The 288358-nt window shown below is 46.2% G+C and overlaps 4 protein-coding genes across 7 annotated transcripts; 2 read left to right on the top strand and 2 right to left on the bottom strand.

Moving 5' to 3' along the window:
* The first annotated feature begins 39161 nt into the window (after positions 1-39161).
* Positions 39162-63059, top strand: WNT8B (Wnt family member 8B). Its single transcript, XM_025397356.1, has 6 exons — positions 39162-39357; positions 58349-58382; positions 59180-59318; positions 60323-60448; positions 61233-61375; positions 61592-63059. Exons 1-6 carry the CDS (start codon positions 39290-39292, stop codon positions 62135-62137), a joined length of 1056 nt encoding a protein of 351 aa, XP_025253141.1. The 5' UTR covers positions 39162-39289; the 3' UTR covers positions 62138-63059.
* Positions 63060-66041: 2982 nt separating this feature from the next.
* Positions 66042-111135, bottom strand: SEC31B (SEC31 homolog B, COPII coat complex component). The gene is made up of 29 exons (XM_025395482.1): positions 111023-111135; positions 110638-110764; positions 108225-108324; positions 107639-107794; positions 97188-97274; positions 96404-96527; positions 89409-89604; positions 89091-89186; positions 87998-88141; positions 87516-87658; positions 86103-86202; positions 85820-85981; positions 85144-85278; positions 82062-82286; positions 79692-79766; positions 79340-79438; positions 78883-78982; positions 78211-78389; positions 77855-77981; positions 77320-77465; positions 76445-76618; positions 75587-75745; positions 70023-70200; positions 69319-69633; positions 69016-69074; positions 68563-68709; positions 68158-68274; positions 67338-67409; positions 66042-67107 (listed from the first exon to the last, which is right to left on the bottom strand). The coding sequence occupies exons 5-29, from the start codon at positions 97264-97266 to the stop codon at positions 66928-66930; spliced, it is 3531 nt and encodes a 1176-aa protein (XP_025251267.1). The 5' UTR covers positions 97267-97274; positions 107639-107794; positions 108225-108324; positions 110638-110764; positions 111023-111135; the 3' UTR covers positions 66042-66927.
* On the bottom strand, positions 105088-111262 carry NDUFB8 (NADH:ubiquinone oxidoreductase subunit B8). Of its 3 annotated transcripts, none has more exons than XM_025395486.1 (5): positions 111114-111262; positions 110638-110764; positions 108225-108324; positions 107639-107794; positions 105088-105286 (listed from the first exon to the last, which is right to left on the bottom strand). In XM_025395486.1, exons 2-5 carry the CDS (start codon positions 110754-110756, stop codon positions 105194-105196), a joined length of 468 nt encoding a protein of 155 aa, XP_025251271.1. In that variant the 5' UTR covers positions 110757-110764; positions 111114-111262; the 3' UTR covers positions 105088-105193. The 3 variants fall into 3 exon arrangements, with proteins under 3 accessions (XP_025251271.1, XP_025251270.1, XP_025251269.1); XM_025395485.1 differs by having other exon boundaries at positions 105088-105493; positions 111023-111179; XM_025395484.1 differs by having other exon boundaries at positions 105099-105286; positions 111023-111179.
* Positions 111263-117770: 6508 nt separating this feature from the next.
* Positions 117771-149846, top strand: HIF1AN (hypoxia inducible factor 1 subunit alpha inhibitor). Of its 2 annotated transcripts, none has more exons than XR_003121050.1 (8): positions 117771-118044; positions 118321-118571; positions 122829-122977; positions 126780-126925; positions 127767-127873; positions 128341-128507; positions 136437-136438; positions 149836-149846. XR_003121050.1 is itself a non-coding variant. In XM_025395483.1 (8 exons), exons 1-8 carry the CDS (start codon positions 117868-117870, stop codon positions 129961-129963), a joined length of 1050 nt encoding a protein of 349 aa, XP_025251268.1. In that variant the 5' UTR covers positions 117771-117867; the 3' UTR covers positions 129964-135695. The 2 variants fall into 2 exon arrangements, 1 of the variants encoding a protein (XP_025251268.1); XM_025395483.1 differs by lacking the exons at positions 136437-136438; positions 149836-149846 and adding exons at positions 128963-129073; positions 129919-135695 and having other exon boundaries at positions 128341-128404.
* Positions 149847-288358: the final 138512 nt, after the last annotated feature.

Raw genomic sequence — 288358 nt, forward strand, 5'->3', positions numbered from 1 at the left:
GCACTCCAGCCTGGGACACAGCGAGACTCGGTCTCATAAAAAAAGGAAATAAAGAGATGATAGGAAAGTTGTCCTTTCAATAAACTTTGGGAAGTACAAACATGTTTGTGTGTGTGTGTTTCTTACAAAGCTCTGTTCCCAGTGGAAATTTGTGATAATGGGGATTAAGGGACTTAGAGGCAAACTCAGATATACCCAAGACTGGAGCTCCAAAAAGACGGGTCTTCATTTCCCTTCATCTTTGTTGTTGTTGTTTTGTTTTGAGATGGAGTCTGGCTCTGTTGCCCAGGCTGGAATGCAATGGCATAATCTCAGCTCACTGCAACCTCCGCCTCCTAATTCTCCCACCTCAGCCTCCTAAGTAGCTGGGATTACAGGCACTCGCCATCACACCTGGCTAATTTTTGTAGAGATGGGGTTTTACCGTGTTGGCCAGGCTGGTCTTGAACTCCTGACCTCAGGTGATCCACCCACCTCGGCCTCCCAAAGTGCTGGGATTACAGGTGTGATCCACTGTGCCCAGACTCATTTCCCTTAGTCTTTACCCATCTTTTCTGTAGTTACTTTTTCTGGACACCATGAACTCATTTCCATCTATCATTGTAATCTAGAAGAGGGCGCTTAAGTGTATCTCTAAAATTCATTCATTCAAGTACTTTCTAAATTCCTTTTCTTCTCTCACACTGTGACAACAACTTTAATACAAATATAAACTAGACATTATCCTTGACTTCAAAGGACTTATGATTTTGTGGCAATTCAAGAAAAAAGGAAAAAGAAATTTCCAGCCATAAAAAAGAATGAAATCAGATTGGGCATGGTGGCTCATGCCTGTAATCCCAGCACTTTGAGAGGCCTAGGTGTGTGGATTGTTTGAGTTCAGGAGTTCGAGACCAGCCTGGGCAACATGGCAAAACCCCGTCTCTACTAAAAATACAAAAAAAAAAAAAAATTAACCGGGCATGGTGGCTTATACCTGTGGTTCCAGCTACTCAGGAGACTGAGGTGGGAGAATCATGTGAGCCTGGGAGGTCAAGGCTGCAGTGAGCTGGGATCATATTATTGCACTCCAACCTGGGCAACTGAAGTGAGACCCTGTTTCAAAAAAAAAAAAAAAAAAAGAAAAGAAAAGAAAAAAAAAGAAAGAATTAAAGAAAAAGGAGGGCCGGGTGTGGCAGCTCACGCCTGTAATCCCAGAACTTTGGGAGGCTGAGGCAAGTGGATCACTTGAGGTCAGGAGTTTGAGCCCAGCCTGGCTAACATGGTGAAACTCCATTTCTACTAAAATTACAAAAATTAGCCAGGCACTAGTGGTACATGCCTGTAATCCCAGCTACTCGAGAGGCTGAGGCAGGAGAATCACTTGAGCCTGGGAGGCAGAGGTTGTGGTGAGCCGAGATGATGCCACTGCACTTCAGTCTGGGTGACAGAGTGACACCCTGTCTCAGAAAAAAAAAAAAAAGAAATAATGTTTTCTGCAGTAACATGGATGCAGTTGGAGGCCATTATTCTGTGGGGAAAAGAGATCAGACTGTTACTGTGTTTATATAGAAAGAAGCAGACATAAGAGATTCCATTTTGTTCTGTATTTGAGATGCTGTTAATCTGTGACCCTACCCCCAACCCTGTCCTTGCAAGAGACATGTGCTGCGGTGACTCAAGGTTTAACGGATTTTGGGCTGTGCAGGGTGTGCTTTGTTAAACAAGTGCCTGAAGGCAGCTTGCTGGTTAAAAGTCATCACCATTCTCTTAATCTCAAATACCCAGGGACACATACCCTGCAGAAGGTCGCAGGGACCTCTGCCTAGGAAAGCTAGGTATTGTCCAAGGTTTCTCCCCAGTGATAGTCTGAAATACGGCCTCGTGGGAAGGGAAAGACCTAATCGTCCCCCAGCCTGACACCTGTGAAGGGTCTGTGCTGAGGAGGACTAGTATAAGAGGAAAGAAGGCCTCTTGGCAGTTGAGATAGAGAAAAGCATCTGTCTCCTGCCCGTCCCTGGGCAATGGAACATCTGGGTGTAAAACCCGATTGTATGTTCTATTTACTGAGAAAGGAGAAAACCGCCTTAGGGCTGAAGGTGGGATATGCTAGCGGCAATGCTGCTCTTTATGCACTAAAAAGGTTTACGGAGATGTTTGCATATGCATATCAAGGCACAGCACTTTTCCTTTTTTTTTTTTTTTTTTTTTCTTCTTTTTTTTTTGAGAGGGAGTCTCGCTCTGTCGCCCAGGCTGGAGTACAGTGGCCGGATCTCAGCTCACTCAAGCTCCGCCTCCCGGGTTTACGCCATTCTCCTGCCTCAGCCTCCCGGGTAGCTGGGACTACAGGCGCCCGCCACCTCGCCCGGCTATATTTTTGTATCTTTTAGTAGAGACGGGGTTTCACCGCGTTCGCCAGGATGGTCTCGATCTCCTGACCTCGTGATCCGCCAGTCTCGGCCTCCCAAAGTGCTGAGATTACAGGCTTGAGCCACCGCGCCTGGCCCCTTTTCCTTAAACTTATTCATGTCACAGAGATCTTTATTTGTATATCTTACTACTGACCTTCTTCCTACATGATCCTATTGTCCTGCCACTTTCCCTTTTCTAAGATGGTAAAGATAATGACCAATAAATACTGAGGGTACTCAGAGACCGGTGCCGGCGCGGGTCCTCTGTATGCTAAGCGCTGGTGCCCTGGGCCCAATTTTTCTTTCTCTATACTTTGTCTCTGTGTCTCATTTCTTTTCTCAAGTCTCTCATTCCACCTAACAAGAAACTACAGGTGTGGAGGGGCAGGCCACCCCTTCATTATTCTAAGCAAATTAATGCAGGAACAGAAAACCAGATACCACATATTCTCATTTAGAAATGGGAGCCAAACATTAGGTAACATATGAACATAAAGACGAGAACAGTAGACACTGGGGACTACTAGAGGAGTGAGGGAAAGAGGTGGGAAATGACTGAAAATTACCTATTGGGTACTATGCTCGCTATCAGGGTGGCAAGATCATTCATGCCCCAAACCTCAGTGTCACACAATATACACAGGTAACAAGCCACCATATGTACCTCCTGATTCAAAAATAAAAGTTGAGACTTCAGAAAAGTTTGAGGATACAAAATCAATGGACAAAAATCAACAGCATTTCTATACACCAATAAGGTTCAAGCTGAGAGCCAAATCAAGAATGCAATCCCATTTACAATAGCCACACACACACATACAAAACCCCAAGAATACATCTAACCAAGGAGGTGAAAGATTTCCAAGATCTTTCAAGAAGATCTATAAAAGAAGAAGAACTACAAAACACTGCTAAAAGAAATCAAAGGTGATATAAACAAATGAAAAGACATTCTATGCTCATGAACTGGAAGAATCAATATTGTTAAAATGGCCATACTGTCCAAAGCAATCTATTGATTCAACACTATTCCTATCAAACTACCAATGTTATTTTTTCACAGAATTAGAAAAAGCTATTCTAAAATTCATATGGAACCAAAAAAGACCTCAAATAGCCAAAGCAATCCCATGGAAACAGAACAAAGCTAGAAAATCATATTACCTGACTTCAAACTATACTATAATACTACAGTAACCAAAACAGCATGATACTGGTACAAAAACAGACACATAGACCAATAGAACTGAATAGAGAACCCAGAAATAAAGCCACACATCTACAGTGATCTGATCTTCAACAAAGTTGACAAAAATAAGCAATAGGGAAATGACTCCCTATTCAATAAATTGTGCTAGGATAGCTGGCTAGCCATATGCAGAAGAATGAAACTGGACCCCTACCTGTCTCCATAAACAAAAATTAACTCAAGATGGATTAATTAGGATTTAATTAGGCCAAGTGGGACCTAATTAAACGAAAGAGCTTCTTTTCTGCACAGCAAAAGAACCTATCAACAGAGTAACAGATGATCTACAGAATGGGAGAAAATATTCACAAACTACATATCCAACAAAGGTATAATATCCAGAATCTATAAGGAACTTACTTAAATGATTAAATAAGTGAAACCCAAATAACTCAATTAAAAAATGGGAAAAGGCATGAACAGACACTTCTCAAGACATACAAGTGGCTAACAAACATGAAAAAGTGCTCTATATCACTATATCAAATGTCAGAGAAATGCAAATGAACCACAATGAGATACCATCTCATGCCAACTATAATGGCTATTATTAAAGAGTCAAAAAATAACAGACGCTGGCAAGGTTTCAGGGAAAAGGGAACATTTATACACTGTTGGTGGGAATGTAAAAGTTCAGCCACTGTGGAAAGCAATTTGGAGATGTCTCAAAGAACTGAAAACAGAACTACCAATCAACCCAGCAATTCATTACTGAACATATATCCAAAAGAAAACAAATAATTCCACCAAAAAGACACAGCACAATAGCAAAGACATGGAATCAATCTAGGTGCCAATCAATGGTTGATTGGATAAAGAAAATGTGGTACATATACACCATGGAATACTACACAGCCATAAAAAAGAAGTAAATTATGTCCTTTGCAGCAACATGGATGCAGTTGTGGTGGATGGGCATTATCTTAAGTGAATTAACACAGGAACAGAACACCAAATACCCATATTCTCACTTATAAGTGGGTACATATGGACATAAAAATGTCAATCACAGAAACTGGGGACTACTAAGCAGGGAGGGAGAGAAGCAAAGGTTGACAAAGTAACCGCTGGGTATGATGTTCAGTACCTGGGTGATGGGATCATTTGTGCCCCAGACCTCAGCACCACAAAATATACTCAGGTAACAAATCTGTACATGTACTCCCCGAATCTAAAATATAATTTGAAAAATAAAAATTGGAATTACATTAAAAAAATTAATATGCCAGGTGTGGTGTCTCATACCTATAATCCCAGCACTTTGGGAGGCTGAGGCAGGAGGATTGCTTGAGCCCAGCAGTTCAAGACTAGCCTCAGCAAATTGCAAAACCCTCTCTCTACAAAAAATACAGAAAATTAGCTGGATGTGGTGGCACATGCCGATAGTCCCAGCTACTTGGGAGGCTGAGATGGGAGGATCATTTGAGCCCAGGAGGTGGAGGTTGCAGCAAGCCAAGAGTGGGCCACTGCACTCCTGCCTGGGCAACAAGAGTGAGACCCTATCTCAAAAGATACATAAATAAATAAATAAATAAATAAATAAATAAATAAATAAATAACAAATAAAACAATACACTTAAAAAAAAAAAAGAAAAAGAAAAAAGAAATTCAAGGAATTCTGGAGACCTAAAGCATTTTCTGGAATATAAAGGGAATAACAGATGGGTCCATTTTAATAGATAAATACCACTTTTTTAAATTTAAAACTTTTTTTAATTAAAAAAAATTTAAATAAAGACAGAGTCTTGCTATGTTGCCCAGGCTGGTCACAGACTCCTGGGCTCAAGTGATCCTCCTGCCTTGGCCTCCCAAGACACAATTTTTTAAAATTTATTTATTTATTTATTTTCATGCATTGTAAGATAAATACCATCTTCTGATTTGCTATTATTGGAACCATGACTCTGAGTCCAAATACTCCCGTGTGGGCATATAACCTTACATTCGTACACTGTTAAATTTTAAACTAGTTCTTTTTTCTTTTCTTTTCTTTTTTTTTTTTTTTTGAGACAGTCTTGCTCTATTGCCTAGACTACAGTGCAGTGGCGTGATCTCAGCTCACTGCAACCTCTACCTCCCAGGTTCAAGCGATTCTCCTGTCTCAGCCTCCCCAGTAGCTGAGATTTTAGGCACCCACCACCATGTCCGGCTAATTTTTCTTTTTCTTTGTTTTTAGTAGAGATGCGGTTTCGCCATGTTGGCCAGGTTGGTCTTGAACTCTTGACCTCAAGTGATCCACCTGCCTCAGCCTCCCAAAGTGCTGGAATTACAGGCGTGAGGCACCGTGCCTGACCCTAAAGTGGTTCTTAAGTAAAGGGCTTTTGCATTTCACTCATCCTTGGGTTTATTTTTGAGGTATTTCTTCATACGGAAGGACTTAGCAGATGATTTGGCAGACTCGTCAATTTTGAGTCAAAGCACATATGTGATAAGAAGCACACGGTGTAGGGTCCAAGACTATTTTGTTCTCCCTAGTTTTGATGGCCTTGTTTGCCTTATTTAAAGAGACATGCTTGATTATTATTTAGATTTTTTTTTTTTTAGACAGACTCTCGCTCTGTTGCCAGGCTGGAGTGCAGTGGCGTGATCTCGGCTCACTGCAACCTCTGCCTCCTGGGTTCAAGCAATTCTCCTGCCTCAGCCTCCTGAGTAGCTGGGATTACAGGTGCACACCACCACACTTGGCTAATTTTTGTATTTTTAGTAGAGATGGGGTTTCACCATGTTGGTCAGGCTGGTCTCAAACTCCTGATCTTGTGATCTGCCCGCCTCGTCCTCCCAAAGTGCTGAGATTACAGGTGTAAACCACCACACCCAGCCTAGAATTTATATGTTAAAACGGCTTTGCAAAGCTGAGTTTTGACATTTTCTATTTTGATGACTCATTTGACTATCCAAATAATATTTTGAAAGTTTAATTGTATCTGAGCTTCTAACTTTCAACAGTCGGTGTTTGAAACTGAGGAACAGAAACTGAGGAACACAGAGAACAGCCCAAGACAACCAAAAACAAAAGCTCATAATGTTTTACCACAACAATTATTTAATATTTCTTCTTCATTTTCTCATTGTATACTCAAAGTTTTGACTATAACGATTCTAGCCTGTAATCTGTGTACTGTGAATCCTAATGACTGTTACGCAGATTAATATAGAGCTGTGTTCAACATATGAACTCAAAGTCAAGTTATCCTGTGTGTAATAGATATTCAATCTTAATTTCATTCTTTCATTCAACATACATTTATTGAGGGCTTTCTAAGGGGCAGGCACTATTCTAGATGTTGAGACTACATCAGTGAACAAAACAGAGAGAAATCCTTGCTTCAGTGGAGCTGATATTTTAGTGGAGCTTATGTTCATTTAACCAAAAATCTCAAATGATCAGTTTTGAAAATGAACTCCACTTGTCCAGGGAGAGAAATGACAAGAACTCCAAATCATTTGAAAGTTGCAAGGCCGGGCGCGGTGGCTCAAGCCTGTAATCCCGGCACTTTGGGAGGCCGAGACGGGTGGATCACGAGGTCAGGAGATCGAGACCATCCTGGCTAACATGGTGAAACCCCGTCTCTACTAAAAAATACAAAAAAACTAGTCGGGCGCGGTGGCGGGCGCCTGTAGTCCCAGCGACTCGGGAGGCTGAGGCAGGAGAATGGCGTAAACCCGGGAGGCGGAGCTTGCAGTGAGCTGAGATCTGGCCACTGCACTCCAGCCTGGGCCACAGAGCAAGACTCCGTCTCAAAAAAAAAAAGAAAAGAAAAGAAAAGAAAGTTGCGCCGGGCGCGGTGGCTCAAGCCTGTAATCCCAGCACTTTGGGAGGCCGAGACAGGCAGATCACGAGGTCAGGAGATCGAGACCATCCTGGCTAAAGCGGTGAAACCCCGTCTCTACTAAAAAAATACAAAAAAAAAAAAACTAGCCAGGCGAGGTGGCCGGCACCTGTAGTCCCAGCTACTCGGGAGGCTGAAGCAGGAGAATGGCGTAAACCCGGGAGGCGGAGCTTGCAGTGAGCTGAGATCCGGCCACTGCACTCCAGCCTGGGCGACAGAGCGAGAGTCCGTCTCAAAAAAAAAAAAAAAAGAATTTTAGGCCGGGCGCGGTGGCTCAAGCCTGTAATCCCAGCACTTTGGGAGGCCGAGACGGGTGGATCACAAGGTCAGGGGATCGAGACCATCCTGGCTAACATGGTGAAACCCCATCTCTACTAAAAAATACAAAAAACTAGCCGGGCGAGGTGGCGGGCGCCTGTAGTCCCAGCTACTCGGGAGGCTGAGGCAGGAGAATGGCGTGAACCCGGGAGGCGGAGCTTGCAGTGAGCTGAGATCCGGCCACTGCACTCCAGCCTGGGCGACAAAGCAAGACCCCGTCCCAAAAAAAAAAAAAAAAAAAAAAAGAAAGTTGCAGCACGGCCACAGGATTTGCAATCAGGAGACATTGATTGTTGCCCCAGTTGTATTAATCCTTCTTGTTATTTTCTTATTTTTAGTTTTCTCATCTGTTAAATAACGACATTGAATTTCATAATCTCAAAAGTCCCTATGGATTAAATGATTGAGTAGTTTATTATTCTATGATATGTAACAGGCATTTACTAAACTAACATAAATTTACATACATCGAAATGCACAGATTACAGGAATTTATTTTTTTAAAGTAAAGACCTGTCTAATGAGTCATCCTAAACTCCTATACCTTCTGTGGCTATAGTACTTTATAGAATTATATATTATGTTCAGAGTAATGGTCCTGAGGCATTACAGGGTGCTGAATCAGTTAAGAGAAGATTTAATTATGTTCATTAGACTACTTATTAAAGCATGAAAATGGACTGAGGCAATTTAGAGAGATTTCAAACAAAAAGTGTCTTCTCATTAACCCATAGTTAATCAGAAGCTCAATTAACCAGTGTGCTCTGTTCCAAGATTTTACAGTTTTTAGACTTCTTTTTCTTTACAACCATGACAATATTGCTGATCTAAATCCCAGCCATTTCACATGCATGCTGCTGTCATCAATGGATTATTTCTCCCTCAAACAATATGAAATGCTTCTACCAAAATAATCGCTTCAGAGATAGAAAAACAATTGTTTAAATACGACACAGACTTGAGTGAGCTAATATTGTGATTTTTGCTTTAAAACACTCCAGATGTATTCTATTGAATATATGTGCAATTAAAAAGCAAATTAAAAATAAGAAATAGCCAGACATGGTGGCTCACATCTGTAATCCCAGTACTTTGGGAGGCCGAGGTAGGGGAATAGCTTGAGTCCAGGAGTTTGAGATCAGCCTGGGCAACATAGTGAGACATCATCTCTACAAAAAATAAACAAAATTAGTCTAGCGTAGTGGTAAGTGTCTGTAGTCCCAGCTACTCGGGAGGCTGACATGGAAGGATCACTTGAACCCAGGACATGGAGGCTGCAGTGAGCAGAGATTGCACCACTGCACTCCTGCCTGGGTGACAGAGTGAGACTGTCTCAAAAAATAAAATAAAGTAAAATAAAATAAATAAAACATAGCAGGAAGTACTCTTTTATTCACTGTACCCAATAATCTAAAGCTAAAGAAAATTCCTTGAGATTTTAGTGGATACATAAACCGCTTCAACTCTACAAAGCAATACAGGAAGATTTAAAAGGGTTTGGTTATGCAATATTTGATTGTCTCATTCAGGGAGAGTTTTAAGCTTACTCTTTCATTCATTTGAACTTATTCCAACATTACAGTTTTCTTTCACAGAATACCTCACATTCCATTCATTTTCCTTAAATTGGTAAGGAAATATTATTTTATTTTATTTATTTATATTTTATTTTATTTTTTTGAGACAGAGTCTCGCCCTGTCACCCAGGCTGGAGTGCAGTGGCGCGAGCTTGGCTCACTGACCTCTGCCTCCCGGGTTCAAGCAATTCTCCTGCCTCAGCCTCCCGAGTAGCTGGGACTACAGGTGCCCGCCACCATGCCCGGCTGATTTTGTATTTTTAGTAGAGATGGGGTTTCACCATATTGGCCAGGCTGGTCTCGAACTTCCAACTTTGTGATCTGCCCGCCTCGGCCTCCCAAAGTGCTGGGATTACAGGAGTGAGCCACCACACCCGGCCTATTTATCTATTTTTGAGACAGAGTCTGGCTTTGTCACCCAGGCTGGAGTGCAATGGCACAATCTCAGCTCACCTCCTGGGCTCAAATGAATCTCCTGCCTCAGCCTCCTGAGTAGCTGGGACTATAGATGTGAGCCACCACACCCGGATAATTCTTTTTTTTTTTTTTTTTTTTTTTTGGTATTATTAGTAGAGATGGGTTTCACCATGTTGATCAGGTTGGTCTTGAACTCCTGACCTCAGGTGATCCACCTGTCTCAGTCTCCCAAGGTGGAAATCTTATTTCTTTGACCACGACCATCTCCTCAGAAGTTATCATTGTCCACAGTAGCATTTCCATTTTGTGAAAAACCTAGAACCCCAATATCCTCCTTTCATGGCACCTTAGATTAGAGTTTCTCTTTTATTTGTCTTTTACTGGTTACTTCCTTTCATTGGTCATTTAAGTCAATCTTTTAGAAACATTATGTTTTATTCCTTTCTCTCTGCTGGTTCTCCTTTACTCTCTCTCTCTCTCTCTCTCTCTCTCTCGTTTATTTATTAATTATTATTTTAAAGAGACAGGGGTCTCCCCATGTTGCCCAGGCTGGTTTGGAACTCCTAGACTCAAGCAGTCCTCCTACCTTGGCTTCTCAAAGTACTGGGATTATAGATGTGAGCCACCGCACCAGGCCGCTTCTCATTCTTTTAAAACACCTTTCCTTATTATTCAAACTAACAACCTAAACATTTGTATTGAGGGCATAGCATACACCCAACAATGTGTGTGGTGAGTGTTCAAGGGACAGGAGTGATCTGGGCTTAGAGCTTGCAGTCAAAGAGCTCACAGTCTAGTTAGGGAGACAGCAAACATATCAGAAAAAACAAGACAAGGAGAACATTAACAGTAAACCACGGGATCCTGGCTGCCAGTGTAACTCTAGAGTTCAGAAAACCAGGCAGCTAGACGAGTCAAAGTAGAGAAACAGTCAGGGCGCAGTGGCTCACGCCTGTAATCCCAACAATTTGGGAGGCCGAAGGGGGCGGATTATTTAAGGTCAGGAGGTCGAGACCGGCCTGGCCAACATGGTGAAACCCCCGTCTCTACTAAAAGATACAAAAATTAGCCAGGTGTGGTGGCAGGCACCTGTAATCTCAGCTACTTGGGAGGCTGAGACAGGTGAATCACTTGAACCCGGGAGTCGGAGGCTGCCGTGAGCCAAGATTGTGTCATTCCACTCCAGCCTGGGTGGCAAGAGTGAAATTCTGTTTCAAAAAAATAAGATAAATAAATAAGAAAGAAAAGAAAAGAAAGCCACACAATCATCTGCCAAGAAATCTTATGTAAATCTACCAAGGTGTACATTCTTATTTCATCTGGGGCCTGAGGGCAGCTATTAATATGAAGGGAAAGCAACCAGACGACCAGACAGATTGGTGAAATTATGTAAATGTATCTTTTTTTTTCTAGCCATATTAATTTGGCTGGATCACCAAACATGCCATTGAAAAAGATGTGTCCAGGTACAAATATCAGAAAAGCCTGTGTGTGAATGCTTGTGTGTGTGTGTGTGTGTGTGTGTGTGTGAGACAGAGACAGAGAGAGACTTCACCAGGCGGGAACAAATCCAAAGGTGCGTACTCAGAACACCACTACAGCGATCCAACATAAACCGATGTGCCATTGGGTATAAATATCCTTATTAAAGAGATCAGATCTATTGATTAATGCCAGACTCATGGGTACCATGTAAAACAGAACACTTTCCAAGAGATATCTGACAGTGCCTTGTATCCCAGATAGATCTGTGCTTATCAAAAGTCACACAGTGATTTGGAGACCACCATAGTTTTACTCTGACCAAGACTGTCATAGAGCTTGGCTTCTAAGCTCAGCAGGAGGCTTGCTCATGTCCAGGCACTTGGTCGCTTTATTCTAGTTTCACGAAGTGGAGGTTTTTGATTTCTGATGTGGCACAGATGCTCCACCCCATGCTTCTCCTGTGATGTTTTCTGAGATCATCCAGGTTTTACCAGGTTTTATGGGGCGAGGACCCGTCCTCACTTAAAAAGTAAGGAAGTGGTGTCCCCTGTAGGACAAATCGGTAACTGCAGGCTCGGTGATCTGCGAGAACAGTGTTCCGTGCCTTTTGGAGCACTATATTGTTTATGTCCACAATGTGGCGCTGCTGTTCTAAGTGTCATTTAGGGCCAGTTTAGGGTAGGAAAGGCGGCGACAGGAAGAATTAGAAGGTGTAGGGGAGGGCGCCATGGAAGTAGGGAAAGGAGATGTTAGGAAGAAAGCTAGTGGGCTACTTCTGCCAGATAGGGGTTCCCAAGCACCCCAGATCTGTCCCATTGCAATTAGGAAAGTTATCTCCTAGTCCAAGGAATTAATCCAGTAGTTCCCAAATCTGGCTGACCGGCAGAATCGCCAGGAGAACATTTTTAAAGATACAGATTCCCAGATTTTATCCCAAGAAACTCTGATTCATAAATTTTGAGAGGAGCCCAGTCATCCGTCTTTTTAAAGAGCTTTTTCAGAAGATTATTGGTGTGTTGTTTATCTAAGATTTAGAAGGGAAAAAATATTTTAAGGGGAACCAGTCCTAGAACTCTCAGGACTCTGTGAATCCAACTTCTCCTTCTTTTTTTTTTTTTTTGAGACGGAGTCTCGCTCTGTGGCCCAGGCTGGAGTGCAGTGGCCGGATCTCAGCTCACTGCAAGCTCCGCCTCCCGGGTTCACGCCATTCTCCTGCCTCAGCCTCCCGAGTAGCTGGGACTACAGGCGCCCGCCACCTCGCCTGGCTAATTTTTTGTATTTTTTGGTAGAGACGGGGTTTCACCGTGTTAGCCAGGATAGTCTCGATCTCCTGAACTCGTGATCCGCCCGTCTCGGCCTCCCAAAGTGCTGGGATTACAGGCTTGAGCCACCGCGCCCGGCTTTTTTTTTTTTTTTTGAGACAGAGTCTCGTTCTGTCACCCAAGCTGGAGTGCAGTGGTGCGATCTCGGCTCACTGCAACCTCCGCCTCCTGGGTTCAAGCGATTCTCCTGCTTCAGCTTCCCGAGTAGCTGGGATTACAGGTGCCCGCCACCACGCCCAGCTAATTTTTTTGTATTTTTAGTAGAGACGGGTTTCATCATGTTGGCCAGGCCGGTCTCAAACTCCTGACCTCAAGGGATCCACCCACCTTGGCCTCCTAAAGTGCTGGGATTACAAGTGTGAGCCACCACTTACAACTTCTATTTTTTGATTTAATAAAAACAAATTTACTGAGAATCTATCGATTCAATGAGTTCTCTAGGAAATAAGAGCACTATTTAGGGAGGAGGCCCATCTATATCCATCAGGAAGGCACCTCCTAAATGAACCTCTGTTCAATGTTTTCTCCAGCCTACTTTGGGCAAAGACTTTGTGACCCAACAGATTCATAAGTCCTAGTACTGGACCCCACTGTCTCCCTTCTATGTACCGAGGGTCTCAGTGGGGAAAAAGGGGGGCTGGCTATCTTTGGCATCATTCAGAACTCGGTTTGAATCCTAACTCAACAGCTCATTCACGACAGGACATTGTAAGTTACCTAACCTTTCTGAACCTTTATTTATAATAGAGGACAATCATAGCTCCCTCTGAAAACCGATGTAAGACTCAAATGAGATAATATAAAGTCCTTAGCACCCTGCCTGGCGTGTGGTGTTCAATAAATGTTAGGTATTAATAGTAGTGATATTAGCCTTATCACTTTTTCTGCTGCATTGATCTCTAGGACTTCTCTCCCATGCCTTTTGAATCTGTTGGCTCTCTACGGACATGTTCTTTTCATGTCCTAATGCCCTGCTTTGAGGAGAGTTGCTTGGCCTTGTCTGTAATAACCTATAAAGAAAGGAAAGTAAAGAAAATGTCCTTCCCTCCCCAGAATCGTAGCAGGAAGATAAAATGAATATATTGATCAATCTTTCATTCCCTTTCCTCACTCCTCTCTCTATAATATTAGAAAGATATTGTTGGGGCCGGACATGGTGGCTCACGCCTGTAAGCCCAGCACTTTTGGAGGCCGAGGAGGGTGGATCACCTGAGGCCAGGAGTTCAAGACCAGCCTGGCCAACGTGGTAAAACCCTGTCTCTATGAAAAATAGAAAAATTAGCCAGGCATGGTGGCAGGCTCCTGTAATCCCAGCTACTTGGGAGCCTGAGGCAGGAGAATCACTTAAACCCGGGAGGCAGAAGTTGTAGTGAGCCAAGATCATTATACTGCACTCCAGTCTGGGTGACAGAGTGAGACTCTGTCTCAAAAAAAAAAAAAGAAAAAGAAAAAAGACAGGGACATGGATGCAGCCGGAAACCATCATTCTCAACAAACTATCGCAAGAACAGAAAACCAAACACCGCATGTTCTCACTCATAGGTGGGAACTGAACAATGAGATTACTTGGACTCGGGAAGGGGAACATCACACACCGGGGCCTATTATGGGGAGGGGGGAGGGGGGAGGGATGGCATTGGGAGTTATACTTGATGTAAATGAAGAGTTGATGGGTGCTGACGAGTTGATGGGTGCAGCACACCAACATGGCACAAGTATACATATGTAACAAACCTGCACATTGTGCACATGTACCCTAGAACTTAAAGTATAATAAAAAAAAAAAAAGAAAAAGAAAAGGAAAAAAGAAAAAAGATACCATCGGAACTTAACCTTAGCAGTTTTCAAAATTCCATCATCAGGAGCACATATGAAAGTGTAGTTTCCTGAGTGACTACAAAATTCTGATTGGGTAAACCTGTGTGGAGCCCAGGAATCTATACTTTAACCCGCTCCCCCCACACCCTCACCCCGCTAGATTACACATTGAGAAACATGGCCTTAAAAATTTCCTAGTTCCAGCTGGGCGCAGAGCTCATGCCTGTAATCCCAGCACCTTAGGAGGCTGAGTCAGGCGGATCAGTTGAACCCAGGAATTAGAGACCAGCCTGGACAACATGGTGAAACCAAATCTCTACAAAAGTACAAAAATAAAAATAAAAAATTAGCTGGGCGTGGTGGTACATGCCTGTAACCCCAGCTACTTAGGTGGCTCAGGCAGGAGGATTGCTTGAGCCCAAGAGGTCGAGGCTGCAGTAAGCCGTGATTGCTCCACTGCACTCCAACCTGGGCAACAGTGTGAGACTCTGTCTCACAAAAATTAAAAAATAAAAAATTGCCTAGTCCCAAGGTATCAAACTTAAAAGCTTTCAGAGGCCAAGCAGATAATGCACATATATGAAGGGGCAGGGTATAAGGAAAAGAGGAGAAGAGCTTACCAAATGGAATGGGAAAGTGCATCCCAAGAAATGCTGATTCATAAATTTTGAGAGGAGCCCAGACATCTGTTCTTTTTAAAAAGTTCTCTGGGTTGAGCACGGTGGCTCACCTATAATCCTAGCACTTTGAGAGGCTGAGGCGGGTGGATCACCTGAGGTCAGGAGTTCGAGGCCAGCCTGGCCAACATGGTGATACCCCGTCTCTAGTAAAAATACAAAACTTAGTTGGGCGTGGTGGCGGGCGCCTGTAGTTCCAGCTACTTGCTCAATGTTACTTGAGTAGCAATAGAGCTGTGCTCAGAGCCTCACTCCAAGGAAGCCCTGGCTCCCAGGCCATGTTACAGCCTCAGGAGTAGAAGCTTTACCCCTTTGGGCTCAAGGATAAATTGTATTTGTTGAGAAAATTGTTTCAAAATGAATTTTAATTTAATTCCAAAAAGTAAAGAAGATAAACAGTAAAGAGAATTGTGCTCTTACTTCCTAGAGAACTCACTGAAATAGATTATCAGAAAGTTTGTTGTTACTGAATTAAGAAATAGAAACTGTGTTCATGGAGTCCTTGCAGGGCTGAATCTCCTTAAAATAGTTTTCTCTTCTTAATCTTGAATAAACAAGGTACCAATAATCTTCTGGAGAGCTTTTTATTAATTTATTTTTATTTTACTTTTTGAGATGGAGTTTTGCTCTTGTTGCCCAGGCTGGAGTACAATGGCACAATCTTGGCTCACCACAACCTCCACCTCCTGGGTTCAAGCGATTCTCCTGCCTCAGCCTCCTGAGTGGCTGGGATTACAGGCATGTGCCACTATGCCCAGCTAATTTTGTATTTTTAGTAGAGACAGGGTTTTGCCATGTTGGCCAGGCTGGTCTCAAACTCCTGACTTCAGGTGATCCGCCCACCTCGGCGTCCCAAAGTGCTGCACCCGGCAGGCCAGAATTTTCTTAAAGCAAAGCAGCCTAGAGTTTATTGAGGAGGTCTTCGCTTAGTGGTCCTGAGTGCCATGACCTTTCCAACTATAGACAAATACCATCAATCATTTTGTGATGGCTCTTTACACTATTCAAATGTTTATTTTTCAGCCAGGCATGGTGGCTCATGCCTGTAATCCCAGCATTTTGGGAGGCCAAAGTGGGAAGATCACTTGAGGCCAGGAGTTTAAGACCAATCTGACTAACATAGTGAGATCCCCATCTCTAAAATTGTTTTTAAAAAATTAGTAAATAAGCATTTAATTAATTAATTAATTAATTTATTTATTTATTTAGAGACTGGGATTACAGGCGTGCACCACCACGCCCTGCTAATTTTGTATTTTTCAGTAGAGACAGGGTTTCTCCGTGTTGGTCAGGCTGATCTCAAACTCCTAACCTCAGGTGATCTGCCTGCCTCTGCCCTACAAAGTGCTGGGATTATAGGCGTTGAGCCACTGCTCCCAGTCATAAATGTTTGTTTTCAAAGCAACTAGAAGCAGTTTGTTTCCTTCCTGAGATAATTATCTACTTGGTAATTGTAATAAATAATAGCAACTTTCAGACTATATTAGTCCTTAAAGATAGTGCCCAATATATTGTTGTATGTTGGAAAATATATACGTGGAAAAAGAAAATTGCAAGAAAATGCAGATAGCAAAGTGATAGAAAAGTACATAAACAGGCCGGGCGCGGTGGCTCACGCCTGTAATCCCAGCACTTTGGGAGGCCGAGATGGGCGGATCACGAGGTCAGGAGATCAAGACCATCCTGGCTAACAAGGTGAAACCCTGTCTCTACTAAAAATACAAAAAAAAAAAATAGCCGGGCGTGGTGGCGGGCGCCTGTAGTCCCAGCTACTTGGGAGGCTGAGGTAGGAGAATGGCGTGAACCCCAGAGGCGGAGCTTGCAGTGAGCCAAGATCGTGCCACTGCACTCCAGCCTGGGAGAGTGAGCAAGACTCTGTCTCAAAAAAAAAAGAAGAAAAAAAAAAAAAAAGAAAAGAAAAGTACATAAACAGTAAAAGAATAGAAAAGTATTTGGAAGGAAATATACCGTCAAGCCTCTGAGCATAAGCTAAGCCATCATATCCCCAGCGACCTGCACTACACATCCAGATGGCCTGAAGCAACTGAAGATCCACAGAAGTGAAAATAGCCTTAACTGATGACATTCCACCATTGTGATTTGTTCCTGTCCCACCATAACCGATTGATGTACTTTGTAATCTTCCCCACCCTTAAGAAGGTTCTTTATAATCTCTCCCACCCTTAAGAAGTTTCTTTGTAATTCTCCCCACCCTTGAGAATGTACTTGGTGAGCTCCACCCCCTGCCCCCAAAACATTGCTCTTAACTTCACCGCCTATCCCAAAACCTATAAGAAGCAATGATAATTCCACCGCCCTTTGCTGACTCCTTTTTCGGACTCAGCCCACCTGCACCCAGGTGAAATAAACAGCCATGTTGCTCACACAAAGCCTGTTTGGTGATCTCTTCATACAGACACGTGAAATATATACTCAACTCTTTTTTTTTTTTTGAGACGGAGTCCCACTCTGTCACCAGGCTGGAGTACAGTGGCACCATCTTGGCTCACTGCAACCTTCACCTCCCAGGTTCAAGCAATTGTCTTGCCTCAGCCTCCCGAGTAGCTGGGACTACATGTGCGTGCCACCGCGCTCAGCTAATTGTATTTTTAGTAGAGACGGGGTTTTGCCGTGTTGGCTAGGTTGGTCTTGAACTCCTGACCTCAGGTGATCTGCCTGCCTCAGCCTTCTAAAGTGCTGGGATTACAGGCGTGAGCCACTGTGTTGGGCCAAAATATACTTAACTCTTAACAGTAAATACCTCTGGAGAATGGAACTGGGAGGAGCACAGCATTCCATTTTTATTTTACCTGCCTCTGATTTTTTTTTTTTTTTAAACAACTAGAATATATTATTTTTTCTCTTCTCCCCACCAAATCAAAATACAGATAATTAGGCAGATGGCAATGATGAAGGCACAGTTATTTAATCTCTCCAAATTCCCACATCAAAAGTGGGAGAGCAACTAGATAACAAACCCAAAATGCCTGGACCACATTTTGCCAAACTAGGTGACAAGGTATCCCTAGGAATCCCATATACAAGCAGGTGAGGGAAACTCAATACCCACAAGCTCTGTACCATTTCAGCATCTGCATGGGAAAAGCAAAGGAAGCAACAGGACAGCTGGCAGACCCCCAACTGGAGAACTCCAAAAGAGCCAACAGGAAAGCGAGGTGGGTCAATCTGAAAACAAGAGGTAGAACTGGAGGAGTTTGACCTAATCCTATTAGTGGGTGAGTGCCCGTGCGGCCCATGAATCTGGCTAGAGCAATCCAGCCCCTAGAAACCCATGAAACTGACCAACCAGGGCCCCATTTCAGGACATGGCCACACACTGAAGAAAAACGTCTAGATGTAGAGTCAAAATTAAGCAGTACTGGGATAAAGAAAAGGCCAATAAAAGAGGTGTTCAGATAAGGTGGAGGAGGAAAGGAACAATGTCAGAAAGTCACAGAAAGCAAGCCATTATATTTTTAAACACTACAATCCTATCTCCTAAAATTTCAGGAAAGCCAACCTCACATAGAAATAAGCAACAGAAAAGTATCAAGATTAAATCTAATAAAAGTTATTATGGGGAAAAGGAGAATAAGAGGCAGAATAGCTTCTACAGACAATGAAAGCATATTAGAAACAGTAAAACTCTTACAACTTCTTGCTTTGAAACCAACTGGAAAACCCCTTTTGAATGATACAAGATATAAAAGAATAGTAAAAATTGGAAACAGACAAACTCAGAAATAAACTGACAGAACTCAGGAAATAATAAGAAAGAACATAATTTCAGAAATAAAAGCAAACTACTAGAAACACCACAGTGAATAGGCACAACAAATAATGCCTTAAGAAAAATAGAAGGTGAAGGCCGGGCATGGTGGCTTACACCTGTAATCCCAGCACTTTGGGAGGCCTAGGCAGGTGGATCACCTGAGGTCAAGAGTTCAAGACGGCCTGGCCAACATGGTGAAATCCTGTCCTTACTAAGAATACAAAAGTTAGCTGGGCGTGGTGGCATGTGCCTGTAATCCTAGCTACTAGCTACATAGGGAGACCACATAGGGAGGGAGATGTGGTCTCCCTATGTTGCCCAGGCTGGTCTCGAACTCCTGTGCTCAAGTGATTCTCCTGCCTCAGCCTCCCAAAATGCTGGGATTACAGGTGTGAGCCACCACATCCAGCTCTTTTTTGTTTTTTAAATGTTCCCTCTTTTTCACTTTCTATTTCTCATTTGTTTGTTTGTTTTTTGAGACGGAGTTTCATTCTTGTCACCCAGGCTGGAGTGCGATCTCAGCTCACTGCAACCTCCGCCTTCTGGGTTCAAGTGATTCTCCCACCTCAGCCTCCTGAGTAGCTGGGACTACAGGTGCACACCACCACACCCAGCTAATGTTTTATTTTTAGTAGAGACAGAGCTTCACCATGTTGGCCAGGCTAGTCTGGAATTCCTGACCTCAGGTGATCTGCCCAACTCAGCATCCCAAAGTGCTGGGATTACAGGTGTGAGCCAGCATGCCTGGCCAACTTTTTATTTTATTTTATTTATTTATTTTTTTTTGCGACAGAGTCTCGCTCTGTCACCCAGGCTGGAGTGCAGTGGCTGGATCTCAGCTCACTGCAAGCTCCGCCTCCGGGGTTCACGCCATTCTCCTGCCTCAGCCTCCTCCGGAGTAGCTGGGACTACAGGCGCCCGCCATCTCGCCTGGCTAGTTTTTTTGTATTTTTTGGTAGAGACGGGGTTTCACCGGGTTAGCCAGGATGGTCTCGATCTCCTGACCTCGTGATCCGCCCGTCTCGGCCTCCCAAAGTGCTGGGATTACAGGCTTGAGCCACCGCGCCCGGCCCTATTTTATTTTTTTAAGACAGTATCACTCTGTCGCCTAGGCTGGAGTACAGTGGCACAGCCTTGGTTCACTGCAACCTCCACCTCCTGGGTTCAAGTGATTCTCCTGCCTCAGCCTCCCGAGTAGCTGGGATTACAGGCACCCGTCACCATGCCCGGCTAACTTTTGTATTTTTAGTAGAGATGGGGTTTCATCATGTTAATCAGGCCGGTCTTGAACTCCTGACCTCAAGTGATCCACCCACCTTGGTCTCCCAAAGTGCTGGGATTATAGGTGTGAGCCACCACATCCGGCCTAATTTTAGCTTTTTATTTTCACCTACACTAAAAAAAAGTTTAAAAATTCATTCAATGGTCTGAAGTTGTTTCACTGATTAAAACTCGAACCCCCATTTTCTAGAAAGGCATCCCGTAGCTAGTTGCAAAAATAAACATGAAAGATGCAGAGAATAATATGCATCAGGATCATCCTCTATATCTTCGGGCTGATTGAGATTTTATGGGTCCTGAAGCTTATACAATTTGAGGAACCCTCTTTAAGAAAAAATACAAAAATATCTTTAATTCCTAGCTGGGTTTTATTGGGCTCCCCTATATCAGATATATAACTGTCCATTGGAAAGTCATGATTACAGCTATCAGAACACTCAGGGATATAATGTGTCAAAGTTTATGTAAAGCAGGAAGAGTCCGCAGTTATAAATACTCTCTCACAGTAGCAATCAGGAGCAACTAATAAAGAGAACTAAGAAGAAAATAGTGATTGGCACCCCACCATGCCAGTCTTCCCAGCTTCATCCCCAGATCTCTTTACTGGCCTCACTGCTGCAATCTCCATCGTCACCCCTTAACTGCACCCCTCCCTTGCTCTGCGCTCTCACTGTACAGCCAATTGCCTGTTTACTCAACTGAATCACCTTGAGGATAAGAATTGTGTCCTATTTTGACTCTTGTCTCCAGAGCCTAACAGTTCCTGAGCATGCAACAGGTGCTCAATAACTATTCACAGAATGGAGTGAGATCTTCTGGTGCCTCAGCTTACACTTGCTGTGCTTCCAGCATAGCTTTTCTGGAGTGTGCTATACTTCAGGAAAAGAAAATGTCCTTTCTTTTAAAAATTTTTTTTTTAGTTTTTATTTTTTTGTAGAGATGAGGTCTTACTGTGTTTCCCAGGCTGGTCTGAGACTCCTGGGCTCAAGCGATCCTCCCACCTCAGCAGTGCTGGGATTCCAGGCCTAAGCCAACATGCCCAGCCAAAAACGTCCTTTTTCGTCTCTTGTTTTTGTTTTTGTTTTTTTTTTGAGACAGTCTCGCTCTGTCACCCAGGCTGGAGTGCAGTGGTTTGATCTCGGCTCGCTGCAACCTCTGCCTCCTGGGTTCAAGCAATTCTCCTGTCTCAGCCTCCTGAGAAGCTGAGATTACAGGCACGCACCACCATGCCCAGCTAATTTTTGTATTTTTAGTAGAGATGGGGTTTCACCATATTGGTCAGGCTGGTCTCGAACTCCTGACCTCAGGTGATCCACCCGCCTCGGCCTCCCAAAGTGCTGGGATTACAGGCGTGAGCCACTGCGCCTGGCCAGGAGAATATTTTATATTCATAATAGTATCTAATAAGTTTTTGCTCAACCCAAGATTTCATATAAGAAAAAAACCCAATAACTTAAAATTCCTCAAAATTATGAGGTTTTGCTCTTTGAAGGATGTTAAGAAAAGAAAAAAGACAAGCAACAGACTGGGAGAATACAGAAATAACTCAATACCCACAAGTAGTGTACCATTTCAGCATCTGCATGGGAAAAATCAAAGGAAGCAACAGGACAGCTGACAGACCCCTAAAGGGGTCTTGTATCTGATAAAGGACCTGTATCCAGAATATAGAGAGAGCTCTCAAAATTCAGTAATAATGAAACAAACAACCCAATTTTTAAAATGGGGAAACTATTTGAATGGAAAACTCACCCAAGAAGATATATGGATAGCAGGCCAGGCGTGGTGGCTCAAACCTGTAATCCCAGCACTTTGGGAGGCCGAGGCGGGCGGATCACGAGGTCAGGAGATTGAGACCATCCTGGCTAACATGGTGAAACCCCATCTCTACTAAAAACACACAAAAAAACTAGCTGGGCAACATAGTAAGACTCTGTCTCTAAAAAACAGAAAAGAAGAAAGTGGTGATGGGTGCCTGTAGTCCCAACTACTCAGGAGGCTGAGGCAGGAGAATGGTGTGAACCCGGGAGGCGGAGCTTGCAGTGAGCCGAGATCGCGCCGCTGCACTCCAGCCTGGGCAACAGAGAGAGACTCTGTCTCAAAATAAATAAATAAATAAATAAATAAATAAAAGGAAGATATATGAATAGCAAATAAGCACAGAAAAAGATGTTCAACCTCATTAGCCAGTAGAGAAACGCAAATTAAAACCTCAGTGATACTACTACACACTTACTGCAAGAACCATAATCCAGATGAGTGTGTTGGCAAGAATGGGAAGCAACCAGAACCTTCTTCTTTTCTGTTTTTTAGAGACAGAGTCTTACTATGTTGCCCAGGCTGTTTCAAACTCCTGGGCTCAGGTGGACACGGTGGCTCACACCTGTAACCCCAGCGCTTTGGGAGGTTGAGGCAGGTGAATAATCTGAGGTCAGGAGGTAGAGACCAGCCTGGCCAACAAGGTGAAACCCCATCTCTATTAAAATTACAAAAAATTACCTGGGTGTGGTGGTACACGCCATAGTCCCAGCTACTTGGGAGGCTGAGGCAAGAGAATCACTTGAGCCAGGAGGTGGAGGTTGCAGTGAGCTGAGATCACACCACTGCCTTCCAGCCTAGGCGGCAGAGCGAGACTCCTTCTAAAACACAAAACAAAACAAAACGAAAACTCCTGGGCTTAAGCAATCCTCCTGCCTTGGCCTCCCAAAGTGCTGGGATTACAGGTGTGAGCCACTGCACCTGGCTGCAACTAGAACTTTCATACAGTGCTGGTAGAAATGTAAAATGGTACAACCAGTTTGGAAAAGTTTGGCAGCTTCTTAAAACGTTAAGCATACACCTACTATGCTCCCAGCCATTCCATTTCTAAGTATTTATCCCAAATAAATGAAGACATAGATCCATTAAACACTTGTACTAAATGTTCACAGCAGTTTTATTTTATTTCTTTTCTTTTCTTTTTTTTTTTTTTTTTTTGAGATGGAGTCTTGCTCATTGCCCAGGCTGGAGTGCAGTGGCATGATCACGGCTCACTGCAAGCTCCGCCTCCCGGGTTCCCGCCATTCTCCTGTCTCAGCCTCCCGAGTAGCTGGGACTACAGGCGCCCGCCACCACGCCTGGCTAATTTTTTGTATTTTTTTAGTAGAGATGGGGTTTCACCATGTTAGCCAAGGTGGTCTCGATCTCCTGACCTTGTGATCCGCCCGCCTCGGCCTCCCAAAGTGCTGGGATTACAGGTGTGAGCCACTGTGCCTGGCCTCTCTGTTTCTTTTCTATCACTCCTCTAATCCACTCTTCATGCAGCATCCAGGATTTTTTTTTTTCTAAAATATAAAGCATATCATGATGTGATGTTCTTCTGCTTAAAACCCTCCTATGGTTTCCAATTGCTCTTAGAATACAATCCAAATATCTGGTAGAGGCCAGGCATGGTGGCTCACGTCTGTAATCCCAGCACTTCGGGAGGCTGAGGCAGGCAGATCATCTGAAGTCAGGAGTTCGAGACCAGCCTGGCCAACATGGCTAAACCCCGTCTCTATGAAAAAAAAAAAAACAGGCCAGACGTAGTGGGTCACACCTGTAATTCCGGCACTTTAGGAGGCCGAGGTGGGCGGATCAGGAGGTCAGGAGATCAAGACCATCCTGGCCAACATGGTGAAACTCCATCTCTACTAAAATACAAAAAAAAAAAATTAGCTGGGTATGGTGGCACATGCCTGTAATCCTAGCTACTCAGGAGGCCGAGGCAGGAGAATCGCTTGAACCTGGGAGGTGGAGGTTGCAGTGAGCCAAGATTGTGCCACTGCACTGCAGCCTGGGCTACACAGCGAGACTCCGTCTCAAAAAAAAAAAAAAAAAAAAAAATTAGCTGGGCGTGGTGGCGGGCACCTGTAATCCCAGCTACTTGGGAGGCCAATGCAGGAGAATCACTTGAACTCGGGAGGCAGAGGTTGCAGTGAACCGAGATCACGCCACTGCACTACAGCCTCAGTGTCAGAGCGAGACTCTATCTCAACAAGTAAATAAATCAACCAACCAACCAACAAACATCTGGTAGGCACTTCCTGATCTAGCTTATTCTACCTCTCTGACCTTATCTCCAGCTACCCTCCACTCTTTGCTTACCATCTTCAGCCATATAAATTTTTTGGCTCCAAAAACCTGCCTAACTTTTTCCTGCCTCTAGACCTTTGTGTTTACTGTTCTTTCACTCGGAATGTTCTTCCTTGGATCTATGCCTAATGCACCTTCCTATCTTTCAGGCCTCCCCTCATATATCACCTCCTCAGAAATGACTTCTGTGACCGCATCTGAAGTAGGCCTGTAGTCAGTCCCTAGTCATTATAATTTCATAGCATATATTATCTGAAGTTATTTTGTCGTTTGTTCATTATCTATCTCCATCTCCCAACCACCACCTTCAAGACAACAAGAATTAGTTTCTTTCTTCTTCACAGCTGTATCCTTAGTGCATAGAGCAGTGTCTAGCACATCACAGGCACTCACATGTTCGTTGAATGAATGAATGGGTGACCTTCAAGCAGTCTGGAAAGAGAGCAGTCAGTTCTTTTTTTTTTTTTGAGACAGAGTCTCGCTCTGTCACCCAGGCTGGAGTGCAGTGGCCGGATCTCAGCTCACTGCAAGCTCCGTCTCCCGGGTTCACGCCATTCTCCTGCCTCAGCCTCCCGAGTAGCTGGGACCACAGGCGCCCGCCACCTCGCCCGGCTAGTTTTTTGTATTTTTTAGTAGAGACGGGGTTTCACCGTGTTAACCAGGATGGTCTCGATCTCCTGACCTCGTGATCCGCCCGCCTCGGCCTCCCAAAGTGCTGGGATTACAGGCTTGAGCCACCACGCCCGGCCTGAGAGCAGTCAGTTCTCTCCTTAAATGTTTTCAGAGAAGATTCCACCATTTTTCTGACAATAAAAATGAAGCCCAGCGTCTAATAACATTTAGTTGTCAGAATGGTCCTCCTAATATCCAACCTAATCCTTCCCAAAGCAATTTCTGTCCTGTCTCTTCTCATTTGTCTGGTGCTCAGTGGAATAACTAAATTGCCTTACTATGGTCAATAATAAATGTACTAGGCCTTCTCAACAATAATTGTACTTCTCATGATATCTCACATTGCTGTTGTCTCTGGTCCTTGTCAAAGGTCTCAGTCTCAAGTTTCATTTGTGAAGCCCAGTATTCAACCCAAATATTACTGCTTGAAATAGCCTACATAAGAAAAACTCAACGTGTAAATACCTACTTAAAAAGAGCAGTCCTATGTCACCTACCTCTTATTAAATTTCTTTATCTGGCCAGGCACAGTGGCTTACGCCTTTAATCCCAACACTTTGGGAGGCTGAGGCAGAATAGCTTGAACCCAGGAGGCAGAGGTTGCAGTGAGCCAAGATCTCACCACTGCACTCCAACCTGGGTGGCAGAGTAAGACTCCATCTCAAACATAAAAAACAAAAACAAACTATTTATCTGTAGATTCTACATGTGTTTTCATAATGGCCTTTTGTGAAAATGCTTGGACCTTCTCAACAACCTGTAGGTTCAAATGAGAAGAAGTTTTGAAACATCTTAAAGGTTGTAGCTCCTAGAAAAGCTACCCAACATTGCTGGCCCACCTGTGGTTTGGCCACTCCACGCAAAGCAGGGTACAGGTACAGGGTCTGAAATTCCAGTGACCCAGAAGAGGTTGAATGAATAACCATTAAAAGCATACTTTGTTTTTTTTTAGATGGAGTCTCACCCTTCACCCAGGCTGGAGTGCAGTGGCATGATCTTGGCTTACTGAAACCTCCATCTCCCAGGTTCAAGTGATTCTCGTGTCTCAGCCTCTCAAGTAGCTGGGATTACAGGTGCACACCACACACCGGGCTAATTTTTGTATTTTTAGTAGAGATTGGATTTTACTGGGTTGGCCAGGTTGGTCTTGAACTCCTGGCTTCAATTGATCCACCCACCTCAGCCTTCCAAAGTGCTGGGATTATAGACGTGAGCCACCGCACCTGGCCAAAAGCGTACTTTAGTGAGAAACTATTAAGACTAAAAAAGTGGGCTTTGGGTCAGCTGCGGTGGCTCATGCCCGTAATCCAACCACTTTAGGAGGCCAAAGGGGAGATCACTAGAGCCCAGGAGTTTGAGACCAGCCTCAGCAACACAGGGAGACCTGCCACCATGGTCTCTACCTAAAAACTACAAAAATTAGTGGGGTGTGGTGGTGCACGCCTGTAATCCCAGCTACTTGGGAGGCTGAGGTGGGAAGATTGCTTGAGACCTGGAGGTCGAGGCTGCAGTGAGCCAAGGTTGCACCACTGCACCCCAGCCTGCGCAACAGAGTGAACCCCTGTCTCAAAAAAAAAAAAAAAAAAAAAGAAAGAAAAGAAAAGAAGAGAAAAAAGAGAAAAGTGGGCTTTAGGGGTAAATCTTAAAGTTTAGGTGGGGAAAAAGTAAATAGAACTGAGGATCCCATAGACTGCACTAGCCAAAGTTATGACGAGACCTCAGTTTTGTTGAAGAGTATAGCACTGTGGTTAGAACAAGCTCTAGAGTCAGACACACCTAGGTTCAAATCCTGCCTCTGCCACTTACCTACTGTGTAAATCTGGGCACCTTACCTTGCTTCTCTAAACCTTGATTGCTTCACTCATAAATGAGGGCAATGATATTGCATCCCTCAAAGAGTCGTGAGATTAAACGACTTCATTCATGTAAACCCCTTTTTAGGGTTGTGGGAATTGCTCAATACATTTATTTGAGTTACTACTATGAATTCTTTTTTCTTTATTTTTGAGATGGAGTTTCACTCTTGTTCTCTTGTTGCCCAGGCTGGAGTGCAATGGTGCAATCTCGGCTCACTGCAACCTCTACCTCTCAGGTTCAAGCAATTCTCCTGCCTTAGCCTCCCAAGTAGCTGGGATTACAGTCATGTGCCACCACACCTGGCTAATTTTGTATTTTTTCAATAGAGATGGGCTGTATTATAAACAACTATAAGCCAGCGTGTATGACAACTTTTATCAAATGAACCACCTTCCAGGAAAAAATATAATTTACCAAGACTGACTCAAGAAGAAAGAAAAACCCTGAATAATCCTATAACAAGGCATTAAAGCAATAGCTAAAAATCAAGCCCAGGTGATTCCACCAGTGAGTTCTCACATACATTCAAGGGCCAAATGATTCACTGTATGCAAATCAATTCAGAGTACAGAAAAGGATAAATCACTCCCAATTAATTTTGTGAAACTAACAGAATTCTTATAAAACTTGACAAAAACTTTATGAATAAGGAAAATTATAGGTCATAGTCACTCAGCAATATAGATGCGAAATCCTAATAAAGTGTTAGAAAACTAAATTTAATAATGTTCAAAACTGACAATACTTTATGACCAAGTTGGGTTTATCTTAGGAATTCAAGCTTGGTTTAGCATTGGAAAATTCACCAACATAATTCAAAATATTTGCATATTAATGAAAGATAATATGTTTATTTACTACATGGATACAATGCATATGATAAAATTCAACATCAATTCATTGTTTAAAAAATAATTAATTAATTAATTTTAGTTTTTTCTCTTTTTTTTGAGATGAAGTCTCACTCTGTCGCCAGGCTGGAATGCAGTGGTGGCACATTCTCAGCTCACTGCAACATCCGCCTTTCAGGTTCAAGTGATTCTCCTGCATCAGACTCCTGAGTAGCTGGGACTACAGGCATGTACCTCCACGCCCAGCTAATTTTTGTATTTTTTAGTAGAGACGGGGGTTTCACCATGTTGCCCAGGGTGGTTTCGATCTCTTGAACTCATGATCTGCCTGCCTTGGCCTCCCAAAGTGCTGAGATTACAGGCGTTAGACACCACACCTGGCCAATTTTAGCTTTTTCTAAAGAGAGGGTCTTACTCTAAAGAGATGGCTGGTCTCAAATTCCTGGCTTCAAGTGATCCTCCCACCTTGACCTCCCAAAGTGAATTCATTATTTTAAAAATCTTTTATAAAACTAGACATAGATGTGAACTTCCTCAATCTGATAAAACCTCTACAAAGCTCTTTGTATTAGTTATCCACTGAAGCCTAACAAATGACCCCAAAATTTGATAGCTTAACACACTTAAACACATTTATGATCTCACACAGTTTCTATGGGTGAGAAATTCGGGCAGCTTAGCTGAGTGCTTCCAGTTTAGTATTTCCCATGATGTTGCAGTCCAGAACATTGGCCAGTACTGCAGTCATCTGAAGGTTTGACTGGGGCTGGAGGATCCTCTTTCAAGGTGGCTGACTCAGAGCTGGCAAATTGATGTTGGTTGCCAGTAGGAGGCCTCCTTGCTGCGGTGACCCTTCTGTAGAGCTGCTTGAGTGTCCTCCACACAGCAGCTGGCTTCCCAGAGCAGGCAAACCAAGAGAGAGCAAGATGGAAACAATATCTTTTATAACCTAGCCTGAGAAGTCACACACGACCATTTCTGCAATATCCTATTACACAGGTCAGCCCTCTTCAGATATGGGATGTGAATATCATTAGACAAAGATCATCTGGAGCCATATAGAGACTGGCTATCACAATTTCATGTCATATATCTTCTTTCATGGTGAAACGCTAAAATTATTCCATTTCATGAACAAGACAAAAGTTGCCACTATCATCATTTCTATTCTATTGAACTAGAGGTTTTAGTTGACACAGTAAAATTGAACAACAAATAAAAGGAAGAGACAGTCACTATTTTCAGATCCCGTATGTCAATATAAAAAATGCAAAAGAATATCCCACAAAATGTTAGAATTAAAGTGAGTAATGTTTCTGAATACAAAGTGAATATTAAAAAATAAATTGTGCTAGCAACAATTGGAAAGTACAATTTCAGGACCAGGCTCATCACCCTCCCACCTTTTGGAGTCTTCAGTGTCTATTATTCCACTCTGTGTGTCTATGGGCACTCACTGTTAGCTCTCACTAATAAGTGAAAACATGCTGTTTTCTGCTTTCTGCTTCAGAGTCATTTCAATAAGGATAATGGCCTCTAAAATATCATATTTAATGATGAAATATTAGAAGCGTTTCCACCAAAATAGTATAAGATCAGGAGGCCCATTACTATCACCAATATTATATTCAAGTTTAGTCAATGCAACAAAAGAAGAAAAAGAATACAGAAATATAAATACTGAAAAGGAAAGGCAATTTGGTAATATTTATTAACATTTTAAGTATATATATTCACAAGTTTTAGGTGGCCAAGTGAACACATACAGTTCTCCCTCTCACTACTGGAACCCCACCCTATTATAATGATGACAAATAACATAGAAATAAATAAAACTTACAGTGATCAAAAAAATGAAGGGGCCCATCAGCAAATGAAGATTTCAACCAACATTTTGAAGTTAGAGATAAAGAAAGGGTAATGAAGCCAGGAAGAAGCAGCTACTGCCTAGGGTTTGTGTGGAGGGGGTGGCAGCCAAGGGCACTGGGTAGTCCACAGGATCCAGGAGGAGCTTTTAGCTGGAGGCCCCAGATACAACAGAGGGAGCAAATGAGATGTGGGGGTTATTGATTAAAAGTCTGTACATAGAACAGCCGGCCCATCAATTTCACTCTCCCTTCATCAGTCAAGCACCTGCCCCTCCAGTAAATAATTGATGAGTTCCCCTCAAAATAACTCAAATGACTCAATAAGAAAGGGTTCAATACATAGAATGCAGGCTCTGGCATCACAGAACTTTCCATCATCTGTTGTGTGCGATTTGACCACCCAGATAAAAGGTTCCAAAGTGATAAAATCTGAGATTATACAACATCTGAATGTGAGTACAAGGTTTGCGGCAGGGTTTTGGGGGGTATTTTGGTGGTGGTGGTTGTTGTTGTTGTTGTTTTGAGATAGGGTCTCACCCTGTCTCCCAGGCTGGAGTACAGTGGTGTAATCTTGGCTCACTGCAGCCTTGACTTCCCAGGCTCCAGAGAACCTCCCACCTCAGCCTCCCAAGTAGCTGTGACTACAGGCGTGAGTCACCATGCCAGACTAACTTTTGTATTTTTGGTAGACACAGAGTTTTGCCATATTGATTAGGCTGGTCTCAAACTCCTGAACTCAAGTTTTCCACCCGCTTTGGCCTCCCAGTGCTGGGATTACAGGCGTGAGCCACTATGCCCGGCCTGTTGGAGTTTTTAGAGTGAAATGTTTAAAGGTATATGTCCTATATGTTATGGTTGAGTTATGTCCTCCCAAAAGATACACTGAAGCCCTAAGCTCTAGTACCTCAGCATGTGACTTTATTTGGAAATAAAGTTGTTGTGGCAGATGTAACTAGTCAATTTAACATGAGGTCATGCTGGAGTAGTGTGGGCTCTTAATCCAACACAAATGGTGTCCTTCTAAGAAGAAAAGAGGCCAGGGGCAGTGGCTCACACCTGTAATCCCAATACTTTGGGGGGCCAAGATGGGAGGATCGCTTGAGGCCAGGAGTTTGAGACCACCCTGGGCAACATAGTGAGAGCTTGTCTCTAAAAAAATATAAGAATTAGCCAGGTGTGGTGGCGTGCACCTGTAGTCCTAGCTACTCAGGAGGCTGTGGCAGGAGGATCACTTGTTCCTAGGAGTTTAGGGCTGCAGTGAGCTATGACTGCACCACTGCACTCCAGCCTAGGGGACAAGTGAGACCCTGTCTCTTTTTTTTTTTTTTTTTTTTTTTTGAGACAGAGTCTTGCTCTGTCGCCCAGGCTGGAGTGCAGTGGCCAGATCTCAGCTCACTGCAAGCTCCGCCTCCCGGGTTCACGCCATTCTCCTGCCTCAGCCTCCCGAGTAGCTGGGACTACAGGCGCCCGCCACCTCGCCCGGCTAGTTTTTTGTATTTTTTTAGTAGAGACGGGGTTTCACCGTGTTAGCCAGGATGGTCTCGATCTCCTGACCTCGTGATCCACCCGTCTCGGCCTCCCAAAGTGCTGGGATTACAGGCTTGAGCCACCGCGCCCGGCCGACCCTGTCTCTAAAAATAAATAAATAAAAAATTTAACAATGAGGAAGAAGAAGAAGATGGAAGAAGGAAGAAGAAAGGAAGAAGAAGGAGAGGAAAGAAGAAGACAACCACAAAGGAGGAGGAGGAGGAGAGAAAGAAGGAGAGAACACCGTGTGATGACAGAGGCTGAGAGTAGAGCGATGTGTCCACAAGCCAAGAAATGCCATGGATCGCCAGCAACACCAGACGCTAAGAGAAAGGCTTGGAACAGATTCTTTCTCCAAGCCCCCAAAGATGAACCAATCCTGCTGACATCTTAATTTTGAACTTCTGCTCTCTAAACTGTGAGAGAATACATTTTGGTTGTTTTAAGCTTCCCATTTTGCAATGCCTCATAATACAGCGGCAGCCCTAGGAAACGAGTACATCTTCCACATTAGTTTTCTATATCAAGTTGTTTTTTCTCAGGCATAGTGTATTTCTTCCAATCTTGGCATCCTTGAAAAGCCAGTGGAAATGGAATAGCAAAGTAAAAAGGAATGGGTTAACCAGGACCTCTCAGTCACTGATTACTTCCTGCCTAGACTTTATTTTTATTTATTTATTTTTTTGAGGCAGAGTCTCACTGTATCACCCAGGCTGGAGTGCAGTGGCACAATCGTGACTCACTGCAAACTCCGCCTTTTGGGCTCAAGCAATTCTCATGCCTCAGCTTCCCAAGTAGCTGGGATGACAGGAGTTACAGGAGTGAGCCACCACACCTGGTTAATTTTTGTATTTTTTTAGTAGAGATGGGGTTTCACCTTGTTGGCCAGGCTGGTCTCAAACTCCTGACCTCAGGTGATCCACCCACCTCGGCCTCCCAAAGTGCTGGGATTACAGATGTGAGCCACCACGCCCAGCCCCTGCCTAGACTTTCCTTACAACAAAAGATACTTCTGAGTAGAGGTCAGTTACCATGAAAGAGGATTGTTGCCACAAGTTATGTTATTCAACATTAAACTGTCTCAGCCAGGTGTCACTTACTGAAGTTGATGCAGTCCTTTTTGGTTGTGCAAAGACACACTTGGCTTCTATCTACTACTCTAGGGCTTCTAGATTCTCTAAATCTTTTTCTCCTTGTCATCTATTTTAGAGCGCATTTTGCTATCTCATGCTTCTCCTTTCTACTCTCACTATTCTTCTTCTGGAAAAAAAAAAACCAAAACGTGGAATATTCAGGAATCAGTGAGAAGCCCAACTTAACAGAGATACTATTTTCCTCTCTGTCATTCTCTCTCTCGTCCAAATTTCCAGGGAAGGAAACCTGATTTGCTCAGCTGGGGAGAGTACCCACTTAGTTACCCCCTTAGTTACATCATTTGTGGTCAGGGCTGAGGTCATGTGGTACAAAATTACTGCCAGAGGCCCCCCACTGGAGGTAAGATAGCCCATAAACATGATTATGAGCTGGGCAGACACTCCAAAAGCACTCTGCTATTAGTTGTAATGATTCAGTAAATAACCTTGTGTACAATCTTTATAAACATCATATGATTACTTTCTTAAAATAAATTCCTAAAGGTGGAATTATTGGGCCAAAGTGTATTAATATGATTAAAGTTTTAAATTCTTGTTATCAAATTCATCTCAAAAGCATTGGGTTAATTCACACTCCTACTAGCAGTATATAAAATGGCCATTTGACAAAACAATATTGGATCTTATTTTTAAAAAATCTTTGCCAATTTGATGAGTTAGGTGATGTCTCGTTATTTTACTCCTCCTTTTATAATCAGTAAAGGTAAATATTTTCCTTTTTTTTTTTTTTTAGAGACAATGCCTCACTCTGTCACCTAGGCTGGAGTGCGGTGGCACAATTTTGTCTCACTGCAACTTCCACCCTCCGGGGTTCAAGTGATTCTCCTGCCTCAGTCTCCCGAGTAGCTGGGATTACAGGCAGCCACCACCACGCCCAGCTAATTTTTTGTATTTTTAGTAGAAACAGGGTTTTTCCATCTTGGCCAGGCTGGCCTCAAACTCCCGATCTCATGTGATCCTCCCACCTCGGCCTCCCAACGGGCTGGGATTACAGGCGTGAGCCACCACTCCCTTCCAAGGTAAATATTTTCATCTGCTTCTTGGGTATTTTTTATTTCTGGCTTTTAAAGAGCCTATCCATATGAATTTGCCATTTTAAAATTGGACATTTTTCATTCTAATGGTTTGTTATAGCTCTTTATATATTACAAATATTTACCTTTTTTTGTTGTTGCTATTGTTTTGTTTTGTTTTTTTTTTTTTTTGAGACGAAGTCTTGCTCAGTCGCCCAGGCTGGAGTGCGGTGGCCCGATCTCGGCTCACTGCAAGCTCCGCCTCCTGGGTTCTCGCCATTCTCCTGCCTCAGCCTCCCAAGTAGCTGGGACTACAGGCGCCCGCCACCACACCCGGCTAGTTTTTTGTATTTTTAGTAGAGACGGGGTTTCACCATGTTAGCCAGGTTGGTCTCGATCTCCTGACCTCGAGATCTGCCCGTCTCGGCCTCCCAAAGTGCTGGGATTACAGGCGTGAGCCACCGCGCCCGGCCGTTTTGTTTTGTTTTTTGAGACGGAGTCTCACTCTATCACCCAGGCTGGACAGCAGTGGCGCGATCTCAGCTCACTGCAGCCTCTGCCGCCTGGGTTCACGCAATTCTCCTGCCTCTCAGCCTCCTGAGTAGCGGGATTACAGGCACCTGCCACCATGCCCAACTAATTTTTGTATTTTTACTAAAGACGAGGTTTCACTATGTTGGTAATCCACCCGCCTTGGCCTCCCAAAGTGCTGGGATTGCAGGCGTGAGCCACCGTGCCCGGCCCCAAAATATTTACTTTTAACACACATATTAAAGATATTCCTATTTCCATCAGTCTATTTTGTTTATAGAAAGGTTTTTTTAATGCCCAGTTAAATTTAAAATGACACATTTACCTAAATGTTAATTGTCCTCAAATCAACTTTAATAACCCATTTAAAAAATACTCTAGAGACTAATAGATTAAATATTAGCAAATGAATCTTGAATACTTAGTATGAAGCGTCAAGCAAATCTTCTTCTCCTTCTCCTCCTCCTCCTCCTCCTCCTTCTTTTTTTTTTTTTTTATGAGGAGTCTTGCTCTGTCCCCCAGGCTGGAGTGCAATAGCACGATCTCGGCTCACTGCAACCTCCGCCTCCCAGGTTCAAGCGATTCTCCTGCCTCAGTCTCCTGAGCAGCTGGGATTACAGGCACCTGCCACCATACCCGGCTAATTTTTGTATTTTTAGTAGAGACAGGGTTTCACCATGTTGGTCAGGCTGGTCTCGAACTCCCGACCTCAGGTGAGCTGACTGCCTCGGCCTCCTAAAGTGCTGGGATTACAGGCGTGAGCCACTGTGCCCGACCTGCCTTTCTTCTCCCTCCATGTTCCACATGCTCCAGCCACAACGGGCTAATAATAGTTTGCCAATGTATCCTGTTGCTTCACACATTTGTAATACCTTTTGTTATTCCCTCTATATGAAACCCCCTTCCTTTTTTTCACTACTGATGAACCTTATTTCATTTTTTAAAGACTTAACCAAGTCTCCGCATCTTCTAGGAAGTCTCTCTGCCTCTCCCCCTGTTCCTTTGGGTACACCGCCTCCACGCTCCCAAGGCACGCCATGCATCTCTCTCCCTTGGCAATTTTGAATGTTTACTAGTCTGTTCTTCCAGGAAACTATCGATATGGTGGCAGCCTCCTCTATCACTATGATTCAGAGTCTTACACAGGGCCTGACACATCATAGGCTGTTACATTTTTGCCAATAGACACATTCACGCATCCATGTTTTCTTAGGGAAAAGTACAACAAAGCAAATGTGCCACTATCAAAGTTTTAAATAGAGAATTAAGTGTCAGGGCATAAATAATAATAACTTAAAACAGTACTATCACTAAGGGTACTCAGTATATTGCTTTTCTGCCCTCTGCCTTAATTTTCACATTTTTATGTCTGAAAGAATAACACTAAGCAAACACCTTTGGAAGATGAACTAGGATAGAATATTAAGAAATTTGGTTGTAAGGCCAGGTGCAGTGGCTCACGCCTGTAATCCCAGAGCTTTGGGAGGGTGAGGCGGGTGGATTACCTGAGGTCAGGAGTTCGAGACCAGCCTGGCCAACATGGTGAAACCCCGTTTGTACTAAACATACAAAAATTAGCTGGGTGTGGTGGCAGGTGCCTGTAATTTCAGCTACTTGGGAGGCTGAGGCAGAAGAATCACTGGAACCCAAGAGGCAGAAGTTGCAGTGAGCTGAGATGCCACTGCACTCCAGCTCAGGTGACAACAGGGAGACTCCGTCTCAAAAAAAAAAAAAAAAAAAGAAAGAAATTTGGTTGTAAAATACTTCAATATACTAGTTTCTAGTATAAAATCCCAGGAGAGAGGCGGAGACTGCAGTGAGCCGAGATCGCACCACTGCACTCCAGTCTGGGCGACAAAGCTAGACTCCATCTCAAAAAAATAAAATAAAATAAAATCCCAGGAGAGGTTGGTCACGGTGGCTCTTGCCTGTAATCCCAGCACTTTAGGAGGCTGAGGCGGGCGGATCACCTGAGGTCAGGAGTTCAAGACCAACCTAGCCAATGTGGTGAAACCCCATCTCTACTAAAACTACAAAAATTAGCTGGGTGTGGTGGTGGGCGCCTGTAATCCCAGCTACTTGGGAGGCTGATGCAGGGAGAATTGCTTGAACCCAGGAGGTTGCAGCGAGCTGAGATGGCGCCACTGCACTCCAGCCTGGGTGACAAAGCAAGACTCTCTCAAAAAAGAAAAAAAGAAAAGTCCCAAGAGATCTAAGAATATCTGATCTTTAATTATTTATAATAGTAAATCAAATAATGTAATATAGTTACATTTTAGAGGAAAAATGCAAATGTAGTTCATTTTTACATGGGGCCCCTGATTTGAGGGCACCAAGAGAAAATTCCAGACTTAGGATCTGAAAATAATGAAAGGGTTATAAAGTTGAAAACAAAACCTGGTGGAACTCATAAATTTATTTATAATTCATTGTACCTCAACCATTGAGATAAAGACTCTATTCTCCTGTATCAAGGTGATGAAAATAGTAATATTTAAATCCAAATTGAAATAAATTAAAACATTGCCTTTTTTTGTTCCCTTCTTTTCACAGGTGTTGAAAAAGTTGCCTTTTAAACATTGGAAGAATAAAAAAAAAAGAAATAAAAAAAACCTGTCAGTTCCTTTATTAGACGGAAAGCTTCCCAAATATTGAGCAAAATAAGATTACTTGTACACCTGACAATTTATACTATCCCGATCTTTAAAAAATTGAGAGTAAGAGAGATTTTTTTTTTTTGAGACCAAGTCTCGCTCTGTTGCCCAGGCTAGAGTGCAGTGGTGCGATCTCGGCTCACTGCAACCTCTGCCTCCCAGGTTCAAGTGATTCTCCTGCCTCAGCCTCCTGAATAGCTGGGACTACAGGTGCACGCCACCATGTCCAGCTAATTTTTGTATTTTTAGTAGAGACAAGGTTTCACAATGTTGGTCAGGCTGGTCTCGAACTCCTGACCTTGTGATCGCCTGCCTTGGCCTCCCAAAGTGCTGGGATTACAGGCGTGAGCCACTGCACCCGGCCAAGAGATCTTTAGACCCTAACATAGAAAGTTGTGTATTACTAAATGAGAAAAGCAATTTGCAAAATATAATTTATATAATCTCATTTTTGTGGAAAATGTTTACATACACATTTACATATGTATATAAAACCTCTTGAAAGACCATCTAAAACTTAACTGCTGTTATCCTAGAGGGGAGAAGGCAGATCATGAAAGGGGATTTGCACTCTTTATCTCTGTCATGTTTAAGTTTTTATTATAAGAATGTATTGATTTTGTGGAAAACAATAAAAGTAGGCCAAGCATGGTGGCTCACGCCTGTAATCCCAACACATTGGAAGACCAAGGCAGGATGATCTCGCCAAGCTAAGAGTATGAGACCAGCCTGGACAGCATAGCGAGACCCTGTCTCTAAAAATAAATGAATGAATGAATGAATGAATAAATAAATAAATAAATAAATACACAAACAATAAAAGTCTTAACTTTTTCCTTTGTGGAAGAAATTCTGAGGGGATGGGACAGTGTCTCAATAAACTCGTTTTAAATTAGCTCTCCCTTTTCACACAAAAACTGCCCAAATCTGCTCTACCTCCCAATGAATTTTTGCATCCCCTAGGAGTTCTCTAGTCAAGTAAATGGCAAAAACTGTGGTCAGGGAAGAAGTCAAGGCTGAAATCCAGGAGTCATTGCTCCTTATCTTCCTAGGACCTGACTCTTGGCCTGAAATAGACTCTACTGCTCCCTTTCTGAAAGAAGAGAGAGAAGGACCTAAAGTTGTTTGTGTAGGAGCCACAACTGACCAAGCTCATCTCACAATAAGGTTTGGAGTTCCAAATAAAGACTTGGTCTAGAAGATTCCATGTGGACAACAAAATTACACAGTTAAGATACTGAGGTGAAGACCCCCTAAATCATCTGGCCTGGGTAATAGAGAAAGTGAATTTGTGTATTAATTCTCTATTTTCTCGTTCAGTCTAGCCAGAGAGGGTTTTGGAGCAAGAGAAACGAGAATAAAAGAAGAGAACAAAGACCATTGTCTCAGGGAGACCTTAAGAAAGGTGATGTGGATGCTAAAATAGAAGGTGTGAAAATAGTTAGAAAGAATGAAGAAGACCTAGTATTCAATAGCACAACAGGGTGACTATCGTCAATAATAATTTCATTGTACATGGTAACTAAGAGTATAATTAGCTTGTTTGTAACACAAAGGACTAATGCTTGAGGTGATGGATACCCATTTACCCTGATGTGATTATCATGCATTCATTGTATGCCTGTATCAAAATATCTCATGAACATGTACTCCAAAAAAATATATATACCTATTATGTACCCACAAAAGTCAATTGACATTTTTTTTAAAGATGGGGCTATATGGCCACATAGATACCAGTCTGGAGCCTTTTGAGGATCCCCAGCGCTGTGGCTGAGGCCACCCTCCTCTAGAGAACAGAAGGAGCAGAGTCCCAAAGAAGTGTGAGCAAGGGCTTGGGTGCCCTCCTGGCTCCACCACCTGAGTTTAAGAAAGTAGGGATTTTGAGGTCACCTTTGTGTGCCTATTGAAATCTCTTCCCTTCTTCAAAACTCAAATTCTACCTTCTTCAGAAAACCTCCCCTAAATAAGCCTACACCATAATAGGCAGTTTGTAGCTATTTAATACTTTATTAAACTGCATTATTTCATTGTCACCTTACTAGGCTGTAAATGTCGTTAGGACAGAAATTATGTTTTGATTTTTAAAAATTTCCGCAATGCCTAGGGTGGTGTCGAGAATAAAATAGGTATTCGGTAAGTAATTGTGTGATGAAAAAGTTGAAAGGAAGAAACAACCATCAGGCTTCCTGAAGTTTCTAGCCTTTCTAACTTAGAGACAAAACACACTAGATGGTAGGACTGCATCCCCACATTCTCAAATCAGAGGGCGGAGGTTCACCTGCACCTAGTGTATTTTTTTCTGGGGGGAAAAAAAAAAAGCTATCCTGAATGCAAATTCAGTCTCAAAGTGCTACAAAGGACAACCAGTAAAGCACAGTCCCTTCTGGATCCCTTCTGGGGACCGGGCTCTGTGTGTGTGTGTTGTGTGTGTATGTGTGCGTGTCTGTGTGTAAGTGTGCATAGGTGGGGAAAGGTTGTGGTGTGATGGGAGGGGATAGGCAAGAGGGAGGAAAGAGACTCCACGCACTGATTGTGTGGAGGGGATTTGCTATGTCTCTTCCCCCCGCTTCTTTCTTTGTCCTCTTTCTCCTGGTCCCCTTCTTCTGCATTTGTCTGGGAGGATCCTGGAGTGTTCTTTTGATCGACTCAATCTTTCTCTGGCACTTGAGTTCTGATTGGCTGAAGGACTTAGAGGGGAAAAAAAAACCTTTAATTAAGTAGATAATCTCGTCTTTGGACGTTTGGCAGCTCCATTTCACCTCCCCTTAACTCTGTTTGGGATCGCTTACACACCAAGGAAGTTGGGCTTTGAGAATTCCATCCCACTGCCACCGAGGAGAATATTTCTCCACCTTGCTTACCCATCTCCCAGTTTTTTGGAATTTTCTCTAGCTGTTACTCCAGAGGATTATGTTTCTTTCAAAGCCTTCTGTGTACATCTCTCTTTTCACCTGTGTCCTCCAACTCAGCCACAGCTGGTAAGTAACCTGGACTCTTACCTGGAGCTGGGAATAGGTAAGTGTATGTAATATGTTGGGTAAAGCTCATTTCATTTCCGGAAATGTAGGAAGCCTTGAGATCTCTCCTAGGAAAAACTGTTCTATGGGGTAGGGCTCTTCCTAAATTTATGGCTGATTTTAGTGAACCTTTAGGACCCCTACCAATAAAGGACTAAATGATGGGAAGGGGGGTTCCTATTTTTATAAATTGCTATTCCACAAATATTCCCCCAAAGTGATTTGAGGGAAAATGGACAGCAGCCCTTTTCACGAAATCCTGATGTCAGCATTGTAGAGAGGAGGAAGGTAGTTCAAAGCAAGTTCTACCGTGTGTTGAATCTGATCTTGAGGTAAAGTCTGGAGACAAAATTCAATGGGATCTTACTTTGCAGTTTCTGACTTTATTTTTTTTTCAGGATATTCTAAGTAATTGCTCAAATTGTCATTTCCTAGACATAAAAAATTTTATTTGAACCACTAAGCGGGCATTGGGTTAACAAACATGTTTGAAACCAGATATTTTAGAAATCTAAAGGTCTTGAGAAATTTATTTAATTTGTTCAATTTACAAAAATTTCTAAATGGTTCAGAAAATCAGATAATGTATATGAAAGTGCTTTGTAAATTATAAACACAAATGCTAAAGAATATCATCTCCATTCTCATTTAGCTCTTGGAAACCACATAAACTATCTATACATGCAACTGTTCATAAGCAAATACACCAGTACACAATAACATACAGAATGCAGGTTGCTAGGGTGTTTGGAGTTTCTCTCCAGTTCAGATATGAGCTCAGTCTGTCTCTTCATCAGTTCTCATTTTGACCATCTATTTAACAAAGATATAAATCCAATTGCTACATAAACTGTTGAGGAAGCAAGAAAAGAAATTTCTTTGCTGAGATAAGCTTCCTTTGAGAATTGAAAACATATTTTTATCGTAAATGAGTGTAGCTGTCTTTATTGAAGTGTTGATAAGAAGTATGCCAACTTCATAAAACTATTTGCAAGTTAATACAATAATCTGCAACATTTCTGATTATAAGCAGAACCACCAATTAGTCCATTTTTAATTGGCGTTTTAATTAAATATTTCAACGTTCAAAAAAAAAGTCTCTCTTCTCTCCCCTTCATGAGAACAAAAAGACAAAAGGGAGAGGAGACTATTTCAGAGCACTTCTACTGATGTTCATGGTATTCTTCAGCTGATTCAGTATCAGCAAAAGAGAAACACGAGATTCCTTTCCCTAGTCACCAGGGCGGTGTGAAGAATTGTTCTATAAAAAATACCTTTACTGTGTGTTCCCTTCCCTGCTGGAGGGGGTCATGTTCATTTCATTCCGATACTGACACAGCCACACTGAAAGGTGGCTGGGTTGCTTGTCTGTCCAAATTCAAGTGTCTGGATTCAAAAAGAAAAAAGGAAAAAGAGACGTGAAAGAAAGTTCTAATTTAAAAAAAAAAAAACAGGGTTTAAGAACCCCTTCTCGCCTTGCCTGACTTTGAGGAGAAAATGTACAAATCTCCTTTATAACACAATTAGATTTTAATTGCTTTTTCCTATAAGCCCCAATTTAAATTAAACATTTGTACTTCACCAAGAATCTGTTTGTGGTGGGATTTGAAAAGTGATTTTTAAATTTAACATTAAATCTTGATTATGCTTCTAATGAAACTATCAGGGTTTTGCATAAGGTCATCTTCCCCTTTATGCCATGCAGAGAAATTTGACCAACCATAGCCTTTGAAATGTTTCTCTTAATACTTCATTATCAACCTTTTATGTAAGGACCTCAAAAGCATTTAACAAATAGAGAACCACAATTTCTGCTTGGCTGTTCAATTGTAGGCCTGCCTGAAATTACTGCCTAAAAGAGTCCATCAACAGAAATTCCTGGGCTTGAAAAGGAGAGAATAATGATGGCATTCACCTATAATATGCAGTTTTACTAGGTAAATCAGTCCAAGATGATATCTTTGAAAAGTATTTGCCACAATTTTTTATAATTGGGACACTTTCAAGGAGAACTGTCTTTTAGTAACTTGAGAAAATTCTTTTCTTTGAATTTGTTTGTCTTAATCCTTATGGCTCCAAAGAAAGAGACTGAGAATGTATGATAAGCCAAGCAGATGATGATGATTATAATGGTGGCCAGAGATGAACCAATTCGATTTTCCTTCCAATGCACTTACTCATCTGGAATGAGCAGGCCTAGAAAGTGTTTTACCTTAACTGGTTGGCCCCATTTTACTCCAAATGATATGTCATCATGACAGTGAGTCTTACCCAGTTCTGTTCATTTCTCACTCTCTCCCCACCTAACTCAGTCACCAAATCAGAAGGATGCCCCGGGACACAGAAGTAAACTAGAGCTCTGATCTCATTCTTCAGCAGAAGTCACCACCTCTACTTCTTTCCAAAGGTCTGCAGCAGGAATTTAAACAGGGTCCATTTCTCTTCTGCAGTAGGGCAAGAATTTGTCTAAAATCTTTGGATTTTAAGGCAGCTTTTGAAAAACATCATCTTTTGGTCCTCTACATGCATGTTTTAGAGTAACCTTTCTATGGCTCTTGAAATCTCATCTGATGATGACATGTGGGACTCCTGATTGGCAAAGGAATCAGTTATTGGAGGAGGGTCTTTGAATCCATATTCTCACCAAGCATTGCATAAAGCTGAAACTCCTGATCTCCACACTATGTGCTACTACTCTTAGGTGTATATTATGAACAATAAAATACAAACTCATTTAAAAATTACTGAATTCATACTGAGGTTCTGTCATAAGATTTTGCCATATTGAGTTTTTCCCACTAACAGATTTAAAAAAACCATATATGATCAAGTGAGGATCCACTAAAACTGTCACGATAGGGGAGGATTCTCATCCTCAAAGAGGCTGGGAATATCCAAAGTTAGAGAAATAAAAAGTAAAGTGTGAGGAACTGCTTTGGAATCTGGAAAAAAAAAAAAAATGCCAGTATAAAAGAGTCACTTAATAGCATCCTTGGTTCATTTAAAAAAAAAAAAAAAAAGTGCCTGATCCATTAAAAAAAAAAAAGCTGGGATTTGTGGAGTAGCTCTGAGGTGGGCTAGATCAGCAGTTGCACTGTAGGAAGGTCTGAGGGCTCTGAGACATAACCAGAGAAGTTTAATTCCCAGGTTTATCATTGAAGGCCTCCACAACTTGAGCCCTATGTGTTTCCTTCCAGAATCTCTATTTCTCTTGTCATGAAAGACAATCACTATTATTATTATAATTATTAATAACAACAAAGGCTGTGAGGATCCTGGGAAAAGACACTTCATTACAGCTCTTGTTATGAGACCAGTTTGTGTGAGTGACAACAAGGATGCTCTAAGATGCATCTTCGTTTTAGTTTTAGTTTTTGGTGGATGACAATATGACACAAAGAAGGATCTCCTTTGTGTGCTACTACACAGTGACAAATGGGGCATTAAAAAAGGACCAGAAGAAAAGGAGTTTTAATCCAAACCCTCTCCTTCCATGGAAATATATTCCTTTTTTTTTTTTTTTCCTTTTTCCCAGCTGGGAAAATTGGTTTAATGCTGCTCTATGTCGGGTGATACTATTATCTCTTGGGACTATTAATAAAATTCCTTTTTTTCTGGGCTCCAATGATGCTTGTCTATTTTCATCAGAAAAGGGGGGGAGAATTCATATGGTTTAGAGAACAAAGTCAATATAATTTTTCTTAGGATAAATCTTTATTTTTCAGAAAGTGGATTTTTTTTTTTTTTTACTCAGTAAAAGATCAGGCTGGGTTAACAGCTGGGGGAAACCCTGAGCTTGGGTCACATAAATAACATTCCCCACTGCCTCCCACTTGAAATATACCTGCACTCCCAGGACCTCTCAACGCAAACTACCATCCACTGTGGACAGACGCTTCAGTCTCATTATAAGCCAAACTTTTATGGTTTGTTTTTCTTAATCTTTATTGTAAGCCCCTGTTATTGATCACTTCATTTCTCTGTATGCTTCTTAGGTTAGAGTTTTCTCCACGCCAAGAGAAAATCAGATCATAAGGGGATCATTTAAATTCACCATCATCTGACCAGTCCAAACTCGCTTTTTAAAAATAGGTTGTTTTCGCAACTTCAGCATCCTATGGTACCAGCACATTATGGGGCTATATTCTGGTAGTCCCAATAAGACCCTATAAGGGGGCCAATAGGTCAGTCTTTCTATGCAGCTCCATAGATGAAATTCTTACACTCTCCAGGCCAAACTGACACCATCCTACATTAGGAGGAATTTCCCCCTTCATTCAAAATGGCAATTACCTTTTGTTGCTCTAAATCTCAGTCCTTTTTCTGTAGTCAGGTTCTCTAGGTTTATCGTACCACACTTCGAAGGTTCCATTCCTTACCAATATCCAGGACACTAAGTAGTGACCCAATAGATTGTCCACATTATCCTGTCTGGTATTTCCTCACCTTAATCCAAGGCATCTGGTGGAGCCCAGATTCTGTAGATTATTGCTTTTCAGAATAATTGGGTTTGTTTTAAAATTTTCACATTAAGGGAAAAACATGTTTTTACAAAGGTTGAGAACAGCATATATAACAAATCCCAATAACTCAGCTTCAACCATTATCAATCTCTGACCAATCACGTTTTACCTATACTTTCTGTAGCATTTTTAACTGCATATTCTCTTAGTCTAAATCTTCCAAGTACCACCATGGTTCAAAATAGGAAAAAGAGGGATAGCAAAAGGATTATGTGTCCTCTGTCTGAGAGACCCAGGCCAGTAATTAGAATGAAGTTTGGGGAACATTGTACATTTCTCCCATTGCCCTTGGGAGAAGATCAAGAACACAAATTGGCAAAAGGGAATAAGTCATTCAAATACATGTTTGAGTTTATTTCTATTGGAGCTGTGGTTGATTAGCAAAGGCAGTAGAAATTGATGGTTGGATCAGATTGAGGAGAGAACATTTTACCATCTATTTGGATTTAATTCCATTAAGCAGTAAAAGTGGCACTAAAGTGCCAAAGCCTGTCAATTTTCCAACCTTAAACTGTTCACCTAGTTGTTTTACAGGATAATTCTTAGAGTTACCATGTACACCTACCTTCTTGATACTGATATAAACTGATATTGTTTCCATCGATGCAACTGAGAACACAAATGTTTTCTAGAGTCTATACTGCAGGGACCAAGGCAACAAGATCAGAAAACAAAATGGAATTCTCTGCCTCCATAATGACTGCGGAAAAAGTTCCCGTGATCCCAGGCTTTCTGGGAATGGTGGCTTGAGCTGTTCCTTAGCAGCTCTCACTTAGAGACCAAGGAAAGGAGCGTGAGTATAGCTTATCCCTGCCACAGTCCTCATTTAGATGCTAAGTGCTGAAGTGCTTTTCTGTAGCTTAGCGTTTCTCAGCAGCGCTTACTACAATACGTAAAGAAGGAAGGAAATGAGGACAGGGAAGATAACCTATCACTCTATAAAATATCCTGGAATGCAAATGACATATCAGTTGCAGGGAAAAAGATGATCCCCCGAACATTTGTGCTTCACTTGTGAAGGAATCTGCCTGAGCTTCTTTTGCAAAGATCCATGGTATAGAGTTGTCCTGTGGGCTATGACATGGCCTTTGCCAACAATCATTTGGCAAGGGCTGGATTTGCGATAATGTGGGATTTTAATATACATTTTTAATATAAGGACTACTGTTAAGACTGTCAGACCTGTTTAACTTTTAAAAAAAATTTTTTGTCAATTGGCTTACAAGACTGGTTTTCTCTTTTCATATTTTAGGGCACTGCATTATTATATAAAAAATTCACATTTATAAAAAACATTTTTAGAATGCTTTACAGGGCTGAACTGCCTCTGAAGAAAGAAATGGACTTTAATTTGGTGAAATAATTATGGGAATATGACCAAAAGCTACGCATTCCTGAAGTTTTCTTTCTATACTCATCTTGAAAAATACCTTCCTTTGGCCCCAATCTCCACTGCAATCATTTCTCCTTTCTTTTTTTTCTTTCAATGCCGTCCTCCTCCAACGAGTCAGCACTAGCTGCTTTCATGTCATAACTCTTCACTCTGTGCAATCTGGCTTGTGTTCTGTTGCCATACTTAAATAGATCCCTCCACTGATACCAGCTTTGTTCCCTCTTGACGTATTTTTAAGTAAGAGGAAATCTGATTTTGAAAGTCTGAATACTTCTCTTCCCTTTAAGACTTCAGATACCTTGTAACTTCTCCCTCCTAATCCCTTCCCCTAGTTAAATAGGAAAGCCTGATTTCAATACTTTGGAATGGGCAAGAATTAGTCATGCTTTTCACCCTTGAAAAATATTTGCATTTTAAACTTAACTCTCTCAAATTGTACAGTGAATAGTTCCGATTTCAAATACCCTCAGGTATTATCAGATAAGAGTAGTGAAGAAAATTTGGGGACCAATGGGATAGTATTTCACAGTTATTAGTAAGACCTACTTTCTATGTAACTGTGTGTGGGGGCACATGTGTGAACATACCTTTGTGTCTGCTCGTGCACGTGTGTTCTACAGGTCAGACATGTGGATGCTGTGGAACAGAGACAGTCACAAGGAAACTCACTCAGAAGAGCTATCTTTGGGCTCTCCGCAGCCCATGGCATCTTGAGAGTTCTATGGAGTGAAAAGCTGCTGTCAGAATTCAAAGAGAAAGCTGCATCACTGGAGCACCTGCCAGCTATAGCCCCAGGCAGCTTCCCTACTCCATATCCTCCCCTTAGCCTTTAATCCTTTGCCCTATATGCCTTCTGTGCTAAATCTTCAGATAGAGAAGATCTACAGTTCACATTCATTCACTACCATTTCTCCTTTCCCCTGGGCCAGCACTCCAATTTCAGTAATCAGACGTCTCTCTCCTAAAGTAGACCAAATTGAGCCTCATGACTCAGAGACACTTTTTTAAAGACAGGATCTCACTCTGTCAGCCAGGCTGGAGTGCACAATCCTGGCTCACTGCAGCCTCGACCTCCCTAGCTCAAGTGATCCTCCCACTTCAGCCTCCCAAGTAGCTGGGACTGTAGGTGTGTGCCACCATACCTGGCTAAATTTTGTATTTTTTGTAGAGACAGGGTCTCACTGCCTTTTAAAAATATCATCGTTACATCCTCTTTTCTGAGCTCCATCCCATTTCTCCATCTTTATTATGATTTTTATTTTTTTTTTTTGTAGAGACAGAGTCTCACTATGTTGCCCAGGCTGATTTCAAACTCCTGGGCTCAAGCAATTGACCCACTTTGTCCCCCTAAAATGCTGAGATTACAGGCGTGAGCCACCATGCCCAGCTGATGACTCAGAGATATTTTATGGACATTAAGAGATGGGATTAAAGGTTGGGGAGAAGTCAGAAATATTACGTAAAGATTTGTGGGGAAAGTGATGAGAGGCAGAACAAAACAAGATCACAGGGCACTAAGATGAAAGTCCTGGGTGGTAAGAGGAAAACATAAAATTCTGCTGATTCATATTCGGAATGTTTGTTTTTTATTTTTTATTTTATTTTATTTTTTGAGACAGAGTCTTACTCTGTCACCTAGGCTGGAGTGCAGTGGTGCAATCTCGGCTGACTGCAACCTCTGCCTCCCAGGTTCAAGCGACTCTCCTGCCTCAGCCTCCCAAGTAGCTGGGACTACAAGTGCAAACCACCATGCCCAGCTAATTTTTGTATTTTTAGTAGAGATGGGGTTTCACTGTGTTAGCCAGGATGGTCTTGAACTCCCAACCTCAGGTGATCTGTCCGCCTCAGTCTCCCAAAGTGCTGGGATTACAGGCGTGAGCCACCACGCCCGGACTATGTTTTGTTTAGATACACAAATAATTACCATCATGTTATAATTGCCCACAGTAGTCAGTACAATAACATGCTGTATAGGTTTGTAGCCTAAGAGCAATAGGCTCTACCATAAAGCATGGGTGTGTAGTAGGCTATCTATCTAGGTGTGTGTAAGTACATTCTATGATGTCTGCACAGTGACAAAATCACCTAATGACACATTTCTCAAAACATATCCCTGTCATGAAGCCATACGCTGTATCCCCTCCCCACCTCTGCCTACAGTGTCCTTTAGTATTTGTTTCTCCCTACTCTTTTATACACAGAACCCAGTGTGAGCAACAACAACAGTGCCTAGAAAATGTGCCCGGAAGATGTCATGCTACCCAGACAAAGCAGGGCCTGTGCCCTGGCAGATGTGGTTCTTTTGTGGACATAGAAGCAGTAGGCTGGTGCAATGAAAGGATAAAAAATTAGCAGAGACGATGTGATAGTTAACTGAGTGTATTCATGAGTGTGTGCAAAACATCACTTAGGCCGCTCAGAAATATTTACCAAGGATTTTTCAGGAATTAGGAGTCCTGGATTAGACAGTGGGAATAAGAGCAAGGGAAATACGGGCTGCAGAAAAGCACAGCAGGTAGAGTGCATGCTCTAGAGTAGGACTGCCTAGGCTCCAGTCCTGGCTTCACCACTTACCTAGCTGTATGAGGCTGGGTGGCCACTCTATGTTTCAGTCTCTGTTTCTGTAAAATGAAAGATATAATAATTTCTACCTTATATAATTGTGATCATTATATGAACTTAAAATATGTAAAACACTTAAAAGTACATGGTCAGTCCTGGCAACACAATGAGACCCTGTCTCTACGAAAAATACAAAATAAGAATATGCCCGGCGCGGTGGCTCACCTCTGTCGTCCCAGCAGTTCGGGAGGCCAACGTGGGTGGATCATTTGAGGTCAGGAGTTCAAGACCAGCTTGGCCAACATGATGAAACCCCATCTCTACTAAAAATAAAAAAATTAGCCAGCATGGAGGAATGTGCCTGTAGTCCCAGCTACTTGGGAGGCTGAGGTGGGAAGATTTCTTGAGTCTGGACAACAAAGCAAGACCCTCTCTCAAAATAAATAAATAAATAAATAAATAAATAAATAAATAAATAAAAGTACTTGGTATGCATGGAATAGACACTCAATGAAAAGTAGAGTATCCACCCCATGGAGTTGCTCTGAAAATTTAAAAAGATGATACAGGTAAAACACTTAGGAGAGTTCCTCACATAGTTGATAAATGCTAGTTATTATTACATGATATGATTAAACTTTATATTGTATCGTATACACACATGTATACTGGACTGCTAACGCAAGGAGAAGAAACAATTGTAAAATTTTGACTTGGCAGTGTAAAAGCACAACTAACCACAGTGATTTATGTAAATCGCTTACCACTTATGCCTAATTACTGTGAAGCACAGCAACAATTATACACAGCACTAAGTGTGTCAGATTAACTTTGCTAAAGGTTTGATTATAGCACTAACCTCTGTGTACATATGCTCAGTGTTCACTCTCTAATACTCTTGTAGTATGATCATCTGCTCATGTAGCACAGTCATCTGCTCACTACATTAAAAAATTAGTGGGAGCACTGGCTTGCCACAGACTTCTTATATTTCTCAAAATCTTTTTGCAGTTCTTTTTCTCCTTACATTATCTGCTGCATCTGATGATCTATCTTTTTTATTTCAAAATCCTTGTATTCAATTCACTTTTATAGGCACTTACTATGTTCAAAGTAGTAGATTAGGAACTGGGGGGTATACAGAGATAATTAAGGCAGCCCATACTTATAGTCGAGTATAAAGGAGGAAAGGGAAACCTTCATATGAAACAGAGAGAACTTGCTGTGAGGCTTCAAGGCGTGCTGGTTGTAGCTTTTGCACTAGTACTTATTCAAGAATAAGTGAGATTTTTAAATAATAGCTTTATTGAGATATAATCTACATACTATAAAAGGCACCCTTTAACAAATCAATGATTTTTTTAGCCAATTCATGGATTTGTGCAACCTTCACCACAATCCATTTTAGAACATTTTAATCACTCCAAAAAGAAACACTTTATTCATTAGCATTCACTCCCCATTCCTCCTCCCTTCAGTCCCTGGAAACTGTGAATCTAGTCAGTTTCCATGAGATTAATTACGCTGGATATTTGATATAAATAGAATCATATTATTTATGACCTTTTGTGTCTGGCTTCTTTCACTCAGAATGATATTTTCAAGGTTCATCCATGTTGTAGCATGTATCCAGTACTTCATTCCTTTCTATGATCAAAACATATTCTATTATGGGTTGGGCATGGTGGCTCATGCCTGTAATCTTGCACTTTGGGAGGCTGAGGGAGGAGGAGTGCTTGAAGCCAGGGGTTTGAGATCAGCCTGGACAATACAGTGAGATCCTGTCTACAAAAAATTAAACAATTAGCCTAGCACAGTGATGTGTACCTGTAGTCCCAGTTACTCAGGAGGCTGAAGCAGGAGGATCACTTGAGCCTAGGAGTTCAAGGCTGCAGTGAGCTATGATGGCACCACTGCACTTCAGCTTGGGTGACAGAGAAAGACCCTGTTTACATTTAAAAAAAAAAAAAAAAAGGCCGGGCGCGGTGGCTCAAGCCTGTAATCCCAGCACTTTGGGAGGCCGAGACGGGCGGATCACGAGGTCAGGAGATCGAGACCATCCTGGCAAACACGGTGAAACCCTGTCTCTATTAAATACAAAAAAACTAGCCGGGCGAGGTGGCGGGCGCCTGTAGTCCCAGCTACTTGGGAGGCTGAGGCCGGAGAATGGCGTGAACCCGGGAGGCGGAGCTTGCAATGAGCTGAGATCCGGCCACTGCACTCCAGCCTGGGTGACAGAGCGAGACTCTGTCTCAAAAAAAAAAAAAAAAAAAAAAAAAGACAAGAAAATAAAGGGCTGGGCGTGGTGGCTCACGCCTGTAGCCTGAGCACTTTGGGAAGCTGAGGCAAGTGGATCCCCTGAGGTCAGGCATTCGAGACCAGCCTGGCCAACATGGTGAAACCCCAGCTCTACTAAAAATACAAAAATTAGCCAGGCATGGTGGTGGACGCCTGTAATCCCAGCTACTTGGGAGGCTGAGGCAGAATTGCTTGAACCTGGGAGGCAGAGGTTGCAGTGAGCCAAGATCACGCCACTGCACTCTAGCCTTGGCAACGGAGTGAGACTCCGTCTCAAAAAAAAAAAAAAAAAGAAAAAGAAAAGAAAACAAAAACATTCTATTTATCCCCCCCTCAGTTGATAGACTTTTTTTTTTTTTTGGCTATTATGAATAATGCTGCTATGAAAATAAATGTACAAGTTTTGTTGGACATATGTTTTCAATTCTCATGAGTATATACCTAGGAGTGGAATTGCTGGCTTATATGGTAACTTCATATTTAACCTTTTGAAGAATTGGCAGACTATTTTCCAAAGTGTCTGCACAATTTTACAATATCAGCAGCAATGTATGATTTCTCCACATCCTCACCAACAGTTGTCTTTTTTATTTTAGCTATATTTGTGGGTGCAAATCCTTGTCATGTTTTTAATTCATATTTCCCTGATGACTAGTGATATTGTGCATCTTTTCATGTGCATATTGGCTATTTGTGTATTTTCTCTGAAGAAATGTCTATTCAAGTCCCTTGCTGATTTTTTAAAAATTTTATTTATTTATTTATTTATTTATTTATTTATTTTGGGATGGAGTCTTGCTCTGTTGCCCAGGCTAGAGTGCAGTGGCACATTCTTGGCTTATTGCAACCTCCACCTCTCGGGTTCAATCGATTCTCCTGCCAGCTTCCCGAATAGCGGGGGACTACAGGCGTGCACCACCATACCTGGCTAATTTTTGTACTTTTGGGTGGAGACAGGGTTTCACCATGTTACCCAGGCTGGTCTCAAACTCCTGACCTTAAGTGATCTGCCCGCCTCAGCCTCCCAGAGTGCTGGTATTACAGGCACTAGCCACTGCGTTGCCAATATTTTCTCCCATTCTGTGAGCTATCTTTTTGCTTTCTTGATGGTGTTTTTAGAAGTGCAAACGTTTTTAATGTTGAAGAAGTTCGATTTATCTGTGCTTTACTTTGTCACTTGTGCTTTTGGTATCATAGCTATAACACCACTGCCGAACCCCATGTCACAAAAATTTACACGCATCCTTTGTTCTAAGAGTTTTATAGTTTTTGCAGTTACACTTAAGTATATGATACATTTTGAGTTAATTAAAGGGGATGGGGAGTTGCAATTTTAAATAAATGTATGTTGTGCAATAACAATCCAACTTAATCCTTTTGTATGTGTATATCCAGTTGCCCCAGAGCCACTGGCTGCAAATACTAAGAATAGGTGAGATTTAGCAGAACAGCCGAACAAAGGTACAGAGGCATGAATGCATGGAGGCCCAGGAATAGCAACTGGTTCAGCCTGAATAGAGGATTGGACAAGTAGGGATATTTAATGGGAAACGAGACTGGAAAGGTTATGTAGTCAGATTATGGAGGGTCTTGAGTACCAAAAGTTGGAGAACTGTGGAAGATTCTTGAGCAGAAGAATGACATCAGAATCAGTCTTTCAGAAGATTGGTCTAGCTGAAGACTATACCTGTATTGGAATGGGGGTAAACAATGTAAGCAGAGAAGTCAGAACTTCTATGGTGGTCTAGGTGGGAGATCACAGCTAAGACTGTGACAGTAAGAGTAGAAAAGAGGGAGCTGATAAGCAAAAAGTATGAGAGGCACAATACACATAAGTCCTGGTAACCTATTGGATGATGACAGCAAATTGGTAGAGACTTGGCAAAATGGTGGTTCCATTAATAATAATAATAATAATAATAATAATAATAATAATAATAAAAGTCAGGAGAAGTAGCTAGTTTGGTAGGAAAGATGAGTTAGCTTTTAGATAAACCGTCTTCACAATTTGAAACATTCCCAGTAGAGAAATCTAACTTTCACATGGAAATGCAGCTCTGGATCTCAAGAAAGCAGTCAGGGCTGAAATTAAGGCTTTGGGAGATATCACTTAATCATGATTGTTAGAACCATGCACATAAATGAGGAAGTCCCCCTCTCTCTCTAGATAGCAGCTCCTTTAGAGTTTTCTCAGACGATATTTCTTCCTACTACCACCCCTAAATGTGGGTTCCTGCATTCGTTCATTCAACAAACATTAAAATACATTTAATAAACATCATTAAATGCTTATTATTGCCAGACATTGTTCAAGGCACTGGTAATATTTGATGAACAAAATAGAGCAATCAACAAACAAAAAAAACTTGCCTTAATAAAGCTTACAGCCTAGTGGGAGGAGGCAAACAGTAAATAAATATATATGTAAAGCATATAGTGTTCATAAGCAGAGAAAGGGGATGGGGGAGATGGAGTTGTGATTTTAAACAGGATGATGACGGAAAGCCTCAGGGAGAAGGACACATGTGATTAAAAGGCTGATGTAGGTGAAGGAACAAACTATGTAGATATCTGAGTACAAAGCATTCCAGGATTCCAGGAACAGAGAACATGCAATGACCCCGAGGCTGGAGAGTGCCTGGTGGGTGAGAGAAACAACAAGGAGACCAGCACAGCTGGCGAAGAGTAGTGAGGGGAAAGCAGCAGATCAGGTCAGAGGCATAAATGGAGGCCAGATTGTGTAGGGGCTTATAAACCACAGTAAGAATTTGACTTCTGTTTGGTGTGAGATAGGAAATTATTAGAGGATTTTGAGCAGAAGGTGGCAACATCTGATCTGTATTTTAAAGGTATCAATCTTTAAACAGACCACTCATTTTGAAAATAGAATTTGGGAGAATAAAGGCAGAAGCAGGGAGGTCAATCAGATGGCTTTTACTGTAATCCAGAGAAGAGATGACAGCTTGAGCCAGGGTGACAACAGCGAAGGTGTTGAGAACTGGTTAGATGCTGGATATATTTTGAGTTGGAGCTAGCACGATTTGAGAACAGACTGAAACAGGATGTGAGAGAAAGAAAGGAGTCAAAGATGACTCTTGGCTGGGCATGGTGGCTCATGCCTGTAATCCCAGCACTTTGGGAGCCTGAAGTGGGCAGATTGCTTGAGGTCAGGAGTTCGAGACCAGCCTGGCCAATGTGGCCAAACCCCATCTCTACTAAAAATACAAAAATTAGCTGGACACGGTTGCACATGCCTGTAATCCCAGCTTCTTGGGAGGCTGAGGCACAAGAATTGCTCGAACCTGAGAGGCAGAGGTTGTAATGAGCCAAGATGGTGCCACTGCACTCTAGCCTGTGCGACAGAGCAAGATTCTGTCTCAAATAAAAAGAAAAGAACAAAAAAGAAAAGTGACTCGTTATGATTTTTGTCTGAGTAACTAGGAGGAACAGTCCTTTACTTAGATGGAGAAGACTACAGAAGGGGTAGGCTTGGGTGGTGGCAGCAAGGATCAGGAGTTCAGTTTTGGACATGTTAAGTTTGAGATGCATATTAAACACTGAAGGAGAGATGCCAAGAATACAGTTGGATATGCAAACCTAGAGTTCAAGCAAACATCTGAGAAGAGGTGGGAGGGTTCAGGAAGGCATGAACTCTTTGAATGGTCCTGAATCTGGGTAATAGTGTCAGCAACTGTACAACCTCATGGGAAATGGGAAGCTTGTACCTTCATCTGGGAGTATAATGGTTTTACCATGTTCTGTCTACATAGCAGCCTCCATTTGTTAAAATTTATATCTTAAAACAAATTTACATCTTCAATGTTTGTTAGCATCTTTCCTTCAATCACATAACTGTCCCTAGGTGGCACCCATACAAACACTTAAATTCCTTCCTTTCTGGTTCTCTTTGCATCTTCTCACAACTCACTATATTTTCTGAAATCTATATTTTACTTCCAAAAGGAAACCATGCCATTGTTTCATTGACCAAGAACAAGATCCTCCTCCTTTGGTACTCACTACAGGACAGTCTTTTCTTTTTTTTTTTTGAGATGGAGTCTCGCTCTGTCGCCCAGGCTGGAGTGCAGTGGTGCAATCTCGGCTCACTGTAACCTCCACCTCCTGGGTTCGAGTGATTCTCCTTCATCAGCCTCCTAAGTAGCTGGGATTACAGGCATGCGTCACTATGCCCGGCTAATTTTTGTACTTTTAGTAGAGATGGGGTTTCACCATGTTGGTTAGGCTGATCTCAAACTCCTGACCTCGAGATCTGCCCACCTTGGCCTCCCAAAGTGCCGGGATTACAGGCGTGAACCACCACACCCAGATGAGTCTTTTCTTAATATAGGATATTTTGGATATGAATAAGCCAGCCATAAGGTTCAAATATGTCTGCAAATAACTCGGAGGTTAACAATACAAGTCGGCCCGGCGCAGTGGCTCACGCCTGTAATCCCAGCACTTTGGGATGCGAGGTGGGCAGATCACCTGAGGTTGGGAGTTCGAGACCAGCCTGGCCAACATGGTGAAACCCCGTCTCTACTAAAATTACAAAATTAGCCAGGCATAGTGGCACACGCCTGTAATCCCAGCTACTTGGGAGGCCAAGACAGGAGAATCACTTGAACTTGGGAGGCGGAGGCTGCAGTGAGCCGAGATCATGCCACTGCACTCTAGTCTGGGCAAGACAGAACAAGACTCCATCTCAAAAAACAAACAAACAAAAAAACACAAGTCCCAGGAGGCGGAGTCTGCAGTGAGCTGACATCGCACCACTGCACTCCAGCCTAGGCAAGATAGAGCGAGACTCTGCCTCAGAAAAACAAAACAAAGCAAAACAAAACAAAAACACGTATCACTTTAAAGGAATGTTGTCCAAATAAGGCCTATAGTGTTGTTCCCTGACAGGTGCTCAATTAAGTCTCATTCATTGATCAGTTGGGCTAGACCAGGACATCATACAAATCTTTGCATATAGTAGAATCTTCCAGGAAATAATTCTCTAGAATCTCTGTCTATCACTCCCTGTAGTTCTGATTTAGACTCCTTTCACAGGCAGACTCTTCACCCTGACTATGGCAAAGCTTTTTGTCACTCAATTTGCTTTGCTGTTTTGTTTTCTTTCCTGATAATTTCTGTCTTAAGGAAAATGGGAACTAGCTATGTCAGGCTTGGTAATGTCCAAATCTTTGAACATTATTCCTAACATAAAAAATGCCTTTCTGAGTCAGAACAAGCTCAGGCCCCTTTCCCCAAGGCAAAGCGGCTTCACTGACTCCTCTGACATGTCTTTAAGGATCAGAAATTCATCTCCAAACCTATAACAGCTTTGGAAATTGTGAATTCATTTAAGTCATCTGAATTTTATTTTGTGTTTTGCTGGTACTACTACACCTGACCGACCAGTGCTTCTTTTCAGTTGACTTAACGTTGCCTACCAAGCTTTAAAAAGTAGGCCTTAGTGGCCAGGCACGGTGGCTCACACCTGTAATCCTAGCACTTTGGGAGGCCGAGGATCACGAGGTCACGAGATCAAGACCATCCTGGCTAACACGGTGAAACCCCGTCTCTACCAAAATACAAAAAAAAAAAAAATTGGCCGGGCATGGTGGTGGGTGCCTATAGTCCCAGCTACTCGGGAGGCTGAGGCAGGAGAATGGCGTGAACCCGGGAGGCAGAGTTTGCAGTGAGCCGAGATCACACCACTGCACTGTAGCCTGGGCAACAGAGTGAGACTCTGTCTAAAAAAAAAAAAAAAATAGGCCTTAGTTTTGCTAGACTTCATAGTAATTTTGATTTTCTAAAATTCTATTACAACTCGTTTAGAATCTTTTTCATCTTCTCATATGGCAGCCTCTTAGTTTGTTAATACTGGTTTTCAAAAACTACTCACATTTTTGGTGTTGTATGTGTTTTGTATGAAGAGAGTCAGTCAAGCTCTTTTGGCCTGCCAAGAGACTAAACTTTCTTGGTCTATTTCATTTCCAGTCCCCTTTCTGGTGATGTTCAGCATCTTATTGACCTTCAGAATTGCAGGGGTACACCAGATTTCATGGAACAATACATAATAATTCCCACATTACTTCCTCACATTATAATGGAAAAAGAAAGATAATAGATTCTGATTTTCAAATGCCTATACTGGTCATTCTCCAAGTCTCTAGCCCTGCAGATCATGTGTGTATGTACATATATATTTAACTTTTTATTTTTAGATAATTATAGATTTGCAAGACATGTACAGGGAAGAAATGTACAGGGAAGTCGCATGTACGCTTGCCCCAACCTTCCCCAGTGTGAACACCTTACAGTGTTAGTACAGTATCCATGAAGCTTATTCAGACTTCACCATTTTTACATGCACTTGTTTGTACATGTACTCATGTGTGTGGCTTTATGCAATTTTGGCATGTGTAGCCTTGTATAACCATAGTCAAGACATTTGGCCATCCCCCCAAGACTTTCTCATGTTACTCTTTATAGCCACATCCATCCCCCATCCCAAATCCTTGGCAACCACTAATCTGTCCTCCAGCTCTATAATTATATAATGTATATTATTTCACTATTGTTATGTAAATAGAATCATGCAGTACGTATCCTTCCGAGATTGACTTTAATCATCCGTAACTTCCTTCAGGTTCATCCAAGTTGTTGCATGTATCAACAGACCAGTCCCTTTTATTGTTAATATTCCATGGTATGAATGTAGCACAGTTTTCTAAACCATTCACCCTTTGAAGGACATTGGGTAGTTTCCAATTTTTGACTATTATGAATAAAGTGGCTATGAGCATCTAGGTACAACTTTCTGAGTGAAAATAAGTCTTCATTTCTCTGGGATAAATGCCCAAGAGTGCAATTGCTGAGTCATATGGCAAGTTCATTTTTAGTTTAGTTTAGTTTTTTTTTTTTTTTTCTGAGACAGAATCTCACTCTGTCACCCAGACTGGAGTGCAGCGGTGCAATCTCAGCTCATTGCAGCCTCTGCCTCCAGTATTCAAGTGATTCTTGTGCCTCAGCCACCTGAGTAGCTGGGATGATAAGCACATACCACCATGCCTAGCTATTTTTTTTTTTTTTAAGTAGAGATTGGGTTTCGCCATGATGCCTAGGCTGGTCTTGAACTCTTGGATTCAGGTGATCCACCCACCTCAACCTCCCAAAGTGGTAGGATTACGGACGTGAGCCACTGCACCCAGCCCATTTTTAGCTTTAAAAGGGGCAGCCAAGCCATTTTCCCAAGTCAGATGACTTATTTTTAGAGTTTAATTATGACTCAATCCCTAGAGAGAGATTCCACTGTTTACTTCTTACTAATTAGAGAAGTATCCTTCTAACATCCCATAGAGTCAGATGAACTTGGATTCAAATCCTGCTTCACTCACTCACTAGCTGGGTGAGCCTGAACACATGTTCAACTTTTCTGGAGTCTCAGATTTCCTATTTGCAAAATAGAGATAATAATGCCTGAGACAGTAAGGATTTAACAAGATCAACATAAAATACTGAGAGTAGAGCATAAGGAACATAGTCAGGAGTTAATGCTAGCTCTCTCCCCACTTCATGGCAGAATAATCAGCAACCATTACTATCAAGTTTATGGTACTAGAAATTTTACCTGGCTTTAAAAATGCAAGGAAATTATACTACTTTTATTAATGTTCTTTTCTACTAAGTTGTGTGTGTGTGTGTGTGTGTGTGTGTGTGTGTGTGTGTGTGTGTGTTTAAATGGAATTTCGCTCTGTCGCCCAGGCTGGAGTGCAGTGGCATGATCTCGGCTCACTGCAACCTCCACCTCCCAGGTTCAAGTGATTCTCATGCCTCAGCTTCCTGAGTAGCTGGGACTACAGGTGTCCACCACCGTGCCCCGCTAATTTTTGTATTTTTAGCAGAGACAGGGTTTCGCCATGTTTGGCCAGGCTGGTCTCGAACTCCCGACCTCAAGTGATCCGCCTGCTTCAGCCTCCCAAAGTGCTGGGAATACAGGCATGAGCCACCCCACCAGGCTGTAAACTATCTTTAGTAGGTTTGTTATGCACAGTGTTTCCTGGGTAAAACTAGTTGCCCTTTCTTCCTATTAATTACATGTGCTGAAGTAATTCTTACCACTCTTGGAAGCAGAAACAAGTTGGTGTCTCTGCATTATATTCTGTTTTTGTTTTTTCTCTTATAGGTCAGTGAACAATTTCCTGATGACTGGTCCAAAAGTAAGAACAAATTCCTTTAATTGATACGGATTTCACTAATCTTAGCCTGTTGACTAAAGATGATAAATACAGATTTTTCATCATATCCACATCTTTTGTTACGCTGTATATATTACAGATAGAAAGACTAAGACCCAGAGGGTGTTAGGGACACATCTAAAACCACATAGCAAGCCATTGTCAGAGCCAAGATAAGAACTCAGGAGCACTAATTCTGAATTTATGGCTAGAATTTCCAGAGCCATAAAAGTCAACAGCCTTTTATAGGTGTCAGGCTGCAAAGTCACACATCCTTCTCAGTGCCCCGTGGTGGGATGCAGTTTCCCATGTTTAAAATGCTGGAATTGTACTACATGATCTTTACATTCATGGGCATTTTCAGTTCCAAAATGTTATTTTCTAAGATGGTCATGTGACGAGAACTGCTTAAATTTCATGAATTGTGTGATTTGGGCTCATTTTGGAGAGGCAGGATAGTTTAATGAATAAAGGTGAATAAAGGATGACAGGGACTAGAGTCTGATAAAACTGGTTTCATTTCTAGTTCTGCCATTTGCTAGCTCTGCGACTTTGGGGAAATCACTTTAGCTCATTCCCTGAGCCTCGGTTTCCTAATCTATAAAATAGTGCCTATTTCACAGGTTATCTGTGATGTCAAATGAGACAGCATATTTAAAGTGCTTACTCCATCATTATTTTGGAGGGATGGGAGAGTGAGTAGGAAGGGAGGTGTTTGGTCAGTTTAGGGTAAATTCCTCCTAAGTTCAGTCTGAGTTTTTACCCCTATGTCCCTACAGGCTTACCTGATTTACTCCAGCAGTGTGGCAGCTGGTGCCCAGAGTGGTATTGAAGAATGCAAGTATCAGTTTGCCTGGGACCGCTGGAACTGCCCTGAGAGAGCTCTGCAGCTGTCCAGCCATGGTGGGCTTCGCAGTGGTAAGAAAAGCTTCAGCCACAGCTCCCTGGACCCCCTGGTTACAGGTTAGAGTCCCAGGGATAGTCCCTTGTCTCCTCGACACACTTATTCCTCACCTGCTCTCTTCTCTTAGGTCATCTCCCTCTCCAGGATCTTCTCTTTTCCTTTTCTACTTCCTTTTTCCCACCTATAGAGTTTTTTCTTTCTTTCTCAACACTCTCATTGCTCAACAAATGGATATTGCCTTACTCCCAATCCCATACCATCCTTGGCCTCCCAGTTGGCTAAAGGTCTCCTCACAAGGTAAGTAATATCAGGAGGTAGGCAGGGGTCACAATTTCTCATACCCCTTAGCCCCTTCCTTAGCAGAGAGGTACTGGGCAAGTGGAGAGTGACTTGGAGGCCAGATTCCCATGGAGAAGATAAGATAAAGAGTGGCCATGCCAGTAAATGAAAGAGCTGCCAATCAGAGGTTCTTTTCAAGACTAACTGCACATGACTCTTAGACCCCAGTGTTCCAGGAGGAATTGGGGATGGGTTCTTTACAACCTAGCCTTCAGATTCATCTCCCTCCCCATTTCTTCCTCAGGCTCTTTCCAACCTAAATCATTTACAATCATGTGTGTCAACAGTACCCTAGTCACCTGGTCATAAAATGTGTGACCTGAAATGACAGGAGGTGAGAAGAGTAGGGCTAATTCCAGGGATGGAGCAGACCATGGAAGAGGGTAAGATACATTGTAAAGATGGGAAGGCCAGGCACAGTGGCTCAAGTTTGTAATCCCAAGCTCTTCAGGAGGACGCAGTAGGAAGACTGAGCCCAGAGTTCCAGACAAGCCTGGGCAACATAGTGAGATCCTCTCTCTGCAAAAAATAAAAGTTAAAAAATAATAATAAAGATGGGGAAATAGGATGGAGCTAGGGAAAGAGGATATAATGATGGTTATTAAAGAAAGGTAGCATGTCTGGTATTTCTTTAAGCTGCAACCCTTCCCTCTAACTCTGGATTTTTGGTTCCTGCTAGCTAATCGGGAGACAGCATTTGTGCATGCCATCAGTTCTGCTGGAGTCATGTACACCCTGACTAGAAACTGCAGCCTTGGAGATTTTGATAACTGTGGCTGTGATGACTCCCGCAATGGGCAACTGGGTGAGTAGTAATGTGGGGATGGGTACCATAGGCCAGCTCAATTCACATAAAGAATGAAAAGCCTAGTGGGGGTAAAGAAGAGCTGTATTTTTCTAAATATGAAGAAAATCATGCGGAAGATGGGTGAACGAGTTTGATCCCAAGCCCTACAATGACAAGCCAGGCTAAATGTAGCTTAGGACCTTCTTGTCCCATTGAGTAGTTTCCTTAATTTAAACATAATAATAAAGAAGCAACACTCTGGGGATTCCTCTGTTGCTTCTCTCAAACACAAGGGGAACTTCCTTCCGTGTTGCCTATCCCCGTCTACTTTCCACTCTTTACCTCCAGTGCTGTCTCCAATCCTGTGCCCTCCTGACCAATTTCCAACATCATTGTTCCATATTTCAATTGTACCCCTTTCCCACTCAATGCTTGAGCTTTCCTCATCTTTTTGGCACCATTTTGTCCCTTCTGGACCTCAATCACCAGCAGGGCACGTGCACCCTCTGCCCATGGGTAGAGGCACTGTTGGCAGAGGAGTGTCCTGGCGCCTTGCAAAGAATCCACTCGGCAACTACTTACGTCATTGAGCTCTGAGCAGGGGATTGGCTAAACCTGGAAGTGGGCGTGTAAAGGTGGCAAAAACAAATATAGACGGCAACTGATCTGGATACAGGGTACTCGCCCAACCTTAATCCTCTCCTATCCTGGACCCCCCACCCCGAACCCAGTTAGAAACAGCAGCCCAGGAGGCTCTGCGCCCGCTTGCTTAATGACCTGTCCTCCCCCTGCACTTTTCCAGGGGGCCAAGGCTGGCTGTGGGGAGGCTGCAGTGACAATGTGGGCTTCGGAGAGGCGATTTCCAAGCAGTTTGTCGATGCCCTGGAAACAGGACAGGATGCACGGGCAGCCATGAACCTGCACAACAACGAGGCTGGCCGCAAGGTGAGTCCCGCAGCCCTTGGGAATAGGCAGCTGCTGGCTCCATCCACTACGAGCTCCAGGTGTGGACAACTCTTCCGTTCATTTAAAAGACTGGCAAAATAAGGTACCAAGTGGGCTGGTCCAGTAAACTAACTAGACTCGGCGCAACTCCCGCAGGGGCAGTTAAACTCGCCACGCGCTTAAGCTCGGGTCTCTCACTCCTAGCTCTCTCCCCAGGCAGTGAAGGGCACCATGAAACGTACGTGCAAGTGCCATGGCGTGTCTGGCAGCTGCACCACGCAGACCTGTTGGCTGCAGCTGCCCGAGTTCCGCGAGGTGGGCGCGCACCTGAAGGAGAAGTACCACGCAGCACTCAAGGTGGACCTGCTGCAGGGTGCTGGCAACAGCGCTGCCGGCCGCGGCGCCATCGCCGACACCTTTCGCTCCATCTCCACCCGGGAGCTGGTGCACCTGGAGGACTCCCCGGACTACTGCCTGGAGAACAAAACGCTAGGACTGCTGGGCACCGAAGGCCGAGAGTGCCTGAGGCGCGGGCGGGCCCTGGGTCGCTGGGAACGCCGCAGCTGCCGCCGGCTCTGCGGGGACTGCGGGCTGGCGGTGGAGGAGCGCCGAGCCGAGACCGTGTCCAGCTGCAACTGCAAGTTCCACTGGTGCTGCGCAGTCCGCTGCGAGCAGTGCCGCCGGCGGGTCACCAAGTACTTCTGCAGCCGCGCAGAGCGGCCGCGGGGGGGCGCTGCGCACAAACCCGGGAGAAAACCCTAAGCGTTTCCTCTGCCCCCTCCTTTTCCCACCGGTTCTTGGCTTCTTTTAGAGACCCCAGTAATTGTGGAACCTAGGGAAAGGGGAACCCGCTCCAGACCTAGGGATCCTGAGAAGGAGAGACTGCAAATTCTCCGAAGCTTGCCACTTTCCAGCCTGTTTCCCCAATTCCTCTGTGCTCTCCTAGGGCGCTGTTTGAAGCCTCCTCGCAGCCACACCTAGGTCTGACTGAGAACTCAGGCTTTGAGCTACTGATCTTCCTTGGATTAGGACGAGAACAGGTGTTCCTCCTCCCCTTTCTTAGCAGCCCTAATGTCTGACCTAGCCTATCAAGCCTTAGGCGCTGGAAGAACCCTTCTCAGACACGCAGGGCCCAGGTAAAGCCAAAGCTTTGCCCTTTTGCCCACTGCTGCCCCTCTCTTCTGCACAGCTCCTCCCCTGCTACCTGCTGACCCAGACTCCCCAGGAATCTTGAATGCTTTCTCTCCTCTTCTCCCTTTCCTTTCTTTCCCAGAAAAACTGAGGAAACTGGCCCCGGCAAAGCATGTCTTTGGGGTTGGTTCCTAGAGGCAGAAGTTGAAGATGGAGGAAGAGGGAGCTCCTCTGGAGTGCTGATTTGAACACCAAGGGTGCTACTCATCCTTGTGGTATCATGTCATGATAGACTTTACTAGTGGGGCAATGACCTTCCTAGACAATCACCCAAGGGACTCTAGATACATACCCCAAAGGTCTAGGAAATACGTTAAGGGTAGATTACAGTCATTTCCTACCCTTTAGAGGTACCTTCTACCTTCTCCTGACCTACTTCCTCCTAGCAACCAACTTTACCTCTTCTTCTTCCCCAAAGGATCTTTGTTCCTCTGAGCCAAGACTGAGGTAAATAAAGCCACTTTCCTGTTCAGATCCTGGTCTGCACCTCTAGGGGCAGGTCATAAGAAGGAGAAACTGAGACCCTTCCTTATCACTAACCTGGTTCTCAAACAGGCAGGATTCACAGCACTGGATATCTTCCTTCGATGAGTAAACTTCCTGCAATGAAACTGTTGCTAATGGGAAGTTCAGCACCTTGAACCTTAATTTATTGCAGTCATTGTGATATGTGCTCTTTTTCTAGGTACTGCACTTATTCTTGAGGATATTGGGGTGGGGTGTGGTAACAGATACAACCTGTGGGCTCTCTCCTCCCTCCCCTCTTGGCAGGATACCATCCTCCCTAGAGCCTCACTTCCCTGGTCGCCCAAGCAGTTATCTGGATTGAGGCTAAGCTGCCAAGGATTAGTAAATCATCTATATAAATCTTCTAATACATTCACTCAATAGCTGTGAGCTTGCTGCTTGTGGTACTTGAGTCTTCTGGTTTTATTCTCAGAGAGGAGCACAGCAGGGACTTGTTTATGAAACAGAGCAAGACCTTGGGTAGGGAAGAACCAATCCCTGACAGACCGTCTGTAGCCCAAGGAGCTCCCCAGCCAGCTTCCTTGCCCTAGGACAGTCCCAGGTCTGGGGCTGGGCAGCTCTTCTAGAGCAGAACTGGTCAGATGTTAGATGACCCCAACCTTCCTCTCCCAGAGTAGGAGAAAGCAGTGTGACTGGCTCCAAGTAACAAAAGCCAAGACTCTAGGGGCTCACCTGTAAGAGTCAAGGGTTCCCGTAATCCAAACTAAGGCAATAGCCAGGTCAGATCCCAAACCCCTGGCCTCACCCACATACCTTCTGGTCTTGCCAACACTTACTGAGAGAGTTTCCCCTTCCTGACCCGGGATACACTTCCTTTCAGGGGTTCCTAGTGCTTCATTTCCAGCTCTATCAGCAAAAGGCCCTTCACGCCTTCCCTCCACTTTTATATGAGCCTCCCAACTCACCTTTTCTCCTTAACCAAGAAGTAGCATATACTAACCTACCTGTCCCACTTTGCAGAATTGCTTGATAATGTACACGAAGAAAGTTTGGCAAGGCAGCTAGAAAATTTAAAAGTACAATGTTGTAAAGTAAAGCTGCATTCTCCAGGAAGTCTCTTAGCATAAAAGCAGGAGAACTATTGTGCTTCATATTTGATAACTCCAGGTCAGCACTCTAAATATGTCATGCTGCCAGAACATTATTTCATAGGCTATTGTTTTATATCCCCAAATGGATACCAGATTCATTCCAGTTCTATCAAGAAAACATGACTGAGCTGCCTTGGATCTGTATGCTTTTCCCTTCCTTTTGCAATATCCACTTGTTCATTTGTTCATTCAACAAACACCAGAGTGGAGACAGTGGTGAACAACTACCGCCATTGCTGCATCATGGAGTTTAAGTTCTCATCTTATACTCAATCGCCAGGGCCGTGGTCCCTTTACAAAGTAGGCAACTCCAGAAATGGTGCTTGGGAAGACATCTTTGAGGTCAGCTAGTCAAACCTTTTGTTTTACAGATTTAAACTGATGCTGAGAAAGATGACTGGCTTCTTCCCCCAACTAGTAAGTTACTGCGGGGTGAGTGCAGAGCACAGGCCCCTTCCCACCTCTCGTGTGCTCTTCAGGAGCCCATCTGTCTCGGTCAGAAGACAGAAACAGAGGGAGGTCCTGAGAAGTGACAAGGAAATTGGTTGGGGTGGGCAAAACACTGTCTCCTTCCTGTCCCTGGCCTGTGAGCCTACACACAGGCAGAGCTTTTTCTTTTTGAAAGGAATGGCAGTCTCAACTGGCCTTAGCAGCAGGTTAGGGCAAAGACAGAGACCGGGTCGTCTTCGGCGCTGGTGGTGCTGGCGGTGGTGGGAGGGGAGGGCAGGCCAGGGCACTCGCCTATTGTAGGTCTGGATTGGATGCTTCCACTCATTCATTTCCTTTTAATTAACCCGCATTCCTGGAGGAGAAATATTTATGTTGGCTCCCATAGAGGCAATCCTCAGACTGGAAAGAAGGGGGAAGAAAGCCTGTCTTAGCAAAACAATATATCTAAAGAGCTCAAGAAGAGAAAATAGGAGAACAAAATGCCATTAAAATAGCCTTCTACCCCCACTGGAGTCAATGAAAACTTCATTTCACATGCTAATCCGCCACTCCGCCCCCTTGTCTTCTCACAACACCTTTTCCGAAAGTGTTTGGGAAAAGTCTTCGCAGTCAGTACACAGCTCCCTGCAGCTCAGACTTCTCCTTGTGTTAGTTCAGGGCCCCAAGTGGGGCTCTCGCTCCAGCAGCGGCTTTTTTCTCCCCCACTTTAATTTAAACAAAGACTTCGGAGTTCATCAACCTCCCACTGAAATTCACAGCTGCTGAACAAACTAATCCCCTCTCCCGGCCTTTCTTCCCTTCAATGGGCTCTTGGCTTCAAAGACACTTTGGGAAAGGACTTTGCTGGGGCTCACACTGCTTCATCAATAGAAGTTAGTGCAAGTATTATCTGAAGAGCAAGTGGCTTTACAAACAAATACTGCCTAACAATCCCTCCCTCCCAAACACACACACATCTAGCCCACAGACATGATGGGATCTACAACAGGATTAGGGCTAGTATCCCCTGGCTTCACACCCAGACCCTTTGTATAGCTGAGCTCAGCCCTGAAGTGGGGTGCGGAAAACCCTGGAACTGAACACCAGGCACGGATGAAGAGAGACAACCCCCCCGCCCCCAACACACCCAGCAGAGTGACCACAAATGCTGCAAGGAGAGAACCTAATTCAGTGGGGCTGGACACCTTCCTTTAACTTTCTTGATTTATCTCTCCCTAAGCCTCTCCCCTGCCTTACTAGGGTGCAGGAAGCAAGAATAAAGAGGACTAGGAAGGTAATGGCAAAATAGAACCCAGAGGAGACAATGACTGGGAGGTGACAGAGGAAACCAAATCAAAGCAGCTTTATTGCACCATTAAGTACATCACTGCATCAAACACAGTGCCACAAATGCAAATTCAAACACAGTGCCACAAATGCAAATCCAGCCAGAGAAGGTAGCCCTGGGACATGTGGTGGCTGCCAGGTAGAAGGGCCCCCAACCCTTGAGGAGCAGTGCTGGAAGAGAATACAGAAATGGGCTTTATCATCACAGAAGGAATGGCCTTGGGCTAAGGCTCCAACATAGTCAAGGGCAGTTCCCCATAGGCTGTGGTTCCCCTGCTCCTATCTCACAGCCTAAGACAGCTTCCAGCAAAAGGCAGTTCACCCCTTTCACCTTCCATCCAACCTAGCCCACCCTTAATAATGCTGGCACATGAGAAATTCCATTTTAACAGCGCCAAAGTTTCCTCTCTTGGTTCTCCTCAGCACCCATCCCTCACATCCATGACTTGTTCAAAGGGTGAACAGCAGTCAGCTCTACCCCATACCCTGGACTACAGAGAAATACAGACGTGGAAATATGAAGTCAGAGACAGGGAAAAGGTAAGGGCAGGCTCATAAACCACAGAAGGGAGAAACAAAAGACCCACATGATGGGTCACAGCAGAGGTAGACTTAAAAGTAACAATCCTGTTCACCCTCTCAGAAGCCACGTAAACAGAAGATCCCTGGGGGAGAAGATATTCTGCCCCAGGTCCTTACGGAGTGTAGTATTAGGGAGGGTGAAGAACTGACTCTATGCCCTGCCTCCAGGCCTGGAGTGTCTTGGACAGATCCTAGAAGGCCAGGCATAAAGGAGTAAAAAGCAGGCACTCAGCTGGTTTGGAGTCAAGCCTACAGCATCACATACCTGGCAGCAAGGAAAAGAGTCGGGAAAAACAAACAGAATCTGTTGCAAAAGTCTCCTCTTCTGCAGGGAGGAGTTAAGTAACAGCAGAAGAGGCCTCCTAGCAAGAGAGGCTGCCTAGTTTAGACCAGCAGCTTATGAGCAATGATGAGGACTGCCTTCAAGATAGGCATGAAGCTGGACACTTCGCTGAAGCTGCTGCAGCCCGCCACCTGGGCATGCACTGCGAGGCCCTGCTCAAAGCTTCCTGCATCCACGCATCGGGCAACCTCATGGAGCCCAGCCACGACATGAGGTGAGAGCTGTGGAGGGAATGACCCTTAGGTTAGCGAGCCCAACCCAGTCCCTACCCTGGCAGCATGGAAGGGATAAGGGAAGACTTAAGTTCTGGGCCCAGTCCAGGCAAGAAGCACATATTTTGTGGGGAACCCAGGTCAGTGAGACCTATGGGAAGAAAAGACACTGGGCTTCCTTTGGCCATGGTCATGGTGGAAGGGTAGGAGGCAGTGGGAGCACAGGTAGGTGTACTTACTGTCCCCTCACAGAGCTTCTCATATAGACACTCCAGACGCTGGGCTGCCTCTTCCAACTTCCTTTTTGTCTTCTGCAGGGAAAGAAATGGATTCCAACCCCCGCCCCTAAGGCTAACACCACACAGGGCCATAAAGAATCACAGCATATTAGGCCGGGTGCAGTGGCTCACGCCTATAATCCCAGCACCTCGGGAGGCCGAGGTGGGCGGATTGAGACCATCCTGGCTAACACGGTGAAACCCCATCTCCATTAAAAATACAAAAAATTAGCCAGGCGTGGTGGTGGGTGCCTGTAATCCCAGCTACTTGGGAGGCTGAGCCAGGAGAATGGCGTGAACCCGGGAGGCGGAGCTTGCAGTGAGCCGAGATCGCACGGCTGCACTCCAGCCTGGGCAACAGAGCGAGACTCCATCTCAAAAAAAAAAAAAAAAAAAAAAAAAGAATCACAGCATATTAGAGCTAGAATGGCTTCATTTCACAGAGGAGGGAATGAAGGCCCAAGAAGGGTAAGCAACTTGCTCAAGCCGACACAGCCAGCAAGGGAATGGCAGACTTCCTTACTCCTGGCTCCACCCTCCTTCCAGTACCCCTGCTGCCTTTAGGTCTCAATGCTGCTGGGTCCTACTGTCAAGGAGCTAGACTTCAGACCAGACTCGAAGTCTCTCCCCAGCTCCACATGGACATTAATTAAGTACAAGATAGAGACAGCATGTGCAGGGCAGTGAGAAGAGAGTCACACAAGGAACTGGTCCACAGCTGAGGGGTCCTGGAACCAGCGAGGGGTGCGAGGAGGGCACTGTGGAGAAGGTTCAGACTCACTAAGTCAGTTGCAGACAGGGAGCAACGTTGGAGAAGTGCCTCAAAGCTGCTCTTCAAGGACTGATGCTCTGGGGGCAGCTCCTTCCTTTCCATCTTCTCAGGTGGCAGGTGCTGAAGCTGCTGATAAAGAAGCAGGGAGAAAGGCCAGAGGGGCAATCTGTCCTTCTCATGGCTTCCCTAAGGACTAGTCCCCAGTGACTCACAGTCATACTGTTCCCATCAGAGCAGAGGTGGGGAGATGAGCAGCCTCCCTTTCTCTGCAGTAAGGACACCTGGTACCTGTCCCCAGTTTCCCTCAGCTCAGAGATGGTCTCTGCCTTGAAGAATGAGGCCCATCTACCATGACTGGCACCCAAGGAGGGCTGGAAGGTTTCTCAAGGGAGGGGAATACATTGTTCCTGTTACCTGCAAGCTGAGTTCTCCTGGAGCCCCTGGGGGAGCATGACTCACACTGGAGACAGGGAGCTGTGAGGGAAGAATCCCTTGAAGCTCAGGGGTGAGGCTCATAACTGGAGCAGTAATTGGTGCTGGGGGCATAAATGTCTCTGGCAGCTAAAGAGACAGAAGGAAAGACACATGAGTCTGAGCTGAGAGACTCCATGGCTCTGGTTTTGGGGAGTGGCAGGAATGATAGTGAACAAGGAGGCAGAGGAGTGAGTATGGGAAACTGGGAAGTGACGAGACTGGTGTATGTGTGTAAGAGGGAAAGAGAAAGAGGAGGGTCCTGAGGAAAGAAGAGTAAGTGGGAGGAGGGCGGGGACAGTATGAGAAGGGGAAGGACTGACTGAATCCTCTAAGGAATTAGAACATGGTCATTGGTGAATGTGCGAGGGAGTGGGTGGGGACAGATGCATTGACCTTGTTCCTCTGGAGGTTTCCCCTGGGGGCTGGAGCTTCTTTCCAGGAATCTTGAGGTCCTATAGGATAAAAAGATAGAGGTTTTTAGGGGCATAACGAAAAACACTGGAAATTTTTGATCTGAAGGCTGGAAGCATCTTTGAGTTGGAATCCACCATACCTCCCTCTGCAGACTATCTACACTCCTGGCCACCCTCCACCCCACAGGGCCCTAGCCTCTGACTTGAAGAAAGACTACCAAAGTAGTTGGAGGGGTAGGGGAGGCAATAACCCAGAAGAGGGATTCATGGAAGGAAGACTGACCTGGGTGAGGAGTCAAGATGCCAGTGGTTGGGAGGATACTAGAGCATAGGGCAACTGGGCCCCCTGGAGGGTATGGCACAGGGAAGCTCACAGGAGGGGCTGGGGCATGGGAGACCATGTGGCTGGGACCTGGTGGTCTCAGAGGAAGCAGAGGGAACAGTCTAGGAGTCTCAGACAGGGAGGTAGAGCCAGGTTGCGTGATGTCTGGGCATGCCATGAGTAGAGGGGAACCAGGAAGAGGCCATGTCCCAGGGAATCCCACCGGGTTAGGAGCTTGCACCCTTTGCCCTCCTAATAGCTGTGGCTGAGATGAAGCTGAGGTAGAACAGAAATAGGTCATTTGTCACTAAACTTCAATTCAGGAGCATCTCAGAGCATATCAAGGAGAAACAGGATAGCAATAAAAAATTAATAATAATAAATGATTAATACATGTATATGGAAATCTATAATTTACAAAATACTTTTAACTGTATTCCTTATTTGACCTTCAAAACAATCCCATAGGGTTGAGATAAGCAACATAACACTTTGGTATATTGCCAAAGGTACGAAGCCAGTGATAGCATTAGGAATTCAGACTTCAACTTCCAAGCTCCTCTCACTAGACAGACATACAGCTTCCCAAATCCATGCTGGCCATGCCAGTTGCTTTCCTGAGACCTCTGTGCTCTGCCCAAACAGATCTTCAGTGACTCACTCACCAGGCCTTACCCCAGGGCCCAAAGGCAAAGGCTGGATGGCCTGGGACCCAGATGCCCTGTAGTCACTTATATTCTGCATCCTGGGGCCCTGATAAGGGCTAGGATGGGAAGGTGCCAAGGGCATCGCTGGTGATGACTGAGGGGTGAAAACTCTTGGCCTTGGAGACGGAGTTGGAACCTATGAAGAGAAAAAAACATCAGCTCTTGGAAAGGAAAGAGAAAAGTAAATAATAGAAAACAGAAAAATAATAGGGAAAATTAACGAAACAAAAACTAGTTCTTTGAGGAAAAAATTCAATAAAATTGATAAACATCTAAAAACTGATAAAGATAAAAAGAGAGAAGATATAAATCATCATCAGAGATGAAACAGGGAATATTACAACAGACTCTGAAGCCATTAGAAAGATAAACGAATACTACAGATAACTTTACATTCATAAATATCTGACAACTTAATCAGAAATGGACCCATTCCTCAAGAACCACAAACTACCAAAACTCAGTCACAATGAAAGAAGATCTGGATAGTCCTATAATCATTAAAGAAATTGGATTTGTAATTTATTTATTTATTTATTTATTTATTTTTGAGACAGAGTCTTGCTCTGTGCCCCAGGCTGGAGTGCAGTGCTGCGATCTGGGCTCGCTGCAAGCTCCGCCCCCGGGGTTCACGCCATTCTCCTGCCTCAGCCTCCTGAGTAGCTGGGACCACAGGTGCCCGCCACCCCGGCTAGTTTTTTGTATTTTTCAGTAGAGACGGGGTTTCACGGTGTTAGCCAGGATGGTCTCGATTTCCTGACCTCGTGATCCACCCGCCTCAGCCTCCCAAAGTGCTGGGATTACAGGCTTGAGCCACCGCGCCCGGTCGGATTTGTAATTTCAAAGCTCCCAGAAAAGAAATCTCCAGGCCTAGATGGTTTCACTGGAAAATTTCACCAAACAGTCAAAGAATTAATACAAAGTTTACGTAATCTCTTCCAGAAGAAAGAAGGAACACTTCCTAACTAATTTCATGAGGCCAGTATTACCCTGATGCCAACACCAGAAAAAGATAGCAGAAAATAAAACTATACATCAATATTTCTCATGAACTTAGACACAAAAATCCTCAATAAAATTTTAGCAAAATCAAACAATGTATATAAAAAATAATATTCCACAAGAAAGTGGGATTGAGTCCAGGTCATGCAAAGCTGATCCAATATATTTTAAAACCAATCAATTTAATCCCCTATACCAACAAACTAAAGAATGAAAATAATATGATCACAGAAATGATGCAGAAGAAACATCTGACAAAATTCAACACCGATTCATGATCTAGTTCACAAGGTGTTATGATCTGAATGAATACGTGCCCCGAAGTCATGTGTTGAAAACTGAATCCTCAATGCAACAGTGTTGGGAGGTGGGACTTTTTGGAAGTGTTTAGGTCATGAGGGCTCTGCCCTCATTAACGGATTAATGCCACCATAAAAAGGACTTGCAGAAGTAGGTTTGCTTTCTCTTGCACATCTGCTGCCTGCCATGTGAGGACACAGCAGCAAGGCACCATCTTGGAACTGAGAGTGGAACCATACCTGCTGGTGCCTTGATCTTGGACTCCAGAACCATAAGAAATAAATTTCTGTTCTTTATAAATAATTTCCCAGTCTGTGGTATTCTGTTATAGTGGCACAAAATGGACTAAGACACAAGGAATAGAGGGAAATGTCCTTAGTCTCATAAAGAGCATCTATGAAAAACCTAAAGCTAACATCATACTTAATACTGAAATATTGAATGTTTTTCCTCTAAGACTGGAAACAAGGCAAGAACATTCACGTTAACTATTTATTTTTTTTGAGACGGAGTTTTGCTCTTGTTGCCCAGGCTGGAGTGCAACTACACAATCTCAGCTCACTGCTCCACCTCCCGGGTTCAAGCGACTCTCCAGCCTTGCCTCCTGAGTAGCTGGGATTACGGGCATTCACCACCATGCCCGGTTAATTTTATATTTTAGTAGAGATGGGGTCTCACCATGTTGGTCAGGCTGGTCTCAACTCCTGACCTCAGGTGATCCACCCGCCTCAGCTTCCCAAAGTGCTGGGATTACAGGTGTTAGCCACCACGCCTGGCTCATTTTCACTATTCTTATTTAACAGAGACTGGAAGTCCTAGTCACTACAATAAGGCATGAGAAAGAAATTAAATGCACATAGATTGAAAAGAAAGAAAACTATCTATTTGCAGATTTGCAGACAGCATGACTGTCTAATAGAAAACCCCATGGAATCCACAGAAAACTTCTACAACTATTCAGGAAGGTCACAGGGTATAACCAGATCAACACATAAAAATCAACTGCATTTCTATATACTCAATGAACAAGTGGAAACCAATAAATTAGATTTTAAACTGCTGAAGACAAAATTAAATACTTAGTAGGCACGAGCGGACAGGTGATAATAAAAAAATTAAATACTTAAGTATACATTGGACAAAATATGTACAGGATTGGTGTGATAAAATTTGTAAAACACTGATAGAGAGAGCACTGGAGAAACATGCCACGTTCATGGACTGAAAGACTGAACCTAGTAAAGACGTCAGTTAGGAACTTGTATTTGAATACTCGTGGCAGCTTTACTCATAATACCCCCAAATTGGAAACTACCCAAATGTCCTTCAAAGTTTGAATCGCTAAAAAAATTAAAACCGAGGCCAGGTGCAGTGGCTCACGCCTATAATCCCAGCACTTTGGGAGGCCAAGGTGGGCAGATCACGAGGTCAGGAGATCGAGACCATCCTGGCTAACACGGTGAAACCCCGTCACCACTAAAAATACAAAACATTCTCCGGGCGTGGTGGCGGGCACCTGCAGTCCCAGCTACTCAGGAGGCTGAGGCAGGAGAATGGCGTGAACCCAGAAGGCGGAGCTTGCAGTGAGCCAAGATAGCGCCACTGCACTCCAACCTGGGCAACAGAGCGAGATTCCATCTCAAAAAAAAAAAAAAATTAAAACCATGGTACATTCACGCCATGGACTACTACTCTGCAATAAGAATGAGTGAACTACTGGTACACAGAACAACTTGAATGAATCTCAAAGAAGTTATGCTAAGGGAAAAAAGCCAATCTCCAAAGGATACTTACTGCATGATTCTATTTATGTAACAATCATTAAATAACAATGATAGAGCTGGAGAACACATTGGTGAAGCCAAGGATGAGGGACGCGGGATAAGTGCAGCTATAAAAGAGGTAACACAAGAGATGGCTGGGTGTGGTGGCTCATGCCTGTAATCCCAGCACTCAGGAGATTGAGACTATCCTGGCTAACATGGTGAAACCCCAACTCTACTAAAAATACAAAAAATTAGCCGGGCGTGGTGGTGGGCGCCTGTAGTCCCAGCTACTCGGGAGGCTGAGGCAGGAGAATGGTGTGAACCCGGGAGGCGGAGCTTGCAGTGAGCTGAGACCGTGCCACTATACTCCAGCCTGGGCGACAGAGCAAGACTCTGTCTCAGAAAAAAAAAAAAAAAGGTAACACAAGAGAGTTTTATGGTGATGGTAAAATTGAGTATCTTGATTTTGGTGGTGGTTACACACCACACTGTGACAAAACTGCATAAACACACATATAACAATATGTAAAACTGGTGGAGACTGACTGAAATCTGAATCCATGGATTGTACTAATGGCAATTTCTTGGTTTTGATACTGTACTGTGGTCGTGTGAGATGCTGACATGGGGCGGGGTGTTGTTGGGACGCAGGAGACATCCCAGTACATTTCTTTGCCACCTCCTGTGAATCTATAGTTATTTTTAAATGAAAAGAGATGGGGAGAGGGAGAGAGAGAGGAGAAGAGAGGAGGGGAAGGGGAAAAGGGGAGACAAGTGAGGGAAGAAAGGGACGGAAGAAAGGGAGGGAAAAAAGAAAAGGAATTAGGGTGGGGATTGAAGGTGGGACAAGATGAGCCATCAGAGCTTCCACCAGATAACTCTGTATCCAAACCTCCCTGGATTCTGTTCCCCAGCTCGTCTAGTAAACTTCTGGCCTCACATCTTAACAGTACCCAATCCCCCCGGGCACTTTGGCCAGAACATCTTTCCTCTCCCTCAGTCCCCCAACCACACACACACCTCTCCAAACTATCAGCAATTCTGTCAGTTCTATCTACTAAGTACTAAGTATTTCAAATCCAACCTCACTGGCCAGCTTTAGTTATTTCTTTTTTTTTTTTTTTTTTGAGAAGGAGTCTCGCTCTGTCGCCCAGGCTGGAGTGCAGTGGCCGGATCTCAGCTCACTGCAAGCTCCGCCTCCCGGGTTCACGCCATTCTCCTGCCTCAGCCTCCCGAGTAGCTGGGACTACAGGCGCCCGCCACCTCGCCCGGCTAGTTTTTTGTATTTTTTTAGTAGAGACGGGGTTTCACCGTGTTAGCCAGGATGGTCTCGGCCTCCCAAAGTGCTGGGATTACAGGCTTGAGCCACTGCGCCCGGCCAGCTTTAGTTATTTCATGTCTTCTTCATCCCTTACTATAGCCTAACTCCCTCCAGACTGGCCCTTCCTAACATACAGCTAATTATGTCACTCCTCTTCCCAAAACTGTTCAATAGCTCCTCCCTGTCAAGTTTAAGTTCTTTAGCACAGAATGCTAGGTCCTTAGTGATCTGACTCCGGAACCTGTTGTTCCAGCTTCATCTAACTTCACAGCCATAAACACCTGTGTTGCAGCCCCAATTAAATATTAGTAATCCTCAAAAGGCCTCAGCTTACTCTTGCTTCAGTGCCTTTGTACATGCTATTCTCTGTGCCTGAAACAGTCTTCACTTGCTCATTCCTTTGCCTAAAAACTTTTAATCTTTGAGACTCTGATCAAACCTCAGACTCGTTCTGAAACACTCCCTGGACTGCCCCCGCAACCCCACCATACAGAGTAAACTGCTTTCATCTGTGTGATCTTATGGCCTCTTGCCATACCCCAATCATAGTATTTATGAATTTTACTGTAGCTAATTTTTTTTTTTTTTTTTTTTGAGACAGAGTCTTGCTCTGTCGCCCAGGCTGGAGTGCAGTGGTACGATCTGGGCTCACTTCAACCTCCGCCTCCCGGGTTCAAGCAATACTCCTGCCTCAGTCTCCCAAGTAGCTGGGACTACAGGCGCGTGCCACCACACCCAACTCATTTTTTTGTATTTTCAGTAGAGATGGGGTTTCACCATGTTGGCCAGGATGGTCTCGAACTCCAGACCTCGTGATCTGCCCACTCTGGCCTCCCAAAGTTGGGATTAGAGGCGTGAGCCACTGTGCCAGGCCTACTGTAGCTATTTTTTACATATCTATCTTTCCCCTAGACTATGAGCTACTTGAGGGCAAGTATCACGATTTTTGCACCTTTATGTCCTAACAGCCTAGTAGTTCAATAAACATTTATTATAAAAAGAACTGAATCTACATTCTACGGAAGTTGGGAATTTTCATCAGTTTTGTTCACAATATATTCCAAGTGCCCAGAACCACGCTTGGCACATAAATATTGTTGAATGAACAAATGAATTAACAAGTAAGGTCTTACCTGGTGAGAAGGCTGGGATCCCAATCCGTAAGATGTCTCTTTAGACTGGGGGATAGCTCCCACAACAATCCGGGGGTAGGGGAAAGTGGGAGACTGTTGGCCCAAGACAGCAGAACCTTGAGCATGAAAAAGCCGATCTCTTAGCTGCTGAACTGGTGGCTATAAGTTTTAATGAGGAACAGTTGTGTCAAGAAATTAAAACAATCAAGGCCCCCGGTAGCAGTCAAATTTCAGCTGACCCTCTACACCAAGCTTGTCCAACCTGTCTTATTTTGTTGTTGTTGTTCTGTTTTGTTGTTTTAGGTTTTTAGCAGCCTAAAGTCATGGTTTTTGCTTTCTGACTCTAGTGATAAGTGGAAAACAGGGATGAGGAAGGGGCTTTACTGGCCCAACCAGAAACAGAAACTAAGCACCCACGACTGTATTCTGACCCTTGGACAATCCCGCTCTATACTCTAGCCCCCTTAGAAATGACTCAAGGTTCCCGAATCCCTGCCAAACACTTGCATGCCTCCCTCCTTGCTATTCTTTCTGCTTAGAATGCTCTATATCTGCTAGTAAGCTACTTCTCTTTAAAGGTCCAGCTCAGCTGTTTTAACCATTGGGAAGCCTTCCTTGACTTCTCCAGGCAAAAATCAGTCCCTTCCCTGCACTCCCACAGTGCTCAGTATAAGCTTCTGTTACGGCGCTATAAGTCATCAACATCTGATCTTCCCCCAGTAGATTGTGAGGTGCTTAAGGGATTCCATCTTATCTATCCTAGAAGCTTCAGCATTAGCATAGTGCCTGGAACACAGAAGTGCTCAATGTTAGATGACTGAATGGAAAGGTTTGCTCTCTTCACATGGCCCCACTTACCTGAGCACAGTCACTGGGTAGAAAGCTCATGGCAGTGGCTAGGCTGCCCTGGGCTGCCAGGAGGTTGGCATACTGAGTGACCCTGTAGGTTGTGGCAGGGCCTGGGCTCACCCCATGAGGACCCCGCAGTAGCTCCAAGCTCCTGTTAAGAACCATCGCCTTCTCCATCAGGTCCTGTAAGGACAAGGATGAGGGTGGTAAGCCTTCATTGAAGCATATCCTGCTCTCTAAGTCCAGGTAGCTTATTCAGGGATCTCCTACTATGGGTAGAGATGAGGGCACCTGGCCATACCTAGGTGAAGGCAGCAGATGATGACATGTAAGAACCGTGACAAAGAAGGGTCACTTGGCCTCACCTCCCAAGCTGTTAGGATTGGATTTAACTGGACCCATGTGGTCTTAGATTTCAGTACATCTCTACCTCTTCCTTTTGCTTTTTTACCCTTTCTGCTTATACGTCACCAACCACAGACTCTGTTATACTAACTGTTTCAGGTACGACTTTTATCTCTCCATGAGTCTGTGACCCCACTTTCTGTGGTCACTTACAGAACACCTGGCAGTTTAAATCCACAGAATTTTCTACAGTAGCTAATAGAAGGCCCAAGTCACAATTACTCAAATACTGAATACATCTGTAAAACCAAACCTGAAATAGGAAAAAAATTATAAAGACTAACACTGAAGCAGCTGCTGCTTAGTCTCCTCTGAGGGAAGAGGAGAAGATCCCAGACATTCAGGACCCTTCGCTCCTCCCTAACGCTGTGGTTCCAGCCTGTCCCAGAGGATCCGCCTCTGCTAGCTCTGCACATCTCCACCACTAGCTTCCTAAGGGCCTGATATGGAGTGGCCAGTACCCTGCAGAGAAGGGGTACCTGCAGAGCCATGGGGGACAAAGCCTGATGGCATTTTGCCCAGCACTCCACCAGCCGCTCCACACTCCCTGAGCACACATAACAGAGTCTGGCTTCAGAGGTTAGTGCCCTGCCGCCCTCCTGTTCCATGCGAGTTCCCAGCATGTCTGCAGAGAGAGGGAAATTTCATTAATGGCACAGCTGGCCTGTGTGCCTCTCCTTCTCCTGTTTGGAAACAGTGAGAGGACCATGAGCCTGGGACAAGTAGCTGCAGTGGCTTTAAGACAACACTGAGACTCACCTTGCTGTACAGAGAAGGGGAAAGTTCTCACATCATGGTGTGACAAGACAAAGTAAACCAGGACAACAAAGGATCCCCTCTGAAAGTAGGGGCATGCGCTGTGGTCCCTGCCTCCTGGCTGAGCCAGATTCTAGCCCTGACAACACTGCCTGGCCTCCCAGAGCTCAGCTGCTCCTCCACCTCCCTCCTGCATGCATCCTTTGACTCCATGCTGAAGTCACACCATTTCATCCTGAAGCCTGGGACCACACCTACCACAGAGCTCAGGGAATTTCTCTGTGCTTGAGTATGTCAGTAGCAAAGCCAGTGCCTCTCTCCAGTTCTTCAGGCTACAGGTACACACCACATCCTTCCAATTCTTTTGCACAACACAGGCTAGAAGCTGTAATAGGCAGAGAGGGAAAGAGGCCATCAGCCATCCATCCAGCATAGGCAGCAGGAGTCCTGCACAGGCCTCCTGTTAGAGCACTGAGTAGGGGCGAGGGTGAGGTGGGGGTGGTAGAGTAGAGAGAGGCAGGCAGATACTCAAACACGGGTCCCAAGGTGTGGGTATCCACCTCACAAGGTCCAAATAATCCCCTCCCTTCCTCTCCTGCACGACGGGCAGTTACCGAGGAGATTTTGGTTTTCTTCTTGGCCAAGTAGCGCTCCTGTGTTTGCTTCAGCAGATCTGCACCCCCAGCCTGGGCCAGGATAATGGCATCAGCAAAGCGCTCCTCCTTTAGACACAGCTCCACAGCCGGACCCAGTTCCCCAAGCAGGAGAGCCTGGCTTAGGAGTCCATCAACATCTGCAGGCAGAAGCATCCCCTCTGCATTAGTTGCTCTCAAACCCTAGCTTCCTGCCCCCTGCAGGGCCCACAGCACACCCTCTATATCTCTATATCACTCAGCGTGCTTGGCTCCAAACTAAACCCTCAAGCTTCATTCCTTGGCAATAAAATGTATTTTGGTGCCCAAGTCTAAAGACAGGGCCCAAGACAAGGGAGGGAACTGATGCGGCAGTAGCACAGTGTGAGGTGTGCTTGATCACAGTGGGCAGGGCCACAGTCCTTTCAGCAAGAAGGATAGAAGAAAATCTGTTGGTAGAAGGCCTTCCATAGGAAGGACCTATCCATGAAAATCTACAGCCAGAGAGAGCTCTAACTGGTAGGCGACTCACTCAGCATTTGAGATGGTGGGAGGAAGACATGAGGCAGGGGACAAGAAGGGACTCTCTCAAGTCCAAAACCTCCGGGCCCACCTAGTCCTAAGCAGAGACTCTCTCCCTCAGGCTCAGGGTACCTTTTGTGATGGGGATCTCCCAAGGAGTCATGTTCTGAGGTACCAGCTCATCAAAGAAGGCTGAGGAAGCAGAGGCTTCCTCTGTGGTGTGTTTGGAGGCCTGTATGAGGAAGGACAGAGGTGACTACCTAGGGATGAACCCAGAAGACAGACAGAGAGCTGGCTTAGTAGCTCTGAGAGTTCTACTATTTGGTCGTTAATGGGTAAAACCAAAAATATAGCCAGGTAAGGTTTGGGAAGGGCCATAGTTCACGGTTAAGACACAGCTCTCCACTTCCAGCCCAAAAGCTTAGGGACTCTGTGTCTCACTCTGGTTCTAAGAGAGTGAGGAGTCTGAAGACTTGTACAAATGCTAAGCACTTACAGAGAGCAATGAAAAGGGCCAGGAAGGGAAAGACACCCAAAAGGCAGGTTTCCTGTATAACTCTAGGTCAGGCTGACTGGGCTCCTACCACACCTGACTGCAGAAGGCCTGCTGTCTGTCACTGTTGAGGTCATTTCCTTTGGGCTGAGGACCCTCGCCTAGCCCCACGTCACTCTTCAACCATGTGGCCACCTGCAGGGAGAGACCTATGAAAACAGCCCTTTCCAGCGAAAGATCAAATAAGCATTATCCTCTTTTCCTGCCACCATACCCCACCGACCGGACTCTCTAAGATCCCTGATCTATTTTTTCTGAGAAAAAAACAAACTCCAGGATGTTAAATGCTCACATATGCAGTAAGGCCAGGAAGAGGTATTCTGAGATGGTTTAGTCTGGCAACATTCTCTTCAACAAGTACATGTTTCTGATGTGAAAAGCAGCTTACCTTCTTCTGAAGCTCATCTTTACTGTATCCTAAAAGCTTTAGGAATTTCATTCTGGAGTCTTGCTCTAAGGTCACCTGAGAAACCATAGAACACAGAAAAGATTCCATTAAATGAATATAAATGATGCTCTTCCTACACGAAGCTGGGCATCTGTCCCAATATACCTCCAAATATAGTTCTTTGTACTACTAGAAGTGCCCTCAGCAGTCCAGTGCCATCTTTCCCTTTCCCCCCCCGGATCTAACTTACTGATGGGCTATGGGCAGTGTTAACATAGCCCCCTGCCCCTTGCGCATGAGAATTTGACCTTTCATTGTCTTCCTAGCACTATTACCCTGGTAGTCTGGTGAGAGTAAAGTATCAGCTGTTCCTAGGCAATATGCCTGTGATTGGTAACTTGCATCTGGACTAGAACTATGTAATCTAGAAATAATTAATGTGGACAACATGCTATGTGTTTCCCTGATTGCAGTGGCTCTTGTAACTGGACAGATTCCTTGCAGGGACTCTGGAAGCTATGCTTTTAGAATTAGTACAAGACATATTGGCTCTTGTGGGCAAGAAGCTTCTAAGTCAGGGCAACTTACGTACCTGCCTGATGTATATTTTCACTCCTTGCACCTGAGCTATCTCTGGGGGGCTGAAGAAGAGAACTCAGAATTACTGTATGACTGCTGAAAGGACTCCCACAGAAGACACCTGCCTGATGCTACCCTGCTGCAGTCCCCATCCCATATCCTTCCGAGGAGACTGCTGCCAAGTGTAGCCTACAGTAGTCTTGTGAGTCTAAATGTTTCTTTGAGAAGACCTCTGGTAGAAGTTGCACGGATACAGTAAACAAAGTCAGCTTCCCATTCAATCTCCCAAATACCAAGGAGCAAGCCTTTCTGAAGCCCCCGCAATCTTGGTTAGCTATCCCAGGCCCTTAATTTATTCCACACTGAACCATGATTTCTAACCATACCTTTCGCATAGTCTCTCTGGGCACCCTTCTCCTTCCATGCCCTTCCTTAGAAATGTTCATCACACCTAACCAGGAACCATCAGGATGGACAGCTCTTGGGTAGCTTTTAAACCAGAATGCCTGGCTGGGAGCAGTGGCTCACGCCTATAATCCCAGCACTTTGGGAGGCTGAGGTGGGCTGATCACCTGAGTTAAGGAGTTTGAGACTAGCCTGGCCAACATGGTGAAACCCCGTCTCTACTAAAAATACAAAAATTAGCGGGGCGTGGTGGCAGGTGCCTGTAATCCCAGCTATTTGGGAGGCTGAGGCAGGAGAATTGCTTGAACCCGGGAGGCAGAGGTTGCAGTAAGCCAAGATTGTACCATTGCACTCCAGCCTGAGTGATAAGAGTGAAACTCTGTCTCAAAAAAACAAAAACAAAAACACCCAGAATGCCCTGTCTTATAGGTCCCTCTGTCCTATAGGTACCACTCTCTCCTTTGTTTAGCAGAATAAAGGTTGAACTCCTGACCACTCCCTCTCTTTCCCACCTCACCATTCCTGGAACTTATACCCTGCTTACGACAAAAGCATCACTTCTTATTCTTTTCTTCCCACATCATTCTCTAGCTTCACTATATAGTCAAGATCTTTCTCAAATACTCTTTCTCTTTCCTAACTTCCTGATGTCCACCTTCATGTAGTTCTGCTATGCCTAAAGCTCAAATTTCAAGTCCCTCTCAGATGCCCTGGTACAGGCCCAATCCTTTTTGCTTTCTTCTACACAATTCCAAAAATTTGCACAATCATCCCACTGACTGACCAGTCAGCTATTTCCGTTTCTTCCTTCAGATCTCTCACTTGCTCATTTCCTTTGATAGGTATAGCGCTCCTCCTGGTGTCGTAGGAAACTTGAAATTAAATGAGAACTGGAACTGAACCCACGCCTCCAGCGTAGAGTGGCACCTGAACCCTAGGACCCACTTCAAGGACTTGCCTTGGGTTACTTGAAACCAACTCAAAGCGTTCTTATGACAATGTGTCCTTCTAACTAATCTTCCTTTCTCTTCTTTTTCTCTTTCCTCCTTTTTCTTCTTTCCCATTACCTTACCTGCCCTTTGGCATGATACCATGAAGGTCTTTGCCTTGGCTCTGATAAAGTACCTAGGACACCAGCAATAGTAGCAATAAAGGAAAACATCTCGTGTATTCCCCATCTTTCCTAGCCACTTCCCAAATGGCCTTTGAGCCTCTGGTAAAGAGTGAAGGTTTTGTGTCCCAGTGGTAGGTACAGTGTGAGGAAAAAACTAATGGGAGTTAAGGGCTCTGTAATCAGTGTGCTTGTGCCTCTCCTGCAGTTGACACAGGTTGAAGTTCCAGGCTTTGGGAAGACACTTCTGAGCAGCTAGTCTTCAGGCTTCCTACCTTCAGGAACTGCCACAGCATCTTCTCACTTTGCAGTAAAGCTTGCTGGCTCTTGTTCTGACAGTAATTCAGTAGATTTCCTGATTCCAGGGCCTCCTGCAGCTCCGTTGATCGCATCAGGAATTCAGATTCTGTGGTGACTTGACTGATGAAGACTAGGCGGGGGCAAGGCTGTGGCACCAGCCTTGTGCTGGGGAGGCCAAAAGTAACCAGCTTCCCTCCAAACTGGTGAGGAAAAGCAAGAAGGGTAAAGGTTATACCTTCAAGCCAAAAAGTAACACTAAGTCAGGTTCACAGAGAAGGCTATCTAATAGCTGACCCTAGGCTAGGAAATCAATAAAATAAGAGAGTTCCTGGTGGGGGTTGAATAGGATCAGTAATTTAGTATTGAATGCGTCTCCCTACCAAAACCACTTCTGTACTCTTAGGACCACCCGCTTCAAACTTAACCACACAGTACTCACCTTCTGCTAACCTGTCCTGGTACCACCATTCTCCCAGTCACCTGGGCTAAATACCTCAGCATTAGCAAAATCTTCCTACCCCTTATACTCAAGCAACGACAAGGTCCTACCTCTTCTTGTTCACTGTCTTTCATGCAGGTGCCCTCCATCCCATTCCCAGTGCTAGTACACCCAGATTACTAAAAGCCTTCTGTTCTTTTCCCTCCTCTAATTAAGCCTTAGACTATCCCCCTATTGCTTGTACCACCCTGCTGCTATTCAGGAGCTTGTGTGGTTACACAAGGCCACAGAAAAGAGCTTAAGCTCCCTTGCCTGCAGTGCCCAAACTTCTGCAAAATCAGGGCCAAACCTATCTTTCCTAGCATCTCTCTCCCTGCTTGTTTATTACATTGCTCCACATACCTAAAATGCCTGATGTGTTCCTGCTTCTGTGCCTTTACCCACAACATCCCCACCTAGAGTATCCTTCTCACCAAATTAGATGCCTTATATAAAGCATCTGGCACAAACAGGACCTTAGAAAAACCCTTTTTACTCTAGCAGTTCTCAACATTGGCTGCATATTAAAACCACGTGGAGAACAATCCAGACTTGCCAGGCCATACCCCAGACAATACAATCAGAAACTCTGGGGGTGGGACTAGGCATCAGTATTTTTTGAATTATTCAGGTTATTCCAATGTGTATCCAAGGTTGACAACTTTTTTTTTTTTTTTGAGACGGAGTTTCGCTCTTGATGCCTAGGCTGGAGTGCAATGGCGCAATCTCAGCTCACCACAACCTCTGCCTCCAGGATTCACTCGATTCTCCTGCCTCAGCCTCCCAAACAGCTGGGTTTATAGGCATGTGCCACCACGTCCAGCTACTTTTGTATTTTTAGTAGAGACAGGGTTTCTCCATGTTGGTCAGGCTGGTCTCAAACTCCCGACCTCAGGTGATCCACCCGCCTCAGCCTCCTAAAGTGCTGGGGTTACAAGAGTAAGCCACGGCGCCTAGTCGATAACTTTTTTTTTTTAAACTTTTACTTTGGGTTAAAAAAAAATTTCAATCCAATGCAGTAAATGTGCATGTTTCTTACATGGTAAACTTGTGTCATGGGGGTTTGTTGTACAGATTATTTGGGGTTGTTAACTATTGCTTTACTCCCTAACTATTCACCATTTCTTTGCCCAATATCCACCTCCTAATGAACTTGCCCAGTCAGAATTCTTATTTACCTTGACTTCTGCAGCACAAAATCTACGCCACAGATTAGTGCTAAGCAAAACCATTTTAACTTTTGATTTGTATAGTACTTGCTCGTTTTACAAAGTGTGTACATATATTCTTATTTGTGGTTCATGTTAATTTTCTGGGCAGGCATCACTATCCCTGTTTTACCGATAAGAACAGTTAAGTCCTGAGAGGTTAAATGAATTGTTCAAGGTTACCTAGCTAATAAATGACAGAGCTACGATAAGAATTCAGGCCTCTTGACCTCAGAATTCTTTACCTCCCCACTTCTTTTTCTTTTTAAGCTCACAGCCTATTGAATGTGTTAGTCTTGCCTCCCCAATAAAACTGTTGGCTTTGAAAACAAGAACTTCTACTTTTATACATCTGTTTTCAATTCAAACCTAATATTTAAACACTGTCCCAAGTGCTTCAGGGCCTTGCCATTCAAAGTGCTAGTCCTCAGACCAGCTGCAAGGGCATCAACTGGGAGCTTGCTGAAAAATCACAATCTTGGGCCTTACTCCCGACTCAATGAACCAGTTTCTGAATTTTAATAAGATCCCCAAGTGATGTGGATGCACATTAAGAGTTTGTGAAGCACTGCTTTGGGGATATAAAAATCAGCAAGACATAGTCCCTACCCTTAAGGAGTCTATTACTTAGTAGGGTAATATGCATATATGTATATAAATAACTTTAGTATAGTTAGAACGTATCATTACCAAAGTGTAAGTCTGTGAGATTATAGAGAGAGGTTAATTTTGACTTGGTTTACAGACATGCATCAAGGAGGAGACAGTATTTAAGAGAGGGGCCTTGAAAGGCTGTGGTAGCATTTAGTGGGCCCAGGAGAGAAGCTGAAGGTTAGGATACAAGCAGAGGCAGGAAGAGTTGAGGAGTTATTTACAAAACAGAAAGGAGTCATATGTAACTGGAGCATAGAGAACAAACGAGAATGAGATGGAAATGGAAAGGTAAGTGGAGCCCTGTGCACATTTAGCCTTGTCTATAAAGCAATGGGAGGCTCAAAGGTTTTGAACAGATAAATGACAGAATAAAATCTGTTTTTTTTTCCTTCTTTGTAGTTCCTTACTACCAGTTCAGATATGTAAGGGTTAGAGAAAACTGAGATGGAATCTCAGGCTATTTCTCCACAGCCGAGAGTTCTAAGGCAGTCAACTCCTTTTAGACAGGACTGGCAGAAAATACAGAATGGGTGAAGTGAAGAGAGGGAAACTATAGTAACTTTCTCCTTGAGAGATAAAGTGGGATCCATTCTGAGACAGAGGGAGTGGGAATACGTCTCCTACAAAACTTAGCTCCATGCTGGGCACATGGTAGGCCACACACACACACACACACACACACACACACACACACCCCTATACATCCATTACACTTACAGCAAATGAAACACCTGTTGGTCTTCTAATCCATTTGGGGGGTTTTTTCAGGGGAGGTATCAGTGATGCTTGTGCCACTTGCTCTGGCACCTGCAGTGGTGGGAGAGGCTGGCCTTTGCTGAAGGAAGACGAGATCTGGGGGGAAAAGACACCTGCATCACCATCCTAAAGTGGCAGTTTAGTCAGGCCCTCCACCTACAAACTCCATTTTGAGAGGAATCCTTGAGACACCCAATTTGACCTAGAAAGGTCAGACTCCCATATTCCAGAGGATGGGGAAGTAAGTGGTAGTGAGGGTGGGACTCCCATGCAAGTAGGCTCTTGGAAAGACTACTACATTCAAAGTCTACAATGGAGTGTGGCACAAAATGGATCTATAGGAGAAAGATAAGAGTCATACTCTTGAAATAACTGTCCCAGCAAAGGGGTCCCACTGTCCCTGAAATATTACAGGGCCCATCCAATAACAAGAGTCAGGGTGAAGGCCTTCTTCACATTGTGGCAGAAACTGACATCCTTTCAGGAAGATGGGCACCAGAGCAAAGGTGCAGTCCTCCCAAACCCTGGGCCCTGTTCTCCCAATCTCCAATAGTCCCTGCTTCTCAGGCCATATGTCTCTCTCCCACAAATAGAGACAGCCCCTTCCCTCCAGCATTCTCTCCCAAGCCCTTCAAACCTTGTCAGCCAGTCTCATGTGCTGGACTTCCCAGCTCCTACCCATCACAGAGTACAAACTGATCCAGCCATCAAAGGAGGCAGCAGAGAACACTGAAGGGTCCCGAGGGCACCACTGCACTTCAAAGCACCAGCTGCTCTGTGTTGGTAGCTTATATACCACCTAATATTAGGGAACACACACCATTAGGGACAGTCCATGACACCCAAAACACATGGCTGCAGCTGAGATTCTTCTACCCTCTCTCTCCCATCCCAGCATGCCCACAGAAGGGCCAGCCTACCTCACTGCTCTCCAGGTTCGAGCACAAGATCTGGCTGTCCTTAGCACTAGTGAGCAGCAGTTCAGCATCAGCCTGGCTCCATGATACTGACAAGATCCCCCTAAAAGGTAGGGAAAGAGGAACTAGCATTTGTTGAATGCCTACTATGAGTAGGCTGCCTTATATGTCTTTGATACATTTTATAGGGCATATCAGACCATCCATGCCCTATAACATGCATGGTCTGATATTATCTTACAAATTAAGAAAATGAGGTTTTGAAAAATTAAGTAACTTTCCAACAGTTACAGAGTCAGAACCCAAATCAAACCTCAGAGCCTGTGCACTATGCACTGCACCACTCTGCCTCTCTTAGATCACTGCAGGATGGCCTGCTTCTTTTCACTAATTAGAGAGTAGAGATTATGAACCACTATGAATCACACAAACACTCATCCCTATGAGTGTTTTCAGCCCAGGAGGTAGTAAAGACCTAACCATCAAAAGTCCCCAAGGAGGCCAGGCACAGTGGCTCATGCCTGTAATCCCAACACTTTGGGAGGCTGAGGGGGGAGGATCACTTGAGCCCAGGAAATTGGGGTCACAGCAAGCCTTGATCACGCCACTGCACACCAGCCTGGGTGATAGAGCAAGAACTGGTCTAAAAACATAGAAGTCCCCAAGGATATATAAAGGCAGCATGGTCCTTTGGTTAGAAAGAACAGATTGTGGGGCTGGGCGCGATGGCTCACGCTTGTAATCCCAGCACTTTGGGAGGCTGAGGCGGCCGGATCACGAGGTCAGGAGTTCGAGACCATCGTGGCTAACACAGTGAAACCCTGTCTCTAATAAAAATACAAAAAAAAATTAGCTGGGTTTAGTGGCGGGCGCCTGTAGTCTCAGCTACTTGGGAGGCTGAGGCAGGAGAAAGGCACGAACCCGTGAGCGGAGGTTGCGGTAAGCTGAGATCACGCCACTGCACTCCAGCCTTGGGGACAGAGCAAGACTCCGTCTCAAAAAAAAAAAAAAGAAAACAAAAGAAAAGAAAGAACAGATTGTGGAGGCCTGTTCACAGGATAGGAGTCAAGTTATTTTTATGAAGAAATCCTGGAGGAGGAAAGCTCATCACCTAAGGAAATGACGTTAGCCTCATACCAGAGCCTGGAGACTAAACACTGGTTCCAGTATTTCTCATGACCCCATTCCCATCTTTGGAATTTAGATGGAATCTCAGCCTCCTCTCTATAACCTCAGGGTCTAAGGGCCTCCTCTTAGTTAGGGCTCTAGTTAGTATTGGGTGACTATACGTTCACCAGAATGGCTTTAAAGCCAGGAAGGATATTTAGTAGCTAAAGTGAGGCATACATTGCCTCCTACCCAGGCCAGTTATGTCCACCATCCCCTCAAGGATATGGATGACGTCTGAGATGCTACCTGCTGTGGCTCTCCAGCACCTTCAGGGGCGAGGAGGCAAAGCGCAAGTCCCACAGCTGAATCACAGGAAGACGATCATCCTCTGAGCACAGCACTAACTGGGTGGCTATGTCAGGATGCCAGGCCAGGCCTGAGCAGTGCATCTGCGAACAAAGCATATCCCAATGGGTGCTGTAACCTGACTCTTTTGCCCAGTTGAAATGGGACCACTCTGAGAGCAAGTTCTGTGTCTCTTCTGTGACTGGGAACACCACAGGCATCAGAGAGTGATGGCCAGGAATAAGTAAGGAACGGTAGAAGCTTCCAGATCAGCTTTGTTTAGCTTCCCTAAGTTTTCACTCTCAATAGGAAATGTGCTAAGTGGCTGACTCCACATGTCCGACAGCTGAAAGCAGGACTCTGGCCTGGGCAGAGCAGCTGTAACTGCTAGGCAGGAGAGAGAAGCCAGAGCCCAAGCCTGTGTTCTGGCCTCCACTACTCACCCTATTGCTGTGATCACTGACTTTGATGATAGGTTCATTCTTCCTGAGATCCCACACAACTGCCTTGCCACTGGGGTGAGCAGAAGACAGAATGTGTTGGGCTTGCCGGTTCCAAGACAGTGCCTTGACATCCTCTGGGGGCTGCTAAGGCAGGATGGGGACAGAAAGATGACAACTTGTCACCCCCTGGACAAAGTGACATCTGCTGTTCCACTGCTCCCAGCCACCCACAGCAAGTCCAAGAATAGACATGGGGCTACCCAAACTAAGACAGTGTTGGGAAGCTGGGAGTTGAATTTTCCAGGGAGGATCCTTTAAGGTATCAGTGTAGAAGCAGAAGGGATGGAAGGCACATCTAAGTTTTACTCCTACCCAAGGTTTTACTAAGAGGATAGAGTCAAGATTTTAAAAAACTGCCCTCTTGTCTAGGACAAAAAGAGAGGGAGAGAAGGAGGAAGATGAGGGAGAGAGGAAAACATAGATATCCAAGACCCCCAGAGAGAGTGAGGCCGAGAGAAAAACCGTAAGATGTTATCAAATTGAAACAACTTACCTCACTATACTGTAAGCACAAGACAGAGAAAAGGCCAGGAAGCAAAAAGATGGGCCCAGTTACAGATTGACAGACAGGCTCTCCAAGACACAAGACCAGACCCCCCAACTGCATGGGAGAGCCACATACAGGGAGAATAAAGCTGACCCTCCCCATAAAAAGGACAATGGTATGTCTGGGGACCTACTCTGCTCTGTCTTTGCTGGGCCCAATGCCCTACCCAACTCTGCGAAAGCTGACAGCACTCCCATCCTTTCTTGTGGTATCTTTTGCTCTCCTCACCTTTCATCTGCCTCCCAGAAACTCCTAGAACAAGTAATGAGCACAAACCAACCACCCCATATACACCGTCCACCCACCGGCCATCCTAGCTCTTATCTGGCTGGTAGCATGTTAGTCTATGGAGCTTTATTGCCCTCCAGTGGTAAAGCTTGAAATCTCGTGCGCTCCAACTGGCTCCAGAACACAAGACTTTACCTAGGAAAATCAGCTGCACACTCTAAGCAGCAGCCAGGGTTGGGTGGTGGGGGCGCTGCTCACCTGTGACTTGGATCCCAGGGTCATTGGCACATTCAAGTTATTCAGATCCCAAATGAAGACTTCAGAATCGCTGGCCCCTGAAGCCAGGAGGTTCCCCTGTATGAATAAAAGGTGTTTGGAGACACACCACCCTAGGAAGAAGTAGAGCAAGAAAGGAGGAAAGAAGCCCAAATTTGGGGCTATCAAAAGCCTCCCCTGAAACAGCCTGGAAAGGGATCAGAGTTACAGACCGGAGGCCACATGTGAATGCTTCCACTCAGATCTGTTGCTCCCCGGCTTGGCCATGTTTGACTAACCGAAATGTAGTACCTGTAGTACCTGGAAAGGATTAAAGTCGAGGGCTCTGACAGCCCCCGTGTGCTTCTGTTTCTGGGCAATCACAGGCTCCTTCCCCGAAGACAGGATGTGGGTCACATTGTATAGAATAAGCATGCCATTGTCCCCGCCGCCTGCAATAACCCCGGAGCTTTCCAGAAGCCCACTGCCAAAGCTCCCCCAGATCAGCTTGTGAAACCTATAAAGAGGAGGAACTGGCATCAGTACAAACTTAGGTTCATGTCAGTAAGCACAGGATGGGCATCTCTGTCAGCTTCTGCCATTATGCAGGCAGCCCCACCCCTAGCTGGAACTTGCCTGTATCCTTCATTTCCCAGACAGAAGGGAGGTATCCTCCACCCAGTCCTGCCCTTTCTCTGAAAAAATGTTTCATTTATGTTACACTAGAAGCCAGGAAGCCACTGCCTCTGGGTTGTGTGGAGGTGTGTGTGTGTGTGTGTGTATATATATATATATACACACACACATACACACACACACACACATATATATATGTACATTTTTAAGTTAACATTGGGGTTATATAGGCCCTGTGATATATACTCCACTGCCTCTGAGTTGTGTGGAGGTGTGTGTGTGTATATATGTGTGTATATATATATATATATATATATATATACACGTACATTTTTAAGTTAACATTGGGGTTATATAGGCCCTGTGATATATACTTCAAATAGATTACTTCACATAATCCTCACAACTCAAATAGTCAGGTAATAATAGCAACCACTTACACTGATTGAATACTTCCTATGTATCAGACACTGTTTTAAGTGCTTTAGATGTATTAGCTGACTGAATATTTAACAACCTCATGAAGCATTACTATTATTTCCATTTTCAATTGAGAAAACTGAAGCACAAAAAAGTTATAAAATTTCTGTACACAGAGCTAGTAATTTTATCTCCATTTTAGGATAAATGCTAGGAAGTAGTAGGGTCAAGGTTCAAAGTTAGGCCCATTTTATTCCAGAGCCTGAGCTCTCAACATCATAAAACACTGTCTCCTATTGAGAGAAAGATCCAAACTCTTCTGTAACTATTAGAAGCAGGCTCCCTAGACCAACAATTCACTCTCAAACTGGAAATGAGAAAAGACCCAACGGCCTCCCCACCCCATGCCTCTCCCATGTGGCTGGCCCACTGGAGTGGCAATGTGGCTGCAAAGGGCCAGCCCTGAAGACAGAGGCATGAAAGGATACGCTCCCATTCAGGAAATACTTTTCTGGCTTTCTGAGGATGCTTCTAACAAAATAATGCCAATGTCTTGCCCCAGAGAAAAAGATCCCTTTGGATCCCTGGACCCCTTCTAGAAAGTTTGGGCCCCCTGCAAAGCCCCTACGGAAGGCATGTGAAATCCCTGAAGCCTCATAGGTGGTCTGTCTCTCACGTCACAGCTGCTAGCCAGGGACATTTCCACAGCCCTTTGGAGAAGCCAGATATCAAGCCAAATGAGGTTACAAGATCTCCAACTGCAAAGAAATATTCCCTAAGAACAGTCAGCAAAGCAACTGAGTGGGTGATAGGCAGGAACTTGTTAGGCCAGTCACTGGAGCAGAGCCAACTGGTCAGAAGCAGAGTGTGGAGCACCAGCTCGGACCAGGTCAGCATCTGAAGTAAAACAGCAGAGCCTACACAATGCTAGCTAAGAGGCTACAGCCAGAAAGGCTGTTTTCTAAGGTTGCAGTGATCTTAATATAGCAGAAGGATGTTTTTCCATATAGGTTCAAGAGACTGCCATGTCACCCAGGGACTGGAGCTCAGCAGGGGTAGAGGGCATGTCAACTGAGTAGCTAGAGAAGCCCACAGTAGGTCACACAGGAACCAGCAGAGGGTATGTCCAGTGAAAGACCCACATGGAGATGCAGAGGGTGCAGCGACCTCAGCACGGTCAGAACACATGACACACAGAGCAGAGTAAAAGGCACCTGAGACCTCAAGGGGGAGTCACCAAAGGGTTGGAGAAGAGGGCAGTTACTTCAGAGTGGCAGTTACTTCAGTTTGTCACACACAGGGTGTGACAAAATGATTTTCTGTATGCATGTGGAAAGCATATTTCTGTGGTTAACCACCTCACTAGTGAGGGTAAAGCTGGCGCCTGAATAGGGTGTGATACAGAGCAACCTGGGCGAATGGGCTGAACACCTAGGTGAAGTTACGCGAGGAAGGCGACTTGATGGTTCAGGGTGCTCAGGGAGTGTCCATCATCTCTACTCTGCAAATGAAAACGGAACAAGAGATGGGTGGGTGTGTACTATTCCGCAACTTTCTGGTAAGTTTGGATTTTTTAAAAACAAAAAGTTAAAAAACAAAAAGGTGGTCTAGCTGGGCACAGTGGCTCACATCTATAATCCCAGCTACTCAGGAGGCTGGGGCAGGAGGATCACTTGTGCCCAGGAGATGGAAGCCAGCCTGGTCAATATAGCAAGACCCTAGTCTATTTTTTTAAAAAAAAGAAAGAAATATCTGCTGTATAAATTGTTTCCATGATTTATTCATTCCTTTGGCTTTGATTCTTTCATTTTCTTATTAAGTTTCTTTAAAATAAAAAATCCCAGCTTCATGTTAGTGAACTAAAGTGAAAAGAGTTTGTCCACATTCAAGCCAAAATAACGTGGGAAACTCAAGCCTCCCTAGAAGTCAAACAGAGTGGTTAAGGCAGTACTCCAAGCTGGAGAATGAATGGAGCATTGGCTGTTTGAGAGGCAAGCTACTTCTCTGAATGCCTATTATACAACAAACTACTACACATCTACTATGAATTCTCAGTTTACAGTAGAAAAAAAAAGTTTAGAGAAGTTAGATAAAGTGTCCAAGAGGACAGCAAGTAGCAGAGCTGGGATAGAAACTCAGGTCTCTCCAACAACTAACCCATGCTCTACTATCTTAATGCCTCTAGAAAGAAAGCAAGTCTCGAGAAAAGGAAAACTGAGAGAAGTACACAAATGATTTTTTTTTTTCTGCTTGACATTGTCCCTTACAGAAGGCCCTCAAAGAGAGGACACAGTGCTCCCCAAGTAGCTAGAATTGAGATAAAGGTAGAATGACAGAAAATAGATCCTCTACTTTCTCCATGTTACTTGACAATGGTTCTTCCAGAGGTTATGGGGGCCACTCCAGAGAGCTAGAAACTCAGTGTATAGAGAGGTAAGGTACAGCAGACCACACGCTGGCCTCTGACCTCATTTACCCACAGCAGCTATGTCCTCAGTCAATGATATAAAACAGTGTGATATTCTCCCAGAAAACTTTCTTTTTGAGTGAAATTCATCTAACAAACCAAACACTGTTTGCTTCACTGCACATGCTAATCCATATTGATTCTGACTGCATCCAGAGGCATTTATCCATGCACTCTCTTCAGCCTATTTATAGCTGATGCTGTCCCTTATCTCCCATACCAGTGTTTCAGAACATTTTTCTTTCAGTCAAATATTTCTAGGTAGATAATATTTCTCTGATGCATCATAGATTGAGGATAGGGGGATCTTCAGGATCCAAATTTGGTTGAGGCATGGGTTTGGAGAAAAGGGCAGGCAGAGAATGAGGAAGATTTTGAAAGGTATATGTTTAGTTGATAACAAAGAGATACAGGAAGAGGTTTAAAAATGGAAAAAGGAGGAAGACTACTAGAAAATAAAAGGGAATAAGAGACTGAACATGAAACCTGAATTCAGATCTCAGCTAGTTTCTTAGAAGTCATCTTGTACAATCTCTTCTTTATACATAAGTGAAGGAACCTGAGATAACTGACTTGATTTGCCCAAGTCACACAGCTCTATTAGTATTATGGCCAATGCTACAGCCCCACACAACTGTGCCTTATGCCACACTATGTAGAAGAAGACACAGAAAAAAAGAGAGAGGAAGACAGAAAGCAAAGGATGAGCGGCCCTCTATCTTTCCTGATCATCCTGGTCAACAGTTTATGATACTGACTGTTGAGCATGTGACCTAACCTAGACTGGAACAGAATGAAGTGGGTGTCTTAGACCCTGGGGTGTCTAAGATGATTGCTTCAGAAAGGCCCCAACAGGGCTGTGTCAAAGGTAATCCCTTTGGGATTTAGGTCTTTGGGAATGTGATTCAATCTTCCAACACAGTTATAGAGGTGGTAAAAGAAAGCAGAGATAAAATATTATCAATAGGGTTAACTGTACTATTTATTCTGGTTACTGGCCCCAAATTCCTACAGAGTGGAGTAGGAGTATGAGGTAAAGTTCATGACTCCCAAATTCAAACTAACAGCTTGAAAAACTCTTAAGACACTAAGACTAACTGAAGACTAACTGTAACTGAAGTGCTGGATTTGAATGCTGTCTGGTAACCCAGAAGTTTCTTCTTCTTCTATTTTTTTGAGGCAGGGTCTTGCTCTGTCGCCCAGGCTGGAGTGCAGTGGTATTCAGCTCATTGTAACCTCTGCCTCCCACGTGCAAGCGATGCTGGTGCCTCAGACTCCAGAATAGCTGGGATTACAGGTGTGCGCCACCACGCCCAGCTGATTTTTGTATTTTTAGTACAGAGGGGGTTTCACCATGTTGGCCAGGCTGGTCTTGAACTCCTGGCCTCAAGCGATCCGCCCATCTCAGCCTCCCAAAGTGCTAGGATTACAGGCGTGAGCCACCGCACCTGGCTGGTAACCCAAAAGTTTATAATATCACTCATTCATATAACAAATATTTATTAAATACAAATATTTATTAAATATAATGCCAGGCACTACTCTAAGTGCTGGAGATAGAGCAACGAGTAAAACATTAAAATCTCGGCCAGGCATGCTGGTTCACGCCTGTAATCCCAGCACTTTGGGAGGCTGAGGTGGTTAGATCACCTGAGGTCAGGAGTTCAAGACCAGCCTGGCTAACATGGTGAAACCCCATCTCTACTAATAATACAAAAATTAGCTGGGCATGGTGGCGCGCACCTGTAATCCCAGGTACTCGGGAGGCTGAGGCAGGAGAATTGCTTGAACGCAGGAGGTGGAGGTTGCAATGAGCCAAGATTGAGCCACTGCACTCCAGCCTGGGTGACAGAGTGAAACTCTATCTCCAGAAAACAAAACAAAACAAAACAAAAAACCATTAAAATCTCTACCCACATAGATCTCAAAATTCAGTTCCTAAGATTATACTGCCTCTTTCTTAAGGACCCTTGACCCTAAGGAGCTACTACTATGCTGAAGCTGTTGCTTTGCTTGTTGAGGATTAGGACCCTTGCCTAGTGCCCCCTCACCCTTTTTCCTTTTCCTATTAGCTTTCTCAGGTTGAACCCCTTTTTTAAGCTCCAGCATATAAACATCTTGAATTAGCTCACCCCTTTGAGGGGCCGCTTCTGAAATGCTTGGTTAGGGGCTAAGAGTATCTAATCATCATCAGTAAATCCTCAAGTGCCTGCTCTTCAAAGGATACAGGTACTGGAAATACAAAGAGATGTTTAAAAAAAAAAAAAAAAAACTGCAAAATAAGAGATGCTGTCATAAAGTGATGCAGGAGCTCAAGAAAGGGCAAACAACAACTAACTTTTCCTTATGAGGTTTTAACTATGAAAAGAAAGAGGGTACTTCCGCCTAAATATTTTAACTCTCTTAGCGGGACCAAGAAACGCACAAGGAGTTCGTCAATCATCAGATGGAATGTTGCCTTCTAGACCAGTAACCTCAAATATAAAAAAAATTAATAGAAATTACACGTTATTGATAGTATAAAAAAAAATTAGCCAGGTGTGGTGGCGCGCACCTGCAGTCCCAGCTACTCAGGAGGCTGAGGTGGGAGAATCACTTGAACCTGGGAGACGGAGGTTGCAGTGATCTGAGATTGCACCACTGCACTCCAGACTGGGCGAGAAAGTGAGACTCCGTCTCAAAAAATAAATAAATAAAAAATAGTAGAGCCAGCTGGCTCAGTGGCTCACACCTGTAGTCCCAGCACTTTGGGAGGCCGAGCCAGCTGATCGCTTGGGCTCAGGAGTTCAAGACCAGCCTGGGCAACATGGCAAAACCCCATCTCTTCTAAAAATATAAAAAATTAGCTGGGTGTGGTGGCATGTGCCTGCAGTCCTAGCTACTCAGGGGACTGAGGTGGGAGGATTGCTTGAGCCCAGGAGGTGGTTGCAGTGAGCCCTGATTGTGCCACTGCAATCCAGCCTAGGTGACAGAGTGAGATCCTGTTCCAAACAAAAACAAAAACAAAAACAGTATAGTAATGCATGTATACATTTATATTGAATATATACCTTGAGTATAATGAATATTCACATTTTTTCTGATGATATAAAAATTTGGAGACCATCGCTTCAGACTGTAAGCCCCACCTTTATAAGATCTTTAGAAGAAGGGCAGAATAATGGAAAGAAGGTAGGCTTTGGACTCAAATAGGCCCTGACTTAAATCCTAGCTTCTCAGAGTTTCAGTTCCCTTCTATGTAAAATGGAAATATGGTACTTATCACTTATTATGAGGAATAAATAAAATGTACACAGCCCCTAGCATAGGGTCTGGCATGTATACATGTGCTCAATGAATGATAGTACCTAGCGCTGGAAGCCTGCAAGAGCCATGAAATCCATGAGAACCAATCAGTGTCTAAAAGCAATGAGGAGAGGATCATTCGTTCTCTTCCTTGTTGGCAGAGAGGGTGATATTGTGTAAGGTTGTTCTCTTCACAAGAGCCAAGGGAGGAAGGACCCAATATCTCTGGGTTCAAAGATAGGCCAGGTACACGTGGGTCCAGGCTTGTCTGAGGCATCTCTATCACATGCATTCAGCCTGACACTGCTATTGCTGCTGACCAGAAAGGTGGGGGTGGTTGTTTTTTAAATCCTTTTGCAAAATAAGCCCAGAGTTAACTTCTCTCCAACTTGGCAAAGCTCGTTCTTCCCTCACTTGGCTCCTCAGGAACCCTGAGAAACACACACTGCTCCCAGGATTCCTCATCAGTATCTTCGTCAGGATCTACCCTGTATAGGTCAGACAATACCTGCTCGAGGCAGAAAGGACTCCTTTGTGTTTCAAGTCCAGAGAAGGGTCCCTGAAATCAACCTCAAATATTTCCAATGTGCCATTTGTGCTGAAGGAGGAATCTAGCTGTTGGGCAGATGTTCCTAGGCACAAGAAAAGGCAGCGCATAAGCAACAATATATGCATGGATTTCAGGTATAAGAGGGTTAAGGAGTGAAGAGGAGAAGGAACAGAAGAGGGCTGGGTATACCCTTTCTCAAAGGTAACTCCACAAAAGCAAGAAAACATTGGCCAGGCACGGTGGCTCACACCTGTAATCCCAGCAGTTTGGGACGCCGAGGTGAGCAGATCACAAGGTCAGGAGACTGAGACCATCCTGGCTAACACGGTGAAACTCTGTTTCTACTAAAAATACAAAAAAAATTAGCCAGGCGTGGTGGTGGGCACCTGTAGTCCCAGCTACTTGAGAGGCTGAGGCAGGAGAATGGCGTGAACCCGGGAGGTGGAGCTTGCAGTGAGCCAAGATCGCACCACTGCACTCCAGCCTGGGTGACGGAGTGAGACTCTGCTTCAAAAAAAAAAAAAAAAAAAGAAAGAAAACATGATGTACCTAACCTTGAGCCATAGTCCTAGGCAGCCCTCAGGTACCCAAAACACCTAATATCCCCTTGCTTATGCTGTGAGTCACCCTATCTTTCTATGATCCGAGAGCTTTCTCTGATGCAAAATAAATAATTCTAGATACTAAGTTTCCCCTCAACCTATGTACTCCCAGTGGATCCTAATCCACAGTGTCACCATACCTGTGGCCAGATACAAAGGGTATTGGCTGGCTGGGCTCCATGCCTGGACAGCTGGCCGCTCAAGTTCCTTCAGCTTCATGGTCTATCCTGTAGGTGGCAGAAAACTGACATGGCCCTCAGCCCACTGAAAATAGAAACCAGCAAACTTAACAGCCAGATCCAGGGAGCATCTGTGGACAAGAGTTCTTGTTTGTCTTTCTACACCACAGGACAGGGCATTTCAGGGCAACACAGAGTGACAAATACATGACCATCTGCAGATCTAAAGATAGTTCATTCACCCAATTACTGAAATGTAATACTTTAAACCTCAAAAGATACTCAACCACAATGGCTACCACAGGTGATAACCACCAAACCGGACAATCTCTCAGTGATTTTTGTCCATTTCCTTGGCTTTAAATAGCATCCATATGCTGATGATCCCCAAATTTATATCACTATCACAAATCTCTCCTCCAAGCTCCAAGTTCTTTTTTTTTTTTTTTTTTTTTTGAGACGGAGTCTCACTGTGTCGCCCAGGTTGGAGTGCAGTGGCCGGATCTCAGCTCACTGCAAGCTCCGCCTCCCGGGTTCACGCCATTCTCCTGCCTCAGCCTCCCGAGTAGCTGGGACTACAGGCGCCCGCCGCCTCGCCCGGCTAGTTTTTTGTATTTTTTAGTAGAGACGGGGTTTCACCGTGTTAGCCAGGATGGTCTCGATCTCCTGACCTCGTGATCCGCCCGTCTCGGCCTCCCAAAGTGCTGGGATTACAGGCTTGAGCCACCGCGCCCGGCCTCCAAGTTCTTATATGCAATTTCTTCTTCTTTTTTTTTTTTTTTTTTAAGACAGAGTCTTGCTCTGTCGCCCAGGCTGGAGTGCAGTGCCACAATCTCAGGTCACTGCAACCTCTGCCTCCCGGGTTCAAGTGATTCTCCTGCCTCAGCCTCCCGAGTGGCTGGGATTACAGGCATGTGCCATTATGCCTGGATAATTTTTGTATTTTTAGTAGAGACGTGGTTTTATCATGGTAGCCAGGCTGGTCTCAAACTTCTGACCTCAAGTGATCAGCTGCTTATATGCAATTTCTAATCAAATATTTCACTTGGATATAGTAGATACCTAATGGGGGCGGGGAACTCCCATTTTAGTCTACCTAAAATGGAATTCTCTATTCTACCATCTCTTCTGGGTTTTTTGTTTTTTTCAGAAAGGAGCAAAGTCACACTCTCTTCTGTTCTTCCCCCAGTTTTCTTCATTTTGGTAAATGGTTCCACTATCTACCCAATTGCTCAACCCAGAAGCCTGAAAATCCCTCTTGATCCCTCCTTCTCCCTCATTCTCCTCTAATCCATCATTTAGTCTCCCTGATTTTACCTCCAAAATATATCTTAATCTGTCTACTTTTCTCTAATTTTTCACTGCCAACAGCCTTTTGATGATATCATCTCTCACCTGGAGTACTGCAACAGTCTCCCAACTAGCTATCCCCCTTTTTACTTAAGCCATTACCCAATTTGTTCTTTACACAGCGGCAGGAGTGAACCTCTAAAATAAAACGTAGGATTTTGGCATTCCATGCTTAAGATCTTTCAACGATTTCTATCACACACAGAATAAAATTCAAATTTCTTTGAGCCCTGCCCAAAGGCTCCAGCCTACCACTTCAACTTCATCTTTTGATAATTTTCTCCTTATTAATTGTGCTTGAGCCACACTAGCCTTTAATTTCCTGACATTTTCCTTCCTTAGAGCCTTTGCAAATGCTGTTCCCTATACTCTGAATGCTCTTCCCTTCACTTTCTACATGGCTGGCTCCTTATCATATTTTTCTGGGCTCAGCTTCTCACTTCCCCAAATAAGTGAACTATACAATCACAAAAAGTCTCAATTTTTTTCTTCCGAGCAATTTATAATGACATATTTTATTTACATTGACATTGTCGGTCTCTTCCACTAATACGCAAGCTCCACGAGAGCTGGCACTGTGTCTGCTTTTGTTCACCATGTTGTAACTAGTTTCCAAACGAACGTCTGGCACATGGTAAAAGCTCGAATCTGGACATCCATTTTAACTCTGTGATTTCTGATCTAATTCCAATGTATATTCAAGGTCCTATCCCAACAGGCTAGCAAAGAGGTAGAAAGGATTTTTTAAAATTACACTGAACTTAGGGAGAAAGCTTGGGACCTACTGTGACCTGCTTGAGTAAGCTACAGTCAGATCAGTCTCACCTACAAAAACAGGAGATAGTATTACTAAATCTCTAACGTACTTTCCAGCGTGAAGAAAGTGTAAGCCTGCCCATTACGCCAAGATTTCCAAGGGACTTTTAAACACTTGTGGCTACTATCAGGTATCCTGTTACCAGCTCAACACTCCAAGTCACCAGTGCCACCTGCTGGTCACAGCCATCTTAATGTTTCTGAGAAAAGATCCCCTAATAACAAAAATAGGAGCTGCGATAAGCAGCTGTGCATATCTCATTTAATTCTCTCAGTGGTCCTATTAGGTAAGTACTACGATTACCCTATTTTCCAGAGACGACAACTGGCTAGGCTGGGATGTGAACCCCCATCAGCATCAAGAGCCCGTATTTCTAACCATCCCGTATTTCTAACCATTGTGCTAGTCGCAGCTAAACTCTAGAAAGTGTTTTAATCGCGGACAGTCTAGGAACTGGGAAAAATGGGCTCTTAATTCATATTGTTCAGAGGCATCTATTCACAAAAAAGGGCCCCTCCTGGGGTCAGATTGGCCATGGGGGCGTGAGGCGGAGATGACCAATGAAATGCTGGACAGACCTGCCGTGCAGGAGGGCACCAGCTACCCTTGGCAGCCCAGTCCTTAGGGAGGACGATCAGCACAGCTTCTTTCCCGCTGTTACCGAAGAGAGGCGCGCCAGGGTCAGCAATGACAGGCCTTCCCGCCTAGCCCAAACGCAGCGACACCGGGCGGGCTTGGCCGGGCCAGGTCAGGACCAAGGCGGATGGGAAGGCGCGAGGCAGCGCTGAACAGGGAGACCCTCGTCAGGCTGGGGGCTCCCGTGCGGCAAGGGCAGTAGAGCCGGATCCAATTCAAGGGTAGGCGTAGTGGAGGCCCCCGGCGCACGGACCCGCGGGCAGGGCTGGCGCGGGCCGGGGGTCTCCGCAGCAAGGGGGCTCCTCTCGGCCCTCTGCCGAGAAAGGAGCAGTGTTCCGGGTCCCCAGCGCAATCTCTGCTCCCAGGGACCCCAGACCAGCAGGGCAAACCAACCTGTGCGTGGGACCCCGGGCAAGGGTCAAGCGCAGCAGCCGGAGCCGGTCCTCTGGCAGCGCTCTCGCGCGCAGCCGGGCGCTGTGGACGGCGGCTGCGGAGGGCCAAAAGCGGAGCGGACCTGGCAGGGCACCGCCGAAAACACGCTCCGGGGGCGCCGAGCCCGAGACCCAGACAGACCCACGGAGAACGTTTACAAACAGGATTATAGGTTTTAACCGGACCTCCCTCTCCTACCCTGTGATTGCGCAGTGGGTCAGATCTGGACCAGTAAGTTCTGGTCTATGCAGTTTGAGCCAGGCTCTAGGGCCAGTCTCGGAAAACGGAAAATACTAACTCATTATCTATGTATTGAAGGGGGACAAGACCCGACCCTAGCCCCAGGAGCCCTCAGTGGAATCCATTTAGTTGAAAACGTAAAAAGCAATCGAGGCTGTAAATGGCAGTGAGTGTTGCACTGCAACCCAGCAGAAACTGGCCCAAAAATTTGGTTGAATTAAGGGCTGTTAAGTGTGTGGAGGGTGAGACTACAGGGCCAGGGGCTTCCTGAAATATTTCAGGAACATAGGAGGGGTGTTATCCTCTGGAGCTGCAAGAACACAGGTGATACTCCAGCAAGGAGGAAGCAGCCAAACCGGCTAATAGGCACCCTGGAATTTTCCATACCGTGAATGCAGGCGGGGATTGGATGCGGATTGTGGTGTTCCAATTCAATTCTGCAGATCAGAGTTACTGAAAATTACAGGGAGGGATGCAATAACATAAAGATTATGTTTTGAGGCTAGCAATATGGAACCCCTTAGAGACAGCAGAGCTGGAGGCAGGGACTCAAATTAGGAGACGAATAGAACAATCCACGTACTAGGTGATGAAAGCCTGGATTAACATAGTAGTGATGATTGTAAAGGACAGCTGGACAGGCTCTCCTGACTGATAAAGTCTTTAGAGCCTGGGAGACTACAAAAACTATGGTGGTCTTTTAATAGAGCCAGAGAACTTCAGGTGAGGAGGGGGCCTGAAAAGATCTTTTTAAATTTTTTAAAAAATTTTATTTATTTATTTGAGACAGATTATCACTCTATCGCCCTGGCTGGTGTGCAGTGGCGCGATCGCGGCTCACGCCAACCTCCGCCTCCCAGGTTCAAGTGATTCTCCTACCTCAGACTCCCGAGTAGCTGGGACTACAGGCGCACACCACAACGCCCAGCTAATTTTTTGTATTTTTACTAGAGACGGGGTTTCACCGTGTTAGCCAGGATGGTCTCCATCTCCTGACCTTGCAATCCACCCACCTCGGCCTCCCAAAGTGCTGGGATTACAGGCATGAACCACCACACCCAGCCAATCATGTATTTTTTATGTTGAAGAAACTGTGCCACTTCCAAATAAAAATGTTCTGTGGATCACACCTGTAATCCCAGCACTTTGGGAGGCCAAGGTGGGCATATCACCTAAGGTCAGGAGTTTGAGACCAGTCTGGTCAACATGGTGAAACTCCGTCGCTACCAAAAATATAAAAATTAGCCAGGCATGGTAGTGCTCGCCTGTAGTCCCAGCTACTTGGGAGGCTGAGGCGTGAGAATAGCTTGAATCCTGGAGGCAGAGGTTGCAGTGAGCTGAGATCGTGCCACTGTACCTCAGCCTGGGTGACAGAGACTCCATCTCCAAAAAAAAAGTTCTGTAAGCAGCTTTAGATCTTAGAAACTTCTGCTTAATGCATGAATTCTCTGCATTCCTGCCCGATACACCTCCAAAGATTGGGGCCAGTTATCACGATGGGACCCAACTCGTGACACAACTCCAGTTCCCTTTCATGTGGATTTGGCAATTTTGAAGTCAGACACAAGGTAATTCTGTACATTATCTGTGCCTAGCCCATGCTTCCTACCAAGTACTCAAGTATTTCCTGAACTTCTTAGCTGACACAATAGGGAATGAAGCCCGAAGAAAAGTAAACAGGGTTGAAAACTAAATCTAAGAGGAGGAGGCAGAAGAGTTACTGATGGAATACTCCTAAAGAAATTTGAAACAGAAGCTTAAGGTCAGTTTTGGGTAGGACATGATTAAACAAAATTAAAAGTGCACTTTCTCAGCTCATACCTCTTAAGAATTCTTGCTGGGAGTGGTGGCTCATGCCTGTAATCCTAACACTTTGGGAAGCTGAGGTGGGCAGATCACCTGAGGTCAGGAGTTCAAGACCAGCCTGGCCAATATGGTCAAACTACATCGCTACCAAAAAATACAAAAAAAATTAGCTGGGCATGGTGGTGTGCACCTGTAATCCCAGCTATTTGGGAGGCTGAGGCACGAGAATCACTTGAACCTGGGAGGCAGAGGTTGCAGTGAGCTAAGATCATGCCACTGCACTCCAGCCTGGGTGACAGAGTGAGACCATGTCTCAAAAAAAAAAAAAAAAAAAAGAAAGAAAAAAAAGAAAAAAATTCTTTTTGGCCTGGCATAGTGGTCTACACCCATAATCCCAACACTTTGGGAGGCCAAAGCAGGTGGACTGCTTGAGCCCAAAAGTTTAAGACCAGCCTGGGCAACATGGTGAAACCCTGTCTCTACAAAAAAATACAAAAATTAGCCAGGTGTGGTGGTGCATGCCTGTGGTCCCAGCTGCTTGGGAGGCTACAATGAGAGGACCACTTGGGCCTGGGAGGTAGAGGTGCAGTGAGCTGTGATCACACCACTACACTGCAGCCTGGGCAACAGAGTGAGACCCTGTCTCAATAGTAGTAATGATAAAGAATTATTTTTGCTTTGTATTATAACTGCTGGTCTCCTATGTAATATTTGAAGGCGATTACTTTGTCTTGCTCAGTTTTATATCTCCAGGGCTTATCAGTGTTTGATACATATTAGACACACAGGTGTTTGTTAAGGAAATGATTATCAAATGCTATAGAGAATGGAGACACATAAAAAGCCAGTGGGGACCTTCAAAGAATAGCATTCCACAAGTATCCACTCCCTGACCTCACAAAAGGTCTCTCACTGCCTGCACAACTAGGACTCCACATCTAATTTGAATGAACTTGCTTCTTTTGGTCCCATTAAATGTATGCTTTTTTATGGGACAGGTTTTCTGGCATATACTGTAACTTAAGAAAATGTCCCCAAAGGAATACGGGTTGGTTCACTTAAAAATGGATGCATGAGGGCTGGGTACAGTGGCTCCTGCCTGTATTCCCAGTGCTTTAGGAAGGTGAGGCAGGAGGACTGCTTGAGGCCAGGAGTTTGAGCCAGCCTGGGCAACATAGCAAGATCCCATCTTAACAAAAAATAAGAAACTTAGGAGTCATACATACCAGTAATCCTACCTACTAGGGAGGCTGAGCAAGGAGGATCCCTTAAGCCCAGGGGTTTGAGGTTACAGGGAGCTATGATTGTGCTACTGCACTTCAACCTGGGGAACAGAGGAAGATCCTATCTCTAAATAAAACAAAAAACAGATGAACGAGATAGACTCTGAAAAACATAGTTTTTCTCTAAGGCTGTCATAGGAGTATGGATGAGTCATTAAAAGTAATCAAAGCTGTGAACATGTTCAGTAGTAACTCACTGCCTGTCCTCTAATTCATAAACACAGGTAATGTTGACTTATTAAGAAGCTACGATTCAGAAGCTGCTTTGGAATAAGGAATATTCTTCTTAAAACAGAAATAAGATCAGAGGCAGTCACAGCCTTAGGCAGACAGGACAAAAACACTTATCAGTCCTGTAATACACTTGAAACACGTTAGAGCACAATTTTTTCCAACTAACCACTATTATTAAGGAGATTTTTTTTGAGACAGTCTGGCTGGCTCTGCCGCCCAGGCTGGAGTGCAGTGGCGCCATCTCACCACAACCTCCACCTCCTGGGTTCAAGCGATTCTCCTGCCTCAGCCTCCGGAGTAGCTGGGATTACAAGCATGCACCACCAAGCTTAGCTAGTGTTTTGTATTCTTAGTAGAGATGGGGTTTTGCTATGTTAGTCAGGCTGGTCTTCAACTCCTGGCCTCAAGTGTTTCACCCGCCTCGGCCTCCCAAAGTGCTGGGATTACAGGCTGAGCACCCACGCCATGCCAAGTTTTTTTTCGAGACAGGGTCTTGCTCTGTTGCCCAGGCTGGAGCAGTGTTGCAAATATGGCTCACTGCACCCTCCTGGGCTCAAATGATCCTCCCTCCTCATCCTCCTGCACAGCTGGGACCACAGGCACACACTGCTGTGCCCAGCGAATTTTTTGAAAAATTTTTTTGCAGAGATGGGGTCTCGTCATGTTGCCCAGGCTAATCTCAAAGTCCTGAGCTTCAAGCAATCCTTCCGCCTCAGCCTCCCAAAGTGTTGGGATAATAGGCATGAGCTACCAGACCTAGACTAGAAAGGTTTTTTATGGGAAATAAATCTTGTTTCAACTTGGGAAGTTAGGAACATTTCTTCCTTGACCCTATAAATGGGAAAAGGAGCGAACCTTAATACCTCCACATGGCTAAAACCCTTAAGTACCTTCATAACCCAAGTGAAATTAACAAATTAATATTTTGTGCCTAAGCCCCCATCCACCCCACCCTCCTATCCTTTAAATTTCAGAATAAGAAAACAGGGAAGAGGGCAGACATCAAGCAGAAAAAAAGGGAAAAGGATGTGGTTCCTCAGGGCAGTGACTATTCCTGGGAAAATGAGGCACAAATACCACAGCACTGAGTTTTATTAGGGATTTCATTAAGATTAAATTTCTAGGAATAAGGGAGTCCTAGTTAAGACACAAAAGCCCACGAAGCCTCCTCAGATCTCATAGTGAACCACCGGCTCAGGTTCTTTGGAGGGATCGCCGCCTCGTTCCAGGTACAGATTATTGTAAGGATACTGCTTTGGTCCCTAAGGAAAAAACACAGGTCAGCAAGAACATACATTCAGTCAATACCTGGCTACACCCCACTGAGTTAACAATCATGCATGGTAAATGGGTACGCAGTAGCCTCTAGTCAGACCCAGCTGGGCTAGGACAGCAGGAACAGCAATCCTCTTCCTCACTCAGGCCAAGGCAGAGAGAAAGCCTAAATTGTAAGAGAAGTGGTGCCTACACTGTGAGGGGGAAGGCGAAAGGGGGAGGGAAGGGAATAGGGAAAGGAGGGAAAGGGAGGAAGAGAGGGAGGGAGGTAAAGAAATAGAAAAGAGAGAGTGTCAGAGTCAGAGGCAACACTTTCTAAATGAGACGATGCATCCATCCATCCCACTCTCTCTCGGGGTCGAGACAGACTCAATCTCCTTTAAGTCACTCAGCCTCTAATGGTTCCACCACTAAAGTGGCCCAGCAAATGAGGCGTGCAGGAGCAGTGGTGGGGGAAAGCACAGAGGAGACAAGGCTGGAACGTGCTTTAGGGGTTGCTGGCTTTACCAACAAACAGCTGTCAGAGAACACAGCTCAAGGGGAGGAGAAAAGGGTGATATGCTTACAGAACTGAAAAATGGAAGAGCCACACTGTGTTTCTTGCTCTCATGAAGTCAAGTTAATGCTCACTCTAGCCCTACGTGCATTCTCCAGCATGGAGCCCCTGGGGCTTGGTAGGTAGGCTCGTGTCAGTGCACACAGACATACCAGCTACCTTCAGGACACTGATTGTCTCTGCAGAGGTAGCACTGGGCAGCCAACTGCAAACACAGCAGCCTCCCTGCTTTCAGTTTCTCTCCTTCTAATACATCCTGGAGACTACTCCCAGATTAATCATCCTAAGAACTCAGCATTCATTATGTCACTCTTCTGTTCGAAAACCCAGAATGGTTCCCTGCCACCTAGAGGCAGACCAAGTCATCACTGTATCCCCAACCGCTAGCACAGTCTCCACCTGGTACATAGTAGAGGCTCCATAAATATTTGTCGAATTAATGCTTTATTACACCATCAAGTCCAAATCCCTTAGCAATGACATAAAAGCTGCCCAACCTAACTGATCAACTTATCTCACAATACTTTTTAACACAGTGATTTCCAAATCTGGGTGCACATCAGAATTACCTGGGAGCTTATTAAAAATATGGCTTTTAGAACCCTACTGCGATGCTACTGAATTAGGACCACCAAGAAGCAGGGCCTGGGAATCTGGATTTTTAGCAAGTCTCCAGGAAACCAATGCAGCTGGTTATTTAGGAACCATTTTATACATCTATTCTATTCTAGCTAACTCATTCACCCTCCTTTTCCTTCATTGTTTTCTTTTTCTTTTTTTCTTTTTTTTTAGACAGTCTTTCTCTCTTGCCCAGGCTGGAGGGCAGTAGTGTGATTTCAGCTTACTGCAACCTCCGCCTCCCAAGTTCAAAGGATTCCTGTGCCCCAGCCTCCCAAGTAGCTGGGATTACAGGCGTGCACCACCATGCCTGGCTAATTTTTTTGTATACTTTGTAGAGACGGGGTTTCACCATGTTGCCCAGGATGGTCTTGAACTCCTGAGCTCAAGCAATCTGCCCGCTTCAGCCTCCCAATGTGCCGAGATTACATGCACAGGTCACCATGCCTGGCCTCCTTCATTGTTTTCTCTTGCCCTAAATGTTTTCTCCAACTTTCCACCACCCAAAGCCTTTGTGTGTGTGTGTGTGTGTGTGTTAGCATCTAGGTAGCCCTTCTCCTTGACACTAACTCATATACTATCACATACATTCACTATACACATATATACACATAAATTGTACAGAATTCCCACATATCTGTTCAAATGTTGCTCATGTAACTTATCTAAATTTTCTTAACTAACCTTCCTTAAAGCTAGATAATTCATTTCTACGTCCTTTACATTCTCCAAAATGTAAGTCTATGCCTGTAGTGGACACTTAATTGCTTCCAATATACTACAGGAAGTGCCCTTCACATGTCCAGCAAAGGGTAAGATTTTAGCTCAAGATTCCTTAACTCTACTGTAAAGATCACTTAATGAAATATTGTTAATAAATATAATCCCCAAATGGCAACTCTGGAGACTAGCTGGTTTCCACACACTCATTGCTCATCTAGTCTTCAAGTGTATCTACTCACCGAGACTGGTCCAAGAAGTAGGGGTGGAGAAGTGCTCTGGTACTTGTGGCAGGCCAGTGGGTCAAGGCCCTTCTATCTTCCTATCTCCTAAGACTCCAGGAAGCCAAGCTTGGTATTGGTTGGATTCCTATGCCAGAGACTTCACTCCCTCAGGAAATGGGGCTAAGCAAACATGCCTAAGGGAGCACTTCTCGGATACTCACCAGAGGCTGGTAGGAAGGGTACACGTCCCCCACCCAGAACATGAATGTCATGAAAGCCAGGAAACCGAAGAGGTGCATACACATGACATTCCAAGAAACAGGTGTGGGGGATGTATCCACACGGTTCCTGGTGTACATGTCTATGTGCCAGTGCATCTGAGACAGAAAGACAAATAGCTGTCACATACTACTCTTCCTGCAAAATGCAGGCAAGTCCCCAGTGATCAGAGCCTGATACAAGGTTAGACAGAAGCATTCTACTGCCCTGGGGCAACATGCTGAGAACCAGGTCTGAGGCACACTGCCCTACAGGATTGGATGCTGGCCTCTGTCTAGGTTCTTCTAGATTCTGCTGAATAGGGACAGCTCAATCATGGAAGCGCACAACTTTCACAGTACAGAGTTTCATGATTCCCAGATGTCCCATTCAGTGTGCCACATGCAACCTCAGATCTCACATCACTGAACCTTGCTTCCTTGAGCAGAAAAGCTTAGTGTTACTTGGTCAAAGAAGTGCCATCTGAGCTAAAGAATCTCCAAGAAGACAAAGGGAGAAGGAAGGTCAAATGAGATATGGTTCTCTCACCGGTTCACCCCAGTTCAACCTCAGGTCCGGTTGGTCCCAGCTATACCATGGATCCCTCTCATGCTGTGAACGGTCAGGGAGCTTCGGGTAGTCGCCATACCTGAGAGACAGCAGGAACTTCTGGAAGGGGCTGTGGGCAGCCTCAGACAATTCAGAGTCTCCTCATCTTATAGATGAGAAACCAAGTGACAGAGATAACTGCCTCACCTAAGGACAAAGGAACTAAATCTCAAGACAAGAGCTCGAGTTCCAGTCACTAAGCACAGAACTAACCATAGAAGTCCAAATTGTATTTAAAAGTTCATGGCAAGCTCTGAAATATTTTAATGTATATAAGCTTTCCCAGGGCCAGGTGTGGTGGCTCATGCCTGTAATCCCAGCACTTTGGGAGGCCGAAGTGGGCAGATCACCTAAGGTCAGGAATTCAAGACCAGACTGGTCAACATGGCGAAACCTCATCTTTACTAAAAATACAAAAATTAGCTGGGTGTGGTGGCAGATGCCCATAATCTCAGCTACTCAGGAGGCTGAGGCAGGAGAATCACTTGAACCCGAGAGGTTGAGGTTGCAGTGAGCCGAGATCGCGCCATTGCACTCCAGCCTAGGCAACAAGAGTGAAACTGTCTCAAAAAAACAAAACAAAACAAAAAACCAGCTTCCCCAAACTTCTTTCAATAAAAAGAAAAAAAGTCACACAATCATGTAATATTATAGATGAAAGGGAATTTAGCAATCAATTACAGTCACCTGCCACATAACACTTCGGTCAACGACGGACCACATATACAAAGGGGGTCCCGTAAGTTTATAATAAAGCTGCCCTATAAATGTGTACCATTTTTTATCTTCTTTTCTTTTTTGAGATGGAGTCTTGCTCTTGTCGCCCAGGCTGGAGTGCAATGGCACAATCTCAGCTCGCTGCAACCTCCACCTACCGGGTTCAAGCAATTCTCCTGCCTCAGCCTCCCAAGTAGCTGGGATTACAGGTGCCCACCACCACACCCGGCTAATTTTTGTATTTTTAGTAAAGACAGGGTTTCGCCATGTTGGCCAGGCTGGTCTTGATCTCCTGATCTCGTGATCCGCCTGCCTTGGCCTCCCAAAGTGCTGGGATTACAGGTGTGAGCCACAGTGCCCGGCCCATTTTTTACCTTTTATAGCATATTTTTATGTCCCTTTTCTATGTTTAGATACACAAATACCATTGTGTTACAACTGCCCACAGTATTTAGTACAACAACATGCTGTACAGGTTTGTGGCCTAAGAGCAATAGGCCATACCATAAAGCTGTGGTGTGTAGCAGGCTATACTATCTAGGTTTCTGTAAGTACACTCTCTGATGTTCATACCATGAGGAGATCACCTAAAAACACATTTCTCAGAATGTATCCCTGTTGTTAAATGACACATGACTGTACTCTGATTTTCATTAGACAGAAAATGAAAAATTAAAGTTGAGTCTGAATCCAAAGTCACCCAGCTACTTGGAATAAAAACAAAAAGAGTACGAATTAGAAAACCATTCTTCTCATAATAACTGTGTTCTTGACCACCCAGCTGGCAGTCATCTCCATGTCTTAAATACCTCATGAGACCTCTTGCTAAGCTGGGTTTTCCCCCAACAAATCCAGGTTCATCTGACACTGACTTCGAACAAGAATGCTCTTGTCCACAACATAAAAAACAAAACAAAACAGGAAATGATGACAACTAGGCATATGCTACAGAAAATGAGTGTATAGTAAGAAGAACAGAAGTTGCTGAAACCAAGATTGAAAGAGTGATGTTAGGACAGGAAATAAAGGTGATGATAATCACTTCAGATAATTAACCACTGGGATGTTATGTGGGTACAGATATGGAAGAGTGTGGAAGGGATAGGATAACATCAACTGGAGTAAGTAAGGGAGCTGGTTGTTTAATCTGCTTAATAGTTGCTACGATTTCCACAGCACTAACAGAAAAATTTTTTTTTTTTTTTTAAAAGAGACATACACATAAACATAGAGTACTCGTTTACAAATAAGGTTCTCATGATAGGAGTCCAGCTCCAGCCTGGTCACATGCCTGGATGACAGCACCTGAGCCCAGCAGATGCTCAATCTAAATGAAACTCCACGCTCTGGATAGAGCCAAGGAAGGTTCCTGCTATTCGGGGGTCCTCGAGGGAGCCATTAAAACCTCGGCTTCCTCATTTAAGGACACAGCCTGAGCCAAGGAGAAAATTGAAGTCCTCTCAGCTGCAGCTGCTCATCCACCCCCTCCCACCTCCCTCCACAGAGAAAAGCACCCACTCCATTGACTCTGAGAGGTCACGAGAAGGTTCGGGAGAAAGGGTCACAGCCAAGCCACCCAACCCAGTCGGCCTTCTCCCATCACTACTTGGGTGCGAGCAGACCCTCTCTGTCTCACCCCATGCCCTCATCCGGGTAAGGCTCGTAGTCTTCCACACGCATATTATACTTCTTGGCGGCGGCGGCCCGTTCTTCTGGGGTCCTAGGATAGGGCCCTGGGAACATGTCCTTGGTCATGCGGGAGGCTAAAGCGCAGAACAGAACAGGTCAGAAGCGAGCCCGCTCTCCGGCCGCTCCGAAGGCTTCAAGTCACAGGGGCTGCAGAGATCCGAGATCGGGACTTCGCAGGATCAGCGCGACCCTCCACCCCATTTTCTGGATATCAACGCCACCTCCGCTCCCTACCCGGAGTCTGCCGCCGCGGCATCCACGATCCCCCCTCCCGATACACCAAACCTCAGGCACCCCCTTCCCACAATGAGGTCTCTCCCATTCTCGCGGACCTGTCCGTGCGCCCAGCGGCACCACGTTCCGGGATGCCCTTTGCAGCCACTGAACTCCCAGGACCCCGGCCCTGGCCACCGCCATCTTCACCTTCTTCACGTTTCTCTTCTGCACATGCGCAAAGACCTGTCACGGCGGCTGAGCCGGGCCAAATGTGACGGAGGAAGCCGGGAGTGAAGAAAAGTCGAAGGGTTCAACATGGGCGGGGTTTAAATACGGAGTTGGGAAGCCAAGGGTTGGATAGAGGCTGGGAGGGATAACCGGGAAGAAGAGTAAACCAGGCAGGTCTTTGACATTTCAGAATGTTGTGTCCTTTTTCTCCCCGAGCTGACTTAGACCCATCCAGGGATGATGGGAACTCGGAACCTGAGCAACTCAGGTAGACAGCTTAACCACCTCCTGCAGGAGCTGTACTAGTGAAATGAGCCTGTCTGACTCTCTTCTCTGGCTGCTTGCTTTCCTGTCCTTCACGGGCACTTCCTCCCATTCCCAAACATGATCATTCTTCAAATTCACCTGTTGGTCTTGCTTGTTCTGTTCTCCAAATGGGTTGATCTTCACTTAGACGCCAGTGCAACACACATATCGGCCCTGAATTGGCTCCTTAGTTTCAGTCCGTGTTTCCATGTGCATGTCTTAGTCGCCTCAACCCAACAAATGTAAAATTAAACCTATCACCAGAGGCAGCTCTCCATAGATAGCTTAAAGCCTCAGAGTTGGTAGGACTTGGATAAAACAAATTTCAAACCAGCCCATAATGAACAAACTCCAACTCAACAGAAGAATTGGAGGCATTATTATGTTTGCATACGACTGTTTTCACTTGGGATTTGAATAACTTACACATTATAAATATGCACGTATTTCCAATGACTTTTCAGGTGACCGCTGTTTTGGAGCAGAACCTATTATTATAAACATTCTCAAGTATATATCAGAGCAATAAAAATGCATATAGGCTGGGAGCTGTGGCTCACATCTGTAATCCCAACACTTCGGGAGGTCTAGGTTGGAGAATGGCCTGAGACCAGCCTGGGTGACATAGTGAGACTTCATCCCTTTTTTTTTTTTTTAAGTTATAAAAATAAAAAGTAAACAAATACTGATATATACTATTTAATATATAAATTTTGGGAAGGACTACACAGCAACTTGCTGTCTTGTAAATGAGCATCATTAGTTGATGTTCAAAATAATTGGACAACATCTGCATTCAACCAATAGCAAATCCTGATCCGATTTAGGTCAAGAAACAGAGTTGATCTAATTTATTTTTATTAAGATATTATTTACATACCATAAATTCATCCTTTTAGGCTGGGTGCAGTGGCTCACGCCTGTAATCCCAGCACTTTGGGAGGCCAAGGTGGGAAGATCACTTGAGGTCAGGAGTTCAAGACCAATCTGGCCAACACGACAAAAACCCATCTCTAGTAAAACTACAAAAATAGCCGGGCATGGTGGTGCACGCTTGTAATCCCAGCTAATCGGGAGGCTGAGGCAGGAGAATCACTTGAGCACGAGAGACAGAGGTTGTAATGAGCTGAGATCACGCGACTGCACTCCGGCCTGGGCGACACAGTGAGACTCTGTCTCAAAAACAAAAAACAAACAAACAAAAACAAAAAACAAAAAACAAAACCCTTTTAAAGTGTACGATAATTATTTTTAGTACATTTACAAAGTTGTGCAATCATCACTATCTAAAACATTTTTATCGCTTCCGAAAAAACCCATACACATTAGCACGTTGCCTCTACTTCTACCTGCTGGCAACCACTAATTCACTTTCTGTTTCTATGGATTTGCTTATTCAGAAGAGTTTATATAAATAGATCATTTTATATGTGGCCTTTTGTGTCCATTTTCTTTCACTTAGGATAATGTTTTCAAAGTTTGTCTGTGTTGTAGCACATACCAGTACTTCATTCCTTTTTGGGCTGTATAATATTCCATCATATGAATGTACAGTACAACATTTTATTTATACATTTATTGGTTAATGGACCTTTGAGTTGTTTCTGCTTGTTTGGCTATTATGAATAATGCTGCTATGAACATTCTTGTATAAGTTTTTGTCTGGATGTATGTTTTTTATTCTTTTGGTTATATGCCTAGGAGTAGAATTGCTGGGTCATAGGGTAACTCTATGGTTTAACTTTTGAAGAACTGCCAAATTGTTTTTCAAAGCAGCTGTGACATGTTACATCCCCACTAGCAGTGTGTGAGGGTTCCAGTTTCTCCACATCTTTACCAACACTTATTGTCTTTTTTTAGTATCACCATGCGAGTGCCCATGAATGGTACTTCATTGCAGTTTTCATTTGCAATACCCTGATGACTAATAATGCTGAGCATCTTTCCATGTGCTTATTGGCCATGGTGGAATGTCTGTTCAAACCCTTTGTTCATTTTTAAATTGGTTTGTCTTTTTATTGTTGAGTTGTTAAGTTTTCTTTATGTATTCTAGATACGATTGTATCTGATCAGATACACAATTCATAAATATTTTCTCTGACTCATAGGTTTTATAACTTTCTTACAGTATCATTTGGAACCCTGTGTTCGTCATGAAAGGGTGTTGGAGTTTGTCAAAAGTTTTTTCTGTGTCTATTGAGATGATTATGTAGGGTTTTTTTTTTTCTTTTACTAATATAGTGTATTATGTTGATTACAAATGATTAATCAATAAAATATTGATTACTACATGGTGTGTTATATTGATCATTTTCAGATGTTGAACTGACCTTGCACTCCTAGAATAAATCCCACTTGGTCATAGTATATAATTCTTTTTTTTTGAGACAGAGTCTCGCTCTGTCACCCAGGCTGGAGTACAGTGGTGTGATCTTGGCTCACTGCAAGCTCTGCCTCCTGGGTTCACACCATTCTCCTGCCTCAGCCTCCCAAGTAGCTGGGACTACAGGTGCCCACCACCACGCCCAGCTAATTTTTGTATTTTTAGTAGAGACGGGGTTTCACCGTGTTAGCCAGGATGGTCTCGATCTCCTGACCTCGTGATCCGCCTGCCTAGGCCTCCCAAAGTGCTGGGATTACAGGTGTGAGCCACCGTGCCTGGCCTATAATTCTTTTTATGTGGTGTTAGACTGAGTTTGCTAGTATTCTGTTAGGATTTTTGCATCTATATTCATAAGAAATATTGGTCTATAGTTTTCTTTTTTCTTTTCTTTTTTTTTTTTTTTTTTTTTGAGACGGAGTCTCGCTCTGTAGCCCAGGCTGGAGTGCAGTGGCCGGATCTCAGCTCACTGCAAGCTCCGCCTCCCGGGTTTACGCCATTCTCCTGCCTCAGCCTTCCCGAGTAGCTGGGACTACAAGCGCCCGCCACTGCGCCCGGCTAGTTTTTTGTATTTTTTAGTAGAGACGGTGTTTCACCATGTTAGTCAGGATGGTCTCGATCTCCTGACCTCGTGATCCGCCCGTCTCGGCCTCCCAAAGTGCTGGGATTACAGGCTTGAGCCACCGCGCCCGGCCTTCTTTTTTCTTTTCTTTTCCTCTCTATCTTTTTTTTTTAATGAGACGGAGTCTCACTCTGTCGCCCAGGCTGGAATGCAATGGCCCGATCTCGGCTCACTGCAAGCCCTGCCTCCCAGGTTCACGCCATTCTCCTGCCTCAGCCCCCTGAGTAGCTGGGACTACAGGTACCCACCACCACACCCGGCCAATTTTTTTGTATTTTTAGTAGAGACGGGGTTTTACCGTGTTAGCCAGGATGGTCTCGATATCCTGACCTCGTGATCCGCCTGCCTCAGCCTCCCAGAGTACTGAGATTACAGGCATGAGCCACTGCGCCCAGACCAGTGTTAATTTAAAAAAAAATGTTTGGTAGGATTCATCAGTGAATCCATCCAGTCTTGAGCTTTTTTTTTTTTTCTTTTTCTTTCTTTTTTTTTTTTTTTTTGAGACGAATCTTGCTCTGTTGCCCAGGCTGGAGTGCAGTGGCGCGATCTCAACTCACTGCAACCTCCGCCTCCTGAGTTCAAGTGATTCTTCTGCCTTAGCCTCCCAAGTAGCTGGGACTACAGGCACACACCACCATGCCTAATTTTTGTATTTTTGATAGCGATGGGGGTTTTGCCATGTTGGCCAGGCTAGTCTTGAACTCCTGACCTCAGGTGATCCCCCTCCCACTTCAGCCTCCTAAAGTTCTGGGATTACAGACATGAGCCACTGCACCCGGCCTTTTCTTTTCTTTTGAGACAAAGCCTAGCTCTGTCTCAAAAGGCTGGAGTGCAGTGGAGTGCAGTGGTGCGATCTCAGTTGACTGCAACCTCCACCTTCTGGGCTCAAGTGATGCTCCCATTTCAGTTTCCTGAATAGCTGGCACTACAGGTGTGCCACCATGCCTGCTAATTTTTGTTTTTTTCAGCCAGGGAGATTTTGTAGAGATGGGGTTTCGCCATGTTGCCCAGTCTGGTTGTGACCTTATGGCCTCAAGTGATTCGCTTGCCTCTGCCTCCCAAAGTGTTGGGATTACAGATGTAAGCCACCATGCCCAGTTTCTGGGCTTTTCTTTATGGGATGTTTTTGATTCCTAATTCAATCTCTCGTTACAGGTCTATTCAGATTTTCTATTTCTTCTTGAATCAGCTATTATAGCTTGTGCCTTTCTAGGAATCTGTTCATTTCATCTAGGTTCTCTAATTTTTTGACATACAATTGTTCACAGTATGTCCTTATATGCTTTTTTTGGGGGGGGGGGGGTAAAGTCAGTAGTAATATCCCTGTTTCATTACCGATTTTAGTTCTTTTAATCTTCTTGATCTTAATTTATTTCTTTATTTTTAGTAAGACAGGGTCTTGCTCTGTCATCCAGGCTGGAGTGCAGTGGCATGATCATGGCTCACTGCAGCCTCCACCTCTCAGGCTCAAACAATCCTCCTACCTCAGTGTCCCTAGTGGCTGGGACTACAGGCATGCATCAACACACCGAGCTAATTTTTAAAATTTTTTGTAGAGATGAGGTCTTGCTATGTTGCCTGGAACACCCAGGCTCAAGTGATCCTCTTGCCTCAGCCTCGAAAAGTCCTGAGATTACAGGCATGTGCCATCATGCCTGCCCTAATTTATTTTTAATTCCCAAGGTTATGAATTAATACATTCTTGTAAAAATTCAAACATTCAACCTGGGCAACATGGCAAAACCCTGTCTCTACAGAAGAAAAAAAAAATTAGCCAGGCATGGTGGCATGCGCCTTTAGTCACAGCTACTTGGGAGGCTATGGTAAGAGGATTGCTTGAGCTGGGGAGGTGGACATTGCAGTGAACCAAGATTGCACCACTGCACTCCAGCCTGGGTGACGGAGTGAGACCCTAGCTAAAAAAAAAAAAAAAAAAAAAAAAAAAAAAAAAAAATTTCAAACACTGCAGATAAAATGAAAGCCTTGATTGCCACCTGCAGCCTCAAACCCTTCCACAGAGGTAGCCCTATTACCGGTTTGGTGTAACATGGTTACTATGTAGCATAATTACATAGTTAAGCCACTGCATTCTTTTCTATTATTGCATAACAAATTACTATAAATTCAGCAGCCCAAAACACGAATTTATTTTCTCACATATTCCATGAGTCCAGGTACTGGTTGGCTGAGTCCTCAGCTCAGGGTCTTATCAGGCTGAAATCAAGGTGTTGGCTGGGTTGGCGATCTCATCTGAGACTCTGTGTGTGTACTTTCCCAAGTTCAGTGGTTGGTTGCCAGAATTCAGTTACTTGTGTTTGTAGGATTAAGGTGCCCACTTTCTTGTTGGCTGTCACCCAGGAGCCTTTTTCAGCTCCTGGAATCCACCTGCCATTTCCTGCCGTATGGCAGTTTGCTCCTTCAAGGTGAACAGGACAGCTGTGCTGTGGCTTCAAATCTCTTAGATTCTGTCTCTGACCTCTAGCACTGATTTAAAGGGCTAGAGTGATAAGACTAAGCCCATCAGGATAAATCACCTCCTTTTTGACTGTCTCAAAGTTAACTGATTAGGGACTTTAATTACATCCTTCTCATATAAGCTAACCTAATTACAGGAGTGATGCTCTATCATATTCACAGTTCTGTTTTCTTTGAAGGGGAGAAATGTATACAGGATGTGTACATCATGGGGTACAAATCTTGGTATACATCTTAGAATTGGGCCTCTTACAGCCAACCGTAAGAACTGTCCAAGCAATAGAGGTAGTTAATATGGCCTTTTATAATCAATATAGATTGTTTGAAAATGTGAGATGTCCATGGTTGGCCACTGATAACATAGGTTTCACAGCAAGCATATATTCAAGTAGGAGAGATGGCGATATAGGCAGAAAAATCAAATGATGCTAAACAAAAGAAAATCATTCTTGATTTTGAAAGAATTCAACTTGCTGTATATCTTTTGCCTAAGCCTTCAGTCAGCCTTTGCTCTACATCTACCGATGTGATCATTGCTTTTCCTTCTGACTTCTTTAGGTGTGTCAAGAGTTTGCTTTTCTCCCCATTCATGAGTGTAAAGTTTAATGCCTAACCGAACTTGCTTCCTTCTTTGACTCGTGTGTAGACTTGGGTACACTGGGGCAACATTTTTTTGTGTTTTGCTCTACCAGGTCATCCCTATTCCGTGGGACTAGTGTCTAGCCCCATTTCTTCAGCAGTGGAGCCTACGATGTAGAGCTGCATGTTACCATTAGGAGGCGCACCCTCAGGCCTCGGCTCCGCGTTCTTTATGTCTCTGGACCGCTCTCTCTCGCAGCTCATCTCTATGGTTTCCGTTGTGTGTGTGTGTTTTTTTATTTTTTTATTTTTTTTCCGTCCGGAATAGGCGGAGCTTCCGGTTCCGGCGGGGGCCGTCCCTGGCGGCGGAGATGGCGGCGACAGCGGCGGAGGCCGTGGCCTCTGGCTCTGGAGAGCCCCGGGAGGAGGCCGGAGCCCTCGGCCCCGCCTGGGATGAATCCCAGTTGCGCAGTTATAGCTTCCCGACTAGGCCCATCCCGCGTCTGAGTCAGAGCGACCCCCGGGCAGAGGAGCTTATTGAGAATGAGGTGGGGGGCGGGGCCGCGTCTAAAGGGAGAGGAGGAAGGTACCCGGTTGAGAGGTCAGAGGCGAATGGTGAAAGAGATGGGAGACTGGCAGGGCTCTAGACTAGGGCATATGGGAAGATGGAGAGAAAGGCGAGGAGATACGGAACTTAAGGGGTTCGTGCTGATTAACGGGAGAAATTATTCTGAAGTTGAGAAGTAGTTGGGATCATGGAGGCGAACCCACCGACTTCTTGGCATTACTTTATTTGATGTTTTTCACCTGTTGCTTTCATTTAGGAGCCTGTGGTTCTGACCGACACAAATCTTGTGTATCCTGCCCTGAAATGGGACCTTGAATATTTGCAAGAGAATATTGGCAATGGAGACTTCTCTGTGTACAGTGCCAGCACCCACAAGTTCTTGTACTATGATGAGAAGAAGATGGCCAATTTCCAGAACTTTAAGCCGAGGTCCAACAGGGAAGAAATGAAATTTCATGAGTTCGTTGAGAAACTGCAGGATATACAGCAGCGAGGAGGGGAAGAGAGGTAAATTCCCAAATCTTAATTTTCTGTTGGATTTAGGGCAATCATTTTTCTTTCCTATACTTGAAGGTGTGGCAGAATTGGGTCAGTTAGAGATTGGCCTCTCCCATCTCTGGATTCCTGTTGAAGGAGTAGTCTGGTCTTCCAGCCTTTAAGGGGTTTGAGTTCTTAGTGGTTCTTGGTGCCACAGCCAGCTAGTTCTGTAGCTTGAGGGATCGGGGAATGATTAAACTTCGGCTATGAATCTCTGGGTTCCCATCTTCTTCCTCATAAAGTGAGAGTTAGTTGCCTAGAAGGGTCAGGCAGGTGAATGAAAGGAGTAATATTGTCTGTGTGAAATCAGTGATGAAGCTGAAGGCATAAGCCCTGTTCAAAGTGAGAAGCCAAGGCCGGGTGGGGTGGCTCATGCCTGTAATCCCAGCACTTTGGGAGGCGGAGGCAGGATAATTGCTTGAGCCCGGGAGTTCAAGACCAACCTGGGAAACATGGTGAGAGCTAGTCTCTACAAAATTAAAAACTAAAACAAAAAACCATAGTGAGACGTCATTACTTGACTTTGCTTGCTTCAGTTTTGGAGTGCAGTTCTAGGGTTGCAAGATATTCCAATTTTCAAGAGAAGTTCAAAATCAGTACTTTTATTTAAAATCTTTTGACTTTAAATGTGAGCAACTAAATCAGATTTAAAGAAAAAAAGTTGCAGGGGGTCAAACAAAAATGTTTGTCACTGGATTTTGCTCTGAAAATGCCTGTTTGTAGCTATTGTCCTTAAGTATTGTGATGACTGGGCATAGTTCAACCTGAAAAGTTGTATAGTTTGTTGTGATTTTGGAGTAAAGAAGATCGGGATTCTCTAGCTTAGGGAAGATCAGATTAAATTTGTTTTTCCTATCACAACAGAAACACAAGACACATAAGAGAGTGATTCTTCCTCTTTGCCTTTATTCCTGCTTATGAGGACAGCCTCTTATGTAGGTCCCAGACAGTATTCAGTACCACGCTATAACACCGCCTCTGGGGAATTGCTTTCACTGAGTACTTCATGGTGAATGACCCTCTCGCATTTGGTGTCCAACCCTGGGTTTCCTCTCTAGTCTCTTGCTTCACTCACTCCTGTTCCTGATGCCTTTTCAGCAGTCTGTGGCTACGTGAATGGATTTGAAATATCTTTTTTTCTTCTTCTTAACACTTAGCAGTTGTCATAATGATGGGATTTTTGACCAGAAGAATTTCCAGGGTATGAACTGTGATTGATCTGTCCATGATGTCTTACTATATTGGTTCAGCTGAGTTGTCTCATGCATTAATTTTCTAAAATTTAACACAGTGTGCATGTGCACACTTCCATACACACACACCCAACTTTGAGAAAAAGTTTGATTTAAATGATGCTATTGGAGTGTGTAATTCCATTGAATGAACATATACCCAAGAATAAGTGTAAGATATGTGAATCTTGTGATTCTTCAGTGACTTGAAGTTTCTTGCCTCCCATAGTGAGAGCATTTTGTGTAAGAATGAGTGTAATTTGTACTTTATGGGTGATTAAAGAGTTTTCAAGGAAAATCTTTAATTGTTTGGAAGTTTTGCCCTATTAGCTGACTTTAGCACCGACCAGCTTCATGTATGATTGGACAGGTTGTTGTGATTATGGGGTGAAATGTATTAGGATCCTCTGAGCTATTTTGAGCATTTACCATTCTGGTGTAATAATGTTTAGATTCATATTTGGGGAGTATCACTGACTCTTTCAAAGTTACTTGCTTATTTTTTGGGTGAATATATAATTATTATCTTTGGGGAGAGTTGCATTGAGTCTTGAGGATTCCATGTTCCTACAAAGATAGTGTTTCCAACTTATCAAGATTTCCTATTAAGGCTGGGCGTGGTAGCTCACACCTGTAATCTCAGCCCTTTAGGAAGCTGAGGCAGGCAGATATCTGAGGTCAGGAGTTCGAGACCAGCCTGGCTAACATGGTGAAACCCCGTGTCCACTAAAAATACAAAAATTAGCCGGGCATGGTGGCGCATGCCTGTAGTCTCAGCTACTTGGGAGACTGAGGCAGGAAAATTGCTTGAAGCCAGGAGGCAGAGGTTGCATTGAGCCGAGATTTTGCCACTGCACTCCAGCCTGAGTGACAGAGTGAGACTCCATCTCAAAAAAAAAGATTTCTGATTAACATTGCCTTAAACATTGAGATTCTAGGCAGTGAGATGCCTTTGAACCTTTTTTTTTGAGACAGGGTCTTGCTCTGTCACCCAGGCTGGAGTGCAGTGGTGTGATCTCAGCTTACTGCAACCTTCGCCTCCCAGGCTCAAGCGATCCTACCACGTCAGTCTCTCGAGTAGCAGGGACCACAGGGCATGCACTGCCACCACCATGCCCAGCTAATTTTGTGTTTTTTTAAATAAACTATTTATTTAAATAAATAAAGTTTTGCCATGTTGCCCAGGCTGATCTCGAACTCCTGAGCTCAGGCAATCCACCTCCCTTGGCCTCCCCAAGTGCTGGGATTATAGGCGTGAGACACCACACCTGGCCCCTTTGAGCCTTTTGAAGTAATGATCTCAGGACCAGGACAGAGATACAGAGATGCTTCTGTCTTTTTTTTAGGTTTTCACACTTATTAAATGTCTCTTGCGGGCTTATTCAAGTGTGTTTGGGTTTTCGTATCTCTTAAGTAACTTATGACTTTCCTCAGGTATGTTAGGAGCCTGAGGCCTTTACCTGATAAGCTGTCTCCCTTACTTTAGCTGTAGAGGGCTGCAAAAGGATAGATGGCTGAATCAGTTAAGATAAACTAGGCTTCAAGCCAGAGCTCAGGCTAGAAACAACAGAGGCTTATTTCTCACTTACTACATGTTGATCATGGATAATGTCATATTGTTCTTTACATCATCTTATTCTCTCTGGCACCCAGATTGCCCCAGCAGCTACTATCTGGAATTGGGAGTTGCTGTGGCAGAGAGAAAGAGATGTGATAGTGGTGACTGGTTCTTTTTTTTTTTTTTTTTTTTTTTTTTTTTGAGGCGGAGTCTTCACTCTGTCGCCCAGGCTGGAGTGCAGTGGCACCATCTCAGCTCACTGCAAGCTCCGCCTCCCGGGTTCGCGCCATTCTCCTGCCTCAGCCTCCCGAGTAGCTGGGACTACAGGCGCCCGCCACCGCGCCCGGCTAATTTTTTGTAGTAGAGACGGGGTTTCACCGTGTTAGCCAGGATGGTCTCGATCTCCTGACCTCGTGATCCGCCCGTCTCGGCCTCCCAAAGTGCAGGGATTACAGGCGTGAGCCACCGCGCCCGGCCCTGGTTCTTAAATTATAGTTGGAAACAGCACAGGTCACTTCTGTGGACATTTCCTTGGCCAAAGCAGGTTAAATAAGCAAGCCTGGCTTCAAGGGGATATGAAGGAAAACTTCCACACTGAGGGAACCAGCTCTTGGCGAACAGTAATACAATTTACCACAGTCGTCATCAAGGGCCAAAGGAGATGTCTCAGGCTCTGCAAGTCTCTGGTATAAGACTGAGTCATCATTCTAGGGTCTATGGATAAGTTTCTAGGAATCTGAAATTATATGAAAGTTCTGGGTGTATGTGCATTTTTGTGGGGAACCTCCGTGGATTCTTTCATTTATTTATGTATTTATATTTTTTGAGATGGAGTCTTGCTCTTGTCACCCAGGCTGGAGTGCAATGGCACGATCTCAGCTCACTGCAACCTCTGCCTCCCAGGTTCAAGTGGTTCTCCTGCCTCAGCCTCCTGAGTAGCTGGGACTACTACTTCAGATTCTTTTTTTTTTTTTTTTTTAAGTTTTATTTTTCATCTCACCCTCCTACTCTTTGGATTCTTAAAGGAGTCATTCTGTGACCCAAAAAAGGTTAAGCATCACTTCTTTAAAGAAAAAGTTTGGGGACCAGTTGCAGTGTCTCACACTTGTAATCCCAGCACTTTGGGAGGCAGAAGCAGAAGGATTGCTTGAGCCCAAGAGTTTGAGACCAATCTGGGCAACATAGTGAGACCTTGTTTCTTAAAATAAAACAAAACAAAACAATAAATTAAAAAGTTTAGTGTTAAACATAACTCAATGAAGGATAAGTAAGAATTCAGTTGTATGAGAATCCATGTTGGCTAAGATTTGCCTGACTATATCTGTTCTCTGTGGGAGATGCTGGTATGGATTTGGGCTTGTATTTTCAGATGTGGAGAGGCCATGCCAGGGGCTGCGTGTGCATGCACTAATAGGATTTTCTTCTTGGGGAACATAGGTTGTATCTGCAGCAAACGCTCAATGACACTGTGGGCAGGAAGATTGTCATGGACTTCTTGGGTTTTAACTGGAACTGGATTAATAAGCAACAGGGAAAGCGTGGCTGGGGGCAGCTTACCTCTAACCTACTGCTCATTGGCATGGAAGGTAAGAAGTCTTTCAAAAGCAGCATGGCTCGGAGTCATATGAACCTGATTTCTAATCTTGTCTCCACCGCTTATTAGCTCAATGACTTTGAACAAGCCATTTCACTTTCTTAAGCCTCAGCCTACTTAGCTCTAAAAGAAACATAATAGGGGCTAGGTGCCGTGGCCCACACCTGTAAACCCAGCACTTTGGGAGGCTGAGGTGGGTGGATGATGAGGTCAGGAGATGGAGACCATCCCGGCCAACATTGTGAAACCCCGTCTCTATTAAAATACAAAAACAAAAATAAAAAATTAGCCGGGCATGATGGCATGCACCTGTAGTCCCAGCTACTTGGGAGGCTGAGACAGGGGAATTGCTTGAACCCGGGCAGTAGAGGTTGCAGTGAGCCAAGATCACGCCACTGCACTCCAGCCTGGCGACAGAGCAAGACTCTGTCTCTAATCCCAGCACTTTGGGAGGCTGAGGCAGGAGGATTGCTTGAGGTCAGAAGTTTGAAGCTGCAGTGAACTATGATTGCACCACTGCACTGCGGCCTGGGCAATAGAGTGAGGCCCTGTCTCTAAAAAAAATAAGTGGAAAGAAATGAAACATGATAATGTCTTGTAAATAGTTGTGAAGATTAAATGAAATAATGTATGTTGAGTCTTTTTTTTTCTTTTGAGACGGAGTCTCACTCTGTTGCCCAGGCTGGAGTGCAATTGCGCGGTCTCGGCTCACTGCAACCTCCGCCTCCCGTGTTCAAGTGATTCTCCTGCCTCAGCCTCCCGAGTAGCTGGGACTACAGGCGTGCGCCACCACACCTGGCTTATGTCAAGTCTTTAAACTAGTTTCATGTGTTCTAAAAAGTTCCCTTTTCCCTTCCTTAGCTGTTATGTGAGTGCATATACTGAGATATTAGGGACCTCTCTGAAATATAGACATGTGATGCTTAACGTCAGGGATACATTCTGAGAAATGTGTTGTTAGGTGACTTCATCATTGTGCAAACATCATAGAGTATAGTTACACAAACCTAGATTGTGTAGCCTTCTGTATGCCTAGGCTATATGATATAGCCTCTGACTACACGTAGTACATGGTGTTAGCGTATTACTGTACTGAATATTATAGGCAGCTGTAACACAATGGTAAGAATTTGGGTATCTAAACATACCTAAATATAGAAAAGGTATAGTAAAAGTACAGTATCAAAATACTGCAGGAAAAAGGTGACAAAAGACAAAATATATATAAAGGATAAAAAATGGTAGTTTGGGAATTTTTTTATTGCCAAAAAAAAAAAAAAAAGATAATGGTATACCTGTATAGGGCTGCTCCATTATAATCTTATGGGAGCGCTGTCGTAGATGGGATCTGTTGTTGACCAAAATGTCATTATGTGGCACATTACTGTACATTTTCTCTACTAGATCTGTCTATGTTCAGAAAATTTTTATCCCAGTAAAAGAGGAGAAACTTATTTTTTTAGTATAAATTAAGTTTTATCTTTTAAATAGATAATATATTCATGGAGTTCAAATTCAAAACGTGTAAATAGGTATATAGTGATAAATATTAATACCTCTTCCACCTCTATCTCTTAGCCTCCCAGCCTCCTGGAGGTACTGCATATTATTAGTTGCTTGTGTTTTCTGCTAGATAAATGTATGCATACACTAATAAATATGTGAATGTGTTTTTGTTTTTTTTCCCCCTTTTGAATGAAAGGAGAGACCCTTAAACTCCACTCAGGAGAATGAGAGCTTTTTATGAGGCAGGGTCATTGTCTCATTCTTATTTTTATTTCTGGCAGTAGCACGGTGCCATGCCCATGGTAGGTACTTAGTAAATGGTGAATAACCTGGGTTGAACAGGGAAGCAGAGAAGTTATTTATTGCCATTCACCACTGAGCTCCTTGGTTTCTTCTTGTTTGATGGTCCATTCTTCAGATTTGGATCTTTTGCTGCTGGTACTAATAAAGATTTCCAGCCATGTGGCTTGTGAATTGACACCACCTGCCTCTTTTTTTGTCTTTGTTTTTGTTTTTGTTTTTTATTGAGACATTGTCTCGCTCTGTCACCCAGGCTAGAGTGCAGTGGCATGATCAGGGCTCACTGCAGCCTTGACCTCCCAGTCTCAAACGATCCTCCCACCTCAGCCTTCCAAGTAGCTGGGACTACAGGCGTAAGCCACCATGTTTGGCTAATTTTTAAAGTATTCTTTCTGGAGAGATGGGGTCACCCTATGTTGCCCAGACTGGTATCAAACTCCTGGCCCCCTCTCACCTTGGCCCCCTAAGTGATCCTCTCACCTTGGCCCCCTAAAGTGTTGGGATTACAGATGTGAGCCATTGTGGCTGGTCTTACCTGCCCCTTTGAAACCAACTCTTGGTTGACCTTCCAAGAAAGAGCCAGTTCTGGTTTACTTGACTCTTTTTTTTTTTTTTTTTTTTTTTTTGAGACAGAGTCTTGCTCTGTCGCCCAGGCTGGAGTGCAGTGGCATGATCTCGGCTCACTGCAACCTCCACCTCCCGGTTCACGCCATTCTTCTGCCTCAGCCTCCCGAGTAGCCGGGACTATAGGCGCCCGTCACCACGCCCGGCTAATGTTTTTATATTTTTAGTAGAGACGGGATTTCACTGTGTTAGCCAGGATGGTCTCGATCTCCTGACCTCGTGATCCACCTGCCTCGACCTCCCAAAGTGCTGGCATTACAGGTGTAAGCCACCGTGCCCGGCAGTTTACTTGACCCTTATGTCTTTCTGTTGCCTGCGTTTCCTGTGGTAGGGTGCATGGAAGTGGATCCCTCAGGTAGAGATGAGAGAGCAAGTCTCCTTTGAGGATGCATGTGGACTTTCATCACTTAAGAAAGCATCTGTCTTGGCATACTCAGACAGAGCTGGGGAATATTTTCTAAATTCCGTGCCCTGCAAAAGTGTGTGTGTTCAACTCATGGACTATGCAAAGGCCAAACAGCAGACATGGTACTAGTTATAAAGGAGTAGATGGAACATACACTAGGGCACAACCAATTCAAGTTGGCATTTAAAATAATGTGCCATATTTAAATTATACAACACTCTCTTCAGTCGTCTGATATTCTTCCCTCCAACAAAAATCACTTGCACCAGTGAGCCCCAATGTTGCTCTAAGAAGTGTTGTCTTGGCTGGATTTGGTGGCTCACGCCTGTAATCTTAACACTTTGGGAGGCTGAGGCGGACAGGTCCCTTGAGCCTAGAAGTTGGAGACCAGCCTGGGCAACATGGTGAAACCCCGTATCTTAAAAAAACAAGTGTTGCATCCCTTAGGTGTATTGAAGTGGGAGGAAAGGTTGAGAGTCTTTAAGTTCCACAGAGCTACCCTAAGTAAATACAGAGCTACATAATCGTTAAACTTAGAATGACTGGTTAACTCCTCACATGTATGTTGTTGATACTAGTCATTTCTGTTTTGCTTCCCTTGAATTCTTGCCGTAGTCAAGAAGAGTACACTTATACACAGTTGATTACCCTACCTGATTTTTGAGTATCATTTTGATGTGCTCTTGCTTCCAGTAAGGGCAGCAGCCTTCATTTAGGGAAGTTGACTTAGCTGATAGTGGACCCTTAACCAGTGATGTTTGCTAGAGTTATTACCATACATGCTTAACACCTAATTTTCTGAGAGTTGTAATTGGAATTTCCCTGATTCTGCCTAAATTTTGATTTGGAACTCTTAGCTGGGAGGGCAGGGTGGATTTCTCTCTAGCACTGCGTCCTATATTCCAGCTCGTGCAATAGAACCACTGCTCTGCATAAGAAAATGCCTTTCTTCTTACAGGAAATGTGACACCTGCTCATTATGATGAGCAGCAGAACTTTTTTGCTCAAATAAAAGGTTACAAACGATGCATCTTATTTCCTCCGGATCAGTTTGAGTGCCTCTACCCATACCCTGTTCATCACCCATGTGACAGACAGAGCCAGGTGAGCTTGTGTGGTCTTGAGAAGGGTATAGAACTCTAGATTCTAGAAATGCCTAGGCTGGAATGTGTTTCCCCTTCCCTGTAGTGATATGCCAGGTTTGGATTACAGGCTATTCTTGCTTTAACACACCAAGAGGATAATTTCATTGTAGCTCACAAATTCCAGGCTCCCTGGAGTGGCCACCAGATGTTCGTAAGTATAACTAGCCTCACAGAGCTAATTCTCAGGACATACCCTGTCATTCATGCTGATGGACTCTGGTTACTCTGTTTGATTGGCTTATAAGTTCATGGAACAAAATGTGTATATCTCCATTGGATTTAATCATTGTTTGCTTTTGTCATGGATGCTATTTCTATTTGATAAGCATCAAAAATCCTTTTTGATAAGCAGAAGGGTGAATAAAACTGAGCTATGTGGTTTAATATATTTCCTGGATCTAACTGTGGCCAGCCAAAGATATCCTTTCCTTTCTTCAGAAAGCTGTCTAGCTACTTCATGTAGGAGTCTTTGCTGGTTAGAATATGTTTTTGGGAGAAAGTTTCTGAAGGTTTGGGTGGAGGATAATTCCTAATTTGTCATATTCTCGGCTGTGGGTCGTCTGATCTCAGGAGCACTGAAGCCTAGGCTGCTTTGTCACTTAACATTCAAACATGGACTGTCTTGTATTGTTTTCTCTCAGAGTTTAATGTGCATTATGTCTTCTGCTGGATATAAATTCTAAAGACTTTTTTTAAGGCATCTTTTTTTGTTTGTTTTTACTGCCAAACTGGCACATAGTAGTTTTACTGATAAAGATTTGGTGATTGACATTTTTTTTTCTTTCTTTTGAACCTCTTAGGTGGACTTTGACAATCCCGACTACGAGAGGTTCCCTAATTTCCAAAATGTGGTTGGTTACGAAACAGTGGTTGGCCCTGGTGATGTTCTTTACATCCCAATGTACTGGTGAGAAGGGGGCTAGGGCTGGGGGCTTCTTGGGAGCTTTCTTTTCCATTCCCTGGAAAGCCTTGTCTGTGTCCCTTCTGAGTTATGGCATGATTGGTTTTATGTGGTCCATAGGAAGGTTGGCATATCCAGATGTGAGCGTACTGAACCTGTGGGAGGTAGTGGGGGGAGTGATAGCCCTATCTCTAGGACAGGATGAGAATTCTTCAAGTCCAAAAAGATTCCAGAGGCTTGAGCCTAGATAAATTGTTCTTGGCTCTTTGGTATTTAGAGACTGAACACCAGTACCTCTAACCCCCCAGTGTGTGTTTTTTCACAGGATGAGTGTAAAGATACTATCTTCACTGTTTTCCTTAACTGCACTCTACCTAGTTTTTCAGCCTGTCCCCCACGCCCCAACACTCCACCTCCTCACCCCCAGCCGAAAAGTATCAGTAGTAAACAGAAGCCTGTTTGTTTTCTTGCAGGTGGCATCACATAGAGTCATTACTAAATGGGGGGATTACCATCACTGTGAACTTCTGGTATAAGGTGAATATGGTTTGCTTTTTTTGTTTTTTCCAGATGGAACTGGCTCTTGGGTGAGGTAGGTATAATAAATGATTTTGGATGGGATGGTTGATTATCCCTGGAAGTGATTCTCAGGTGTCTGGAGAGATGAAGAGGGATAGGATTGAATTGGGTTTCTTTTTTTTGAATATATTTTTTGAGACACAGTCTTGCTCTGTCACCCAGGCTGGAGTGCAGTGGCGCGATCTCAGCTCACTGTAACTTCTGTCTCCTGGGTTCAGGTGATTCTCCTGCCTCAGTCTCCTGAATAGTTGGGACTACAGGCACACGCCACCATGCCCGGCTAATTTTTGTATTTTTAGTAGAGATGGGGTTTCACCATGTTGGCCAGGCTGGTCTCAAACTCCTGACCTCAAGTGATCCACCCGCCTTGGCCTCCCAAAGTGCGGGATTACAGGCCTAAGCCACCGTGCCCAGCAAGAATTGGGTTTCTTAGAAGGGAGGATGGTACTAAGAACAGTAGAGTGACACTGACGCCTGCTGCTGAAGGCATTTCCTGAGCTACTGCTTCCTTTGTAGGGGGCTCCCACCCCTAAGAGAATTGAATATCCTCTCAAAGCCCATCAGAAAGTGGCCATAATGAGAAACATTGAGAAGATGCTTGGAGAGGCCTTGGGGAACCCACAAGAGGTATGTGACCGCCCCAAGGTGGCTCAGTGGGTTGGTTGACCAAGGAAAGTCAGGATCGGAGTGACATTCTTTACCGCTTCTGTGTTTCAGTATCTGGTGTCCTCTTGTCTCCATAGAGGTTATGGGTATGTTCAGAAAAATTCTTGTTTTCTGGTGATAGCTGGGCTTGACTGGCGGATCAATTATAATTAGTTCCATGCTAGTAGTAATGTTCCCCATGGGGCTTGTGCGCCATCTGGGGACCCCCTGAGGGGATTCTTCTGGAACAGGAAGTGAGCACTAAAGCATCTCCTTGCACTTTCCCAGCTGTGCCAGGGCTGCTGTAGGTAATGTTGAGAGACCTGCTTCCCACACAGGTGTGCCAGTGGCCCTTTGGGTAAATGGGGGAGGTTTGTATTTGTAGGGTTCTTGCCTCCCTCTTGCAGGTAAGCTCAGCATCCACAGACACCTCTGGTGTTGGGAGATAGCATCAGCCCCAATTGCAGGTGATAGTTTTTTGAGGATATGGAGGCAGTTAACATTCTGGAGAAACATGCAGACACTCTTGGAGGTGTGGGGATTATTAGCTCCTCTGACCATTTCTGTCCGTTTGGGGCTGATTACAGTAAGAGACAGGGTGTTGTGAGAGGGAAGAATAATAGTACAAGATGGACCCCTGAGGAAAAGGTTATGTCCCAGAATACTGGGTTGGCCTTCAGGAAGATAGGTGATTAGAGGATTCACAAGATTGTATGAAAACATTGTCTCTGTCCTTGGCTGGACATCTGGTATCTCCAGACACACCCCGTCCAATTCCAGGGCCAGGGAACAGCCAGTTCTGATTGGCTCCTAATGTTTCTTTACAGGTGGGGCCCTTGTTGAACACAATGATCAAGGGCCGATACAACTAGCCTGCCGGGGGTCAAGGCCTCCTGCCAGGTGACTGCTATCCCGTCCACACCGCTTCATTGATGAGGACAGGAGACTCCAAGCGCTAGTATTGCACGCTGCACTTAATGGACTGGACTCTTGCCATGGCCCAGGAGGCAGGTGTTCGGGGCGAGGCAGGGCAGTTGACACTCCACTCCTATTTGGAGGAACTTCATACCCTTGCCTGTTGTGCCCCAGCACCTTCTGTCTCTGCCCCCCTCCTAAAGTCCTGCATTCAGTGTGTGGAGTCCCAGCTTTTGGTTGTCATCACGTCTGTGTGTATGTTAGTCTGTCCACTTCGGAATGTGTGTGCGTGTGTGTGCATGCACATGCATGTATGTATGTGTTCCCTGTTCCTTTTGGGTCAGGCTGTCACTTCTGGCTCTCAGCCCTATCTCCTGCAACCTCAGTGCCTCAGCCTGGGAGAGAGAGAGGAGATGCTCTTGGACTCCCCACTGCATCTGGGCTGCAGGGCCAGAGCTAGTCTGACCATTAGGTCAGTCTGCCTCCTGACAGTTTTTGTATAGTCATGCTCTAGGTGGTGTGGGAATGGCTAGTGGGACTAATGGGGTGAAAGAGAGGGGAGGCTTGCCTTTGAGAGCCTAGATAGCCTTCCTGTGAGAGAGGATTAGATAGGGTTCCAGCTGGGCCTACAAGCTCAAGCCATACATAAAAGGATCTTGGGACATAAGAACCAATGATTGTGCATAAGTTCCAAATTATAGACACGTACAATTTTTCTCTTTCAGCACCAGCTCTTGCCCCTATGCTGGGTACCAAGGGAGTTCTCCTAGCTGTGGCTTCTCTAGGTTCTAGGGGTGCAAGCCTCTGTGTGTGTGTGTGTGTGTGTGTGTCTCTGTGTGTGTGTGTATCCACACTACGGGTGCAAGCCTCTGTGTGTTTGTGTGTGTGTGTGTGTATCCACACTGGCCAGCCTCCCTACTTACCAAGGTTCTCCACTGCTTACCTTTTCCAGTGGGACAGTACAGTGTGAGCCCCCGGGAAGTACTGCCTGACCTATCCTAAGCTTTTATACTTGGATTTTAGCCATCGTATGTTAGCCAGGTCTCACTGCAGCCTGCCCGAGGCTAACTGGCTAGAGCCTCCAGGCCCTACAATGCTCCCTGCCCAGGCCATATCCTTTACTCCTGCTGAGCTTCCTGGCTGAATAGATGAAATGGGGTCAAGCCCAGGCAGCTCACTCACTACCTGTGATCCACCTCAGGGCACGGGCAAACACATAGGCTTGCCTCTTAAAGCCAGCTCCTCTGCCAGACCCCATTGTAATGTGCCACAACACCCTCAGTAGTCAGGGCAACTGGTAGAGCATGGAAGTTGAATTTCCTTTTCTGTTAGGAGCTACTCATGGGAACCCCTCTCAGAGCTGCAGCTTACAGGTGGGCAGCTGTGATTGCACAACTTGAAGGGCGATCATTCTCATCTATTCAGTGGGAGTGGGGCCTCTGGGATTGGGCAGTGTGGTGGCCCTGTGTCTCCTCACCTCTGCTCCTGTCTTCCTTTTCTCTCTGGAAGGGAAGAGGAGTTGGAAGGTCTCTGGTTTTCTTTTCTTTTCTTTTTCCTTTTTTTTTTTGCCAAAGGTTTACTTCCAGCATCTGAGCTCTGGCTGTCACCCCCAAAGCTCAGTTTATAGTGCACTGATGAACTAACTGAGAGGATGCGTGTGTATGCGTGTGCATGCCTGAGTGTGTTTTTTGGGGAGGGGTGTTTATTTTTAGTACCCCATTCTGGGGTTCTCTGATGCAGTGTGGATGTGAAGACATGGTATCTTCTGAAGTGTAGCTCTTTCAAATATAGTCAATGCTGGGAAATGTGATTGTAGTGATCTCCATCCCTCCACTTCTTTTGGGAAAGAGGAGCACAGGAGTGGTGCCACAGTCACACTTGGAAAGATAGTAGATTGTTTTCGTTCTCAGCAGGTCTGCTGTATTCCTGGCTCAGCCCTCAAAGGTGTGGGTGATATATCAAGGAGGCATGCACTCAGCTGGTCCTTGCTGGGTTCTGTGCTGACACAGGTCTCACCTAAGGTGGCCGAGGGGTGGGAGGGAGAAGGCTCATCTTGGAACCTTCACAGGATTGGCCTTGATCCTTGGGTAATACAAGAGTGATCCTGATTTTTAGACATCTAATACGTGCCTAGTGCTTTTATCTTTGTTCCTCACTATCCTGCAAGGTAGGTATTCTCACTTACAGACGAAGAAATGGACTCAGAGAGATTAGGTGATTAGTGACAATCAGTTGTAACTTAGCACTGTTTGGCTGCAAACCCCTTGCTCCTTCCTTTCAACCAAACTGTTGATTTTCCTTCCTTACCTCCCTCCTTGTACCACAGGTTCTGTCCTCAAGATACCACCCCACTGGGCAGTATCTGAAGGCAGATCCAGCCCAAGATGGTGCAGAATATACAGTTCAGGGTAAAAGTTCTTCTGGTCTCCTGCTAACAACGTCTTGGAAAAACTGCCTGGGAAGCCATATTATGAGTTAGTACTAGAAGAAGCTGGGGGGGGAACTGAGTTCTGTCTCTAATTGCATTACTTGTGTGTCCTTGAATAGACCCATAACTCCTCCCAGCATGCTTTTGCATCTATAGAACTGAAACTGTAGTTCTAGATAGCACTAAGAGTCTTGGTTCATATTCTGCTGCTGCTGCTTCCCCCCAAGGAAAGGATGAGGTTTCCCTTGATGAGGGATGTTTAGGCTCAAATTCTGCTTGCCACAGAGGAAACATTTCTGCTGTAGTTGTTTACCTCCATTCTAGCTGGCAGTGTGGGACACACATACAGCAAGGGAAGGCGGGGGTTTGAGCGTGTATAGAGGTCAGCCACGCTGCAGGCTTATCTACTCACACCAGCAGGTACAGAGAAAACTAGTGTTTTATAAAGTCAAATATTTGTTGGGGGGTTGGAGTTCTGGGGATGGAGGAGGGGCTGTTCTGGGCATCAGTTGAGCAGATGCCCAGGATGCCTGGGGGAGACCAGCTTCCCCTACAAATCAGAGCTCTAAATTACAAGGTTTTTACCAACGTGAACAGTTGGGGGAAGTCGTCTGCTCTCATTTGCGTAATGGTTTCTGTCACTGGTGATTAGACACAGGATGAAGGAAAAGAAATTTGACAATTAGGAATGAGCGATCATTAATCTGAATCTGTTAGGAGACAGAGAGGGGAAGGATCCTTATCAGTGGGCCAGCCCAGTATGGGGAGACACTCCCTCCCTCTGCCCCCAGAGACTCCTGGGCTACATCCTCTTTGAGTATTGCCACAAGTGGGCAGAGCTTGTATTTCATAACAAAAACTCGGGACCCAGTCACCAGCCTGAGATGGATATAGGAACAGACATCTTTGGGCATGAGCCAACAAAGAAAAATAGATGGATGTCAAGTACAAGCTATAAGGCAAAGAATAACAATGAAAAAGTTTTGACATGTGTTTGCCATTTGTGGAAAATGTTTTTGTAATAGTCAACACCCCTGATAGCCCACCTGTGACAAGTATTTGTCACATTCCAGCAACTGTAGGGCATGAGGAAAAACTCGTCCTTATCAAATCCCAGGAGCTTCTGCTTAGTTGCAGAAGAAATTACATGAAGCAACCAGAGGTTATAAGGCCACCCATGTATATTGTGCACCCTGTGTGGACAAGATTAGGGACTGTTGAGAGAGGAGGAAACCGGTAGAGAGCAAAGCTCTACCCAGGCTCCTGAAAGCCTCTGGGCTCACCTTAGAGGGCCTCTGTACGCTTCCTAGCAACATTGATGTCCCCACAACCCCACATCAGTGCAGCTGTGGCTGTGTGGAGGGCTTTGAGGCCTTTGGCCCAGATGTGTGAACAGTGCTGAGGTTCAGTAATAGGATGAGTCTTCAGGTGTGGAGCAGCCCACCTTGGCTCTTCCCATGTCTCCATGTTACTTCTCATCTTCTGCTGTCCTTTCAAACTTCAAGGACAGTATTAATTTACACTAGTATTTGTTCCTCAGTTTTGTGACTTGAATGCAGTGAGTGCCTTAGATGAGAGGATCCCTCAAGGATGAAGGACTGGGGGTTGGTGGTTCTCTCTTTCAGAATGGAAACTTCCCAAAAATGGGGCTGTGTCTCACCTCTCAGTAGGTTCCCTACCTCTGGGTCTTCCACCCTTCAAAATCTCGTACAGAATTTAGCAGGGGCTGCAGGGAATGACCCTCAGGGACCAGTTTGACCCAGATGGGGTAGATGATGAGGTATGCCTAGAAGTAGCTCGGGGCTCCATAGTCTGGCCTTTCAGCTGGTGTCTTACTCCCCTTTGAGACCTCCAGCTGCTTGTCTTCCACTCCCTGCATACTTCTCTGATGTCTTCTCAAACTGCTAGCTCTAAAGGTATATTCCAGTGTCCCTCTGAGAGCTGCCTGCAGTTTCCCTTATTCAGCTGTCTCCTGCCTGCGGCCTCCTTACCAAGACCCTTTTTCCTAAACAGTTGTCCTTCCCTCAGAAACTCCATGGCTGCAAGTGTTGAATAGACTTGTCTTTAGGATCCCTCTCTGGTCATCCCTGTTCATCTTAGGGCCATCTCCCTTTTCTGATTTTTGACAGCTCTGTTTATTTTGCCCATGGCTGCTCCTCTTGTTTTGTGTCTGCTGTGTGTTCTTGCCCTTCTGTTGTCAGTTCTGTACGTCCTGGTTCAGCTTGTCTCACTGTGGTAGCCCCTTCTGCTTGTCTTCAGCCATCTCGGTTTAATCTTCATAGGTCATGGATGAATGGAGCCTTGCTGAGCACTTTGAGGGCATTTCTGTTGGGCAAAACCTCAGAAACTGAAAGTTTTGAGGCCTGTGGGCCTGTGGTTAGTGAGGCCTCTGGAGATGGGTTAGGGGTGGGCACCTAGAGAGTAGTAGAGAGCCAGTTGAGGGGAGAGGTGCAGTGGTTGCTGCAGAGACTTTGTGAGAATGGCACCAGGCCTGGGAAGCTAGTGCGGAAGAACTGAGCTGTCCGAAGGAGATACCAATATCCCCTTTGCAGGGTGGTGATGGGCATCAAACATGACATATATAACATGTCCCCTTCTTGGAGGATTTCCATCTAAATGCATCTGTGTGCCTTAGGGACCAGTAGCTCAGGGGTGATGGACTTTTTTGAATGTCTCCTAATTTCTCTCAGGTGTCTTTGGCTCTGTGTCACCAAATGTGCCTGACCTCTGCATCCCAGTAGTTGCTGAAAGGGATACAGTGTATTGCGTAGTCAGGTGTGAGGAGTAGAGATCTTAATGAGAAAGGCCCTGGCAGCTGGAGAGATGAGAGGACCCAGTGGTCAGCTTATACCCAGACTATCTCTACACCCCTCCAAGAGTTTGAGTCCCATAGCTGATTAAACAGTTTACATATGGGCTCCCCCACTGCTTTCCTACTTAAAATCTATTCTCTCATATTTTGGGAAGGAGCATGTGGCTTTAACTTTCAATGGTAAACAATCTAGGACAGTGTTTAAAGGCATGGATTTTGGAGTCAGATATAGTTGGTTCGAATTTATAGCTTCACTGCTTTCAGCTGGGTTTGACCTTGGTTGAGTTACTTAACCTCTCTGAGCCTCAGTTTCCTCAACTATAATGACATGGGTGGAGGGAGGCATGTTGAAAATATCTACCTCAGGGTTGTTGGAGTAACGGAAACAATGTTTGTAAAGCTTTAGCACAGTGCCTGGCAAGCACTTAATAAATGGCTGTGGTGGTGGTTATATTTATTATGTGATTTATTCAGGAACTTGGTTTCAGTGATCTCTAAGCAGATTTCCAGTGGTTCTTTCTCTCTCAAGAAAAGCACAGGGAAAAACAAGAAATACCTCAGATAAACCATATTGAGTTGAGGGTAGACAGAAGAGTCTAGTACCTAAACTCACCCTAAAGGAAGAAAAACAGGAAGTGTCTGATGCGTCTTCTGCCTGGGCAGCCAGACTTTACTGCTGTACTACCAGCCCAGGGCCTTGGGTGAGAAGGTTTCAGGTCTGAGCTCCCCTTGCACTGTGTGAGAGGCCGTGGAGCCAAATGAGTCCTTGTTACACCTGGAGAAGCTGTTGTCCCCTCACACCATGAAATGCAATAGCAGTCAAACCAGGCCCCACTTGATTCAGTTTTAGTCCATGCCTTTCCGTGTATTTAAATTGTAAGTGTTGGCCAGGTGCGGTAGCTCACGCCTGTAATCCCAGCACTTCGGGAGGCTGAGGCAGGAGGATCACTTGAGCCTAGGAGTTCGAACCAGCCTGGGCAGCATAGGGAGATCCCATCTCAATAATTTTTTTTTGAAAAATTAAAAAAAATTACAAGTATGGATCAGATGCCTGGGAGGATTACCTCACACCTGTAATCCCAGCACTTTGGGAGGCTGAGGCGGGTGGATCACCTGAGGTCAGGAGTTTGAGACCAGCCTGGCCAACATGGTGAAACCCTGTCTCCACTAAAAATACAAAAATTAGCCAGACGTGATGGTGGGTACCTGTAATCCCAGCTACTTGGGAGGCTGAGACAGGAGAATCACTTGAACCCGGGAGGCGGAGGTTGCAGTGAGCTGAGATTGCGTCATTGCACTCCAGCCTGGGTGACAACAGTGAGACTCCCTCTCAAAAAAAAAAAAAAAAAAATTTACAAGTGTGTTAAGATTGTTCTAGGGGAGAAGGGCAATCAGAAAATTCAGAAAAATATGAGTGGGATGTTAATAGCTACCATTTGTTGAACACTTCTGTTCCAGGCACTGTATTAGTTCTTCCCTGTGTGGTGCTCTCAGATCAGTGGGGGAGACAGGCAGGCAATTAGAATTATGGTATATAGAGGAGAAGCATCGCACCATGTCCAGTTACGGTAGGCTTCCTGCAGAAAGTGGTAAGTCCAAGCTGATATCTGGAAGACGAATAATTAACCAGGAGTTGGGGGGTTTCCCCCTTAGCTTCTCTTTCTTCTAGCCCAACAGTCCAAAACAAACACTGCTTCCCAATGCCTAACAGTTTTGTTGTACAACAGGGAATGGGTGAGACAGTAGATCCCAAAAAGAAAACCCCTTGGTTAGTCACAGAAATCTGAAAGTCTTGGTTGCTGGCTCAGATTTGTCCTGGAGTGGACGTAGATTGGACTTGCTCATTTGTAGCCCTCCACCGTTCTCATCTGTGTTCTGGCCTCTGAAACACCCTATCAGACCCTACTTGGAAGAAATGCTGAATCAAGTTACTCAGACTTCAGCTTGAGATGTATTATGGCTGGCTGGAATTCCCAGCCCCTTTCATGATCGCATTAATCTTCTCTTGGGTCCATCCCCACCCCCAGCCACTTCTCCTCCTCACTATAAGCCAAGCCTCCCTGCAGTTCTCTATAAATACTGAGATCCTCTTGCCTCAGACCCTGGTCCCTAACCTTGTGGGTGAAGAAGATACCTCTTTAGCTTGTGCCAAGCCATCCCTCTGGGCTACAGGCCATTCTGTAGTCACCTTGCAGTCACCTCTTTCCTTCTAGATAACTGGCTCTGGGCCTTGGAAACCTCTTTGGCTCTAATTTTGCTAATTTTGCCGTTTCATTCAGTTTACTTAAAACCTATTCACTTGGTCATTGAGGTCAGAATATCAGGAAAGCTCTGCTCCTTAACCCATCATCTAAGCCAAGCCTGGGCCAGGTTTTTGTTACCTCTTGAATAGATATAGTGTGATACAGTGTAGTGGTTGAGAATGGAGTCTGCATACCTGGATCTGCCATTCTGCATGACTTTGGGCAAATGACAAACTGCCCGAAACTTGACTTGTTTGTATGTATGGAGAAGACATCATTTACATTGTCAGGGTAAGGCTTAGCAGAGTGACTGGTCCATAGCAAGGGCTCAGTCTTTCTGTGTCTCAGTCTCTCTCTTCCCCCTCTGGCTTTCTGACTAAGGTCGTGTTTCTAGTCTCAGGGCATATCTAGTTGTCAGCTCCTGAGCAGAGCAGAGGTATAAGCATCAACTCATGCTCGTGTTACCAGTTCCTACCCCTGTCAGTAACCTCTGATGCTTACAAGGACACTATCACCTATGCCATCACTGGGGTACGACCTTCCAAAAATATTTTTAACAATATTAAAAATACCTGAAACATAATGGGTGAAAATAAGACATTGGAGCTGCTGCTCCCCAAGGAGATAAAAGGACAGTTCCTAAAGAGGCATTGAAGGTTTGTGTGAGCCAGCAGCACAGTCAGAAGGCATGAAGGAGACCCTGGGATGTGCGCAGGGATGCAGGAGACAAGGAGATTGTCACAGAGGCTGCCATACTAGTAAGAGTCAGAGGTTACTGACGGGTAGAAATAGTCACAGAGGCTGCCATGCTAGTCTAGAGTTAGGACCATGGGTTTAAGAACGTTGCCTCCAAGTTTTTGAATTGTGAATTTTTGATCATATTATTTGAACAAAACCCCACCTACTTTACAGTCTGCATGGTCATTGTTCTCACAAGGGTTTGTGTGATGCACTGACAAGAACAGAGGTTTTGGAGGTGACTCCTGGGTTTGAATCACAATTTGCCACTTGCTAATTCTAACCATAGGTAAGTCAATGTCTCTGGGTCTCCACCTCTTCCCCTTTGAGGGGTAGGAAATAGCACATAGCTTGTAGCATTGTTATGAGGGCTTGTGATAATGTTTTTAAAACACCTGGCTCAAGCACTCAAGAAAATGTTTTATTATAAAGACTAAGTGTCTCTGAAAAGTGTTTCATTAGTGTCTGGAGAGAAACTACAGCAGCAAGCCTTTTCTGATCCTACCCTGACTCTCAAGATACGGTGCTTGAAGTCAAATCAAAGAGATGACTGGGGCAGGAAAAGCAAGATGGGAAAGATAAAGTTGTAGAAGGGACTGAAGGTCCATGAAGTGCTGGGCTGGGGACAGAAAGGGTTTAATAGGGCAGGGTCTTGAGGAACAGGAACAGAGACCTTGGTTCTGGGTTGCCAACTGATTCCCAGAAGAATAAAGGAAATGGGGCAGGAGGATGTCTGTGGAGGACGCAGTGTGGCTGAGTGGAGAGAACACAAGCTTCTGGCCAGTGAACCTAAGTGAGAATGTTGATGGACTTTGCACAGGCTGGGTGCCTTTGGGGGTGTTCATCTCGCTATGCTTCGGTCCCCTCATTTTAAAAAATTGGTTAATAATATGGCGACTTGACAATGTGTGTGGAAATACTATGTAAACTGAGCACTGTATAAATTTTAGTTGTTGAGATGTTGGGAGTGGGGGTTTCGGGAGTTTTGTTTTTTGTTGTGTTTTTTTTTTTTTAAGACGGAGTTTTGCTCTTGTTGCCCACGCTGGAGTGCAGTGGCGTGATCTTGGCTCACTGCAACCTCCACCCCCGTCCAATTTCAAGCAATTCTCCTGCCTCAGCCTCCCAAGTAGCTGGAACTACAGGCATGCGCCACCATGCCTGGCTAATTTTGTATTTTTAGTAGAGATGAGGTTTCTCCATGTTGGTCAGGCTGGTCTTGAACTCCTGACCTCAGGTGATCCTCCCGCCTTGGTCTCCCAAAGTGCTGGGATTACAGGCGTGAGCTACCACGCCCAGCCCTGGATTTCTTAATAGGTCCTCTTATGTGGCTATTGAGAATGAATGAGACAACTCAAGTGAAACAGTTAATTCAGAGCTTAGTGCCTAGTAAAGTGCTCAATAAATGTTAGTTTCTTTTCCTCCATTTCTTCTTAGGAAGCATCGTTTACTCAGCATAAACAGGAGGACTCAACTGTGCATGTCTTAGTGTGAACAAGTAGCATCAGATTTCCCTGTTCTAAGGAGAGATCAGTTCTCTAAGAGGGAGCATGAGTGTGAATGGGGAAGAATCATGGAGAAGGGAGCAGGACTCCACAGTATTGGAGACGGAGTAGGGACCTCTAGGAATTGTTGGCATGGGGGTGCAGTGCAGAAAGGGTGATGCTAAGAGGTGAGAGTCTCAAGAAAGAAGATGGGTGTTCTAGAGGGGAAAACTGAACGATGAGAGGCAATGAGGAGCAGAGGACAAGACCCTCAACTAAGGGTGAGGAGACCAGTGTTCTGTCAGGAGAACCTTAGGAATTGTGACCAGAAGTCAAAGTTGTTAGAGCAATACTGCATTCAACCAGGTTTCATTTTAAAAACTTAAGAGTTGCTGGGCACAGCGGTGCACACCTGTAATCCCAACTCTTTGGGAGGCTGAGGCAGGAGGATAGCTTGAGGCCAGGAGTTTGAGATCAGCCTAGGCAGCATAGTGACACCCCATCTCTTGAAAAAACAAAAACTCTAAGAGCAGTGGTTCACCTAGAAATAAAAAGCAGAAATCATCAAGATGAGAAAACATTTTGTGTTTCGAGAGCCAAGGAAATTTGCCACTGAGACAAGGTATCTGACAGCCTGGATGGGATTCTAGACCTCTGTGAGAAAGTGCAGTTAGGCCCTGAATAGCGTCAAACTCAGGGATATGAGCTGGCTGACTGCCTTTTTATGTAATGGAGGCTGTGTGATAGGGCTTTATGAGGCCACGAATAGCGCTTTCTGGGTCCTTTCACAGTCTAGTCAGTGGCCCAACCAACATTTCTGGTAGTTCTGCAATCTCAGTCATCTGAGAAGATAACCTGCAAAATACGTGCAGTGGCATCAGTTGTTTCCTTGGTAGGTGTGCATCTTTTAATGATGGAGGACTTAGGATGAAGAACAGGTGTGTAAAAACATCAAACCCCCACATCATTACTATTTGCTATAAGGGCCTATGCAGTTTGTATTTTAAGTCCTTGACATATGGAAGAGCATTTGTGAGAGTAACATGTTTGCTTTGTAATGCCAACTAAAAAGTGTATTTATACTCAAATTTTAAGTGGAAATTTTGCCAAGTTTCTTTTTTCTTTTTTTAAACAAAATTTTTTTAGAGCCAGGGTCTTGCCCTGTCACCCAGGCTGGAGTACAGTGGTGCAGTCATTACCAAATCTCTCTGTAACTTTAGAACCTTTAGAATGACTTAAGATTTCCTGTATTTATAAACTTAATTTATTGGAGATATAAGTACTTGATCAGGTTTTGTCTTGGTCAGATAAATTAAGTACTTAAGGAAATCAAATACATTAATCATATAAATGCCATTTAAGTGTTTTAAGGAGTTTAGTAGTAAGTTGGATCAAACATTAAACTTTTTGTTTTATAAGCACAATAATAAGATTTGTTAGCAGAACTTAAAAGCTTAGAAAAGAGATAGGATTTTGGATTTGTAACTTTGAAGAGGTGAATAGTTTGTTCTTTTTTGAGACAGGGCCTTGCTTTTTCACGCAGGCCAGAGTGCAGTGGCGCAAACATGGTTCACTGCAGCCTCAACCTCCTGGACTCAAGTGATCCTCCTGCCTCAGCCTCCCAAAGATCACAGGCACATGCCACCATACCTGGCTAATTGTTTATTTTTTGTAGAAACGGGCCTCACTTTATTGCCCAGGCTGATCTTGAACACCTGGTCTTAAGCAGTCCTGCCTGGGCCTCCCAAAATTCTGGGATTACAGGCATGAGCCACTGTGCCTGGCCTTGAATATTTTTTTTTTTTTTTTTTTTTTTTGAGACGGAGTCTTGCTCTGTCACCCAGGCTGGACTGCAGTGGCCGGATCTCAGCTCACTGCAAGCTCCGCCTCCCGGGTTCACGCCATTCTCCGGCCTCAGCCTCCCGAGTAGCTGGGACTACAGGCGCCCGCCACCTCGCCCGGCTAGTTTTTTGTATTTCTTAATAGAGACGGGGTTTCACCGTGTTAGCCAGGATGGTCTTGATCTCCTGACCTCGTGATCCGCCCGTCTCGGCCTCCCAAAGTGCTGGGATTACAGGCTTGAGCCACCGCGCCCGGCCTGAATATTTTTTTTAACCAAAGTAATTTATGAATATAAATTGTTTCTATATAACCCAGAAGTCACTCTCATTGATATTAAGAAACTTAGAGAGTGGGTTCTAAATGTAATATTACCACATACTCAAGTCACTTAGCCTCTACAAGTACCAGGTAACTAGCAGCCGTTAAAAGATGGCCACCACTAGTCCAGTTAGGGCCACAGACATGGTTTTGTTTGCCAATACAAGTTTTTGAAAGTTTTAAAAAATTGACAGCATCAAAGATCAGAAACTTGCACCTAAAAAGATTTCTCGCTTCCCTGGAAAATCAGATCTGGCAGTAATGAAATTGCCTTTCCCATAGGACAACAATTGGCTGGAGCTGAAGAGCAACTGCCCCCTTTGCTGTGTTCCTTTCAGTTTGTCAATCTCCACTCTTCACTGTTGTACCCTACATCTCACTCACATGACCTGTCTGGCCCACATAGACATTTGAGTGTATGACCCTGAACTTGAGGCACTCTGGAGTTGCTAACAACTGATGCTGGGTAGCCTAGAATAAGGGCTCAGGAAAAGCCCTGCCTCTCTCTGCATATCGTTTCCCTCTCCAGCCAGGCTGTCTTCCCAGCTGACCTGGCTCCAGGACTGATTCCAACCCCTATAGCAAATGTGTAAGAAGTTCCCAGGCTCAGGTTTCTCAGTGTTCACTGCTCTTGTCTGTGACCAGGCACTTTGCCTAGGCTCTGACCTCATGTCTCAGTCCTTGTGAACATTCCGGTCACCTGCTTAGTTTGACAGCAGCCTGACTTTGATCTGTGAGGGGTCCTGGGCTCTCTGCTTTATGCAGCCCCCATATCTGATCTTTGCGATGTGGTTGTGAATCTTCTGCTTCCATCTCCACCATCACTGCCCACTGCTTGGGCAGTGTGGTTGCTTAGCTGAGAGATTGGCAGCCCAGATTGCTAAAGGTTTAGGAGACACGGAAGGTGAGTTTGGAATTATTTGGATTTTCAAGAAAAGGACAGAGGCAGAAGCCAACCACAGTTTAAGGAGGCAGCTAGTAGAGGGCTTTTTAGGCAATGGAGGCCACTGCACATTTATAGGCAGAGGGTGGCAGGAGAGAGAATTTAAGAGAATGAAGTCTCAGAGGAGGCATAGGATGATGGGATATGAAATAGCAAAGGCACAGCTAAGGTGATCCTGAAGCTCAGAAATACTAAGTCATACAGGAGGGGGCACCATTGGAAATCTGATCCCCTAAAGTTATGAGTAAACAAGTGATGGTGGGGTGTGGAGGGTAGAAAGAAGGCCTAAGCTTGATATGGGGGCCACAACCTGGGCAAGGGAAATTTCCAGCAAAGCCTCTCATGTTATCTGTAGTGGCAGAAGCATCTGAACCAAATGGCTAGGAAGCTTGGTGAAGAGCCAGACCCAGTGAGGGTTGATTAATGGATCCATGTCAGCCTAGACTAGAGGGAAGTCTCCAGCAGTATGCCTTAGGACTCAGTCTGGGCCTGTGTCCTGTCTGACATTTTTATTGACAACTGACTGAAATAGCAGGCTCATCAAGTTTGCAGGTGATAGAGCTAGGAGGGGCAGTTAATACTTTGCATGAAAGAATCAGGATTCAAAACGATTTCAACAGGCTGGAACACTGGGCTGGAACCAACAAGATTAAACTTAACAGGGATAAATGTAGAGTCCTGCACTTAGGTTAAAACAAAATCAGTGACATAAGTACCGGGTGTGGGGGCTGGCCCAGCTTGACAGCAGTTCATGAAGAAAAGACCTGGGGGGTTTAGTTGACTGCAAGCTCAATATGAGTCAGCTGTGTGATGTGACTGCTAAAATCCTAACACAGTCATGAATTGCATTAACCAAACGGAGCAGCCAGATCAAGGGAGGTGTTACTGCACTGTTTTCTGAGATGGTCAGGGCACCTCTGGAGCACTGGGTCCAATTCTGAGGTCTTTTCACCTGCTAAGGTCAGTGACAGATGAGAATATTTTTGACAGGAAGCCACCATGGCAGTGGGCCTGAGTACTGTCAGAAACTTGCCAGTAATTCTGTGGTGCTGAAATTTCTGGAATGAAGGACAGGAGTCTATAATCTGAACCCAGGCCAAGACTTTTATCTGGAGCATATTTCTAGGATTTAGGGGAAAATTTGGGGTCTGCATTTCCTCACTTCCTATGGCTGCCCAGAGGCATTGGCCTGTGACTCTCATCCCTGGCCTTACTGAGGTCAGGGAATAATTAGCGATTAGTTAGAAGGGGTCTAGGGTATAGGTCAGCCTGAGGCGGCGGCTATAAAACGAGTCATTGAGGTGGGAGGGAACCTGGAAATTTGGACCTCTTGCACTAGTTCCCGCGCCCTCCCCTGGGACGTGCCGTCCCTGTTGCGGCCGCAGCGTGGCGCCCTTGCTCCACGCAGGGCTCCTGAGCCAATGGCGGGAGCGGAGTGCGCGGCGAGGCCGCAGTTGCGTTTCTCGCACTCCCCACTGTGGGGAGCCCGTGGGCCCCGCTTTGCAGGGGCGCTGCCGGCCCAGGTCTCCTGGGTGGCAAGAAGACGCCTGTGGTGTGGAAGAACCTCGCCCGTGGCCCAGGACGCGTAGAATCCAGATGTGGCTTCTGCTGGGACCACGTGTTCCGGCCTGAGTGACTTCGCACGTGGCTTCCTGTCTGCCCTGGCGCGGGGAGGGGGGCGGGGGGCGCTGCTCTTCTGACGCAAGGGTCTGTGGGGCCGCGGAAGAGTCTGGGGCCCCCGACCCTCCACCTACTGGCCGTGGGCTGTCCGCAGCTCAGCTCGGCTTTGTCTCGAGTTCCTTCGCTGTTCAAAGCGGAGTGGCGGCCACGCTCGAGGGTCCTGGGGCGAGTGGTTGGGGGTCGGACGGGGCCCTGGGTCTGGACCGCGGTGGGCTCGCCGGAGGGGCTGCAGGCAGGGCGGGTTTCGGGTTCCACCGCCAGAATAATTCGGCAGTTCTGGATGGGGCCCAGGAATTTGTATTTGTAACCAGTTTCCCAGGTGAGTCTGAGGTCCATGGCCCTCGGTTTAGAGATGATGTCTCGTCCTCAGCGCCCGGGGCGGGGCTGCTGAGGACACGGGCTTGCTCTTATGGCAGCTCTGGCCTCGGTGGCTGGAGGAGGCGGCCGGGGCTGGAATTGGGGCGCACCCTGGAAGCTCCAGATGGGTGTTGGAGACCTGGGGCGGGATGAACCGAGGACCGTCCGGGTGTGTGGGTGCTGCTCAGGAGCGGGGAGGTGCGCGTGTGGGTGGATGGCCATATTGAGGGTGATGGATTGCTGCAGGGAGTGGATTCAGCCTACTGAGAGGACTGGGAGAGGGGAAAGAACTGGAGGGACGGCGGAGTCCATTAGCCTTTTCTTGCAGAGCTGGAGATGAAGGTTGGTTCTGTCCTGATGGGGGCAGGAGGACGGGTAATTGAGGCTGCCATACTCAGTGAAGTCCCATGGGGGCAGCCATGCTTTGTGGTTTGTGGTGAGGCACCGAGCCCCAGGATACTGACTATTCCCTTTTTTGGAGAAAGAGGGGAAGAGTATGCCCCTTAAGAGCTTCTAGGGGAACGTTTCTGCCTCCAGGGGGTTTAGGTGACACGTGTGTGTGTGTGTGTGTGTGTGTGTGTGTGTGTTAGCATATTGGAGATTTTCAAGGGAGTTCGTCTCCAGGACACTTCCCTCACCCCTACATCCACACATCCACACACACAGTATCTTATGATCCTCCTGGTTTCTCTTGGGCCTCAACTCCCCAAAAGGGGGGCACGCTTGTCAGCAGCTCACGAACATGTGGATGTCTGCTAACTGAAGACACTCTGAAGACCTTCCCAGGGGAACATTCTAGAAGGAACCCACGAATTCCAAATCCTTGAATATTGGAGCTGGGAGAGAACTTACATGCTGTCTGATGCCGTCTTCCCCAGCGTGGTTTTGGGGAGTAGACACCTTAAGTGAAGGCCTAGCTTCGTAAGCCTCTCAGGATCCCAGCACCTGGTGTGGAGACAGAGACTCATGCATTGCCTAGAGAAGGGAGAGAGACAGCAGAGTCAAGCGGTGGGTGGTGAGCTTTGATGGTGAACACCTGGGAGCTGAGAGGTGGTTAGGAGCCTACAAAAGAACGCCCCTTGAAGGAGGGAAGCTAGAGCTGCATCTTTAAATGGGGAAAATTTATCTTTCCCCCCCCCCGATTATGAATTTATGAAAATGAAGAAAAAATATATTGGGGCCGGGTGTGGTTTCTCACATCTGTAATCCCAGCACTTTGGGAAGCCAAGGCAGGCAGATCACTTGTGGCCTGGAGTTTGAAACCAGCCTGGCCAACATGATGAAACCCTGTCTGTACTAAAAATACAAAAATTAGCCAGGTGTGGTGATGCATACCTGTAATCCCAGCTACTTGGGAGGCTGAGGCACAAGAATTGCTTGAACCTGGGAGGTGGAGGTTGCAGTGAGCCGAGATTGCGCCACTGCACTCCAGCCTGGGCAAGACTCTGTCTCCAAAATACATATATGTGGTTGAAACACTGACATGTTGGTCTACAGGGGAGCAAAGCTACAGAAGCCTGAATTTCCTGAGGTTTGGAGGGCAGTGAAGACATGAAGAGGACAGCTCTGACCATTGTTGGAGCACAGTAAACGCGTAGGGCAGAGGGGTCTGGCTGCAACAGGAAGTATCTGGCTACAACAGGTGGTATGAGGCTGGAACCCAGAGGAAAGAAACAGGGTTGGGCTCAGCTTCGTAGAGTTAGTGAGGATTGGGCAGATGAGAACACCCAAGGAGAAAAGGGGAGAAAAGAGGGTTTAGGGGGTAGGTGTGAACGTGCCTGAGAGGCATTTCCCAGGTAAGTAGGAGTGGAACTGAGGGCGGAGTTCAGTGAGAGGGAGGGAGGAAGAAGGACACAGGAGGGGTGGGAACCAGGGTCAGCTCTGAAGAGGAGTTTGAGTGCAGGAGACAGGAGTGAGGCCCTAGTGAAGGTCATCAGAGTTGGAGATGAAGAGGTCAGCAGAATGGTAGGGGTTAGAGGGTGAGTTAGTAGAGAGGAAATGGGGGCAGAGCAAGTGTAAACAGCTATAGGTTATCCTTTGAGAAGTACACAGAGGACTGGAGACAAGTTGGTATTTTGAAAAGAAAACTGCAGCAACGCTTTGTTAGCCAGGGGGAGAGGAGCAAATCTGTAGACAGAGGACATAGGAGAAGGGGGCCATAGGAGAAGGGGGCCACAGGAGAAGGGAAGATGGAAGCTACCAGAGAGAGCAGACACTTGAAGGAGCTGAATTCCAGAAGGGGAAGGGGGGACAGCTGGGGGAAGGGAAGAGAAATATAGCCTCAGAGAAATGGGGAGAAGGAGGGGAAGTCATGGGGTTCAACCTGGACCCAGGTTTTGATCTCCTAAAAGTAAGAATAAAGGTTGAGGTTGGCTTCTTCAGGTAAGGGTGGCCAGGGTGAGGCTGGGCTGAACGGACACAGAGGGAGGATTGGAAGTGCTGTTAAGAATTTGGGAGTCAAAGGAGCAATCTAGGTGTGTGATGTGCTGCCTGGTAGGGCTGAGGTGCAGCGCAGCTGGGCTGGGATTTGCCCTGGGCGAGGCTGATGCTGCATCTGGGGTCAGGATGGAGCAAGCAAGCCATGGTCTGACCCGATTACAAATGACAGGCTCAGTACCAGGCTGAGGGCCCTAGGGGCCAGGACATGATGAGGACAGTGAGAGGCCTGCCTGGGGAAGGGAGGGACAGCTGCCAGAGCCCGGCCCAGGAGGGCCCGATGGACGAGTGTGGACAGCCATGTGGTGTGTGGGGTCAAGAGCCTGAACCCTGGACTCAAGGGCCTGAGTTCAAATGCAAGGCATTGTCATTGTCATGATTTTTAAGTATCTGAGGTAGGCTCTGAGTGGAGGGAAGGACAGGAGGAGGTACAGAAAGGGAGTGCTTGCTTCATGCCAAGGAGCGTGCTATATTCACAAATCCTCTCTAAACCACCGTGAACTAGGTGCTGTTTTACCGTTATACAAATGAGGAGATTGAGGTTCAGGGAGGGGAAGTAACTTGGCCAAGGTCACACAGCCAGTTGGTGACAGTTGATTTTCGAACGGCTTTTTTTCTGTTGCTTTGATCACAGTCCCTTCTGAGAAGTGGCTCCAAAGTCTAGCTTTCTGCTATGCCTTTTCATCAGCTACTTACTAGATGGGTGACCTTGGGCAAGTTACTTAATTTCTCCCTCAATTTTCTCATCTGAAAAACAGGGATAATAGTAACACTATCTCATAGGTTTGTAATGATAATGAATGAATATATGTAGAGGATTTGAAACAGTATCTCGTACGAAGAAAGTGCTGCTTAAGAGGGTGCTGCCATTGCTAGCATCATCATCATCATCCTCATCCTCCTCCTCCTCATGATCATCACTCCTTACAGGCTCCAGCCAGAAGCTAAGGACTTAGAGGCAGGTGAAAGAAAGTCCTGAGGCATATTAGTCCTTTAGAGAAGGTCCCATGGGGAAAGGCGAGAGAGTAGCATCCAACCAGTGATTCTCAAAAGAGACATTTTTGCTGTAACAGTGGCCTGGAGGAGCTACTGACTTTTTTGCGGGGGGGTGGGTGGGGAGAGGGAGGAATAGGGTGGGGACAGCAGGGAGTTACTCACTTTTGGTGGTAGGAGCCAGGAGTGTTAAAAGTGGTCATTCATACCCAGTTGAGAATGTGGAGGAGAAGTTCAGCTGGAAAGGATGCTTGGGGTTTAACTCCTCAGAAGAGTTGCAGCTCCAGCTATTGGAGCAGCTGGAAAAGTTATGGAAATGAGCTTGGAGGTCTGTGAGGGGCTGGAAAGAATCAGACTTAGGAGGGGGCAAGGCTTCCTGGAGGGGAGGGTGGGGGTGAGGTAGGCTGAGGGATCTGGACAGTAAGCAGGGGCAATGGAGAGCCATGGGGTTCTGGATGAGGGACATGATATATTTGGGGAGATTACTCATGCAGCCAGGGAAGAGGTTGGGTTGGAGAGGGAGAAAGAGGGGGCCCATTTGGGGAGTGGGAACAAACCCTAAAGGCGGTAAAGGCACCTGGACTGGTCTGGGGTTTGGGGTTGGAGCGTGCAGATAAAAGGCCACACTGATGCACATTTGAAGGAAAACTCCAAGTGTGAAGACGAAGGAGTGGCGAGTGGGCTGGGCTGGCCCTAGCAGGTGTATGACCTGGGAGGGAATTCTGGGAAAGGTGGGCTGGTCGGGGACTCAAGGTGATCACAGTGAATTTCAGGTGATGCTGGGGAGTCTGGGAGCTGTCCACTGAGGGGCTAGAGATGCCAGTTGGAAGTTAGGACCAAAGTACCGATTTGGGAATCATTATTCCACATTTATTGAGTACCCCTGACACTCAATACACATATAAAATAGGGCCCCTTGGAGGGTCGTTCCTGTGGGGTTGCTAGTTGAATTTGAAGTCCTGCTTGTAGATGAATTTGTCATAGGAAAAAGCGGAGGGGTAAAGCCCTGCAAACCTGCATCCTAAGCCTGGCTGGGCCCCTTCTGCATAGGGAGGGAGTGAGGAGAGCGCTGCTGGGAGAGTCAGCCAGAGGTTGGAGAACTAGGAGAGGGCATTGCCAGCACTGCCAGATGCAGGGAAGAGGCCCAGGAGCTGACAGAGTAGCAGAGTGGAAGCCAGGAACAGTGGAGCTGCTGAGGGTGAAGATGCCTCAGGGGCAGGAGGAATTTGGGAGTTCAAGGAGAGTGGACAGAGCCATAGTTCAGGAAGCAAGTTGAAGAGGGTGTGTACATCGCAGTGGGGAGGGCGGGGGAGGCAGAAACACTGAGGCCCACAGAGGGGAAGCGAGCAGGAGAAGAGCGTTTCCCTGAACTAGGGTTCACAGGGAACCATCCCCAACCTCAGCCAACCTCAGGTCCAAAATAGTGGATTTCTCCAGGCTCTATTCTCTGACTTCCACCTCCCTGCAACACACACACTTGACCCCAAGTTTGAGGCTATTTCCTCTGCCCTGGCCTCAGGAACATGGAGAAAAATAGCCTGTGTCCTTGCTCATCTAGCTCCAGGGGATTCCCTGCCTCCTCTGCCCTCAGCATTCCCTTCCCTAGGAGAAAGCTCTGCTCCCTTAAGGTGACCTGACTTTAGAGTTTTTCCTATTTGCCATCCTCAGTGCATATGGGCTTTCAAACAGCGTGTGGGCCACCCTGCATCTCCCACTTCCCCCAGTCATCATCTGCCACTCCTATTCAGGCCCGACTAGCCTTTTCTTGGCTGTTGCTTTGATCACAGCCCCTTCTGAGAAGTGGCGCCCTGACTCCCTCCCCGACCAGCTCCCTGGTCTCTTTGAGTCTGTCACCGGAGTTAGGAATCTGCATAGGATGTTGAAAACTCCTCTCCTCTAGGAATCCTCCTCCAATTGGGCTCATTCAATTCTTATTGCTCCTTTCCTCGGTTGAATCTGTAGATATGGGGTCCACTTAGATAACTTTGCAGATAAAAAGCAGCTCGTGCTGTGCTATCTAACTGGGAACCATTTTTGCCTCTATTGCATTATAATATTCTGCAAGGGAACTCACCTAGTCCAGGGGTTTCCAAGGATATTTTTAACCTTAGAACCTTCAATTCTGAATGTACACACAGACACACACACACACACACACACACACACACACACACACACACACACAGATAAAAGCAGAAATATGTTGGCTGAAATTTACCCTTGCTCTAACCTTCACCCATAGCAGCCCTAGACGCTCCTGAGAACCCTTAGAGCTCCACAGAGCACATTCTGAAAGCCCAATTTCTTCATTTACAGATGAGAAAGGCCCAGAGAAGTGAAGGGACTCTCCCAAGGTCACACAGCAGGAGCAAAAACTCAGGATTCCCCCAATTCCTCCCAATCCTAGCATTCTAGGACTTATTAACTTCCAGCCAAGCTCTCCCTCTAGTGTTTTTTAAAAATATAATTTGTGTTTTTCATTCGTTCACACAGCAGATATTTACTGAGCACTTACTATGTGCCCAGTACACAGTCTGCCCTTAAGACTATTAGGTACAAGTCCTAGGAGTCAATGGGAAGCAAAAACAGACACTGTCTGTCTTCATAGGGCTTTCAGTCTAGTGGTAGGGACTGAAAAACTACATGCATGAGAAGTGCCACAAAGGAGAGATCAACGTTATGATAAAGAGGGCTCACTAATGGGGGATTTAACTTAGTTAGAAAGTCACCCACAGCTGAAGCTAAAGATAAACTAGGAGAAGAGAGAAGAGTGTTCCAACAGATCCAGCAGCAGCACATGCAAAGCCCCGGTGGCAGCGGGGAGTGAGATGGGGTGAAGGGATGAGAGAAGGCTGGTATGGCTGGAGCTCTGGGAGCCATGGCCAGATGGGCAGGCAGGGGCCACATACCAGATGGGCTATGCAGGCTGTTAAGTAGTGCTGGGGCTTTATTCTAGGATTAGATTTGTGTTTCAAAAAGATGTCTCCAGTTGCAAAGGGTAACTGAATGCCCTGTCCCCAACCCTGACGGAGGTGGGTTCCTTTCATTCTGTCTCCTTCTTTGGTCTGTTCTTCTGACTAGTCACATTCTGCTTGGGACATTCTTAGCAGGGCTTGTCTCCACTTGTTGTGTGATATCTATTTCAGCTCTAAGGTACATATGTGTGTATCTTAGTGTGTGAATGTATTGCCACTGTATCATTCAATAAATATTAAGTTATTAAGTGCTGCTATGAAGCAGATACTGTCAAATTATCATGGGCAACGAACATCCTGAGTGATTGTGTGTCTGTGTGTGCAACGTTGGTGAATTGTGTCATGAGTGTGAATGTGTTAACCATGTGCTGTAAGTGACTGACCACATGGGTAGCTGTGTTCTTGTATGGTTGTCGGTGTAAGTCTGTTGTAGGTGTCATTACGTGTGACTGTCATAGTGGTTTTGTGTGTGACTTGATATGACAGCATCGCGTGGCTGAGGTGGTGAGTGGTTGTGTGTGTTACTGTGCAGTGTGAATGTACGACTGTCAGCATGTGTGCCCTAACCGGGTGACACTTGGTGGGTGTGAAGCGTCTGTGGGTGGCATGGGAGACCCCATCTCCTGCTGTAAATCCAGGGCTGAATGAGCTCCCCCTGGAATGTTGGGGGTGCTCTTCATGGCCCCGGGATGATTAATGCAGGGAGTGGAGCCTCTGCCTGGTGGCCCTGGGATGTTGGAGAGTAGGAACCTCCCCCACAGAGCTGGAGGGGAGAGGGGAGATGGGGGCAACCGGGCGGGCCAGGGCTGGCCAGACAGGGCCAGATTAATAAAGAGGGGCCTAGGGGAGGGAAGGCCAGGGCAGGCGGCTGCGGCGGGAGGCGGCCGAGATGAAAGTGGCCCGGCTGGTGGGCAGGCAGGTGGCCTCTCCTGGCCCTGTCAGCACTTTTTAATGTCCCCTTGGTTAGAATGTGTGGGAGGAGTGGGGCGAGGGAAGCGAGAGCTCACCTTTCCCAGGCCCTGGAGGAGGGGGCCGGGTCAGCTGCTAGAAGTGGGTTTTTTTGGTGGGGCGGGAGGCACGCGTAGGTGTAACTGAGAGGAAGAGTCTGGGCCATGCCACCTCCCTCTGCCACTAAAACGTTACCTTAGCTCAGTCTGTCTTGGACAGGCAGGATCAGGCAGCAGCTGGGGAAACAGAAAAGCAGAAGAGAGGTAGAAAGGGATGGCTCTGTGTGTGTGTATTACTGTCCAGGATATGGACTGGACTTGCATAAATTAATGTGTGTGAGGCCGAGTGCCTGAGACTGTGTGAGCAAGGCAGTGTGTGTGTGTGTGTGTGTGTGTGTGTGTGTATTCAGCTCTCTGTGTGTGGGAATTTAAATGGTAAAGCAGGAGGCTGGGCCCTGGCTTGGCCTACTGCTCATGTGTGGCTTCGGGTAGGGCCTTTACCCACCCTGCGCTGTGTTGCTTGTCTCTAAGTCGAGATAAGGGTGTCTGTTTCACAGGATGGGTGTGAAGCTTCAGTTGGTGGAAATGTCCAACTGTAAGTGTGTGAGTATGCAATGTCATTGTTAATAATTGAATGTGGGTGTGTTGGGTGACTGTGTGTGATGGTGTGGGTGTGTCTGGGGGCCTGGGGCACTTTGTGGGTCAGTCACAGTGGGTGTCTGGGTGAGAGGACAAGGCTGTTAGTGTGAGCTCTGTCTGCGTGAGTCTGTTGTGAGTGGAGAGGTGTGTAGATGTGTGTTTGGCAGTTATATTGAAGTATATGGATATATTGGTGTGGATCCTGAAGTGGTAAGTGTCAGTCTTTGTGTGCTTGTGAATGTGTGTGTCCTTATCATTGTATGTAACTGTTTGCACTGGATTCCTTTGTGTCTCTTGGGGTACATCCGAGTTGCCCTGGAGACTTAGATGGAGTGTGTGCTGGCTGTGTGGGGGATGTGTAGGGATGGGGTTTGTGTGTCTTTGTGCCCTGCGTGTGTCCTAACATGAGTGTGGCTGAATGTGCCTTTGTCTCAGTGTTGTGAATGTGATGGCGTGTGTGGTGCCTTGGTGTGGCTGTGTGTGAGTGTGTGTGACAGTGTGTGTGTGCGTGTGTGTGTTTGGTGAGCGGCTCTGCTGCCTTAAGCACCTTTCGAATACATTGGCCACAGCTCATTGAATCCTTTAACAATCTGACTCTGCTCTTCCTTCCCCGTTTTTTCTAATTCAGTTCCTCTTATTACAAAAATAAAAAATAAAGCGCTGCCCCTTTCCAGTGGCTGGCCCTACGGAGCCCCCGCCTCGGGACCAGCCTCGTTTCACTCCATTTCGGAGAAAACGGGAAGTCGGTAATTTTAAAAAATATTTTCTACTTTATTTGGGATTTAATGTTCTTACAGAATCCTGCTGCCTCCCTCTGCCCCCCCACCCATCCACCCCCAGCCCCGCATGCAAGAGGCGTAATGGCCCGTTCAGCATATTAGGGGAGCCGAGCGCGCGCGTGTGTGCACACTTGGATAAAAACACACAGAGACCCGCAGCAGACACACATACAAATACACAGCAGCTCAAAAATATACTCAGACACGAACTCAAGCACTCTACCCTCATGCCACTCAATATTCACACTGAAATACCATACAAAGACAGAGACCCATTCCCAGATACTCCAAAGGGAAAGAGAACCAGGAGCACTGTCAGAGGAGAACCTCTGGAGACATGAAGGAGGCAGGTGGTCAGAGATAGGAGGAAGGAGAGAGGCAAGTTCACGGTGAGCGACAGTTTGGAAGTTACTTTTATGCTGTAAAGGAATGTGAATTGAGAAGTCCAGGGAAATGAGTTGGGGCCTTGATCCCTGGGCCAGGTGTTGCACCATTTTGTACAAGGGAACACTGCATGGTCAAGAAATGATTACTCAAGGTCATGCAGGGAGTCAAGAGAAGACGTGGGGCTGGGCGTGCTGGCTCACACCTGTAATCCCAGCACTTTGGGAGGCCAAGGAGGGTGGATCACCTGAGGCCAGGAGCATAAGACCAGGCTTGCCAACATGGTGAAACCCTGTCTCTTCTAAAAATACAAAAATTAGCTGGCTGTGGTGGTGGGTGCCTGTAATCCCAACTACTCAGGAGGCTGAGGCAGGAGAATCGCTTGAACCCAAGAGGCGGAGGTTGCAGTGAGCAGAGATCGTGCCACTGCACTCCATCCTGAGTGAGACTGAGACTCCCTCTCAAACAAAAAGAGTAGATGGGGGAAGAGAAATAAGGAATCCTGTGCCCTCCTATGGGGGCATCAGGGCACTAAACACTGTGTGTGTGTGTTTGTAAGATGTGTTTTTGAACATCGCTGGCTTAAGTGCCATCCACATACTAGGATCAACAAATGTTTGCAGAGGCTGGCAGTACCTGATGCGGCACTGTATGTCTGCAAATGTATATTTGAGGATTTGTGTGTGCACATGCATGGGGGGATCATGCCTGTCCTATTCATCTCCGTATCCCCATCACTTAACAAAGGGCTTGGCACATAGTACTCAATCAATATTTGTCCAAGCATGAATGAATTTATAGAATCCCTCAGGGATCTCAGGTATAGGAGGGCCTGATCACCACTGGTAGAGACCGTGGCAGCTCAGCCTCTGGGTGGGGCCTGGGAAGGTGAGACATAGTAACTCTGGCCAACTTGCTGCCATCGCTGTTGCTATGAGGGCCCCTGTGGTCTGTGTTCTGTCTAAGGTAATGAGTTTCATGAGTTATTTCAGACCATTCTGTGCAGGGAGGGGAAGAAAACAAAAGACCTGTCCACTCGTTAAACATGGGACAGGTAAGGGAGAGAAGGGCAGTAGTGGACGGAAACTCAAGATGGATAGATAGCGACAGATAGGCATACTGATGAAACACACCAACTGGTGGATAGATTTATTTCTAGAGAGACCAAAAAACAAATAGAGACATAGATAAATAGATATACAGATAGACACACAGACTGACATGAATAGGCAGGCAGGCAGACAGTCCTGAGGAGTGACTGACAGATAGACCAACAGACAGGCAGACGAATTGATAGACAGACAGATGGACAGCTGGTTGCACAGAGAAGATGGACGCATAGCTCAGGACACAGAATGGAGCTGGTTCTGCTGATGGCCTACCCTGCAGCCAGGCCCTACATTCCATCGTTCTTTGTTAAGGAACCTGCTTTTGTGTGTTTGAAGTCCAACGCTTTGGGGAAAGTTGAACCCTTCCCTTGTCTAAGAGGTGGACTCTTAATTGTTCTAGGAAAATCATGGTAACTCCATTCATCTTGGATGGATGATTTGGGAATGGACATATGATACAATCCTTTTTTTTTTTGATATGAAGTTTCGCTCTTGTTGCTCAGGGTGGAGTGCAATGGTGCAATCTTGGCTCACCACAACCTCTGCCTCCTGGGTTCAAGCGATTCTCCTGCCTCAACCTCTTGAGTAGCTGGGATTACAGGTATGCACCACCACACTCAGCTAAATTTGTTTTTTTTTTTTTTTTTTGAGACGGAGTCTCGCTCTGTCGCCCAGGCTGGAGTGCAGTGGCCGGATCTCAGCTCACTGCAAGCTCCGCCTCCCAGGTTCACGCCATTCTCCTGCCTCGGCCTCCCGAGTAGCTGGGACTACAGGCGCCTGCCACCTTGCCTGGCTAGTTTTTTGTATTTTTTAGTAGAGAGGGGGTTTCACTGTGTTAGCCAGGATGGTCTCCATCTCCTGACCTCGTGATCCACCCGTCTCGGCCTCCCAAAGTGCTGGGATTACAGGCTTGAGCCACCGTGCCCGGCCAAATTTGTATTTTTTGTAGAAACACGGTTTCTCCATGTTGGTCAGGCTGGTCTTGAACTCCTGACCTCAGGTGATCCACCTGCCTCGGCCTCCCAAAGTGCTGGGGCTTACAGGCGTGAGCTAGCACGCTTGGCCTATGATACAGTTCTGACCATTGATATGTGGGAGGTAGTCTATTACGGAGCCTTTTGGGAAATTTTACCTCAGTCTTAAAAGGGATAGATGGAAGGGATGTGCCCCTTCCGTCCTTCTGGATTCTCGACTTTGCTATGTGAAGATGTAATATGTTGGGTTGCTCCAGCCTTTTTGACACCCTGAGTTTCAGCCTGAGTTCAAAAGCTGACGTGCCAAGGATGACAGAGAAGAGATGTGAAAGGAATCTAGGTGCTGGTGATGCCATGGGGCCACGTTAATCAGAGAGATAAACAGGTAAACTGAGGAGCTGACAGTTGCAAAGATCATCAGACTCCGAGCCCCTGATGTTCACGTTTAGCACCTGTTATATACTTGTTTCTATTGACTATGTGATTTTCTAATTTGGGAAAAACATTCTGTCTCTGTGTCTGTCTCTGTCCCTTCCTCCCTCTCTCCTCTCTCTGCCCCCTTCTCTCCCCCTTCCCCTCTCTTTTCCTTTTCCCTCTCCCCTACCCTCCCCCTCTGCCTCCTCCTCCCCCATCTACCTGCTTCTGTCTCTAAGAGTCCCCATACCCATGGCTCAGCTCTGCCTCCCATAATAAGGCATTTACTTGTGTGTCAGAGGCTGCCTCTGAGTAGGGTCTGGATTTGGGATGGTGAGGGGAAAGGCTGGGAACCACGGGAAGGCAGAATACCTCCTTCCACCCCCTACCCCATGCCCGGTGAGCCCAAGCAGTCTTTCCCCCAAATCCATCAACTAAGTCCTGGCCTAGGGTTCTTTCCCTGACCACCCCCTCTTCCTTCCTACCAGGATTCCAAGGACCTGGGGTTAGACCTCTGAAGTAAGTCATCCTTTGAGATCTGTTCCCTTTTCAGGCTCGAGTCCAGCCTTTGGACTTGCTTTTTTTTTTTTTTTTTTTGAGATGGACTCTCGCTCTGTCGCCAGGCTGGAGTGCAGTGGCACGATCTTGGCTCACTGCAACCTCCGTTTCCTGGGTTCAAGTGATTCTCCTGCCTCAGCCTCCCGAGTAGCTGGGACTACAGGCACCTGCCACTGCACCCAGCTAATTTTTGTATTTTTAGTAGAGACAGGATTTCACCATATTGGCCAGGGTGGTCTGGAACTCCTGACCTCAGGTGATCCACCCACCTTGGCCTCCCAAAGTGCTGGGATTATAAGCGTGAGCCACTGCACCCAGCCAGGACTTGCATTTTTGTTATCGGGCATGGAAATGATGGCAAACAGATGGCCGCAAGGGTAGGAGGACCACCAACCCCCACAAAAAAACTTGGTTCTCCCCGTTTTTGTGTTCATCTCAGTTCTTGGCCACTTTATGAATCTCTGAGTTTCTCAATTAAACAAAAAATATCGAGCTCCTACTCTGTACAAGGCACTGGCTGGTGCCATGGGAGACAAATGAGAAATAAGACAAGTTCTTTTTCTGAAGGTATCTTCTCTTTTTCTTCTTCCCTTTGTATGTATCTCTCTTTGGGTGTTTCTGTCTTTCTCTTAGTCAATTGATCAAGAAGTATTCATAGGACAAGGCATTGTATGCCATGCATTTGGGCTCACTTTCCTCCTCTAACTCCGCCCTCTCTTCATGCCATCAGCACTCTCCCTGTACTGTCCATCTCCAGGTCCCACTTCCACTGCAGCAAGATGATGAGAGTTACGTGCTGTCCAAGAACAGGAGACCCCAAGGGACTGATGACTCTTTGGTGGTCCCCTTCTCCTTTCACCCAGATAATCTGTCAGGGGACCAGGGGAATGTCGCAGATGACTTCACAAGCATGCAGGCAAAGGGTGACCCCAGGGGATTCCTCCTGGCTGTCACAGCTTCCCTCCTCATCTTTGCCCCCCATCTCCTGTTGCCTGGCTATTCTTTCTGAAGCATTATTCCAAGCAAGTGCCCCACTGGCAAAGATGGTTCAGTGTGAGATTCTGAGCTCTGCACCATATGGGCCCAACTCACCCCTTCCAATTCCCCTACTCCCACCGCCCACAAGACCTTCAGGACTGGCCACCTTCCCTGACAGCCAGCAGTTTCCTGCTTCACCACCATCCACATTATATTAACACAGCTTTTAAAGCCGCACTTAAAAGTCACCTGTTCCAAGAAGTCTTCCCTGGTTCCCCTACAAGAGGCTCCAACTCAGACCCACAGGCACCAAACACGCCCTTTTATACATGCATACCGACAACCAAGGTTGACATCAGTACCAACAAGTTCATGGCCATGTCTTGTGCTTTCCACCCTGCCCTGTTCAGAGTTCCAGGCTCCTCCAGGCTCGTGGACAGCTCACCCCCAAGACTCTTTCATATTCTGAGTTCCACACTCCCCTGGGCCCCAGTGTGTCCAAGCAAGCCCCGGAGTGTCCTTTGGGTCATGGCCCCAACCTATTCCCTCAACCTTCTTCATTACCTGCCTAGACAGTGGCATCTTCCTTCCTCCCTTGCCCTGCCCTTCCTCCTCCTCCTCCTCCTCAACATCAACAAGTTTCCTTATAACCTACTATGTGCAGGGTATAGTGAATAACAGTAGTGAATCTTCACTGGGGGGTTATCACATGCCAGCCTGACCTGTACAATCTCACTTCATTCTTACAACAACCCTAAGAGGCAGGCACTATTATTATTCCCATTTACAGATGAGTCGATCTCATTTCACAGATGAGGTCCCTCCCACACCTAGAGCACAGACGCTGGAGCCAGACTGCCCAAGTTCTAATTCGACCTCTTTCTAGCTGTGTGACCTCAGGCAAACTACTGAGTTCTGTGATTCACAAATATTTCCCGTGCTCCAGGCTCCCATTCTTTACCTTCTTCAGCTCCCTGGACAGGCCTTTCAGCTGATGTTTAGCAGACCTTTGAGACCCTTAAATGATGCTTCCTCAGGGTCTTGACCCCTAGACAGCTCCTTGAATGTGACTCTCAAGGCTACATTCTACTTAACTTCTCTGTGTCCCATTTCCTCAAGTGCAAAATGAGGTTAATACTAGTGTGTACCTTGCAGGATTGTTGAGAGGACTGAGTTAGAATAGAGTGCTTAGAACAATCCCTGGCAGAAAGTCAGTACTATAAAAGCAAGAGTTACCATTTTTATTATTCTTTTGGCTCTGTGGACTCAGAATTCTCAAGTTTAGAAGAAAAGAGCTAACAGGTACCAAGTGGCCTCTATGTGCTGAGGGTCTTATAGATGGTGTCTTGATGAAAAACAAACCAAACCCTCATGAGAAGGGAGTGTCATAGCATCCCTTCCACAGATGAGATGAAGGCTGCAGATAGCTGAAGTTCCTTCCTTCCTTCCTTCCTTCCTTCCTTCCTTCCTTCCTTCCTTCCTTCCTTCCTTCCTTCCTTCCCTTCTCCCTCTCTCTCTCCCCTTCCTTCCTTCCTTCCTTTCTTTTCCTTCCTTCCTTCCTTCTTTTCTTTTCTTTTCTTTTTTCTTTTGAGGCAGAGTCTCACTCTGTTGCCCAGGTTGGAATGCAGTGGCCCAATCTTGGCTCACTACAACCTCTACCTCCCAAATAGCTGGGACAACAGATGTGCGCCACGATGCCTGGCTAATTTTTGTATTTTTAGTAGATGGGATTTTGCCATGTTGGTCAGGCTGGTCCCAAACTCCTTACCTCAGGTGATCCACCCATCTCAGCCTTCCAAAGTGCTAGGATTACAGGTGTGAGCCACCATGCCCAGCCAGGTAGTTTCTTACCCAAGGTCTCTGCCAATAAGTGGAAGATCCAGAAATTGAACTCTGATTCATTTGCTTCTAAAGTCATGCCTTTTCTAAGACACAGTGCTATTTCTTTGATGTGAGGATCAAGGATTGGGATTTGGAATTTGGAATTCAAGGATGTGAGGTCCGAGAGTGCTCATGCTTTGGGTGTTCGTATTATGACAGCTGAAAGCAGTGTTAGTGTGAGTAACTTGTTTTCAGAGTGGTCACAGTGTGTGACAGGGTGTTGAAACCTCACAGATGCAACAGTCTAGTTTGGTGATTACTGGGGGTGGAGTTTGGGAGTACTGGAGGACAGCAAGAGTCACCAAATTAATGACTTACCTGGGGCCAGGAAGTCCAAGGCCACCTGGAGATCTGATTAAGAAGCCGTGAGCAGGTGAATCGATGAAGGCAGAAGCTTTGTCATGTATTACCCCATGTTTAAAGAGCTACCCCTGGGGCTCATGGGGGACTGCGCCTTTCTCTGGTAGCACCGCAGCCCTGGATCAGAGTCTTCAGGGAGCTCAGAGCCTAGCTGGGGGGATGTGAGCACTGGGGGCTTCACAAGGAAGCAGATTCTGAGATGGATATTAATGTGCAGGGAGCTCTGGAGGTAAGAACCTGTGGAAGGGAGTGGATGGAGTCAGGTTGAGCCAAGGCCAGCCCTCTGGGGCACTCTGGAGCTGGAATGGCCCTTCAGCTTCTTCCAAGTTGTGGCCAGAGGGCTCAGCTTTTATACCCCGACACTGATGGGTCAGGGATATGAGTGCACCCAGGAAGTGGGTGTAACCTTGGGCCAGGGAGCTTTCTTCTGCTGAAGCCATTCTCCTATGGGAGCTGATGGCTGAGGCCTGTCTGCTAGCACTCTTAGCAACTGGTGATAAGTCCCTCATTGAAGGGGATCTGAGTGGCACATTGTAGTGTTCACCACAGGCACCGACCCAAACTGGAGAGAGCAGAGCATCAAAGAAGGTTTCGGTGTGAGACAATGTCTGGACTGAGGTTAGAAAAATGAGTAGGGGTTACACAGGCCACAAAAAGTCAGGAGGGGAGACAGGCAAAAAAGGGAGTTTCTGGCAGAAAGACCAGTATGTACTAAAACCCAGAGATAAAGATGGCACAGGAGAGGTGGATAGGTCTGGGATGGGAAGCCCATAAAGGATTTTAGGACAATATATGACATAATTAAGATTTGCGTTATGGAATAATCCTGGCACCGCCACTTACTAGCTGTGTTGCTAACAAGTTACTTAACCTTTCTGTGCCTTGATTGCCTCATCTGTGAAATGGGAATAATAATAGTGCCTGCCTTTTAGGGTTGTTGCAAGAATGAAGTGAGATTGTATAGCTCCGGCTGGCATGTGATAAGCCCTTAGTGAAGATTTGTTACTGTTATTCACTGTAACAGATCTGACTGGGGCAGGAGGAGACCACTGGAAGGAGGAGTTTGAAGTCTACTGCAGGGTACTGCAGAGACAATGAAGGCCAAAGCTAAGGCAGAAGCCGTAGACCAGGCCGGTTGTAAAGCTCTCAAGAGGGAAAACTCACAAGACTTAGCGATTGCTTAGATGAAAGGGGTGATGAAAAGATGGCATTCACAATGACCCCTGGGTTTCTGGTTTGGGTGGCTGCCTTTGGGAATACACAGATAGATTTGGGGCAGGGAGATTTGGTGAGTTCATTGTAGACAAGTTGAGATTGAGATTCTTGAGGAACTTCCAACAGGGGATGTAGATGTTCCGAGCTGACCTCTGAGGTCTGAATGGAAAAAAGAAGTGCCAGTGTGGTCAGGGGAGCCCTGAGCCTGGGTGAGTGTGTGGGAAGAAGGAGGTGTGGGTTGTGGATGGAGCTGTGGCAAGCACAGTCATTAAGGGGCATGTGAGAGAAATAGAAGAGTCCTCAGAGAAGACGAGGAAACCTGGAGCTGCTGTTGGCATGAAAGCCAAGGGAAGAAGGAGACCCGAGGAGGTGCCAGCAAGCAAGAAAGAGAAAGGTGGCAGAGTCGCCGAAGAGAGCAAGAGGTTCCTGGTAGCTGACTTGGAGATGAGCACTTCATCAAAGTAGTTGGTGGTAGGCAGGTTGTGATGGTTCGAAGAATGAAGCTGAAGCTGAAGGTTGCCCATTTCTGAATGGACAGACCTGTGGATAGAGAGATTCCCAGGGGTCCATGCTGGGAGCAGTCCAAATGCGGTCTTCCCAAGTGACCTTTACTTGTGCTCCTTCTCTCATGTTTCTGGCCACAGGCTGCCTTTTATCTCTGTCCCTGCCCTATCTCCTCTACCAGTCTGTAAGATCCTTCAAAGGAGCTTCTTCATCTGCCTTTTCCCTGTGCCAGTGTAGAACTGGTGATCAGCAGTTGCTTAGGGAGTGAATGAATGATCTGTGTTGAGACCATGAAGTAAGTTCCCTGGTTTGCAGACTAGTCAGTCAGCAGAGAGGGAGTGAGACTACATTCTGGAAGAAGATGTATGATAGGAAGATGGGTGGCTGAGAATATGGGAAGGTGTAAATCAAGAAACGTAGGGAAAAATAAACACAGCCAACCTCTGAGCAGATGTTCTTAACCTTTTTAGATCCTGGCCTTCTGGAGATGCCATTGTAGATAATGGACACTTGCTCAGAAAATAAATCACATTCTTACCTAGTCCACACGTGACTTTAGGAGTTTCACAGAACCCGCAAGGCCCACCATGGACCTGCCCAGTTGGTTCATGAATTCCAAGTCAAGAATGTGCTTTCAAACATGGAGTGCCTACCAGTCCTCTGACCTTGGGTACATCACTTACCCCGACTGGGCCTCTTGTTTTTTTATGTGTAAGATGAGGAATCATGAGGTTGAGGTGGAGGTGGAGAGCGTAAAGACACTAACAACTTTGTCAGTATCTGGTGCAGGTATTTTACATACCATAAGGATTCTACCCTGTTAGTGGGTAGAATTTATCTCCATTTTGAACATAGAGAAAGAGAGACTCAGTTCAAGAAACTTGATGAAATGTACACATGAGTAAGTAAAGGAACCAGATTCCACCCAGGTCTCTCTGACTCCTAATCCTGGCTCTTTCCTGTTGACTGTGGGGCCTACCAGGCACAACAGCTTCCATGTCTGTCTGCTCACCCTGACATGGTTAATGCACTAATGAACATGAAAACTATTTGGAAACTAGAAAGCAGTTATGCAAATAGAAGGTATCCTGTTGGTATCGTCACTATTGGTCACTCTGTATCTTGAAGTCCCTTCTTTGGCATCTGTTACATTCCTTCCCCTAACCCCAGCCTGCTACTTCCTTGTTTCTGTCACCTGTTCCTCCTTCTCCTCCCATCTCCTGAGGGTGGGTTTTCTCTAAGTCTCCACCTCTTGCTTTCTGTTCTTTACTCTCTAAATCCCCTCTTCCTACAACTTCAACCTTTGACCTCCAACCAGGTAACTCTCAAGTTTGTACTCTAGTCCAGAGCCTTATTTCAACCATCTGCTGGGAGTTTGTGGTTCTCAGACTTTACTGTGTATCAGAATCACCTGGAGTGTTTGTCAAAACACAGATTGCTGGGCCCTACTTGCAGAGTGATTCAGTAGACCTAGGGCAGGGTCAAGAAGTATTTTTTACAGCATTATTAACATATCATTGATATACAACGAACTGCATATCTTTAAAATAAGCAATTTGATAAGTTTTGACATATGAGTTCATCCATGAAAACAACACCACAATCCAAATAGTGAACACTACCACCATCCCCTCGGAATCTCCTTGTTCTCCTTTGTAATCCCTTCTTTCCTCCCCTCAACATCCAAACCCATCTCCAGGCAACCATTAACCTGTTTCTTTCACTATAGGTTAATTTATATTTTCTAGGATTTTATGTAAATGGAATCATATGTATACTATGTATTGTTTCTGGCTTATTCTATTCAGTATAGTTATTTTGAGATTAATCCACATTGTTGCAGGTATCAATAGTTCATTCCTTTTTATTACTAAGTAGTTATCTATTGTGTGAATATACAACAATTTGTTTTCCTGTTCACCTGTTGATGGACACTTGAGTTGTTTCCAGTTTGGGGCTATTACAAATAAAGCTGCTAAGAATATTCATGTCAAAATCTTTGTACTTTTATTTCTCTTGGGAAGGGAATGGCTAGGTCATACAGTCAGTATATGTTTAGCTCTATGAGAATCTGCCAGACTGGTTTCCAAACTGGTTGTACCATTTATACACTCACCAACAGTGTATGAAATTTCAATTGCTCCACATTCTTGCCAACATCTCAGTCTTAAACTTTAGCCATTCCAGTGGGGATGTAGTGGTATATCTTTTACTTTGCATTTTCTTAATGAGCAATAATATTGAGTAGCTTTTCAGGTGCTTATTTGCCATTCATTTGTCTTCTTAGGTTAAGTATTCATATCTTTTGCTTATTTAAAAAATTGGATTGTTGTCTTTGTACTTTTTCAATGTGTTCCTTATCTATTCTAGAACACAAGTGCTTCATTGGATATATGTTTTGCAAATAATTTCTCCCCGTATGTGGCTTACCTTTTCTTTCCTTCTTTCTTTTCTTTTCTTTTTCCTTCCTTCCTTCCTTCCTTCCTTCCTTCCTTCCTTCCTTCCTTCCTTCCTTCCTTCCTTCCTTCCTTCCTTCCTTCCTTCCTTCTTTCTTTCTTTCTTTCTTTCTTTCTTTCTTTCTTTCTTTCTTTCTTTCTTTCTTTCTTTCTTTCTGTCTCTCTCTCGCTCTCTCTCCCCCTCTCCCTCCCTCCCTCCTTCCCTCCCTCCCTCTCTCTCTGTCTCTCTCTTTTTTTTTTGACAGAGTCTCCCCCTGTTGCCCAGGCTGGAGTGCAGTGGCGCAATCTCAGCTCACAGCAACCTCCACCTTCTGGGTTCAAGTGATTCTCCTGCTTCAGACTCCTGAGTAGTTGGGACTATAGGCATGTGCCACCCCCAGCTAATTTATATATTTTTAGTAGAGATGAGTTTTCACCTTCTTGGCCAGGCTGGTCTCGAACTCCTGACCTCAAGTGATCCACTCGCCTCGGCCTCCCGAAGTGCTGGGATTACAAGTGTGAGCCACTGTACTCAGCTACTTTTTCATTTTTTAAAACAATATCTTTTGAAGAGCAAACATTTTAAAATTTAAATCCAATTTATTGGTTTTTTTAAAGTTTGTGCTTTTTGGGGTCACTTTTCTTTTTCTTTTCTTTTCTTTTTTTTTTTTTTTTCTTTGAGACGGAGTCTCACTGTCACCCAGGCTGGAGTGCATTGGTGTGATCTCAGCTCACTGCAGCCACTGCCCCCCAGGTTCAAGCGATTCTCCTGCCTCAGCCTCCCAAGTAGCTGGAACTACAGGTGTGTGCCACCACATCTGGCTATATATATATATATATATATATATATATATATATATATTTTTTTTTTTTTTTTTTTCCTTTGGTATTTTTAGTAGAGGCAGGGTTTCACCATGTTGACCAGGCTGGTCTCAAACTCCTGGCCTCAAGTGATCGACCTGCCTCAGCTTCCCAAAGTGCTGGGATTACAGTCATAAACCACCACACCCAGCCTGGGGTCACATTTAAGAAATCTTTGCCAAACCCATCACTAAGATTTTCTCCTATGTTTTCTTATAGAAGTTTAATGGTTTTAGCCCTCATATTAGGTCTATGATACTTTTCTAGTTAATTTTAGTATACAGTATGAGGTAAGGGTTGAGGTTTATTTTGTTTCATTGTGTTTGCACATGTCTATTCAGTTGTTCCAGCATCATTTGTTGAAAAGACTATCCTTCCTTCATTGATTTGCCTTGATACTTTTTCAAGAATCAGTTGATCATCTATGTGTGATTTTAATTTCTGGGCTCTATTCTGTTCCACTGATTTGTTTGTCTGTCTTTATACCAATATCATACTGCATTGCAGTATCTCTATAATCTTAAAATTAGGTCGTGTAAGCCTTCCAACTTTATTTTTCAAAGTTGTTTTTGCATTTCCATATACACCTTAGAATCCATTTGTCAAGTTCTACAAATAAAAACAAAGCCTGCTGGGATTTTGAGATTGCACTGAATCTGTAGATCAATTTAGTGATTATCGGCACCTTAGCAATATTGAGTCTTCCAATGCATGAACATATTTCTCCATTTATTTGAGTCTCTTTACTTTCTCTCAGCAATGTTTTATGGTTTTCAGGATACAGGTCTTTCACATTATTGATTAAATTAATCCCTAAATATTTAATTTTTTCTTTTTTTGAGACAGAGTCTTGTTCTGTCACCCAAGCTGGAGTGCAGGGGCCCGTTCTTGGCTCACTGCAACCTCTGCCTCCCAGGCTCAAGCAATTCTCCTATCTCAGCCTCCTGAGTAGCTGGGATTACAGGTGTCTGCCACCATGCCCAGCTAATTTTTGTATTTTTAGTAGACACAGGGTTTCACCACCAGGCTGGTCTCGAATTCCTGGGCTCAAGTGATCCACCCGCCTCACCCTCCCAAAGTGCTGGGATTACAGGCATGAGCCTCTGTGCCTGCCCAATATTTAATATTTTCGATGCTGTTGTAAATGGAATGTTTTAAACATCTCTATTTAATATCCTATTGTTTATTGTTTTAATATATGGATATACAATCTATATTTGTTAAAACACACTGATTGCTGGGCCCTGACCCCACAGTTTCTGATTTAGTAGAACTGGCATCTAATCTATGAATTTTCATTTTTAACAAATCCCTAGGTGATATTGATGTTGTTTGTCTGGGGACCACATTTTGAGAACCATTGACATAAATGTTTTGCCCAAGCCTTTTGTTCCAAATCAAGCTCATCACCTTGCCTCAGATAAGCTCGTCTACTGGTTTCCCTCTTTACAGAAATGGCCCTACCATTCAATTCCATGTCTATTGGTCAACTGTCTGAAGTTTTCCATTGAAAAATCAATCTATGGTTTACTTTACCACCCTCACATCCAATCAGCTGCCAATCTAATAATACACTCCTGAAATATGTCTCCCCTCTGTCCCCTTCACTTTCCATTGCATATCTTCATCACTTCCCTCCTTGACCAGTGACATTGCCTTCTAACTGCTCTCTTTGCCTCTAATCTCTTTCTACTGCAATCTGTTCTTCACACTCCAAGACTAATCTTTCAAGTCAACAACTTGCATTTTACCTGTTTTCTGCTAAACAATCCACCACAGGGTGCCCACTTCCTACTGAATTAAGTCTAAACTCCTTACTCTGATGTTGCAGAGCTTTCCAGTTGCCAATTCAGTATCCATTCTCTTTTTCATCTTTGGTAACAGAACTCGTATCATATCTAGGGAAGCAATATGCCCAGATTTTTAAGAACTATTTCTCAGCATCCCTTGCAGATAAATGCCCATGTGGTTAAATTCCAGCCAATAAGATATAAATGTAAGTTGTTAGGTACCACTTCCTGGAGGATTCTATAAAAATTCCATAAAGGAGGTAGATAGCTGGACAGATTGCCTGTCTTCCCTTTATTTTTTCTGCCTGCCTGGTGTGCTGGAGCTCCAGCTCCATCTTGGACCATGATGGAAAATGGAAGCACTTGCTGAGGATCTACAGAGTCTGGGTTCCTGGTGACAGTACAGCTGCCATATGAATCCCAGATTGTCAAACTCTGAACTTATTATGCCAGAGAAACATAAACCCTTATGTGTCTAAGCTATTGTTATTTGACTGCTTGTAGTCAACTCTAATCCTGACTTATACACCTTATATTCAAAGCTCTAAATAGTAGCCCCAGCATACCTTCCAGCCTCCTCTCATTCTCTCCCTTACAAATACACATATAGCCAAACTTCACTGTTTGTTTTCTAAGGAGATAACCTTTGCTTTTCTGTCTCTAAGTTTTTGCTCATCCCATGCCCATTCTCCATGTCTATCTATTGAAGTGCAACTCAGATGCCCCTTTCTCCAAGAATCCTTCTGTGATTCTTCTACTCAAATGTGATTTCTCCTCTTTCTGAGCTCAGAGTGTTTTGATTGTATCCTTCTTGGCACTTAGAGTCTGCCAGAATTATCATTACTTTGCTGCCTATTCTGCTAGATTTTAAGCTCCCTTTATGGTGCCAAGCACAGGGTTAGTGTTCTATAACGATTTGATGCAGTAATGCATGAATAAATAAAGGAATGAATGAATAAAAACAGAAAGTGAACATTCTTTTGCCCCTCATCCTGTGTACCCGTTCATCTTAACCCCTCTGAAGAGACAGGTGGAAAAGGCTCCCACAGTTGATCAAAGAGAAGAGAGAAGTGGTAGGCACAAAGTAAGTCATGGGGACACCTCTGTCTGCAATGGACAAGGCTGATAAAAATTATTACAGTTGGCCCAGCTTGCCTTTTAAGAGCAACAACTAATATTTACTAAGCACTTGCCATGTGCTGACACCATGCAAAGTGATTTAAATGCACTATTTCATTTAATTTAATCCACCAACAATCTATGAAATTTGGCTAATCGGGCCACGCGCGGTGGCTCATGTCTATAATAACAGCATTTTGGGAGGCTGAGGCAGGCAGGTCATGAGGTCAAGAGATCGAGACCATCCTGGCCAACATGGTGAAACCCTGTCTCTACTAAAAATAGAAAAATTAGCTGGGCATGGTGGCATGCACCTGTAGTCCCAGCTACTCAGGAGGCTGAGGTAGGAGAATCGCTTGAACCCAGGAGGCGGAGGTTGCAGTGAACCGAGATCGTGCTTCTGCACTCCAGCCTGGTGACAGAGTAAGAATCTGTCTTAAAAAAAAAAAAAAGAATTGGACTAATCTCTCATGTATTTTGTAAGTTAGGAGACTGAAGTTCAGAGAGATTAACTAACTTATTCAGGGTCACAGAGCTTGAAAGTATCAGAGCTGGAATTGGGACTCAGTCCTGTCTGATTCCAAGCCATGCTCTTAATCATGATCAAGTGTCAAGCTATATGAGACATGGCTGTCTGTCCCACTGAGTAGTGAGGTCCTGGCTTACAGGAGCCATGACCTGTTTATTTCTGCTCACCCTGCAAAGCCTACACAGTGCCTGCTATGTCCTGAAGCATCAGCAGAATGATTGGCATGAAAATGATCAAAAAGAGGTTTCCATCCTGGGAAGATGGAGTAGACATACTTTCTCTAGTCTTCCCACTAAGTACAACTAAAAACCCTGGACAATATATATAAAGCAAACATAAGAAGACTCTGAAACATGTAGAGAAGAAAGCAGACCAGCCAGAGACCCTGGAATCTAAGGAACAGCATGGTGGTGAGTTTCCTGGGTTTTGTTTTTACCTCACCTCATGTATCCCAGACTTGGAGAAAAATAAGCCAGCAAGCTGGAAATGCTGAGTACAGACTCCACCCCACCCCTTCAGAATAAAAGCCTCAACAAAAAGCCTTCTCCCTCTAGTCAAAGGGCTAGAAAGTGGGTAGCCTAGGGAGAGTATTTTTAGACAATAATCACTCTACTCCAGTCAAACACCACAGAAAAACCTGTAGCCCCATCCCCATTCAGGCCAGCAAAGGCTGAGTGGTTAAGTGGTGAGCCTTAACTTCTACCCTCACCAGGCTGTAGTAAGGCAAGCCAACTCTCTGCAGGGTATTCAGGGAAGTCCAAGTAGAGAGCCTGGATGTTCATCTCTGCTGGTGGGAACAAAAGTCAGTAGAGACCATGTGAGAAGCCTGGACTCTACTCCTACCCAGCAGTGATGAGGCACCCCTCCCTCTACATCACAGAGGAGGCCTAGTAGAGTCAGGAATTTACACACACACCCTTGGTGTCAATGGAGGCCATATGGGTAGCAGTAACAAGGCACTGCTATCCCTCGCAGCTAGGGAAGTATCAGTGGAGACATTGGTGGGGAGCTGGAACTCCTACCTCTGTCCAGCAGTAACAAGAAGGGAGGCCAAATGGGAAATCTGGACTTCTTCTCCACTTTGCAGTGATAAGACTGTGATCACCCCCCTCACCTGCTAGAGCAATGTCAGAGGAACCCAGCTGAAAAAGAAAGTTTAAATAAGATCAAGAGTCTCATAACATACCCAAAACATCCAAGTTTCAATAAAAAATCACTCATCATACCAAGAACCAGGAAGATCTCAAAATGAATGGAAAAAGACAATCAATAGATGCCAAAGATGTTAGAATTATCTGACAAACATTTTAAAACAACCACCATGAAAATGCTTATAAAACAATTATGAACACCTTTGAAACAAATGAAAAAATAATCTCATCAAACAAACAGAATATATAAAGGATAAACAATAGAAAAATTGAATTGTAAAATATAACAGCAGAAGTAAAAACTTCGATGGATGGACTCAAAAGCAGAATGAAAAGGAAAAAGGAAAGAATCAGAAAACTGGAAAATGGAACAATATAAATTACCCAATCTGGACAACAGAGAGAAAATACACTGAAAATAGACTGCAGGACTATGATAAAAGATCTAACAGTTGTATCATTGGAGTTTCAGAAGAAATGAGAAAGAGAGCAGGGCTGAAAAAGTACTCAAAGAAAGAATGGCATAATTTCCCCAAATTTGGCAAAATATATGAATCAACAGATTCAAGAAGTTGTGTGAACCCCAAACAAGACAAATGCAAGTCTGTACTAAGACCATCATGTCCAACTTCTGACAATGAAGATGTGGAAAAAAATATTGAAAGCAGCAAAAATGAAATGACACCTTACCTACAGGAAAAAGACAATTTCAATGATAGTGGATTTCTCATCAGAAGCCATAGAGGCCAGAAGAACACAGTGGTAACACATTTTTCTGAAATAAAAGAAATGTCAACCTAAAATATTCAGCAAAAATATCTTTCAGAAATGAAGGGGATAGAGCCACTTTGGAAGATAGTTTGGCAGTATCTTACAAAATTGAACACTCCAATACCATACAATCCAGCAATCACATTCCTCGCTGTGTACCCAAAGGAGCTGAAATATACAAAAACCTATATCAAATGTTTACGGCAGTTTTATTCATAGTTGACAAAAGTTGGAAGTAAACAAGATGTACTTCAGTAGGTGAATGGATAGATAACCTATGGTATATCTAGACAATGAAATATTATTCAGCACTAAAAAGAAATAATCGATCAAGCTATGAAAAGATAGGAAGAAAACTTAAATGCATATTACTAAGTGAAAGAAGTCAGTTTGAAAGACTGCATACTATAAAATTTCAACTATATGACATTCTGGAAAAGGCAAATCTGTGGAAAGTGTGAAAAGATCACTGGTTGCCAAAGGTTTGCAGGAGGGATGGATAAATAGGCAGACCACAGAGAATTTTGAGGGCAGTGAAAATACTCTATGTAATACTATAATGGTAGATACATGTCATTATATATTTCTTCAAGCCCATAGAATGCACAATATTAAGACTGAACCCTAATGTAAATGATGGACTTTGGGTGATAATGACGAATCCATGTAGGTTCATCCATTAGAAAGAAAAAAAGGGAAATGAGAGGAAAATGAAGACATTCTCAGATGAAGGAAAAGTAAGAGAATGCATTACCAGTAGATTCACCCTAAAAATGGCTGAAGGAAGTTTTCTAAATAGAAAGGAAATGATAAAAAAAACTGGGAACATCAGGAAGGAAGAAAGAACACAGTAAGCTAAAACTGGATAAATACATAAACTTTCCTTCTCCTCTTAAATTTTCTAAATTGTGTTTGACTATTGAAGCAAAAATTATAACACTATCTGATGTACGCAGGGGCAATATGTAAGGCAATTATATGTAGATGAGGATAAAGGGATATAAAGGGAGATAAAGTTTCTATAGTTCATTTGAACTGGTAAAATTATAATGACCAATAGACTGTGATAAGCTATATATGTATATATAGATACTTAAAGGCACTGTTACAAAAGCTATACGAAGTGATACACTCAAAAACAATACAGAAAAATAAAAGTAGAATTCTAAAAAATGTTCAAGTAACCCCAGAAAGGCAGGAAAAAGAAAACAAATATAAAACAGAAAGAGCAACAAACAAAAAATAATGTGCAGACTTAGGCCCTAACATATTGATAATTACATTAAATATAAATGGCCTATATACATAAACTAAAAAACATAGATTGGCAGAATTGATTGATATTCATGATCCAACTATATGCTGCCTATAAGAAACTCACTTCAAATATAACTATATAAGCAGATTGAAAGCAAAAGGATGGAAAAAGATATATCACACAAATGTTAATCAAAATAGGAATGGCTACATTAATATCAGATAAAGTCTACCTTAGAGCAAAGGAAATTACCAGAGATGGAGAGGGACATGATGTAATTATAACAGTGTCAATCCATCAAGAAGACACAACAATCCTAAATGTCCATGCACCAAGCAACAGAGTTGCAAAATATGTGAAGCAAAACCTGATAGAACTGAAGGAAGAAACAGACAAATACATAGTTGAGGACTTCAACACACCCTCAGCAATTGATAGAACTAAATAGAAAACCAACATAACTCAACTATACCATCAACTATTAGGGTCTCATTGACGTTTATAAAGCACTCCATTCAACAACAGCAAAATACACATTTTTTTCCAAGTGCCCATAGGACATATGCCAAGATAGAGCATATGCTGAGCCATTAAGCAAACTCAGCAAATTTAAAAGAATTGAAATCATATGGAGTGTGTTCTTTGACCACAAATGGAATTTGTAAAAAATTGAATTGATAATAGAAATATAACAAGAAAATATTCAAACACTTGGAAATAAAACAACACACTTGTAAATAATCCATGGGTCAAAAAGTCACAAAGATACACTGAACTGAATAAAAATGATAATACAGCATCTCAAAATGTGTAAGCCATAGCTAAAGCAGTTGTGACAGGAAAATTTATAGCACCAAATTTATGCATTAGAAAAGAAAATTTCAGGCTGGGCACAGTGGCTCATGCCTGTAACCCCAGCACTTTGGGAGGCCAAGGCAGGAGGATCACGCGGTCAGGAGATCGAGACCATCCTGGCTAACGTGGTGAAACCCTGTCTCTACTAAAAATACAAAAAATTAGCTGGGCGTGGTGGCAGGTGACTGTAGTCCCAGCTACTCGAGAGGCTGAGGCAGGAGAATGGTGTGAACCTGGGAGGCGGAGCTTGCAGTGAGCCAAGATAGTGCCACTGCACTCCAGCCTGGGCAGCAGAGCGAGACTCTGCCTCAAAAAAAAAAAAAAAAAAAAAAAAAACGGAAAAAAAAAAGAAAAGAAAATAAGAAAATTTCAAATCAACAATCTAAGCTTCTACTTCATGAATCTAGAAAAAGAAGAACAAAGGAAATCCAAAGCAAGCAGAGGAAGGAAACAATAAAGACAAGAGCAAAAGTCAATGAAATTGGAAATATAAAAATAATAGAGAAAATCAGTGAAACAAAGAGCTAGTTCTTTGAAAGATCAATAATACTAATAATCCTCTAGCAAGACTGACAAAGAAATAAAGAATGAAGACACAAATTACCAATATCGAGAATAAAACAAGAGATATCACTACAGACGCTGCAGGCATCAAATGGATAATGGAATACTATGAAAAACTACACATATAAATATTGGCAATTTAGATGAACTGGACAAATTTCTTTAAAAATACAAACTACCCCAACTCTCCCCATAGGAAATAGATAATTTGAATAGCCCTCTATTAAGGAATTGAATTCATAATTTAAAAACTCCCCAAAAAGGAAATCTCTGGGCCTATATGGTTTTACTGGAGAATTCTAACAAATGTTTAAAGAAGAAGGAACAAGGCCGGGCGCGGTGGCTCAAACCTGTAATCCCAGCACTTTGGGAGGCCGAGGCGGGTGGATCACGAGGTCAGGAGATCGAGACTATCCTGGCTAACATGGTGAAACCCCGTCTCTACTAAAAATACAAAAAACTAGCCGGGCGTGGTGGCGGGCGCCTGTAGTCTCAGCTACTTGGGAGGCTGAGGCGGGAGAATGGCGTGAACCCGGGAGGCGGAGCTTGCAGTGAGCCGAGATCACGCCACTGCACTCCAGCCTGGGAGACACAGCGAGACTCCGTCTCAAAAAAAAAATAAATAAATAAAAAGAAGAAGGAACAACAACATTGTGCAATCTCTTCCAGAAAACAGAAGAGGAGGGAACACTTTCCAATTAATTTTACAAAACTAATATTACCCAGATACCATCAGACAAAGATGGTATGGAAAAAAGAAAAAAAAGAAAATTACAGACCAATATTCTTCATGAAAATAAATGTAGAAACACTCAAGAAAATACTAGCAAATAGAATCCAGCAATATATAATAAAAATTAGATACCATGAGTAGTTGGAGTTTATTCCAAGGACGAAACGCTGATCCAATATTCAAAAATCAACTAATGTACTCTACCCTATTAACAGACTAAAGAAGAAGAACACATAATCATATCAGTTGATGCAGAAAAAGCATTTGACAAAATCGAATTGGAACATCTAAGCCAGTGCCATAATACAAGAAAAGGAAATAAAAAGCATACAGATCAGGCCAGGCACAGTGGCTGTAATCCCAGTACTTGGGGAGGCCAAGGCGAGTAGATCACTTGAGGCCAGGAATTCAAGACCAACCTGGCCAACATGGCAAAACCCTGTCTCTACCAAAAGTACAAAAATTAGCCGGGCGTAATGGCAAATGCCTGTAGTCCCAGCTACTTGGGAGACTGAGGCACGAGAATCGCTTGAACTTGGGAGGTGGATGTTGCAGTGAGCTGAGAACATGTCACTGAACTCCAGCCTGGCAAGATTCTTTGGGAAAAAAAAAAAAAAAAAAAAAAAGCATACACATCAGAAAAGAAGACATTCTTTTCTACTTAGAAAATCCAAAGGAATCTACAAAAAAAGTTCTAGAACTAAAAAATGAGTTCAGCAAGTTTGAAGAATACAAGATAAATATACAAAAAATCAATTGTATTTCTGCATACTAGCAATGAACACATGGACACTGAAATTAAAAATCAAACACTATTTACAATCACTCAAAAATAAAATACTCAGGTGTAAATATAACAAAACATGCAGAATTTGTATACTGAAAACTGCAAAATGCTGATGAAATAAATAAAAGAAGATCTGATAAATAAATGAAGAGACATAGCATATTTACAGATGGGAAGACTCACCCCTGTAATCCCAGCACTTTGGGAATCTGAGGTAGGTGGATCGCTTTAGTTCAGGAGTTCGAGACTAGCTTGGGCAACATGGCAAAACTCCATCTCTACAAAAAAATACAAAAGAAATTAGCCAGGCATGGTGATGCACACCTGCAGTCATAGCTACTCAGGAGGCTGAAGTGGAAAGATCATCGGAGCCCAAGAGTTCCAGGCTGCAGTGAGCTGTGATGATCATGTCACTGCACACCAGCCTGGGTGACAGAGTGAGATGCTGCCTCAAAAAAAAAAAAAAAAAAAAAGGAAGACTCAATACAATAAAGATGTTGATTCTTCCCAAGTTGATATACAGGTCTAACAAAATTCCTATGAAAATCAAAGCAAGATGTTTTGCAAATATAGATAAGATTATCCTAAAATTTATCTGTTAAAGGCAAAGGAGCTAAAATAGCTAAAAACAGTTTTGAAAAAGAAGAACGAAGCTATAGTAACCAAGAGATTGGTAGAGGTATATACACATAGATTAATGAAACGGAATAGAGAATCCAGAAATACAGCCACACAAATATGCCCAGCTGATTTTTGGCAAAAGTACAAAAATAACTCAATGGAAGAAAGATGGTCTTTTCAACAAATGGTGCTAGAGCAAGTGGATATCTATAGCTACCCCCTGCCCCTGCCTCAGCCCCCACCCCCACCAAAAAAGGAAAACAACCTCAACCTAAGGTCTCACACCTTATTCACAGCTTAACTCAAAATGAATCACAGGCCAGGCATGGTGGCTCACGCCTGTAATCTCAGAACTTTGGTGGCTCACGCCTGTAATCTCAGAACTTTGGGAGGCCAAGGCGGGCGGATCACGAGGTCAGGAGATCAACACCATTCTGGCCAACATGGTGAAACCAAGTCTCTACTAAAAATACAAAAATTAGCTGGGCATGGTAGTGTGTGCCTGTAATCCCAGCTACTCAGGAGGCTGAGGCAGGAGAACTGCTTGAACCAGGGAGTTGGAGGTTGCAGTGAGCCGAGACCGCACCACTGTACTCCAGCCTGGTGACAGAGCAAAACTCCATCTGAAAACAAACAAATAAACAAAAACCAAACAACAACAAAAAAATGGAATCACAGACTCAGATGCACAAATGTAAAATATAAAATTATAAAACATTTAGTAAAGAACATAGGCAAAAATCATCAGGATCTAGGACTAGGCGAAGAAATCTTAGACCTGATACCACAAGTATGAGCCAGAAATTGGGCATGGTGGTTCATGCCTGTAATTCTAGTGCTTAGGGAAACCGAGATGGGAGGATTGCTTGAGGTCAGGAGTTTGAGACCATCCTTGTCAACACTGTGAGACCCTATCTCTAAAAAACAAACAAACAAAAAAAACAAAAAGAATGTCATGAAGATATTAAAATTTTTTAAAAAATAAAAGCATGATCCATATAAGGAAAAATTGATAAATTGGACTTTATCAATTTTAATATTTTAGCTCTGTGAAAGACTCTGTTAAGAGGATAAAAAGACAAACTAGAGACAGATAAAATATTAGCAAATCACATGTCCAACAAAGGACTAATATCTAGAATATATAAAGAATATTTAGACCAGGCACAGTGGCTCATACCTGTAATCCCAACACATTGGTAGGCTGAGGTGGGTGAATTGCCTGAGACCAGCCTGGGAAATATAGTGAGACCTCATCTCTACTAAAAGTTTTAAAAATTAGCCAGGCCTGATGGTGCATACCTGTAGTTCCAGCTACTTGGGAGGCTGAGGTGGGAGGATCACTTGAGCCTGCGAGGTGGAGGTTGCAGTGAACCATGATCACGCCCACTGCACTCCAGCCTGGGCAACAGAGTGAGACCCCCTCTCAAAAAATAAATAGATAAATAAATAAATAAATAAATAAATTTAAAATGACCATTTAAAACTCAACAGTAAAAACAAAAACCAATAATCCAACTAGAGGATGGGCAAAAGACATGAAGAGACATTTCTCTGAAGAGGGTATACACATATGGCAAATAATCACATGAAAAGGTGTTCAGTAACATTAGCCATTAGGATAGTTAATAAAAAAAACAACCCAGTGAGATATCATACACACCTGTTGGTAGTGGGATTGTACCTGTGAATAGCCACTTCTCCAGCCTGAACAATATAGCAAGACCCCCATCTCTTAAAAACAGAAAAAAAATTTGAGTGACAATCCCAAATGCTGGCGAGAACGCAGGATGGTCACTGACACATTGCTGGTGGGGATGTCAAATGGTATAGGCACTTTGGAAAATAGTTTGGCAGTTTCATAAAAAAAATTAAACATACACTTATCATAGGATCCAGCAAGTATACTCCTAGATGTTTATAATGATGTCCTCACAAAACATGTACACAATTTTCATAGCAGCTTTATTAATCATAACCCCAAACCGGAAACAATCCTGATATCCTTCAGTGGGTGAATGGTGCATGATGGGACATTCATGCCAAGGAATACTACCCAGTAATAAAGAGGAATGAAGTAATAGTACATGCAGTGACCTAGACCTAGATACTCCACAGAATTATGCTGAAGCCAGTCTCAGAAGGTTACACATTGGCAGGGTGTGGTGGCTCACACCTGTAATCTCAGCACTTTGGGAGGCCGAGGCAGGCGGATCACTTGAGGCCAGGAGTTTGAGACCAGCCTGGGCAACATGGCAAAACCCCGTCTCTACTAAAAATACAAAAAACTAGCCGGGCGTGGTGGTGTGCACCTGTAGTCCCAGCTGCTTGGGCAACTGAGGCACCAGAATTGCTTAAACCCAAGTTAAGGTTGCAGTGAGCTGAGATGGTGCCACCACACTCCAGCCTGGGTGACAGAGTGAGACTGTCTCAAAAAATAAAAAATATTACATATTGTATGGTTTCATTTAGGTGATATTCTTGAAATGACAAAATTATAAAAATGGAGAACAGATTAGTGGTTGCCAGTGGCTAAGAAGGGAGTGAGGGCTAGGCAGAAGAAGGTGTGGCTACAAAATGGCAACAGGAGTGATCCTGGAGGTGATGGAAATGTTCTGTACCTTGGCTGTTATTGATATCAATATCCTGCTTGTGATACTGTGCTCCAGTTTTGTAAGATGTTACCATTAGACAGGTGAAACTATGCAAAGGGTATTGTTTTATTTCCTGCAACTGCACATGAATCTAAAATTACCTCAAAATAAAAAGATTAATTTTAAGAAACAATCAAAGAAAATTAGTACAACTTGTTTTGCACAAGTTCTTCATAGACCTCACCCTGAGAGATGGAGCACAGCCGAAATAGTATATCAAGAATCAAAAAGGCCGGGTGTGGTGGCTCACACCTGTAATCTGAACACTTTGGGAGGCTGAAGCATGTGGATCACTTGAGGCAAGGAGTTCAAGACCAGCTTGGCCAACATGGTGAAACTCCGTCTCTACCAAAATACAGAAATTAGCTGGGCATGGTGGTGCATGCCTGTAATCCCAGCTACTTGGGAGGCTGAGTTAGGAGAATTGCTTGAATCCAGGAGGTGGAGGTTGCGGTGAGCTGAGATTACACCACTGTACTCCAGCCTGGGTGACAGAGCAAGATTCTATCTCAAAAAACAAACAAACAAACAAACAAACAAACAAACAAAAACGCCAAAACCAAACCAAACCAAACCAAAACAAATAAACAAACAAAAAAATCAAAAAACGTTGAAGTAATGCATATATGGAAATTCCCAAAAGCATTCTGTGATCCTTGAGGCTCCTCTTTAATGCCAGGGAAAGCAGCTATTTCCCCTCTAACACTCTTGGAGATTACATCAATATTGGGATGTGGGCGTAAGATTACAGGCGTGAGATTACACATGTATGCTCAGCATTTTGGGAGGCCAAGGCAGGAGGATTGCTTGAGACCAGGAGTTCAAGACCAGCCTGGGCAAAAAGTGAGACCCACATCTCTACATAAATAAATAAATAAATAAAACAAAATTAGCCAGGCGTGGTGGCGTCTGCCTGTGGTCCCAGCTATATGGGAGGCAGAGGCAAAAGGATCACCTGAGCCCAGGAAGTTGAGGCTGCAGCGAGCTGTGTTTGTGCCATTGCACCCCACCCTGGGTGAAACAACGAGACGCTGTCTTTAAAAAAAAGAGGGGGATCTGAAATTAAGAGGGCCATTGGACAAAGCTAGAAGGCAAGTCTTAAGTTTTTGTGCTGCAGGAAGATTTGAAAGGAGCTGTGGGATTGATGTGAGGGAGAGCAGAGCCAGTTTAGGGGCCAGTCCATCCAGGAATCCTCTACAGCATTGCTCTAGTTAGGCACCCTTCCCCTCTGTCCCATTAACCTCCATTATAATCCACTGAGATCAATAACTTTCTTATCAGATTCCCTCTCTAAACGCTACGTTTCTGGAGGGCTGGGATCACTTCACAGTTTGCCTTTACATACCATAATTTTTTTTTATTTTAGCTTAAGACAAATAAAGGAATATTTGCTGTCCACTTTGTACATGTAGGACCAAGACCTTTCTTTGTGTATGGACGCACTGATTGGCATTTCACCATCATCTTTCTTTTCTCTCTCTCTTTCTCTTTCTCTTTCTTTCTTTCTTTCTTTCTTTCTTTCTTTCTTTCTTTCTTTCTTTCTTTCTTTCTTTCTTTCGTTCGTTCTTTCGTTCTTTCTTTCTCTTTCTTTCTCTTTCTTTCTTTCTTTCTTTCTCTCTCTTTCTTTCTTTTCCTTCCTTTCTTCCTTCCTTCCTTCCTCTCTCTCTCTTTCTTTTCTTTCTTTCTTTCTTTCTTTCTTTCTTTCTTTCTTTCTTTCTTTCTTTCTTTCTTTCTTTCTTTCTTTTCCTTCCTTCCTTCCTTCCTTCCTTCCTTCCTTCCTTCCTTCCTTCCTTCCTTCCTTCCTTCCTTCCTTCCTTCCTTCCTTTCTTCCTTTCCTTCTTTCCTTCTTTCCTTCTTTCTTTATTTTTTTTGACAGAGTTTCACTGTGTTGCCCAGGCTGGAGTGCAGTGGCACTATCTCGGCTCACTGCAATCTCCGCCTCCTGGATTCAAGCGATTCTCCTGCCTCAGCATCCCAAGTAGCTGGGATGACAGGCGCCCACCACCACAGCAGGCTAATTTTTGTATTTTTAGTAGAGACGAGGTTTCACCATGTTGGCCAGGCTGTCTCGAACTCCTGACCTTAGGTGATCCACCTGCCTCGGCCTCCCAAAGTGCTGGGATTACAGGCGTGAGCCATCACACCCAGCCTCATCTTTCTTTAATGAGCTACACCCAGAACGTGCTGACTGCCATTTTCAGCTTTGATTTCTTTAACATGGATTGGGAAATTGGAAAGTATTTGAGAACCAATATGAGTGCAAATTCCGAGGTTTTTTTTTTTTTTAAAATGATTATTCCTCATCTTTTCCAGTTGTCTCACCAATACATAATTTGATAACAAAAACTTTAAGCAACTTGCTGTTATGGAATCTTTCCAAACAGCAGCATTAGTTTTGCACTTGTATTTTATTGGTTTATGTAACATTTAGTTAAATTATATAAGAATAGTATGTGCAGCTGGCTGAGTTAAAAACAAATGACTCTGAGTACGCATGCAATTCAACCAAATGGGGGAGCACAAGTGCACGGCGTCCCAGCCCATGAACGTTTGATGAGCCACAAGTGTTAAGTCAGTATGTGTAACAGAGGATTGATGGTGTCACTTAAGCCAGTGAGCCAGGTATGTGCAGGTTGTTTTAAAAGTTCTGTTTTAATAATATCAATAATAATAACTAAAACTTATTTAATAATATCAATAATAATAACTAAAACTAGTCTGTGCCAGGCACCATGCTAAATGCTTCTATATGTATCTTTAGGAAAAAAAAAGAGAGACGGGGTCTTGCTGTCTCACCTAGACTGGAGTGCAGTGGTGCAATCATGGCTCACTGCAACCTTGACCTCCTGGGCTCAAATGATCCTCCTACCTCAGCCTCCTGAGTAGCTAGGACCATAGGCATGCACCACCATGCCCAGCTAATTTTTGTATTTTTTGTAGAGATAGGGTCTCATCATATTGCCCAGGCTGTTTTTGTTTTGTTTTGTTTTTGTTTGTTTGTTTGTTTTTGAGACAGAGTCTTGCTCTGTTGCCCAGGCTGGTTTTGAACTCCTGGGTTCAAGCAATCCACCTGCTTTGGCCTCTCAAAGTGCTGAGATTACAGATGTGAGCCACCAAATCTGTCTTTCTTTTTTTTTTTTTTTTTTTTTGAGACTAGGTCTCATTCTGCTGCCCAGGCTGGAGTGCAGTGTTGTTATCACAGCTCACTGTACCCTTGACTTCCCAGACTCAAGCGATCCTCCCACCTTAACCTCCTGGGTAGCTGGGACTACAGGTACACACTATCAGCCTGGCTAATTTTTTTGTAGAGACTAGGTTTTGCCATGCTGCCCAGGCTGGCTTCTATAAATATCTAAGTTAATCATTACCTGAAGAAAGTATGATCATCCTATTTTATAGACAAGGAAACTGAAGCTTAATGAAATTCCATAACTTTCCCAAGGTCTCATAGCTACTAGATGGTAGTGGCGAGTTTCTTCTGGCTGATTCCAAAATCTATGCTTTTGTGCGCTACACTATATTGTTTATAATATTTATTTTATCAATGAACAACCAACACAAGCAAGTATGCAGAGGACAGGTAAAGGCTTGGAAGTTGGAAAACATTTTCCTACAGTCAGAAAAGTGTTCCTCAAAAACCAACTGGCTCATTCTTAGCAGTTTCCTGAGGTGAGAGGACGTTCCTAGAGGGATTTGGGGTGTTTGGGGAAGCTTACACTCAGCTGGGACACGTCGGTCCTGTCTTCTAGATCGATTCCAGACATCTAATCACAATCACCAGTGGCCTCCCTTTAGTTCAGTCCTGGCTTCTTTCATTTCAACTGAATCTGGTTGGAATTTTTTAATCTTAATTACAAAATTAAAGGAAAACGACAAAGCTACACTTTCAGTGCTTGGACTCATAACCCCAACATACTAACAGCTGAACCACCAACCAGCTTGACTGCCAAGGCTTATGGGCCAGCCTTCCCGTTTCAATCTCTCACCTCAACCCTGAGTGAATCAAGCTTGGCAGATTCGGGTTGGCACCATGGCTGGGCTTGGGGAGCTCCTGTTCTTTTTCCCCAGACCTCCTTCTTAGCTGTGCGCCACCCCCACCTCTGAGTATCTGTCCTCTGGGCAGCTGTGCACCCCTCCACCTCAGAGCTGCCAAGCCCCCGAGCCTGTGTCTCCTGGTGAGGAAGCAGAGACAAGGCATGAGCAGGCTTAGCCTCCTGGGTGACTCTTCATCCTTAGAAGAAAAGGCCCTGCTCTCACCCTGAGGCCATTTCTCGCTGCCCTATTATATCCTGTCACCCGAAGCACATGTCCTGTCCAGAGTTCCACGCGAGTTTTCCGGGAGAGCTTGACTTCAGGCCCCAGCTGGTATTTGTGTCTGCTCTGGCCTCTGCCTGGTGCCCTGCAGATAACACTGCGCTCCCTGGAGCTCCCAGTCTCCTGCTGGATCCCTTCTGTGGTCTGGAACAGGTTCTTCAGCTCCAGAAAGTTGTTCCTTTTGCTCAAAATACCCTTCCTTCTCACCTTTTTATTTTTCACCAGGCTACCTTTTTTTTTCTTTTCTTTTTCTTTTTTTTTTTTTTTTGAGACAAAGTCTTGCTCTGTCACCCATGCTGGAGTGCGGCGGCACCATCTGGGCTCACTGCAACCTCCACCTCCCAGGTTCAAGCAATTCTCCTGCCTTAGCCTCCCAAGTAGCTGGGATTACAGGCATGCACCACCACACCCAGCTAATTTTTGTATTTTTAGTAGAGATGGGGTTTCGCCATGTTGACCAGGCTAGTCTCAAACTCCTGACCTCAAGTGATCCACCTGCCTTGGCCTCCCAAAGTGCTGAGATTACAGGCGTAAAGGACTGCGCATGGCTCTGGGCTACTTTTAGTTATCCTCTGGATCACAGCTCAGATGTCACCTCTTCTAGGAAGCTCTCCCAATCCCTCATTTGTGTTGAGTGCCTTTTCTCTGTGTTGGGTGCCTTTTAGCTCTTAAAACTCTAGACTGAAATTAACTCATTACTTGTATGCCTCCCCTCTCTGGACTGTGAGCCCGGAAAACCCATGTATGAGCCCTTGTTCACCGATGTGTTCCCAGCACCTAACAGGGTTTATCATGTAGTAGGTGCTCAATAAATGTTGTTCATTTAATGTATTAATCAATGATTAAACCTCTTCTCATTCGAAAGTCCCTCTAATTTACAACCCATCATATTTTGTCTGCTATATATAGTTCTGTCTCCTTGGTCATGTGTGGAGCAGAATGAATCATATCCCCTGACTCTCATTAATGAGCAAGTGCAGCTCATCCGGCCACCCACCTCCTCAGTTCTCCTAAAGGATGTATTCTTCACAGGATCCTAGAAACCTTATGGCTTCCTATTTCTATAGATTTTCCGACAGTGAAAATACTCTATATAAATGATACATACGTCAGAATAGACTGAGTTATGTGGCTGTCACAACCCCCATTCTCAGCAGTTTAAGGTAAGGGAGGTTTATTTCTTCCACTGTGTGTATCCTGGCTAGGCTGCTTTGCATTGTCACCAACCAGGGACCCAGGCATTGCTCTAAGACGTCCTATGGTTTATAAAAGTTAAAATCGGCCGGGCGCGGTGGCTCAAGCCTGTAATCCCAGCACTTTGGGAGGCCGAGACGGGCGGATCACGAGGTCAGGAGATCGAGACCATCCTGGCTAACACGGTGAAACCCCGTCTCTACTAAAAATACAAAAAACTAGCCGGGCGAGGTGGCGGGCGCCTGTAGTCCCAGCTACTCGGGAGGCTGAGGCAGGAGAATGGCATAAACCTGGGAGGCGGAGCTTGCAGTGAGCTGAGATTCGGCCACTGCACTCCAGCCTGGGAGACAGAGCGAGACTCCGTCTCAAAAAAAAAAAAAAAAAAAAAGTTAAAATCCTGTTTACATTTGTTTAGCCTTCTGTTTCCCAGATTATCTAACCACAGAACGCTTTTCTTATGTAATATCTATTTACATCCCATCTTAGTCCAGTCCTTCTGGACTGCTACAGCAAAATACCTTAGCCTGGGTAATTTAAAAACAATGGGAATTTATTACTCACAGTTCTGGAGGATGGGGAGTCCAAGATCAAGGTGCCAGCAGGTTTGGTGTTTGGTGAGAACTTGCTTTCTGCTTCAGAGATGGTGCCTTCTTGAGGTATTCTCACATGGCAGAAGGGACAGGGCACCTCCCTTCAACCTCTTTTATAAGGAGACCAATCCCATTCATGAGGTAATCACCTTCTAAAGGCCCTATTCTTAATACCATTGCACTGGGGACACACACGTTTAGACCATAGCACATTATATGGACCAAGCTTTGTCTTAGTTCATTTTCTGCTACTATGGCAGAATACCACAGACTGGGTAATCCATAATAAACAGAAATTTATTGGCTTGCAATTCTGGAGTCTAGGAAGTCCAAAACTGAGGGGTTAGCATCTTGCAAGGACCTTCTTGCTACTCATCTCACGGCAGAAGGGCAAAGAGAGGTTGAGAGAGAAAAGGGGGCTGAACTCAGCTTTTTATAACAAACCCAGTCCTGCAATAACAGCATTAAATTCATTCACGGCCGGGCGCGGTGGCTCAAGTCTGTAATCCTAGCACTTTGGGAGGCCGAGACGGGCGGATCATGAGGTCAGGAGATCGAGACCATCCTGGCTAACACGGTGAAACCCCATCTCTAATAAAAAATACAAAAAACTATCGGGGCGCGGTGGCGGGCGTCTGTGGTCCCAGCTACTCGGGAGGCTGAGGCAGGAGAATGGCATAAACCCAGGAGGCGGAGCTTGCAGTGAGCTGAGGTCCGGCCACTGTACTCCAGCCTGGGCGACAGAGCGAGACTCCATCTCAAAAAAGAAAAAAAATTAAAAATAAATAAAAAATAAAAAATTCATTCATGAAGGTGGTACCCCCCTGACCCAAACATCTCCCATTAGGTCCCACCCTGCAAGATTACTTCATTGGGAATCAAATTTCTTTTCGTTTCTTTTTTTTCTTTTTTGAGATGGAGTTTAACTCTGTCGCCCAGGCTGGGGTGCAATGGCATGATCTCTGCTCACTGCAACCTCCACCTCCTAGGTTCAAGCAATTATCCTGCCTCAGCCTCCTGAGTAGCTGGGATTCCAGGTGCCTGCCACAATGCCTGGCTAATTTTTGTATTTTTAGTAGAGACGGGGTTTCACCATGTTGGCCAGACTGGTCTCGAACTCCTGACCTCAGGTGATTCACCTGCCTTGGCCTCCCAGAATGCTGGGATTACAGACATGAGGCACTGTGCCCAGCTAGGGATCAGATTTCTAACACATGGACTTTGGGGGGCACACTCAAATCACAGCAGGCCTCAGGCAGGGGCAGAAATGCCAATCCAGGAGTGGTTATAGCATAATCATCTTGTGTTGCACATTTAATAGGTGATAAATTATGAATAAATCCTGAATGAATATCCCCTGACTCTCATTAATGAGCAAGTGTGTTCAACAAATATCTATGGAGCCCTTACTTTGTGCTATGTGCTCTGACAAAAGCTGGAGATGGGGAAGACACATACTAAACCACAGTAGCCACTCCCACTGTTCATGCCAAGGAAATATATTGTGAAGTACTATGGAAGAAAAGCACAGGATATGCTATGAGAGTGTGTATTAGGGTGCCCTAACCTAGCCATGTAAGGCCAACCAGAGGAAATTAATCTGCCACCCTTCACTTAAGAATTTAGTCAGACAAAGTGGGAGCGAAGAGTGGAGATTGTGGGTAGAGGTGGGAAATGTTCAAGGCAGAGAAAACAGCAAATGCAAAAGTCCTGAGGCAGGAGCAGAGGGGCCAATAAAGTTGGAACACAAAGAGGAAGGGGCAATGGACAAAAAGTCAAAGGTCTTAAAGTCTCAGGCCTCAAAGGTCAAGCTGACATTTTGAGTTTTATCCTAAGCGCAATGATGTTCAATGAAGGGGCTCCCAATTTAACAAGGAAAATACAGGCACTTTCAGCTAATTAGTTCTATGCTTTTTTTTTTTCTTTTTTTTTGAGATGGAGTCTTGTTCTGTCGCCAGGCTGGAGTGCAGTGGCGAGATTTCGGCTCACTGCAGCCTCTTCCTCCCAGGTTCAAGCAATTCTCCTGCCTCAGCCTCCCGAGTAGCTGGGACTACAGGTACACGCCACTACACCCAGCTAATTTTTGTATTTTTAGTAGAGACAGGGTTTCACTATGTTGTCCAGGATAGTCTCGATCTCTTGACCTCGTGATCTACCCTCTGCCCGCCTCGGCCTCCCAAACTGCTGGGATTACAGGCATGAGTCACCGTGCCCAGCTAGTTCTATGGCTTTTTGTAATAAGCAATTTCACTGGCATAGAACTTTATGCTTTATAAAAGACTTTCTCATCATGCTCTTATGTCTTCCTTACAGTAGCCCTCTAAGGGAGATAGTTCAATTATTTGTACAGATGAGGAATCTGAGGCTCAGAGAGGTAAGTGACTTGCCCAAGGACACACAGTGAGCCAGCCAGGGAGGAGGCATTCACGTTGTAATCATTTCACTTTTTTGTTGTTGTTGTATTTTTAGTAGAGATGGGGTTTCATCATGTTGGCCAGGCTGGTCTCGAACTCCTGACATCAAGTGATCCACCCACCTCGGTCTCCCAAAGTGCTGGGATTACAGGTGTGAGCCACTGTGTCCGGCCTTTATTTCACTTTTTAGGTCAGTCATGCAGAGATAGCACTGGTTCTGCATGAGGTGGTCCTGGGGTCTATGTCCTTACTGGCCGGGAGGCCTCTTATTGAAGGGAGGCCTCTTTATTGAAGGGCTGTATGGGATCACAGTTAAGTGCTGAAGCCAAAAGTCTACCAAACAAGTTCAAATCCCATCCTAGCCACCACTAACCAGCTAGGTGGCTTCTAGCATGTTTCTTGACTAACCCCTTTGACCCTCTCACTCCTTATTTGTAAAATGGGCTAATCATAACTTCATAGAGTTGCTCTTATGATTGAATGAGTTCATGCATGTGAAAGTGTCTGATACATAGTAGGAGCTCAACAAATATCTGTATAATTGATTTTTTAAAAGGGAGATAATAGGCTTCCTTTTATTCTGGGATAACCTTGGAATATACTGAATATGGGAGTTAACTGAGGCTCAAATCCTTAATATCAGAGTTTATTGTATATTAAAGGCCTTGAATCCCTGTGTGCTTTGCAGACATTCAGGATGGTACAGAGGAGAAACAAGTGCTGGGGTCCTCTTGATAACAATGCTGATGTTCAAAATGACGCTTTTACAGCTGACACTTCCACCTTCCAGACTGTATAGGGGACTTCTGCAGGTAGTGACTTTTCTGGGAGCTACATTCCTGGGAGCAATTGCCCAGTGTCCTCCCAGGTGGATTATTATATGGCAGCCTTGAGAGCCACATTCAAAGAGCTGTCTCGGGGTCAAGACCCTGAGGAAGCATCATTTAAGGGTCTCAAAGACCTGCTGAACATCAGCTGAAAGGCCTGTCCATGGAGCTGAGGAAGGCGAAGAACGGGAGCATGGAGCGTGAGGAATATTTGGGAATCACAGAACTCAGTGAATATCCTTGACTACTTGTAGGGCTTCCAATCCGGGCCAGTGTGAACCTTTGTGGGATCCTCCATGTGCTTTAGGGCTTGATGTACTCTAAGAACTTTGCAAACCTAAGGAAAAGACACACCTTAAGTTTTCCTGGCTTTGCAAGTAATCTTTGCTTGAAGATGGGCCTACTAGAAATGGATGGTTGGTTAAATGGGCGTCTCAGGGAAAAGTGGACTATGGTCTAATTATTACTGTCAAACATTTTTCTCTGACCCACAGCCCAAAATACATTCTGCATGGTGACTTAGCATATATACACATACACACATACCGGAAACAAAAGTTTTATTGAACAGTACCTATACTTGTGTATGTGATGCATTCTGGTCTTTTATTTTCTATTTTATTCTATTTCATTAAGTTGATTTCATGATGTGCTAATGGATTGTAACATGTATTTTGAGAAACATTGGTCTAATAGATGGCAACTTGTCCTTGAAGGTGATTGAGGAGGATGTTGTTCATGAATAATGAAATTCAGATGAGCAGTGCCAAAGGCTGAGTAACCTGTGTACTTTAAATGCTCATAGCAGATACAGAATCTGGTTTTCTGTCATTCTTAAACATTGAGATTGGAAATAGTAAAAATAACAACGATATGAAGAATAGCAACATTTAGTGAGGACCTACTCAGTTCAGACAACTGTGCTAGGTACTTGAGTGGAATAAAAATATGAATAGAAGGCTGGACACAGTGGCTTATGTCTGTAATCCCAGCACATTGGGAGGCTGAGGCAGGTGGGTCACTTGAGGCCAGGAGTTCAAGACCATCCTGGCCAACATGGTAAAACCCTGTCTCTACTAAAAATACAAAAAAAAAAAAAAAAAAAACTTAGCTGGGCATGGTGGCGTGCGCCTGTACTCCCAGTTACTCGGGGGGCTGAAGTATGAGAGTTACTTGAACTCAGGAGGCAGAGGTTGCAGTGAGTTGAGATTTCTCCACTGTACTCCAGCCTGGGCAATAGAGCAAGACTCTGTCTCAAAAAAAAAAAAAAAAAAGAATAGAAAACACTTTGTCCTTAAAACCTTAAAAGAATTATAATGTAGTGGGAGAGACATTCAAGATGGTACAGAGGAGGAACAAGTGCTAGGGTCCTTCTTGATAACAATGCTGATGCTCAAAATGACGCTTTTACAGCTGGCACTTCCACCTTCCAGACTGTATAGGGGACTTCAGCAGGTGGTGACTTTTCTGGGAGGCCAGGAGTTCGAGACCATCCTGGCCAACATGGTGAAACCCTGTCTCTACTAAAAACACACAAAAAAACTTAGCTGGGCATGGTGGCGTGCGCCTGTACTCCCAGTTACTCGGGAGGCTGAAGTATGAGAATTACTTGAACTCAGGAGGCAGAGGTTGAATTGAGGTGAGATTGCTCCACTGTACTCCAGCCTGGGCAATAGAGCAAGACTCTATCTCAAAAAAAAAAAAAAAAAAGTCCATCCACAAAAGTCCACAAAAGACACACAAAAATATGAGATTTCAGGCGATGTGGCAGACTTAATTGATGTGATATGACATCACCCTCTAGAAATAGAAACTTTATAACAATTATATATGATACATTAAAAATGTATAAAAATAACAATTGAACAGTATGTGACCACACTTAAAGCAATAAATGAAAGTCCTTAAGTGCCAGGAATGAGAAGAAGACTCAAAGCCGGCAGGACGCGGTGGCTCATGCCTGTAATCCCAGAAATTTGGGAGGCCGAGGTGGGCAGATCACAAGGTCAAGACTTAAAGACCATCCTGGCCAACATGGTGAAACCCCATTTCTACTGAAAATACAAAAATTAGCCGGCATGGTGGCGTGTACCTCTAGTCCCAGCTACTCGAGAGGCTGAGGCAGGAGAATCGCTTGAATCTGGGAGGTGGAGGTTGCAGTGAGCCGAGATCTTGCCACTGCACTCCAACCTGGTGACAGAGTGAGACCCCGTGTAACATAAAAAAAAAAAAAAAAGAAGAAGAAGAAGAAGAAGACTCAAAGCCAATGTTCTAGAGGGGAGCTCAGAAAGGTCTTAGAGTCAATAATATGTCATAAGGGCTAAACTTGAATAGTGATGAAGACTGAAGAGCAGTCCCCAGGCCTCTGTATGATTGGGGAGCTGGAACTGAGCTCCCTTCATTAATTTAGAAGCCATGGGTATTGCCTGTCCGTGTAACAGGAATCAGCAAACTTAACCCACAAATGCAGATTCAGTAGAGTAGCTTGTCATCTTTCTGGGCCTAAGGGTGAAAAAAGAGTCTTCTTTGAGAGATAACAACCCCAAGCCTGTGACAAACATGGGTATAGAGTGCAATTTTGCACTACATACAAGCTGTGGAAACCTTAATTCAAGAAAATAATAAATAAACTGGTCCAGAAATGGTGACCAGTTTATTTACTGGTCACCAGTTTATTTATTGGTGAACTCATGGGGTTTCAGCAGAGGCAAACTGCTCATTATAATGCCTCCTCCATAGCTAAGGGTATGCAAGTGTCCCACAGAAATCAAGTTCTGCTGGAGATGAGTTCACAAACACTACAAAGAAGGAGAAGAAATAAGCCACTATAAGAAAGAGAGTTGGCTAGGCACAGTGGGTCACACCTGTAATCCCAGTGCTTTGTGAGACTGAGGCGGGAGGATTGCTTGAGTCCAGGAGTTCAAGACTCAAAATGCTGAAGAAAAATAACTATCAACTTACAGCTCTATACCCATATAATTATCATTCAATAGAAAAGTTGAAAAAAAAAAGATACATTTCAGATTCAAATGAGAGTTTGTTTTTCACAGATTCTTGCTAAGAGAATTTCTAAAAGATGTACTTCAGCAAGAAGGAAATCGACACAAAAGGAATATTTGGGTTATTAGAAGCAGTGATATGCAAAGAAATTGGTAAATATGTATGTAAATCTAATAATAATGACTATTTTGAAAGTATAAAAATAAGATGGGACTAAAATACTGATAAATAACATGAAAGATGAAAAAAGTTGGCTTACATTCTAAGATCCTTCTACTATTTAAAAGAACAGAAATATAGATTGACTTTATTAAGTAAAAATTAGTCTTCTTTACTAATTACTTAGTCTTTATTAAGTTAAATGTACATATTTTTTAAAAGTTATAGGTGGCTGGGCGTGGTGGCTCATGCCTGTAATCCCAGCACTTTGGGAGGCTGACGTGGGTGGATCATGAGGTCAAGAGATTGAGACCATCCTGACCAACATGGTGAAACCCCGTCTCTACTAAAAATACAAAACAATTAGCTGGGTGTGGTGGCGTGAGCCTGCAGTCCCATCTACTTGGGAGGCTGAGGCAGGAGAATTGCTTCAACCCAGGAGGCAGAGGTTGCAGTGAGCTGAGATAATGCCACTGCACTCCAGCCTGGCGACAGAGCAAGACTCCATCTAAAACAAAAGTTAAAGGTAACTCTTATTTCTCAAGAAATAGAGTATTTAACTTCCATACCAGTAGACAAGAAAATAAAGAACAGAGAGAATAAAGAAAACTTGATCAATGCTGTAGAAAGCATGAAAGAGGGAAAAACAAAGAGGGAAAAGAAGAAAAGAAAAAGAAAAAGCATAGTAAATATAAAACACAAAATAAGATGACAGAAGTAAGTCCAAATGTATGAATCACAATAAATGTAGACATATAAAACTTGCCCATTTAAAGAGACTCTCAAATCAGATTTAAAAAAAAAAAATTCCAGGTTGAGGCTATTCACAAAGGACTTACATAAACCATAAAGCCACAGAAAGGTTGAAAATGAAGATATGAAAACAAGATATGCTAGGCAAATATTAACCAAAGGGAAGCTAGCCCAGCAATGTTGATGTCAGACAAGAATTTAAGAGCAAAGGCATTAACAGGGATAAACCAGGACATGACTTATTGGTAAAAGGAGTAATCTAAAAGGAGGTTTACAGATCAGCATGCTGGAGAGATCCTGCCAGAGCTTGGGTCCAGCCAGTGCAGACTCTTCTGCTATGGCCAGGGAGCTGAGGGACAGCTTCCTGCTCTGACTGCATCTGGATTGACTGTGCCTGCCTCGATAGGGTGTGCTCAGCCCATGTTGTGAACACCAAAACAAGGCATTGCTGGAAATAAACATGCTATACTTACCATGTATAGCTTATAATTGTTGTACAATTTAGGCATATGTTTATTGTAAACCTTTAGTTTTTGAACTTAGTGAAGTGGAGGGATCAGAAGAAAAAACCACTAACCAGAGTTCCCCAATAGTGGGCAAGGGTGACAAACTGGGCTGGGAAAGAACTGAATTCTCCATGGGGCTCAAAAATATCCAACAGCTTGGATGTGTCCTGGGTGTTTCTCTCAAACTCACTTCTGTGAGAGGGAGGGACCTAAGGGGCTCTGGGATTTGGAGTCAAAATGGAGAGTTTGGTATATTTCCTTTTAGTAGATCAAGTGGCCAGAAAATAAGGTGGTAGGAACCTGGGTGAGGCTTACCATCCACAAAAGTCCTCACTTCTGAAGTTGGATCAGAATGTGGTGTTACAGCCTCAACCTAACCAGACATCTACAGACACTCAGAACTGTAACTTCTGGACACACCTCCCCTTGGATATTATTGTGCCTCCAGACCTATTACACTGTGATTGATCCATGGGACTTGGCATGTGGCCTTCTTGGCCCCATCCTTCAACTCCAGCCAGCTTGCTCTGGGGCCAAGGTCTTGCCCTTTATGATGGAGTTGTTCTTCTCAAGAGTTTTTATCTTCCCATCCTTTAGAGAGTTTGTGAGTTTATTTCTGTGGCATGCACCTCTTGGGGTATCTGTCCAGCATCTTTGGGAGCTACTCTCCCTACCCACAGGGGTGGATCTCCCGGAGCTGTATTTGGTCACAGTTGACTGAAGCAAGGCCTCACACAAAGTGAGCTAATCAGGTTTCTGCTCTTGGGAGTTGGGAATTTGAGCTGATAGGACCGGAGTCTGGGATGTGTGCAACAGAGTCACATTAATAGCATCAAGGGCTGGTTGTGGTGGCTCACGCCTGTAATCCCAGCACTTTGGGAGGCCGAGGCGGTCGCATCACTTGCGGTCAGGAGTTCAAGACCAATCTGGCTAATATGATGAAACCCCGTCTCTACTAAAAATACAAAAATTAGTAGCCAGGTGTAGTGGCATATGCCTGCAATCCCAGCTACTTGGGAGGCTGAGGCAGGATAATTGTTTGAACCCAAGAGGCAGAGGTTGCAGTGGGCCGAGATTGCACCACTGCACACCAGCCTGGATGACAGAGCGAGACTCTGTCTCAAAAAAAAAAATAAAATAAAAGCATCATGAAGGAGACGGTCAATGGGCTTTGGCTTCTAGAGATAGAGAGCTGCCATGGCTTCTGTCCTTTTCAAGCCCCAATGTGTGAGATACTCTTGGATATTCTCAGTATGTAACCCTTTATGCTTAAGCTAGCTCCAGTTACTTTCTGTCATTTATTGCTTTATTAACGTGGCTTAGTTAAGGAAGAAAGGGTCTTCTCCTAGCAATTCATACACCTGCGAATTCAGAAGCTCTGGTTCATGGTGGCCCAAGGGCTCCAATAATGGTGATAGCTCAGCAGATAGAGCAGGTAGAGCAGATACTGAACCTGCCTGTCATTCATTGGGTAGGACTGTCTTGTCTCATCCCAGATGAGTAGCTGAAAAGCTCTGACCTTGCCTTTCCCTGCCTAGCAGGTATCTGGGACTTCTACTAGACGAGAGGAAGGAGCTACACCAAAGGGTTCCATTAACAATGTTGGACCAGGCAACTGGTAAACTACTCTAGGATCAAAATTGTGTTGTGAGAACCATCCAGGGAATCAGGGCAAGAATTCAGAATAAGTATTTTGTATTCTGGAGCTGCATCTAGAGGGCAGGGCTCTCTGAAGACACTGGCCATACTTGATCCTGTAGGGTGGTGTTCCTTGTGGACTTTTGGTGCACCTGATCCTGCATTCTTTCTGTATTCTCCATGTGCCATGGGTTTACCTGTCCCTGTGGGTGATATTCCTCAGAGACCATGGATATATATGATCCTGCAGGTGGTTTTCCAGGAAACCATTTCTGTATCTGGTTATACAGGGTGGAGTCCCTTATAGACCATAGTGCTACCTGGCCCTGTGGGGATGTGTCCCTGGGGTCACAGGTGTGCTTAGGCTGCTGTTCGGTGGCACTACTTGGATGGGCATGGTATCCCCAGGGACTGCAGTCCAGCCTAGTCCTAACTAGCGTGGCCTCCACATTCTTATCAAGACATTCTATATGGGAACAGTCTCTTACCAAAAATAAAGACCACTACAGAAAACTGCCAACTAATAAAGGTAGAAGTAATTATAGAGTTAGAAAATACACCATTTTGTAACCACCGTAGTCGTAATTGATCCAGGCAATGTTATCAGTGATGCTAAAATCACTGGATGAAAGATGCTCAGAGAACAGGATATTCACAGTGTCAAAGTTTCCCCCACAGATCATGTATTAATTATGAAGGGGAAAGGGTGCCTTTACAATGGATACATCTAGATACCACCTTAAAATGATCAAACTTATCATCGCCAATAATGGCAGAAACTGACGTCACGTGTCCCTGATGTGATGTGCTGAGAAGGACACGTCACTGATGTGTATCCCAGCCCGGAATCTTCAGCCTGAACTGAATCATGAGGAAACATCGACAAATCTAAACTACAGGACATTCTGCCTAGATTTTCTAAAACTACCAAGTTCATGAAAGACAAAAACAAACAAACAAACAAACAAACACCCCAAAGAACTATTTCAGAGCAAAGGAGATTCAAGAGACAAAAGAGACAAAATAAATCAATGCAATGCAAGATCTTGGAATGAGGTGGAGGGTTGCTATAAAAGACATTATTTTGATAATTGAAGGGTTTTGAATATGGTCTGTATATCAGATAATTGTTACATTTCCTGAAAGTGATCATTGCACTGTGCAGTATAGAAAAATGTCTTTGTTCTTAAAAGACAAATGCTGAAGAATTTAGGGGTGAAACCTCCTTATGTCAGCAACTAACACAAATGTTTCAGAAAGAGAAAGGAAGAGATAGAGAAAATGTGGGAAATAGTTACAAAGCAGCAAATCTGTGGCAGAGTATATGGGTGTTCACTGAAACAATGAATAGTTCTGTAGGTTTAAAATTTTCCTAAATAAAAATTTGGGGAACATAAACAATTCAAAAATGAATCCAACAACCTCTAATGAAATAATAGATGTAGTCAATGATAGTAAATGGCTGCAAAACCATGAAATAGAAAGCTAGTGGAGGGAAAAAAAAGCTGAAGGGAATTTTATAATGGATAGATCAGGTTGACAGCAACTGAACCCACTGATTAGTCTTAATATTATGAAAAGAAAGACAACAAGAAATTATGTGGTCCTGACATGATGCAACAGGAAGGTCACACCACCTGTAAAATATTCTTGCCAAAAAAAAAAAAAAAATCAAACCTGAAGCCAAATAACTCTAGAAGCTACCAATTCAAAGGGAGAGAGAAACATGTTAAAAGATACCACAGGGGTGCAACTGGCAAAACCCAAAATGAACAAAATTCCATAGGACAAATGGCCTAGAGTTTCTTTAGTAAATTGCAAGAAGAAAAAAAAAGAAAGTGTAAACTATGGAATAAAAGAAACCTAAGAGCCATATCTACCACATACAATTTATGGATCTTGATCAGAACCTGATTCAGGGAAATTTGAACACCAAATGGATATTTGATGAGAGTAAGAAATTATAGTTAATTTTTATTAGGTGAGATGATAGTATTGTGGTTATGTTAAGAGTCCTTAACTTTTGGAAATATATATTGAAATATTTGTGGATGAACTGATTTGAAATCTGCAATTTGCTTCCAAATAATCTTGGGGGAGAGTGCGGGGGGATATAGATAAATTAAGATCAGCTATGTGTTGATAATTGTTGAAGCTAGGTGATAATAAGTCTACGGAAGTTTTTTGTTTGTTTGTTTTATATGTGTGTGTGTGTGTGTGTGTATATTTTGAGACAGAGTCTTGCTCTGTTGCCCAGGCTGGAGTGCAGTGGCACGATCTCGGCTCACTGCAAGCTCCGCCTCCCGAGTTCACAAGAAGCAAAATATTCTGTTTGGGCAGTTCCCTAACTCAACTTAGGTTAAGGAACGGGGTTTTGCAAGGGCTAGTGGGTTGGACCCAGGACAGAGGGAGGTGGTAAAATTAGATCTTTTTTTGTAAGGCTTTGTTCAGGTTGAGGTCTGAGATCACAGGTCAAGGATGGGGCTGGAGGCATAGGTGCTTCTCTAGGGTGGGCGTGCTCTCTTGAGACCTAAACGGCTTTGAGAGTAGACTCCCTGACCTTAGTGCCTTCTTCCTTGGTGCTGCAAGTATCCTGTGGTGTAGAGACAGAAGTTCTGACCCATTCCTCCTCACTCTCATCTTCATACAGCCCCATTCATAGGCCCTTCTTCCCATACCTTTCTTTTTCTTCTCTGGTTCTCTGGCCCATTTTCATTCCTTCCTTCCTCAAGTGCCCCCCTCTGTCCACTCTCCATTCCCTGTCCTCCGCCCTACCAGCCACCCCAGTTAAGGGTCCAAGAGAAGGACAGCTTTTATGTGGCTTGTAAAATTCTATTATATCTGTATTCAAAACCTAGCAGCTGAGAAACATTGGTAATAAGCGTGTTATTAAGCGTGTAAATACACTTCCACTCCAGGGCCTCCAAGGGGCGGGGGTGAGATTCTCAGCCGGGGTGTCTCCCCTGCATGAAGTCCCTTCCCACCTGGCCTCCACCCTAGATGAGGACCTTGAGCTTAGGCCCAGCCTCCTCCAGTCTCCAACCACCACTGTCCTGCAAAACCTAGACTCTTGGAGAAAGGGGGCGGGGGAGAGGGCCGAAGAAAAAAAACATTAGGAAAAAAACTCCCACCCAGAGAGCATTCTTTCTGCAGCACTCAGGAAAAAGGATGTCTCACAGGGGACGGGAAGGCGAAATTTTTTCACATCCAAATGGATTGCAATTTCCCTCCATTTAGCACCTGAAGGTAATTAGCTCGAAGAGACTGCCGAGTGCGAAACACGTTCACGGAACATTAACTCTCACACATTCTCCAGTTGCAGGGAATTAATAGGAAAGATTAAAGTTTAAAGAGAGCAAAATGCCATTACCTCGCCAGCCACCTCTCTCCGCGGCAGTATCCAGCCCCCGAAAACCTTCAGCCACTGCTTGGGCCCAGGGCTCAGGTCTTAGCCTCCAGCCTGGCTGGCCAGGGCACCTGTGTGTGCCCCATCAATGGTGCTAACATGTGCTCATGGGCATGCACGCGTGCAAAACAGGGCAGCTCTGACCCTTCACGAGGCCAGTGCAGCCAACCCCCCTCTCATTACCATGAAGTTTGGGGTGGACAAGGACAGGTGTGCCTTCATACAGGCTGACACCTGGCCTTGGTGTGTGCTGAGGCCCGGGTGGGGGAAGGACTGTATTAGGAAGGTTCATTAGAAAGGGTACGCCCTGTGATTTGGGGGTTGAGGGTGAGATCGGCCAGCCTGGCCAGCAGTAGAGAGCTGGAAGGTGGCACTCCCTCCTTGAGTGTGAATAGAGGCACTTGGGTGAGGTGGTGAGGAAGGCTGGCTCCTTGCCTCCACTCTTATGCGACAGGCAGGACCCGTGAAAATGTGTGCATGCACGCAGCCTCCCACTGTCACACGCAGATGGCCTTTGCCACTATGATTTTCTCAAAGTTTATGTAGGCTTCAAATTCAAAAGGTTTCTGTGTTGCTTCAGTATTTTAGGAAAAGATGAGAGACACAGACAGAGAGAGAGAGAGAGTGGTGGGGGGAGAGTATGAGGGAGAGAGAGGGGCAGAGGCAGGCAGGAGAGAGAGAGCTCGAGATGAAATTGAGACATGGAAGAATTTATTGCCCAGAAAATTCCATTCTGCTATCTGATTCAAAAAGTCCAGTCCCCCCAGCTTCGGAAAATCTATTTTCCACATTTTAATACCCTGCAGAACAGTCCTCATAACTCATCCGAGTGTGTTAAGCACAGTTTTATTAGATCTGAAACAAATTTTGGTGGGGAGATACTATAGGTCATTAACCATGGAGTAATTTTATCCTTGTTTCCCTAATGATGCCATAATGGCGAGCGAATTTCTTAACTAAAGACCAAAGAACATTTTGAAGGTCAGTTTCATCTGTGAGCTCCTTCAAGCGCTTCTCAGAGAAGATTGGAAAACTCGCCGATTTTTTGAAGAGTCATTAATAATGTGAAAGCTGAAAGCACCCTCCATTTGCGTTCCTGCTTTTTACCTTTTAATTTTATATCGTCCCTGCTCAGAGCCCTGCTCCCACTCCTTCACCCTCCTCTGGACCTCCCGCCCGTCTACCCACCCCACGCAGGGAACAAGGCTGCCTGGTACCAGGTACCAGGCTGGCTGTGAGGGGGCACATGGGGGCTGCAGTAGGGAGGCGGGAGAGCTGGAGAGGCCAGAGACACCCCTCTGGCCAGGACGCCCCACTGAGATGGGGGGCCTTTGTGATATGTTTTCAGAGTGTGTGTGCACTGTGTGAGGGTATTGTTATAGGCATGGTGTGTGTCTGGTGTGTCTGTGTGTGTGCACGTGAATGTATGTTGTAGGAGACTGAGGTCTCTGGATTGCCTGCTGGCTGTGCACGCACATGTTGGGTACTTAGTAGACTCTAGAGGTAGGTGCACCCTATTGGAAGTCGGCTGGAAAAGGGGACTGAAAACCAACCCTGGGTCCAGTGGTCAGGGCTGGTTTTCAGTCCCTTTTTCCGGCCTACTCGGAAGGGCAGTAGGTCAGTTGGGGGACTTTTGGTCTATTGGCATTGGCAACAGAGATAGGCACCATGTGGAATGCTTGGGAATATTTATAGCATGCCATGGGCCTGTGTGTATGTGTGTGTGTGTGTGTGTTTACGTGCGCATGTCCTGGGAGTGGTGAGGTCATCAAGGCAAGAGCCCCAAGGCCCCTCCCCACTAGTATATCTCTAGACACTAGAGACGGTGACCATTATCCTGTCCTACCCCCAACTCCTTGGTCCACTCACCCCCTTGTTCCTCAGGCCTGGAGCCCCTCGTTTTTACCCACATCACTCACCTCCTGATCTCAATCCCTGACTCCTTAGATCCCCTAGTTCCATCCCAAGCACCCACCCCGGAGCCCCCAGGCCTCCATCTCCTCACCCATCTGATGGCTCGCATTGCAGGGTGCCCAGCCAGGAGCTGTGATGGGACAGCACTTCTGCGTGTGTGTGGGTTTGGGGAGGAGGGGGTGGTGTGGTGACACTCCGTGCTCCCAGATGTGGTGGCAGCGATAATTCCAATTTTATGCCTTTGTTATGGCTTTAATCACTTTCTTTATGCGTTTTGTTCCAGCGATCAGGGAGAGACACCTGATAGGCAAAGAGGATACCAGGGGAACCATTTTTATTTGGAATGTGGTGAGAAGTCTAATTAGAATCTGAATTCTGCTGAGCCTTGAAATGGCCAGCACTTTATCCTGATCGCCTTAGATATTGTTTCGAGTCAATCATCTGTCATGGTGCGGCAGGAGAGCCTCTGCCTTCACACCGCATTCTCTCCCGCTGCAGGCCCCGCCAGGGCACCCTGGGGGGAGGGGAGCTTGCCCCTCACCCTCATAGGGGTGCCTCCTCCTCCAGGGGCCCCTGTTTTGTGTAGCTCCTCTCCCCTGGTGAGTTCTGTCTTTGCTGGGATGCTGAATTTGAGCTCATGGAGGGTGAGGGTGCTGCAAGAAAGGGGTGCTGAAGGGCCTGAATTAGAATTAGGAAATATTGCAGTGGGGCCAAGCTAGTCTGATGTACCTCCTAAGTGCTCTCAGCACATCAACCACCCCTAGCCTCTCCATCAGTGGCCTAAAGTTTCTCTCTCACCTCTTCACTGTCCCCTGAATATATTGTATCTCTCCCACCTGCTCACCCTACCCCAAACTCACCAATCCATTGCCAGCCCCTTCCTGACCCGACACTGGCCATGTGTTCACCTTCCATTCATTTCTCTGACTTGGTTTACTCTGGTCCTGCCGCTAGAATGCTGTTCCTGCTGGGTTTTTTTTTTTTTTCCTGTTTAAGACTTCTGCCATCTGTTAAGTCCCCAGACTGGTTCCATCTCCTCCAGAAAGCCTTCCCTAACTACCTGAGCCCACGGCGTGTGAGCTCTCTGAGAGGTGGGCCAGTTACAGCATGGCCGCAGCCTGCGGGGGCCACACCAACTGTACACATTCTCTCCCACCAGATCTCCAGTCCATTTATCTCCCTCCTGCCTTTAAATGGTTTCCAAATGTCCTCTCTCTTCTTCTTTCACTGTTTGAGTGATGTTTGTATATGTGTACATGCGTGCGTGCATTTCTTAATCCCCTCAAACCCCTTTGAATATGGCAAAATGTAAAGTAGAGATAAATATTACTTTTTTTAATGGAGTCTCGCTCTGTTGCCTAGGCTATAGCACAGTGGTGCGATCTCAGCTCACTGCAACCTTCACTATCTAGGTTCAAGTGATTTTCCTGCCTCAGCCTCCTGAGTAGCTGGGATTACAGGCACCTGCCACCATGTCTGGCTAATTTTTGTATTTTTAGTAGAGATGGGGTTCCACCATGTTAACCAGGCTGGTCTCGAACTCCTGATCTCAGGTGATCCACCCGCCTTGGCTTCCCAAAGTGCTGGGATTACAGGCATGAGCCACTGCGCCTGACATAAATATTACTCTTAATGACAATTTCAGCTAGAGAGCTGAACTATGAGCTTCTCAAAGGTTGGTCATTTCCTCCCTGTCTCTTGCCCTTCCATGGCCTAACTGTGAGCACAGAGGATCAGGCACACAGCAGGGAGTTGCATCATCACCTCCAGAAGGTCCCTGACCACTGAGGCCCTCTGCTTCCTCTCATCCCCCACCTCCCACCTTCTACCATACATCCCTTCCATGTGGTAGACACAGGCATTGTGGGAGACTGTCAGTATTTGAAGTGAGTGCTGTTTCTGGCAGGAGGAAGGGGGCATGTTCTACGAATAGTGTCTCCATGGGAGATAGCCTAGATAGTTGGTGTCTCCTTGGAGGAAATCAAGGAGGTCAAGGATCCCCATAGAGTCAATGTTGTGAGTCCTTTTTAGATAGTTCAATGTCAGCTGGCTGGTCAGTGTACCCCATGTAGCACAGTGTTCTCACTGTTGGTCAGTGTCACCAGGAGCCTCATGGAGGGTGCCCTCTAGAGATCGTCAGTGTAGTAGCCATGCCTTATGGATGGTCTAAGGGGCAGTGTGGCCAGACCTCCCTAAGGAAAGATATTCACAGACTCAAAGGATTCCCAGGAGACCCTTCTGAACTTCCTTACCTCCCCATCCCCATCTGGACTCCACTTCAAATGCAATCCTGACTTGGTTTGTTCCTGGATAGTCTCATTCCTTACTTGCTCCTTGGCTCTCCCGAGTCCCTGAGCTCTGGAAAGGGAGTGGAGATGGCACCAGCAAGATCTAGCAAATCATGGGGTTCATGGCCAGGACCTGGGGGTGGTTCTCTGGGGTGCGCCACCAGGACTTTAGTCCTTCCTCCCTCCCAGCAGCCCTCATCTAGAAGGCATGGCTGTATTGGTGGTACCACACTGATGGATGGAGAGCTGCAGGGAGATGGTAGAAAGGGTCTAGAACTGGGGTCATTATTTACAAAGGAAGGCAGGACAGTGGCTGGAGAGACTTAGGAGCAAACTTCCTGGTGGGAAATTACAATCTACTATTAACATCTAGGGAAAAATCAATATATCAGATGATGTGTGTACGCACCCATGTGATGGAGGGTAGGTAGGTGAGGGGCTCAGGCCCCTGTAGGGAAGAGACCATGCTGAAGGGGTGGAGTGTGAGGGCGGCTCATTCTCTGGCTGCTGTTTCCCCATCTACACAAGCTGGGGGAGATCAGGCTCTGGGTCCAGGGAGCACATGTGCTGAGTAGGGGTCCCAGTGGGTGGGAGGACAGAGATGCCAAAGCTGTCAAATGCCTGGCCTCTTCCCATCTCAGGAACCCTCGAGGCACTGTCCTCTCTCTATATCCTGGGCTTGGCTGCAGCAGGGGTAGATGAAAAGGAGGAGAAACTGTTGGATAAAAAGAAATTAAAAAAAAAAAGTAAGTGAAATATTCAAACTGGAAAGTGATATTATAGAAACTGCAGCCCACGGCTCAGTGCATTCAAATTTATTCAAACTCGGTGCCTGACAGTGATGGATGCGGCAGCTTTTCCCACAATATGGAGAAGGCGCGGGGGCATTTAGGACTGCAGGTCCCCTCTGGGAGGGTGGGGGCCCATACCACCTCCCGTGCCTGGCTTCTCCTGAATGGGAAGCAAGGTTCTGGGTCCTGTCTCCTCTGCTCCCTGCTTCCCAGCCACATCCTCTATCCCAGGGTCCTGGGATCCTGCAGGCCTCAGCACCACCAGCCCAAATGCTTGGAGTATGGCCAAGGACACCACGGAAGAAGATAGCCAAGCATGTCCAGGGGACGACTGGACACGAGTGTAGACTGCATCAGAGAAGAGTGTGGTTGCATGGTCTGCAGCCAAATAAATAGCATGAACTCGGCGAGCCCCCAGATGTCCTGAAATCTCAGGGTCTTGGTGATCCCAACACAGAAAGCAGTCCATCTCACTGATCCCCACCTTCCTCTCCAGGCCAGCTTGGCAGCCACTCCATCTAAGAGAGGGACAGGAGGGCCTCTGGGGAAAAGGCAAGTCTGGGGCCTGGTCTGAGCAGTGGGCAGGCAATGGAGTGTCTATGAATGCTATGCCCTGGGCTGTCTCCTGCTCTCAGGAATGCCTTCCTGCCTCCACTCCACCCATGGTTCCCTGCACAAGGTTGCCCCGGCCTCCTGTCCAGCCTCCTGACCAACAGACCCTACATCTGATTCTCAGGCCCCATCCCATGGGTACCCTTGGGAATACTGTCACCCCCAAAAGCTCACTCCTCCCTTGGCTGCCTCGCCCTTTGCTCTCGCCCACTCGTCTCTCAGCTCTAACACTCCTTCTCTGTCTCTTTTGCTTCCCACACACTCCCCCAGGTATGGATAGAGTGCAAAGCTTCAGCTTCAGCTCTCTGCTGTCACCTCCCTGCAGACTCTCAGGAGATTTCATACTCCAGCCCCTTCAGCAGGTGATAGAAACATCTACCTCTAATTCCAAGCTTCTCTTGAGCTCTAAGCCCACAATTCAGGCAGTGCAAGGCTAACTGTGGGAAAGCGAGCTCATAAGTCTCTCCTAAAACCAGCAACAACTTGTGACTCCCCTACTTTGTTAATAGCCCTATCACTCACTATTGACCCTCACAGAACTCTTGGAGCCTCTATCTCCTTCCTGGTCCTCATTCCTACCTTCCATCAATTAACAAATTTCAGAGATACTTCCTGATGCCTTTTGCACCTACCTTTGCCTCACCGTCACCACTACCCCCATGAAGGTCCTTATTATGGCTCTCCTGGGTCACTTCAATTCAGCCAACAAACTGCTATTGAGTGCCTACCGCACCAGGCACCAGGTCAGGCGTCCTCCTCTGCCTTTCAGTTTTACTGTCTCCAGTTGTTCCACACACTGCTGCCAGAACAACTCTCCTTAAGCACAGCTCTGATCATGTCACTCCCCTGCTCAAACACCCTCAACGGCTCCCCATTGCCTGCTATAGAAAGTACAAACTCCTTACTCTGATATTCAGGGCCCTTTGTTATCTGGCTCCTGCCCACCCCTCTCTCCAAGCCTTCCCATTACTCCCCTCCATGCTTGTATTTGCCAGCCAAATTGGACTCAGAGTGGTTCCCCTGAACATTCCCCACGCAGCGACTTCCCACTTACGAGCATTCACTCATGTCCTTCCTGTGCCTGTGACAATCTCTTTTTGGCATGGCATCACCTTCCAACACCCCAACTCCTCTCTGCCGGTCAATACTTTAATCTTCTGCAAGTCCTGACTCAAGCAAAGCCATTTTCTGAATATTACCTATAAACGTGTGCAAGGTGCCTGCTGGCTACTATAATTATTATTGCTATTATTATTCTCCCCCCACTCAGCAGTGGTTTCTCTTTTCTGGGAACCTTACAGGCCCTCTCCGCAGCTTTCCTGGCTCCTGACATGGCTTTCCTAATACTGATATTGCTTATATGTCTGCCTTACAGCTGTCCTGTACTATAAACTTCTTGAGAGCCAGGACCAAATAATATTCGTTTGTGTCCCCCTCAGCCCCTAGCCCAGGATCCTCAGTAAACACCTGTTGAATACGTGAATGAAGGAGTGAGTGAATGAACTATGACAACTAAACTCACTAGGACGTGGCTATGTGACACAGACTTGGCTCTTCTGAGCTTCCTGTTCTGGACAGTGACCACCTAAGAGTTCCCTGTCATTACTCCTGGCCCTCCTGACATGTGTCCAGGTGAGCTGGGACATGCGTGTGCAGGCTGTATGACAGGTGTGTCATCCCTCCAGAGCGAGAGGGGAGTGTGGCAGAGTTCAGCCTTCCCAACTCATCAATCAAGGGGCACTTACTGACAGCTCCTGAGAGCCAGCTCTGGGCTCTGCTGGTGGGGCGGGGGATGAGTGGGAGATGAGAGCTGCCCTCTGGGGGTTCCCAGTCTCGCTGATCCTCGCAGATTGGGCCTGCTTCTCCTGTGACTCTCAGACCACGGGAACTCAAAGGACTGCCAAGGTCACTGATGGGCAGGCAGATGCACCTGGCCAGCCCTTTCCTCCCAGCTGCCCTGAAAAGCTACTTGATCCAGAAGTGGCTCTTTCACCCTTTTGGTCTAGATTGACTGCTCCGTCCAGACTTGGGGTCCCCTGTTGCCTCCTGCAAAATTCTGTTACAGAGCCCAGAACCACACAGTTGAAAGTCACTGGATGGATGGATGGATGGATGGATGGATGGATGGATGGATGGATGGAAGCCATGGCTAGCTGACTGAGGCAGCTGAGCAAATCTCTGGAGGAACCAAGTGCTAACTGAGCACATAGGCACAAAGAACACTAGTTAGTATTTATTGAGCACTACTGCGTACCAGGCATTGTGCTAAATCCTTTACCGGATGCACTCATTTACTCTTCTCTTCACCCTCATGAGTAGGAACGATCATGATCTCATTGAGGAAGAGGAAACCGAGGCTCGGGGAGGTGAAATAACTTGCGTGAGCTCGCCCCGCTTATCAGTGGCAGAACCTTGGTTCCTAACCTAGGCAAAATCTCGGCAGGCTCCTGCCTAAGCTCTGCCCTGTCCTTCGGTGACCTCCTGCCCGGCACCTCCGCTGATGAGGGACCTCCAGGCTCAAGGTTTTCGGTCCCCTTGGCAAAGTTCAGAAGTGGCCCGGCGGGAGCCTTTGTTTCCCCGGAAAGGGACTTCCCAGCCCCCTTAGCCCCTGTCCCTTTGAGGGCGGCGCTTCCAGGGCCTCTGCTGAGGGGTCCCGGCGCTGGGGGCGCTCTTGGCTCTGGGGGCGCCCCGCCCCGGCCGGCCCCCGCCCGGCCCCTCACAGGCGGCGAGATACCAACAAGCGCGCTAAACTCCGGGAGATTTACAGCGGGCGGCGGGGCGGCGGGGCGGCCGCCGGTGAGATATCTCCAAACAGCGCACTAACCACTTTCCATTTTATACCTCACCAGCTTTATAGCATCTTAAGGATTTCTGTGCACGGCTGGCTTCCCGCCCAGGGAAAAAACCCAGCCTTGTAAATAAATACTAAATATATATGAACAGAGACGACAGCGAGCGATGCGGAGGAGGGGTAGGGGGTGGGGGGCTGCAGGTTGGGGGGCGCGGGGCTGTGGGTAGCAGCCGGGGCCGGCCACCGATGGAGAGGAGGGGGAGGCGGGGATATATTGGGGTGTCCGAGACAAAGGCGACATTGAGAAAGCAGTTGACAGGCAGAGTGAGGGAAACTGAGCCGGCAACAGAGGTGGAGGCAGAGAGAAACAGAGATGGAGGCTGAGCGGAAGTGCTCCACCAGTCCGTCCGTGTGTGTGTGTGTGTGTGTGTGTGTGTGTGTGTGTGTGTGTGTGTGTGCAGGAAAAAGAAGCCTCCCCCAGCTGTCCCACCCATCCCTCCCACAGTTCTGAGGGGATTGGGACTCAGGGTGGGCTACCCCACTCTGTGTGTGTGTGTGTGTGTGTGTGTGTGTGTGATGGTTTGTATGTAGGGGGGTGTGTCAAGGACTACGTCATGATGTGCTGCTGCAAGGAAAGTGTGTGTGTGTGTGTGTGTGTGTGTGAAAGCATGTGTGTCCCCAGGGTTTGGGGGTACTTGGTGTGGGTGGGACTGTGCCAGGGTGGCATTGGGGTGTTGGTGGGCACGTGGGTCGAATGTCTGTGGGGTGTGTAGGGTGGGTCTGGGTTAGGATACACTGGGGATGTGAGGAGGCAGGTGAGTTCTGGGGATGTGTGCAGCTTTGAGATTGATTGTGGAGGGCTGAGTGAGGCACAGGTGTTCAGGTGCCTTTGAGTATCGTGGGGTGGGCAGGGGCCTGGGGAGAGATGAGTCAAGAGGGCCTTCTCTCAAGATGGGCCTTGGAAGGACTACGTGTTGGGCCTGAAAGCAGTGTCCCTTTGCGTGCTGGGAGCGTCAGGGTTAGGTTTTGAGGTGATGCCAGGTGGTCTCACCTCCTCTTCCACATCCTCTCTTGTTGAGTCTTTCCAGAGGTTCTGGAATTTTGTCTGCAGTGGCCCTGCAGGGAGGGCTCCTGGTGCTGACTGAGCCCCAGCACTAGCCCTGCCCCAGCTCTGACGTCTCTGGACAGGAGCCAGAGTTGAATTGGGGGGCAGGAGGGACCATCCTTTCGCCTCTCAGGGGACCCAGCGATCCCTTCTCATTCCCCCCTTGTCTTCGATATTAAGTATTCAAACCTCATTTACATCCTTATTTTTCAATTTGCTGCCACAGTAGTTTAATTTATTCGATATAATTTCTTTTTCTGAGGGGACATTAATCATTGCCCTGTGCTTTTGGGCGCCTGTGGGATCTGTGCGTGTATATGTGTGTGTGCGTGTGCATCTGTGCGTGTGTGTGTGTACGATCTATGTGTTGGGGGGAGCTGTGTGTATTTGTGAGTGTGCATCTGCATCCACGTGTGTCTGTGCTGGTGCATATTTGTGTCTGTGTGTAAGCGAGGCACCACGTGGTCTGTTTGTGTGTGTTGTGTGTGAGAGAGTGTGGGTCTTTGTTGGGAGAGTTGGGGTGGGTGTGTAGAGGTAAGGGTGAGGTGAGCGTGCTAACCTGGTCAAGTCCTCTTCTTCAGAATTCTCCTGGCCCTTCCAGGATGTCAACAAGGAGGGGAGGTGGCAAAATATTTGGGAGACAGGAGATCCCTGTCACACCAGTTCTGGCCTCCCTTGGGCTGAACTGCAGGCCAGTTTAAGGACTCCCCGTACCCCAGGGCCATCTCGAGGTGGGCCCCTCCCACAAGGATTAGTTCCTCCCACTGTCACCTGCTGGGTCCAGTTGTTTTTCCTTTCCTGAGAGTGTGCCCTGGGTAGTTGTAGCTAGAAATGTTCTAGAGTCCATGGCCTTTCAAGAAAGTGAGAAAGACGGAGAGGCAAAGACAGACACAGAGATGGAGAAAGACAGGCAGGAAGGAGCAAGGCCAGCCATGGCAGGGGAAGAAAGAAATAGGGAGGAAGAGACACAGAAAATGATGGAAAGAGGAGCGGGAGAGAGGGAGAAGTGACCGAGCCAGCAGTGTCTCAGCCCATAAAGTCCCTGGAATGGGAGGAAGGGGCGAGGGAGACTCTCGCATCAGCTCGGGCTGGTCATGGCTCAGCGCAGCGTGAGGGTGGGGGCCAAGGGCTAGGGCTGCTTTTCTTCCAGGAGCTGAGATGAGTGAAGTGACTTGGGGGAGGCTTGTTTAGAGAGAAGAGGCAGGAGGAAGAGGTAAGGGGGAGCGAGGGAGGGAGAAAACCCCTCCTGGGTTTATAATTCAGGGGATGACTGAAAGGAACATTTCTGAGGCCATTCAAGGATGGGGGAGGCAGCTCTCCAATGCTAACTCCCCTCCCATCAGCTCTCCCTTCCCCACTCCAGGCAAGTCCATATCTTTCCGAGACCCTCTTTTGGTCCCCCGCTCCGGAAGCCCTCTGTTTTCCTTCTCCGGCACATTCCTGGGGCCTCCTTTTCTCCCCGCGGGTGGGGCTTGGGAGTGGTAGGGCAGGGATTGATGGGCAGGCCCACAGCATGCCAGGTGCTGCGCTAGGATTGCACCTGTGGCATCTAATTTACTAATCGCAACAAATCCTTGGGGCGAGAATCTGTCACCCCACTTCAGTGAGGAAGAAAGGAGAGGTCAGAGACTTACCCAAAGTCAGGATTTAAGTCAGATCCACCTGAGGCTGAGTGCGGCGCTGTTTCCATTTCCCTCTGCTGCCTGCTGTCCTGGCCACCACACAGGTACATGCGTACTCCCACACAAAATGGGGTCCAGGACCCAAGGCTAAAATGGAGAGGCCTCTTGGGGCATGAATCCAGAGGCTGGGGAGACCTCCTGCACCTGTTCTTCCAGCTCCGCCACCCAGCTGTGAGCACGTTGCCCTAGAGAAAAGCCACCTGCTCCACTGCCTTCAGGTGTGAAGAAGGCCCAGGCATCGATAGCCCCAGGGCCCCTTTAGACCCTGCCTCCCCTTCTATCCAGGGTCCCTAGGCAGCTTCAGGACCCTTTCTGGAAGGTGGCAGCCAAACCCTCTGGCTCAGGGATGTGCTGGCTCTGTCCTGGGACCTGGTTTCTGCTTCCAGGACCTGGATCGGTTTCAAACTCAGCTTCAAGCAGCTATAATCTCCCATTTTAGCTTCATCCAGACAGCGTCCTGAACCAGGGTTTAGAGGTGGAAGCTTCTTTCTTTTGGTCTAAAATTCTGCCAAATGGACATCATGGAACCTGACCATTCAGGTACCCACCCCAGCACTGAGCCTCCAAACACCTGATTATTTTGAATTCTACAGATTTATGTATTCTAATATCAAATGTCCAAACATCTGAATACCCAAGGCTTCCAACATCCAAACACTTGAGTGCACAGGTCACAGAGCACGCAGGAGCTATTGATGGAGTATCCAGAGTGGAAATCCGAGATGGACTCAGGGTGGGGAAGGAGCTCTGTTTTCCTGGCTCCCTCCTGAGTCCCTTCAATCCTCCTGGCCTCTTCCAGAAGCCACTCTGCCTTCCTCACCATCCAGAAGTTTGGCCTAGTCACCACCTCCAGCCCTCAGCACAGACACGGTGCACAGAAACCAGCACCCACTTGGGTCAATAACAACTGGGTGATCACAACAGGGGGTCTCAGGGCATTCGGGACGGGGGGCAAGGGGACAGGCCTGGGGCCAGGGAGAAGGTAGCGCGTTCATTTGAATAATGGGCAAAATCAAATTAATTCTACATTAAATAGTTGTGAATAAAGGGTTGAAGTCAGCAGTTTCAAACTTGTTTTCCTTAATTACTTTCCGTGTTTAATGTCATTAAGAAGATTAAAAATTCATTAACAAGAGTACTAAAGTGGCAAATCAGGAAGGCGATCACTCCAGGTTAGAAACTCCGCTGAGGCCGCACTGCAAGTCTTCGGCAGGGGGGTGTGGGTGGGAGTGGGGGACCGAGAGGGTGGGGGACAGACACACATTCATACTTACACAGAGACGTAGCAACAACTTCAACACAAATCCACACAGGCACACACGCATCTTCCGCTTGTCCACCCCAGGATTTCTGTGATTGTGGGAGACAGTGGATTCGAATCTGTTGCTAATCACATGACCCCTGTCTTAAGAAAGGGAAATAAAGTTCCAACTTTTGCAACAGACAATATATGGCCACAGGAGTACAGTCTGCCTGGCAGTCTCAGAGCTGACTTTCCTGTGTTCTGGTCATCCCTCTGTGTGCCCCCACATCCCTTTCCCTCCCCTCCCACACTCAAGGGCTCTCCCAGGGCAAACCCGATCAGTTTCCTGGGAGGAGCCGCTGTCTTTGAGGCTTAATTATCCTGGAAAAGGATCCCTTTTGTCTCCTTAGCTTGTGGGGGAGGGGGGCGAAAATGGGGAGGGGTCATGTTTCCTTCAGGGAGAGGGAGCAGGGAGACAAAGGATACCCTGGTCAGGGCGAGGGTAGGGCAGAAGCAGATGGTGAAGCAGGACCCAAGTGTCCTGGTGTTCGAACCAGACCTCGATCCAGCCGCACAGCCCCTGTCCCAGAGCGCCCCTATCTCCTAACACCTCGCCCTCTCACTCAGCTTTTTCTCCCCATCTTATTCTTCCTCCCAAACTCCAGACTCTGTCCCTGCCTTCGCGGTGAAAGGACGTTCTTCCATGTAGCTATCACAGTCTCTCCAACTCTGTTTCCTTCTTTTTCTCTAGGCAACCCTGCATCGGGTCCCTGTGAGTGTTTAGGTCACCTTGGGTACATCTGTGCCTTTGGGGCAATGGGCTATGGGTTAGGTGGCTGTGTTGGTGACTGAGTGTGTGACTATGTGGTGTGTCCTTGTGCATGTGCATGTGTGCGTGTGTGTATGTGTGTGTGCATGCAAGTATACCCGCATCTGTGTGTGGCTGAGTGAGAAGGGCCATGATCTCAACTTGAGAATGCCATGTTAATCATAAACAAAGGCCGTGGAGAAGCCTGTGAGGGTTTCATTAGAATGAGCCCTTTTATTTTTTCGGTGGGAAAACCAAACTCGAAGATGAACTTCTACTCTCATGAATAGACTCAAGAGAAATAAAAACATAGGTCCGGCCGGGCGCGGTGGCTCAAGCCTGTAATCCCAGCACTTTGGGAGGCCGAGACGGGCGGATCACAAGGTCAGGAGATCGAGACCATCCTGGCTAACACGGTGAAACCCCGTCTCTACTAAAAAATACAAAAAACTAGCCGGGTGAGGTGGCGGGCGCCTGTAGTCCCAGCTACTCGGGAGGCTGAGGCAGGAGAATGGCGTGAACCCCGGAGGCGGAGCTTGCAGTGAGCTGAAATCCGGCCACTGCACTCCAGCCTGGGCGACAGAGTGAGACTCCGTCTCAAAACAAAACAAAACAACAACAACAACAACAACAACAACAACAACAACAAAACATAGGTCCACACCAAAACTTGTACAGGGATGTTCATAGCAGTGTTATTCGTGATTGCCAAAAAGTGAAAACCACTCAAATGTCCATCAACTGACAAATGCATACATAAAAGGTTGTATATCCATAAAATGGAATATTAGTCCATTGCCATAAAAAGGAATGAAATACTGATTCATGCTGCAACACAGATCACTATTGAAAACATGTTAAGTGAGAGAAGCCAGTCACCAAAAAATCACATATTGCATGATTCCCTTTACATGTAATGCAAATAAATAGAGACAGAAAATCAATTAGTGGTTGCTTAGGGCTGGGACAGAGGGTGTTGGGGGAAAAGGGGAATGACTGGTGATGAGAATGGGATTTCTGGGGGTGATTAAAATGTTCTAAAATTTATTGTGGTGATGGTTGCATGACCCTGTGAATATACTAAAAACCATTGACTTGCACACATTAAATAGGTGAATTGTATGGTATGTGAGTTAGATCTTAATAAAGCTATTTGCCTGAAATCCCAGCACTTTGGGAGGCAAGGCGGGCTGATCACGAGGTCAGGAGATCGAGACCATCCTAGCTAACACGGTGAAACCCCATCTCTACTAAAAATACAAAAAACTAGTCAGGCGTGGTGGCGGTCGCCTGTGGTCCCAGCGGCTCAGGAGGCTGAGTCAGGAGAATGGTGTGAACCAGGGAGGTGGAGCTTGCAGTGAGCCAAGATCGTGCCACTACACTCCAGCCTGGGTGACAGAGAGAGATCCCATCTCAAAAATAAGTAAGTAAATAAATAAATAAAAATAAAGCTATTATTGAACAAAAAATGAAGTGGCTTGCTTAAGGTCCCACAGCAAGTGAAAAGTGGAGCTGGTTCTAGAACCAGATACCCTGACTCTGTGTTCTGTGTTCCTTCCATGAGCCCCACAATGCCTCAAAAATGTTGCTATGGAGGCTTGAAGGCCAAGTCCTAAAGTGCGTGTGGGTGTCCACGTGGCATGCCGAGGCTTTTCTGTAGTGTTGTTAAGTTCCTACCTGGGATAACGTGTCTTTTTATGTGTGTGCCCATATAGATGTGTGGCTTCAGCAGCTGTATGGCCCCACACACCTGGACCCGGGCCCAGGCATCTTTCTACTGTGAGTGTTTGTGTCTGCCAGGATACACGTCTGGGCTGCCCATGCATCTCTGCTCATTGGCTGGGCCTCTGTCTGCGTTTGTTTGTGGGTATATCTGTATGTCTGTGTCCATGAAGTCATGTGACCTCATGGGGATCTGTGTTCATGCGTGACAGTGTTTCTGCCTATATGTGTCTCAGTGAGTGCCCATGAGTTGCTTGATGTGTTGGCCTGTCAGTCTGGGTTCACCTACCTTCATCTCTGGGTCTCTGCATCAGTATGTAGTATGCTGGTGTCCACACAGGCCCATCTGCAGGGCCCATGTAGTGGGGCTCACAGACTTGTCCAACTGAATCTATGTGTCTGAGCCCCTTCTCCAGGCACCAGCCCCAGAAGGTGCCTGCCTCCCCACCCCCGCCTCTGACAGCCGTGGAGGGAGCGTCACAGTAAATTCATGGCCGCCCGACTGGGAAACAGGCGGCTGCAATGGAAAGGAAGCGTGGATTTGCATATTGAATTAAAATTAAGAGCTAATTATGCAAATAAATTATGACATTTGGCAGGAGAATTTGCTTCAAGATCATTTATTACGTTCTTTTTATAACAGTGTGAGCATTTAACGGTCAAAGACAATATTTTAAGGGAAAATTAACGCAAGATTATTAACCTAAAAACAATTCCACGTTAATGAGATGGTGAGCTGGTCCCCCCCACACACCTGGGCAGGTCTATGCCTAGGCTGGGAAGGCCTTTTTCTTCTCCCCTCCTTCCTTGCCCCAGTCTGCAGGGGGAGAGGAGCTAGGAGGGGACTAGGAAGGCAGAGGGAGACTTTGGGGTTTGTATCTTCTTAGGTGGGGAGGTGGGGAGGCCACATCTGAACTGAAACCCCCACTTGATACCAGAACTCTGGGCTGAGTTTAGGAGGCCACAAAGAGGATGAGCTAAGGCCCCACTCCCAGAGACCCCTAGTCTGAGGATGACAAATGTGGTCTTGGCCTGGGAGAGCCCTGTACTAAGGAGGAATACAAATCTCCACCCTAGAAATGACTCTGCCAGTACCAGTTGGGATGGAAGTTGGAAGGCAGAATTTAAATCGCCTGATTATATGCTGCCCCCGGCAGCTCCCATCCTTTCTCCCAGGTTGCAGAACCCCCAATTCCCTGGTGTTGCAGACTCTGGGCACTCCAGGACTCTGAGCTCTCCACCTTTCCAGGCCCCATTGTCTCTCCATTTTCCCATGACCTGAATCTATCAGTCTAGCTTTCCTTTTTGGGGGGTGGCAAGTAAAGGAGACCCTAATCTGGGTTTCCCTGAGGTCCCCAACCCATCCCACATCAAGCAGTGACCCCACAGAAGGTGGTAGGCAGTGCTCTCTCGGGGCCCCACTGTTCTCCCTCTGTTATGGCCTGAATGTTGGTGTCCCCCTGAATTCCTATTGGAACCTAGTACCCAATGTGCTGGTATTAAGAAGTGGGGCCTGGCCGGGCACGGTGGTTCACGCCTGTAATCCCAGCACCTTGGGAGGCTGAGGCAGGCAGATCACGAGGCCAAGAGATCAAGACCACCCTGGCCAACATGGTGAAACCCTGTCTCTACTAAAAATACAAAAATTAGCCATGCGTAGTGGCGCGTGCCTGTAGTCCCAGCTACTCAGGAGGCTGAGGCAGGAGTTGCTTGAACCTGGGAGGTGGAGGTTGCAGTGAGCTGAGATCCCGCCACTATACTCCAGCCTGGTGACAGAGTGAGATTCCTTCTCAAAAAAAAAATATATATATATATAAAAATAAAAATAAAGAAGTGGGGCAAGTGATTAGATCACTAAGGCTCTCCCCTCATGAACGCACAGGCTTATGAAAGGACATGAGGGAGCTGTTTGTCTCTTTTCTTCTTCCGCCAAGTGAGGATGCAGCAAGAGGCACAGGAAGGAGAGAGTGGGAGAGAGCAGGACTTTACCAGACTTTCACTCTGCCAGCGCCTTGATCTTGAACTCCCCAGCCTCCAGAACGAAGAGTATTTCTGTTGTTTATAAATTACCCAGTCTTGGGGCCGGGTGTGATGGCTCACGCCTGTAATCCCAGCACTTTGAGAAGCCAAAGTGGGTGGATCACTTGAGGCCAGGAGTTGGAGACCAGCCTGGCCAACATGGTGAAACCCCATTCTCTACTAAAAATACAAAAATTAGCTGGGCATGGCAGTGGGCGCCTGTAATCTCAGCTACTCAGGAGGCTGAGGCAGGAGAATCACTTGAAACCGGGAGGCGGAGGTTGCAGTGAGCTGAGATTGCACTACTGCACTCCAGCCTGGGTGATGGAGAGACACTCTATCTCAAAAATAGCAATAATAATAAATTAAATTAATAAATAATTAAATAACCCAGTCTCAAGGATTTTGTGACAGCAGCTTGGATGGACTAAGGCAGCCTCCCTGTATGTGTGTGTGTGTGTGTGGCGGCGGGTAGAGGGGTGGCATCTGCTCTACCTGATCCCCATTCTTGCTCTGTGATCTACAGACTATTTTAGGGCAGACTTTGTCTGCAGAGTGGGTCTATAGAAGGGATCCTATGGTCCACTGGGTGAAAGCCTTGGGTTTCCCAAAATCCCTGCTCTGATGTAGACATACCCCCTGAGAGGTGAGATGTTGTCACCTGTCATTGCTGGATGCCAGTATTTGGTTCTAGTTCCTTCTGGAACTAGATGCTTGTTTGCCACAGAGAGGGACAGCCACTGCCCGCCCTAAGTTACACCTTCAGACCTAGCATTTCATTTGACCAGATATCACTGGGCAGGGCAGCATGGCATAAAAGACTGTGGGTTGGATTTAGGAGACCCTTAGAATCAGGAGTCCTGAGGGCACATCCTTTCTCTGTCATTGACTGGCAGGACACATTGCCACTGGCGGGTGGTCTGCCCTTCCAGATCTGTTCCCACCCATTTCCACCCTCCTGTGGCCCTGGGAGGCTGGCCTGCACGGTCCACATCAGCTGACACTCCCTTGGGACTGGCCAAAAGGGATTCAGTGGAAGGGAGCTTCTTTGGCTCCTTCCCTTCCAGGTGGTTGCAGATTAGCTGGATTTCCCCAATAAAGGCCACAGCTCTCTAGAAGTCTCCATACAGACCTCTCTCCTGGTTCTGGTAACTTTTATCCATTAATCTTTGTCCCTTTTAGCCCTGGTTTGGCCATGGCTTCCCACCGTTACTAGCCCCGAGATACTGTACCATCACTTATACTTTTCCTAATACTTGCCCATACCTTTGTAAATAGTAGTTGTTTTATTAAACTCTCCTCAGATGACCCAATAGGGTAGGACATGCTTACAAATTGTTTCAAGGTGCTTTGTAATTTACACATCATGAGTCCAAATGCTTGTTTCCAGGTAGAAACTAGATCAGGAATTAGGCTGGTATCGAATGCATCTCTGCTAAGAAGCTTCCGTGTGTCCTAGGGTCAGCCACCACCCTTCTCTGGACCTGTTTGCTCATTGATAACAAACAAGAGCTAAACTCCTAACTTTAAGGTCCAGCTGTAGAAAGTGATGATTCTATGGTCACTTAGCTATTGAGGAAAGAGGGGTCAAGTGACTTACCAAAGGTCATATGGCAGGTTCCTGGCCACCTGCCTGAGAGTCTATCTGGGGCACAGAGCCTGGTTGGAGTCCCACCATTGGACATCAGAGACCTTGGTGGAATAGACAGACCTGGCCAAGGTGCCCGGGCAGGAGGCCTGTCCCCCATCCCAGCGGCTCACTGTCTCCCAAGGCAGGGTGGACTATCCCCTAGATAGGGAGGGTGGGGTTATTAATAACAATGCTAATAAGAGAGAAAACAAAGCCGGCGGGCCCTGAGCATTTTTTAAATAAAGAAATTTCCCTCATCTCGTGGTTAATTTAAAAGGTTTATTTCTTGAAATGAATCCTCTTCATCAAACCCCCCGATCCTTGAAGATCGGAGGCAACTGTGAGTGCCGGTAATGAATTGATTTGTAACATGAGCGACACGGCGCCCTCCCGCCCGTGCCCACTGTGGGCCCTTAATCTACGGTGTTTAAGGGGAAATGAGCTTCTCCATCTCTCGGCCTGAAACCCAGCACTGGGCAGTGTAGTCAGTCACCAAGGGCCAGGCCCAGGCCCGGTGGATGCCCCCTCCAGCAAGGGTCCCTATAGCAGACCACGCCCTCCCACCTCCCAGCACCTCTCTCCCCTCCTTTAAAAGGTAAGTCAAAAGAGTCCCATAGGCCAGTGCCGCCCTCCACTAACCTGAGCCATCCATAACCACACAGCCATCTGAACAGACACACAGCACACCTACACACATAGCTACATCAACCCATAATCAAACCGCATTTGCACTTACCCACGCAATCCTACAAAGTCACATAAACAGTCTCCCTCGGGCATAAGATTCAGAAATATAATTACACAAATCACCCACACCTACTAACATAAGACATTCAGTCATAGAAATGTGTCCAGACACACAGGACCACACACCCTTCTACAGACCCACACTTCTATAGACATGACAATTAATTTGTGCGTATTTAGCAATGTGGAGGTGAGGCAGCAGCATGGCACAGCAGAAGGAGCATGCGCTTTGAGCCATAGAGCTGAGTGTTTGAATCTAAGTCCCACATGTCTGATCTGACCTCCCTGCCTCAATTTCTCTATCTGTAGAATGGGGGCAACAATATCTTCCTCAAGGAATTCCTGTGAGGACAACATTGGATAATATAGTAAAGCTCTTTTTTTTTTTTTTTGAGATGGAGTCTCGCTCTGTCACCCAGGCTGGAGTGCAGTGGCACAATCTCGGCTCACTGCAACCTCCACCTCCAGGGTTCAGGTGATCCTCCTGCCTCAGCCTCCTGAGTAATTGGGATTACAGGCACTTACCACCACACCTAGCTAATTTTTTTTTTTTTTTTTAATTTTCGGTAGAGGTGGGGTTTCACCATGTTGACCAGGCTTGTCTCAAACTCCTGACTTCAGGTGCTCCGCCCACCTTGGCCTCCCAAAGTGCTGGGATTACAAGCGTGAGCCACTGCACCCAGCCAGAAAGCTCCTTTTAAACTGTTAAATTTATGGCTGGCCACAGTGGCTCATTCTTATAATCCCAGCTACTTGGGAGGTTGAGGCAGGAGGATTGCTTGAACCCAGGAGTTCGAGACCCCATCTCTAAAAACTAAAATTGAAATAAATTAGCCAGGTGAGATAGTGCACACCTGTAGTCAAAGATACTTGGTAGGCTGAAGCTGAGGTGGGAGGATTGCTTGAGCCCAGGAGTTTGAGGCTGTAGTGAGCTCTGATCATACCACTGCACTCCAGCCTGGGCAACAGAGTGAGACCCCATCCTTCAAAAAAAAAAAATCTAAACTGTTAGCTTCATGAAGGCGAGGACCTTCCTGAATGAAATAATGTATTTGAATATTTTAATGTAGCTTTAGCATAGAGTAGGTGCCTAACAAATGCTAGATAATACTGTACTCATCATCTAATGCTGTACCCTCAATAACTACTTTAGTATACATATAGTATACATCACTATTTTGGTATACATTTTAAAATAAATACATGTCGTTATGCCTATCATGTAGTCTGAGTAACAGAATGGTAATTATGAAAAAGAGGGAAGAGGAGAAACAATTATCATTTAGTGAGTGTTTGCAATGTGCCAAACACCGTACTAAATATGTTATTTTATTTAGCACGTTATTTTATTCAATCTTTACAACAATACTATGAGATTGTTTCAATGTATAGCCATTTTGCAAATGAAGAAATTGGGCTCAGAGAAGTTAAGTGACTTGCCAGTTAAGATCACAAAGCCAATAAGTGGAGGAGAGTGGATTTGAACCCAGGTAGCCTGACTCCAGAGCTTGCTTAGGTTGTGAGTAATGCAAAAAGAAAAAGTATGTGAACAGCCTTGCCCTTAAGGAAGGCTCCTATGTCCATGTGACAAAGCCAGTTACACCTTGAGGTGGCTTTCTTGAAAGTGACCTTGAAGGTCTCACTGATCCTTTCAAAGTCATAAGCCAGAGGCTTGAAGACATCTCTGGCGGCAGGTCTGTGGCAGCTCTGGGTGCCTCTCAGGCCAGTCACCTGCCCCAGTATGGGCAAAACCTCCAAACCCAGCTGAGAACTTTCTGTCTTTCCACTTTACCACCCCATCAGCTGCTAACTGATCTTTGGTACAAATCTGGGCTTTCCTGCACTGAAACATCTTTAAAGCAGGTAAACCCACAGCCAAAATTCCCTTGGGCATGGACACAGTGGCAAAATACTACCTCCTACCTTCCACCCTCCTGCTCTGGCTACTGTCATTTTTCCTGCCTCCACCTGAGGGCCAGGATGGCCACAGCCCTTCACCTTGTCCTCAGCAGGGAGAGTGGCTTAGACACAGGCTGGATCCCAGATGGAGGAGTGCACTCAGGCCCAAAGCCTCCATGTGGTCTCAAGGCCAGTCTCCATCCAGGTCCGAATCTCTTGGGCTCCTGGGTTCCTGATGAGAGTTTCTTCCTCCTGGCCAGTCCTAGGAACAGTAAGGACTCAATGACCTTCCCAAATGGCCTCCAGGCCTCGATCCAGCCAAATAGTCCCCAAGCAGCCCTGGGGAAATGAGGCACCCTATATCCGACCTGGGAAACTCTGGGGACACCTGGTGGCCTCTTCCCGCTCCCTGTACTGCTCCATACATCCATGTGTTCTCCTCACTCAGAGGCACAGTGCCCGGTGGGCACGGGGCGGGGGCGAGGGCACGTGCTCCCCTCCTGCAACTTCCTAGAAGAAAATCATTTTTTATAACTGTTGGAATCCTGATTGAGCTGTCAAAAGTACATGAAACCAGCTACATAAATGGTAAACTATCCATCAGTCACAGGCCTATTTGTTCTGAGACAGTATAAACATCACACATTTTTCTTCGAGATAGAAAATAATATTTACCCCATCACATCCAGGTAACTTGGCCCCCACTCCAAAAAGAAACTTATTAGTCACACCAGTCTGTGCCCTCTTATCTCCCAAATCTTTTCATTCTTTTGCCTACTAGTCTCATCTCCCTTGAAACATTAACTTAGCTCAGTTATTCAGCTTTCTTTCTGTTTATTTTATTTTATTTTATTTTATTTTTTTTTGAGACGGAGTCTCGCTCTGTTGCCCAGGCTGGAGTGCAGTGGCCAGATCTCAGCTCATTGCAAGCTCCACCTCCCGGGTTCACGCCATTCTCCTGCCTCAGCCTCCTGAGTAGCTGGGACTATAGGCGCCCGCCACCTCGCCCGGCTAGTTTTTTGTATTTTTTAGTAGAGACGGGGTTTCACTGTATTAGCCAGGATGGTCTCGATCTCCTGACCTCGTGATCCACCTGTCTCGGCCTCCCAAAGTGCTGGGATTACAGGCTTGAGCCACCGTGCCCGGCCTTTCTTTCTGTTTAAAGCCAGATTTAGCAACCCCTGACCAAAAAACCCCACAGTTAATAAATGCTAAGAAGCTGGGTGCAGTGGCTCATACCTGTAATCCCAGCACTTTGGGAGGCCGAGGCGGGTGGATCACTTGAGGTCAGGAGCTTGAGGCCAGCCTGGCCAACATGATGAAACCCTGTCTCTACTGAAAATACAAAAATTAGCTGGGTGTGGTGGTGCGTACCTGTAATCCCGGCTACTCAGGAGGCTGAGGCAGGAGAATTGCTTGAACCCAGGAGGTGGAGGTTGCAGAGAGCCAAGATCGCACCATTGCACTCCAGTCTAGGTGACAGAGTAATAAAATAAAATAAAATAAAATAAAATAAAATTTAATTTAATTTAATTTAATTAAAAAAAACTAAGGAGAAACATAAAGGAAATCACTCTTGAAGATACAAACTAGTCTGGATTCCAGTGATTTTGGCCCACTGGGTGAGCGCCCAACATGGATAGATGTAGGATCAGCCCCAATTTGCCTTCTGAGGAGTATACAAGGTCCCTCTGTGCCCACCTTGTCCCTGCCCACTGGTCTAGTGTGGTAAGAGTGAGAAAAAGAATGCATCCACCCTTTTGTGTGAGACATCTCCCCCTGCACACCTGGGCAAGGTTGTGTCCCTTACAGGCACTCTGGACTCAAGGGAACACATCCCAGGAAGTTTGAGTCAGCTGAAAGGGGCTGCAGCTCCCTGTCTTACTTCTTCTTCAGTAAGAACTTGACCCAGGGCAACGGCCTCAGCTGCCAATGATAGATACGTAAGGGTGGGTAAATGAATGGTTGGATAAATGGATGGATGGACAAATGGACAGAGAGACAGATAGATACTTACATGCAAACGTACCCTTACATACAATATCCCCATGCTGAACAGAAAGACACATTCAGTGCAGCCTAAGAGTTAAGCATAAGTCTCTGTTAGCATCCAGTTAAATCTCCCTGCTCCGCTCATCTCTGGAGGTGTGACCTTGGATAATTAGTTAACCTTGCTCAGCATCTTTCAACAGGCAAATGAGAATAATAATATAATCTACCATGTCGGGCTGTGAGGAGTCAGTGGTAGTCATGGTTAGCATAGCACCTAGCAAAGAGTAAGTGTTCAATAACTGATTTCTATTACTATTGCCATTAGATTATACATATTTTGCACACACTTTTGTAAGCACTTATACACACTAGAACCTCTTAGAAACTTAGATAACGTGTACACATTTGCAAACACGCACATACTGATGAATGTATAAGCCAACACGTAGCTGGGCAGCACAGAGTGGTGGCTAGGCGCACACTCTGTGGCAACTGAGGTCAACACCAAGCTGTGCCATTTGCTAGCTGTGTGATTTCCAGCAAGTTACTTAACCATGGTGTTCCCATCTATAAAATGGCAAGAATAAAAATAGCTCCTCCTGCACAGGATTCTTGTGAATTTTATAAATATTCATTAAATATTTACAAAGCACTTAAAAACACCATGTGACAGATTCTAAACACTGTGTGTTTGAGAAATACAAATTAATCCCCCACCTTGTAAACAAATACCTGTTAAGCTCCTGGAGTTTGCATAACACTCTTAAAGTATCATCCTGTTAGATCTTTTCAGTAACCTCTGAGTCAGCATTAATATTATCCCCACTTATAGATGAGGAAGCTGAGGCTAAAAGAGGTCAATGATCTGTATAAAACCTGGCAGCTGGGGAGCCAATGAGTGGTAGAGAAGCCAGGCCTCTTGACTTTAACTTCCATGTTCTTTTCACTAAGCATCAGATACCCTGAGTACCTGTGTAGCTGGATATGTGGATTAGGTTTTCTCTGCCTTTGTATCAGGGCTCCTCAAACCTCCTTCACCTTTTCCACCTGCCCCTGCCCCCAGAAGATTCCCCACCCCCAGGAAATGGTCCAAACCCGTAGTTCTCAAAGCATGGTCCTGGACCTGTCACATCAGCATCATCTGGGAACTTGTTAGAAATGCCGATTCTTGGACCCTGTTTCAGCAAGAAGTGCTGGAGCAGTTCAGGAGGACAGGGTGGACTAGAGGGAAGCTTCTGAAACAGGGAGGCTCGGCCTGGGCCTTGAGTGGCGGATAGAGGAGAGAACCCTGAAGAAGTGGGAAGTGCACCATCTGATAAGAGAAGCTCTGGCTGCTCAAGTGAGGTTCTAAGTGGGGGAAGTGGGGGAAGTGGGGGATACAAGAGCTTAGCTGAGCCATTTGAGTGTCTTTTGATTTCTCCTGGACACTGTACCCTGTTAGGTGGTCTGTCCTTGAATATCTGGAAGGAGGCTTTGTAGAAATTTCTCTCTCAAGACAAACCCCAAAGACCCTCCCCTGCAGGGTCAGAGCATTGCCAGAACTGGGGGTGGCCTCCTCCTATCCTCATGCTCTCTGGATTTGCCCCCAGAGTGGCAGCCTCCAGCCCTGAATGACAGTGAGGAACCCCAGCCTCATTCCCACCAGGCCCAGATTAATAAAGTGTGGGGGTTTTGCAAGGAGAATGGGAGACAACTGTGGCCTTCTCCCCACTTCTCCCCCGGGGCCTGAGCCAGGGCCAGCAGAGGCACCCGTGTGACCAGAGGCCCTGCCCAGAGTGGGGTTTCCTCCATGTACATCCCGTGTGTACACGTGAGGCTGAGACTCCAGGCTGGGAAGAGTCCAGGGTGAGCTGGCCAGGGGCTCAGGGCTGGAGAAGAGCGAGCAGCATCCCAGCCCCCTGTGTCCTGCCCGGGGCTACCACTAGGAGGCTAATGAAAAGGGAAGATGCAGGCCGGGGCTTGGGCCAGCAGGAGACAGCAAGGGGACAATGTGAGGCAGGAGGGAGGTGGCCCTCAGGCAGGGACAGACAATGTCCCCATATGGGAAGCAGACGGAGCCTCCCCGCCCCCCTTGGTCCGGGGGCCTCTGCTGCAGCAGGCAGTCCTCGCAGCTAAACACCGGGTCATTTGTATCCAGGAAGATGAGCCCACTGAGCTGCGGCTGGGAAAGGAGCAGAAGGAGGGTGAGCTCAGTTCACCAAGGTCCCCAAGAAGGACTTTGGCAGGATGACACGAAACCATGCGTGCACCCCAACAGCACTCATGCGTGCACCCACAGTAAGATCACAGTCTGCTTTTTCTAAATCTTTTAAAATTACACTGTAATATATGCTCAAAGTAAAAGATTACAATACAGAGAAGTACATGGAGTAAAATGTGAAAATTACCCCATCGTCGCAACCTTAGCAACTCCCTTTTTCAGAGGCAATTACTTTTAATACCTGCCTTCAAGCAAAGGCTGCTTTCTAACATAAGACCATGGTGGATCTGTCACTAGACACAGGCGGCTTCACTCTCCAGTCAATGCCAGGCTTTCCTTGGAGCAGAGCACTGTGGAGGGGCGGCTAGGACGACGCAGAGGTTCACACGGCCTCCCCTGCCTGTGACCCAACTGGGAGACGTCCACCTAGTGATCCTAGGTTTTAAATCATCTATCATGATTCCATTTCTACCCAAGGTGATCACCTCCTGACAATTTAAAAAATCTTCTGTCTTTACCTATTCATGCCAACCCCCATTTTTAGTTTTATAAGTTTTTCTCTGTCTTTAAAATTTAGGTCAGCTTGTTTGCTATTGCTCATAAATTATTTTTGCTAGTGATCAAAACATATGGATAAAATGTTTGTTTTATTTTATTATTATTAATATTAGTTGAGATGGAGTCTCGCTCTGCCACCAGGCTGGAGTGCAGTGGTGTGATTTCAGCTCACTGCAACCTCCGTCTCAAGGGCTCAAGCCATTCTTGTGCTTCAGCCTCCCCAGCAACTGGGACTACACGCATGTGCCACCACGCCCACCTAATTTTTGTATTTTTAGGAGAGATGTTGTTTTGCCATGTTGGCCAGCCTGGAACTCCTGACCTCAAGTGATCCTCCCACCTCAGCCTCCCAAAGGGCTGGGATTACAGGCATGAGTCACTGCATCCCACCAGGTGAAATATTTATAATTTCACGGTGATTGAAGACCTGCAGCCTTTTGAGCCTCAGGCCCTCGCCAGGCTGTCCACTCATCTTCTGGAGGTGAGAACTGAGCAGAGGTCCTGCTCCTCTTTGGGACAGCCCCAAAGGACACTCTCTCTGGGACTAGGGATCCCATTGTTTCTTCCCTAGGGGAGGGAACGAACAATTATTGGGCCCCTACTATGTGCCAGCCCCTTCCTTATACGTTGTATCTGTCAGGACTCATTTGGTTACAAGCCATAGCAACCAAATTTGAATTAGTTTAGGCAAAGAGGGGTATCTACTAGAAGAAATGGGAACATCTCAGGTAATCAAGTGTAGATACAAATAGTCAAGGAGTGGGAAGGGCAGAGATGGCATTGAGCTTCTGGAACATTCAGAGTAGGACCCGGATGGACACCAGGATGCTCTCTCTCTGGGGTTTCACCTGCAGCTGCCATCACCAGGGAAGGTTCAACTCTCCCCTCGGTTCCTTTGTAAGGGATCCCAGAGAAGGACCCAGATTGGTCCCCACAGGTCAGGTGTTCAGGTAGCTAGGGGTGAGGTAGGATTAGGAGACTCTCTGAGACCACATATTGGCTTCCAAAAGGAGAGACCACCATTCCCAGGGGAGTTTGGCCAACAATACTGGATGTCTACTATGTCTACTACAACATGTCAGTTCTTTTCTTCACAAGTCTATGAGGTAAGGATTGTTATCATCCCCATTTTACAGACCAGTAACCTGAGACTCTGGCCACCAAATAGCGCTTACAGCCTGGATCCAAAGTGGGTCTGTCCAAAGCCCACGCCCTTGACACATGGAACGTCGGCTTCCTCAAGCGAAAGAGCAGTGAGTCAGTGTGAAACTCCTTTCTAGAAGATGCATGCCTGGTGCTACACTAAGCTGTGTGGGGCAGTCAGAGATGGGTCAGGAAAGGCTGACATACAGTAGGAAAGGAATCACAGAAGAGGGTCGCTTCTCGTTAGATGATCATTAGGGAGGTGGCATTCAGCCCACTCCTTGAAAAAACAGCAAATAGACCTGTTTGGCCAAAGCTTAGACTATGAGCAGAAAAGGAACTGGAAATGGAGCCAGAATGATAAGTTTGTGACCAGCCTTGACTGGAGACAAAATTGCCTACAGGTTAAGGGGACAGAGTTTGAGACCTCAGCCCAAAGTGTATGATCCTGGTAACTTATTTAGGCTGTGTCTAGTTTCCTCATTTGTAAGACAGGATGAAATAGCCAGAGGGCAAGGTGGCTCATGCCTGTAATCCCAGCACTTTGGGAGGCTGAGGCGGGTGGATCACGAGGTCAAGAGATCGAGACCAGCCTGGCCAACATGGTGAAACCCTGTCGCTACTAAAAATACAAACATTAGCTGGGTGTGGTGGCGGGCGCCTATAGTCCCAGCTACCCGGGAGGCTGAGGCAGGAGAACAGCTTACACCTGGGAGGCAGAGGCAGGAGAACAGCTTACACCTGGGAGGCAGAGGTTGTAGTGAGCCAAGATCATGCCACTGCACTCCAGCCTGGGTGACAGAGCAAGACTCCATCTAAAAAAAAAAAAAAAAGGATGAAATAATAAAAATGCTACTTCTTAGGATTGTGGTAAAAATGGAATTAAATCATATATGAGAATAATGCTTTGAAGAGATAACGGTTATCCCAATATTAATACACATTGGGAGCCACTGAAGATTTCCAAGTTTGACTATGTCATTGTATTAGTTTCCTGTGGCCACTGTAACAAACAGCCACAAACCGAGTGCCTTAAAACAACAGAAAATTATCCTCTCACAGTTCTGGGGGCTCAACGTCAAAAATCAAGGTATGGGCCAGGTGCAGTGGCTCACACCTGTAATCCCAGCACTTTGCGAGGCTGAGGCAGGGGGATCAGGTAAGGCCAGGAATTTGAGACCAGCCTGGGAAACATGGTGAAACCCATCTCTACTAAAAGTACAAAAAATTAGCCAGGCTTGGTGGCACATGCCTGTAATTCCAGCTACTCAGGAGGCTGAGACAGGAGAATCGCTTGAACCTGGGAAGTGGAGGCTGCAGTGAGCTGAGTTCACGCCACTGCACTCCAGCCTGGGTGACAGAATGAGGCTCTGTCTTAAAAAAAAAAGAAAAAAATCAAGGTATCAGAGGGCCATGCTCCCTCAGAGTCTTCAGGGGAGGACCCTTCCTTGCCTCTTCCGGCTTCTAGTAGCCCCAGACATTCCTCTGTCCTCACATGGCTGTCTTCCCTCTGTGTCTGTGTGTCTGTGCCTTTGCATGACACTAGTGTCCTTATAAGGACACCAGTTATATTGGATTAAGAGCCCACCCTATGTCAGTAGACTTCATCTGAGCCTGCATCAGAATTACATCTGCAAAGCCCCTGTTTCCAGAAAAGGTCACATTCACAGGTACCAGAGGTTAGGTCTTCAACAAATTGGGAGGGGGAGCACACAGTTCAACTTATCATCAGAGCTGTGATTGGACAGATAGATTTAGTAGGGGTCATGGGACAAGCTACATCCTAGAGACGGGTGTCGAGGAAACCACTCAGTAGGCAAGAAATGAGGGGACCTGATTTGGGCCAGTGGCAATGAGGACAAAGATCTTCCAGGACCTGGCAGTTGATTGGATGAGCAGGAAGTGGGGAAAACATAACACATGTCAAGGGCATGGGCTTTGGGGGCAAAAGGAGTAGATGATTCAGAGGCTCCATAATTGGAAGGATGGAAGGAGGAAGGGATGAAGAGGAAGGTCAGGAGGAGGGGAGCCTCATAGACTCTAAGCTCTCTGAGGGCAGGGACTGAATCCTTCACTTAGTATCCTCAGTGCCTGGCACAGTGTCTGGACATAATATGTGCTGGAGAAATGTTTGCCAAAGAAATGAACCTGTTCAGTCTAGCATATGGGGAATTTGATGTACCAGCTGAAACAGGCAGGTGGAAATTTAGGCTTGTCATTTGGGAGATAGAGTTGGGGGTTAGAAATCTCAACTGGGTATTTATTTCCAGAGAGATGATGGGTTGAGTTGGGATTGACTGCTTGTGAAAAGGCAGAGAGGAGAGGGAAGAAGTTTGAGGGAAGAATGGTTAGGCAGAGTTAGATTTAGGGGTTGGGAGAAAGCAGAGGTCTGTGGAAGGCCAGATCGGGAACTTCAGAGATGGAGGAGGGTAAGCAGGGAGGTGCAATGTCATGGAAATCAAGAAAGGAGACAGTTTCAAGGAGGAGGGGTGGAGCTGCTGCCACATGCCGCAGAGGTCGAAGAGAAGAAATACCAAGAGGAGCCTGTGGATTTGCTAATTAGGAGACCGGCAGCAGTGGCCCCACCTGGTTAGGGCAGGGGGATGTGAGGGGAGGCCACTCTGGGCAAAGAACCCAAGGACAGGAATGTGTGCTCTCCATGTGTGCACGCACTCTCCACTCCGTCCTCCTGCATGGACCTGGGCGGTCTGTGACAATCAATAGTAAAAACCAAAACAAAAACACGGTGGTGGGATGGGGGTGATACGCATGTCAGAACTCAGAGTTTGCAAGTCAGGAAATGAATAACATGGGGGGGGAAGAGACAGTTCAGAGAAAGGGGGAGTAGTTTTTAGTGCCAGGCGAATCTTCTTTGAGGGTGGAGAGTGGAAAGCAGCAACGGCCCAGGCAGATGACAAAACAATGCCCAGCCCAGCCTTCCGCAGACCTCCCAGGTCTGTTGCACCTGCCCAGCAGTGGGGGTGGGTGAGGGGCGTGAGGCTTCTCCTCAGTCCTTTAGTCCCCTGGACTGTCAGTCTGGATTATTACTGTGTCCCCAGGGCCTGCACTGGTGCCTGGGATGTAGAAGGTACTCAGTAAATACTCAGGATTGGAAATAGCAACATCACCAACAGCAGCTAAGATCACCTATGAGATGATAAATTTTTTGTTTGTTTGTTTGTTTTGAGATGGAGTCTCACTCTGTTGCCCAGGCTGGAGTGCAGTGGTGCAATCTTGGCTCACTGCAAGCTCCGCCTCCTGGGTTCAAGCGATTCTCCTGCCTCAGCCTCCCAGGCAGCTGGGACTACAGGCATGCCCCACCATGCCTGGCTAATTTCTGTGTTTTTAGTAGAGACAGGGTTTTACCATGTTGGCCAGGCATGTCTCGAACCCCTGACCTCAAGTGATCTGCCTTGGCCTCCCAAAGTGCTGGGATTACAGGCGTGAGCTACTGCGCCTGGCTGAGATGATAAATGTTAAGCACCTGCCACTTACTATATGCCAGGCACTTTGCATTTCTTATCTCATTTAATACTCACAACAGCTCCCCAGGGTAGGCACTATTATTATCCCCACTTAACAGATAAGGAAATAGGAGTTCTGAATGATTTAGTAAGTATCTAAAGGCCTCTCAGCTGGGAAATGGTAGAATTAGGATTTGAACGAAGATTCGTTTCACCCTAGGACTGTCATTCTTGACCATTAAGATTATTACACTGCAAGAATATATGAATCTGGTTGGGTGCAGTGGCTCACGCCTATAATCCCAACACTTCGGGAGGTCGAGACTGGATCACTTGAGCCCAGAAGTTCAAGGCCAGCCTGGGCAACATGGCGAAACTCCATCTCTACAAAAAATACAAACATTAGCTGGGCGTGGTGGCGGGTGCCTGTAGTCCCAGCTACTCGGGAGGCTGAGGTAAGAGGATTGCTTGAGCCTAGCGGGCAGAGGTTGCAGTGAACCAAGACTGTACTACTGCTTTCCAACCTGGCAACACAGCAAGACCCTGTCTCTAAAAAAAAAAAAAAAAAAAAAAAGAATATGTGAATCTGTGTGTGTGCTGGTAGAAGGTGGGGGCTTCATGGGAGGAGTGTGTAACCTGTGTCTGTCCTGTGCATTATATGTTTATTTGTGGGTGTCCACAAGGTATATGCATCTGTAGGTCCCTGTATATGTGTGTTCATGTGTGAATGTTGCACCTGGATTCCACGTGTGTCTGTGGGTTTGAGTGTAGATGCTGTTCCACATCCTACCCCCAGGTTTGAGCTCCTCAGTTCTCCCCTGCTTGAGGCAATGATTATTGAGTTTGGCTCTCAAGTGTGTTCAGAGCTCAGTCCTGATCCCGCCTCCCCCTCAGAGGGCCTATGAGGGGGTCCCTGTCCCCTACAGTCCTGCTCATAATTCTCCTTCCTTGTTTAAAGGGGCCAGTGGGTTTAATGATTAGTTACCGCCTTGTCGATATTCTCACCCAGGGAGAGGATGAATGGCAAGGCACTGCCCCTGCCCCAACACACACACACACACACACACACACACACACACAGTGAGTGACAGATTAAGGATGAGGGAAGGTACCCTTCAGCAAGGGGTGGCAGGGGGGCAGCTCCAGAGGAGGTTCTGCGGGGACACTGAGATTCTTCAGTTGCTCCCACAAAGGTGGTGGCCCAGAGACAGAGTAAGATCCCTCCAAACACTTCTCCCACAATCCTCTCCACTCCAACTCCTCCAGGTTCTGGAAGGCAATGGGAACACCCCCTGGGGAGGAGAGCCCCTTCTTAAGGCAGAGAACATGCCTGTCCAAGTTCTCTGTCATGGACTCGAAAGTGCTCTATGTGTGTTTCTGTGTCTGTGAGTTTCCAATTTCACATGCTTTAGTGACCAGCCATCCATGTGTCTAAATGTGTAATATAGTCCACAAGTATACTTGGGTCCTTATGTCCCCTCTGTGTTCATGTGGCTGTAACACCCACAAACATGTGTACACACACACGGGCCCATGCTGGGTTATGTGTATCTGCAGGGGGTGAGTGCACATGTGCAGGTGTTGTGTGTTGGTGGTGGGAGTGGGTCTGTGTCCTGCTATGTGTACTTCTGTGTCCTTGCACTTCACAGTTGTCACAGAGGCTCTATTTCCTCCTCTGGGTCCTGAGCACCCTCGCTGACATCTTGCGGAGCCTGTTGTCTCTCTGTGGGGCAGGCGAATGGCATTTCCATCCTTCTCCTTTTCTGGGCTTCAAAGCCATGGTGACTCAGACACCAAGCTGAGGATCCCCCGACCCCCATCCCCAGTCTTAGCTCCCTGCTGGGCTCCCAAGTCCTCGTGGCCTTGCACTTGGGTCTCTTTGTTGCCCAGAGGGTGTGTCCACACTACCCTCAGTAGGTCCTCACTGCCTGTGCCTGGAGCCTGGCGAACTCAGTCCACACATGTTCTGCCGCCCAGCCCCTACCGAGTCTCCTGTTCTCACTCACATCAGAAGTTGAGTGAGAACACCACATCCGTTCAGTGACTTACCCAAAGATATTTGTCTTTGGGGCACATTCCAAAGCACCCGCATATTTCATAGCTTCTGGTCCCTAATTCCCGTAACCCTGCAGCTCAGAACCTTTCCCTTTGACTCTGCAACCTAAGTTCACTGGATCCAGCCCTGGAAGAAAGGGGAAGAAAGGGGGTTGTACCCTCAGTTGTTCCCCTTATGTTAGGACTCAGAACCTGGAGAGGAGAGACCGAGGGCCTGGAGCAGCTGAGGAGAAGGACAGGAAGGGTATGCAGGGAGGCGCTGAGCCTGGCGGAAAAGAAATGCGAGGACTCAGGTCCATCCTCCTGCAATCCCCTGCCCCTGCCGCGCACACTCACACACACACTCACCCTGTTGGAAGGTGACATTTGCTATTAACCTTATATTGGGCCATTTTGTAAATCAATGTCACTTACATTTAATAACAAGTGTAATCAAAGGAATTATGCAAATTTAATTTGATGCTTCTTGAATTATGCAAATTCGCAGTGCACATAATGTTCTCTGACATGTGCCCGTTGGAGAGAGAGAGAGAGCAAGGGAGAAAGTGGGGAGGGGATGGAGGAGGGAGGCTAGGACTGGGACTGAGGGAGGGGAGGAGGCTGGGGGTGAGCTGGGGGTTGGTGGAGGGAGAGGCAGACAGGGTGGGGGAAGGCAGCAGAGCAGCTGTGGCCCCAGGTGCTCTCTGTCATGGGTGGCAAGGGGCGGACAAGGTCTGGTGCCTCCACCTTCTCTCTGTTCCTCTCTCTGCCTCCAGAGGCCTTTACCCCCTTTCCCCTCCCCAGACTCAGCATGACCTTGCTGGCCATTTATCCTCAATGCCTCCTTCTGTGAAATGGGAGTGGCCAAAAAGAGCTGACTGCTCCTGGAAGCAAGACTCCTAATAGAAGTTGGTACTCTGAGAGGTCAGCAATCCCCAGCCCCATGGTGGGTGACCTGTTGTGGCACTGTGCAGTAATCTGATTGTTTCGTTGCTGTTGTTCTTACTGGTCTTGAAGTCCCAGCAGAGGGAACTGCACCACCCACCACATGACAACCACAACCTGCCGACTCACTCCCGGGCACATATTGTAATATTCTAACATAGCAATAAAACACACATGGTGACACATGCCTTTACCTCTGAGATGACAGCCACACACACACCGTTAAAACAGCAGAAACATACACAGTGAGATCATCAAACTTGTGCCCAGTTACTTCCAGGGACCCGTATAAGACGCACAGATACAAACAACGAGGTGCTCCCTCCAACACATGAATATTCAAAATGTCACCTGGACAGACCTGGACCCAAGGGACATTGATTCTAAGCGGTATACCTATGCCAACGCATGCTGATGTTCATGGCTAAACACACACTAACACTGACATGTGGATACACAAGGTGCATTCTCTGCCGCTGACAACCTCACTGACTCCTGAAGCAAACTCAGTGGGTCCAAGAGGCTTCTAGCTGGAACAGGAGCCTATTTACTGGTCAACATCTGTGTGAGATATATTGGGCACTGCCCCCAATCTATTCTGGAGTAGGTCAAATATCATGACACCTTGAAAGGACTTCCGTAGTATGAAGACCACCAGGTAATGAAAATGTTGGGGCCAATTGACAGGGAGAGACCACCCAGTACATGAAACTGTTCCCCAAACCCTGGATGCTGGTCAGGGTCACTAAAGGACCTCTCAGGAAGTTATATCAAAGTTCCAGGTGTGGACCAACCCTCACCTCCTCCACAGTGCCCACCCACCCCTAAGACTGTCACAGACTGGCCCAGGGCCCTATGTGAGTTCATGGAGCAGAGTCCTGGTGGGTTCTTCTTCCCTGTGTTGTGGGTGTAGAGAAGTCTGTCCCTTCCCTGAGCTGTCGCTATGAATCCTCAAGGAGTGTAAGACTCCAGGGCAAGCACTCTAGGTATCACCAACTGCCATCTTTTTTTTTTTTTTTTTTTTTTTGAGACGGAGTCTCACTCTGTTGCCCAGGCTAGAGTGCAATGGCGTGATCTCGGCTCACTGCAACCTCCGCCTCCCAGGTTCAAGCAATTCTGCCTCAGCTTCCCAAGTAGCTGGGATTACAGGTGCGCACTACCATGCCCAGCTAAGTTTTGTATTTTTAGTAGAGATGGGGTTTCACCATGTTGGCCAGGCTGGTCTCGAACTCCTGACCTCAGGTGATCCACCTGCATCGGCCTCCCAAAGTGCTGGGATTACAGGTGTAAGCCACTGCACCTTGCCACCATTATTATTCTTAAAACGTTCCTTCTCCATGTGAGTTCTGTCTTGGGTTTACAGATGACACCCTATTTCTCTCCTTCTTCAGCCCTACTCTCATGCTTGGTGTCTGGTGCCTTGTTTTTACTAAGACAGCTTCTATACTCTTAATTAGATTAAGTGACTAGGGGTTTGGTTGGTGTTGGAGAGTTTAGGGATCAAGGTGTGTCTGTCAGTGAGGGTGTGGCAGTGGCAGGGCACTTGTGTATAAGTGTTACTATGTATCAGTTATGAGCATCATTATGTCTCAGAGTTTCTGATCGTCATTTGTGTATCATTGGATCATTTGCAAGTCCAAGGGTTAAAGTATGTTTGCATTTGCTGTTTCAGTTTATTTTTGTGTCAATGCTGAGTATTTTGTTTCAAGATTGCCTTCATGTGTCATAACCTGTGAATGTATCTCACCCTCACCTATGTGTCAACATAGTTGAGTTGCCACAGAAATTGTGTCCCTATGTTTGCCTTCATATAACATGCAAATAAGTGAATATTTAATATGTCACAGTATGAATATCATCCTGTTGGAATTTTTTTTTTTTTTTTTGAGATGGAGTTTCACTCTTGTTGCCCAGGCTGCAGTGCAATGGCGCAATCTCGGCTCACTGCAACCTCTGCCTCCCGGGTTCAAGCAATTCTCAAGTAGCTGGGATTACAGGTGTGCACCACCACGACTGGCTAATTTTTTGTATTTTTAGTAGAGATGGGGTTTCGCCATGTTGGCCAGGCTGGTCTTGAACTCCTGACCTCAGGTGATTGGCCCACCTTGGCCTCCCAAAGTGCTGAGATTACAGGCATGAGCCACCACGCCTAGCCCATGTTGGGATTTTCATAATGTGCTCTGTGTGTACCATTTTTTTCAAAACGTGTGGGTGACACTGTAATTACCCTGATGTCTGAGTTGAGGAAATGCATGCCTAAATCTGTCTTACCATGTTTGAATAGCCCTGATGTGTGTTGCCATGTTTGAGTTGCCATGTGTTCTTATGAGCCAGCATGTTTCAGGAGGCAGAATGTGAGTTGGTCATTACGTTTAAACTGTCACCGTGAGTATATCCTTGTATTTGCCTTGCTCATATATGTTGCCAGGTTTTAGTTCTCAGGGATATCAAAGTGTATAATCAGTTTTGAGTTGATGAAATGTGTATAATTGTGTTCCCTTTTCTCAATTGTCCCCAAATTATGATGGTATTACCGGTTTTGAATGATCACAATGTGTCTGTGTATGACTGAAAGTTTGAGTTGTCATAAGTTATCTTCGCATGTCCATACCTTTGTGTTTTAACAACCTAGTGTGTCTCTCTGTTTGAGGTGGCACAATGTATATGCATTGTGTTTGAGTTATCAGATGTTTACGTTGTTACAATGTGTGTCTGTGAATCATTGTGTTTCGATCATGACCCTGTATGAGTACACATAAACACAGATGTATTTATATGACAGTGTTTATCACGCGCCTGGATCATGTTTAAATTGTCACAATGTGTATTGCCATGTTTGAGGTGTTCCAAAGCCTGTTTCTAATCATTGTTGAGTCATATTGACATGTTTGTTGTGTGTATTGACATGTTTGAGTCATCACAATGTATCTGCGTGTGGCCATGTCGAGGCATCACAGTGTTTCACCCTGTGAGTTTGCACGTTGTGTGTCTGTGTGTATTTGAACATGTTTGAGGTGTTATCATACCTGTGTGTCACCAAGTTTGAGGTGTCTCTTAAAAGTGTGTGTGACAGCTTACTTCTCATCATGAGTTCTGAAGTGCAAGACTAGGAATGAGAGGGAAAGAGGGGGAGCTGGAGGAGGCAGGAGGCTGGGCCATCATCAAAATGGGGTGGGATGGGGGCTGGGGAGGGTTAGGGACAGAGTGGGTTCTAATTGGCCCACAGTGAATTATTCACATGTATAATCCTCGAAGAATTTCAGCGCGGGCAGTGCCAGTAAATGCTGTGCATGTTTAAAAGTCATTTCCATAAGTAAGTGCAATTTCTCTACTGTTTGCCCCTGTTTAATGAAGTGAAATCTTGTTTGCATTCCTCCCAATTTCCCAACGAAAGGCGCCCAACCGTTCGCACCAAAATTACGCTGCCCAAATTAAAACTCGGGCTCCAAGGGAGGTGAGGGGACGGCGGCACTGGGCCCTTCACGGAGGGCCTACTGAGGGGTGGGGGGCAGGCAGACACTGGACCTGGGTTTTTCAGCTCATTACTTCTCTGTCGTTCTTGCAATTTCAAATGCTCCCCCCACCATATTCCCCACCCGTACTTGCCCCATTGTGTTCCTCTCTTTTTAAAAAGAATCCCTGGGGTACATGAACAGGGCATGAGGTATACGTTCATGTATATGTAAATGAACCCCTGTATACATTTATATTCATGTTCCTGCGTGTACTTGTGAATTTGCGTACTCGTGATATTGTGATATATAATCATACTCCGTGATCATTCAAGCAATGATTCATACAGACACATTGTAACGGCAAACACAAATGGCTATGTGTGGATTTATTTACGAGTCCCTGCCTATGCATACGTGTGGAATTGTCCACATGTCTAGCTTTCTGTGTTGGGTGTGTTGTACATGTCTAAGGTGGATAGTTACATAGATGATATGGGTAAAGACAGAAGAGAAGGGGAGATTGCGGGTGTTTGTGTACTTTCTCAGGTTGCCCAGCGTAGAGTACTTAGCTCTATTGCAAAGACCTGTTCCTTTCTGAGGGGAGAATGTTACCCACCTTCATATACCCGCAGCTGATGGCACTGGCACTGCAGGGTTGGAGGAATCATCTCCTCCACTCCTTCCCTGAGAGTGCCCTCTGACGCTGTGAGGACCAGCCAGGTGGCTGACCAGCCAGCTGACACTCCAGCTCCCTGTATGAGCTTGAACAAACATACTCCCAAATGGGCAGGCAAGAGACCCCTTCAAGGCTCCACACCCTCAAAGCTGCACCCCCTCCTAGTGCCAAATGGCCACGACGTGAGGGTCACTTTGGCAAGGAGCCCAGAACATAACTGCAGACTGCTCTTATTTGGATTAGTTGGAAAAGAAATGAGCATTTGGTGCTCATCACCTTCACCACTCCCACTACCTTGACCAATCCCGCCTCATTGACCACTCCCACTACCTCCACCACTCCTACCACCTCCACTACTCCCACCACCTCTACCACTCCCACCACCTCCACCACTCCCACCACCTTCCCCACTCCCACCACCTCCACCACTCCCACCACCTCCACCACTCCCACCACCTTCCCCACTCCCACCACCTCCACCACTCCCACCACCTCTACCACTCCCGCAACCTCCACCACTCCCATCACTTCCACCACTCCCACCACCTTCCCCACTCCCACCACCTCTACCACTCCCACCACCTCCACCACTCCCACCACCTTCCCCACTCCCACCACCTTCCTCACTCCCACCACCTCCACCACTCCTACCATGTCCACCACTCCCACCATCTCCACTATTCCCACCACGTTCCCCACTCCCACCACCTCCACCACTCCCACCACCTTGACCAATCCCACAACTTCCACCACTCCCATCACTTCCATCACTCCCACCACCCCCACCACCTTCCCCACTCCCACCACCTTCCCCACTCCCACCACCTCCACCACTCCCACCACCTCCACTATTCCCACCACCTTCCCTACTCCCACCATCTCCACTACTCCCACGACCTCCACCACCCCCACCACCTTCCCCACTCCCACCACCTTCCCCACTCCCACCACCTTCCTCACTCCCACCACCTCCACCACTCCTACCATGTCCACCACTCCCACCATCTCCACTATTCCCACCACGTTCCCCACTCCCACCACCTCCACCACTCCCACCACCTTGACCAATCCCACAACTTCCACCACTCCCATCACTTCCATCACTCCCACCACCCCCACCACCTTCCCCACTCACACCACCTTCCTCACTCCCACCACCTCCACCACTCCCACCACCTCCACTATTCCCACCACCTTCCCCACTTCCACCACCTTCACCAGTCTCACCACCTTCTACTCCCCACCTTCTTCCAGTTGACCACTCAGCTGGATAGGACAGAACCAATAAGTCCCATCATTACAATAATGCCCTCACACACATATCCACAGGTCTTAAGCCCACCACCCTCTCAACATGTCACTGCAGGAAACATGGGGTGGCTAGCAGAGGTTCCAGTTGTTTGCTGAAGGTCTGGAGGAGAGAACCACTCAGAGCTGAAATCCTGAGGGAAAGGAACCCAGGAGTTGAAGTGATGAAGAGCAGGAGGCCTCCTTGGAGAAGGCTTCTTCTGTCACACCTCTTTGATGTCCTCCAGGAGGTGGGACATCCAGGCACATGGGCAAAGTGTCATCCTAGTTGTGACCCCCCACTTATCCTTTTTTCCTCCTGCATTCTGCTATCAGTGTAATCAGCCCAAACCACAAAGGTAACTTCTGCTCCCACAGTTCAGAAACCATCTATGGCTCCCCACTCCTCAAACAATAAAGTCTGTATTCCTTCTGCTATCAGACAGAACAAGCCCGTCACCTTAGGATGCTCCCTTCCCCTGCAACCTGCTTTTCTGTCCTTGATTCTCAATGATGCTTCCCCCAGCCCCTCCATATCCCTCCTGAGCCCCACCCAAGCAAATAGGAACATGGATGGTTCTCTCCTTGTTTTGTCCATGCTCTTTCTTCTACCTCAGATGCCACCATTAGCCTTACTCCATCCCATTTTCTGCGGGTTGGGGTCCTAAGGTCTATCAAGCCAGATTTAATGCCATTTTCTCTAAGGCTTTCACGCTGGACCTCACCATGACTACCAGCAGCAGTGACTCCTGGAGCGTGGTTTGTCTGCCTCTGCAACAGGAATTTCTTGTCCCTTCTCTACCTGCTGCAGATCAGACCCGCTGGGCTCCATTCTCTTCGGGCACCAGGCTTTGAGTGCCCCTGAGTGAGGGGAGGGATCAGTTCGCAAAGGCTTTGTGGACCAGCTGATGGCGGACTACAGAGCATGTGGAGAGTTAGGGTGGATTTGGACACATATGCCCCATGGCAGGGAGGCTCCTGTTCAGAGCCCCTCTCCCTCGCCCAACCCAGCAGAATTAAACCCCAGCCCCAGTTCTCCATGGCTCCTGTCTTTATCTTCTTTCTCTGCCTGGGGCAGCAGAAACTGCCCACCTCATTTCCTTAGTAGGAGAAGCTTGGGGTCTTCCTGCCAGCTGAGAGGTTCCCATTCACAGGGGGAGACGCTGGATGGAACTGACTCTGCCCCATGCTGTCCTGGGGGGTTCCCCATCATCCCTCCAGGGACCCCTGTCAGTGTTATCCAGGCTGCTGTTTTCATTTACAAGGTGCTTCCCTCTTAATAGGGGAAGTCTCTGCAGTTAATATGCTGACAGCCCCACTTCTCTTCTCCTGGGCCAGCCTTCCATAGTAGCTACACAGAGTCCCACCAGGGACTCCCCAAGCCCTTCACCCAATCCTCCACCATATCCCTCTAGCCCCTAAGACCCTCTCACTGGCTTCCTCCATTAACTACCCTGACCCTTTGGCATCCCCTCCATGTAGCTGCCCTGCCCCTCCCTGACTCATTGAAGTCCCACCACCAAATCTCCATTAACTATTCTTACCCCTCCTTCCCTCTAATTCTCTCACCGAAGAGCCCCCTTCATTTCTCTGACCTCATCTCCCGTTCCCACAGCCATCCCGTGGTCAGACCAGGGCACCTGGCAGTCAAAATCCACAGGGAGTGGGCTTCCACTAGATTTGGCCTCACCCTCAGGCCTCACCACTTTCCCAAGCTGGGCAGGACAACCCTGCGAGATGACTGGGCGTGCGGGTGGGGGTCGGATGGGTTCCAGACAGGAAGGAGGCGTGGACTTCAATCTGGAAAGTCTCTGCAGGCCCTTCTCCCTCCCCTTTAGCAAGTCTGGGAACTCTGCCCCAGCCTGGTCCTCGCTCCCCCGCCCTCGCCTCTCCGCGCTTTCATCAGAATTCAATTTCCGCCCGTAAGTGACTCCGTGGGCCCCTGATCCTTCCCTTGATGAATGAGCCGCCCGGCCCGGCCCCGTTCGTCACCGTCACCCTCGCCTCGGCCCGGGCCGCTGCCGCCCCCAGCCCTCGGCCACTCCGCCAAACGCTGGCCCCGGCCCCCCGCGGCTCCCACCCAGACGCCTGCCGCCTCCAGCCCTCCGGGTTCCTCCCCCACGTCGCCGCAGCCTGCCCCACCCCCACACCCGCGTGGCGTTCTCTGCCCGGTCTCTGTCTCTCTGTGTGACTCTATCTCTCCTTGTCTCTGTGTCTCTCTTTCTCTCTCTCCCCTCGCTCTCTCCCTCCCTGCCTCCTTCCTCCTTCTCTCCCTCTCTCTCTCTAACACCTCTATTCATCTCTGGGAGCAACATCATTTATTTTGCACTTCCCAGATAATTTACTTTTTTTCCCTTCTACAGGAATTCTCCATTTCCCTATAAAATGAAAATTCATCTAGAATTACATCTTATGTCATCATTATGTTTATTAAGCGTGGATGATGTATATGAACAGGACGGGCTTGCTGCTGAGTGCTTAATGGTGCATAAGATTAAGCCGAGGCTCTCAGCTGCGCAGCGACTCCCCTCCGGTTCCCATGTTGTCGAGGCATGCTGGGAGTACAAGTTCCGAGCGCACGGCCAGGTGAACGCGCCGCCACCGCCGTCGCCGCGCGCCCCCCCCGCCCCCAGCCCCCTCCCGCGGGTCCCGCCTGGCCCACCCCAGTCGGGCTGGTGACGCCACCGCGGCCTGCGCCTCCCAGAAACCCAGGCAGATAGCCCGGGTGGAAGCAGCCCGGCCCTGGGGTTACCATCGCCCTCCACCCGGGGGCTCGACGGCGGCCCTGGAGGCCCCCGGGCCCCCGTCTTCCTCCCGGGCCTTCTCTCTTGTCCCTGGCAGCTGGGAGCGGCCCTCCCGCCCCTGCACTCCTTCCTGTCACTCTGTGGTTCTGCCCCCTGGTTGTCGCTCCCCCAGCCCTCCCCTGTTTCTCTCTGCCGTGTTTCTTGGGGCTCTTGTCTTCCTGTCTGTCACTCTGCGTCTCGGTCTCTCTGGAGTCCTTCTGCCTCTGTCACCCTCCCCCGCCTCGCTGTGTCTCGGTGCGGTTGCCCCTGCAGCTCCCCGGCTCGCCCGGGCTGCGTCCGTCCGTCTGTCCGCCTCTCGCGGTCTCCTCGGCTCCCCCTCTCCCCCTCTCCCCCTCTCTCCCCTCTCCCCTCTCCCCTCTCCCGGCGCTGGCGGCCACCGCACTGCAGCGCGGCACCAGCAGTCTATGACAAAAACATTATCCTTCTGCTGCTAAACAATCCAATAAACCTCTCCACAGGGAGAAAGTTAACCTCTTGTCTCTTCGGCTGATGCCTTCCCGCCCACGTGACTGCTGCCACAGTAAATTCAAATCATTAGTCTCCTCACCCCATCAAAAAACTTCTATTAGTAATGGAGACCTCGCCGGAGACCTTCCGCGGAGAGCGCTGCCTTCCCAATTCCCAGTGGAAAAATTCTGCGCGAAAAACTAATTCTACTTTTAATAATCTGTCATCAGGACCAGAGGCAGTCATAAATTATATGGGAGCGCGTGCGAGAGCGCGCCACAAGAGGGAAATCAGGGCGAAAAATCAAAGCCCAAGTTTGACAAACTTTCCTGAAGATAAATAATAACTTACAAACAGGATTAGTTGTAAAGTCACGCTCCGGCGCGCAGCCACCGCGGCAATCACGTCTGCCGAGGGCCGCCACCGCGAGGCACCTGTCACCGGCCGCCACCGCCTCCGAGCCTTCCTCCCCGTCCTCCTCCTCTCCTGCCTCCCCTCCTCCTCTTCATCGCCCTCCAGCCTTCCTCTTCTCTTTTCTGCTCCCCTCCCTCCTCCCCTGCTTCCTCCGAGTTGTCCTCCGCTTCCCCCTGCTCTTCTTTACCCTCCTCCTCCCCTTCCTGCCTCAAACCCCCACCCTTCTCTCCCTGGCCAGCGGGCCGAGGTCCACCGATCCCCAGGGCAGTGGAGCCGCATTCCCCTCTCCCCCATCCCACCTCCAAGGGTCCCCAGCTGCAGGGACCAAGGTCAGAGGAGGGTGAGAGGCTTCGCAGGAGCCTCTTTCGTCGGAGCTGTGACCTCGAGTGGGGGCTCGGCGTGTAAAGAGGTGTACGGGTGCGGCCCTCGGCCTCCTGCCTCTGCGGCCTCCCCAGCCTCCCAGCCCTATCCCAAGTCTCCCTGTCCTCCGACCCCACCCACCCGGACACAGGGAGACTGGCGCGGGCAGTGCGTGGGTTGGGGGCGCAGCTCGACCCCTAAGTTTATTCGTCGGCGTGGGTGCAGGGTGGCGGCGGGACCGCTCGGCCTGCCTCGGGTCCCGGTCCCCACCCGGCGGCGCGTCCCTCCCCCACCCCGCCCCGCCCTCACCCCGCACAATCTCGGCGCTGACAGCCGAGCGGGTGATAAATGCTGGCGACGCGGGGAAGGAATTGCGCAAAATAAAGAAGCATGTTCCAACAAGTCCTGTCAGGATTGTATTGATTTAATCATCTGCAGAAATACACATTCTGGATTACTGTAGCGTGCCCGGGCCAGGGGAAGGGGCGGGCAGGCAGGATAGGGCCGCGGAGGGCGGGGCGCAGCGGCGGGCGAAGGGGCGGGCAGAGCCGTGGCCCCGCCCCTCGCCCCAGGCCCCGCCCCACCGGCCTCCTGGACGGGTAAGAAACTGCAGGGCTCTGGGGCGGGGGTTCGGGGGTTCCCTACCTAAGAGGTGCCGCGGAAGGGCTGTTCTGCTCTGCGGGCACCTCCTGCATCTGCCCCCGAGGTGGACTTGCGGTTCTCTGACCCTCGGAACTGCTGCATCGGGCGGTCAAGGAATCTTCGAGCTGGATGCTAACCCTAGAGGCGGGGGGTTTGTGGAGGGTGAAAAGAAGATGGAGAGGAAAGAACAGCAGGAGAGCGAAGGCTGCGGAAGGGCCCTCCTTCTACCTCTAGAATGTTTTCTGGTGGTTTCCAGCCCCATCATCTCTTACCGGGGTCAAGACCTCAGCTGCCATGCTTGAGGGTACTTGGAGAGGGTAGGGCACTCCAATGCCACCTCCTGGCGTGGCTGACCTGTGCCTGCAGCTACTTTGGAGGTAGAGGTGGGAATAGATGAGAGCTCATCTCAGCTAACACTTTGTAGGTGCTCAATGAAAGTTAAAAAAACCCAAGAAACATAGCTCTGACTTCTGTTGTATAATCCAGGCTGAGTCCCAGGGTGAGGACTTGGAGTAGGATTGGATCTTCATTTGGTTGAAACCCAGGCCCTTTGGGAAAAAGCAAAAAACAAAACAAAACAAAAACATGTATGGAGTGGAGGGTAGCAAAGGGATGGAGAGATTGAGCAGCCGCTGAGAGTAGGGGAAGCCAAATGGAGATAGAAGAAATCCGGCCGGGCGCAGTAGCTCACGCCTGTAATCCCAGCACTTTGGGAGGCCGAGGCGGGCGGATCACGAGGTCAGGAGATCGAGACCATCCCGGCCAACACGGTGAAACCCCGTCTCTACTAAAAATACAAAAAATTAGCCAGGCCTGGTGGCCGGCGCCTGTAGTCCCAGCTACTCGGGAGGCTGAGGCAGGAGAATGGCGTGAACCCGGGAGGTGGAGATTGCAGTGAGCCGAGATCACGCCACTGCACTCCAGCCCGGGCGACAGAGTGAAACTCTGTCTCAAAAAAAAAAAAAAATAAAAAATATATATATATATATATATATAATTAAAAAATTAAAAAAAGAGAAAAAGAAAAAAAGAAATCCATTCATTTAATAATTGATTTATCATATTTTATGTCATGGAATCCTTCCAAAAACCTTAGAGGTTGTTACTATCAATATCCCCCATTATGCAGATGAGAAAAGTGAGGTTCGGAGAGGTTAAGTGATGGGCTTATGATCACAGTGTTGCTAGGTTTGGAAGCCTACCTTGGAGGCCAGGTCTGTCATACTCCAAACTTTCCCCAAAATTATGGGCCTTGGGGGGCAGTGCTGTGGGCTTGAGAATTGTATGGAGGATGGTGGGGAGACAGGGTGTGAGAGGCACAGGGGAACCACACCCGGTGAGCAGTAAACCTTGTCCATTCCAAAAACACTGGGGTCGAGGGGTGGGGACTGGTTCTTGAACCCTCCCTAGGAGTTTTAGGAACTGTAGAGAGGGACCCTCAGCTGAGGTGGTGGGGGTGAGGAGACCACCAGAGAGCAAAATTAACACCATAATTTCTATATGTACCATCAGTGCACTAGTCTTAGTTGGGAAGGCGGTGGAGGGACTTTAAAGAAAAGGAAAATCATGAGAGTGAATAATGTAGACCAGTGAGAGAAGTGGAATTTTTTCTGAAATCAGAAATTGTTACCAACGGTGTGGGGGTTAGGTCACTCATGGTGGGAGAAGGGGACTTCATCATGGGGTGACTTTATCAGTGAGAAGCACAGCACCTCCCTGAGTGATCCCTCACTCAATAGAAAACCAAAAAGAATGAGCAATAACTGAGAGCACAAGCATGATAGGGAATCATGAAAGACAGACAGACCTTGGGGTCCCAATGGACCACAAGCCAAATTGGAGAAGATGTGAACAACTGAACAGGACTGGGAATAAGAAACGAAGATGAAATTTATTTCTTTTCATGGGGAAGTGGCTATAAAATGGGGTAAAATAAACAGGGGGTGGAGGGAGCAGAGAAGGGAGCAGGGGAATTCCCTCTAAGAGAGCTAAGGCATCTGCCACCATTCCATTGTGACTCACCCATTTCTCCCCACCTATACCCATTCTGCCTCCACAAGAGGTTTCCATTCAGTGCCTTCCCCTTGCAAGTCAGCTTTTAGGATTGCCTGTTTTTCATAAGATTACCTAGAAAAGGGTCTGGACTAACCCAAGAACAAGGCACCACATTATGCGTTTGTTTGTTTGTTTGTTTGTTTGCTTGTTTTGAGACAGAGTCTTGCTCTGTTGCCCAGGCTGGAGTGCAGTAGTGAGATCTTGGCTCACTGCAACCTCCATCTCCTGGGTTTAAGAGATTCTCACACTCGGGATCCTCAGCCTCCGGAGTAGCTGGGATTACAGGCATGTTCCACCACGCCTGGCTAATTTTTGTATTTTTAGTAGAGATGGAGTTTCACCATGTTGACCAGGTTGGTCTCGAACTCCTGACCTCAAGTGATCCTCCTGCCTTGGCCTCCCGAAGTGCTGAATCACAGGCGTGAACCACCATGCCTGGCCACACATTATTATTATTTCATTACTATGCGTATTAACTCAGTCCTCATAACCAGTCTATGAGGTGGGCAATAACATATCTCCATTTTACAGAACACGAAACGAAGGCGCAGAAAGATTTATTGATTTGCTCAAAAGTTATACAGTTAGCAGTAATGAAACAATTGAACCCAGATATGTAAACCACTGCAGTCTTGAGTCCTCCCTGCCAGCTGGACTGAAAGTCAAGGTTCCCTGGGCCTAGCTTCAGTCCTACCGTTACTAACCTGTATGACCTTGGCCAAGACCATTTCCCGTGCTGGGCCTCAGTTTCCACATCTGTGAGAGGGTTGGGCCAATGCCCTCCTAAATTCCTTTCAGACCTCCAACGAAAAGACCCAAAGATCTGTGATCTGTCCCCCAACGACCCTCGCTTCTGACCCCTCCCTCACCCCCTGGCGGTCCAGCCTCAGCCCCAGGTCCACGCAGTGCCTCACGCTCGCCTGCCCCGCCCGCTCCCCGCGGGCCTACGCGTGACTTTAGCTCGCGCGGCTCCGCCCGGAAGGTCACCTCCTTCATCACGGATTCCATTTGCATCCGGAATCGCATGTACATGAAAAATGTGTCCGCGTGCGGCCCCGACTGCAGACGCAGATGAAATTCTGTGCCGAGCCTGATGCGCGGTAACCTTTGCAGATGGCGCCGCTATTGCTGAGAAATGGATTGCTTAATAAAGCGTATCATCCGGCATATTTGCTGCTTGGCTAGCCAAATAGAAGTTGTTTTTTGCACAAATTTCCTTGTCAAATTTGTCAATGTTCATGTCATTTTTGCTTTAGGTCACAGAGCAAGGTGCAAATTCCTGGCATCTTTACTAGTTGCAGCCAATTTCGGCGATTTCGGCGGTGACGGGGATTCTCAGAGGAGTCGCGTGCCCGCGCGCTCCCGCCTGTCGGCCCCAGAGAGCGCAGTCCTGACACCTCCTCCTGGAAGCCCGCCGGCAGGACCCTGGTTTGGAAGGAGAGGCTCAGGGAGTGGTACGGAGGGCATCTTCCTTTCCCCAGCGTCCAGGCCCAGACGCCCCCTACCCCCAACCAGGGAGGTTAGAGGGGCAGATGAGAGTACGTGGCTTACACCTAGCTCTCCTGTGCCACCTCCTCTCCCCAAGAGATGGCCTTTTTCCCATCTTCCTTTGACTCCTTGACTTTCCAGTGTAAACGGAGGAATCTGTGGGAAGGGGAGCCTTCTTCTTGTCCTTTCATAAGAAATTTCGGCTCCCAGGGCCCCAAGACCCCACTCACACCCCATTCCAAAGCCAGATTAACTTGGCTCTACCTTAGGAGAGATTTACTGAAGGAAAGCCGTGGGTAGGAGAATGTTGTCCAGTTCCCTCCTTCCACACACTCCAGACCCACTTTGAGGGGTAGTAGTGGACAAACAGGTATATAAGGTATGGGAGCGGGGTGAGTGGGGATAGGTGAGAACACAAACAAACAGGCTTTCTCCGGAGGTGTTTTCCTCCCATTTGAGTTTCAAGCAAATCCTGTGAAAAACAGATCATCCTGAAGGTCACTGAGAGGTTTAGGCAGTCCGGAGCCTGGTGTGGGGAGTTTACCCCATTATTTCCTCCCAGCTAAAGTCAACAGCTAACACTGGGGATTGCTCATGCGTGCCAGGCTCTGTGCTAAGCCCGTGACCTGCAGTATCTCATAAAATCATCATTTCAGCAAGCCCATGAGGCCTTTACAAATATTCTCCCATTATACAGATGCAGGCTCACCTCAAGGAAATCAGCCCACTTGGAGAGTGTGGATGAGGTTTGGGGGCCTGTGATGGTAGGTGGGCTGATGAAGGGGATCAGGTCGGGGTGGTGGTGGTTGGGAATGGCAGGAGAGGATGCCAGGGAAGCAGGCCTGGCAGGGTCCCTGAAAGCCTGTCCCAATGTGAACTCCCTGGAGGGAAGCTGATGTGGGGAGGGGAAGTGGACAGGGCTCTCTATGGGAATCGTGCATATGAGGATAGGCAGGAGTTCTGGGGACATGTATGGGAGAATAGATGCTGAGAACAGGAATATGGGAAAGGGTATATTGTGGGTAGGATCTGAATGAGTCAAAAGGGACGAGTATGGGGCCGGGCATGAGGGCAGGTATAGGGAGCAGGCAAGTAGAGATGGGGTGTGAGGGCTGGTATGTGGAGTTGTGGGTGTGGATATGGGCACGTAGGGACAGGTATGAGTGTCAGGAACATGAAAAGGGTGTAACAAGACAATTGATGGTGACACTAAACTCCATGGGGTTGGCCATATCTGTGTTGGCTGTTGTATTCCCCAGATCCAAGCTCAGTGCCTGGCACATGGTAGGGGCTTAGGACGTCATTGTGTAATGACTGAATGGGGAAAGGGTTTGGTTGGGTACAGGTGCAGACCAAGGTAGTGTTCTTGGTTAGGAGGCGGGCAGGTTTACCATGAGATATTCTAGGAGAGTTTGGGTTCTCCATTCAGCCTCTATGTACTGGGCCAGGCTGGAGAATGGTCAGACCTGCTTCCCTGGAACAGGAGACCAGCCTGGGATGGGAGCCCAGTAAACTGGGGGCTGCAAAGCACTGGATGATGGCGGGCGGGGGTGAGGTGGGGGTAGGGGAGGACTGCCGTCAGATTATTAATGGCCATGCGTTGACTCAATTAAATCCAGCCTGCTTTTGTTGGCAGGCCTCCGCAATTATGCATCTCATTATGGGCGGCCGCCCAAATGCATCCTGGGAGGAGACCAGAACTCCAAATTAACTTTTCCTGGCGCTGCGGGGGCTGGTTGGCCGGCACTGCCTGCATGGCAGCCAATCAGTGTTGGCTCCAAGGGGGGTGGGGTCATAAGAAGGGCGAAGGTGTGGGGAGGGTAGGCTGCCCTGCCTGGGGTGGGTCTAGACAAGATGGGCTAAAGACCTGCATGTCCATCCAGAATAACTCCCATGCCCACACAACCCCCAACTCCAGCAAGGAGATGGTATTTGGGCCTGGGTATTTGGGCTCAGTGTTGGAGGGAGTCTTCTCCTTATCCCTCCGTGGAGGAGGTCACCCCAACAGGGAGTACAGAGAACTGGGTGCCCTTGGTTCTCCCACTTCCCCATCCATGCACGACCTAATCAATGTGACTAAATCAATGTGACTCCAGAATTACACCAAACCCACAAGAACCAAGGGAAGAAAGGGTGTCCTGCTGTTGTGGGGAGGCCACTCGGGAGGTTGGCCAGCTTTGCTCCTGCCCTGCTGGGTGTCGCCTGTGTGTCAGGGTGTGCATGTTTGTGTGTGGGTGTGTGTGTGCGAGCCTGCTCACAGCCTGCCTCTGCAGTTACACCACCAGTATAAAGTGCTTCATTAACCTGTCAATCAAAGCCCGCTTCTCTCCAGCTCTCAGGCTCTGCCCTGCATCAGCCCATGCTATGTGTGTTCCTGCACAATGTGCCACCCTGGGACCACTTGGCATTGCCCAGCCTCTCCCTACAGAAGCATGGCTTCTGTTGCCTCCCCAGGAACCCCCAAATGTTCATGCCTTACCCAGGAGAGCCTGGGGCCTGTCTTGCCTGTGTGTGATATGTGTTTATGTAGATCAGTATCTTATTGTGTGTGTGGCCTTACTCCAAACCATGCATGCGTGAGAAATGGCCATTCTAAAAACTAGAGCAAACTGGAGGTGTATGAGGTCCGGCTCTGAGCTGTGTGTCCTTGGACTTGCCACCTTCCTTCTCTGGGCTTCAGGGGCTTCATCTGCATGGTGGTCTGGTTCAGACTAGATAATCTCTACTGTTCTTCCTTCTGGCTTTCTGAGTTCAGGTGAATGTGACCTTCAGAATTGTACACACATGTGTATACAGGTGTGTGTGTCCTCGCCTAGCTGTTTTTCCTCCCAGGTTGCCGAGGTGCAGGGGCAGGAACACCAAAGCCCAAAGGCTGCTCTTGACCTGGAAGGGGCATGCCTTTCCAAGATTCCACATGGCACCATCGACTGGAGCCTACTATAGAAACAGACATACTCACTCACGTCCACACCCACCTGCTATGACCAAACTCTCAGAGGCTGCAGAGAGCATGCCTAAAGTGGGCACCCATGCAGAGGCACACCCAAGCAGGTGTGGGCTCAGGCAGTGCCCACCCTTGCAGAGAGTGCCCCCAGCATTCAGGGTCACCTAAAGATCCCAAGCTTCCCAATTTTGGGGGCCTGGCCTTGCTCCCACCTGCCAGGCCCATATAGAGGAGAGGCAATGTTTTCCATGAGAGGGGAGGGCTCTGCTCACCCCACTTGTGGTTTCTTTATTGTGCATTAATGAAACCCTGTTTCTTCTGGGTGTTTAATTCTTTCCATCTATTATGTTTAGACAACTCATTAACAATCATTCATTATAATTAGACTTCAATTTTAGGCTTCTTTCTCAGGGGAGGCAATGCAGAGCTTTTACACGTATTTGCATCATAAAGAGCTTCCAAATCTCTGGGTGCTATCCCTGCTCTCTCCTACACTAGCCACTGTCCCTACTTTTCTCTCCTTCCTTCCTCTGCCCACCTCTGCTTCTAATATAGGGGTGAGGGTGGAGAAAGGGGAACTGAAGAGTACATACAGGGCCTCAGATCCTGTTGCCCCCAGAGTCCCTCTGACCTGGGCCTGGCCCTCACTGAATGACTCGGATGTGCCAAAAGCAGGGACTGGGTTGCCCTAGAAACACATTTGCCCCAGTAACCATCAGGCTGGGAAACCAGGCTATCATGCTCCCAAGCGCTCCCCCAGAGCTGCTGGCTCTTGGAGTGTCCCCATGTGGATTCACATACATCCAGATATGCCTGCCTTGTAGACACACGCGAGCAAGTGTGTACACCAGACACATACAACCACCTAGGGAAGGTGGAGGGACCCTCTCGTGGAGGTTTTTCTTCTTCCAATTCTAAACTGAGACACTGGTTGCCACCATCACACCTTTTAGTTTAAGGATGCCTATCCCTTTCCTTTTAGTTTAAGGATGCCTATCACTTTCAGTCTTTACTTGCAACATCTTAAGATCTCTATTTGATGAGTGAATGTTTGTTGAGAGAATGAATGAATGAGTGTTAGTGGAAATGGCATAGACATTATGGTCAGACAGACTAGGTTCACATTCCAGCTCTGTGACTAACCATGTGACTTCACCATTTAGTGTAACCTCTCTGAGCCTCAGTTTACTCCTCTGTAAAATGAGGATAATAACATCTACCTTGCAGGGGTTTTGTGAGGATGAAGAGAGCTAACTAAAAATGTAAAGTACCTCGCATTTTATAGGTACTTAACCTATGGTAACTATAATAATTAATACTAGTGAAGTTTGTACTAATAATTTATGAGTAACTACAATAATCCCAGGAAGAGGCCCCTGGGTCATTCTGTGCAATACTTTTCCAGTGGGGCAGTCTTTTCTGCAGCATCCTCAATGGGCGCTGCTTAACTATATCCACAGTAAGGAACTCAGCTCTGTCCCATTCTACTACTGAGCAGATCTCCTTACGGGACAGATTTTTCTTAGAATCAGTTACAATCAACCTCCTTGCAACCTTCCCCATTAGCCCTGGAGCACGCCTCTGGGAATCTGCTTGCTCAGCAATGGATACCCTGAGAGGTTCCCACAAGGGAGAAGAGAAGGGGGCAGGATGGAGGGCAAATGCCATGATGGGGCAGGATGACTGGGAGAAGGAGGCAGAGAGGCTGATGGGAGAGGCAGTGGGTGGGGTATGGCTGGACCCCTCAGAGGCTGCAGGAACCAGAGGGAGCCACAGGAGGGGAGACAGAGACAGAGAGGGGACACCGGGGGAGAAGGATTTTCTATCAACAAAACAGCAGGACAGATCTGGCTGGTCTCTGGAAACATCTTCATCCGGTGCCTGAGGCCGGCTCTGAGCTCCTTTTAGCTCATTACTGGCAATTAGTCCTCTGGGCCCAGCCTGGGGGAGGGGGACACTATTAGCTCTCACTCTCCTGGACACACACACACACACACACCATGAATCAAGTTGACAACTTTGCCCAGCCTGCCTTCCTTACCCTGCTCTGTGTGTGGGGTGGGAAGCATGTGTCCACATGGATGTGTGAATGCATGTGTATCTACATGAAGATGTCACAGGGCAGACAGTGTGAGTGCATGTGTCTGGCCTGTGGGAATGTGAGATTGTGCAAAAAAGCAGGAAGTGTGTGCATGCATGCATGCCCTGTGGGAGAAGTGGGAATGTGTAGGTGAGTTTGTGAGGATTGAAAATCTAGGCTGGGCGCAGTGGCTCATCCCTGTAATCCCAGCACTTTGGGAGGCTGAGGCAGGTGGATCACGAGGTCAGGAGATTGAGATCATCCTGGCTAATACAGTGAAACCCTGTCTCTACTGAAAATACAAAACATTAGCCGGGTGTGGTGGTGGACGCCTGTAATCCCAGCTACTCGGGAGGCTGAGGCGCGAACCCGGGAGGCAGAGCTTGCAGTGGGCCGAGATCATGCCACTGCACTCCAGCCTGGGCGACACAGCGAGACTCCGTCTCAAAAAAAAAAAAAAAAATCTGTGTGCACATATTGGGGGATGGGCATTGGGTGGGGAAGAGCTGTATGTGGGAAGCTGTGACTGTTCTTCCTGGGCTTCTGTGTCCACGAACATCCTGGCCTGGGTGGTTGACATCTGGCGCTGGGTTTCAGGAGAGGAAAAAGAACATGTAGATCTTGGCATTCCTACCTCAGCTCTATCTCACAAAGTTTGGTCCTTGGGGAATTCCTTTCTCTGAAGTGGAAAACTGGAACCCCACTGGGGTGAATCCCAGGGAGGAGACCCAGAATTTGCTCCTCCCTTTAACCCTTTCCTTGCCAGATGCTTTAGCCCAGCACTGTTCAATATAAATATAACATGAGCCACATATGCAATTGAAAATTTTATAGTGACTACATTTCCTTTTACAAAGGTAAAAAAAAAAAATAGGTAAAACTATTTATTTAGGCCTGGCGCAGTAGCTCATGCCTGTAATCCCAGCACTTTGGGAGGCCAAGATGGGTGGATCACGAGGTCAGGAGATTGAGACCATCTTGGCCAACATGTGAAACCATCTCTACTAAAAACACAAAAACTAGCCAGGTGGCATGTGCCTGTAGTCCCAGCTACTCAGGAGGCTGAGGCAGGATGAGGTAGGAGAATCGCTTGAACCCGGGAGGCAGAGGTTGCAACGAGCTGAGATGGTGCCACTGCACTCCAGCCTGGGCGACAGAGTGAGACTCTATCTCAAACAAACAAACAAACAAACAAAAACCTATTTATTTATTTATTCTAGAGATGGGGTCTTGCTTTGTACCGCAAGTTGGTCTTGAACTCCTGGGCTCAAGCAGTCCTCCTGCCTGGGCCTCCCAAAGTGCTGGAACTATAGGTATGAGCCACCGCATCCAGCCTATTTTTTAAAAACGTATGTATTGGTCAGGTGCGGTGGTTCAGGCCTGTAATCCCAGCACTTTGGGAGGCCGAGGTGGGCAGATTACTTGAGGTCAGGAGTAATCCTGACCAGGCAGTGACCAGCTTGAGATCAGCCTGGCCAACATGGTGAAACCCCATCTCTACTAGAAATGGAAAAATTAGGCAGGTGTGGTGGTACATGTCTGTAATTCCAGCTACTCAGGAGGCTGAGACATGAGAATCACCTGAACTCAAGAGGTGGACGTTGCAGTGAGCCAAAAATGTGCCACTATACTCCGGCCTGAGCAATAGAGTGAGACTCTGTCTCAAAAAAAATGTCGTTATTTATGTTTTCTTTTAGAGATAGGGTTTTGCTATATTGCCCAGGTAGGAGTGCAGTAGCTATTTACAAGTGCAATCATGGAGCACTGCAGCTTTGAATGCCTAGGCTCATGCAATTCTGTAATTCCCCCACCTCAGCCTCCAGAGTAGCCAGTTGACCATCAAGCCAACGTTTTGTTTGTTTTTAGAGACAAGTTTTGCCCTGCTACCCAGGCTGGAGTGCAATGGCGCAATCATAGCTCACTGCAGCCTCAATCTCCTGGGCTCAAGCAATCTTTGCACCTTAGCTTCCAGAGTAGCTGGGACTACAGGCACGCACTGCCACACCTGGCTAATTTTTAAAACTTGTTTCAGAAATGGGGTTTTGCTATGTTGCCCAGGCAGGTCTTGAACTCTAGGTTCCAGCAGTTCTCCTGCCTGGGCCTCCCAAAGTGCTGGGATTACAGGTGTGAGCCACTGTGCCTGGCCCCAGCTTAATTTTGATAAGATATTTTATTTAAACACAATATAGCCAAGTTAATATCATCTTAACGTGTAATCAATATTTTGTAAAGAATTAATATGTTTTACATTTTTCATAGTAAATCTTTAAAAATTGGTGTGTATTTTTCATTTATAGCACATTTCCTTTTGGATGAGCCACATTTCAACCGCTCAAGAGTCACACGTGGTTAGTGGCTACCATACTGGGCAGGACAGATCTGGAGCCTGGCTTGGCTGGTTTCTCACAAGCCAGTGAAGGGTGGTGTGTGTGCTGGTGGGGGCTAGGGGAGCAAGGAGCAGTGAGGGTTGGAATCACTACACTCTTCGTTCTCACTCTTCCTCAGACCCTGCCCTTGTGGAGCCTTCGGGCTCCTTTCTCCACTGATGGTCACAGCCTAGACACGTGGATTCAATGTTGGAGTCTTCCTCGAGGAAGTTCTTCCTTTTGTCTTGCTTCTGAGGTTCCTACTGCAGGTGACAGTCAGCCCATTCTCATGAGGACCCCCTCATCCTCTTCATCAGAGATAATCTGGGGTGGGAGGAGGAGAGAATCACATAGAAACGAAGTGGGCAGGATGTGGGGCTGATGGGAGACATGAAAGGCTAGAAAAGCCCCAAGTGCTCAGGAGGAGTGGGGAGGGAAGGAGGGGTGGGTGGCTTAGGAAATAACCACAGAGTAAATGCAGCATTTCTAAAAGGTGATTTTTCAGTACCTTGTCCCCCTTATTCTTTTGAATTTTCTCTCTCCTCATCCTCTCAGATTTCTTGGACCCATCTAGACCATCCCCTATTTTCCTCCCATCCCTTCATTTCCCTCCTGCTCAGCCTCTCATCACCTCCACCTCCTGGCCTCAGTCTTTCTCTCTCTCTTTCCTTCCTGCCCTTCACCTCCTCAGCTTATCTCCTGCTCTCAGACATCATCCTCCACATGATCCCCCAGCCCAGGGTGCTGGGGCTGGGAGGAGTTTGGGGAATGGAGACCTGGAATGGGGTATGAGACCTGAGCAGGCAGCATCTCCAGGAGAGAGAAGGAGGCAGGACCCTCCCAGTCCCCTCCCATCCTCTTACCCCTCCTCCCGCCCCTCCCCCACGGGGCTGCAGTGATTCCACAGTCTCGGGGCTTGAGGGTCTCGGGGCCCCTCGCTAATGTAAGGTTATTGTAATTGATATGAAGGTAATTGATAATGTGTTACGGTGAATAATGTCTTCAATTTTCTGCTAAATCCCATTTTTGTAGCCATCTGGGCTCCTCCAACTGCCCCCCTGGGACGCTGGGTAATAGAGAGTAATTATTCTCAAGTCATTTACTTTTTCAAAGTGTTTAGTGCTTATCTGTTTTACAATTAAAATGGAAACGACCCTGATTCACTTCCTTTCTTTTTTATTTAAATAGCACTCACCCCCCCACACCCCCACCGCACACTCTCAGTCACACACAACCACATGAGCACACAACCCTCCAACACACACACACACGCACACACACAGAATCTTCTTGTATGCAGCAACATGTCCACATTCAAAGACTCAGAAATACATACATATTTTCTTTGTCAGTCACACACACAGGCACACATGTACAACTTTGCATGCAGACAGGGACACAGCCTCAGTGACCCAGCCATACGTACCCTTTGCCATTCTCTTTTGGAGTGAGAGAATGGGGGTGGGCATGGTCAGGGTGGAGGACTGGGGAAGGACATCTTGGATGTGTGTCTGAGTGTGCAAGATGATGTTCAAATGTGGAAGGTGAACATCTGTGTGTACACTTGAGTGTGCTTGGCATGTAGAGCTCAGAGTGTGGGTTCATATGAGGCTAAAATGTGCAAATTTAAAGCAGTCGTGTAAGAGCAGTCACAGCCTTGCTTTTGTGTTTGAACATGAGTTATTGGTGCATGGAGTGTACGAAGCCAGTGTCCATACCCAGTAACGTATAACGAAGGTCCCGGTGGTGCAGCCCCAGCTTGGACACAACGTCCTCAGGAGGGGGCGAGAAAGGGATCCAGAGGCGCCTGACCCAGGACCCAGAGAGCCCTCCACTTCACACAATGAAATTCAACCCATTTATATTTCAACTGAAAATGTCACGGAAAATGTCCCCTGGCGGGGGAGGCGCCAAGGGAGGAGGAGTCAGGAGGTGAGAACAGCTCACACCAGCCCCTTCATGCAGCCCCACCCACCCACTGGCTCCTCCAGTTGTCCTTCCTCTCCCAGGACACTCTCTCTGACCCCCCTCACTGACCCTTCTACTGCTTGCCCCTCAAACCCTTCAAAGGCCCCTCACTGAGCCCTGGTTCTGGTGGCAGGTATGGCCCTCCATGACCAGAGAACTTCCTGCCCCGCCCTGGGCGGTTTCCCTCTGGGGGTGCTCTAGGGCCACAGACACCTGCATGAGTGAGGCACTGACCTATGGGAACCAAAGCACAAGATCACACACCCCAGATCCTTCCACGTGACCAGGCGTGACTTCTCCCCACTGTCACATGGGCCCACGGCAGGACAACTGAGCCCCTGCACTTGTTAGAACACTTCAGGCTCACTGGGGTCACCTGCAGCAGTTCAGGGACCTGCTTCCCACTGTACAGATGGAGAAACTGAGCTGCAGCATGGGCCAGCATGGCCATGGGGCCCCAGACGCTGTGAGGCCAGCAGTGGTCTATGTGCTTTGCTGCGACACCTGCTCTGCTGTCCCCAAAATCTCCTGCTTCCGGGTCTCCACGCCTTCCACCCATTCTGCTGCTGGACCAGTGATGAGGAGCGTGAGATCTCCCCCTCCTGGATAGGCTGACCAGGCAAGCCCCGCTAAGGTCCAAAGGGAACCAGGCTGCGGGAGTGAGACCCTAAGCTGGTGAGCACCATTAGCAGAGCGTGCTGTGGGCTCTGGTTTGAACTTTACTTTTTAAAAATGTGGGGTGGGAGGGCTGCCATTTATGGATGGAGGGTGCCTCTTTCTGCTTTTTTTGGTGTCTCATACTCTGGGCATCTGCCTTGGCCTCCTCCCTTCTCTCTTGGAGTCAGTTTTTCCACAAGGGTCTTTTTTTGGTTTCAGTTTCTGCTTTGTCTTGTTTTATGTGTCTTTGGGCTCTCTCTCTCTATACACACACATATATATACACACATCTCTCTAAATTTGAGAGAGAAATAGATAGATACGGAGATGGATTATATCTATATATCTATGGGTGTATCCCTGTTTGTCTGTCTCTCCCTTTTCCCGGGACCCTGTCCGCCTGCTCTGAGTTGTCTGCCTGGTGTCTGCCTCCCTCTCTGCCTCTGGTGCCCCTATCAGTGTCTCTCACTCTGTCCCTGTCTCTCCCTCCGTCCCTGTCTCTACCTTTGTCCCAGTCCTGTGGCTCCCTCTGTCCCTGTCCCTGTCTCTCCATCTCTGTCTCTCCCTCTGTCCCTGTCCTGTGTCTCCTGTGTCTCCCTCTGTCCCTGTCTCTCCCTCTGTTCCTGTCTCTCTGTCCCTGTCTCTGTCTCTGCCTCTGTCCCTGTCTCTCCCTCTGTTCCTGTCCCTGTCTCTGTCTCTCCCTCTGTCCCTGTCCTGTGTCTCCTTCTGTCCCTGTCTCTCCCTCTGTTCCTGTCTCTCCGTCCCTGTCTCTGTCTCTCCCTCCGTCCCATCTCTCCCTCTGTCCCTGTCCCTGTCTCTGTCTCTCCCTCTGTCCCTGTCCCGTCTCTCCCTCTGTCCCTGTCCCTGTCCCTGTCTCTGTCTCTGCCTCTGTCTCTGTCCCTGTCCCTGACTCTCCTTAGGCCCTTCCCTGACTCAGGCCCCTCACACCTTCCGAAAAGTAAACATTTAATTTTTTTTTTTCTGTTAATAGATTTAATGTTCATTTGTTGGTAGCCCAGGGGCAGAAACGCGTGACATTTCAAATAATTGTTGTTTCAGGGGTATCCTCTGGAGGGAAATGCGGCAAAAGTGTGGAGAAGATTTAAGCAAATGACTGTGTCAGCTTCTATTTACTCCTGACAGGATCGCCAGGGGCACGGCTGCGAGATCACCATTAGATCGGCCGCCGATAAAGCGGGAGGCTGCATTTCCAAAGCCTCCGCGGCCATTACGGGAAAGTTACTGTGAAAAACATGTTAAATTATCCCCAAAGTGGAGGGAGCGGGGGAGGCGGCGGGGGAGCCGGCGCCCGAGAGAGCCTCGAGAGCTGCCACCTCCGCCGGGGCCGGGTGACCCCGCCGTGCCCGACACGCCGACGTCCACCAGGGGGCGGCCGCGGGCGGCCCAAGCCTCGGTGTGCGGGCCCGGAGGATGGGCGGGAGACCCGAGCCTTCCTCGCACCTGTGGGTGCGGGCCCACCCGACGCCGCCGGCTCCGGCTCCCTGCCTGGCCCCTCTGCCCAGCAGGAGCAGCCCGGCACCCCCAGAGAGCGATGGGGAGGCGGGGGCCTGGGTGGGGTCGCCAAGGTCAGCTCCATGGGTTCACAAGAAAAGGCCTAATTGTGGGCTCTAGCTGAGGCTTGGGACAGTTCAGCCTCAGCTCTTTTAGAGCCTCTGCCTTCAAAAGCCCCTCAGGTCTCGGCGGGGTGGCTCACACCTGTAATCCCAGTACTTTGCAAGGCGTGAGGCGGGCGAATCACCTGAGCCAGGAGTTCGAGACCAGTCCGGGCAACATAGCAAGCTCTGCTCTCCAAAATTAAAAAGAATTTTTTTTAATTTAAAAAGCCCCCTCAGGTGTGTGCAGGTAACACCTACACGTGCCAGTGCCCAGGTTTGTGCAACATCCTGAGACGTGGGTTCACCTCTCAGCTCTGCCTTAATTGTGTGGCCCTGGGCAAGTCCTGTGGGCCTCAGTTTCCCCATTTGCAAGGTAGAAACAATATCTGCCCCCACACACCTCACTCCCTGAGGATTAAAGTAGTGAGACTATGTAAAAGTGATCTGAGAAACCATTCAATGCAGTACAAGTGACAAGTATTGTTATTAAGTGTTATTATTAACATTCTGCTGAGTCCATAGTGAATACTTGTGCACAAAGGCCACAGGTGGGTGCACCAGCGCATGGGAAATAGAATCCCGATCATAGCTCTCTCCGAGTTCGGGGGTCGTTTTTCCCACCCCTCCTAGTTGTGCTCCCATTAAGTCACACTTCAGGTAAATTAATATCTATGAGCTAGCGTGACAGAGGAAACAGTGTTTCAGGCTAGCCCCTGCAAATGCACTCTTATAGCATGCCTGCACCAGAACAGAGCAATACTGGCTGATAACACTGTCTAGGGAATCTGTAGAGGGACCATGTAAGGCAGGAGAGAGGAAGAAGGGGAAGAGGAGAACACCTCTCCCCTTTGTGGTAATGGTATCTCCAGACAAACATCAGACTAATTCTCTTTCTTTCTTTCTCTTTCCTTCTTTCTTTCTTTCTTTCTTTCTTTCTTTCTTTCTTTCTTTCTTTCTCTTCTTTCTTTTTCTTTCTTCTTTCTTTCTCTTTCTCTTTCTTTCTCTTTCTTTCTTTCTTTCTTTCTTTCTTTCTTTCTTTCTTTCTTTCTCTTCTTTCTTTTTCTTTCTTCTTTCTTTCTTTCTCTTTCTCTTCTTTCTTTCTCTTTCTTTCTTTCTTTCTTTCTTTCTTTCTTTCTTTCTTTCTTTCTTTTCTTTCTTTTCTTTCTTTCTCCTTTCTTCTTCTTTTTTTTCTTATGGAGCTTCGCTCTTGTTGCCCAGTCTGGAGTGCAATGGCACAATCTTGGCTCATTGCCACCCCCATCTCCCGGGTTCAAGCGATTCTCCTGCCTCAGCCTCCCGAGTAGCTGGGATTACAGGCATGCACCACCATGTCCGGCTAATTTTTTTATTTTTAGTAGAGACGGGCTAATTTTTTTATTTTTAGTAGAGACGGGGTTTCTCCATGTTGGTCAGGCTGGTCTTGAACTCCCAACCTCAGGTGATCCGCCTGCCTCTGTCTCCCAAAGTACTGGGATTACAGGCAGAAGCCACTGTGCCTGGCCCCTTTCTTTCCTAAAAAAGGGGGAGGGGGCCGGGCCCGGCGGCTCACGCCTGTAATCCCAGCACTTTGGGAGGCTGAGGTGGGTGGATCATGAGGTCAGGAGATCAAGCCCATCCTGGCTAACACAGTGAAACCCTGTCTCTACTAAAAAAAAAAAAAAAAAAAAAAGAATTAACCGGGTGTGGTGGTTGGTGCCTGTAGTCCCGCTACTTGGGAGACTGAGGCAGGAGAATGGCGTGAACCCAAGAGGTGGAGCTTGCAGTGAGTCGAGATCAGGCCACTGCACTCCAGCCTGGGTAACAGAGCGAGACTCCATCTGAAACAAAAAAAAAAAGAAAAAAGTTGGGGAGGGATGCCCTAAATAGATTGAGATCGTGGCATCACTTACATTGTATTTTAGCCCCTGACACCCATGAAATTCATTGGCAAGTCAGTGCCTTGAAGAGTGGCCATTTTTATCACATATTCATCAATTTTCAATACATTTTCAGATTTCCAGGAGCTCTGAAGTTCCCCTAAGTTCACCCAACATTTCTGAGCCTCTCCCACAGGTCAGACCTACTGCAGGCAAAGGGAGATTGATCCTACCAGGCTACCCTTGCCTTCCTGGAGTTCACTGTCGAGGAGGGGACTGATGTCTCCAAATGATGGCAGTTCCTGGTGAGTGCTGAAAGAGAAACACATACAGTGCTGTCTATTCAACAGGGGAGTGGAGAGTGACTTCCTGAGGATGTCTGGGCATATGAGAGGTGGCATTTGAGCTGGAGGCTTGAAGGATGGGGCAGAGTTTTTACTAGCTGATAGAAATTAGCTACTATATAATAATAATACTCCATGTGTACTCCCCCCTCCAAAACAACAAAAGTGATAGTAATGGCACTTAATCTGTGGCAGGCACTGTGGCAGGCACTTCACACTAATTGCTATATTTGATTTGTTATTACAACCATGTGGGACAAATACTATTATGTACCTCACTTCATAGATGGGAAACTAAGGCTCTAAGAGACCCAGTAACTTGCCCGAGGACACACAACCATCTAGCATTGAGATTAAATGAAGTTGAATGCCTCTCTCCCCTCCACCCCCCATTCCAAGACTGACTTTGACAAAAGGCTGAATTTGCCTTTCACAAAGGTCATGCCCCGCCTCTTCAACAACTCCACGTTCATTCAACTATTTCCTGCATGTCTACTAGGTGTCACGCATTGAGCTGATGCTAGAGGTACAAAAATAAGATGTAGACCCTATCCTCAGGGAATAGTCCAGTCTAGTACGGAAGACCTACACTAGTTAATCAACCACATAACAAGGTGCAAAATGCAACTCTGAAAAGTCTGAGATTGTGGCCGTGGACATGAAGGTCAGCGGCATGTACAACTTATAAATTTGGGGGAAACAGAAACAGTCAGATCATAGTAACAAAGATCCTTGAAGAACGTCTCCTTTGCAGGGATAGGGAACAGGCACCTTCCAGGAGGCAGATTCAGGTTCTTTTTTTGAGACAGGGTCTTGCTCTGTCACCTAGGTTGGAGTGCAGTGGCATGATCTTGACTCACTGCAATCTCTGCCTCCCAGGCTCAAGGGATCCTCCCACCTCAGCCTCCTGAATAGCTGGGGCTATAGACACACACTACCATGCCCAGCTAATTTTTCTATTTTTTTGTAGAGATGAAGTTTCGCCATGTCGCCGAGGCTAGTCACGAACTCCTGGACTCAAGCAATGCACCAGCCTCGGCCTCCCAAACTGCTGGGATTACCGGCGTGAGCCATCTCGCCTGGCCTGGGCTCTTTACTTAAGAAAGAACTTTCTAATCATTACAGCTGCCTGAAACAGAAGAGACCTACTTCAAGAGAGAGTGAGTTTCCTGCCGTGGAGGTATTCAAGCAGAGGCTAAAGCTCCCCAAAATGGGACTAGTGTGGGGAACAATGAAATCCTTGGCTTCTAGGATCACTTACAGCCCCGAGGTTTTAAGGAGTGTGTCCCCAGAGGAGAATGATTTCAGGCACTTTCAGGAGGATTATTTTCACCAAGAAAGTAAAAAATGATTCAGGCTGGACACAGGGAACCTTTCTTATGGACATAGGGGCACCAAGGACAGAAGCCTCCCTAGTTCTCCTCTCCAAAGGGTGTCTCCGAAGCTGTCCCAGTCTTGCCCAACAGCCCCCCTCCCCTATCTCCAAGCCCACAGGTTCTCTAGGTGACCCCCATCTTCTCACTGTGGTTCCAAAAAATGAACACAGATCATTTGAACACAGGCAAGGGGCAGGCAGGAGGAAGAGGACACAGTTTGTAGTCGTAGGGCATCTGGGATGCCACCATCAAGGTGACTGTGACTCCCAGCACCTTGGCTGTGGAGGTGTAATCCTGGGAAGTTCCTAAGGAACCACTGCCTTGTTCATTGCTGTGCTGTCTGTGCCAAGCAGAGACTGGCACAGAGAGGGCACAGCACCCAGAAAGCAACTTTCTTTCTTTCTATCTTTAAAAAAAGACTGCCAAGTGCAGTGGCTCATGCCTGTAATCCCAGCACTTTGGGAGGCCAAGACAGGCGGATCACCTGAGGTCGGGAGTTCGAGACCGGCCTGACCAACATGGAGAAACCCTGTCACTACTGAAAATAGAAAAAATTAGCTGGGTGTGGTGGCACATGCCTGTAATCCTAGCTACTCAGGAGGCTGAGGCAGGGAAATTGCTTGAAACTGGGAGGCGAAGTTTGCAGTGAGCCGAGATTGCGCCATTGCACTCCAGACTGGGCAACAAGAGCGAAACTCCATCTCAAAAAAAAAAAAAAAAAAAAGACACATCATCACTGTAAAAACTGTAAACTATACAGAAAATATAAGGAAAGCCAGAAATAAAGCCCACTGGAGTCACAGAACTACTATTGCTATTTTAGTGACCATCCTACCAGACACCTCTTTCTGCCTTTAAATAAACATGGATAAAGGTGTGCAATATAAACAGACTAATATTCTATGTTCTATTCCATAATCTACCGTTTTAATCAATAATATAGCATGAACACCATTCCTTTTCAATAAAGAGAGCTATATGATTGTTTCAGTAGTTGCATTATAGTCCATTGCATTATGTACTAAGCCAGTCTTCTGTTGACAAACATTTAGGTTGTTCGCAGTTTTGCACTTTTTTTTTTTTTTTTTGAGACAGAGTCTCGCTCTGTCACCCAGGCTGGAGTGCAGTGGCGTGATCTCAGCTCACTGCAAGCTCCGCCTCCTGGGTTCACACCATTCTCCTGCCTCAGCCTCCCAAGTAGCTGGGACTACAGGCGCCCACCACCATGCCCAGCTAATTTTTTGTATTTTTAGTAGGCATGGTGTTTCACTGTGTTAGCCAGGATGGTTTCGATCTCCTGACCTCATGATCCACCTGCCTCGGCCTCCCAAAGTCCTGGGATTACAGGCGTGAGCCACCGCGCCCAGCCGCAATTTTTAAATTTAATTTTATTTTTTGAGATGGAGTCTTGCTTTGTTGCCCAGGTTGGAGTGTGATGGCACAATCTTGGCTCACTGTGATGTCTGCCTTCCAGGTTCAAGCGATTCTCGTGCCTCGGCCTTCTAAGCAGCTGGGATTATAGGTGTGCACAACCATGCCTGGCTAATCCTTGTATTTTTAGTAGAGATGAGGTTTCACCATGTTGCCCAGGCTGGTCTTGAACTCCTGACCTCAGGTGATCCACCTGTCTCGACCTCCCAAAATCCTGGGATTACAGGTGTGAGCCACCATGCCCAGACAGTTTTGCACTATTTAAAACACCCTGAGATGAATGTATTTGCAGACAGATCTTCTTGCACTTGTACAATTATCTCCTTAGGGTAAATTCTTAGAAATGGAATTACTGGATTCAGGCTGGACACAGGGACCCTTTCTTAAGGACACAGGGGCAACAAAGATATTTTATATTTGGGCACACACTGTCAAACTGCCTTCCCCAAACGTTGTATCTCTGTGTATTCCTATCCAAAGAGGGTATTATTAGTCCTTTATCCTTTGCTTAAATCAAGCTTGTCCAACCCATTACCCGTGGGCCGCATGCAGCCCAGGATGGCTTTGAATATGCCCCAACACAGCTTTGTAGTCTTTCTTAAAGCATTATATGTATGTATACACATACACACACAGATACACACACACACATATATACACACACACACACACATATATATTTATATTTAGCTCATCAGCTATAGCTAGTGTTAGTGTATTTTATGTATGGCCTGAGACAATTCTTCTTCTTCCAATGTGGCCCGGGGAAGTCAAAAGATCGAACACCCTGGCATAAATGAATGAGCACTTTCTTTTTTTTTTTTTTTTTTTTTTTTTGAGACGGAGTCTTGCTCTGTCACCCAGGCTGGAGTGCTGTGGCCGGGTCTCAGCTCACTGCAAGCTCCGCCTCCCGGGTTCCCGCCATTCTCCTGCCTCAGCCTCCCGAGTAGCTGGGACCACAGGCGCCCGCCACCTCGCCCGGCTAATTTTTTGTATTTTTAGTAGAGACGGGGTTTCACCGTGTTAGCCAGGATGGTCTCGATCTCCTGACCTCGTGATCCGCCCGTCTCGGCCTCCCAAAGTGCTGGGATTACAGGCTTGAGCCACCGGAATGAGCACTTTCTTGAAAGACAAAACAACAAGAACAAAAACTCTGATTCAGACCAGTTCCCTACCTCTCTCTCTCTCTCTCTCTCTGTGTGTGTGTGTGTGTGTATGTGTATGTGGACACATCTGTGATTATGAAGATCTAGGTAAGCCTTGTTTCCTGGTGTAATTGTATATCTGTCTGTGTTCTCTGTATAGTCAGAAATCTCTACCTCATAAGCTGAAGTCCTGCATGAATATTCTTAAGAAAGGGTTATATTCCCAACAAATCCTCCCTAACCACCTCAGTGCAGGGATGAGGTCTGTTTCAGCCTCTCCACCCTAAGGATATTCTCCCATTGTCAGTCTTGCCACTATCTCTGAAGTCTCTGGCCAAGGCTGTTAGGGAGAGGATAGAAAGGGAGGCTACACTGGGTTTGCCCACAGTGGGACCTCAAGTGTTAACTTCGGTTTTCCCCAAAAGGTGTCCCTGGGCTGTATGCAGTGGCTCATGCCTGTGGTCCCAGCACTTTGGGAAGCCAAGGTAGGTGGATCACCTGAGGTCAGAAGTTCGAGACCAGCTTGGCCAACATGGTGAAACACCGTCTCTACTAAAAATACAAAAATTAGCTGGGCATGGTGGCACGCACCTGTAATCCCAGCTACTCAGGAGGCTGAGGCAGGAGAATTGCTCGAACCTGGGAGGCAGAATTTGCAGTGAGTGCAGGTGGAGCGCCATTGCACTCCAGCCTGGGCAACAGAGAGAGACTTCATCTCAAAAAAAAAAAAGCACCAGATACCACGGCTGAAGGGCATAGAACTGTGGTGGAAACAGTGCACTATAGGTCACTCTAGAGGCCCCCACAAGGGGAGGAAAGCGGGGAGGGTAAAATGTCTAAGGTTCTTCCTGCCTGGGGTGCCTGCTCTGCAGAACCCTCCCCCACTCCCCTCTCTCTGTCAGTATCCCTCACACATGTGTCACCTCTGCACTCACACATTCACATCTAATCCCACAACTCATATACTTCCCTTACAACCACACCCATACCCTCTTATTCTCACATAATTTGTCTTCTAATTTTCACACCATTACACCCACATTCTTGCACACAGCACATTCACAGAATTTGATGCTTACACACTCCCACCTACATAAATGTGCCCAGGTGCCCAATATTCACTCCTGTGCAGTCTCACACTGATACACTTCATCTTAAGGAAGTGTAGTCATGAGTTCCTTTCAATCGTTGTCATTAATGTTGTTGAAACCATACCCACAACCCTACAACTCACCCAACACTCTTCTTTCATACACTCTCACAGTCCAACAGAATTCACAGTCACTTTCACATTCTCCTCAAATCTCTTGAACACATGCAGCTACCCAGAGAATCTTGCAACATCATAGCTCATCAGGCCGGGCACGGTCGCTCTAGCCTGTAATCCCAGCACTTTGTGAGGCCGAGGTAGGTGGGGTCACCTGAGGTCAGGAGTTCAAGACCAGCCTGGCCGACATGGTAAAACCGTCTCTACTAAAAATACAAAATTAGCCGGGCACGGTGGTGCTTGCCTGTAACACCAGCTACTCAGGAGGCTGAGGCAGGAGAATCGCTTGAGCCCAGGAGGCGGAGGTTGCAGTGAGCCAAGATCACACCATTGCACTCTAGCCTGGGCAACAGAGCAAGACTCTGTCTCAAAAAAAAAAAAAAAAAATCATAGCTCGTCTAGTCTACCCTCCTTATTTTACAGGTAGGATAGCTGAGCCTCTGAGAGGAAAATCATGAGTTGACCAAAGTCATACAATCAGTTCACGGCAAGTTCAAGATGTTAACTCCAATCTCATAACTCACACAATAGTGCTTTTTCCTATGGCCAGAGTCCTTCTCTCTCGGTCTTCCCCTCAGTCCCCTGTGCCAAGCTCTCTGCACTGACTCTCAGAAACATTCAAACAGAGGAAGTCACTCTTGGAAAGACAGGCAGCTGGGTGAGTGGAACAAGTATGCATTTGGAATACAAAAAGAGCCTGAGCAGGAATATCAAATAGCTTGTAGGCTTAGAGAGAATGTATATAAAACACTTGGTACAAAGTAGCAACTCTGAACACTTACTGGGCACTTACTATATGCTAGGCACTATGCCAAGAACTTTGTATATTATCTCATTTAAGTTTTATGAACTTTTAAAGTACGATTATTTTGCTATCACAGAAGAAGGAAGTGAGGTCCACAGAAGTGAAGTCACTTGCCTAAGGCCACTCAGCTAGTGAATTTTGAGACCAAGATTATGCCCTGCTCTGGTTTTCATGCATTACATTATGCTTCCTTCAATAAAAAGGTCACTCTATTGAATCCTTACTCTGTCACAGACAGTGTGCTATATATGCATGGTTTCTCTGTGTCTTTACAGATAAGGAGACAGAAGCTTGGGGGTGCTTAATGGACAGTATCTTTTATCATTATAGAGAGGGAGATTCTAACTTCAAAAGCAAATTTGGCTGTACTTTGCCACAAGGTAAATTATTCAGTTCGTGTAAATCTTTAGTGGATCTGATCATTCCCATTCCCATTGATTGGTTTATTATTATTATTATGATTATTATTATGATTATTATTATTATTATTACTATTTTGAGACAGAGTCTTTCTGTTGCCCAGGCTGGAGTGTAGCAGTATGATCTCAGCTTGCTGCAGCCTCCACCTCCCAGGTTCAAGTGATTCTCCCACCTCAGTCTCCCGAGTAGCTGGGATTACAGATGTGTGCCACTACACCCAGCTAATTTTTGCATTTTTAGTAGAGACAGGGTTTCTCCATGTTAGCCAGGCAGATCTCAAACTCCTGGCCTCTTGTGATCTGCCCACCTTGACCTTCCAAGGTGCTGGGATTATACGTGTGAGCCACCGAGCCTGGCTAATTGGATTATTTAAAGTCAATCTTCCTTCCACAGATCTGTAATTCCCTGCATCTCCCACCCCGGTGTATCACAGGAAGACAGTCCCTGCTGTGATCATACACACAGTTGTTCACTTCCACCCACTAGATGAAGTCATATTCAGGCACACTTCTTACACAGGCTATAAGGCCACTGTGGCTTAATCAATTAGCAAGACCATTAGAATACGGAGTGAAAATACATGGGATCCAGTTCCATTCCTTACTAACTGTAAGACCACAAGCAATTACTTTATCTGCCTCAGTTCTTGCATCTGCAATACTGGAATAGTAATTCCTCCCTCCCAGCATTGTTCTGAGTTTAAAATGCTGTAAGATATTATTATAGAAAGGCTGGCCTATAGTTAGCACTCAAAACTTGCTACTCACAGTCTCCCTCCCACAAAGATATAATACCAGCACCTCATACCAACCCACACAGAAACAGTCACAAAAACCTGTAGACAGGCCCCCATAACACACCAGACTGTAGACTTGCTCAAATCTGCTAGGGGGCTGTCAGCGTAGTTGAGAAAGAGGCTCTTAAGTAACCTTGGACAAGTCACTTAACAGCCTTTTTTTTTTTTTTTTTTTTTTTTTTGAGACGGAGTTTCGCCCTTGTTGCCCAAGCTGGAGTGCAATGGTGCAATCTCAGCTCACTGCAACCTCTGCCTACCAGCTTCAATCCATTATCCTGTCTCAGCCTTCCGAGTAGCTGGGATTACAGACATGCACCATCATGCCCAGCTAATTTTGTATTTTTAATAGAGATGGGGTTTCTCCATGTTGGTCAGGCTGGTCTCGAACTCCTGACCTAAGGTGATCTGCCTGCCTCGGCCTCCCAAAGTGCTGGGATTACAGGCAGAAGCCACCGCGATGGGCCAACAGCTCTTTTTAAGAAAGAAAAAAAAAAGACTAAGACTAAAGACTTAAAAAACAAACAACCATAACCACAATACCACTATCACACCTACAAAATTGGCAAGAATTCATTAATATCAATTACCGAATTCACATCAAATTTTCCTTTTTTTTTTTTTTTAACATTTGGTTTGTTCAAATAAGAAACCAAACAAGTTCCACCCGATGACATATTCTATTGCCTTTTTCTTTCTCTTTCTCTTTTTAAAATGTGTATGAATCTCTTTTCTCTTTGAAGAACCGTTACATGCCCAAAAGAATGTTTCACAGTTTAAAAAATTCACTTTTTAAAAAAACTTATTTTTAATGAACAACTAATATATAAATATATTATTGTTTGTAAAAAAAGAAAAGAAAAGAAATCAGGCACTACAGATGAAGTGAATGTCTCCCTTGACCATCCCCAATGCCAGCTCTTTAACCTAAATCTCAGTCTTCTCATCTGTAAAATGGGAAAACTTCCTTTCTTATGGTTGCAGTGAGAATTAATTCTACAGAGGTTGGAAGCGCTTAGCTCATTGCCTGGCTCACGTAATCGTTCAATAAAAGTCGCCTGTAATTATTTTTCGTCATTGCTATGATGCCGGCAGACGCAGAAAAGCCGTCCGGGCCCGTGCGCGTTCAGCACCCTGGACAGAGGTGGTGGCGGCCCGCGCTCTCCCAGCCCAGGCCAGCCTCCCCACGCGGTCGGGCTGGGATCTGTAAATAAAATTGCCCGGCTTCCGGCGAGTCCGGTGCAGCCGGTGAAAGGGAAAGAAATCCGGGATTTTCCGAGCAGCCTGCTTCGGCTCTGCATCTGGCGGAGACAATTACTCGGATACGCTCCGGCTGGCCTCCCCGAGGCCCCGGGTCATTTCAGATGTGGGCCCTGGTCCTTGGGCAGAAGCTGGGCCGAGAAGATCTGAAGCCGTTGCCTCAGTTTCCCGGATTGCAGGAAAGCCCGCAGGGGAGGACCGCGGAAATCGCTGCAGGAGACCCCCTAGGGATCCCTCCTGCAACCCCTCCCCTACACACACCCACACGCGCCCACACACACACACACACTCAGCCTTCACTGCCTTTGGGAGTTGGGGTGGGGAGCGGGTGGAGTTGGGAGTTGGGTTGGGGAGCGGGTGGTGGTGTTTGGATGGAGACAGCAGCCTCCTCCGGAAGCCGGCCCAGGGCACAATTAGCAGGGAGCGGAGACGCCCTCGAAGGCTGATTTAATTAGGTGACACGGTGCCAGGCAGGGATGCGGGGGGAGGGGAGAGCAGGGTCAAAACATTTTGTAAAAATCTGTTTCACAAACGTTGCTGCTCCCCTCGGGCCAGAGAGAGATTACTGCGTCTTTGGTGTCGATCAAGGCTGGCAAGAGGCAGCCAGGAAGATGAGGACGTATCCTCCTCAGCCTCCTTCTTTTGTCCAGTCTCCAAAACAGTCCCAGGAGCCATCAGCTCCTCTAGAGTGCAGGATTTGAGATCACCTGGGAAGAGACCACTTTTATAAGGGGGAACAAAGTGCTGTCTGTCTTATGCACACTCATCTCCCCAGTATTCATATGAATAATATTAGCAGGAGTTGCTGGAAGCATCTACTTTCCAAATAAAGCTATCATTTGCTGAGAAAGTACTCTGTCATTACTAGCTGTCTGATCTTGGTTATTTATGTTCTGTGCCTCAGTTTCCTCATCTCTAAAACAGTAAGGACCCTTCTAGAATGGATATGAGGAGTAAAGGAAGCCAATATGTAATAGTAAGCACTTAATAATGGTTTGCTTTTTTATTATTATTTTACTACCATTAGGTGCAGGCTAGTTGTATGACATATATTTTCTCTATTCCTCACAACTCTATGGTATAAATATGATTATTCTCATCTTATAGATGTAGAAACTGTGACTCAATGAGTTTAAGTAACTTGCTGTCACTGACCTGGTTAAGGGAAGAGCTAGGAATTAGACTCAGGGGCTGGGCACAGTGGCTCACACCTGTAATCCCAGCACTTTGGGAGGCAGAGGCTGGTGGGTCACCTGAGGCCAGGAGTTCCAGCCCAGCCTGATCTATAGGGTGAAACCCTGTCTCTACTAAAAATACAAAAATTAGCCAGGTGTGGTGGCAAGCGCCTGTAGTCCCAGCTACTGGGGAGGCTGAGACATGAGAATTGCTAGAACCCAGGAGGTGGAATTTGCAGTGAGCCGAGATTGCATCATTGTACTCCAGCCTGGGTGACAGAGCAAGACTCCATCTCAATAATAATAATAATAATAATAATAGGACTCAGAACTGTTTGGTGTTAGAGCCTGTGCTTTTTCACCATCCCACTCCTGAGTTGCCTCAGTTTCCCACTTGTGATCTTCTCTTAGTCCACCTTCCTGGATCCACCACCATAACTGTACATGCCTCATCCCAACCATGTCTGGCTCAACCAAGCCCACTTCCAGAGCCCACAAATTTGTGTGGCACTGAGTAAAAGGAAGCATGCAGCCCACATGTGCACACACACATACACAAATGTGCATATGTCACCAGAGACGGTCATACAGGATCACCCTCCCACAGAGAGAGAGACTCCCAAAATCACGATCTCACTCAGAAGTAAAGCAAGCCACACACAAGCGCCTATCTGCCATTGGTCACATTCAGAGCACCCCATCACAAGGGAAAGAGGTTTCACATAGAGAAATAGTGACACCCAACATCACAAAAGAGATGTAATGTACAAATACACAGATACACAAGGTATGTAACACTTCCACGTACAAACACACCAAGATAATAAGATAAGAACAACTGCGCACAGCCACATACACAGGAAGATAGGTTTTGTTGTTGTTGTTGTTTTTTTTTTGTAAGACACCATTTATACAGATACCCACAGAGATACAAAGTCACAACATAGCCACTGGCACACACCATCTCATGGAGAGGTATAGCTACACACCCACCATAACACCCACAATACACCCACACTTAACAGCTGTAGCCAGACATGATGTGACATAGAAAGAAAATCAGTGAAAACCCAGTCCACATACACACACTTCGTACACACACCTACACAGATCACTGGAGACAGGAAACCATAATCTCACAAGCACACAAACATACACACCCCAAGTCTCCTTTCAGATCTTCTGGGAAGCTGGCTTCAACCCAAGAGTGTCCTGCCTCCTAAAGTCTTCAGGGTATGGGGATCAGTTGACTCCCTTCCCCTCCCTTCTCCAAGCTGAGCCTAGGGCAGCAGGGATACAGTCCCCCAGAAGACATGGGGAGGGGACCCTGGGCAGCCGATCTTAAGGACACCTTGTCTAGCATCATATCTAGCCCAAACTGAAGCCAGCTACTGGGACTTGGGGGCTGTTCTCCCATCCCCCAATTCATTTCCCCCACCACCCCAGCCTCGTACTCCAGCATTATTTTTCAGAAAAGGGCTGATGGATTTATCAGGGACTCCTTCCCTGGGGAGTGAGGATTGTCTCCTCAAACCTCTCCCCCACCTGTTGTCACCTACCTGTGCAGGTGCTCTGTCTCAGCAGCTCAAAGCTCCAGCCTGGGCAGGGTCCCGAAGGCAAGTGGGTGGAGCCTGGTTCCATCCTCTGCACCCCCCAGTTCTAGCTCCCTCTGCAGCTGCCCCTCCAGTTCCAGGCCCCCTGGGCAGCCCCCTCCCTCCCTGCCGCCTGCTTGCCCGGCGCTGTGTCTCTTCTCTGAAAACCAGACTAGGGACAGGGGGAGGGGGGAGGATCCCAAGAGAGGAAGTGGCATCTGACGGCCCCGGCACCAAACCTGGGGGGCTGCAGGGGGGAGGGGAAGAGCAGGGAGGCCTCTCATTGTGTGAGGGAAATTTTATTTTTAACAGATGCTAAGGCAGATGGCGCAGAATTAACAGAAAATGGGAGAGGAAAGAGAGGAAGAACATTACTGACTCCGGAGAGAGTGGACATTAAAAAAATAAAGAATAAGGGAATGAAAACAAGTTTAAGTGCTCTCTCCGGGGGGGAGGGGGGAGGGGAGGAGAGCTGAGAGGCAGAGAGGGACGGAGCAGCGTGGTGATAACCAGAGGCGTGAAATTACAAAAGTAAAATTTGTGGGACTCGGGAGGGGCTGAGAAAGCCCCAGTTTCATTGCAAAACTCACTCAGAAATTACTGATGTGATGTTTGAGCTTTTATCATTAATAATAATCGAGAGGGGAGGGGAAGACAAAAGGACTTGTGGGCTGGGTGGGGGGGTGTTGAGGCCCCAGGAAAAAAGGTGCGTGTGCTGTGGGGAGGGGGTGAGAGAAAAGTCATTTCTGTGACAGGAAAAAGAAGATAAGAGAGAAAAACTCAGGGAGACACAGCAGAAACTGAGACAAATGGAGACATAGAGGCAGAAGAAAAGGAAAGGAAGGAGAGAAATAAGGGAGAAAAAGGAGGAAGGAGAGAAGGTGTGGGAGAAAGGTTAAGACAGAATTTGGGAGGGGAATTAAAGGCAACTAAAAGAGATTCAGAGATGGTGCGGCAGAGACAAAGAGAGACGGGAAAGAAGACAGAGATGAGGAGAGAGACAGCCAGGAAAACTGTATCAGAAACAGAGCAAGACAAAACACACAGTGCACCCCTGGGTATGGAAACTAGCCCTGAAGCCGAGTGAGCAATGCACAAAGTGACCAGAAGCAGGGGACCCGGAGAAACGGGGCAGGAAAACAAAGACAAAAGAACAGAGGCCCGGACAGACAGACAAATGGATGAAGAAAAAGAAAGAGTTGGGAAGAGTGAGAGACAGAGTGAGTGAAAGGCAGAACAAAACAGAACAACAACAACAAAAAAAACTCAGACTTTGAACGAGACACAGAAAGAGTTGGAAAGACAGAAATTTCAGGAGAGAGAAACAGACCCCCACAATCAGGATGAGAAAGGTGAGACACAGAAAGGGAGAAAGAAAAACTGAGCCTGAGGTGGAGAGAGACAGAGAGGCTGTGGGGGAGACGACAGAGAGGGCAGGAAGGGAGGAAGGGATGGGAGACAAAGAGGAATGGCCGTTTATCTCTCCTCCCAAATTAATTGAGGCTACATCAGCCTGAGCCACTAAAACGGAGCGATTATGAATGGGTTAGTCACAGGTGGAGTTAAAGGCCTTCAGAGGGATATTAGCCAAAATTGAGTGGCTTTTAATTTCTTTCTAACGAGAGACTGTGGCTGGGGAACCAGGCACCGCCTCCGCTCAGCTTCACTGCTAAACACGGCGTGGGGGCGGCCTGGGCCACTCGCCACCTGACCTGTGTGGCATAGGCAGCCAAGTAGAAATGGCCATGCCTGCGACATGCCTACCACACGCTTGCAACATGCCTGTAACATGGCCCCCCACACAATGGGAGGCCACCACCGTTGTGGTGGGTGAGGAGGAGGAGGGGTCAGAGCCCTTGGAAGTGGCCAGGCCAGGGAACACATGGGCAGAGGCTGAACAGTCTCAGATGTGGAGGAGGACCAGAGGGGAAGCAGATGCTTCGTTAAAAAGTCCTGCCATTGCCACAGGGTTCCCCAATTTCCTGATCCCACTTTGAAGAAGGTATCATGGTCCAGCATTGCTTTTCTCCATCCTGGAGAAACCCAAGGCCCTGAGATGACAAGTACTATTGCAAACTTACACATGAGTGACAGTGACAACCTGAACCCTTGGAGCAGGATGGTGAGGCCAGAGACCCAGATGTGAGTCTCACCTCAGGCAGAACCCTGGATGCTACCCCTCTGGCTGGGCCTTGGTTTCTCCATCTATAAAATGGGGAACTGAAGTCTCAGATCTCTGCTAGCATCAACATGAATGACAGACAGAGTGAGTGAATGAGACAGACTTCCTGTCTAATGTCTTATCCAGGGGTCCCTGTTGCATAGGGGACATAAGGGATTATGCTATGTGACCCACGTGAGCATTTGCAATTACTGGAATAAGGTATGTGAACTAAACATAGGGTCCCTGGTGCAGCATGATACAAGTCATAAAAAGTGCAGTGATGGTCCCAGGCCGTGAGTTCACAGATGATGGATGCCTAGGTGGTAAGGGCCAGGAAAGGCCAGAGAGGAGGGAAGATCACTGTGGACTAGGGGAGCCCAGCGAGGGTGTAGTTTGAAATTGGTGATGAATTGTGGTTGGAACCACGGAAGAGGACATTCCTAGTGGGGACACCAAGATCAAAGGTGCAGTGGTGCCACCCTGGCTAGAATTGACCCTACATGGATATATGGTGGACAAGGGTGAGGGGGACAGAGGGGAGACAGTGGGCTCTGGTCTTGCAGGCTTTGAGGCTTGAGTGAGAACACGGAACTCAACTCTGTAGGCGTGGGATGGAGGGTGCAGAGTGGGGTTCTGAGCACAGGCAGAAGAGTATGTGGGGATTTGGGGTATTTAGGGGAGGTCACCATGGGATAGGAGTTAGGGGAGAGCATGGAAACAAGAGAGCAGGTGGGAGACTGATGTAACAGGGTGGGTGAACCTGAGTGAAGGAGAGGATGGGAGAGATAGAAAGAGATGGCAGGACCTGGTAAGCGACAGGGTATGGGAATGAAGACAGGACATGAGTAAAAGATGGCCTTGGGTGTCAAGGCCAGTGCCTTCGAGAATGTTGGTGACCACCGCAGTAGGCAAAGCAGGGTGGGAGCTAAGGCAGACACAAAGATACTGGCTTCCACCCGAGAACAAAGAGGCTGTGGGAGGCAGTGTGGTCCAACGAGAAGTTCAGCCATCCAAGCATCTCTGATATCCAACTTCTTGTGCTTTCTTTGCCACTAGTTAGCTATGGGACCTTGGACAAGACACTCCCCATCTCTGGACCTCAGTTTGTTTATCTATAAAATGTGGGAGTTGGTCTGGGCTCTTTTTAAGTTTCCCTCTAGATCTATGATTCTGAGACCCAGAGACAAAGCCAGGGACAGAGACCTGGATGGAAACAGAGACGGGGACGGGAAGAGAGACTGGCGATCACTCCGACTGCCCTCTGGTCCCCTGGGCCAACAACTGTGCCCCCTCTTCCTCAAAACTCCATTAACACTCAATTAGGGGGCCTGATGGGTTTGAGCCCGGAGAGCCCCTCCCTCCCTTGCACACAGAGTGTCCCATTGAATGTTCAGCTGACGAGCCCACCGGGAGGAGGCTTCACTCAAATTTATAACTAACTCTGGCGGCTGCCCTGCCGGCCCCTGCCTCTTCTCCCTTCCTTCTCCCAGGGAGGAGCCCGTGGGGCTGGGTGAGGACGGAGAAGGAGGGCAGCGCCCACGCTGGAGACCCCAGAGATGAAAGGGAGCGTGCCCCAAGCAGAGGAAGTGGGAGGGGAGAAGTGAGGAAGAGCGCGTGAGAGTGTGTGTGAGAGAAAAATGACAGGCCCTGAATATTGGGCGCCCTCACTTTAAATCAAGATAAAAGACTGAAGTGGAAAATGAGAGTCCAGAGAAGCCCCGGACGGCTCGGGGCGCTAATGGAAACACATGGCTGCCGGCTGCGGGCTTGTCAGCTTCCCCCGGCGCTGCCATTCCCGTCTGATAATCCGGCCTGCCATAAAATTAGACTAGCAAATACCTCCTGACAAAGATGCATGTTTCTCTCTATTGTGCCATCATAAAAAAAACTCCGCTGGTGACTCGGGGAGCTGCAAACTTCAATTTAAATTTACAGTGCTGCGGAAGGAAAGTGATATGCACTCAAAAATTTTAATAACCTATTAAGTTACGACTTCAATTTCATTTTATGAATATTTTCCTTGGGGAGCACGGCTATCACAGAGAAAGATAGAAATTTAAAAAAGATAAATAGTGCCATTAATCTCCAACATTTCTCTTCCATTATCCTTGAAAATTAGGAGTTATTTTTGTTCAGATCTTCATGTAATTAGCTCCCTCCACTTGATTCACTAGCCAGAAAATGACCATGTTCAGAAAATTAAAAATTTGTCATTAAGTGGAATTTAACATAATATCATTTATCTTTATCTATTCCCCAGCTGACAGCAGGAAGCCTTGGCTGCCTTACCGGCTGGTGTGTCAGAGTGGGGAGGGACTGCTTGGGGAGAGACACTGGGGGAGACAGAGATAGAGACCGAGGGAGGGAGAGAAGGCCAGTGCAGAGGGGGCCAAAGCCAGGCGAGGAGGGCAGAGAAGAGGCCTCCGGAGCTGAGAGGCAGCCAGGGTGGGGAGACATATGAGACTGAGGGAGGAAGAGAGGAGGCGCAGGCTGCTGGGGTCAGCAGGGGTGGGTGTGGGCCTGAGAGCAGGGCAGATGGGAGGGGCTGAGGGTGGAAGAGGAAAGCCAGAGGGGCACACCAGGAGCAGGTGCCCAAAGACGAAAGTAGCTGGCTAGTGGGGCTGGGGTGAACAAGTGACTTGGAGTACAGAAACCCAGCAGAAGGAAAGGAACCTCCAGAAAAGAGGGGCTTGAGGTGGGATGGGAGAGGTAGGGGATGCTGTGTCCATTGGGAGGACTGACCACAGTCTGGCTTCAAGAGAAGACAGAGAGACAAAAAGAGATAGAGAGCCAGAGAGGAGGTGACAAGACACTGAAAGCCAGGAGGCAGAGATGGAGTGAGGTGGCGGCAAGTGTGAGTCAGAGAGAGAGAAACATAGACAGAAGGGGCCCCAGGAAGTCGCCATGTTTGAAACCCCAGACAAGCCCTTGAACTTCTCTTGGAGGCTGCATGGCTCACTCTCCTCCTCCCCTCCTCTAAACAGCCCCCACCCTAGTTCCCCCAAGTCAGAAATCATCCAATAAACCATTCAGACCTATTCCTGGGTGGAGAGAGCTGTGGCCGAGCCTGAGAGACTGAGAATTGGATAAAGGGATTAAACAGCGGCACATTAGTGAGAGATTTAGAGTGTAATAAACCCATTTCATAATAATATGTGCGTTGGGGCCAGTGATCCATCATCGCAGGAGCCTGTCTATGGTGGGGGGAGCACTGACCTACTGGGAGGAGACCCGCACGGATGGCTGAGGTTTTTTCTCAGGGTCTCAGGATATGGGCAAGGGGTGCAGACAGGCCCCCAGGGCTATGAGGGGGGCACAGGGATGCTGAAGGCGTCTTTGGCTCAAATTGCTATAGGGATCAACCTGAGGTTAGAGCTGGGAAGAATCTGGGCTCCAGAAGAGGCCTGGGAGCCTGAGAGACTCCCTTGTTCCCCAGCCTAGGACCTCTGCAGTAAGGGTAGGGTTTTTCCAGGGGCAGCTCCAAGCTGTGGAGCCCACAGGTCACAGACGGGATCTAGCAGGTTGAAGACTCCCAGACAAGCCCCCCTGCTGCTTCCTGCATCCACTCTTTTCCCCTAGAAGAATTCCTATCCACCCAAAAAGGCTACGTCCTCTGCAAGTTTCCGCTGAGCTCCCCATCCCATCTGTCCACCACCCAGAAATGCCTGCATTTCTTCCTGGGAGTGCTTAGGCTTCAGAGGTGGTGTGGATTTGAATCCCGGTCTTGTCACTTACTGGCTATCTGATCTTGGCAGGTGACTTCCTCTTTCTGAGCCTCAGTTTCCCATCTGTCAAATGTAGATAATGGGAGTGAAATTATTCTATAAAGCAGAAAATCCTGAGGAAACATTATTATTGCTATGATTCCCCCACATTTGGCCCTCTACTCCTAAGCTGCCTTGAGATATCTCTCGGCTTATTGTCATGGAGTTTCATCTCCCTGACTGGACTCTGAGCTTACTCAAAGGCCGGTAAGAAGTGGCGCATTGGTTATATGATTTAGTATTTATTTATTTATTTTAATTTAATTAATTTATTTATTAGAGACAGAGTCTCGCTCTGGAGCCCAGGCTGGAGTGCAATGGCGCTATCTCAGCTCACTGCAACCTCCGCCTCCTGGGTTGAAGCGATTCTCCTGCCTCAGCCTCCTGAGTAGCTGGGATTATAGGCGTGCACCACCACGCCCAGCTAATTTTTGTATTTTTAGTACAGACAGAGTTATGCCATGTTGGCCAGGCTGGTCTAGAACTCCCGACCTCAGGTGATCCATACGCCTTGGCCTCCCAAAGTGCTGGGATTACAGGCGTGACCCATTGTGCCCCGCCTGATTCAGTATTTAAATTGTCCTGTTAGTAGGGCAGAGGAAAACATTCTCCTGCTGTTTATCTCCATTGGAGGAAACCAGCATCAGGGATTAATAAACAAACTTTCCCCTGGAAAAAGGATTGAGAGATAGTAATGGACCAGTTAGGTCTCAGTTGTCAGTCTTAAAACACTGGTGAGTGGAAGACATGGAGATGCTGAGAACAAATAGAAATGCTGTCCTAGGAGAGAGGCCTGGGGAGTTTGGGCTATGGTGGGTGATGGTCCAGGTGGCCCAGGAGGATGTGAAGGAGGCAGGGTGGGGAAATCAGATGTCACTTCTCCAAGACCCAGGCATACTGGCTATCTTCCTTTTCTTCCATTGTCCCAGATATTTTATCCCTCTACTCCCATCCCAGAGAGGCCAGTGGGCATGGCCTTCAGCCCTGGCTGAGATTCCAGGTTCTTCCCTAAAAGGAGAAGTGGTGTCATCTCCAGTCCGAGGTTCAACCAGTCCCCAATCTGCTCTCAACTTTGAATTCAGCATCAAACTCTGGTTAATTTCTAGGAACATAGACTTTCTGTGGTAACCCTATCCCAATAATGGAGCCTTCCTGAACCCTCAATTCAGCCAAAGTTGTCATTGATTCTCCCAGACTTAAAAGTTTCACTGATCCTAATACTGCACCCCTGCAACTCCACCGCCAGATCAACTGATCAAGGACGTCATTGATCTGCCTGCTTCCCACCAAAATCCAATTAAATGTCATTGCCAGTCCCCCCAGCTTCTTCTGCCAGAGGCCTTCCAGATCCCACAAAAGAATAGGGATGCACAACTGGTTCTGTTCTTTCTCCCAAAGCTCAAGCCAATACACCCTTTGCTTCTTTCTGTAAATATTTATTACAGGCTTGTTAAAGCCAAAACCAAAACTTGTACTACAAAGTGATAAGTGTGCCTTAAGTTCTTCATGAGTAATACAGAGTGTTCCAGTGTCCCAGGAAGGGACAGATCTGTGCAAGCTGGCAGGGTCAGAGGCAGGATTGGTGGAAGAAGTGCCACTGGAGCTGGGCAGGTGTTGGGTGGAGCTTCAACAGGTGGAGCCTGGAGGAACAGCTTGGCCAGAGGAGAGAGGTGCGTGAACAGAGGTGCAGAGAAGGAGGACTCCAGTATTTCAGGAGCATCTACTCTGTACCAAGAATACGCTGGCAGCTTTCATCCATATTATCTCATTAACCCTTCCCAACATATTTAGAGATAGGTGTTGTAATCTCCGTGTATATAGATGAGAAACTGAAGTTCAGGGAAGTTAAATAACTTGCCCAACATCACAGTTAGTAAGCAGCAGTCTGGCCTCAAACCTGGAACTGGTTGCCTCCAAAAGTCATGCCCTTCCCTCTACACTGTAGTGCCAGGCATGTTTGGGAAAAGAGCAGCCCAGTTTGTCTGGAGCATAGAGTGTGTGAAAGGGACGGGAAAACTGCCCCACACTGGTCATTGCTTTTAAGCATGCAGCACCACCTCTGGGACTGCCAGGGCCATTCCTATAGAAGGGCCTGGTGCAGAGAGAATCTCCACCTGTGGCTCTCTTGGGGTCAATACCCTTGGGAATTCAGGAGAAGCAGGGACACAGGGAGAAGCAATGCTCCATCCACATGCACCTTCAGTGACCCTCCTCTTCCTCCTGCATTCCCCATCTTTCCCTCTCCCCGCAAGCTTTCCTTCTATACCCTTACCCTCTGGACCTCTATCCTAATTTCCCTTCCCCTTGCTGTCAACCATTCCTGGATATACATCTGTGGCCCCCACCTCCCACTACCTCTTCCTTTCCTAACCCCTCTGCTCCCACTCACCACATCACCAATATCTTCCTCCTAAAAAATTTCCAGCCAGGCATGATGGCTCACACCTGTAATCACAACACTTTGGGGCCAAGACAGGAGGATCACTTGAGGCCAGGAGTTCAAGACCAGCCTGGGCAAAATACTGAGACCTTGTCTCTATGAAAAATTTTAAAATTATCTGGGTGTGGTGGTGTGCATCTGTAGTCCTAGCTACATAGGACGCTGAGGCAGGAGGATCACTTGAGCCCAGAAGTTTAAGGCAATAGTGCGCAGTGATTGTGCCTGTGAATAGCCTTTTTACTCCAGCCTAGGCAACTTAGTGAGACCCAGTCTCAAAAAAAAAAAAAAAAATTCTATGATTTCTCATTGACTTGCAGTCCACCTTTGTTGTTTACTAGCTTGATAAGTTACTTATTCTGCCTAAGCCTCAGTTTCATCATCTGTCAAATGGGAATGATAATAGTGACTTCCTGTAACTCAATGAGATAAAATAAGCAAAGAGCATGGTACCTGGTACACAGTCGGCATTTAATAAATATTGGCAGTTATTATTTTTCTCTGCCTTTATTCTTCTTGATCACAATCCTCAAAAGTCCAGGGCCTAGCGTCGTGGCTCATGCCTGTAATCCCAGCACTTTGGGAGGCCAAAGTGGGCAGATTGCCTGAAGTCAGAAGATTGAGACCAGTCTGGCCAACATGGTGACACCCTGTCTCTACTAAAAATACAAAAAAATTAGCCGGGTGTGGTGGCATGTGCCTGTAATCCCAGCTACTCAGGAGGCTGAGGCAGGAGAATTGCTTGAGCCTGGGAAACGGAGGTTGCAGTGAGCCTAGATTGTACCACTGTACTCCAGCCTGGGAGGCAGAGCAAGACTCTGTCTCAAAAAAAAAAAGAAAAAAAAAGTCCAATAGATAATGGATTTAAAAAAATACACTAAATGATACCTCATTGCTTACAAAAAGACTCCAAAGTCCTTAGCCAGGTTAAGACCTCCATTGCTTGGAACCCAGATGGTCTATCTCCTTCACCCCCATGTGGAAGGATGTGGTCTGATGAAGGGGTCTCCAACCTGGAATCCATGGAACTTTAAAATTCCTTGGAAGTATGTAAAGGGTCCACAGAGTTTGTTTGTTTGTTTGCTTGTTTGTTTGTTTGTTTGTTTTAGAGATGCGGTCTGGCTCTGTCACCCAGCTGGAGTGCAGTGGTGCGATCATAGCTCACTACAGCCTGGAACTCCTTGGCTCAAGTCATCCTCCCACCTAGGTCTCCCAAAATGCTGGGATTACAGGTGTGGGCCACCATGCCTGGCCTGAACTTTTATATAGGTATATTTTTGAAACTTTAAATAAGAGATCATATGTTCATAGAAATGTTGTTATGAATTGAATTCGAACACATTAGAAGCTACCATCATGACAAATATGTGTGTTTATTGACATTATTCCTTAATAAGTAAAAAGCTAAATTTTGAGGCTTCATAATATGTGCTAATAAAATACTGTCTTCTCAGTTTTATACATTAAGTTTGTTTGAAAAAGATGGGTCAGGGTGGGAGGTGATTCTCTCCAAAAAAACAAAAAAGCTTGAAATCATTAGTAAAGCAGAAGGAGTACACAAACCTGGGCCCCAGTCCTAAGCATATATGACTTCCTTCCCCAAATTTCTGAAGACTTCAGGTCTCTATTTCTTCATAGATAAATATTTATCTATCTCAACCACATGGGGTTAACAATAGGCTAAAATAAAAGAATATATGAGAAAGTGCTTGCACGGTACCTGCATCAAAAGCTGAGGCTTATTGAGTACTAACTGTATAACAGGACCTGAGCTACAAGCCTGCAAATATGATTATACTTCATCCTTGCAGCAACCCTTTAAAGTAAATTTTGCCACTAATCTCATTTACAGATGATGACCCTGAGGCTTGGAACCATTAAGTAATTTGCCAAAGGTCACAAAACCATAAGCTGTGGAACTGGGTTTTGAATCTAGGCAGCCAAGCACTAGAACCTGAGGTTTTTTTGTTTTTGTTTTTGTTTTTGTTTTTGTTTTGTTTTTTTGGATGGAGTCTCGCCCTGTCGCCCAGGCTGGAGCGCAATGGTCAGCTAATTTTTGTATATTTTAGTAGAGATGGGATTTATACGTTGGCCAGGCTGGTCTCGAACTCCTGACCTCAGGTGATCCACCCACCTTGGCCTCCCAAAGTGCTGAGCCACTACACCCTGCACCTGGCTGAGCCTGAGTTTGTGTTTTCTTTTTCCAAGGCAGAGTCTTGCTCTGTCACCCAAGCTGGAGTGCAGTGGCATCTGGGCTCACTGCAACCTCCACCTCCTGGGTTCGAGCAATTCTCCTGCCTCAGCCTCCCGAGTAGCTGGAACTACAGGCGCCTGCCACCACACCCGGCTAATTTTTGTATTTTTCGAGATGAAGTTTCACCATGTTGGCCAGGCTCGAACTGCTAATCTTGTGATCTGCCTACCTCAGCTTCCCAAAGTGCTGGGATTACAGGCATGAGCCACCGTGTCTGGCCAAGCCTGAGCTTTTTAAAAACTATTGAACACTTTCTAGGAAACTGGCACTGTTCTAAGTTCTTTTATAGGTTTCAATTCATGGAATTCTTACAACTGCCATAGTAGGTGCATCCCACGAGACTTGTGACATATTACTTTGCTTAAGAGGTGGAGTCTATTTCCCCTCCCTTTGAATCTGGGCTGGCCATGTGATTTTTTGACCAACAGAATGCAACAGAAGTGACACTTTCTGGGCTCAGGCCTTAAGAGAGCTCGCAGCTTCCACAGTCACCTCCTTGGAGGCCAGCTACCATGTAAGAAGTCTGAACTCTTCAGCTGGAGAAGCAGTGGAGACAGAAAGGCCCTGCAGGATGAGAGGCGGCATGAAGGAGTGCCAAGGTTTTCCAGCCAGCAGCCACTGCCAGGCATGTCAGTGGGGCCCTCTTGGATGTTCCAATCCCAGCTGAGTTTCCACATGAATGCAGCTGTGGGAGGGAACTCAGCCAGCACCACAAAGAGCAGAAGAAATGCCCAGCTGAGCCCAGCCAACCGCCAGACTCACAAAACATTTAAAAAATCAGTTTTAGCTACTGAAATCTGGGATGCTATGTCATACAACAATCAATAATCAAAACAAATTAGGTGAATCCTACTAGTTCCATATTTTACAAATAAGACAACCGGGGCATAAAGGGGTTGAGATCCTAAGATTAAGCCCGGGTAAGTTATGACCCACCGTGATCAGTGCTAGGATCCTAGGATTAGGCCTAGGTACGTTATTTAACCCCGTTATGTCTTCATGAATGAGTGAGTTAGTGAATGAGTGACAAAGCCAATGCCTGCACTGAGACATTCTGGCTCCGGAGACCACATGAATAACTACTAGGGTGTGATAGGCTGAAAAACAGCCACTCAAAGATGTCCTTATCCTAATCCTAATGCCCAGAACCTGTGAATATTTACCTCACATGATAAAAGAGACTTTACTGGCCTGGCGTGGTGGCTCATGCCTATAATCCCAGCACTTTGGGCAGCCAAAGCAGACAGATCACTTGAGGTCAGGGGTTTGAGACCATCCTGGCCAATATGGTGAAACCTCGTCTCTACTAAAAATACAAAAAAAAAAAAAAAAAAAAAAAAAAAAAGCCAGGCATGGTGGCACATGCCTGTAATTCTAGCTACTTGTGTGGCTGAGGGATGAGAATCACTTGAACCCAGGAGGTGGAGGTTGCAGTGAGCCAGGATCGTGCCACTGCACTCCAGCCTGGGCAACAGAGCGCGACTCCTTCTGAAAGACAGAAAGGAAGGAAGGAAGGAAGGAAGGAAGGAAGGAAGGAAGGAAGGAAGGAAGGAAGGGAGGGAGGGAGGAAGAGAGAAAGAAAGAAAGAGGGAGGGAAGGAGGAAGGGAAGGAAGGAAGGAAAAGAGAAAGAAAGAAAGAAAGAAAGAAAGAAAGAAAGAAAGAAAGAAAGAAAGAAAGAAAGAAAGAAAGAGAAAGAAAGAAAGAAAGAAAGAAAGAAAGAAAGAAAGAAAGAAAGAAAGAAAGAAAGAAAGAAAAGAAAGAAAGAAAGGAAGGAAGGAAGGAAGGAAGGGGGAGGGAGGGAGAAAGGGAGGAAGGGAAGGAAGGAAAAGAAAGAAAGAAAGAGAAAGAGAAGGAAGGAAGAGAAAGAAAGAAGGAGAAAGGAAGGAAGGAAGGAAAGAACAAAGAAAGAAAGAAAGAAAGAAAGAAAGAAAGAAAGAAAGAAAGAAAGAAAGAAAGAAAGAAAGAAAGAAAGAAAGAAAGAAAGAAAGAAAAAGAAAGAACGAAAGAAAGAACGAACGAACGAACGAAAGAAAGAAAGAAAGGCAAGACATGATGAGAGGGACTTTCCAGATGTGACTGTGTTAATGATGTTGAGATTGTCCTGGATTATCAGAGTGTGCACAATATAACCACAAGGGAGGCAAAAAAGTCGAAGTCAAAGAAAAAAGGTGATGTGATTCAGGGCCACAAGCCAAGAAATGAGGACGACCTTTAGAAACTGGAAAAGACACAGATTCTCCCCTCCAGCCTGCAGAAGGAACAGGCCCTGTTAACATCCTGACTTTAGCCCAGTGAGACTAACTTTGTACTCTGACCTCCAGAACTGTAAGATAATAAATTTTGTTGTTTTAAGCCACTACGTTTGTGGTAAATTGTCACTGCAGCAACAGAAAACTAATACATCGGGCCCCTGCTATTTAAAGGGAGCTGGATCCTTCCCTCAGGCTCCAGCCAGGCCAGTCTCCTTATTGCCTCTTGTCACATTTGGTGCCCCAGCCCTTCTCTGGTTCTTAAAAATCTCTATTGTCTCCATCTGTTAATTCATTCCTACCTACCTCTTCCAGGAAGTCTTCTCTGAACATCCTAGATCACACTGCTCTGTCCTGTCTCTAAAAGTACTAGATGTTTTGCACCTTCTTACTCAGCACTTAGTAATATCAATGCTAATGTGCTGGCAGGCAGCCCAGTGACATTCTTATGAGTGTAAGTCATTTAATCCAAGGACATCAAGCCAGAGAAACCCTTTGAGAGTCTATCCCTTCGCTTTATGGATGATGAAACTGAGTCCCAGGGAAGAAAAGAAAGTTACATATCCAAGGTCACATAGCCAGGGCTCAAAGACAGACCTTCTGACTTCAAATTCATAAACACATTCCTTCGGCAATTACTTGTCGAGCCCTCGCTAAGCTAGCTGCTGGGGAATCACGACAATCGTGAGCAGATGAGGTTCCTGCTCTCTTGAAAGTCTCTGGTACATGAGAGAGGGAAACACTGATACAGTAATTAAGCAGATATTTAATGACCCACCATGGTAAGTGTCAGTAAAGCAGGCCATGGGAGTGCAAAACATAAGAAACTATTTCAAGCAGGAAAATCAGGGAAGCTGTCTCTAAGTAGATGATCGTTGACCTGAGATGTGAATAATGGTGGGCATAGTTAACTAGGTCTCTCAGAGGGGTAGCAGGGAGAAGAAGAGTGTTTTAGGCAAAATAAATGATGCACGCAAAGGCCCTGGGGCAGGAGGGAGCAGAACAAGGAGAAAAGAGGCAGCCAGGATGCCTGGAAGTCACAGTAACAGGGAGAAAGGTAAGGGCCAAAAGCTACAGAAGTTGACAAAGGTCAGACCACAAGGGCCGGGGAGGCCATGGTGAAGTTTTGATCTTAGTCCCAGTGGCAGTGGGAAACCATAGGAGAGTTTTAAGCAGGGCGATGACATGATCATATTTGAATTTTATAGTGTTTCCACACACACCCCCCTCCACCCTCTGCCAGGGTCTTCTCTTATCTCTATAGGCATGTTAGAGATCCTTATTACAGGGAGTTTTATGCCACTCTCTATTCCACTCCATCCCTAACCTTGTACAAAGCAGGTGCTCCATAAATATGTGTTGATTAACCTCTCAGCAGCATGCGACACTGTTGATGGCCCCTCCCTCTTGAAGTGCTTTCTCTTCGGTCTCTGCACTGCTGTACACTCCAGCTTCCCTCCATCCTCCGATCACCCTGCCCCACTCCCACCCCATACTTAAGCATTTCTCCCAGTTTCACCTTTAAGATCTTTCTTCTTTGTCCACACTCTCCCCCTGGGTCATCCTGTTGCCTCCAACAGTAGTGATCTCTTCCTTCTGGGCAGAACTTCCATGAGGGCTGGGACTTTGTCTATCTTGTTGCATCTGCAGAGCCTGGCACAATACCTGGCACCCAATAAATTATTAGTATTTGATGAGAATATGCTGTATGGTTCTGTGTATATGAAACTCAAGCACAGGCCAAACAAATTTATGGCAATCGATAGTGGTCAGAATAGTGGTCACCCATGGGGAACCATGGCTGGGAAGGAGCACAGGGAACTTGGCTGAGGGAAGCTGGAAATCTTGATCTGAGGGTACTGGCACAGGTGTCCACATATGGGAGAGCTCACTGAGCTGTACACTCAGATTGGTGTTCTTTCCTGTCTGTGTGGCGTATCTCAATAACAAAGTAGAAAAGAATGCAATATCAACACTCTGCTGACAGGCAATTCCCATTTCTTTTTCTTTTCCTTTTTTTTTTTTTTTTTTTTTTTGAGACAGAATCTTGCTCTGTTGTCAAGCTGGAGTGCAGTGGCACGATCTCAGCTCACTGCAACCTCCGCCTCCCAGGTTCAAGCAATTCTCCTGCCTCAGCCTCCTGAGTAGCTGGGCCTACAGGCACCCGCCACCATGTCCAGCTAATTTTTGTATTTTTAGTAGAGATGGGGTTTCACCATGTTGGCCAGGATGGTCTCAATCTCTTGACCTTGTGATCTGCCTGCCTCAGCCTCCCAAAGTGATAGGATTACAGGCCTGAGCCACCGTGCCCGAGTACAATTCCCATTTCTAACTGCTCTATGTGTCCACCTCGAAACCCACCTCATTATCTTTCCCAGTCTCCCAAACCAACACTTCTGGGTCCCCAATTATTCCGTTTCCAAACCTCAGGGCCATCTTGTGTCCACACCACCCCTTCTGACATCCCTCCCCACCCAGCTTTCCAAGATGTGTAAGACAAGTGGTCTTATGGTTACAGAGAATTTTAAGATGACCCCACAACTTTTGCCTCCTTGTGTTGTTCCCCTGATTATGTTACATGGCAAAAGGGAGATAATCCGGGTAGGTCTAGTCTAATCACAGGAGCCCTTTCAGAGCAGAATGTTTTCTCTGGCTGCTGACAGAGGCAACTGGAGGTATTCAAAGCACGAAAATAATGCACTGTTGCTGGCTTGGAAGACAGAGGGGCCACATGCAGGCACCAGAGAGTGATTTTTAGGAAAATGACCCCCACCTGACAGCCAGCAAGGAAACAGGGACCCGAGTCCTATTACAGCAAAGAACTGAATTCTGCCAACAAGAATGAGAGTGGAAGCAGATTCTTTCCCCAGAGCCTCAGAGAAGAGCTCAGACAGGCTGACACCTTGATTTTAGCCTTGTAAGACTAAGAGAAATCAGTTATGCCTGCCAAGACTTTCAACCTATAGAAATAAGATTTTTTTAAAAATCGCTGTTGTTTTAAGCCACAAAGTTTGTGGTAAATTTTTACAGCAGCAATAGATAATACATATCTTCAATCCTATGTATAGATAACTAATACACATCTTCAATCCCATCTATTTACAATGGCCTCCACATCCATCCCTTCCTGCCCATTCCTTCGGTCTCACCATGACCCAGACTCCCTGATCTCACTTCTGCCCAAACCCATTCATCTTGCTCACTACCACCAGATTAATTTTCCAAAGTCACAACCCTGCTCACATCCTTTTTCTGCTGAAAAGCTCCCGTGACAGTGTAGCTTGGTGGTTATACTCTGCAACCAGAATGCAAGGTGTAAATCCCAGGTCTACCTCTTAGTGGTCGGTGACCCGGATCAAGTTGCTTAATCTACCCACCAAATGAGAGTAATAGTACCATCCTCATAGGGTAGCCACAAGTATTAAATGAAATAAGCATGCAAAAAATAGTTGTGCATGGTCCAGCATAGATAGACACTGTACTCTATGAATGGAGGTTGTTAGAATATCACTATCGATGGCTCCAGGTATCTAACTGGTGATTAAACTCTTCAGCTGGGACTTACAGCAACGCCTCGCTATATCTCTCCAGCCTCTTCTCCCACTCCTTTTCTGCTAATCCCTTCCTTTTCCTTCCATCTTCATCATCACTCCCCTCATTTGCATTATCATCCTCCATTCCCAGGGGTCTCCTCACTGATTTACGTTATCTCCACTCTGCTGCCAGCAGGGACTGCTCAAAACACGAGCCCGATCATGTCCCTCTGGACTTAAACTCTTCCATGACTCCCACTGCTCTCACATCCAAAATTCTCACAAGCCATGAGGACCTCGACTGCCTGGTCTGCCAATGCCTCCGGACCCTTTCCCTTCGCCCTCTGACCTCATCCCTTTTACTCACCAGGCTTCCTCTGCAACTGAGCCATCCACTTTGCTGCTCCCTCTTCTTGAAACAGGCTTGTCTTTCATCTTTGCTTGGTTGACACCTATTGGTCCTTCCAATCTTGGTTTAATTCACTGAGGACTTCCTCTAGGAATGCTTTCTTCACCTTCCTAACTAGGCCACACTGTACTCGAGGCTCTCAGAAGGCCCAAGCCACTCCTGTCGACATTTCACAGGAGCAATTTATACCTCTCTGTGAACGTCTCCAATTGTCATAAGCTCCACAAAGCTTCTGTTATGATCACCATAACACAAAACAGCTCCAGGGCAGAGCACAGTGCCTGGCCAGAATCTGTGCTTGGTAGATGCTTGTGAAACGAACGAGAAGACTCTGCTGCTGCTCAACTGGACGACTTTGCCCACTGACATTGCCCCACCAGAATCATCTGGAGTCCATATTATTTCTTTCCGATTGTGAAAATAATGCATTTATACTGTAGAAATTTTAGACAACACAGCTAATGCAGATGATATAAAAGAAAAAATAGAACATTTCAGATACCGCTATCCAGAGATCATTGCTGCTTTTATTATAGAGTAAGTCCATCTATCTTTCTATATATAATCATGGAAATTATTTTCAAACCTCACAATGAATCAGTGAGGTTTGTATTGTTCTTCCCCCTACCTTTTTTTTTTTTTTTTTTTTTGAAATAGAGTCTCGCTCTGTCACCCAGGCTGGAGTGCAGTCTCGGCTCACTGCAAGCTCCACCTCCCAGTTTCACACCATTCTCCTGCCTCAGCCTCCTGTGTAGCTGGGACTACAGGTGCCCGCCACGACGCCCAGCTTATTTTCTGTATTTTTAGTAAAGACGGGGTTTCACTATGTTAGTCAGGATGGTCTTGATCTCCTGACCTCGTGATCCACCCCTCCCGGCCTCCCAAAGTGCTGGGATTATAGGCATGAGCCACCGCACCCGGCCTGTTCTCCCCATTTTACAAAAAAAAAAAAAGAGGTTCAGATAAATGCAGTAATTTTCTCAATATCACAGAACAAGTAAAGAACACGGGAGTGGTAAAGAACAGAACCAAGACTGAGACACAAGCCTCCAGCCTCCCTGGCTCAGAGCCCCTCGCTGTCTCCACTATGCCCACCATCACCCTGGCCCCTCTGCCCTCTCCATCTCCTCTTACTCCTCTTATCTCTCTTCCTTCAAACCCAAGCCAAAACTCCCTCTTACACATTCTCTTCAACCTAGCCATTCGACTTCAAGGATAATCACTATGGCAACAGTAGAAGACTAGTTAACAATTTAAACACACGTCCGGACTTGTTAAATAAGTGACAGGACATCCTCGCAGTGGAATACTACACTGCTGGTAAAAAAGAAAAAGGGAGATTTAAAAAATCTCTAATAATCTCCAAAATAATTTTTTAAATTAAACAAAAATATGCAGAACAAAGTCTGCAGTTTGCTATCATTTGTGAATGCAGAGAATATTTCCTTTTTCTTTCTTTCTGCCTTTCTCTTTTTTTAATTTTCATTTTTTATTTTTTATTTTTTTGATACAGTGTCTGGCTCTGTCGCCCCGGCTGGAGTGCAGTGGTACAATCACTGCAACCTTCACCTCCTGGGCTTAAGCCATTCTCCCACCTCAGTCTTCCAAGCTGCTGGGAGTAGAGACACAGGCCACCACGCCTAGCTAATTTTGTATTTTTTGTAGAAATGAGGTTTCACATGTTGGCCAGGCTGGTCTCCAACTCCTGAGCTCAAGCAATCCCAGCTGCCTTGACCTCCCAAAATGCTAGGATTACAGGCGCGAGCCACTGCGTCTGGCCCAATGTAGAGAATATTCCTACAAAGATACACACACACAGCTGGGCACAGTGCCTCACACCTCTAATCCCAGCACTTCGGGAGGCCGAGGCGAGTGGATCACCTCAGGTCAGGAGTTCGAGACCATCCTTGCCAACGTGGTGAAACTCCATCTCTATTAAAAATGCAAAAGAAGAATTATCCCGGCATGGTGGAGGGTGCCTGTAATCCCAGCAACTCTGGAGGTTGAGGCAGGAGAATCACTTGAACCCGGGAGGCGGAGGTTGCAGTGAGCCAAGGTGGCACCAATGAGCTCTAGCCTGGACAACAAGAGCGAAACTCCATCTCAAAAAAAAAAAAAAAAAAAAAGATACATACACACATACATAAAGGATACTAGCAGTTGCTTCTGAGAGGGAAAATTAAGGGACTGAAAGTGAAGAGTGAGAGGGGACTTAATTTTCACTTGAGTATAATCTTTAAATTCTTTCTTACCATATATATTTAATAAGTAAAAACAAAAACAGGCCAGGCATGGTGGCTCACGCTTGTAATCC

Source organism: Theropithecus gelada, chromosome 9, assembly GCF_003255815.1.
Source record: "Theropithecus gelada isolate Dixy chromosome 9, Tgel_1.0, whole genome shotgun sequence".
Classification (NCBI taxonomy): domain Eukaryota; kingdom Metazoa; phylum Chordata; class Mammalia; order Primates; family Cercopithecidae; genus Theropithecus; species Theropithecus gelada.

Bases quoted from the DNA above. Each gene is read 5' to 3' on its own strand.
- NDUFB8 (XM_025395484.1), bottom strand. From the start codon at position 111,107: ATGGCGGTGGCCAGGGCCGGGGTCCTGGGAGTTCAGTGGCTGCAAAGG. The intron at 110,765-111,022 runs GTCCGCGAGAAT...TCTGCGCTTTAG, and splicing joins GCCGCTGGGCGCACGGACAG to CCTCCCGCATGACCAAGGAC. The intron at 105,287-107,638 runs GTGAGTATCCGA...TTTTTTCCTTAG, and splicing joins ACCCTTCCTACCAGCCTCTG to GGACCAAAGCAGTATCCTTA.
- HIF1AN (XM_025395483.1), top strand. From the start codon at position 117,868: ATGGCGGCGACAGCGGCGGAGGCCGTGGCCTCTGGCTCTGGAGAGCCC. The intron at 118,045-118,320 runs GTGGGGGGCGGG...GCTTTCATTTAG, and splicing joins AGGAGCTTATTGAGAATGAG to GAGCCTGTGGTTCTGACCGA. The intron at 127,874-128,340 runs GTGAGAAGGGGG...GTTTTCTTGCAG, and splicing joins CTTTACATCCCAATGTACTG to GTGGCATCACATAGAGTCAT.
- SEC31B (XM_025395482.1), bottom strand. From the start codon at position 97,266: ATGAAGCTGAAGGAACTTGAGCGGCCAGCTGTCCAGGCATGGAGCCCA. The intron at 89,187-89,408 runs GTACTACAGGTA...TTATTCATACAG, and splicing joins TCGACTTTAATCCTTTCCAG to GGGAACCTCCTGGCTTCAGG. The intron at 76,619-77,319 runs GTACCCCTTCTC...TTGTCCTTACAG, and splicing joins TGTCCCCCATGGCTCTGCAG to GACCTGATGGAGAAGGCGAT.
- WNT8B (XM_025397356.1), top strand. From the start codon at position 39,290: ATGTTTCTTTCAAAGCCTTCTGTGTACATCTCTCTTTTCACCTGTGTC. The intron at 39,358-58,348 runs GTAAGTAACCTG...TTTCTCTTATAG, and splicing joins CTCCAACTCAGCCACAGCTG to GTCAGTGAACAATTTCCTGA. The intron at 60,449-61,232 runs GTGAGTAGTAAT...GCACTTTTCCAG, and splicing joins CTCCCGCAATGGGCAACTGG to GGGGCCAAGGCTGGCTGTGG.